The following is a 288358-nucleotide window of genomic DNA, read 5'->3' as shown; positions in this document are numbered from 1 at the left end:
GTGTTCTAAGGAGGGAGTGACAAGGTTATATGTTAGGCAGTGCCAAGGCATGCTAGAGTCATAGGGCATGTGAGGGAGTGCTAGGGTGTGCTATGGAGTGCAAAGCATGCCAAGAAATGCAGGGGATGCTAACACGCACCATATAGGTCTAAGGGACTGTTAGATGTGTCAAGCACTATGGCATGTCAAGATGTAAATTGTATTGTTGCTTAGTTATTTTATGGCCATGGTTGGATGTCAGCCTTGACTTTGTAACTTGTTAAGTGGAATGAGTTGAGATTGGACATAAGTAGCCTAAGATGTGTTATAGGCAGTTCTTAGGTGAACAAGGCATAGTCTAGTTGTAGTAACTATAACTTGGTTAAGTTGTTGTAGTCGAAGCAGGACTTGGTTGGGTTCCCAAGTCTCAAAAAAGTAAGGGTAGTTGTGAGGGCATGATAGCTAAGGAGTGCCAAAGCATGCCAAGGAATGAAAAGGTGTGCTAACACATGATAGACAATGTCAATGGATGTTGAGGAGTGTTGGGGAGTGTCAGGGGAACACAGGGGAGAACTAGGTAAAAATGCTTGGAAATGAATGAATAAGAGTGTGTGCCAAGGAGTGTCAGTGAATTCTAGGTGTCCCAAGGATGAAGTGTTTTAGGAGAAATTCAGAATAGGACTTGCAAGAGGCAAGAATATGGTTGTGATAAAGCATGGACAAAGCAATTCCAGATAAAGGGAGACTTTGGGTTGGGCAAAATATTTTTTTTCTAATGAATTGGTTGGGTTCCCAAGTCGCAAAAAAAGTAAGGTTATCTATGAGGGCATGACAACTAGGGAGTTCCAAGGTGTTCTAGGGAATGTAAGGTTCCCAAGTCATAGAAAAATGCAATGTTAGTTGTGAGGGCATGACTGCCAAGGTGTGTTAGGGAATTCTAGGACATGCTAACATGTGCCAGATAGTACGAAGGCATGTAAAACAAGCTAAGATGTGCCAAGTGCTAAGGCATGCCAAGATGTGCAAGGGTGTGACAATGCATGCCAGGGACTATCAAGGCAACAAAAGGGAGGAACAAGTTAAACTACAAGGGAATGAACACATAATAGGGTTAATAAGTCATCAATTTACCTTTTCCATGAGGGGCATGTTAGGCACACCAACAGTAGGTGCCAATAGGTGCCAAGTGCCAAGTGTCAGTGCATTCTAAGTGCCAAATCTTCCTCCGTTGCTTCTCATCTACTTTCCAATAATTTATCTCAAATGACTTTAATATTAAACCATGCCAAATCATACCAAGTCATCTCAATGCATGCCAAACATGCTAAGACTTGCCAAGTGCCAATGTGTGTCGGGGAGTGTGATGCATGCTATGAAGTGGCAGAGCATGTCGAAGAGTGCTAAGGTGTGCTAGAGAGTGCCAATGCATGTTGAGGAGTGTTAGGGAGTACGCAAGGGAGAACTAGGTCAAAATGCATGGAAGTGAGTGTATATGAGGGTGTGTCAGGGAGTGTCAATGAGTGCTAGCTGTCATGCTAAGGAGGGAGTGACAAGGTATGCTAAGCATGAGTAAGGCATGCCAAGGAATAGCAGGGCATGTCAAGAAGTGCTAGAGTGTGCTAGGTAGTTATGGGGTGTGCTAACATGTGCCAAATAGTGCCAAGGCAATGCCAAGACATGTCAAGTGCTAAGACATGGTAGGATGGGCAGGGTGCTAGAGTATGCCAATACGCGTCAAGGAGTTTCAAGGCAACAAAAGGAATAACCAAGCTAAAATGCAAGGAAATAAACACATAATAGGGTTAATAAGTTGGGACTTTATCTTTTTAAAAAGGGGAATGCTAGGCACACTAATAATATGTTCCAATACATGACAAGTGCCAATGTGTGCCAAGTGTTAATGTATGTCAATGCAATATTATACCAAGGTGTTCCAGGGCATGCTAGGGACTATAGGGCATGCCAAAACATGTTAGGGGAGTGTTATGCTATGCTAGGGCATGCCAACATGTGTTTGGGCATCCTACTCATGACAAGATGTTCCAAGACATGTGAGGTGCCAAGGAATGTTAGTGTGTTCCAAAGCATGTTAAGGTGTGCCATGAGTGTTGAGGAGTGCTAGGTCTCTCTCATTAATATAATTGGAAAAGCTTGATTACGTATTAAATAATACAGTTCCTACACACACTAGTGGAACTTTATCTAAAGGGAATTTGCTAGATAATAAACCTAACAGAGATAAATCATGTGCTTACTAATAGGAAAACTATATTATTATGACTTGAGGGAAATGATACACACTAATTACTTCTTAACAAATTGACTGACTCTAACCACTATGGCCTTGGACACATAATGAAAAGGACTCCAGAACGATGGTCTTAAATTGTTATCTTTTGACAAAATATATAGTAACAGGTACATAGCGTCATCAAACACTCATTGGAATGATCAATGATGACGAACATTTTTTGAACGTCACCAAAAGTAACCAAAAAGAGCATTGGTGAGGGTCAATAAAATATCGTCACTAGAAGTGTAACCAAAGAGAGAATTAGTGATGGGCCTTTAATGACCCTCACCAAAAGTGTCACCAAAGAAAGAATTAGTGATGACTCTTTAACGACCCTCACCAAAAGTGTCATTGAAAATGGATTTGGTGACAAACCGTAAAGGACCATCACTATATACACTTACAACAACACTTTTCTAGTGACCGTCACCATATGCGACATTGGTGACAGACCTTAAAGGTCCATCACAGGCATGACCCTGACCAATGATCTTTTTTCTTGTAGTGACAACACAACGAGTACACATGTCACGATACCACAACTACACAATGCACATACATAGTACTGCATGTACACAACACAACATATACAACATGCACATAATACCACATGTACACCAGTACCACATGAACCACCTATACACAACACCACCTACACAACGTGTACACAGCATCACATGTACATGGCACCACTTGCACAATGTATACACAATGCCACATGTACATTGTACCACCTGTACAAAGTGTACACAACACCAGACGTAGACAGAACCACATGCATGACATATACATGAAACCACATGTACACAACACCATATACATGGCATGTACATAGCACCACCTGCACATAGCACCATATGTATAACATGTACATGGTAGTACATGCTCACAACACCACTTGTACAATCATGCACACAACACCATATGTACATAGTACCACTTGTACACTATGCACACAACACCATATGTACATAGCACTGCATATACAACATGTACATAGCACCATATATACCCAGCACTACATATGCAACATTCGCACAACACTATTTGTACCACCTTGTACATAACATTGCATAAACAACATGTAAAAACACTATATATGCACAACACCACATGTGCTCAACTTCATAAATGAAACGTGTACAACATATACAACATATGCACAACAGTAGTACCACACATCCAAAACCACATTTTCTCTACCAAGCAACCTTGCTTCTAGTGTCTCTCCGCCTTCCATGCTTATCCCAACATCCCACAAACCACATTGCTTTCATTTCACTGATGTATCCCTCGATATAGCATGTCCATAACATAGACATAATATTATCACATAATATAAACTCATAACCACATGATATTGGCCTCATTTATTTGTCATGACTACTCTTCCACTTGATTCCTCATAAACCAGGAACCTCTTCATGTCATTCACCTGCGTAAGCAATCATTCCTCCACAAGAATGATTCTTAACGACCCTATCAAAAAACAACATACATACATACATATATATACATATAAATATTAGGATTAATAATCATGATCCATGATGACCCTGTCATACATGACATACATACATACATACATACATGTATACACATATATACATCAGCATAATCATGGTCACGACATAATTACTAGATATCATAAGGTCAAGGTTAAGAGTACTCTTGTATCTATGCACGCCATGCACAACATTGACAACAATCGTTCCCAACATAGCCAAGGCATCTTATGCCTCAAATCCATTTACTTCACCTTTCCTGTTACCTTTCTCATGATTGTACTACCATCGTCCATTTACACCAATTGACCCAAACAATCCAACTGGTTGTCATACTTTTTCCTTCAACTGCCCTTATACATGCACTGAGATTCATTTGAGTCTTACCTTTTCTTCTAATTTCATTTAGATCTCCATGAGCTTCATTAACTTCCTCCTTGCCCAACCAATTCCCAAGACTCTCAAAACAATAAAGGCAAGACCGAGAAGCAAACAAGAAGAAAACCATGGAAAACCAACAACAATATGACACCATAAACAAAGTGGCATGGCCATGCACAAGACACAAATAAAACCGCAATCAAGAACAACAAATCACCAAAAGACCAAAAACACAAGACTAACAACAGATGCCATGACTCAATCCCATTAGTTCCTTGTGCTTCCAAGGGAAAGGTCAACCTGAGCCTTCTTCTAGATTTCATGGAAGCCTCTTTTCCATGCAATTCCTTACATCATACTTCCATGAACACATAATTTTCAGTGCATAAATAAACATAACGATACATTGGTTACCTTACCTTGTTTTTCCAAGCACATTGCATGCAACAGAACATATCCATGCCATCTCTCAAGGGACTCCAATTCCCTTGACAGATCCACGTATAAATAGAGACTAGCTAATATATCTGTCAAATACATGTTCATTAATCTAGCACATATCCACATAATGTCAAACAATATTAAGGTTAAGAAGACTTTCTGTATGCAAAGCACTCATTCGTTTGGAATTAGGGTTTCCAAACATAGCCAAAGGAATTATTTCCCAATTCCTTTCTTTTACCTTTTTACCTTGTTGCAATCGAGGCTTACTATGTATTGTCACATCACCCAACTATTAGTTATATAAACACATCAATTTTTACCTTGTCACGCTAATACCAAGCATGTTTCTTGCAACTGTTTACACATGTCAACCACATGTTCCAAATATCAAGACAATCATATCTGTCAATTTGAAATCGACCTTTACCAAGACTAACAATCATGTCATAATCCATAATCAACTCATAGTCATTAGACATAATGCTACAATTGTCACCTACTACACTTAAGTACATATCAGTTGTCTCAACACATATGTATTAGTACAACCATCTTAAAACAAAATCATTCCTTCATGCAATCTTACATACACATAATCATATTATGCAATTCATAAAACATTCAACCAACTTGTAAACATACCATGTTAAATAAATCCACTAGATGACATAATCAAACACTCAAACATCAAATATATGACATAATCAAACATTCAAGCACAAAGTAGATGACATAAGCAAGCTCATACCTTAATGTATCTTAGGGGAGGCTATCTTGTCTGCACAATCAAGCTAGATTAGCATGATATAACTTCACAACATATCAACTCAACCATAAATAAGGTCATGATATCCATGACAGTAACTAACTAACATGTTCACATCATAAGCTCATAAACATTTGTTGTTCATGCATAACAATCACATATGTATGATCAGTCTAGATTAGTACAACACAATGTCACAATAAGTCGACTCATACCTGAATGTCATAACCCTAACCATCTGCATAGGCCAATCCAATTTAGCATGATACATATAACATCAAGATATTAATTCTATAACCCTAATCATCAAGTTAACTAACATATAACAACAATAAGTTAACATATAACATGCTCATCAACAACATATAACATAATCATCGAGCTAACTACAAGTTAACATATAACATATTCATCAATGACATATAACATAATCATCCAGTTAACTAACATAAAACAACAACAACAATGCATACAACCATAGGTTACTATCATTCATGATTGTCTGACACGTGTGTATATGGCCACACTGATCAACTACCATTTATCATACATGTAACCATAATAATAATAGAATGACAAACACGTATATAACCCTAATTAATATGACAATACATTAGCTAACATACATGCATGCCAAACATACAATACATGTATGATGATCCTCTGTTACCCCAAATTCTAGTGCTGCAACCTCACTCTAATGGTCTGCATCTCCTGATCTATCTCAGTAAACACATTAGAATTATAACATAACAACTACATCATGATGACATAACCACATCCAATGACCTCAAAATTCACATCTAACCTATTGTGCATGCATAACCATCACTATAAGAATGCATGCACAACAACCTATAGACACTGACATACATAAAAAAATCATATACAACCATACACTCATGACGACACATTCCACAACAACACCATCAACCTTCATATGGTGACATCACTACAACCATGATCAGCACCATGCAAATGCAACAATCACATGGACCACAAGCATAAGGAACACATATGCAACCAACATGAATGCATGACCAACACACCGCCCATCCAGTCTGAGGGGAGAACCGTGCTCTGATACCACTCTGTAACACCCTCCTCCCACATCTAACCAAGTAACCGACCAACCGAGGTAAACATGTGACAAGAATTTACTATGATATGATTTGACCTCCTAAGTCACATTAAGGAAATGGAACCAATGGAAACACACCATACAGGCCTTCCACAACAACAACAAGACTCTTAGTAACCATCCCAACCTCTTAGGTAACCAACCCCTGAGTCCCACTCAGTTTTTAGACTAATCAACCCCCAGACTCTCCCATGATATGGGCATGCCAACATCTAGAGGGCTCTGGACGCTCCCACAACATGGAATGCCAACATCTAGGGACAATTTTTCTCAGTGTTGAGCCAACTTCCCGGGATTTGAGGCACTTTTTCAGGCCCAAATCCTAGGTCACTACCCAAAATTGAATGACACCTTCAGAACAGAAAGCTAATAAGGGAAATATGATACAAATGATATTACTTAAACAAGCCCTTGATTGGACTTCTACTAGCCATGATAGGCATTTCGTCAAACATATCACAAATATGTAAGCTACAGGTGTAAACAACAAATCTAAGCATAGGGGTCTTGTACTTATATGAGAATCAGTAAGAAGCATTAATTCCTCAACACATTAGTTTTAGTTTCATCTATTATGACATAGATACATTGTTCATTCATATACAAGTAAAAACATAATGGGAGCTTGTTGATGGTGCTGGATACACCAACATTTAGGGGATCTTCCTGATAAGAAGTCCCAACTAGACCTCAAACCATTTGGAGTATGAGTCCCAACAGTGGGTGGTAGTGTAATGCCTTGACCACGGTAGTGCGCAGAGGTAAGTATGATAACTTTGTGCAGAAGCAAGTGTGTGACCTTATGGAGAGTCAAGTGCGATACATGGGGGTTCTAACACACAGAAGGGAAAAGGAAGTGTGCCCGTTAGAATCCTGTAATAGTATGCAACTTGAAAAGAATGCACGAGAGGAATGACATCACAAGATAAAATGCGGAATAGTCCACAAATTAAAGTGACGGGTTAATCCAACAGCAAGCATCCAACAAGATTCATTACAATTGCATACAAAGTAGTTCATAAGCAAATGTGTAAGTTAAACAACATACATTGTTAAAGCAACCAAAATAGTCCAACTACAATAACAACATATGCATGAAAGCGTGTTGGCTCTGTTATTATTATTATAAGTGAAAGTTCCATCCATACATACACCATTGACAACCACTAGCCCCAATAGTGGAACATTACAGTCAAGAACACCTGCTCCTCCAAAGAAGTATACTCGCTCTACGCTATGGAGAAGCCAAGGCTTGTCACAATACTCCCAAGCCTTTTCTAAGCCTAAGCCTAGCCAAAATATTGGCTCCCAAAAGCCCATTCTATGAGTTATGAGGTTCTATTTATAACAAAGGGTGGGGTGACCCTTGACATTCCCCTTTGTGACTCTTTGACTACCCTCATGACTCTTCAACTTATTTACAAATAACTCATTACATATGATGAGCCCCATAAATGGGTAATTATATGGGCTCATTTTGCCTCCTAAAATAGTTAAATCAACCATTCTCTTAGCTTATTGCATGTTTTTTTATTATATTTATGCTTATGGAGTGAGTTGAGTTAGTTATGATGCCATGAGGTCTAATATGTGTTTAATGCAGATTTTTGTTGAATTTTGAAGACAAAGTCAAAGATTCAATGGACAATTGGCAGCAATAATTCGAAGTGGACAAAGGAGAGGATTTATAGGAGGGAATCCCCCTCATTTATTACTCCCCACTTCGAATTCCCCTTCATGCAGCTCGAAGTACAAACAGCCAAATCAATGCACTAGGAGGCAGCTAAGCAAGTGGAGGATAACTTATGTTTATCTCGAGTTTTGGGAGCCAAGCCTCCCTGATTTTAAGAAAGCTGTTGGGACCTTCTGTTGTATAAGTAGAGATGCCTAGGGCCTCACTAGGGTTGAATTTTTTTGTCGGATTTTTGTTGTAATTTTGCTATTGTAAAACTCTGCTCAACTTCGAACTTAGTTTTGGTGACAGTTTCATGTAATCCTATTACTATTTTGATAATAAAGATGAGATCCTTTTTGAGCTAGCACTGAGTTACCTCAAAGGGCTAAAGCTCTTGGGTTAGGGCCCAATCCAAGCAGCCAAGCTCCTCTTGTTTGTATTTATATTCTTTGTTTCAGTTTATGGATTAGTTGCTGTTAGATGAATTTCTTTCTTGGTTAAGAATAGGTTGCTTTTGGTGATTTAGAAGGTTGTTTCCATTTGTGTTTTCTATAGAAGGTTAAGCAGTGATAAAAAGAAGATTCAAAAGGCTAGCAACAGTGCCTTAGCCTCTTTTCCTCCCTTTAGGACAATTAACTGAGGCAAAGACCCTCTTGCTGCCCCAAAAACACAGATTTTCCTTCTCCATAGGATTTCTAGTGTTTGCAGTTTGTTAGAAGGTTAATGCTTTGCTTTAGATCTCTTCCACCATGCTCATTTCTGTCTTTGCAATAATTCTTCTTCCATGCTTTCTCTCATTGTAGCATTTTTCAGCATTTACTTCCATAGCTCATAATTTAGCCTAGCTTGATGCAAAATTCAGTTTTTTGATGTACTCATTTCCTTGCTTGCTTAATCTCATTGGTTGACTGTCAGTTCTTTTGCAGCAGATATCTTCTTATAGTAGGTCAGCCTATTAGCCATCACATTCCCTCCTTGATCCATGCCCTACAGGTCGTCCAAAGTTCACCTCAAATCTGCCTTAGTTTTCTGCATTTTTCCATAGGATTTCTTCCTCTCTCCCAATCATCTTTCCCTCTCCTAGTGATCCATGGTGGACCCTAGGCACCTTAACACATCATCCCAACCTTCATCTACCTTTTCCACCCACTCTCACACCTTCAAAACCTTCAAAACTACTCTCGGCATCCTCCTGTAGATCCCCTGTGTCCTCCTGTAGATTTTCCTGTAGGCTTTCTTTTGAAGGCCGAATTAGAGAAAGCCTCCAGAAGGCCACCCGAGACCTCCTAGGACCCATCTACACCATCCTACATCTTCTCAAACCCCAAAGTCGCCCTTCAACACCACCTATTCGCTTCCACCTTCACACACAATAAAATACATGCATGTCAATTTCACATAAAAATTCAAAAAAGATGTTTTTTGCTCATTTACTTCTAGGAATAGCTTGAGTAGATGTTGTTTACTTCCTTGAGTAGGTAATGGCATTCATTTCATGGTTTTCATAGTGCTTTCTGCAAAAGTAGGCTTAGTTGGTTAAGTAGGGTTTGCTAGGTTTACTTTACATCTCATTCTTTTTCCTTTCTGCAATTAGAGTAGCCTTTGTAGAGTAAGATTTCCTTTCTTTCATCACATATAGAGCTTCTTTTGGAATCCATAAAAGTTGGCTTGAGCTCCTAGTGATCTTGGTGACAGCCTGCAGTAAGAACTAGTACTTGTGCATACAACACCGTCGCTTCCAAGTTTGTTACGAACTACCGGGTTGATAAGAGTAAAGTAGGCAGCCCAGGAGTTGCAGCATTATTGCTGCAATACTGGTGCTCACCACTTTTTGGCGCCATTGCCGGGGAAGCATCAGAGTATTTTGTGATTACTGCTTTCTTCTATTTTCTATCGCAACATTCTGCTAAGTAGTTTATTTCAGCAAAAGTAGAATAGTTGTTTCTTTCAGTTTCTGCATTTCCTTGCTTTCCTTTTCAATTCTGCAAATTTCATTTCAGCAAGAGTAGACTAGTCATTTCTTTTTGTTTCTGCATTTCCTTGCTTTCCTTTTCAATTCTGCAAATTTCATTTCATCAATTTCATTTCAACTAGTTGCAATTTGTGTTGTTCAATCCATTTCAAGTTTGCAAGTACAATCAGTGAAAAAAAAAAAAAACCAACCAAAAATATTTCCTTTCATGCCTCGTAGGAATAGAGATAATTCAGGAAAATTCTTGCCCAACACCCCCACTACATCACACAGCCAACCTTCTCTCTTCTTCGGTGGCAGTGATCAAGAAGAACCTTTAGGTGAACAACCAGAGATATTTGAAGAACCTATAGGGGAAGAAGAAGAAGAAAACATCCCTCCTGAGCCAATGGCTGAAAACAGAAATGCTAGGGGAAATAGAGAGAGAATATAGGTTAACTTTCCCATTTGGGAGACCAATGGGGACACCAAAATGAAGAATATAAGTCCTTCAGCCCTACCTCACTTCCATGGTTTGACTACAGAAGATCCTGACACCTTCTTATTTGAGTTTGCTATCATATGTAGAACCTATGACTATGCAGAAGATCAGAAAAAGTTGAAACTATTCCTTTCTACTCTCAAGGATGTAGCATTACGGTGGTTCATGGGGTTACCTGGCAATAGCATCACAACTTGGGCTCAGATGAAGCAGGCCTTTAATGACAAATATCGAGACTACTGTAGGTCAAAAGATACCAAAGAAGAAATCTTCTGAATGACCATGGGAAGTGATCAATCCTTGGAAGATTATGAAGAGAAGTTTCAGCTCAATGAATTGGATGAACAAAGATTGCAGGCCCTTCTCCACACAGAGGTAGTTCAGCTTCAGAGGAAGATATGGCATGACAAAAATATCAAGGAGAAGCAATTCCAAGAGGGAGATTGGGCACTGCTCTATGATTCAAGGTATAAAGAATTCAAAAGCAAGCTAAGGACAAGATGGTTGGGACCCTACATTAGGGAAAATTGCAATGACAATGGTTCAGTTATGATCAAAACCATTGATGAGGAAGCCATCCCCATGCTTGTCAATGGACATAGGTTGAAAATTTACAAGAAGCCCCTCTCCAAGCGAGAGTTCATTGAAGATCTAAATAAGACAGTGATGGTAGTGGAGCATGTCTTAGCCTCCACTTCACCCACTCACTGAAGAAATAGAAAAGAGAAATAAAAAATAAGGACTCAAGTGAAAACCTCCATGAGGCACTTGAGTCCCATCATTGGGTTGAAAACCTCTTCTGAGGCGGCCCAGTGATGCCAAAAACAAAAAACAAAAAAACAAAAAAAAGAGAAAAGAAAAAGAGAATAAGATCCCTGGGTGAAAACCTCCCTTGGAGGTGCCCAGGGCAGGCAATTAGGGTGAAAACCTCCTTGAGGTGCCCTAGTTGTTTTCAAAAAAAGAAAAAAAGAAGAAAAAGAAAATTGAATTTTAATGTGCATTGCAGGTTTGTAGGAGGACCACAGGGAGCAAGAGAAGATGCCACAGAGCCCTGACACTCACACCAGCACCTATTTCATCTCCTCCACACTCTTCTCCCTCATTTCTGACCTTTCTTCCACCCCACTGTGCTCTTTTTTTAGAAACTGTGTGTTCTACAGGAGGCCCTGTGTTTTCTACAGGAGGCTCCTGTAGGGATTACAGAGAGCCAAAAATGGTTCCAAAAAGCAGTTTGAGGGGAAGGGAAGCTTTATAAAGGACATGTAAACCCTCCTATAGCTATCAACCCTCCTTGCCATCCATTCCACACCTGCATCACATCATCATCATCATTTTTTTCCTTCCTGTCACAGAAAAACACAGAAAACTAGTTTTTAGTAAAAAAGAAAAAAACAAAAATAAGAGAGGAAGCAGCACCTCAAATCTCACCTGCAGCTTACCTAGTATCTCTCCATCTCCATCTGCATCTTTGGCATTATCCTCATAGCTCCCAGCATAGAAATAAGCTAAAATTTCAAAGGGAGAAGCAGCTACAGGAGCTCCTGTAGGAATTCCTGTAGCAGCTGATCCCATTAAAATCAAGCTATAGCAGTAAAAAAAGTGCATCCATGAAGATTGAAGGAGACATCTGAAGCTTAGATCCAACCAGAGGAAACCTGCATAAGGCAAATAGCCACACATCAGAAAGAAGATAGCATGCAGCAAAGGAAATACAAGCATGCAGCAGTAAAAGGAGCCAAAATACCTCACAGCACATACATTCGACTCACAGGTAAGTGACTAACTCGCTTCTCAGTTTGCATTTGTGTAATTGAAAGATATGCATGAGAAAATGAGATGGTTGAGGTTGAACGAGGAAAAGGTGGCCAGTTAACTTGGCCACCTTCATCTAGTTGACTGCACTCATCCGAAGATGTCACCCACACGTGCGCATAGTCAACTCAGAGAAAGATACCAAGGACAGGTAGTGGAGGGTATGCAAACTCTGATGCAATAATGAGAGGTGATTGCAGGAAGAAACCATGATGACAAGGCAGGTGGGGACCAGCGGTCCAAATATGGCCAATGTACATTTTTTTCAGCTCACCCCCATCACTGGAAATATCTAAAATAAGTAACAAGTACTCCTCCTCCAGCACTCTCACCACCTTTTCTTTCATTCTATCCTCGTCAACTTAGCTCCAGCAAGCTCCTTGCCAGCCCACAGCCTTGAAACCATCGTTCTCCATCGCTCTCACCCATCCTCCTACTCTCGGCATTGTCTACAAGAGCACTTACAGGTTCTACAGGAGCACCTACAAGCAGTTCTACAGGAGGGGCAATGAGCTGTTTTTAAGAAGAAAACACGGGTTTTTTGCTCGATTTCTGGCTTGAGGAGGTAGGTTCCATGCATACCCACCTTGATTATCAATATGTGCAAGGAATGATATCATTTTAAGGAGTAATTGAGTCCATAGAAGAAGAGGAATTACATAAAAAAAATTGCCTGTTTTAAAAAAAAAAAACACAGTTTTCCTCTGTTTTCCTGTTTTCTTCAAAATTCTTATCTCCATCGAGACATTTGGTGTTCAAAAGGGGTATAAGCACAATGACAGGAGGATTCATGAGGAAGGAGCCCACTAATTCAACCAGGCTCCATGAACATCCCCAAGTAGTAGCCATATTCACAAGGGCAAATTGGATGACATTTTTTGAGAAATTCCGAGGGTTTGATGAGGAAATTGCTTAGGAATTTTCCCTTTCTTTAGTCCCTCACTCAAGAACCCATGCCATTGTCACTTTTAGAGGTCTTTCCATGGAAATAACCCTAGAATTTATCAGTAGGGTTACTACCCTTCCTCTTGGATTACCTTGGAGCAAAGATGAAAAACCAATTGGACAGGCTGCCAAGAAAAACTTCTTCCAAAACAATGAACATCCTGTAGAAGATAAAAATGGCATTAGAAGGACAAGCATACCCTACCCTTGGGATGAGGTTAGTTAACAAATCATCAAATATATTTCCTAGGAGGGGAGGTATAGCATAGTCTATGGCTACCATTTTAGAATCCTTCATGAGCTAAGATATGGCATGGACACTCCAACACCCCAGAAACTCAGCATCCCCTATTTCCTCCTGCAATCCCTCATAGACTCCAGCATTAATTTTAAGGCAGGGAGTCCAGATCAGCTGGCTCACCATGGGCTAATCAAAATTTTAGTGGAAGAATCCCTTCATACATCCACATTCCCTATAGCATGGGAAGTTTTTAGAAACATGACAACAGAAGATGACATAAAGGCCCTCACCTATGATATCAGTCCTTCTGACAGTGAGGAAGAAGAGCAGAAAGGGGGAGAAGGTGAAGCAATTGATGACTCAACAGGACAAGAAAAGGAGGAGGAAGAAACTAAGATAGAAGAGGAGAAGGATGAAGAGACAGAAAAGGAAGAAACAGAGCAAACAGAGATAAAAAAAGAGACAGAAGGAGGAGAAAAAGAGGCAGCAGAGGCAAAACAAAGAGAAGGGTCCCCTGAGACTCTGGAAAGAGAGGCAGCAGCTGCCCTCACTACCCTGAGCACACCAATTAAACCAAAAGAAAAGAGGAAAAGGCAGGCCTCCATGTATTTCAAGGCCAGGAAAAGCACAAGGATAAAAACAGGAAAACCCCAGCCATCTTCAACAGTGCCCATTACAATTGAAGATTCACCCACTGTCAAAGGGGAAGAATCTCCCTCTAAAACCCCTATCACATATGAAAGAGGGACTCCTATATCTTCCACTTAGAAGGAAAAAGTGCAACTACAGGACCCAAAAACAGTCTTACAGGAGGCACAGATAGTTTTACAGGAGACACTGTCAAGGCTACAGGAGACCCAACAGCTTGAGAAAACAATGGAAGAGCAGCCAAAGGGGAAGGAGGAAGCTACAGAGCCACAAGAACCTGATCCCCAGCCTAGCCTTGCCTCCTATTACCATCTCCTTGAAGGAGGAAGGATAATTCCACAAACATTTGCAATCCCACTATTCTTTGAATTAGAAAAGGAAAGAATAAGAACACATAGGTGGATGCAAATAGCCAAATCCAAGGGAGTTGAGGATGTTGGCCACATGGAGAACAAGCTTAGAGAAATGGGCAGGGAGTTAAGTGTTGTCAGACATAGGGAGGCAATTGCAAGAAGCCAACTCCAAACTGAAAATGAATTGCTAAGAAGGTAGTGAAAGGAGAAAGAAACCCAACTGGAATGTATGGTTGGTTTATCCATGGAGGCACTGCAATGTAGAACACCAGCAAAATCCTATGGATTATACCTCAAGGACCAATGGCTACAGTTTCAGATAAAGACTTTGGCACAAAGAGGCACAATGCCTTTTCAAGATTATAGACAATTTATGGACCTGTGTGACCAAAGCACAGTAGAAGATAAGGCAAAAATGGCAGAATTTTACCTGCATAATATGGCCCTCACAGACATGAATGTGTGGGACCCCAATGCTAGGCTAGGGGACCTACAACTAATGGCCATGGCTTCATGGATGAACCATGAGGAGTTAAGGGCAACTGAAGTAAAAAGGTTGATGATCAGAGAGCAGAATGAGCCACTAATGATCAGAGCTGAGCCATCAGATCCCATGGCTCTCATCAGCACACACCAGTTGCTTGCAAATAATCCTCAAATTGCCCCTAGATATATAAGTGATCAAGCACAGGCCATTGCACATTTTGAGGACATGGAAAGGTTACTTGGGGATGAATGTATGCATGCATGTATGAGGAGATGGAACACTTTACCATAAAGTCTGAAGATCAGGGAATATCATTCCCTAATGAGGATGAAGGAGGCACTAAGGAGAGTGCCAATGTACAAGCACTCAATGCAGAGGCTGCAAGTCAATTGGATTGGCCTCAAACTGAGTCCACCACTACTGTTAGGCATGCTAGAAGGGAGAACCGAAGAAGAAGAGCAGAGGTAGTGGGAAGAGATAGATAGAAAAGTAGGCTTCTATGACAAGGAAGAGGAAACAACATCAGAAACTTGGGATGCTAGAGAGGCCACAAAGGCCATCAAAGATGAGGAGATGCACTAAGTTGCTCAGAGGATGAGCAACACCTTCAGTAGGGGGTGATGATGAGCCCCATAAATGGGTAATTATATGGGCTCATTTTGCCTCCTAACATAGTTAAATCAACCATTCTCTTAGCTTATTTCATGTTTTTTTATTATATTTATGCTTATGGAGTGAGTTGAGTTAGTTATGATGCCATGAGGTCTAATATGTGTTTAATGCAGATTTTTGTTGAATTTTGAAGACAAAGTCAAAGATTCAATGGACAATTGGCAGCAATAATTCGAAGTGGACAAAGGAGAGGATTTATAGGAGGGAATCCCCCTCATTTATTACTCCCCACTTCGAATTCCCCTTCATGCAGCTCGGAGTACAAACAGCCAAATCAATGCACTAGGAGGCAGCCGAGCAAGTGGAGGATAACTTATGTTTATCTCGAGTTTTGGGAGCCAAGCCTCCCTAATTTTAAGGAAGTTGTTGGGAGCTTCAATTGTATAAGTAGAGAGGCCTAGGGCCTCACTAGGGTTGAATTTTTGTTGGATTTTTGTTGTACTTTTGCTATTGTAAAACTCTGCTCAACTTCGAGCTTACTTTTGGTGACAGTTTCATGTAATCCTATTACTATTTTGATAATAAAGATGAGATCCTTTTTGAGCTAGCACTGAGTTACCTCAGAGGGCTGAAGCTCTTGGGTTAGGGCCCAATCCAAGCAACCAAGCTCCTCTTGTTTGTATTTATATGCTTTGTTTCAGTTTATGGATTAGTTGTTGTTAGATGAATTTCTTTCTTGGTTAAGAATAGGTTGCTTTTGGTGATTTAGAAGGTTGTTTCCATTTGTGTTTTCTATAGCAGGTTAAGTAGTGATAGAAAGAAGATTCAAAAGGCTAGCAACAGTGCCTTGGCCTCTTTTCCTCCCTTTGGGACCATGAACTGAGGCAAAGACCCTCTTGCTGCCCCAAAAACACAGATTTTCCTTCTCCATAGGATTTCTAGTGTTTACAGTTTGTTAGAAGGTTAATGCTTTGCTTTAGATCTCTTCCACCATGCTCATTTTTGTCTTTGCAATAAGTCTTCTTCCATGCTTTCTCTCCTTGTAGCATTTTTCAACATTTACTTCCATAGCTCATAATTTAGACTAGCTTGATGCAAAATTCTGTTTTTTGATGTACTCATTTCCTTGCTTGCTTGATCTCATTGGTTGATTGTCAGTTCTTTTGCAGCAGATCTCTTCTCACAGCAGGTCAGCCTATCAGCCATCACATTCTCTCCCTGATCCATGCCCTACAGGTTGCCCAAAGTTCACCTCAAATCTGCCTTAGTTTTCTGCATTTTTCCATAGGATTTCTTCCTCTCTCCCAATCATCTTTGCCTATTCTAGTGATACGTGGTGGACCCTAGGCACCCTAACACATCATCCCAACCTTCATCTACCTTTTCCACCCACTCTCACACCTTCAAAACCTTCAAAACTGCTCTCAGCATCCTCCTATAGACCTCTTGTAGACCTTCTATAGATCCCCTGTGTCCTCCTGTAGATTTTCCTGTACGCTTTCTTTTGAAGGCTGAATGTGGGAAAAGCCTCCAGAAGGCCACCCGAGACCTCCTAGGACCCATCTACACCATCCTACATCTCCTCAAACCCCAAAGTCACCCTTCAACACCACATATTCGCTTCCACCTTCACACACAATAAAATACATGCATGTCAATTTCACATAAAAATCCAAAAAGATGTTTTTTGCTCATTTACTTCTAGGAATATCTTGAGTAGATGTTGTTTACTTCCTTGGGTAGGTAATGGCATTCATTTCATGGTTTTCATAGTGCTTTCTGCAAAAGTAGGCTTAGTTGGTTAAGTAGGGTTTGCTAGGTTTACTTTACATTTCAGTCTTTTTCCTTTCTACAATTAGAGTAACCTCTGTAGAGTAAGCTTTCCTTTCTTTCATCGCATATAGAGCTTCTTCTGGAATCCATAGAAGTTGTCTTGAGCTCCTAGTGATCTTGCGCCAGCTAACCAAGTGACAGCCTGCAGTAAGAACTAGTACTTGTGCATACAGCACCGTCGCTTCCAAGTTTGTTACGAACTACCGGGTTGATAAGAGTAAAGTAGGCAGCCCAGGAGTTGCAGCATTATTACTGTAATACTGGTGCTCACCAACATAACATGATGACCTTTCACATTCCACTAATGACACTTGGAATTTCACTTACAACATATTTACATATAATATTACATTTTCCACATGTACCCATGTAATACAAAATAGGTTAGAGACAACCGTACAAGACAAAACACCATGACTCTGAAGTTTGGGGAAAGACCAACTTAGCAACATCCACTTGGTGCTTCTTGGTCACATATTGATGCCAAGCTTGGTATTGTGTGATGATGTCTCCAAACTGCTTGATGGTGTCTTTCTGATAGCGGACTCTTGCCTCCATAGCATCTGGGTATATGGTCTTGGAACCTGTATCCAACTCGTCCTGAAGCATGTGTAGCATGGTGTTGACCATGACAAGACCACCAATGTACTTATGCATGTTATGTGCGCTCAACTCCAAGTCATCCCTAGTGGCCTCTTGCCTTAGCTACTCCATGTACCCATCGATCTCTAGCTTAACTTAGTTCTTGGGTCTAGCCTCAATGAGGGAACCGATTGACGGGATCATATGTGTTCTCACCATGACATCCAAACTCTTGTACAGCCATCAATATGAGGCATGTATGTTGCTGATAAATGGGGCGAGTTTCTCATAGTTATGGATCAACATCCAAACCTTTGCTTTCTCCAGCTCTGCTTGTGGATTCATCTTCTTGGAAAGTGAAGTGGGGCCCCTTTGTACTGCATTGTCCACTCTTGCATATGGGCGATGGAAGCATGTATGTTCCTGAGAATTTTAACAAACTCTTTGCTCCTCTGTTGTAGTTCATGCACATGGAGAACTGCTTTGTGCACGGTGACAAATCTGTCATAGAGCTTCTGCATGGTAGTCTCAAGTGTTGATACTTCAGCAAGTATCGCTTTCTTCATCTCTACCATTGCGGAAACTGCACTATGCTGCTAAATTTGTTCTGCCTCTTGCCTGGAGGCCTACAATTTCGTTACCATTTGTTCATTCTCGGCCAACAGGAACCTAACATTTGAGCTTGTTTCTCCTGCATAGGCCAAGGTAGCATCAGCAAGGGCAGTTAGATGCTTTCTGATGTCTGGCACTATCACCCTTTTCTTGATTTATGTAGGTGATTCGTGATCATCCAGGAAGTGATTCCTCTGTGCCTATACAATCCTGTTTTGCAACTCATCAAATGATAGATCATACACATCCATGACTGGATCATCATCAAGGAGAACAGATTCTCCTTGCTCGCTCGAGACTAGATCTGACACTAGAGGTGGTGGAGACTGAGAGATGATCTTCGTCACTCTTGGCATAAGGTCAGTGTCTTCATTTTGTGTAACTTGTTCCAACTCCATGTCTATCACTTCAATCAGTTACTCGATCTGTTGAGCAAGATCCCGATCCTACACCTATTCACCCTCTTCTTCAATTGTTAGTTGTTTCGACTCCTCAACATGTATGGGCATTGTTTGCTCTTTCATCGTGCCTTTCCTTTGTTCTTCTTCCTATTTCTTCTTCTCTTCTCTCTCTCTACTCCTCAGCTCATGTTCTTCCTTCAACTTCTTGTCTGTCTCCCGTAGCTTTAGTTATGCTTCCCGCAGCTTCTGCTTTTCTCTCTTCCTTCACTTTGATCTCTTTATCCGTTGCTCCCTCTTTGCCTCTACTACCAAATATTCTTTCTCTGTGATAGGATCTACCCTCATATTGCATCTTTTCTCTACCTTTGGCTTCTCAGCAATCTTCCTCTTGCCCTTGTCTTGCACTGGATTGCTACCTATTGTTGTTGTTGTTGTTGTTGCTTCTTGTCCTGCTGCTATCTATAGAGTAGCTTTCCAAGTTGTTTCCATACTGACCGGCTCATGGAGTTTGGATGCATTGTTGCAGTACCTACAAGGGTCCTCCTCGTGCCAGTGAAATGTCTCATGGATCCATGGAAAGAAAAATCTCACACAGTGGTCTTTGCAGATACTGTGAGGATCATACATATTGAAGTCTTCAGTGCCGAACTTGAATCCTACTATCTCCTTAGCTTCGGAATATGCATCCTTCAAGCTCTTGATATCATACAATCTGATCCGCAAAGGAAGAATGGGGCATGGTTCCTTCTTCTTCCTATGTATTATTGCTGACAACCCTGTGGAGAGGTGATATGAGACCACTTGCATGACCAAATTGTCAGTGGCATACCTTGGTAGAATGTGTGGAGGCTTCTCTCTTCCATGCACTCTGATGAAGGTGACACCTCGGTAGGCATACCAATCTGTGATGTTCACTATCGCATCCATTACTTCTTGAGACATGCAAGGTGGATCCTGCTCAAATATTAGCTTGTACAACGGGATGATGAAATGATCAGTTAGCTTTGCCATCACTCCTCGATAGTTGTAGTCAGAAAGCAACTTGCAATAAACATTTATGACAGTCTCCTTAGGTGTCCATTTCTAGCTCATGCTAGGAAACTATTGTTGGGCACAGATTGCATCAAGTAAGTATTTGGACATGTAGAATCTCGCTTGCTCATTATTAGGCGAATTACGAGCATCAGTCACATGGATCTTCAACTAATGAGACAACAAGACTGACTAGTTGAATGGCTTCCCATCACTCACCAACTGGTCCATCACGACTACCCAACCTTCAGGAAAGGTTTATGTGTTCTCTTGACCATATATTCTGCATGCAAAGATGATCAAGAACTGATAAGCCTCCTCTGGGCTACTAAAAATAGATCCCTATTTTCTAGGGATGCTTTTTTTCTTTTTACATTTTTATTTTTCGAGAAAAACTATCATGCATTTCCCCGAGAGATTGCGCAATTCTGGGAGGAATCAGGCAACTCCTTGGTTCATCGACTGAGTAACTTCTGAGCAGAAAGGCTTCTGTGCAATTTTTGGGCTTAGTGGCTTTGGGTTGCCTCTCATTTCTCTATGCAATTTCACAGCTAAAGGTTGGTTTTCAACTAGCATTGTGCAATTATTGAGCTCAAGGTTCACTGTCAACTCGGACTGCGCAATTCTCAGGAGCAAGACTGGTTGCCCTCAAGGATTAAGCAGTTCTCTAAGGCAAGCCTGGAACTGGATGTAAACTAAGTCAAGATATCAACTTGTGGGTTAGATAGTAAACCAAGTAAGCAAACACAAGCCACGATGCAAAGGATGAGGCTCAATCAAATCACAAGTACATGTATTAGTGCAAGATGAGTTGTTGTGGTTTACAAGGGAGGTTCCAAAACGAAGCATCGACAAAATTTTGGAGGGTGTTGTAGAAGCTACAATAGATCCATACATAGCCACTATCATAATACATATTCATAACCATTATAATAACAACAAAAATACCAAGGAAACAACAACCATATAATCCACATATAAACTAGTATAATAATCATGAGATAACAAGGAGAAATAACCTCATATTAATGATGCAAAAGCCAACCCAGTATGGGACTACCACGTTCCACCTGACCATAGACATGACTGAGCCAAATCTCTCTTCATCCAATCACCCTCGTGCCATATTCCAAGCATGAATGTGGGATCTCATAAAACACATCAATCAAAACCATCCAAGGCTTCCAGAGGCCAAACCACCTCAACCCATCAAATAGTGATTCCACCTCACGGTCGGACATCACAAAACCATCACCAGATTGGTCTCTACCCAAGCCTTCTAGGGCTCCATAGCATTTGTTCCAACCAAGGCTCCAAGACTAGTAACTCAACCCACAGTTGTCATCGGTCTCTAGAGCGTTTGTCCAACTAAGGCTCTAGGACTAGTAGCTCAACCCACCAACGGCTCCAGAGCATTTTTCCAACCAAGGCTCCACGATTAATAGCTCAACCCAAGCTATTACAGGGCTCCAGAGTGTTTTCCAACCAATACTTCCAAGAACTAGTAACTCAACCCAAGCTAAAGGAAACATGAGAACCAACCAGAAAAACAAAGAAATGAACCCACAACATCATGGTTATCCAGGAAATGGCAAGGCTAGGCAAATCCACTTTCAATCCAGGAAATCCTCCATGCCGATGATAGATCATGACGAATAAACCAAATTCATGTGCCATGCATGCCAAAAATAGTGAGGAAAGCGTACATGCAACTCGGTACCTACAAGCAAAACCTGTTGTAGTTGTTGATCCCAATGTCCTCTTGCGCTTTACTACTCTTCCTTTTCCTTCTTGTTCCAAAACTCCAAGTATGCAATGTTAGCACTTTGTAAATTTCTCCAGACTAAGGAGAGAAATCCCAGTGGTAATCACAAACCACTTTTGACTAGACATTGGTCATTTCTAGCTGGAGGGGGCTCCCTCACTCAAGAAAACCAAAGTTTTTTAGACTATGAAGCACACATAGACCAGATCTGAAGGGATTTCAAAATTTTATTGGAATATGAATGGTTGAAGGAGGATGAACACCTGTCATCATCTGATTTACTGTCCCACCATACTTATGCATGTAACATCCAATAACATTCACAAAGGCTTATCAAGCATGTACTTTGGATAAAGGAAATAAAGTTGTAGTATAGAGGATAATAAGAAAAACATATTCCCTTTTCACATAAAACAAAACAACAGGAAATTCATATATTGTGTATATATGAGAAGGAAATTAAGAAGAAGTAACAAAGTATACAGGCATAAGATATTCCATTTGCAACTGAAATACTCGACACAATTGGTTTATAGTAGTCCAATACTGAATTCAAACTCAATTGAAGTCATTATACCCACAAACTATGAAAACTACAGAGAAGATTTAACAGAATAACTGATACACAGAGAATAATAGGTCCAAAATATCATACCATAAGAATCCTTATGAATAATGACTGGAAAACCCTCAAGCCATAAGCATTTTACTCATAAAATATCGACCACGGTCACATTAACCAATTCATAATAGTCTCCAACCAACAACAACCTCTATTCCATCTATTTTTCCAACTTAAATAACATACAACAACAAGTAAAAAGGTGTCTAGACGAAATGCATCTTTGATCCATACAGTGGTTCGAATTAAACCAAAAGGAGGAAATATTTTCTTATTTCAAGTCTTTTTCCTCAAATGATAAAAACAAAAAACGTAGAATTGTTTATCACTTTATCCTAATACATAAAAAATTAAATCTAAAAATCATGCATATCTTCAAACCATATCCTCTTGGATCAATAAAAACAGAAAAATCATAAGAGTTGGTTGTTAACTGCGCAGTGACTGGGTAGCAGCACATTTTTCTCCCAAGAGTGGCACGTGGTTGGTGACTAGTGATCTGAGATGGATCTGACCTCTTCTACAAGTTCATCCCTTCAACCTCTGACAACTGGCATCTTCCTAACACTTGTAAAAACCTGTAGGCAGAGGTTGCGCAGCAAGTGTGTAGCGCATGTACATCAGGCCAATGTTTTGGGTATATCTCATAAATAGTATTACCGGTGTAAAAAGTGAAGAATTTTATTCTATATGATATTTTTTTGAAGGTAAATCTCTCTCATTTTCTCCAAATTCTTCCTCAGATTCCCAGAAATTGCTCTGCAAAACAACGTCTTAAAACAGGAAATTTATGAATTACGAAAAATGAGCTTTGAAGATGCATTTGAAACTCTCGATCTGTTACACTTGTGCAAAAACTGGAATATTTTATTGTTATTTGGCCTATCCTTGAGAAAAACATCTTTCTATTTCCCAAAATTCTCCTCCATGTGATCAGAATCTATTCTGCAAAATGGTGACTAAAACAGGGTATTTATGCAGCACATTCCCATAGTGAATGTGACCTTATTTCTTGACAACTGCTAACTTGAGATCGACCTATGGTTGCCTATATGGATGGTATGTCTGGTGATTAACAGAGGGAATGTATAGTGCATAATATTAAGGCGGAATAACCATTTGAATTACCCCATGTTCTTTGTCTTGTAGCACAATAATTTGTATTGAGGACTTGGAGTGCTCCACTTGATTTGGCATGAGCATAGGAGTATGGGGAAACATTGAAGTATTATGGATATGGTGTCTCTTAGGTATGGGGGGTTGTGTATTATGCATAAGGGTCATACATGGTGTGAGTATGGGAAAGTAGTGGTGTTATGGGGGAATGGGTTTAAAATGAAATGGGAGTGAAAGAAATGTAATATGAATGATAGGTGGGAAAGGGAGTAGGATGTAAGTTATATATGAAAGGGTATAAATTTAAGGGAAGTAGGGAAAATAGGATGTGACATAAAAGGAAGCACGACTTGACTGTACAAACATACATGACCATGACTCCCATTGACTGAGACCCTTTAAGAATTTGAATGAACCCTTCATGCAAGACACTCAAAGATGTCAGATAGTGATCTGGAGGATAGGACAGCATCAGTAGCATAGTTTCAACTACTCAAAACTGAAAATTAAAGGATAAGGAAAAAAATTGACGACAAAACTTATGACCATAACAAGTGCTCCAATGGGGATAGCAGCCTCCATGTGAGGTGCCAAGAATGACAAAGGAGACTAGTAGCCTATCCATTGGGCAAATGGAGTCAAACACTCAAAACTGAAAATATGATTGACAAGGGTGAAAATTTAACTATTGACTGACTAAACTTATGGCAGCAGATCACTAAGACCTTATGGCCTTCACCTCAGGCTTATTCTTAGTTCCAACCACCCACACTTGCAATATTGAAAGTAACATGGTATGTACAATGGAAACTTGCACATGTTGAAAGTATGTACACTAGGTAATCACCTCTTTCCAATATAGCCAGTCAAGCAGATGACCATTTGATTGAAGATTGTATTCAGTTGATGAAAGTTCAATATGATAACTGAAATGAATCCCTGTGTTCATGAATAACACCAAATCCACCTTTACAATTGCTTCCAACATGTTTGCAAAAAGGTCCTTGAAAGCATGAATGAATAGCTCTTGTTGATTAGCAAGAAGGAAAAGACATTCTTCACTTACAACTATGGCTTGATCCAAGTTTTCTTTTTCACCATAAAACTCATAATTAGTTCTAAGTGAAATAATGGTATGTTTCTCACTCTTCTCATCCATAAGAAAAAAAATTTGAACTTTCTTGAAAGATTGCAAATGGAACAGTTGCATTATGTATAATGGCAGTGTCAAGAATTAACCCTTTATGTGTTTCAGCAAAATATGATCTTGATCTTTAAAATATTTTGTGTTTGTTACTTCAAGAGATGTATTTTCCTTGATACAGTGTTCATTTTCAACAGCGTCTAGATCAAAATTTTATTTTTCATTACTTTGAAGCCTAGAATCCTCAAAATATAAAGCTACATGCATACTTCCTTGAGAAAATGGATTCATGAGTAATCCTTCATGTGACTCTGAATTGAGAGTTTCTAGAGTAGCAGATTCATCAGTTATTAGAAAAATATTAACTTTAATGCACTCTTCAATAATTGGCACAGTAAGATGCAATTCTATGTCACATACCTTTTCAATCTAATTGCCTTGTGATGCATTCTCATGCTATTGAGAATACGAATTTTCAAAAGGAATTGTAATATGCTTTTCTTCCATCACTAACCCAAAAAATGAAGGAACCAATGGACTGTCTATTTCCTTTTCTTGATCATTTGAATTCGGTTGAATATATCCATCAAGCCCACGAGGACAAACCGATTGAGAATCTATTTGAATATCATGGACACTATCCTCATCATTTATCATTTCCTTCTGATGTTTAAATGAATACTCACAAGAGTGCATATCTTCTTGTGATGAAAAGGGTTCTTGTGCAAAGCTTCCAGGATTTCTTCATCCGTGAACTCTTCATCACCATAAAAAATTCCCAAATTTTAAAAGAAATTCTCAATATGGTTGCAGCAATTCTCAACCAATGACAAAAAAGTATGAGATTCTTTGTATTTCTCATAAAATTCTAAATGAAAATCCTTAAGTGAATACAAGCTATCATATGACAAACCTTCATACCATGACCACACTTTTCGTTCCAAAGTAGCCATAAACATATTCATGAGACAATCTTCATGAAATTGAACCTTCAACTTTCATGCATGCATGTGAAATTTAATAAGATGTAAAGCAACATCATCACCATTCTCATCTCTAAACTTTGGTAGATAAGCCTTCCAATCTACATGAGGCATTGGATTTGGAAATCCTAGAATGTGATCTCGATTTATGGGAGCATACCTCGCAACTGAATTCATTTTGGAAATGTGGAGACACAAGTGGAACTTGAAAATCTAGGTTCTCGTTGATTGGAGTCGCCGGGTGAATGGTTCATCATTCTTATGTCTGAGTATTTTCCACCATCAACAGCCTAATCTAAAACTTTGAAAATATTTTTAGGGGAAGATGAAACCTTTCGGTCCTCGGCAATGATGCCAATATGTTAGCACTCCATATATTTCTCCAGGATGAGGAGATAAATCCTAGAGGTAACCACAAACCGCTTTTGACTAGAAACTAGTCCTTTCTAGCCAGTGGGGGCTCCCTCTCTCAAGAAAACCAAATATTTTTATACTATGAAGCACACAAAGACCAGATATGAAGGGGTTTAAAAATTTCATTGGAATATGAATGGTTGAAGGAGGATGAACACCTATGATCATCTAATTTATTGTCCCACCATACTTATGCAAGTAACAACTATAACGTTTACAAAGGCTTATCAAGCATGTACTTTGGATAAAGGAAATAAAGTTGTAGTATAGAGGAGAATAAGAAAAACATATTCCCTTTTCACATATAATAGAACAACAGGAAATGCATATACTATATATACATGAGAAGGAAATTAAGAAGAAGTAACAAAGTATACAGGCATAAGATATTCCATTTGCAACTGAAATACTCATCAAGGCTGGTTTAGAGCAGTCCAAGACTGAATTCGAACTCAATTGAAGTCATTATACCCACAAACTATGAAAACTACGGAGAATATTTAACAGAATAACTGATACACAAAGAATAATAGCTCCAAAATATTATACCATAAGAATCCTTACGAATAATGACTTGAAAAACCTCAAGCCATAAGCATTTTACTCATAAAATATCGACCACAGTCACATTAACCAATTCACAATAGTCTCCAACCAAAAACAACCTCTATTCCATCTATTTTTCCAACTTAAATAACATACAACAACAAGTAAAAAGGTGTCTAGATGAAATGCATCTTTGATCCATACAGTGGATCGAATTAAACCAAAAGGAGGAAATATTCTGTTGTTTCAAGTCTTTTTCCTCAAATGATAAAAACAAAAAACATAAAATTGTTTATAACTTTATCCTAATACATAAAAAACTAAATCTTAAAATCATGCCTATCTTCAAACAATATCCTCTTAGATCAATAAAAATAGAAAAATCATGAATATTTGGTTGTTAACTGCGCAACGACTGGGTAGCAGCACATTTTTCTCCCAAGAGTGGCACGTGGCTAGTGACTAGTGATCTGAGATGGATCCCACCTCTTCTACACGTTCATCCCTTCAACCTCTAACAATTGGCATCTTCCTAACACTTGTAAAAACCTGTAGGCAGAGGTTGTGCATCGACTGTGTAGCACCTGTATAGTGGGCCAATGTTTTAGTTATATCTCATAAACAATATTATCTGTGTAAAAACTAAAGGATTTTATTCTATATTATATTTTTTGAAGATAAACCTCTCTCATTTGATCCAAATTCTTCCTCAGATTCCCAGAAAATGCTCTGCAAAACAATGTCTTAAAACATGAAATTTACGAATTGCAAAAAATGAGCTTTGAAGATGCATTTGAAACTCTTGATTTGTTACACCTATGCAAAAACTGGAAGAGTTTATTTTTATTTTTCATGTCGTTGAGAAAAACCTCTTTCCGTTTCCCAAAATTCTCCTCCGTGTGGTCGGAATCCGTTTTGCAAAATGGTGACTAAAACAGAGTATTTGTGCAGCACATTCCCACAGTGAGTGTGACCTGATTTCTTGTCAACTGCTAACTGGAAATCGACCTGTGGTTTCCTTTGTGGATGGTATGTTTGGTGATTAATGCAATGAATGTACAATGCATAATATTAAGGCAGCATAACCATTTGAATTACCCCTTGTTCTTTGTCTTGTAGTGCAATAATTTGTATTGAGGACTTGGAGCGCTCCACTTGATTTGGCATGAGCATAGGAGTATGGGGAAACATTGAAGTATTATGGATATGGTGTCTCTTAGGTATGGGGGGTTGTGTATTATGCATAAGGGTCATACATGGTGTGAGTATGGGAAAGTAGTGGTGTTATGGGGGAATGGGTTTAAAATGAAATGGGAGTGAAAGAAATGTAATATGAATGATAGGTGGGAAAGGGAGTAGGATGTAAGTTATATATGAAAGGGTATAAATGTAAGGGAAATGGGGAAAATAGGATGTGAAATAAAAGGAATCACGACTTGACTATACAAACATACATGACCATGACTCCCATTGAGTGAGACCCTTTCATAATTTGAATGAACCCTTCATGCAAGACACTTAAAGATGTCGGACAGTGATCTGGAGGCTAGGATAGAAACAATATTCATAGGCTCAACTACTCAAAAATGAAAATTAAAGGATAAGGAAAAAACATTTGACAATAAAATTGATGACCCTAACATGCCACACTCTCCAAGAGTGCTCCAAGAAAACTCAAGTGTCCAAGAGTGTGAGGGAGAGAGAATAGAAAGAGAGCTCCAAAACTTAACTCACAAAAAGCTACACTGACCAAGCCTGCCCACCGATCCTTAGAAGCATTTTTATCAATGAGGCCTCTATTTTCTTCATTTTCCATTATTTTCCTTCAATTTCCTCCTCACATGCAACCTGTGACCTTTCACCTTCATTTTCTCTTAATTTCCATTATTTTCATAAATAAAATACCAATAAATGCCTCACGCCTTTCCAAAGCGTTTGTCATTGCCTTAAATAATTTCCTTAGCCATAATAAACTGAAGTGAACACCCACTAGGATGTTTTTCCCACCATTTGGCTTGGAATACGTGTCCCATGACCGTGGCTTTATATATTTTTACATGAATTTTTAACCAAGATTGTTATAGAAACACACAAGCATAAGGACATCACAAGCTAGCCTTAAAAATAGTTCACAGGTTAACCGTGATGGGAAAATACAACAACACGCATTCAACAAGATTCGTACCAATGCAAACGAAATAGTTAATAAGCATAACCGTAAGTGAAAGAACATGCATTGTAAATATAACAAGAATAGTCCTACTATATTCACAACATATGCATGAAAACATGTTGGCTCTAAGTTTTATTAAAGTTAAAGTTCCAATCATACATATACAATTCTTGGAGCACTAGCCCCAATAGTGGAACATGAAGTCAACACCTTCTCCTCCAAAGAAAGATACTCCCTCTATGCTATGAAGAAGTCAAGGCTCTCACAAAATCCCAAGCTCCTGATTCTAAGCCTAAGCCTAACCAAAAGCTTGGCTTCCCAAAATCCCTTTACATAAGTTATGAGGGTGTATTTATAACAAAAGGGGTGACTATTCACTTCCCCTTATGACTCTTGGAATTCCCTCATGACTCTTCAACTTCTTTACAAGATGAATCTTTACATTCATTACATCATGACTGTTGACATTCCACAATTGACACTTGGAATTCAACTTACAAATTAATTACAAAGAAAATTTAATACACTTATACCCATATAAGACAAAACTGGGTAGAGCCAACTAGACAGCCTAATAAGACAAAACACTTTAGCTTGAGTTTAGGGAAACTCTATCTCAACAGCTTCTACTTTATGTTTCTCGGTCATGTTATGGTTCCAAGCTTTGTATTGCATGATGACGTCCCCAAACTATGCGATGGTGTCAGGCTGGAAGTGGACTCTAGCTTCCATGGCATCCGAGTACACTGATTTGGAACTGATTTGTGTTTCCTTCTTGAGCAAGAGCAACATCGTATTGATTTGGACAGGGCCACCAATGTACTTGTGTATATTATGTCTGTTTACTTCAAGATCTTCCTTGATGGCTATCTTTTTAAAATGTTCCAAGTATTCTTCAATCTCCTGCCTGATCTGATTCTTGCGTTTGGTCTCCATGAGTGAGCCAAATGATGGGATTCTGTATGATTTCACCAAGAAGTCTAGGTTGTTGTACAATTGTACATATGAGTCCTGAGTGTTGGTAATGAACGCGTTGAGTTGTTTGTTATTCTAGATGAGCATTCGAACATTTTCCTTCTCCAACTCTACCTCTTGCCTTGTCTTCTTTCCCAATTCAAGTGGCGCCCCTTTGTATTGTATTGATCATTCATGGATGACATCAATAAATGATTGCACAATCTTGAGAGTTTTGACATAATCTTTATATTTCTACTGCAACCCACGCAAGTGGACAGCTACCTTCTGCACAGTAACAAGCTCCTCATAAAGATTTTGCATGGTCTCTCCTAATGTCGATACTTCACCCAGTATCGATGCCTTCAGTTCTTCCAGATAAACTATGTGGGAGTTGTGTTCTATAACTCTGCTCAGATTTGTTCAACCTCTTGCCTAGCAGCCTGCAAGTTCTTTTCCAATTGTTTGTTCACATCCATCAAATAGTTTGTGTTTGAATTTGCAGCACCTATGAAGGCCAATTTGGTTGCGGCAATGGCTCCTAGATTTCTCCTGGTGTCTGTCATGATCACCCTTTCTCTGATGAATGTAACAAATGCGAAGTTGCTCGGAAAATGTTTCTTCCTCGCTTGTATAATCTTTTTTTGAAGGTCATCATAAGTCAGATTGTACGTGTCCATAACCAAACCATCGTCAAGAGGAATAATTTTTCTCTTCCTCGCTTGGAGCTTGCTCTACTAGAGTATGGGGAGACTAAATGGTGACCTGTTGTGTACTTGGAATCACGTCGACATCTTCATTTTGCGAATCTGGTTCCTCCTCCATGTGTTGGATCTCAATCAACTCCTCAATCTCTTGAGCAAGCTCCTTGTCCTACATCTTCTTTCTCTCCTCCTCTAGTTGTTGGTTTTGTTCTTGTTGTTTTGTTTGTCTTCATGCGACTTCTTCTTCTCTACTCTTTGCATTCCTTCTTCTTCTTACTTTTTCCTGTCTTCCTCCAATATCTTATGCTATTGTTCTTCCCTCTTCTTTTGTTCTGCTTCTTGCATCCTCTGTTTCCTCTTCTTCTCTACTGCTATGGCCACTTTAAGTATGATTGGATATGCTTTCATCTTGTGGCTTCACTCTCCCCCTGGATTGTGCACAACTTTCCTCTTGCCTTTCTCTCGCGGTGGGTTGCGATCTTCTGCTGGTACTTCCTCTAGAGTGGATTCTTTCTGTGGAGTAACCTATGATGTTCCAGCAAAGTTGACTAGTTCACGGGACCTAGAGGCATTATAACAATTATTCCATGCTTCCTCCTTAGGTTTGTGAAAGGTCCTGCTTATCCACTGAAAATGAATCCTCGCATAATGGTCTCTACAAACATTCTAGCGATTGTATGGATTGAAGTCCAGAGTACCAAATGCAAATATTTCTATTGCCTTTCCTTCAATATCCAAGATTTCATATTCTTGATATTCTACAATCTCATTTGCATAGGAAGAGTTGTCCAAGGTGCTTTCTTCTTCCTTTGCAAAGTTGCTGACAACCCTATGGAGAGATGATACACAACTTCTTACATGAATAAATTATCGATGGAATACCTTGGTAAAATATGTGGAGACTTATGTCCATCAAATATCTTGATGAAAATCCCATCTGGTGAGGAAAACCAATTTTCTATCTCTGACACTACTTCCATTGCCCCACGTGACATGCAAGGTAGATTTTCCTCAAAGATCAATATATACAACAAAATGAGGAAGTGATCAATCATATTTTCCATTACTCCTCTATGGTTGCACTCCAAAATTAATTTGGAATGAATGTGCACAACAAGCTGTCATGGTGTCCAAGTCCAATTCATGCCAGAGAATTCATTGTGTGCACAGGTTGCATAGCAGACATGTAAAATATAGCTTGCTTGCCCTTTGGGGGACTAATGGAATTAGATACATGGATACACAACTATTGAGCCAACATGTTTGACCAGTTGAATGGTTTACCTTTTTTCACAACCTGGTTCAGTGAGAATGCTCACCCTTCAGAGAAGTTCTCAGTGTTATGCTGACCATAGATCCTGCAATGTAGAACTATCAAGAGTTGATAGGCCCTCCTAAGAGATTTTGTCTTGTATGTGTTGGTGGGTGCCTGACAAAACTTTGTTGGATCTTTCACCCAACTTTTAACAATATATATGGTGCTCAAGTAGTTGGTGGAATCATAAAAGTAAGAATCCATGAGTGATTCTAGCTCTAACAAATGATACATGAGATGATAATCTAGTGCCAGAAAAGAAGCAAGCCTTTGTCTGTTGGCATTGTTCAGAGTCATAGTCTTTGGATCTATATGAGAAACTATCCAGCTGGCGTCTGCAGATGGGTAAATCGGATACTTGCATGCAACCCACGTGTGATGCAATAGAGGAAGACCTAGAGTTTGTGACATAAACCCTAGTGAATTAATGAATATTAATGATAGCACTAGGGATGATCTTGAGTCTTAGCACTTGTCTTAGAAATTGTTTGCCATATGGTAGGATGAAGGGTGTATTGAGGTCCAAAACATTTGTTTTATAGTGAAATATATATTGAATGAATTAAACAGATATGTAAGGACATGTCTATTAGAATAGGAACATTTACGATGTATGCTTGTTTTGGAGCCTGTTTGAACTATGAAGGCCTAGTTTGAAAAAAAAGGACTTGAAACTCTATAAGAAACTTCCTTTTCTAGTCCTACGGGGAGTATGGTTAACACACAACTTGGTGATTTTTCAAAACAGAATTCTTCCTACATTCTAGACTATAGCACAAGTCTGCTCACTATTCCAAATCTATTAGACCCTTATTAATCTAAAACAATCATACAATTGGGTAGGTGACGATAAACCTATAGATGCAATGTGAACTATTTTTTGGAGAAATTAATGAATAAATTCAACTGGCTTACTTATATGTGATTACAACCTTTAAAATTGACATTTTAGTATGGGGAGAAGAACATAAAGAAATTTGAGGTTTAAAGCATAAGGGCTAAACAAGATCCTATGCATTAGATCTACAACAAAGAGCATGAAATGAAACAAAATAAGATGTAGAGACTATGGAATGCTTCATTAAGATTTATTAGATAAAAGTCGCAGGTATCTCAACTATTCAGACAGCACTGATAAAATATGTTAATGAAATAAATCAATAACTTTATTACACATGTCTTCGAAGAAGAATAACGCAAATGCAAAGTTACAAAGAAACACCTCTTTGGCTTCCCACTTTTAAGCTTTGACAAGAAAGATGAAATGGCATGTTGTTACAACATTCGTTGTTACAAAATCTGTTGTTACAACATCCGTTGTTACAATATCTGTTGTTACAGCATCTGTTGTTACAACATCTGTGGTTGCAACATTCGTTGTTACAGCATTTGCTTCTCAATTTGTTGTTACCTATGTTTGTGCTTCTCAATTTGTTTTCTTGATCCCCCAAGTGTTGGTGTAGTGTTGGGTGGTAGAAAGACCTCTTTGGTTGCCCACTTTCAAGCTCTGAAAAGCAAGATGAAATGAATTTATACACCCTCAATTGTTACAACATCCACTGTAATGGTGATTGTTTCAGTAATGTCAATAGTAGCAGGTGTTATAAGGTCAGCTTTTACGGTAGTTTCATCATTTTCAATAGTAATGAGTGTTACAACATTTTCAGTAGATTTAACATTGACATGTTTTTATGGCATCTGTTGTTATAACATTCATTGTTACAACATGTGCTTCTCAATCCATTGTTACCTATGTTTGTGCTTCTCAATTTGTTTTCTTGATCCCCCATGTTGTATCTTTGTAAACAATTCTCGGCTAAAGAACTGAACCAAAGCATCAATGTGAGGAATTGGAAAAGGAATTTAAAAGGCTAAACATTCTCCTTGAACATTTAATAATAGCATAGATGTATAGATGAACCTCTATAGTTAACACAGATATATCCAAGTACAACATAGAAGAAACAATATAAAGATTTTTGGGTAGTAAATTAAACAGATTGTTCAATTTCTAACACAGTAGTGAACATAACTTTGCAGAGGCATGCCAGGGAGATTAATACTCAATATACCCCTTCCCAATGTCCTATATTATTCTCAAATATACGCAGAAACATACTATGAAATTACAAGAAGAACTCAGAAGTACACAATTATTGTCATGAACGAAAACCGGATGCCTTTGATTATATCCAAGTTGAAATTATTACAGCAATATTAAAAAAACATGCTTCGTGCATCAACCCCTTCTTATTAAAAAATAAGGTATATATAGAGTTTTTTACAAAATATCCTATATCTTAAAAGATTTACATTCAAAGTATTCCTTTTTTTTAAGAACGATTATATTTCTATTAAAAAATCTGGATTATGTCCAGAACCATTAAATTTAGAAGTAACAACAGTTCCACATCCCTCCAAAAATGTGATGACTAGAGACAGTGAGATTTTAGAGTTTTCTTCTTCATATTTTCTACATCGTTTTCCTTATACATTTGCTAAAAAAACCCATTAATATTTACATATTTGTATAACATATATATATATATATATATATATATAATTATATATATATATAAAATAAAAATTAAAAAATTAAAAATTAAAAATAAATTAAAAAATTAAAATTAAAAAATTAAAACTATTTCTATATGCTAACTAGTGAGTTTCTTCTAACTCATGTTGTCTGATTTCTTCAATACCAGTCGCTTCTACTTCCCCGTGCTTTCATGTGTCCTCAGGTCATGTTGCTCAACCTCTTGATGGATTTCCAATTGTCCTATGAACTCCGAAGGGGGGCTCCCTTCTGATTGCGCATTGGTGCATCATCACCTTCCTCCCCAATGCCAAACACTTCCTTCACAACTGACACAACCGAAATCTCCACCGTCTCTTCTGATTTCTCCACCTTTCGGTCAAGATTCACTATCTTCAACATGATGACCTTCGTTTCTGCCTAAAAATTATCCACGTCTTACCTCAAGCCTTCCAACTGACCCAAAACTAGGGAAAGTGAGACTGGGCTTCAGATATAATTTTCCCTCCAATCCGCAAAATCGTTTCCTCCACTTCATGCCTGAACACATCGAGGCAATTCTCATAAGAGTCTCTGATGCCATTTCCATAAGAAGAAGCCATTTCTTCAGCACAGTGATGATGTGCAACAATCCGCAATGCATAAGTCCTCTATAACCATCTTCTTATGGCCAAAATCAACTCTATATTGACAACGCGAGAGGTCCCTTCATTTTTAATGCTCTTCAGTAGTTCACTCCCTGCAACTAAATTATTTTTCATTTCTTCTTGCTCCAAGATGAATTCATGCATGATCAACATGAGGTGATCCTCCCCGAGCTTAGATAACACAATTCCTTCACTGCATCTATGCCTTAAATCTTGGCTTACAAACTCCCAACTGTCCTTAATCCTATCTTGATTCCCCTTAATTATCCATCATGAGATTGACGGATTGGACTCCCTCCGTAGAGAAAATTTTCCAAGGAGTAAATTAGGTAATTAATCATCATGTCAAATAGTTCACCTGTCATATTATTCCAGACTTTTCCATTTATAAATGTTCATGAGATGTGACATTTGGAAGATGCGTTCCCGTCCTCCCTAAGTTTGTGTTGCTCCAGGATGACGACCCAATTAGCTTGCTCATTTACTGACATATTATTTTCCCTTTTAATATGATAAAATTCTATTTTTTCAAACTTGTCCAGCAATAATTATATTCTTTGCGTATTCGGGTGATATTTATTACCGAAAACTAAGAACGGTCTTTTGCGCAGGGGGGTAGGCAGTGAGTGCTAATGAGTGAAGGGGGTTGCGCAATTCATATTTCACTGCCACGTAGCAAAATTTGTTTGGAAAAACAACTTTTTTTCCTCCCCCCATTAAAATTCGAGCAAGCTGGGGGTCGCGCAATACAACAAGAGTCATCGATCATCAAAGCGTCAATCACCACCAATAGAAAATGCACGATAGTTAGTGTGAGGTGATTTGACATTTAAAATATATATATATATATATATATATATATATATATATATATATATATATATATATATATATATATATATATAGCAGCATTATATATTTGTGCGCAAACTATTACAAAGTGCAATGAAAATCAAAATGAAATTTTAATCAAAATTTTGAAATTTTCAATGTAACAAGAAAATGTTACAACACCCCAAGTGTTGGTGTAGTGTTGGGTGGCAGAAACACCTCTTTGGCTGCCCACTTTCAAGCTTTGACAAGAAAGATGAAATGGCTTTCTACCCCCTCAATTGTTACAACATCTGTTGTTATAAGATCCACTGTAATGGTCATTGTTTTAGTAGTTTCAATAGTAGCAGTTGTTATATCATCATCTTTTACAGCAGTTTTAGCATTTTCAACAGTAATGGTTGTTACATCATCCACTGCTAAAACGTTTTCAACATATTTAACATTGACATGTTGTTATGGAATATGTGTTACACATTTGTTGTTACAACATCTGTTATTACAATATTTGTTTTTCAATCTGTCATTAACTATGTTTGTGCCTCTCAATTTGTTTTCTTGATCCCCTAAGTGTTGTAGTGTTTAGTGGAAAAAACGCATTTTTGGTTGCCCACTTTCAAGCTCTGACAAGCAAGATGAAATGGCTTGTTGTTACATTATCTGCTTATCAATCTTTTGTTACCTATGTTTGTGCTTCTCAAATTTTTTTCTTGATCCCCCAAGTGTTGGTGTAGTGTTGGGTGGCAGGAACACCTCTTTGGCTGCCCACTTTCAAGCTTTGGCAAGCAAGATGAAAATTTATTGAGATTAAGTATTTTGTGTATACGATTAGTGAATGAATTAATGAATGAATGTTATATGTTAATGAATGATTGTTGTATGTTTTTTTATGTACACGACCTTGTTTCATATTATGTAAACTTATTTTTTATGATAAAATTTATTGAGGTGAAATATTTTGTGGATCTATGAATGAATGAATAAATAAATGTTTTTTATTTGTTTTTTTATGTATCTTAATGTCTTTCTTTCAACTATTTCCTATATAGTAGATAGTTTTGGTACTAGGGAATTGAGAGTGATGTGGGGGGAAGGGGCCATGAGAGCTTCCACCTTCATGTGGTTGGACCTATTCAATAGAGAATAAATTAGGATTTGGATAATCTTGGAGCAAAAAACCCTCGATCCAACAGAGAAACAACAAAGTCTATGTTGACTTCATTGCTACTTCATCAAATGGAGGGAGGTTTTCTCCAAGATTAAACCACTCCAATAATTTATTCTCAAAATCGAGAGAATCTCATTCAGGTATTCATGCACTCAAGTCCTTCTTTCTTTTTTTAACTGAAACGGGTATGTTTTATTTATGATTTGATTGAGCCGAAGTCTAATCAACCTTGTTACACTGCAATATCTTACATCTTAATACATCTTGATGTACTTTCTTTCTCAGGTTAAGGAATGATTTCTTGAATAATACTATTGTCATTGATGTTTAGTTCGCCTGATGCAAGAAGGCAGCCTTTGTTTGCCATTATGTCCGCTTCACTATTCGAGCTTCTGAGAATGTGGAAAATTTGAAAGGATTCAAAGTCCTTCAGTATGGTCATTAGCCTTTTCAGAGACTTGTTGAGTGTGGCGTTGTTGAACTGGTCCTGCATATTAATCTTCTTGATGAGGATTTCTGAGTGTCCAAATGCATGACAATATTTGATGCCTCTTTCCCGAACAATTTGGCAGGCTTTTGTGAGGCCAAGAAGTTCTGCCTGGTTATTTGTATGATGACCAAGCCCCCAGCTGAAGCAATCTTTTCTAGTGTTGTCCGGGGAGTAGATGACTCCACCAGCACCCGCTGCCCCAGGGTTTCCCTTGGAGGCTCCGTCGAAGAAAATTGTAGTTTTGAGTTGATTCCTCCACCAAAGTTGGAAGTTGGCTTCTGGATCTCTTAATCTCCAGTGAGGGTTGGGAAGGGGGAGGATCAGAGATTTGCCTTTGGGGAGAGGGCTAAGATGATTCAACCAGCTCTTTTCAGAAGGGAGGAGAGAAGAATCTGATTTTTGTGAATGCTGAAGAATAGATTCTAGGAGAAGAGCTTTAGCTTTAGTAGCTATTTTTGCAGGGAAGCAAGGAGTATTATTGAATGTCAAGTCGTTCCGGGTGAGCCAGATTTCCCAACACACGAATTTAGGGATTGAAAGCCAAATGTGATATTACAGAGAGTTGTTAGGAATGGGATGAGGATAATTTTGGAACCATGTGGAGTAAAGATCAGCCACGATGCATTGCTGGGGCAGATTAACTTGCAGATCAAGGAGCGTTATTTTCTAGACTTCCTTGACAAAAAAGCAGCCTAGGAACAGATGAGGGGTTGTATCTCCAGCATTTTTGCACATGATGCATCGATGAGGTTCGGCAATGTTTCTTTTTAGCAAATTGTCACTTGTCAACTGTTTGTTATACATGAGGATCCAGAAAACGAAAAAAAAAAAAAAAAAAAGACTTTCGGAAGTCCTGTAGAATGCCAAACCTGTTTCCAAATGCTGGGAGAACGTATTTTATCTTTTTTTGGTTGTGGAGCGATATAACCTACTGTAGTGGTATAAGTGCTGGTGTCTCCCCAGTCCGAGCTATCTGGACTATCACGATGGATGGCTGCAGCATTGGAGAGGAGCTATTTCAGTGCTGCCAGTTGTGGAAGGAGATGCTCCGGTACGATTGGGAAGCTCCAATCCTACCAATTCCCTTTGTGATCCCACTCTGTTATGTCAAATAGCTTGCGATACCCTGCATCTAGAAGCCAGCATTGGAGGTCACGAATTTCATCATGGGTTTTAAGGGGTGCGCTATTCATTATACGGTCCTCCCACAAGTAATTTTTTTTTCCATTGCCTAGAATACAGTAGAGGTGAGACTTAAAATGACTGATGATGTTTCTGCATAAATTCCAGGTTAACGTTCCAGGGGAGGTGTTGTCAATAGATAGTTGCCTGAGAGAGACCCCCTGCGCATATTTTTTCCTAAGCATATCACTGACTGGATGAGCAGGGTCGGAATAGATTTTCCAGAGAAGCTTGCAGCCGAGAGCGAGATTGGAGAGTGCAGGGTCTCTTATCTGGAGTCCTCCATCCGCTATTGGGCGTTTTACTAGATCCCAGTTTTCCAAGTGCATTTTTCTTTGATTGCCTTTGCCTCCTTGCCAAAGAAAGTTTCGCAGAAGGCAGGAGATTTGCTCCATGATGTGTTTAGGAGCAAGAAGAAAAGAGGCTTGGTAGATAGGAAGGGTAGAAAGCACAGATTTTATTAAGATTGTTTTTCCTCCCTTTGTGAGCCAGAACCCTCCCCAAGAGGCGATCTTGGATTTGATCTTGCTAATAATACCTTGCCACAGAGTTCTGATATTAACCTCGGAGGTGAGTGGTAGGCCAAGATATTTGATGCTGTCCCAATGGGCGTAGCCCTCGAAGCCAAGGATCTGGGCTATACTATTCAGATTGCCTTGATCCACATTCCATCCGTAGATTGAGCTCTTTTTGTCATTTATCATAGCTCATGAGGCTATGCAATAGCTTTTTAGGATAGAGTCGAAAGATTTAGCTATTCTTGTAAAGGCACAACCAAGAATGAGGGAGTCATCTGCAAAGAGGGCATGGTTTATAGGCTTTTGGGCATTGGAAGTGCGAATTCCGGGGAGGTCACCAGAATTCATTTCTGCAGTAAGCTTCCTGCTGAGGGAGTCTACCATTAGAATATACAAGAAAGGAGATAACGAGCAACCTTGCCTCAATCCACGCTGAGCTTGGAAGAAGGATGTTGGCCGGCCATTGACTAGAGGGGCAATCCAAGGATTATCAATACAGGCTTTGACAGCTTCCTGGACTTGAATGAAATTATCCAAGATGTGTCTACCTTTAACAAATCCCCCTTGAGAGTTGGAGATTAATTTTTCAAGGAGGGGTTAGACTCTGTTTGTAAGGATTTTGGCCAAGATTTTATAGGAAGCGTTACAAAGTGAAATGGGCCTAAATCTGCTAAATGTTTCTGGATTGACCTCTTTTGGAATTAAGGCTAGGAAGGTTGAATTGATACCTCCCCCAACCTTGGCTTTACTGAAGAAACCTTGTATCATTTTCAGCAATCTGTTTTAATGATGTTCCAGCAGACTTTGTAAAAGTGTATAGAGAAGCCATCTAGCCCAGGGGCCTTATCTGATTCCATTGCCCATATTACTTTGATAATTTCTTCTTCGGATAGTGGTTTCAGAAGAGCTTGATTGTCCTCTTGATTGATGAGGTGAGGGATATTAGAGAGTAGGTCTTCAATATCCTCTTTTTTGCCTTCATTCCCAAGCTTGTAGAGGTTTTTGAAATGATTTTCAGCTGCTGATTTAATTTGATCGAGCTTTTTGCAAATCTGTCCTTCTTCATTTTTTATCTCAGTAATATGGTTGTGAGATAATTGGGCTTTGTACTGTCGGTGGAAGAACGAAGTATTTCGGTCTTCAGCCTTGAGCCATAAAGTACGAGATTTGAGCCTCCAATACTCTTCTTCCCATCTGAAAGAGCTGTGGATGTTGCTTTGGAGTGAAACCTCTTTGTTTAGAATTTCTGGAGTGATGTGAAGGTCTTCTATTCCCATTTGCAGAGTTTCCAATGAGTGAACAACTTCATTTCTCTATTGAGTAGGGTTTTTAGATAGATTCCTTAGCCACTCTTTTAAAGCTTTTTTTGTGGATTTTAATTTTTGTTCCCACACATAGTTGGGAGATCCATTGATGGGAATATCCCAGGCTAATTGAATAGTGTCAAGAAAACCTTCTTTTTCAATCCAGAGAGGGCTAAATTTAAAGGGCATTGGGCCCAGGTATTCCTCAGGAGCCATAAGGAGTTGAATTGGCTTGTGGTCCGAGGTGAGTTTGGGAAGGATTTTTGTGGAGGTAAGAAGATTTTCCAATAGCAAGGAGCTTTGAATCAGAAATCTAACCAACCGGGCAGAAATGTGGTCAGTCCCAATTCGATTATTGGTCCAAGTATATGTGCCTTTTACAGGTGCAAAATCTAAGAGGTCCCTCTGCTGCATGAGTTCTTCGACCAAGGGCAGTAGTTGGTCTCTGATGTTGTTCCCCCCCTTTTTTCTTTTGCTTCATAAAAATATTGAGGTCTCCGGCTAAAATGATGTTGTTGGGGGAATGAAGGTCTAAAAAGTCGGAGAGAGAATTCCAACATTCTCTTTTTTCAGCGTAAAAGATAGGAACATAGAGATTGAATAGGGCTATAGTTAACTTACTTTCAAGGTGCTTGAGCTCAGTGTAGATCCAGTGCAGGGTCTCATGCAAGTTAAGTAGATGGAAGTGATCATCAGTCCAAAATGTCGCAACTCCTCCTGAAGATCCCCTCAAGCTGATTGCTTTACCTGCATTCTTTTTCCATTTTGACTTTTTGATTTCCATGAGGGCTTGCCCTTCGATTTTGGTCTCTTGGAGCAAGAGGGTATTTGTGGGTTCTATTTTCATCAAATCTTTGATGGCTTCGATTTTTGGTTGGGTCCCTAGACCTCTGCAATTCCAAGAGACTATACACATTATTTACTTGGTGAGGGGTTTGAGAGGCCTCCCTTGGAAGGTCTTGCTCTTATATTTCTCCCAATAGACATTTCTATTGTGGATTGGCTGCCTTGCATCTTTAGACGTTTTGCTTCTTCTTCCCTCACTACTTTGTGATGCTTCCTGCCCACCCTCTTCGAGGGTCTCCATAGATCTCGTCCTGAGAGGAGTCAGAGGGTTCTGCCGCTTTTTTCTTTGTTATATCTGCATACGAGGGAATGGAGGGGATACCCTGAGAGACACCAGGAGAGGCAGTTCCTCCTCCTTCTTTGTTTGTTTGAGGGATGTCAACCTGTGCTGGGGTAATCAAATCTACTTCAGGAGGATCTAGGGGGGGCTTCCATTAGGGTTTGGATTCTCATCTGGGGCATGGGCATTCCTCTTTTCATTTCCTTGATCTTCAATGGTGTTCTCCTTCGTAGACCCTTTCCCTTGTTATTTTGCATGACTAGCTTTCTGGACTGTGGTCCACTGTTCTCCCTTCGACTTATCACTCTGTTCTTCAGCCTTTTTCTTGCAGTATCTCGCAAAATGCCCATAGCCATGGCAGTGTCTACATTTGAAGGGTAGCTGCTCATAATCCAGTTCTTGGATGTGAGACCATCCGACTACTGTGAGTTTTATTGCTTCTGGTAATCCTTCTTCAAGGTCTACTTCCACACATATTCGAGCACAGGAGTACTGATCTTTCCTCGCAGCCTGGTCGATATATTTTCCAAGGGAGTTGCCAATGATTTGGAGTGATTTCTGGGTCTAGCAATGCAGGGGTAGGTGGGGAAGTCGCACCCATACTGGGATGGCAGTGGGCACATCTTGTGTCGGGTCGAAATCCAGCGACCATTTGTTTAGATATAAACCTTGTGGCCCCATGAAATAAGGCCCATTCCTGAAGATGAGACTCCGATCCTCAGCAAATTCAAACACGAACACAAAGTAGCCTTTGCCAACAAAGTAAGATTTGATACCTTCCTTGATCAATGGGGACTAGTTTCTCTTAATCCAATCTTCTACCGAATTGGGCGAGGGCTAGAGGCCTGTGAACTGCCCTATGAGTCCTTTGTCCGCTAGGTTCATTGCAGATCGACAAGTTTCTTCCTCATGGAGGGCCACCGAGGGTATGTTGTCCTTTTTTGACAAATTTATGTTGTTGTGCTGTTGGGGGCCGTTTGCAGCATGCAACCACCATTTTCTGAAATTCACGAACTTCTGGAGGAAGGGGGAGGGGCTACGAGCTCCCCTCTCGGGCCATGGCAGATTGGAGGGTAGTAAGTATGCAGCTGAGGGCATCCACAGTGCAAGAGCTCAGAGGGGCTAGGTCACGCGCCCAGAGCAGCCTCTAGGTCTTCACAACCGATACACTCAAGTCCTTTTAATTATTATTTATTCATGCAATTAAATTTAATATTTGGTCAAATTTAATCTAAGTTTGCCTCATTTGTCTCATCAATATGTGTAGGGCAACTAGTATCAATTTGGATGTTGAAGTGGAACAACTATCTGAAGAAAATAGATCAAAATGATAACAATACATTTAGCATTCAAGGTAAGTTACTTCAAGTTGATGGCTTTTTTGCTGTTGCATAATGCACTACTTTGTATTCATATGAGTGGTAGATATTTCAACTGACTTGACATTTCTTCTATATTTTAAAGGGAGTTGTTGTACAACCTGGTAATTCCAACTTACAAAGTTCTTCAGATTGGTAAGAACATATTGCCATGGATGGAAGAAGGTATGAGCAATGGTAATTAAAAGGTGTATTATTTGTTTTTAATTGTCACTATCTAGTCATAAGATCGAATGGGGTTGATATCATGAGTAGCAAGATGAGGAATACATGTAGTTGTGTTCTTGTGGTGTTTCTCATTACTTAAATGTTCAATTTCTATTTAGTTTATACCTTCAACAGAAATACTACAAGCATTAAAATCATTTACAATTTTATATTATGCAACAAAGAACTTTTGTATCTAATACATTGGAAGCTTTGTGAACTTGCTTTCTCTAGGAAGAAATTTAATTCCAATACCTATTAATTCTATGTTTTACAATACCTGAATTGAAATGGCACTTTTGAGTGAATTGCAATCTTCTAATCTTGTGTAGATATTAATTTAACAAGAATACAAGGGAGTCAAGTTGGGAGAAGCATTTAGAATTGATGACACCAATTGAGATGAGATAATACTATATTTTTGTCATTGTATGCTTGGGTTATTTATCTTAATATATGATAACTAAGGTAAAAAGATGTTGCATTTGTGAGATCTAGTGCATTTATTTATTGTGATTTATTGTTTACAAAAAAAAAAACATTCTTGGTTTCACTGACCTTGGCTGGTGTTATAAAGAGCCTCTTATACCCCTCACCCCTTTCAACACCTTTGCCTTTCTAAATCGATAGGACAAGAAATTTGCACACTTATACCCACTTCGTCATCGTACTAAATCTCACCTTTGGACAATTGTAGTTACCTTCACTTGAAGAAATAGAGGAAATAAGGTTACTTTAAACCGAACATAGATAGAATTCTTGTTATCTAGCATAAGTAAGATCTCTCTAAATGGGAAAGCAATAATCGATGAGTTATCTTGGTGGGCCTATGGCCATTACTCGCACCATTGTCCTAAGCTCCCTTAGTTCAAAGGTGCCCTTGTGGATTATCGTGCAAATCCAACTACACCACATGTCACACCTGCATTAAGACCTAGACCTGCCTCCCCCTATAGCACTTAATCAAGGATGGTGGCAAGGAAAAAAGGAAAAATCCCATGTCATCATCAGTCAATTGTTACTTTTTTTGCACCAAATCATTTGCAGAAGTAGATGAAAAAAGTACATACATTTTTTTTAACAAATCTATCCATTGGGAACAATACTTGTTTATGCATGTACATACTATTTCCAATTTGAAGAAGTACATAGCTCGGTTTGCTTTGATTCTTTCAAAAACCATTACCTTTGGAGCTGATATCTCAGATGTAATGTTTATCCATGTGGCGGATATAACATGTTTGGATGAGAATAAAAAGGAGGTTTATGACTTGAATGGAGAGCTTTTAATACATATTGATGGCACTGGATTTATATCTAAGGATGGAATTTGTTGTTACATCGTCTATTGTACAATATCCGTTGTTACAACATCTTTTGTTACAAAATCTGTTGTTACAACACAATCCGCTGCTACCTATGTTTGTGCTTCTCAATCGTTGTTACCTATGTTTGTGCTTCTCAATTTGTTTTCTTGATCCCCCAAGTGTTGGTGTAATTTTTGGTGGAAAAAACACCTCTTTGGTTGCTCACTTTCAAGCTTTAACAAACAGGATGAAATGGATTTCTACCCCCTCAATTGTTACAACATTTGTTGTTACATCCATTGTTACATCATCTGCTATTACAATATCCACTCTAATGGTCACTGTTTTAGTAGTTTCAATAGTAGTTATTGTTATAGCATCAATTTTTACAACATTTTCAACAGTAATGGGCATTACAACATTTTCGGTCAATTTAACATTGACATGTTGTTATGGCATCTGTTGTTACAACATCTATTGGTACAACATTCGTTGTTACAACATCTGCTTCTCAATTCGTTGTTACTTATGTTTGTGCTTCTAAATTTGTTTTCTTGATCCCCCAAGTGCTGGTGTAGTGTTTGGTGGTAGAAACACCTCTTTGGCTGCCCACTTTCAAGCTCTGACAAGCAAGATGAAATGGCTTGTTGTTACAACATCTGTTGTTATAGCATCTGTTGTTACAACATCTTAGTTGTAACTTATTTGAAATTTTATTATTGTATGTGCACTTTGATATGATGTAATATATTTAGAGTTTCATTTCATATGTTGTAATATTAGATATATAATAGAGAAATTAATTATTACATGAAATAAATAATAACTTTTCATTCTAAATGTTCGTTTTTTGTAGAACAAGGATCTTCCAAAAGATCTGAATGATCCTCATCACATAGATCCAGATCATGTTGGCTCCAATGCTAAGATGGCAGATGATGCTCATGATGACACGAATACTTATGACAATAAGGTCGATGTTGATAGAGAAGATGATGATGATGATGGTGATGATGATCATGAGGCAGTTGTTGGTAGTAGATTTTTGACATTCATGATCATATAGATTGCATCATGGATCATTTTTGATATATTGTTATGATGTTGATTTTCATGGTTACTATCATATGTATCATTTTCATGGCCTCCTGTACCATATTATTGAGTTGTATCTTTTTGACATGTATCATTTCGACTTATATCATTTGGACATGATGTATCATATTGACTTGTATCATTTTGTCTTACATAATTCATCATTTTTATTTATATCATTTGTACATGATGTATCATTTTGACTTATGTCGATTGTTGGACATGCATCATTTTCACATGTTATTTTTTTAAAAGGAATGGGTATATTTCTATTAATCAAATTGGAATTTGGCCAATTCCATTACATTCAAAAGCATCAAAATTTCCAGAGTCCTCCAAAATTTCTCTAACAATATCTTTGGGTATGTAGTAATGTTTTTTCCAGATTTACTACATCATTCTTCTTGTAATTTCTCCAAAATACCCCATTAATACTTACATACCTACATAACATAATCTACCTATATATTACTATGAAATTAACTACTTGACTCCCTCCACATTGTTCTGGCCGAGTTCCTCCATAGCAGCCTTATCCGCTTCCTCCTGCTGGAATGGTTCTGCTGCTCCTTGTTACCCCTTCTCCCACTCCAACTCCTATTGATCAAGAAACACTGGAGGGAGAGCCCTTCCCTCAAAAATCTCCATATCATGTTCACCGTTGTCATTAAGGTCAAATAAATACACAAAGTCGAACTGAGACGTTCTTCCTCAACCGTAGAAATATCAACTCCTTTGTTAATGGTATCCCACCTGGCCACATGCTTAGCATTAATCCTCACATTTAACCATTTGTTGGATGAATGGCCCTTCATTCTGCTGGAGCAATCATCGATGAGATTTTGTACTATGAAATGACTACCAAATTTATGAAACCTCAATCAGTCAGATTATCCTCCTTAATTACCCTTAAGCATCTCGAGATCCTTTAGTGATGAGAAATCATGGGTATGTGACATATAGTTGTTATGCCACCCTTCTCCATTAACTCAGCTTAAACCAAATTGACGCCTTTATTGGCTTGATCATTTGCTAAAGTGTTGTTATCTCTCTTCATATGAAAGGACTCCAAATTTTTGAATTTAACCATGATCAATTGGAGTCTTTGTAGAGTTGGTCTTGTATTTGGGTCCTAATTGCAATGATTCAATTTGATACATTTTTGAATTATAATGAGAGAGTCTCCAAAGACATATATGATGATGATATTGTCAAATTTGACTCGTCAATTTTTATATGTTGAAAGTGCTTCATCATTTGGATGCATATTTATTATGTACGATGGCTTTGATTTACTGCTCATGATGGATGTTGTCAAATTCACTTAAATTATAGATAGTTGATTCACTTATTTTAATTATATATGATGATCATGTTACAATAATTATCTTGTTATTTTATATATATTGGATGTTGTATATTCTATTTTGATGGAGATTTAATAAGTATAATGATGTTGCTAATTTTTATGGATGTTTTTTTCCCTAAAAATAACTTACAAATGTTATCCTACAAAACATTTCAAATGCATTCATATGATGCATAATCATATAACTTATTTAAGAGACATGATACATTTAACTAATTACATTGAAATAAAACATATTAATTTAACTGTATGCAAAACAATAATCATTTTTTGGAAGCACACAAAGAAGAAACACTGGAAGCCATGCTAGAAGCAAAACAGGAAGCAAAACTAGAAGCCAAATTAGAAACCAAATTGGACGCATATGTTGGCGCTAAACCTAGCATTAAACCTCGCATTATTTCCTACAATTGGAAGAAAAAACAGAAGCAACAATGGAAGCAAAATTGGAAGCCACACTAGAAGCAAAACTGGACCCAAAATTGGAAGCCGCACTTGGAGCAAAACTATAAGTAAAATTGGAAGCCAAATTAGAAGCAAAATTGGAAGCCACATTACAAGCAAAAATGGATGCAAAATTGGAAGTCACACTAGAAGCAAAATTAGCAAACGCACAAGAAGCAAACTGGAGGCAAAATTGGAAGCCACACTAGAAGAAAAATTGGAAGCCACACTAGAAGCAAAATTGGAAGCAACGCTAGAAGAAAAATTGGAAGCTAGACTAGAAGAAAAATTGGAAGCCACACTAGAAGAAAAATGGGAAGCAAAATTGGAAGCCACATTAGAAGTAAAACGTGAAGCAAAATTGGACATTAAACTGGAAGCCAAACCAGGAGCCAAATTGGAAGAAAGTCATGGCGCTAAAATGGCGCTATTCCATACATTATTTATGATGTTATTCCTGCTACTACTTATGGCGTTATTTTTGGCGCAACTCCAAGTAAATTTCTAGGCACTATTTCAGGCGTTATTTTGGGCATTATTTATGGCACTATTATTTCGACGCTACTTCCGATGTTGTTTCCGATGCAATTTATGGCATAAAATCTGTCACTAGTACAAAAATACCTAGTTTCACCCATTTTTGTGTTGGGAAAGGTGTCCAATTCGTGAACTAAAAAACACTAAATTCTGGAACAATTTTAGGCACTATTTCCCTATTATGTTGTAGTTGCATCATGACTTCTCACCAAGACATGACCCAACAGTGCTAGTACATAGTTATAACAATACAAGTACATGGTTGAATCATGATACTCTACATCCCATGCTTGCTTATAGTTCCCCTTGAGCTCATTATACCTCCAACAAACATATTGATCCTACAAACTTCAATGTAAAAGTAAGCTAACGATCAATCATATTGTTGATGCTACAAATCATACATATATCCATCATGTTTCCATATTGCTATTCATCAACAACTAGTCATGTCCATGCATTCCCCTTGAGGCTATGAAGAAATCACATGCATTTTTACAGTCTAAGGGATTTGTCATGCAGGAACGGACTGCAACGGGGGTTGATCTCTCCTACTCATAATCTAATGAGGAATTTTTTTCTTTGATCTATTATTTCTACTCACACTTCCCTTCAACACATACACATCATCTAGTGTCCTGACTCCTTTGGCGATCACTCTCTTTAACCCTTTTTCTAAATGAAGCAACCATTGGAGTTGAAGACCACTTCCTTGCCTCCATCAACCATCTAGATCATGCTCAATATATTGTGCTTTATACCCTCAATGATCCATACATCAGTTTCATTAGTCTTCTTGTCATCAAGGTTAGCCTTTCCCTTCCCCAACACTCTTGTTGATTCATTACCTTCAAAAACAACATGGACACTCTCGGTTCTCTTTAAAAAGAGAAATTTGCTACTATCTCCTAGGAACATCCTTTATCAATGTACCACCTATCATCGTCACCATGCGAGCAAAGGGAAATACCACACTTTCCTAGCTACTTTTCCTTTTTCTTCCATACAGTCCTTGGTTGCTTCCTTGTTGGAGCACTATCCTTTGTCTTTATTTCAAGTCTACTTTGAATTTGTTGCTCCTTTTGACTAGATGGCTTGAAAAACCTGGACAACTTACAATATTTGGTCATGCTCCTAAAATTGTGGCACACATAACACTCCACATGACCAAGATATGAAGCCAAAGGATATGATCTTTCGTAGTTCATGTGGGATATCCATCTCATTGTGATAGATCCACAGTCAATGGCCTTATGTCCAAATAGATTACAATCATAACAATAACCAATAAATGAACTAGTATACCTTAAAACATGTCCTCTTCTTGGTTGATCAAACTACTGCATAGATGTGTGCATTATGATCTTGCATGTAGCTTCCACATGTCCAAAATTGTGACAAATGAAGCACTCAATCTCATCCATTAAGGGGGCAAAGGAGTTTTGACTTCTCTTCTAAATTTTGCCACTATCAACTCTAGGAGAAAATGATCTTCTAGATGTAAATGCTCTCCTCGGTTCTCTTCTTGGATGTTGATGGTGGATCTATTGTCTCTTTCCTTTCTTGTTGTCATTGTTGGTCCCATTCTTTGTTGAGGGCTTCTTTGGTTCTTCTTTTTTATTTTTTCCTGGTTGTGAACTAGAGTCTCCAAAGCCAAGACCAAATCTAATCATAAGAGACATTTGGATCTTAATCATATTATCCAAGATCTTGGTGCTCTTATCATGCTTCAACTGATCATTATTCTTCTCTATTTATTTCCTCATGGAGATAAATTCACCTTCCAAGTCTTCAATTCAACCTGATTTCTCCTTTTATTGATTGGTCAATACATCCTCTATTCTTTTGGCCTTCTGTAATTGGATCTTCGGGCTAAGGATCTCCTCTCTAAGATAATTCTCCTTTTCATCAAATATCTGCAAAATCTTTTCATGATCCCTACATGCAGTTGTTAGCGTACTCACTTCAATAGATAATTTCTCAATTACTACCATTGTCAATTCATATACTACCTTAAGGAGCGTGTAATCATTCTCTTCTTCACTGTGAAAATCATCAGATCTGTAAAAATCATAACTCAAAAAGAAGCCATTTGTATTTTTTCCTTTAGATCTATTTTCTTTTTGCACAATTGGTTCGGCTAAAGCTTCAATTTTGTATTTGTCACTATGGTCTATTGCACCATTCATACTAGGGGTACCAATGTATCACCTTGGGGTGCACCAATGTTGTTTTTGAAGAAGAAGGATTGTACTCTCAGGTTATGCATTGATTACAGACAATTGAACAAGGTGACCATCAAGAACAGGTATCCATTGTCGAGGATTGATGACTTTTTTGACTAGTTGAAGAGAGCAACAATGTTCTCAAAGATTGATTTGAGATTAGGATACCATCAGGTACGCATCAAAGAAGAGGATATTTAGAAAACTACTTTTGTATGGACATTATGATTTTGTTGTAGTTCATTTTGGTTTAACTAATGCTCCAACTACTTCTATGTGTTTGATGAATAGTGTGTTGTGTCCTTATCTGGACAAGTTTGTTATTGTGTTCATTGATGATATATAGATATATTCTAAGAATCAGGAAGAGCATGCCGAATGTTTTGTAGCAGTGTTGATATTTCTAAGAGAGCATTAGTTTTATGCCAAGCTTAGTAAATGTAGTTTCTTTCAAACAGAGGTACATTACTTGGGGCATGTTCTTTCCAAGGAAGGCATAATAGTGGATCCGAAAAAGAGAAAAGCTATCATGGAATGGCAAGCTCCTAAGAATGTGGATGAGGTAAGGTCATTTATGGGCTTAGCGGGTTATTACAGGAGGCTCATCAAGAATTTTTCATTGATTGCTTGTCCTGTTACATCATTACAAAGGAAAGGGAAATTTTAATGGACAGAAGAATGTGCAACTAGTTTCGAGCAGTTGTTAACAAATGCTCCAGTTCTAAAGATTAAAGATTCGAATAAAGAGTTCATGGTGTGTATAAATCCCTGAAAGAGAGGACTTGTTGGAGTCTTGATGCAGGAGGGGCAGGTGGTATGTTACGAATCAAGGAAATTGAATAAGCACGAGTAGAATTATGTTACACATGATCTTGAGTTGGCAACGATCATCCATGCTTTAAAGATGTGGAGACATTATCTTCTTGGTAGGTGGTTCATCTTGATGAGTGATCACAGTGGATAAGATACCTATTTGACCAACCGAATATGAATGCCAAGCAAGGTAAATGGTTGGCCATGATCAGTGAGTTTGACTTTGAGATCAGGTACATTAAAGGGAAAGAGAACAGGTGGCAGATGTTCTTAGTAGAAGAATGAAAATGAATCATATATCAGTTATGAGTTCATATGGGACAGATTTACAAGACCAGATCTTACAGGCAGGTTAGCAGGATGACAAATATAGGGATCTTAGGTACAACTTACAGTAGGATACAAGTGATCGGGATGTGGACTATCGTCTCACAATGGATGGTTTGGTGAGATTTAGGGAAAAGATCTATGTGTCAGACAACAATGGGCTCAAGAAGCTTATCTTGAGGGAATTTCATGCTAATTCGTATTCAGGTCACCTAGGATATCAGAAGACATTGACAATGATGAAGAAGTTATATTATTGACCGAATTTGAAGAAGGAAGTGACAGAGTTTGTGGCTAGGTGCTTAGATTGTCAATTTGTAAAAGCAAAGTGTAAGCATCCAGGTGGATTACCACAATCGATTATGATTCCAGAGTGGAAATCGGAGGTCATGTCCATAGATTTCATTACAGGTTTACCGAGGACATCTAGACAACATGATTTTATCATGGTTGTGGTGGATAGGTTGACAAAGGTAGGGGGCTCCTCTCTCTCTTTAATAGCTTCTGCCTCTCTCAATCCCAATGCTCACCTTCTCCTGCGTGATTCCCCTTTTGCCACGTGTTCCTTCCCTCCTGCGCAGTCCCTCCATGTGTCTACGTGGGCTCCATTTCTGCGTCCCCCTTTTGGCCCCCTTGGCTCTCCCTTTAAGTCACAACGTTGTGCTACTAGGAAGTGAATTTTATTCTAAAAGTGAGTTATGTCCCCCTTTCTCACTTTTTTTTAATTTACAAAATAACTATAGAAGGAAAAATTTGGCAAAATCGAATATTCCAATTAGTTAGGGCTAATTAGGAATATTACAGTCTCCCTCGGAAAAATGTTGCTTGTCCTCAAGCAATTGAAGTGATGGATGCTGTAAGATCTTCTCATTCTCCCAAGTGGCATCCTCATCCAACAAATTCTTCCACCTCACCAAGAATTCCCGGACCATCCTGCTCCGTAGCTACCTCTCCCTGGTATCAATGATAGCCTCCGGCTGCAATACCAAATGCCCCTCATCATCCATAGGTGGTAGCTCATCTGTCACTGTTCCCTGCTGCCCCAATGCTTTTTTCAAGCATGATACATGAAAAATGTTATGAATCTTGTTGCCTTGGGGCAGTGCCAACTCATATGCAACCTGTCCAATCCTACATATCACCCTGTATGGCCCATAAAAGCGGGGCTTGAGCTTTTCAGCCCCCTTCTGCTTCAGTGACGGCTGTCGGTATGGCTGTAATCATAGGTAGACCATGTCCCCCACCTCGAACTGCCTCTCTACCTGACCCCTGTCGGCATACAGCTTCTACTGGTTCTGCACTGTAGACATGTAGATAAAGGATGATACCCATATAAGGCATAGAATGGTGACATACCAATGGATATGTGATGTGAAGTATTGTAGCAATACTCCCCTAGATGCAGCCACTTCAGCCATGCTTGATGCTGCCCACTGACATAGTTACGCAAGTAGCCCTCCAGCCACTTGTTAATTATCTCTGTCTGCCCATCCGTCTGTGGGTGATAACTGGTACTCGGAGTCAACTCCATCCCCACCAACCGGAAAAGCTCCTGCCAAAACCCGCCCATGAAACGGTTGTCCCTGTCACTGACGATGGTCTTAGGAAGACCATGTAGCCTGAAGATCTCCTTGAAGAACAGCTCGGCCACCTGTGTTGCTGTGTAGTGTGCGGATATGGCAAAGAAATGCACGTACTTTGTCAGTCGGTCAACGACGACAAAGATACAATCCTTGCCCTGTACCGTGGGCAATCCTGTGATGAAGTCCATCGAAATGCTCTCCCATTTCCCCTCTGGAATGGGTAGCGGCTGCAATAAACCTGCGGGATGGCTCATCTCTCCCTTGTTCTACTGGCAAACATCGCACTCCTTGATATGCCGGAGTACGTCCTCCTTGAGGCCCTTCCAGGAGAACCTCTCTCTAATGGCCCTGTAGGTTTTGGTAAACCCCTGATGGCCTACCAATGGTGAATCATGTGATGCCTGGAGTATCTTCTTCTTGAGCTGAGACCCCTCAGTCAAGAAGATCCGATCCCTGTAATAGATGATCTCATCGATCACCCTGAACCTGTCATCTGCCACCTGCTCGTCCAGAATCTCACATGCAAACCTGTCCTTGGAGTACTCTACTAAGAGTCGAGCCCTCCAGTCTGTATCCAAGCTCATAAGAGACAACGTGGCTGGTCTACGTGAAAGGGCATCTGCTACCATGTTGTTCTTACCCTTGACATACTCAATGTCAAAGTCATATGCTTGGATCTTACTGATCCACTTCTGCTGCCTCTCCTGCAACTGCTTCTGCTCCAAAAAGAACTTGAGGCTGTTGTGATCAGTCCTCACCCTGAACCTGTTCCCCACCAAATACTGCCGGTACTTAGCTAATGCATGCATGATGGCTAGCATCTCCTTGTCGTATATAGAATACAACCTCTCTTGCGGAAGGAGCTTCCGGCTCTCAAAGGCTATAGGGTGACCCCCCTGCATCAATACTATGCAGATCCCCTCTCCCGATGCATCACACTCCAAAACAAATGGCTGCGTAAAATCTGGCAATGCAAGCACTGGGCAGCTGCTCATAACCTCCTTGAGCCTGTCAAAGGCTCGCTACGCTGTATCCGACCAACTGAATGCCCCCTTCCTCGTCAAATCTGTCAGGGGTGCAGCAAGCTGTGAGAAACCTTTGATGAACTTCCGGTAGTAAGTACAAATGCCAATGAATCCTCGAAGTTTCGTCACGTTTCTCGACTCCGTCCAATCTCTGATGGCCCTAATCTTCTCCTCATGGACCCTTACTCCATCCACTCCAATGATGTGCCCCAAGTATAACATCTCCGTCAACTCGAACTCACATTTGGAGAGCTTGGCATAGAATTGTTGCTCCTCCAAGATGCGTAATACTGTCTCAATATGCTGGAGATGCTCCTCCCACATCCTGCTGTAAATGAGTATATCGTCAAAGAACACCAACATAAAATTCCTCAAGTGACTACGGAAGATGTGATTCATGCAAGACTGGAATGTTGCTGGGGCGTTGGTTAGCCTGAAGGGCATCACCAAAAACTCAAAGTGCCCATAGTGACATCTGAAGGCGGTCTTGGGAATGTCCTGCTCCCTCACGTGAATCTGATGGTACCCTGATCTCAAATCAAGCTTTGAGAAGAACCATGTTCCTCTCAACTCATCCATCAACTCATCGATCTTGGGTATTGGGTACCTATTCTTCAGTGTCCTCTTGTTTAGGGCCCTGTAGTCAATGCACATCCTCAATGTACCATCCTTCTTCTTCAACAACACCACAGAAGAAGCAAAAGGACTCATGCTCGGTCGGATGTGTCCAAAAGCCAACAACTCCTGAATGGCCCACTCTATCTCGTCCCGATAGGCCTTGGGATGCCTATAGGGGTTAGTAATCACTCCTGTATGCCCTGCTCAAGCTCAATAGTGTGCTCAAACCCCCGGTCCGGTGGTTGACCCGGCGGAATCTCCCCAAATACTATGGCATACCAGTCAAGGATGGACTGTATCTCTGGTTGCACTGTCTGCCCTGTAGTCCCTGCCTCCGATGCACGCAGCTCTACTGCCCACTCTATGTCTCCCTTCCGAAAGACTGCCTCCATCCGATGAGCCGAAACAGTCTGAGGCAAATACGTATGCTGTCCCCGTATCTTCTCATGCCTCCCTGCCTTCTCATCATCCCACTCCATCTCTAGGGTCTTCCAATCCGTTGTGACCTTCCCTAGAGTGATGAGCCATTGAACACCCAGTATCATGTTGGTGTCCGAAATATCGACCATGAAAAAGTGGTCAGTCAATGTGTAGGTGCCCATCGTCACTAAAAGCTCTGGAACATATCGAGCACACGTCATGGTCTGATCTCCTGGGACCAAGACTGAAAACCCATCCAAGCTCTCTGTCTGATGCCTCTCCGCTCAACCATCTGTGCATCGATGAAGATGTGGGTCGCCCCACTGTGAACCAAAACTGACACTCGCTGGCCACGTACTATCCCTCGTACGCGTAGCGTCAGATACTTGGGAACTCCTCGCAATGCGGCAAGGGCCCCTCCGGTGGGTGCAAAAGATGCACCACCTGCTGCTGGCGGTGGAGGTGGTAAAGGTCCCTATCCATCATGGCTATCTCCTGCCTCCACACCATCCTCGTCATCCTCTTCTCCACTGCTCTCGGAGAAAACCTCAATGAAATGTGCCTTGCCAGCAGCACATCTATGTCCTGGTGCCCATGGCTCTTGACATGTGAAGCACAACCGCTTCTTCTTTAGCTCCCTCTTGACATCATCGTCAATCTGCACTCGTCCTGGATTCCCCTTTGGAGGTGGAATCCTCACATCCTTCCCCTTAGATTGGAATGTTTGTCTCTGGAGGTAAGGTGTCTGGGTCTTGGGTAAGACATCCTGTAGGTCCCGGGTCCTGCTGATAGCCTCCTGAAGGGTGGTCGATCTAGCGGATCTGACTAGACCCCGAAGTGGCTCTGCTAACCCCTCAACATACATATAGATCCTATGTGCCGTGGATAGATCTGGCACCATCACTGAGACCCTCAAGAAATCTGCAATGTAGGTCTCTGTGCTCCCTGTCTGTTTGAGCCTTGTCAACTCAACAAAATGCTGCTCTGGATCCCTCCGATCAAATCACTCCATCAATCTCCAGGTGAACTTGGCATATGTCATCACCATGGAGTGTCCTAGTGTAACCATCCCATGAAACGACCAATCCTGGGCCTCACTATCCAAATGCAAGGTCGCCACCTTGATGGCCTCTGTCTCCGACATCCGATTAAGCTGGAAATAAATGTCCAGCTTCTCCACCCAAGACTTTGTCGAATTGTTTGATGAGCCATCAAACATAGGCAAGTGGAATCTACTCGTTGCATGGTGGGTGTCACCATCATGATAATGTCGGTACCCTCTGTGATGGTCGCGGGGTCTACTATCCCGCTGGAGCTGAACAAAATCACGGAATGAGAGGGCTTCCCTGAACTCCTGCCCATAGGCCTGGTACTCTGCAAAATAATCACCCATGTGTCCAGGCTCTGCCTCCTACTGGGCTACGGCCCCTGTGTTTGCTCCTAAGAAAGTGGGCATGGTAGAGCGTGTAGGGGCATGTGAGGCCACCTGCTGCGCAGTATCACGCTGCTCTGGCAAATGGTGGGATGCACCCGATCCCTCACCAACCTGGAAAACCCATGGGCTCTCACGCTGTCTGGCCTCTACTGTCGTGAATCTCTACCCCATCACCTCAATCTGCCTCGACAGATCCTGCACTGATTTGAGGAGCATATCCGCAAATCTCTTCCCATCATCATCTGCCATTGGAGCCTCCTGCTCTGCGTCCACCACCGGCTCCCTCTGTTCTGTGTCCACCACAGGCTCCTCCTGTTCTGCGTCCACCACCGGAACATAGTCTCCCTCTCCATAGGTATTCTCCAACCTACGCCCAGTGTCTCTGTATCTCCGACCTCTGTAACAGATATAGGGTTTCTCCCCCGGTGTCATAGATTGCTAGCTCCACAGGTTGAGCCAGATCTATGCTTTGATACCACTGTAATATCCCATATCAGGAATATACCCCAAACACAAGCAAACTCCAACTAGAGATGGACTGGGAGGGCATTTACCAGATATGTCGCCTCTAAAAAGAGGACGAGATCCGGAGGCTACCTGGCCCTTTCCAGACTCTATCTAAGAGTATAATAGAAACACACAAGTGGTATAATAGCCGAGAATGCTCACAGAGATACAAGTAACAATGATACTATATATCTCAAATAAACCATCAACAGATACACAAGAAATGTAGAGAGAATGCTAAGCCATTTTATTATACTGAGTAATAAAATGAGTACAGGAGGTGATCAGGAAGATGGCACCTCTACTTGCACAAGGCAAGTGAAGAAATACACTCAGAATAGCAAAGGAATGACCCCTCTATGATCTACGTCCAAGTTGCTGGGAAAACTGCTGCGCTGCTGCTGCTGCTAGAAATCAAACGAGGATTTGGGGCTGCTCCCCTCCTCAGAAAAAAGCTGAAACTTCAGAATCGGACTCTACTCAAGAAACCTAGAAAAACCCAGAAAGCTTTCCTGGAATGGCCAACCCCCGAAAATCATCCCCTTGGGGTTCTGCACAGTGCCTCACTGCTCTGCGCTGCCACTGAATAGAACCCTCTGAAACTCAACCCATAACTCTGCCAAACTCCTCCAATATGCAAGAGATGATATCTTGCTCAATCCCTCGGCTCAAATCCTCCACAAACCCTCAATCTAGACTGCTCCCAAAAAGAATTGCGTCCCTCTCCCAGTGCTGCGTAGTCCTCTAGAACATTGATAAAACCACTGTTGAAATGCTGAAGATACTGCTGCTGAAATTCCAACGAAAATACCTTGCCCGAGCAGGCACTCGAAGTCCCCGGGGCTAAGGGTGAGATCTCCGAACGGAGACACTCAATGCACTAAACAATGCTGCAGACTAGCTAAACAACCAGCGTGCTCTAAGCCAAAACGACTATCACAAATGCACATAACTGAATGATCAAAATGAGGGGGCTCCTCTCTCTTTTATAGCTTCTGCCTCTCTCAATCCCAATGCTCACCTTCTCCTGCGTGATTCCCCTTTTGCCACGTGTTCCTCCCCTCCTGCGTAGTCCCTCCATGTGTCTGCGTGGCCTCCATTTTTGCGTCCCCCTTTTGGCCCCCTTGGCTCTCCCTTTAAGTCACAACGTTGTGCTACTAGGAAGTGACTTTTATTCTAAAAGTGAGTTATGTCCCCCTTTCTCATTTATTTATTTATTTACAAAATAACTATAGAAGGCAAAATTTGGCAAAATTGAATATTCCAATTCGCTGGGGCTAATTAGGAATATTACATATTAGTACTATTTATTTTGTTGGCTAGTTTGAGGTCTGGAAGTCATGATTGAGATTATGTCTCTTTGTTAACGAGTTTTTAGAATAAGTTGTTGGCTTATTTTGAATTGATACTATTGAGTTGCATGAGGATTCACTAATGACCTGAGGTTGTTTATGATGTTGTTCTGTAGTTTACAGACTTGGAATACACAGTGCAATATGATGTTGCACAAAGTTTCAAATGGAATCCCGTAAGAAAGATTACAAGGGTGGTTATGAGCCATACAGATTGAAAGGAAATTCTCAATGGAATCACAAGGTATGTAGCATCAAAGCAAATTCTGGCTTTGATGGGGCCTTCAGGCAGTGGTAAAACGACCCTACTCAAAATTATTGGAGGAAGAATTCAAGGGAAGTTGACTGGTTCTTTAACATATAATGGGGTTCCTTACAACAACGCCCTAAGGAGGTCAGTACAAGTTTAAATGTTACTTTGAGCTTAAAGTTTCAAAGTAACCGAAATCTGGAAGTTGTTTCTAATAGAGTTGAGCCAACTATGTCTATTCCAAAACAAAATGCTGTTGAATATTATAGTGTTGATTGAAATAAATGAAGTGACTCTGCTAAGAGAAGAATAAGAGAAATATATACACCCTTAAAGAAGGGGAAGATGGAGGTGCAGAGGATTTTCCACCTGGGGGACACCGTTAACCACTTCCTCAAAGGGTCTCTTACCCTTTCAAATTCTGATAGTAATTTCACAGGAATTCTTGTTTTTGTTGTATTTGGAACACCCACTCGTTCTGTTCGAGTAGTGATTTCTCTCGACGATAGAGCATTTAATTTGTTGTTGGAGCTACAAACCTATCTAGAAAGTCGCAATGCCCCCATCGCCTTTGTAGGCAGGCTTCGCCATTGGCAGTGGTAGTTTGTAAGGAAAGCACGCAATACTCGTCGTCATCAAGGAAGCGAGAATATAAGCGCGGTCGTCATCGAGTTGTCACTTCTTTCCATTGACCAGTCTTCGGCAAGGACGGATAAGTGAAGTCTATGCAGAGTGTAGGACTATATGGTGCATATAACAGAGAATTGTGAAGCAACTGAAAATTTGTGATTTCTCTCGACGATAGAGCATTAAATTTGTTGTTGGAGCTACAAACTTATCTAGAAAATCGCAATGCCCCCATCGCCTTTGTAAGCAGGCTTAGCATTAGCATTGGTAGTTTGTAAGGAAAGCACGCAACACTTGTCGTTATCAAGGAAGCGAGAATATAAGCACCGTCGTCATCGAGTTATCACTTCTTTCCATCGACTAGTCTTTGGCAAGGACGGATAAGTGAAGTCTATGCAGAGTGCAGGACTATATGGTGAAGCAACTAAAAAATTGTGAAGCAACCAAAAAATTGTGAAACAATCGAGATAGGTTTGATAATAAAGATGCCTACTAAAAACCTCTGCATTGGCTTCACTCGCCATTTGCAACCTCATACTTGCCACTTGTTTACTCACAAAATAAGATATATATCTTTATCTCACAAACTAATATATATATTTAAACATTAAATTCGTGAACACTCATGGTAGCATTAATTTACCAGCATTAAAATGAAACAAATTGATAAATATAACATGTGGTTTTGCGTGTCTACCTCGGAAAAGAAGCCGAATAAGATGGCAAAAGCGATCGGGCCTAAAAACTTTACTTATTCGTCACTCTTCGCGGTGATAAGCAGCTGAGCTAAGAATAACTCCGCCATTTCGATTGCTACAATCCCAGCTGCTAAAAATACATTTAAATATTTACCCTGAGTAATAAAGAATCGGATGCTAATTCATGAGTTTATCTCCTCGTAATTTATGTACAGATGTCAATCACTGATCTTCTGGTTGCCGTTTCATGAAAGAATTTCACCTCAATCCTCCACAATTTGTGATGTCTCAATGGCAATCGTCTTCGCCCGGCTCTCGTTGATCGCTCCTTGTCCGTCTGCACCCCTCAATTTACTGCCAACTCCGCCGCACCTCATACGATCTCAGTTCCGGCATGCACTCCATGGCATAAAATGCGACGCTAAAATTAAATTCTGGCGAGCGAGAGCATCCAGTGGTCGGGAATGGAAGGATTACGAAGACGCTGTACAGGAGAAGGACCTCGCGCGTGCTCTGCACTTTCTGGAATCTCTTGAAGAGGGCCTGCCTTCTGAAGATTTACAGCAGCGGGGGTCACAATTGAGCGAACAAGACATTACCTTGGTTACCACGTCCAATGTTCGAACCCCGCCCGCGCCTTCATTACAGCCCGGAATAAATTGGATGATACTGGACGCTTGCTTGAATGCGGAGGACATGAATTTAGTGGCAAGGACTTATGAATTTCTTCAGAGGAGAGGATTCCTCCCCAGTTTTGGAAAATTCAAGAACATAGGTACTTATTTTGTCTCAGCATAATAATGTTAAAGCCATAGTTTAATTATAATTAGTACATCGAAATCATTGTAACCTGATTTTAAGGGAAGAGAAATAGTAATATAGAAAGCTCTGGGGAATGTATTTTATTCCCCTCGACGCAGAATTGTCGGAATTATTAAGCGTGGTTCGCGGGAGAAATTATCCCCTTTGTACAGGAAATACCCTTCCCATTAGTTGTTTTAGTTCTTTCGTGTTTGGTATTGTGGACGAATTTTAGAAATACGGCTGGATTACGTATGTAAAAGTGCTCTTGTCTTTGCATATTCTAATGATCTCGCTGCTTGGTTTTAAATTTAAATTTGTTTTGCTTACTTCATTGACTATGAACTCTCCAAGCAGCCATCCTGCCTTTGTGCGAGAATTCCGCTTTGAAGAATTTATAGTTGCGGAGTTCTGGAATTTCAAATATTGTAGGATTATCAAGATTTTTCCTTTGTAAATTACACACACGTATGACTAAGGCATTACGAGGTCCGTCCAATAGGCGGCCAACCCGGAAAAGCCCTATAATGCCCCATTAAAATTTAAAAAAAAATGTAGGCTGGTCGGTGAGCCCAGTTGATAGGAGACTACCCAGCTCGGTTAGAAAGAGAGAGCCTTAGCATCTCAGGAAGGTAAAACACTTTACCTTTTAGCTAAAGACCTTTCAGGACCTTTACCTTCTAATCACATATACTCCCACCTGTCGTATTTACAAAGGTAGAAGTCTTGATAATCCTGCAATATCTTATATCTAACCAGACTCCATAACTATAAATCATTCAAAACGAAATCCTCGCACAAAGGCAGGGTGGCTTCTTGGGGAGTTCATAATTAATGAAGAAGTAAGCAAAGCAAATTTTAATTTACAACTGACAAACTCTAGAGCTGCAGGATCATGCGAATATGTCAAACGGCAGGAACATTTTTATATACAGAATCTGGCCATTTTTCTAAACTCGTTGAGAATACTAAACACCAAAGAATTAACACAACCACTGGGAAGGGGATTTCCTGTGTACTAAAATAGAGTACAAATGGAACATATTTCATTGGCAAATCATGTTAATAAAGAGGAGGGTAGAAATTGTTTCTACATACCTTTTATCACAGAAATATGCACTGTAGGAAAGTGAATGATTGTAAATCTGCAGCGAGAAATCAGTGTAACATGTTGAAGAATTTGCCCACCTTGTCACCGGAAAGTTTACTCTGTGTTTGGGATGCTGCTTTTCCATCCTCCGGGCGTTGGGTCTGCATAATAAACATATAAAAACAGCACATGAATAATCTCTGGCATGCAATCTAGCAGGCAAAGGTATGATTAGAAAATCTTATGAAATTATTTGGTGGAAATTTAATGTTTGCGGTAGCTTAAAGGCGATAATGAAAAGCAATAGAAGAGCACTTCTAGATTGCTGCACAAAGAACAAACAAGGTATCAACAAGTTCCAAGAGATGGAGAACAGTGTAGTCAAATTTTATTTTGCATTAATGAAAGGGTTGTTTGCCCCATAAAGACAAACAAAAAACTGATCCAGTGCTATTCCCTGCACAGAAAATGAGAAGCTAGAAGAGAAGAGAACTGAAAGGAATCTGCTGCTGCAAAAGAAAATCCAACTGCCCAACCCTAGTGCCTTCTTCATTTTATCAATCTCCCTAGTGTGCATTAGCCATGCATGAGATCGCCCCTAGCCAATGCACAGTGATGAATTGAGTGCAGATCTCTCCCTCATGTGCTTGATCCAAGTGAAGATTGAGTTTTGTTGAGTCAATGGACCGGAGTGAAGTATCCATGCATTAAGGTCCAAGTGGAGACACTTGTTGTTTAACTAATGATAAACTCAAGGAGAACAAGGCATGCGCTTAGTCTAGGAGGAGACTTGTCTAGTAGTCTTGATGATGAAGTGGAGTAGAGTGGTCATGTGCTTTGATCCTCTTGAGATGCGCATGGGTGAACTAATGATTGAGTGAAGTGAAGATGGCCATGCACTTGGCCCTAAGTGTAGTTGAAGTACCTATGTGTTTTGTTGACTAGATGAGAGATTGAGTGAAATAAAGCATGCACTTCCTCTAGGGACACGCTTTGGTTGAATTGGTGTAGTCTGAGATGAAGTGGCCACGTGCTTTGTCTAAGTGGAGATGCTCTTTGTTATGCACTTGACCTGCGAGAATAACATAATGCCAGAAATACGAAACAATATTGCCAAAAACACAGAAATATCACATGAATTGAGACAAGCTGCAAAGATATTTTATTATTTAGAAGCAAAATACAATGTTCACTTGCCTTTTCGAGGGGGCAACCTCCAACAGAGCAAAGCTCAATTACAATAAAACTCGATGATTCTTCCCTTGCTATCTAAGACTATTTATAGCTTTATGACATCCAAAACCCTAACTACTAGTGGTCCCTTGCATAATACGGGTTAACCACTTTATTTATTAACTATGGCCCATTTATAACTAATTGTGGTCCCTTTTCTATAATGTGGGTCAACCACTTACAATTATTATTAATGCGGATAACCGCTTACGGGCTTTATTGGCTTATTACATAAATAAAGGGGTTAGGGTTGGACCCTAACATGCCCTCCCCCATCAAAAGCAACCTTGTCCTCAAGGCTCAAGCTGCAGAAACTGCTGAAGAATAGTGGCTGGTTCCCATGTTGCATCTTTTGGAGAGGTGTCTTTCCATTTGATGAGGACTTCCTTGATCGTGTGACCGCGGAGATGTCTTTTGCGAGTATTGAGGACCTGTTCGGGTCGGAGCTAAAGTGAACCTTCTTCATCCAATTTTGGCAGACTTGTTTGAACCTTCAATTGTTGCCCACAACTTTCTTGAGGCAGGATACATGGAAGACTCGGTGGGATTTTGAAGTAGTTGGCATTGCCAGTTTGTAAGTGACTGCTCCTATACGCTGAAGTACCTAATAAGGCCCATAGAATTTCGGTGCTTGTTTTTGGCAGCCCTTTTATTTGAGAGAGGTCTTGCTTATAAGGTTGGATTTGCAAGAACACCTGGTCACTTACTTGAAATGACCTCTCTGAATGGTGTTGGTCAACATGTTGCTTCATTCTATTTTGAGCTTTGTTACCGCTCAAACTAGCAGGGGTCCTAAAAGGGGATCCTTCAAGGGCTACTACTAGGCTAAGGGCAACAATGGAGCAATAGCCCACTGTCACCTCGGCTAAGGCTCTCTGCTCTTTACGGACTTTCACCAATGGGAGGAGATCCTTTATGATGAGGATCATGAAATGGATAGGCTAATGATAGGGTGAGGGGTGATCCTGGAAGCCTATTCACAAGAGAGGCTCAAATATGTGGCTTGCTTGCTTTGGAGGCAAGGTTTAAAGCTCTCAAGGAAGGGCTTAAGGGGAACTTCAAGGTTTAGGTTTAGGGTATATATCTTATAATGGAGGTTCCTAGGCCTTGAAATCCTTATGAAAGCTTGGATTCCAAGTGATCCTTGAAGGATTACCTTTAATAGTGTATGGGACCACGTGTATGGGACCACACGGGACCAAGTGGACCCGGGGGTAGGTCACGGGGGTAGGGTTTAGTGACCAATGGTATGCTTGAGCTATTCCGGAGGGAGAAAGGGACCAAAGAAAGAATTTTTAATGCAAGACAATGTGAGGGTCCCAATGAGGCTACTATCCTAAGGAAACCAAGGGCAAGATTCAATCTCGAGGCTAGGGCTTGATATATCTCAAAGTCTCACTGTTGGAATTTCTTCAAAATTGGAGGGCACCTAGGAGACACACTAGCGCAGTAGGGGCCAAGAGATCGAATTTTTTTGATGGGTAGTTTGCAAGATAAATGATGCCCTAGGGGACCTAATGGGATAGGCCTAGAAAAGGAGAGGGAGTAGGATGAAAAATGTTTAAGGTGATCACCTTTGGGTGGACCGGTGTGTTGAAGTTTATAAATCCATCCATTAGAAACCCTTCATGTACTTTACTGATTTATTCCTACCTACTTGTTCTATTAATTAACAAGGAAATAAATACAAGTACATGCTCAACACAGTACAGATCATCCATTGAAGGAAACAGAAACAAGCACATAAGTGACACTGTTGTTTTTGGACTAATGTCCTTGGAAAAACCCAATGCGGGAAAACCGGTGCAACTATCTGAGGGTTTGATTTATTAAGCAGTTTCAGAATACAATTTGGGTGCCAAATCCGGCTCACCCAACAGAGAAAAATCTCAACAGTAGTACCTCTCTACTTGGAAGCAGATATTCCGGTTGAAATCCCAGATAAACACTCTGTCAATTTTACAGTTCCAATCTGCCCCACGAAACCCCATCGTTAGCCTCTAGGGACAACGTCAGCCCTTTCTGGCCCAGCGTTTGCCCAGCGTCACTCTGGCTTGGCCCGCGTCAGCCTTTGGAGGCACTGTGTCAGCCCTCTAGCCCTCTAGCTTGATCCATGACTTTTGGACCATTCTAACACAGTTTTATATTAATTCACATTAATATTTTATTTTCCCGAAGTTTAGACTTAGGGACTCCATTAAAAATATTAATTATTTTAATATCTCCCAAACTGCTTAAAATCTGCCCAAACCATTTCTGGGTATTGGAGATCTCATGTGCTTTAGCCTCTCCACCAATTTTCGTGGCTAGAGCACATCCGATGCTACCCCAAATCAACACTCCCTCTTAGCGAGGACTGTGCTCTAGCAATACTCCTCACTGAGTATCGCCCTGATCATCCAGCATCGGTCCCTGTGCTGATGCAGGCTTGCTGCCCATCATCTGCACTGCTGCATCCTGTACTGCTACCCATGGTTCTGCCTCTGCATCCGTGTTGCTGCCCATGGCCTTGCCACTGCGACTGCTGCATCTACACTGCAACCCCTCTCATCATCCTGCATCATGCTGCCCATAGCACTACCACTGCTAACTGTTGCACTGCAACTCAGTTACTGAGAAGTAAGTAACTGATCTCCCAACTTTGAGATCTACGTCAGGCTAGAAACACCCCTGATGCTGAATCTCCCTCTATCACTGACAAGTGCTCCCTCTCTGACCTTTGCGCTCCTGCAACAACTCTGTGGATCTCTCACTGTTGCACACCTCTCTGTGCCATCTTGCACTGGTGCAACACTCCCGTGCTTCTCGCACTGCTGCCTCACGCTGTCATGGAAATCCTGCACTGTAGCTCCCTCATCGTACTGCAACTCCCTCTGCATCTGTGTTGCTGCCAATGGCCCTGCCACTACCACTGCTACATGCGTATTGCAACTCCCTCTGCATTCGTGTTGCTGCCCATGGCCCTGCCACTGCCATTGCTGCATCTGCACTGCAACCCCTCTCATCATCCTGCATCGTGCTGCCCATAACACTACCACTGCTAACTGTTGCACTGCAACTCAGTCACTGAGAAGTAAGTAACTGATCTCCCAACTCTGACATCTCCGTCAAGCTAGAAACCCTCCTGATGCTGAAGCTCCCTCTGTCACTAACAAGTGCTCCCTCTCTGATCTCTGCGCTGCTGCAACAACTCTGTGCATCTCGCACCGTTGGACACCTCTCTGTGCCATCTTGCACTGGTGCAACACTCCCATGCTTCTTGCATTGCTGCCTCACGCTGTCCTGGGAATCTTGCATTGTAGCTCCCTCTGTCGCTCCATCCACATCTGTCTCTACTGACATCTGCCAGTATTGCTACTCCTCTTTGGGGCTCCCGTAGCAAGGTCTAATCCAAGAGGCTGGGTACCTCGAGGATTCTGCCCTTCATTGCCTGTAGTCCGTCTGACTACAGCTCGATGTCTCCCCACTTCCGCTCAAGTGGTGTGTGTGCACTCATGGCATAGTCATCATTTGTCTCCACTTCCTTCTCTGCCCTTGTTGGCGTAGCCTTGGTCTCGGAGGCCTCTCCCTTGCTCTTCTTCCTTGGACACTGGGTCGCATAATCACCCAACTCCCCACAGTAGAAGCATTTGACCTTGGAGAGGTGCTTCTTCTTTCGTTTCTCCTGCTTTCCCTCAGATGCTAGGGCAGCATCCACCTCCTCCTCCTTCTTGATTCTGATTCCCTTGCCGCTGCTTCCCGCCTTGCTCAGCCTTCTGATCTCTTCTTGGCGAAGAGAAGCCCACATTTCCTCCCAATATGGAAGGGTCGACCTGCCCAATATGCTCTGGACAAACATCTCCCAATCTTCTAAGACTGCGTTCAGGGTTGTTCTCACCATCAATTCTTGATCTGGCATGGCCCCTATGGAAGTCAGCTGATCCTGGATCTCCTTCAATCGATCAAGGAAGGGGTCGATCTGTTATCCCTTCTACATTTGGTATGATCGCAACTGATTTTCTAGTAACATCCTTCTCTGCACAGAAGTATGCTGGTACAATTTCTTTAGGGCCTCCCACATCTCATTTGTCGTGTCCTTTTTGGCAATATGTGGTACTACATGGTCCTTGACCCCGTCAAGAATGATGCTCTTGGCCCTCGCCATTGCCTCCTCATACTTGTCGTTATCAGCTGGGTCAACTAGGATAGCTATCGTCCTCAAGGCGAAGTGCTTGACACGATTCCTGTCTAGAATGGATAGGATTTTGGCCTTCCAAACTACGAAGTTTGAGGCTCTGTCCAGTTTGTCCTGGTCTCTTACCCCGTTCACTGCCATCTCGCTGCTCCTCTACTTCCCTCCTGGAAGTTCTTGGTGTGACTCCCTCTGAGCCTTGATTTCCCTCCTAGAAACCCTTCTACCAATGTCGAGATGCCCCCACTCCGATCGTTAGTGCAACTGCACCACTGATCCGGATTTCTCGGCCAGAAATCCTTCGGTAGCAACTCCCTCCCTTGACTACAGTACCCCACCAGCTCCACTCTGCAACTTACCCACAACCTCCTAAACCCTAGCAAACTGAAGGTTAGAGCTCCTAGGCTCTGCGCAATCCTGGCACCAGCAAATCAGCCTCCTCAGCCAACTGCGTCAGCCCTCCTGGCCTCTGCGTGGCTCTACGTGAGCCTGTCTTTGCCTCCCTCAGCCTCTGCGCTGCCTCTTCTTGGCTCGAACTTGATGACGCAGGCACTGTGTCACCCCTTCCTTGCTGCTTCTCTGCTAGGAACAACTTCTGTCACTCGGGACAATTGTTTTCTGCTGTTGCTGCTCTGCTTGGCTGATGTCCTCAGTTCTCCTGTGATCTGCAACCACGCTCCGATACCATGTTGAAGTTTCTAAATCTATCCATTAGAAACCCTTCATGTACTTTACTGATTTATTCCTACCTAATTGTTGTGTTAATTAAAAAGTTATTTACCATGTAAATACTGGAAATAAATACAAGTACATGCTCAACACATTACAGATCATCAACTGAAGGAAACAGAAACAAGCACACAAGTGACACCGTTGTTTTTGGACTAATGTCCCCGGAAAAACCCAATGCAGGAAAACCAATGCAGCTATCTAAGGGTTTGATTTATTAAGTAGTTTCAGAATACAATCTGGGTGCCAAATTCGGCTCACCCAACAGAGAAAAATCTCGATAGTAGTACCTCTCTACTCGGAAGCAGATATTCTAGCTGAAACCCCGGATAAACACTTCGGCAGCTTCACAGCTCCAATCTGCCCCACGAAACCCCAACGTCAGCCTCTAGGGACAGTGTCAGCCCTTTTTGGCCCAGCATTTGCCCAACGCCACTTTGGCTTGGCCTACGTCAGCCTCTAGAGGCACTACGTCAGCCCTTTATCTCTCTGCGTCACCCACGTTGGCCCTCTGAGGCACTGCGCAGCTCCTGGTTGGCTCTGTGTGTGCCCTGGCTGGCTCTGCGTGAACCCTTGGCTGGTTCTACGTCCCTCTCCCCGGCTACTGTGCTGATCCTCCCAGTGCTATCTTCGCCTCTCTGCTTCTGTATTCACTGCCCCTCAGCTGCAACTCTGATCACTTTCTCAACTTTCTCAACAAACCCAGCCCCAGAAAGTCGAAATCTTGATCTCTTGGTTTGTTCTCCAAGTGACCCTCAAGCCTCCTCTTATACTTTTCTCGTTGACAAATCAACGACCGAGATTAAGTCTTTAATCAACGGCTAAGATTAGATCTGGCTTGATCCATGACTTTTCGACCATTCTAACACAGTTTTATATTAATTCACATTAATATTTTATTTTCTCTAAGTTTAGACTTAGGGACTCCATTAAAGATATTAATTATTTTAATATCTCCCAAACTGCTTAGTATCTGCCCAAACCATTTCTGGGTATTGGAGATCTTATGTGCTTTAGCCTCTCCACCAGTTTTCGTGGCTAGAGCACATCTGATGCTACCCCAAATCAACACAGTGCCTAATCCTTTGGGGAGATTGGAGTCAGGTAGAATTATGACTATGGACCTTTGAATTTTCTAGGTCAAGGAGGCCTTAAAGACAACTTCGCTTGGCACTAGGGCAATAACAAAAGCAACTTCAAAGACTTTATACTTCGTTTTGCGAGATATATGGCTTATCAAGATGAATTTCAGTGATGAAACATCCCTAGGAATATTCATTCATTATACATGGCGTATACATGAAGCATTCACTATCCAGAAACAAAATTTCCACAACTTCGCATAAACAGATACAACGAATAAGCCCTAGTATAGCGAAATCCCAACAACAATGTATGTGACAAAATTAGAAAGAAAGAATAGGATTAAATTGTACTTACATGTATAAGAATATATCCAACCTTTTAAAATTTTCCATTCAAGAAGCTCCAAGACATGTGAAAATAATCCAAACATCAAAATTCAGTCCATGCTCCAAAATTCATCCTTTAAGAAGGATAGCCAAAATCTCTAGGAGATACAAGTTCCAAATCCAAGTGATGATCTTAAAACGAATCCTCATCATTTCTATTTATACACCTCTAATGAGTTCGATTTCGCTAATTAGGCATACATTAGCCCCTAAAATAAAATGTGCAAAATAACTAACTTTTGGTGACAAACCCACCAAAATAGCTCATAAACAAAAGAATAAGCCTCTTAAGAGGTTGAGTGATCAATAATACATGTTGTTGGGCCTTCTAAGAAGCTTGATGAAGTAGTGGACAAGGGGTTGGCCCCTTGCTCTCCAAATAATAAACCTGTGGTGCTCCCAATGGGTGTGGGGGCACACAAGTAACCTCATGGGTCTCCAAGTAGGTCGAAGATGCCTATAGACCATCTGTGAGGGCTAAGATGATGGTGTAAGTGATGCCACATCAGCATACAAGTCCTAGACCATCTGCCAAGTGCATGGTACAACTGTGGGGCTGGTCGGGCATGGTGAACCAGGTGCATCTTCCTCATTCAATTGGTGAATCTCAAGCAATCTTTGAACATCTCCGGGGATCCATGGAGTGCTGTCTACTACTGTGGAGGCCAATGACTCTCTATACACACCCTACATGTGCCAATATAACCCTCTGGAGGGTTAGGATCCCGTATAGGGAGACCAAACTCAAAATGGAGACCAAATGCAATCCTGCATAAGATCCAATGCGTTCCCTAGCCTTGCAGCACAACAAGTCATTTAAATTAATCGAATTAAAGAGCTTACAAACCATGGACAACAGGTGGGTACGTCATAGTGGCATGCCCTTCCATAGTGGGCTTTGGCATGTGCTAATGTCTCCAAGCTCCAAAGGGGGTTAACCAAGTACCCTATTAGGTGGTTTCTATCTTTAGGGGGAATAGTATGTCCAAGGTACATCCTTCAAATGGTGGTGGCATGTGATAAAGAGATAAATGGAATAGGGAATGAAAGGGTATTAAATTGGCAACTAGGGCCAAACTCCATGTGGGTCAGCTTATTTATGGCAGCTGATATTTTTATTGGATCCCTCTCGTCAAGAGGTGTAGGATTGATCCAAAGATCATCCGATTCTGATAAGTATTTATGGAGATATGAATTTATTTTGATTATGTAATTATTATCAAGCCGACCAGCGCTTACGTCGGCTCAAGAAGCCAAATAGACGTGTCTATTCATCATCCACGTTTTAGTATAAATTGGTGAGGACTTGAAGTCATTTGGGACATGTATTCTTGAGGTGATCTCCTCTCCACGTCTTGTGTTTTTGGAGAAGGAGAGAACCAAAAGAATACGCTGGCTTAGAAGGAGCCCTAGCCGCAAGATGATGCCATTATCCTACACTGAGCATGGAGACAAGTCATACGCATGGAGACCGTCATTACACAAGATAGTCAACGTGTCTGCTCTGTTGGAAGAGCCGCAGTACAATCTTGACACTGTTCCACAGGCACTTATAGGCTGTCATCTATATGTACAACAATGAAGAATATATATACTTTGCTGTCATGACTATATCACGATAGACGCACAGTCACGTAAATGCCCTAAACGCTATGAAGATATACGCACAACATTCAAGGGATACATACGCAACTATGAACAGCATGAAAACCCCAAATCTAGCCGTAGTGCTTAATACGCTGGTTATGAAGACACATATATACGCTGGGCAATATACGCTGTTCAGGAAAGAAACCCTAGCACAGCGAGGAAGCCTTACGCAGTATCAATGGAAGAACACACAGTCATATATAATATGCTCTTCGAAATCCATGTACAGTTATACGCAATAATGGAAGGACATTATATATGTAACGCTGTTAGCTGCAGGTAATATATATATGAAGCCCGCAGGTTAGAGGAACAGAACTCGGGTTTCATTTCTGGAATCCACGTACAGGTATATACTAGAAACGTTGGACAGTCAATATGCTGGTCAGTCATGGTGATATATCACGCAAGTCATATGATATATGGACACAACAATCATGGGACGCAATGATGTATGGAACGCAGTCATCATACGCTGTATGGAACACAATCACCTAGACACATTCATATGTATATACGCTTCATGATGTATGGAACGATCATATATATTATGAGAGCAGTCATATAATATATAATCTACTTCAGTCATGACTGCAATCCAACATGGTTATGAAGAACGCTGGTCATATAGACAGTGTTAAGCAATTAATGGGACTGCGTGGAGGATAACCTAGTTGCTTTGCTAGGCTGCAAGCCATAGCAAGCAGTTAAGGCTGATATGTATATGACTTTCATAATGAAGCAACAAAAGGTTATTATGAGCAACATGATGAGCTGCATGATGGGAAGTAGTATGAGCAACATGATGCATGATGTATGAGATCATGAGCATCATGGTAAATGTAATCATGTGCATGGGCAGCACAATGATGCATGGAGCATGGGCAGCTCATGGGCAGCATGATGTATGGGCAGATCATGAGCAACATGATAATGTATGATGCAACATTATTGTGCTACACGGTCAGGTGCAGCAAATGGACGAGATGCAGCACGATGATAGGTGAAGGAGTCACCTCGGAGAATCAGTTGAAGCAGACTGTCTTCAACTGATCTCATCATTATACGAAATGATCTATGCAAGTCAAAGTGTTGACTTCTGTTGTAAATGTATTATCTCTCTCTCTCTCTCTTTCTCTGCTTAACTTTGAAGAACATAAAAGAAGAATTGATCAAGGGTTTCCCCACACATTGTGGGGTTTGTCCCTGGCTTGCGCCACATCTTGTGTCCTCTTGTCTTGGCTTGTCTTCTACGATTTATATTTATGTTCTATTTGCAATTTACTTTATGCTGATGTGATTGCTAATATGGAAAAGAAATTAAATAAATTGCTCTAGCATAGAACATACCTAAAACTAACATGGTATCAGAGCTGAGGTGAAGACAATGCCCAAGCAAGAGTGAAGGAGCAATCACCAAAGACAGTTGGAACAAGACAGAAGGATCAATGGGTTCCTCATAATTCACCTAGAATGAAGTTGAAGCAGAGCATATTATCAGAATAACGCAGCCGAACTTCTGATGGCATACCTAAAGATCACTTCACTGGGAAGTTCGGATCTAAGGGTGGAAGGAAAGGCAAATGTCTTGGTTATAAGTTCGGCCCTTATGCGAAGGAGTGTCCGAATGGCAGAGATGCAGCTCATCTAGGACACGGGCGACTCTTCAAGGAAGCAAGGAACCCCAGGAATGGAAGTTGAAGTTTTTAAGGTGGCATTCGTTGATGGAAAGGTACGTGTTTAAAAATAGAATTTTCAAAGATGCTTTTGAGTTCAGGGTTACAGGAAGTCCATTGACACATAGCACCGGAGGTCTGTGAGTCAGATGGTGACAGGGAAGCCTGAATTCAAAAGGAGCATGTCTGAGATGTATCGAAGGAAAATCTTATAAGGGGACCATCCCCCTCATGCCACAGGTCCACAGGTTTGGAACAACCCGAGGAGTTTGATTCATGATCGGGAATCTCATGCATGCAGAGCCCTCTATGGCTTGAAGCAAGGCACCCCGAGCATAGTATGAGAGGATCAACAACTGTCTGATGAAGCTGAGATTCACTAGGAGTGAAATCGATCCAAACCATCCGAAGGTTGTGGATGACAGACCTCTCATACCGACACCTATGTCTGATAGGTGCAGACCCTCTCATTTGTAGAAGACAGAGGGAGTTGGATTCTGAATGTGGAAAGATAAACTGCTAGCCTGTGACTACCTCGAGGATCTTAACTTTCAGAAGTTATATGGTAGTGATGTCAGACTTGATTTGGGAAATGCCTCTGAGTTTCTAAAACTCAATCACGTTGATGTTCTTGGTGAACTTCCGTCCGGTCATATGTTTTGCAGTTAGCATGGTGAGCTTATATTTGGTTGAGCCTCACTGGATTGGTGCCAAGAATCTTCTGAGATGTCTTCAGGACACAATCTCTCATGGATTGAGATACACTGCCGGAAATATGAAACTGCATGATTATTTGAATGATGATTAGGCAGGTAGTGTGGAGGATTACTAGAGCACTTCTCAGTGCTGGTTCTCTTTAGATTCTGCTTCGATATCGTGGATGAGCAGAAGCAGAAATCGGTTGTTATAAGTACCGTCGAGATCGGATACATATCTACGAGTATGATCGAGTATGAAGCTGCCTGGTTGGGGAAGCTCTTCAGTGAGCTGTTTGATCACATACCACTGTGATTCTCTTTAACAAACAGAGGTGGGATTTGATTATTGAGGAATCCCATATTTGTTGATTGCTCCAGCAGATAAACATCAGCTAGGATATGGTAAGTCGATAAGCAAGGAGGCTCCATCGCATTAAGATGATGTACAGGTCAATACACCTGGTCAGAGCCCCGGGGAAAGATCAAATTTGTGATTTTCCCGAACGACTTGGAGTCATCAAGGGACCTTTTGTAAAAGGGTCTTGCATGTTGCATACATTGAGCTCTGGGAGCTCTGGGGGGCTTGCGGTTCTTACTGGAGCAACATATGACCACAGGGTGACTCACCCTCCCTTGGTGGTGCGCACTGGGACAAGATGATTCGCTCTCTTGTGGGACAAGATGATTCGCTCTCTTGTGGAACAAGATGATTCGCTCTCTTGTGTAGCAGCATGATTAGTTCTCCTGTGAGGCCTGGATTGATGTGTTCTACACAGGATGATTAGTTCTTCTGTGAGGCCTATATTGATGTGTTCTACACAGGATGATTAGTTCTCCTGTGAGGCCTGGATTGATGTGTACTCCATGGCGATTGTAGCAGGATTGATGTGTTCTCCTGTGAGGCTTGGATTGATGTGTTCTCCGTGGCGATTGTAGCAGGATTGATGTGTTCTCCTGTGAGGCCTGGATTAATGTGTTTTCCATGGCGATTGTAGCAGGATTGATGTGTTCTCCTGTGAGGACATGATTGATTAGTTCTCCTGTCGAGGCATCCTACCCATGCAGTCTGGGACTCATGGGAAGTACCTCTTATCTGATCAATGAGCATGGAAATGAAGTTAGGGACCATAGTAGTACCGATGGACGCATCGTTGTAACACTAGGATGACCTCCATTGATCTGGGATCAATGATACTGGTCTGGGACCAATGGTAGGAGTTGTACCATATTATGACGCTGACTTCGGGTCAGTTGAGACTGGTCTGGGACCAGTGGTACATACTCTGAGACTGACTTTGTGTCAGTGTAGGACTAGTCTGGGACCAGTGAGAGTGGTACATACTGTGACGCTGACTTTGGGTCGGTTGAGACTGGTCTGGGACCAGTGGTACACTCTTTGAGCCTGCAATACTGGTCTGTGATCAGTGGTAGGAATAATACCCACTATGACGCTGACTTTGGGTCGGTTGAGACTGGTCTGGGACCAGTGGTACACCCTCTGAGCCTGCGATACTGGTCTGGGACTAGTGGTAGGAGTAGTACCCACTATGATGCTGACTTTGGGTCGGTTGAGACTGGTCTGGGATCAGTGGTACGCACTCTGAGACTGACTTCAGGTCAGTGGAGAATGGTATGAGACATTCTCGATCAATTCTTCTTCATAGTTCAACAGAGCTGAGCAGAGCAGAGCAGAGCTAGCAGAGCAAGCTGAGCTGAGCTGAGCAGTGCAGGGCACTTATGACAAAGATAGTACAGTCAGACATATAGATCAACGGATGGAGTTCTCCCTAGTTGAGAGGGAGTGTTAAATTGGCAACTAGGGCCAAACTCCTTGTGGGTCAGCTTATTTATGGCAACTAATATTTTTATTGGATCCCTCTCGTCGAGAGGTGTAGGATTGATCCAAAGATCATCCGGTTCCGATAAGTATTTATGGAGATATGAATTTATTTTGATTATGTAATTATTATCAAGCCGACCAGCTCTTACGTCGGCTCAAGAAGCCAAATAGACGTGTCTATTCATCATCCACGTTTTAGTATAAATTGGTGAGGACTTGTAGTCATTTGGGACATGTATTCTTGAGGTGATCTCCTCTCCACGTCTTGGGTTTTTGGAGAAGGAGAGAACCAAGAGAATACGCTGGCTTAGAAGGAGCCCTAGCCGCAAGATGATGCCATTATCCTACGCTGAGCATGGAGACAAGTCATACGCATGGAGACAGTCATTACACAAGACAGTCAACATATCTGCTCCGTTGGAAGAGCCGCAGTACAATCTTGACGCTGTTCCGCAGGAACTTATACGCTGTCATCTATATGTACAACAATGAAGAATATATATACGTTCGCTGTCATGACTATATCACGATATACGCACAGTCACGTAAATCCCCTAAACGCTATGAAGATATACGCACAACATTCAAGGGATACATACGCAACTATGAACAGCATGAAAACCCCAAATCTAGCCACAGTGCTTAATACACTAGTTATGAAGACACATATATACGTTGGGCAATATATGTTGTTTAGGAAAGAAACCCTAGCACAGCAAGGAAGCCTTACGCAGTATCAATGGAAGAACACGCAGTCATATATAATACGCTCTTCGAAATCCACGTACAGTTATACGCTATAATGGAAGGACATTATATATGGAACGCTGTTAGCCACAGCTAATATATATATGAAGCCCGCAGGTTAGAGGAACAGAACTCGGGTTTCATTTCTGGAATCCACGTACAGGTATACGCTAGAAACACTGGACAGTCAATACGCTGGGTAGTCATGGTGATATATCATGCAGGTCATATGATATATGGCCGCAGCAATCATGGGACGCAATGATGTATGGAACGCAGTCATCATACGCTGTATGGAACATAGTCACCTAGACACAGTCATATGTATATATGCTTCATGATGTATGGAACGATCATATATATTATGAGAGCAACCATATAATATATAATCTACTTCAGTCATGATTGCAGTCCAGCATGGTTATGAAGAACGCTGGTCATATAGACAGTGTTAAGCAAATAATGGGACTGCGTGGAGGATAGCCTAGCTGCTTTGCTAGGCTGCAAGCCATAGCAAGCAGCTAAGGCTGATATGTATATGACTTTCATAATGAAGCAACAGAAGGGTATTATGAGCAGCATGATGGGAAGTAGTATGAGCAACATGATGCATGATGTATGAGATCATGAGCATTATGGTAAATGTAATCATGTGCATGGGCAGCACAATGATGCATGGAGCATGGGTAGCTCATGGGTAGCGCGATGTATGAGATCATGAACAGCGTGATAATGTATGATGCAGCATTATGGTGCTACACGGTCAGGTGCAACAAATGGATGAGATGCAGCACGATGATAGGTGAAGGAGTCACCTCGGAGAATCAGTTGAAGTAGACTGTCTTCAACTGATCTCATCATTATACGAAATGATCTATGCAAGTCAAAGTGTTGACTTCTGTTGTAAATGTATTATCTCTCTCTCTCTCTTTCTCTGCTGAACTTTGAAGAACATAAAAGAGGAATTTATCAAGGGTTTCCCCACGCATTGTGGGGTTTGTCCCTGGCTTGCGCCACATCTTGTGTCCTCTTGTCTTGGCTTGTCTTCTGCGATTTATATTTATGTTCTATTTGCAGTTTACTTTATGCTGATGTGATTGCTAATATGGAAAAGAAATTAAATAAATTGCTCTAGCATAGAACATACCTAAAATTAACAAAGGGGCAATCTTGGGGTACATGTTGAGGTACAAGGGTAGCTAGTAAAAGGGAAGCCCACAGTTGGGTACATAATGTACAGGAGGGAGCAATTGTGGTGCATGAGGTGCCCCGACCTTGATTTTTCCACCCTTCTCTACATGCCTTTTGCCTTTTATGAATTTTCTTTGATTAATTGCTTGGGGCTCAAAGGATAAGAGCATGATGTGAAAGGTATATCAGTGGATACCCCCTTTAAGGTAGGGCGGTTCATTGCCCACTAGGGGTTGGGACAATCATGGGTTCTTGAATGGTAAAGGTGGCTCATCTAGTGCCTATGGAACCAGGGTGATGGCCATGGGTATGGGGTAGAGCTCATGCATTGGCTTTTGTCCACATGCTAAATATGTTTGTCCTGACAATTTTTTGCATCTTGTGGTACATTTTCCTATTGAATGTGGCCAATTATGCTTTTACTTTTTCTTTTCAGCTGCATCAACATCCGTGGCATCGTTCCAAGCCCGACTCAATGTGTGGGCAAGGGGAGGCTAACCCTGTGTGGACCCAATGAAGAAATGTGGACCCAGATAGGAAAGATGATGAATGGGGTTATAATGAATGGAAGGAGAGTGATATATGTGGATAGGGAAGCAGGACCATGCGACCAAAATCGGGGTTTCCCATGTTGTACCATCCTAAAACCAAATGGTTAGTAAAGGATATCCCACGGGTCTAAGATCCAAGGGTAACATCCAAAAGAGGTCTAGGGGATAGAAGCACGAACCTAGCCCACTCTTTCCGCCGAATCCCCTCATTAGTCCATGCCCAAAAGTGTCCATGACAAGCAAACAACAATACTCAATTACCAAATGACAAGGCATACCGTTAGGTTCGGGAGGCCCACCTTCAAACATATGATCATGATAGATGGGTGAGGGATCACATGGCTAGCTCACGTGGCGGAGAAATGTCACAACAAGCTAGTTGGTGGCTGCAAGGGGCTGTCGACTGAGGACCATCTTGGAGAAAATTTTCTCTTAGGGATATCACCCACAAAATGGTGGGTAACATTTGGCTCCAACTGTGTCGTGATCTCTTGAAAAAGTGGGCAAAGCTACTCAAACTGGAGGTCACGAGAATTCCAACAGTCTCTTGGTCATCACAGACCTGTTACCTGCACATATAATGGATGAAAAACACGGGGCAACATGCTTTCGCTGCGTTTCATGATCGCACATGCTTAATGTTAGGCCGTAAAATCAACTTGTAAAATAAACTTTCAAATGCAATTTTTAATCTAAATGTAGCTAGTCTATCATGAGAAATATCATATGACATTAGTTCTAATGCAAAAATTAGTATGCAATGCATCCTACTTTAACATGCATAAGATACAATATCAAGTGCCCTTGGGGAAATACTCCTTTAGGAGTTGCCCATTCACGGGAAGGGGAACAAATTCTCCTTCAAGGGTCTCTAAATGGTATGAATTTATCCCTGCCATGTCAACTATCTTGAATGGGCCTACCCATAGGTTGTCCCATTTCTTGTGCATACCAGGTTTCTCCCTTCTTTTGTCCCATAAGAGCACAAGGTCACCAGGTTTAAAGGTCCTGCTTGCGTGTGCTTGTTGAAAGCTGTTTTCATTTTATTATGACTACGGGCAAGCTGGTCAAGGGCTTTTCTTCTATTTTCATCGCTTTCAATGATTTGATCAATACAGGATTGTATAGCATCTTGTTGATCGGGGAAAGCTTTTAGACACTCGAGGGTGGGAAACTGGAGTTGCATAGGTAGCTTGGCTTCAAACCCGTATACTAGTTGGAATGGGCTGAATCCAGTAGATGCTTTCACTATTGTTCGATCAGCCCAGAGGGCATATTTGATCTTGCTATCCCAATGGTCCTTTTGATAATTTTTATGAGGTTTTTATTGCTTGTTTTGGCTTGGCCATTCCCTTGAGGATAGTAGTTAGATGAATGTGACAATATTATACCATATTTGTTACACAGGGATGTGAGAGCCATGGAGTCAAAATCTTTCGCATTGTCGGTCACGATTTTGGTAGGAACGCTGAACCTGGTAATAATTTTGTCCTCAAGGAAATCCATAACCACTTGATCAGTTGCTTTCTTGGTTGGTATGGCTTCAACCCATTTAGTGAAATAGTCAGTTGCCGTGAGAATCCACTTATATCCATGGCTTGAGTTATCTTTGAATTCACCAATAAAATCCAAATCATCTACCACCACATTTTCTAAGGGCATGGCAACCAGATGTTGTTTTCCAGCGAAGAATTGACATGGTTGGCATTGTTTTACAAAATTCAAGGTATTAGAGAAGATGGTGGGCCGGTAGATAGTTCGGGCAACATAATGTCCCCCACAAAACCCAACATGGAACTCCTTCATCAGTTTTTCAAACTCTTCCCTACTAACACATCTGAGGATTACCCCATCAGGACTCATCCATCCAAGTCCATCTTGGGTAAGGCAGAACTTAGATGCTTTTAATCTCAAGGCTCTCCTCTTGTGGTCAAGTAGGTGAGGAGGGGTAGACAAGTTGCGTAAGTAATAAACAATATCCTTATACCATTCATCCTCTTCAAGCTCGATAGTAGTGGCACATAATTGCTCTTCCTCTCCTTCCTTAATGGCCTCATTGTTGCTTTCAGTCAGCATTTCAGCAAGACCTTGTCCCTTGATGACTTTCTTTGGACGGATGTCGAGGTCATATTCTTGCATTTTAGATACCCATTTCCCCTAGATCCAAGGCAGTCGGTTTGTGACAATACATCTTTCACAACAGGATATGGGACATATGCATACACTTTGTTATACCCAATATAAGCCCTAAAATATTTGACAGATTTGACAAGAGCATATGCTTGTTTTTCAGTGATTGTGTATCTTATCTTTGCGTCACGCAATGGTTTTCTCATGAAGGCTATGGGCCTTTCGTTCCCTTCATCATCCTTTTGCATAAGTATGCCTGCGATAGTATCTTTAGAGGCAAAGGAATAGATGATAAAATCCTTGGCGTAGTTAGGGCTAACTAGGACGGGAGCGGAGGCAATTCTTTCTTTGATTTCTTTGAAGGCTCTATCTATTGTATGATTCCATATGTAGGGAGTATCCTTTTTTAGGAGGTCATTCATGGGCTTAACAATCTCGACAAAGTTCGGTATAAACCTTCTCACAAAATTGATCTTACTGAAGAAGGATCTTATAGCATTTTGGTCTTTGGGAGGAGGGATATCCTTGATTGCTTGGATCCTTTCAGGGTCAATACTAATCCCATCCTTGGAGACCACATGCCCAAGCAATTTACCTTTGTCGACACCAAAGATCGACTTCTTGGGGTTGAGAGATATGTTGTATTGTCTACATTTCTCGAATACCTTCCTCAGGTGTTTGCAATGGTCTTTTCTCTCTTTGGAAGCAACGATCAAGTCATCTTGATAAATTTCCATGATCTTTCCAATGAGGTCCCTGAAAGCAAAATCCATGGCCCTTTGAAAGGTAGACCCAACATTGAGGAGACCAAAGGGCATCCTAAGGTACATGTATGTTCCCCATGGCGTAGTGAAGGCGGTTTTCAGGCGATCCTCTTCTTTCACAATGACTTGATTGTATTCGGAGAAACCATCCAAAAATGACAACATTTGAGACCCAGTTATTCTTTGTAGGAGGTTCTCCATGTTAGGCAAAGGGTAATTATCTTTCAAGCAACCACGATTTAGATCCCTAAAGTCAATACACATCCTAATGTTACCAGTCTTCTTGCGAGTGATCATAGGGTTGGAAATCCAAGATGAGTGTCGTATGGGAGCGATAATTCCTGTGTCAACCATTTTTTGGAGTTCCTCTTTGACCAGGGGAGCAAGCTTGGGATTTATTCGCCTCAACTTTTGTTTGACAGGTTTCACCCCTTCTTTGAGAGGAATGGTGTGTTGAATGACTTTGGGGCTATAGGCTTTTAAATCATCGTAGGACCAAGCAAAGACATCTTTGAATTCTCTTAATAGTTTCTCGAGCTCATCTCTTTCTTCTTTGGATAGATTTCTTCCAATTTTGATAATTTGAGGGGAAGTTTCGGATCCTAGGTTGAGGTCCAATGTATCAGGTGGTTCTTGGTCCTCATGCTTGGTTATGTTGATATCATTCCTATCAAAATGTTGTTCATTGATTATATCCTTATCTCTCCTGAGAGGGCCTTCGTGGTCTTGAAGGAAGTTGTTTATGTCTTGATCATTTTCAAATATGAGCCAATGGTCTTCATAATCAGGGACATAGGGTCTATGGATTGTGTCGATTATACACTTTCCTTTTTTTGAAACATCATTAGGAATGATTGAGGAAGTAGATGCAGCTATAGCTAGGGCATTGGCCATGTCATTCAGGCGTCGATCTAGAGCTCGAAAAGATAGTTCCTCAAAGTCCTTGATCATATGAACGATTCTTTCTCTATAAGGCTTCAACTTTTCGTCTTTTGTATCAAAGGTGCCCCTTACTTGCGAGATCACTAGGTCGGAGTCTCCTATTATGAGTAGCCGTTGAATTTTTCTTGACTTGGCTGCTTCAAGTCCTAATAATAGGGCCTCATATTTGGCAATATTGTTGGTGCAAGTGAATTGGAGTCTTAGGGAAAATAGTAAATGTTCTTCAGATGGGGAGATGATTACAATGCCTGCCCCTGCCCCAGATTTAGAGTGTGCTCCATCGAAATACATCACCCACAGTCCAGGAGGGGGCAGAGTGTTGGTGTGCTTGTTTTTGAAAATTCTCCACCCCCCAATTTTATCATTTTCTTCCTCTAAATCATTATCAATGTCTTGGGAGGATGCGATCATGGGGGCAAAAAATACATGTCTAGGAATAGATACATAGGAGTTTTCCTTCCAAGGGAGGTATATAATGGAGCTATCTTCGCTAATGGACAAGTTTAGATTTTCAATCAATTGCTTAGACACAATCATCCCCCATGCAGGGCTCATTTCGACTATGACTATGTTGATGGAGAATTATTTTTCTGGATATGTATGAAAAAGGCCCTTACTCCTTCCACTACTCCACATACTTTAAGCTCATCACAGTTTAGGATCATCTTAGTGGAACATTCTTTTGAGAGCTTAAGTCCAAGTTTCCTCATAATGCTTGAGGACATGATGTTAATGGGGCTACCAGAATTTAGAATACAATTTCTCAAGGTGTGACCGTTTATTCCAAAAGCAATGTAAAAGGGATCACTCATATTCAAGGCCAACCTTAGAGGGATTCTTATGGCAAGATCAGGGGGCTCCTTTTTGTGGCCCTTCTTTGTTCTTCCTTTATCTTTGGGTAATGGGTCCCTTTTGGTAAGGCAAAAATCTTCATCATCAGATGAGTTGTCTTCTTCAACTTGTAACATGTTGATGGAAGTTTGCCTCATGGCTTGATCCAGATCAAACACGATATTTTGAGCTTGGAAGAGACTAGTGGGTTTCTTGTTCCTAGAATCAAAGGCCAATTTCCCTGTGAAAGTGTTGAAGTAGGCAGCTAAGGCCACCTCTTGTAGAGGAGCTAATTCTTGGGGAATAGAATGCATAATCATGTTAAACCTGTGGTTGAATTCGACAATGGATTCATTATTACCCTTCTTTGTGGATAGGAGACCCTTGTATAGTTGGACAACGTCTTTTTTATGGTACCACCCTTTTTCGAATGCTTCAACAAACCCTTCCCATGAGGAGATGGAGGACGGGGGAAGGGAGAGGTACCATACCTGGGCCTTTCCTATTAAGGTTGTGGCAAAGGCAATCATACGACTGCATTCATTGTAAGATTCATCACATGTTTGGTACTCAAACTTTAAAAGATGTTGTTGGGGATCTTTCTCTCCAGTGAACTTAGGTCTATCAGGATCTTCAGGTAAAGAACTAAATAGGGCCCCAATCATTTTTGAAAGGTTGAGAGGAGTGAAGAACTTGTGCTTTTGTTTCAATCTATTAATCCTTTTATCAAAGAATGGAGTGTGAGGTCCTTCATCCTTTCTATGATGATAGGTGATGGTTTCAAGGTCATCCATTCTAAGGAGGATGTTTGCAGAGTCGCTAGAGGAATATTACAAGATGTTGTCAATAAGTCAGTTCCTCAATGATTCAATAGGTAGGGAGACCTTCTTCCTCCCCGACAGCGACGCCATAAATGTTACCGCTCTAGGGGAACTTCAAGGTCTAGGTTTAGGGTATATATCTTATAATGGAGGTTCCCAGGTCTTGAAATTCTTGTGAAAGCCTGGATTCCAAGTGATCCTTGAAGGATTACCTTTAATAGTGTATGGGACCACACGGGACCAAGTGGACCGGGGGGTAGGTCAAGGGGTAGGGTTTAGCAACCAATGGTATGCTTGACCTATTCTGGAGGGAGAAAATGGACCAAAGAAAGATTTTTTAATGCAAGACAATGTGAGGGTCCCAATGAGGCTACTAGCCTAAGGAAACCAAGGGCAAAATTTGATCTCGAGGCTAGGGCTTGATATATCTCAAAATCCCACTGTTGGAATTTCTTCAAAATTGGAGGGCACCTAGGAGACACACCAATGCAGTAGGGGCCAAGAGATCGATTTTTTTTGATGGGAAGTTTGCAAGATAAATGATGCCCTAGGGGACATAATGGGATATGGCTAGAATAGGAGAGGCAGTAGGATGAAAAAGGTTTAAGGTGATCACCTTAGGGTGGACCAGTGCCTAATACTTTGGGGAGATTGGAGTTAGGTAGAATTATGACTATGGAATTTTGAATTTTCTAGGTCAAGGAGGCCTCAAAGACAACTTCGCTTGGCACTAGGGCAGCAACAAAAGCAACTTCAAAGACTTTATACTTCGTTTTGCAAGATAGATGGCTTATCAAGATGAATTTTAGTAATGAAACATCCCTAGGAACATTCATTCATTATACATGGCCCATACATGAAGCATTCACTATCTAGAAACAAAATTTCCACAACTTCGCATAAAGAGATGCAACAAATAAGCCCTAGTATAGCGAAATCCCAGCAACAATGTATGTGACAAAAATAGAAAGAAAGAATAGCATTAAATTGTACTTACATGTATCAGAATATATCCAACCATGGGTGAAACTTCTAGAAGAAGACAAGGATCAAGCCAAAATGATTTGATCCATTGATTAGAATCTAATATGGGTCATTGGTTACTCAACGAGAATATTATAAGAAAAGGCTTGATGGGCATTTGGAAGATACATCGAGTGAGAGATCAGGAGATCGATTTCTCAAGACAGTAGAGCAACAGTTGCCGAAGAATAGATCGAAGTGATTTCTTGTAGTGAAGGGCAAAGATAATTTCTTGGAGGAATTTTTCCTGATCCGGAGAGTACAAGGCAGAGAGGGCAGAAAGATGTCCAGAGAGGCTGACATAGGGCCACACAGAGCTACGCTGTGGCAGCGCAAAGCTTCAGAGGGAGTCCGAAATTCTATTGAGGAACAATCAGGATCAAGTGCTGGAGCCGGGGTGTGAGACCTAGAGGATAGAGGGCCGAAGTTTCCAGCCAGTAGAGGATCAGAGGAGGTGCAACACAGTCCCAACAACAGTGACGCAGTGACTGCGTGGGTGTGACGCAATGCTGCACGGAGGCAGTGCAAAGGCTCATCTCCAACACAGATCAGTGCCAGATCTTCCAGTGACAGGGTGAGATCATCTCACTACTTTTTGTCCAGTTAGATCTCTGTATAGGATTGCCAGTTTGGGCATCCGAAGAATTGTACTCAGAAATTACTGCTTAATAATACAAACCCTCAACTGCTGCACCGATTTTCCCACATTGGGTTTTTCCAGGGACATTGGTCCAAAAATAACGGTGTCACTTGCGTGTTATATCTTTTTTGCTCAGATTCTTGTTTCCACCTATTATTTAAAGTCGTGAAGGCTGCAGTTGTATTTACTTCGATATTTACAGTAGAACACAGTAAATAACTTGCATGGATTAAAAAGTAGAAGTAATATCAGTTTGCTGCAGTAGTGATTCGGGGTCACCGAATTTTCACAAAAGATGGCCTAGAAAGCATGAAATTGAAACCAGCACTGATGTTAGTATTAAGGCAAGGGAGGAGGATGCAATCACATTAACTCAGGGACTTGCACCCAAAAGCTAGCTTAAGAGATGCATATACTGCAATGGTGTTTTGATACTGTAATTACTGAATATTTGTCTTCTATTGAACTACAGGATCTGGTTAAAACGTCATTTAGTTATGGTCTTTGCATAATTGACACAGAATAATGCTGCATGTATATTTAAAAGTTAATTTTTATGTGCACATGAATCAAGAATGGGTTCAACAATCTAATGGACAATTTCATTTACTGTGGTTTTTCTTCTTCTTTTGCACTACCTCCCTCTAATTTCTTCTTTTTCAGCCTTATTTGAAAGGAAATAAAAAAAGGAGAAAGTAAAGGGCCAAGGTAGTGTGTTGTTTGAGAAGCTCTGGTAGATTAGTCTGATGTGCTTGATAGTTTTTTCTAGGACTACAATGAATATACAATATTGCACTTTTTTCTTTCTAAACTTGCTTGGGTCATCATCTGCAGGTCTCATGAGTTCTTTCTAGGGGTTATGTAGATAGAGAGGAATTTGACTGGGGATACCTTTTGTAACTTTAGGGATTCATACTTAATATAATATAAATAATAAATATCATACAAACATTACACAATTTCATGTAAAACATTTTATAGTGCAACTTGCGGATTTGGTGCCTGGATGTTGAAAGATCTTAGAGATTTTATCTCTATCTCTACAGTTGCAGAAGGTCCAAGAAATGTGACGCCTGCAGATCTGAAGGCTTTAACTGGATTAGAAGGTAAAGAAAAAAAAATCTTCCATTCAGATTTCTAAGTAGTAAAATTATTATTTTCTCGATGATGAGATTTAGTGATCTTGTTGTGTCAGTTATACAATATATAAATATTGGACTATATTTTGGAGTAGAAACTTTGATGTATGATGTTGGTTGCTTTGATTACTTTGGGCGGTCATCACATGCATTAGTCTGTTTAATATTTTTAACCTGTATTTGTGACTGTTTGTTTACTTAGTCCTTTTGTTTTACATCTACAGCATCTAATCTTTCACCCAAAAAATGGGGTCTTTCTGGAAGCTCTGTTCCTATTTTGTTGGCTTCATTGGCTGGATTTTCATTCTTGGCGGATAATGGGATAGACTTTAGACCAAAGTTAGCAATTATATTGGGCCTAGGGCTTTTGGATTCAGTTTACCTGGGTGGTGCTGGTCTTGGTCAAGTCTTGAGTCTCTGGCCTCCTTACAGGCGGCGTGTTCTTGTTCATGAAGCAGGGCACATTCTTACAGGTATTTGACATTTCTGGAATTTTTTGTTTTCGCATATCTTTATTCCTGAAATCTAGGTGTAACATTGTATTGTGCAAAAGCAAGGTGCAGCTGGTGCTATTTTAACAAATTAATAAATAACCTCCTGGGTTAATGTAATTCAGGATGTGACAGTTCATAACATTAGTTATTTTTTGAAAGCAAGGCTCAAATGTGTCATTTCCATGTACAAAACAAGGAAAACTGAAGTCCACATGCAAGATCTCTTGGAACTGGAACTTCCTGATACTAGTGTAGGTTTAGCATTCTTTGAGGAGATTGCACCTTTCAACTGGGAAGGGATTACATCACCTGCCTAAAATCTATTCACTACTTTAGTGGACAGGTTTTGCTCAATATGAATTAGACTTTACCAATGGTTAATCTAGACACTGTTGGAGATAAGGCATCAGTGCATTTGTATGGCTGTTTACAAGTTTTATATGAAAATGTTTTAATATCAGCTTTTTGTTTTGAAAAAGGTTTAGACCAAAATATGGAGTACAACGTCTAAGGCTATTAATATCATTACTTTCCATCCCCAACAAAGCATGGGGAGAAAGCATCTCTGATTGGCCCTTACGTCAACATAGACAATGTACTTTCTAAGATGGAACTGAGAATATACCTGAATTGCTAAATCATCAATTAAGTACTACCCAAATTCCTTTTAGTGCCCTCAAATCTAATCTTCCATATTGATAAAAAAATGAATGATAAATTTGGGAGTCTATGTGTCGGCTTTAGAAAGTGTTCTTAAAAGGCTTCACAAAGAACTTAATACACCTTACACTATCAGGTGAAATAACCACTGATTAAATTAACCCATGAGGTGTAGACCAATTAGTTTGTGTGAGGTTTAGTCCCCTATCAGGTCAGAGGTTCAAATCTCATGAGAAGGGGTTGAGGATGGGAGGCACCTTTGGGGGAATTAAACTATCCCAAGGGGCGTCCAAGCTCTACCAAGCTTCACACTATCCTGGTGATAGCATCCCACTGGTGGGCAGATCGTTCTTCCATCCAACATTGGGGCTGACCCCAGCCTAGCTTGAAAAAAAAAAAGAAAAAAAAGAAAAAAACCCAGTGTTGTTAAAAGCGCGCTTTTTCGAAAAAAGTGCGCTTTTTTCGTAAAAAAAGCGTGGGGGTCCGTGGCAGCGCGATTTATAATGAAAATTTGGATTTTTTTTTGGGTCATTTGGACAGTGGGCGCGCGCGGAAGGAGGAGAAGGTGTTGGAGAAAGGAGCTGGAGGGTTTGTGAGCAAATCTAAGTGCTTGTAGGACAAATTCAAGAGGAGACCACCAATTTCACCATAAAAACGGTATGTAGATTAATTTTTTTTTGTTTTCCTTCTTTAAAAACTTTGTTTTTCATTGTTTTTTGTGGGGAAACTTCATATGGGCACCATTTTCCTTTTGTTTTCATTGTTTTTAAAGAATTTTTTGTATTTTTTCATTGATTTGGGATGGGTAAATTGGTATGACTATGGGAACCAATTTTTTATTTTTTTTTTCATTTTTTTTAAACATTGTTTATGTTTTTTCATTGTTTTTGGCATTTGCCATTTGGTTGGGTAACTTGGGTTTGGAACTTTGGATTCTGGAAATTTGTAACTTGTAATTTAAATTTTGTAAATGCTAAATTGTAATCCTAAATTCCTATTTCCTAATCCTTATTTAATATTTTCCCATAGGTTTTCAAATTCAAAATTCAAAAACAAACATGCCAAGGAAATTGGATCCTTTCTGGGAATATGGTGAACCTCATGCTCCGAATGATAGACAAAACTTGAATTGCAAGTTGTGTGGAAAGGAGATACGCGGGGGGTGTACAGGTTGAAGTTTCACCTTGCACAAATCCCTGGACATGATGTGGGGCCCTGTATAAATACAAATCCTGAATTATCCAAAGAGCCATGAGAGCATTGGGAGAATTAGAGCACACTAGAGAGGCCAAAGAAGAACTCAAAAGGCAACTAAAAAGGTCAGCTGAAGGAAGTGGGCCAAGTGGCACTGGTTCTACTGCAGCATCAGTCAATCTGGTAGCTGCATTATCATTTTTTGTTCCTCGAACCACACCTGGTTCACAACCATCTATCGGTTCAATGCTAAAAAGAACTGAAAAAGAACAAGCTGACAGGTTGATGACAAAATTTCTCCTCTGGAGTGATATTCCTTTCAGCATTGTAAGGAATAATCCATTTTTCCAACCTACTGTTGATGCTATTGCCAGTGTTGGCCCTGGGTACAAAATCCCTTCTTATCATGATTTCAGAGGCCGGCTTCTTCAAGATGAAAAGCGTGACTGCACCCAAAGATTGGAGGATTTTAGGGCATCATGGGCACAAACAGGATGCACTGTTATGTCAGATGGTTGGACTGACCAAAAGGGGAGAACCCTTATAAAATTCTTGGTTAGTTGTCCCAAGGGGACTATGTTTATCAAATCTGTTGATGCATCTCATCAAATCAAAGATGCAAAAACTTTATGTGATTTGTTGGATGTGTTTATTTTGGAGGTGGGTGAACAACATGTTGTCCAAGTCATAACGGACAGTGCTGCAAATTATGTTGCTGCTGGTAGAATGCTGATGGACAGGCATCCTACTTTATTTTGGACACCTTGTGCTGCCCATTGTATTGATTTGATGTTAGAGGACATAGGGAAAATTCCCTTTGTCAAAGATATTGTTGACTCATCAAAAAACATCACAAAATTTATATATAATCATGCATCTGTGCTTAGCTTGATGAGAAAATGCACCAACAACAAAGAGTTGGTGCGCCCCGCCATTACACGGTTTGCCACGAGTTTCATATCTCTTCAATCCCTCTTGAATTCTATGTGGGATGTGAAGAGAATGTTTCTTTTAGAGGAGTGGCGTGCTTTGCCAATGAGCCGCAAACCAGAAGGAGAGGCCGTATGCAGACTAGTTTCATACCAGGAAGACTTCTGGGCAGGAGTGCAGGAGGTGTGCGCGGTTACTGAACCTTTGGTAAAGGTTCTTCGGTTGGTTGATGGTGAGAAGCCCGCAATGGGCTATTTGTATGAAGCCATGGACAGGGCCAAAGAAGCCATTCCGGCCTACTATGATGATAAGGGAGATGATGGGTTTCAGAAACAACTCCTTCTATGGGGAGTGATTGATGAGCGATGGAACAACACACTCCATCGTCCCATTCATGCTGTTGGGCTTTTCCTGAACCCTGCATTTTCTTATGCATGTGGGTTTGATTTTGATGGTGAGATCATGGATGGATTCTTATCCTGTGTCCAGAAGATGGTGCGATCTCCAGAACAACGTATAGAGATCTCTAAACAAATTGAGACATATAAGATGGTAGGTGGCACATTTGGTTTTGAGATGGCTGTCACTGATAGGACGATTAAAATGCCAGGTATTTTTTAGTTTGTAACTTTGTTTCAAATTTCATTGTTTCTTCAAATTCCATTTTTTTCTTATGTTTATTTATATTTGTAATTTTGTTGTAGATGCATGGTGGAAGATGTATGGTGGCAGAGTACCCCTTTTGCAAAAGCTTGCCATACGCATCCTCAGCCAAACATGCAGCTCCTCAGGATGTGAGCGCAACTGGAGTGTATTTGAAAAAATACACAACAAGAAGCGCAACAGGTTAACACTTAAACATTTAAAATATTGCAAATTTCCAAATAAATTTTTGAATTCATTAAACAATATTTTTTTTATAATATTAATTATTAATTATTATTTCATGATCTTTGTACAGGTTGGAGTCCCAGCGACTTAATGACATGGTCTACGTCTACTACAATCTTCGATTGTGGGTGAGGCAACTTGAGAGGACACCTGATGTGGATGCCATCTCATTGGATGGGATTGACACCACTGCTGCATGGAGGGTTGAGGCCGAGAGGCCTCTCATGGATTCTACTGATGATTGGTTAGTGCAGGATGAGGGGGAGGAGGAGGAGGAGGAGGAGCAGGTGGAGGAGGAGGAGCAGGAGGAGGAGGTGACACCGCCTACCCAGGCTACCACTAGGACCAGTAGAGGACGTGGTCTACCTCCTGTAGCTCATACTTCTAGTTCTTCAGCTTCTAGAGCACATCAGACTCCATTGCCATTTCCACCAGCACAGGCACCAGCATCTACATCTAGAGGGAAAGAGAAAGCTGTGACATTTTCTCGCAAGAAGGGCAGAGGAAATCAATAGGATTAGACTTTCATTTTATTGTATATGAGTCTATGACATTAGGACATGATGAGATACATTATCATATTTTTTGTTGATATTTTGAGGCTGAGCTGGGACTCAGGAGTCAGGACTTACTATTCAGGACATGATTCAATGTTATGTGTGATTTTAGCGCTAGAAATGATATTAAACATCTTATATATTAGTTTTCTTATCATATTTATGTGTCAATGTATTTATTTTATGTTGTAGATGGTTTAGATATTAAAAAAATGAAAAAAAAATGAAAAAAAATGAATATTTTTGTACCAAACGCTTTTTCCCGCTTTTTCTGATTTTTTTTCGCTTCATTCCCGGCATCGATTTAATCCCGCTCGCGCTTTTAACAACATTGAAAAAACCCAACATGATTAAATTATTAAACAATGAAATTCTAAAATATTCAACTCTCATTGATTTGAGTCTTTCGTAATTTTGACCTTGCAAGACTGTAAAGGCCTGTGGAAAGAAAGTCATAAGTTGCATAAAAGTAGAGGATGTTGTGACAAAGACATAAAAGTTGCTGTTGGCATGATGTTTGCTTTCCTTGTAGCAGTCAAGTTGTGGAAGAAGGGCCCCCATACGAGTAGGTTGCAGGTCCAAAAAGCGTTGTAGTTGTAGACAAGCTATGATGCCAGTAAGCTGCAGAACTCACTAGTGAAGGTTGCAATGTTGTGGAATCTTTACAAGGTAAATCTGCAAGCAAAACCTATTGGGGCAAGGTTGTGGAGCAACCAAGATGGTCGTGTTACCCCTCATTTCAATAGGGGTACATATGGTCTTTTCTTCACCTTTCATAACACCATTGTAACTCCAAAGGATGCAAGTTAAAGCCTTGTAGGCCTTGTGAAGATTTTGTATTAAGCAGAAAAGTAGAGGATGTTGTGACAAAAACATAAAAGTTGCTTTTGGCATGATGTTTTCTTTCCTTGTAGGAGTCAAGTTGTGGAAAAACGACTCCTGTATGAATAGGTTGCAGGTCCAAAAATGGTTTTCAAGAAATCTCATTGATTTGAGTCTTATTCGTAATTTTGAACTTGCAAGCCTGTAAAGGTGTGCAGAAAGAAAGTCATAAATTGCATAAAAGTAGAGGATGTTGTGACAAAAACATAAAATTTGTTGTTGGCATGATGTTTGCTTTCATTGTAGGAGTCAAGTTGTGGAAGAAGAGGCCCTATTACCCACCCAAAGTGGGTGACGGTTGACCCCATAGGAGAATTTTTCCCCTCCCATCTCTTCCTGTCGGCAACCAGCAGCCCCTGACAGCCACTAGTAGCCGATGATAATGTGCCATTCATTTCTCCACCACCTGCATCAATCATATGTTTCCTCGCCCATTTGGCAAGAGCACATGTTGGAAGGTGGGCTTCCGATCAAAAGGTACTTTATTCATTTTGCAATTGGGTGCTTATGCTTGTTGTATTTTGGGCATTTGACATGGATTATGGGGTAACCTGGAAGGAAAAGGGGTTTTGACCGTCATCTTGTTCCCTCACCTTAAATGGGGGGGTTAATTTTTCATCCTAGTCCAGTGGGACCTCCCCTAATGGCCCAATGGGTATAGGAGGGGCACTACTTGGGAAACCCCGATTGAGATAACATAGTCCCATCTCTCCCTATTCCATACTTACCACTTTCCATCTTACATTACAAGCTCCATATTCCACCTCCCTTCCTTGGGTTTAACTGGCCATTGGTTCTCTGAGATCTTACACCATACATCCCCATACCTGGGTAGGGCCTAGAACTTAGCCCTAGGAGGTTGATGCAACTAAAAGAACAAGAAAAATCATATGATGGCCATAAATAAAAAACAAAAGAAGATCAAAATGCAAAAGATAGTTGGGACGTACACATTAGCATTCGGGCAAAAGCCTAGCATGAGCTCTACCTTACCCATTATGGTCATCATCCAGTTCTTAAGCACATGTTACTCTTCATATTATGAAAAAAAACCCTTGCATGTCCCAACCCTTGGTGGGCAATGAGATGCCTCACCATTAAGGGGTAATAACTATTATACATCATACAAAGCAAGCTCTAACCCTTTGAGGTATGAGCAACAATACAAAGAAACATCAAGAAAAAGTAAAAGGCGCACAAGAGGGGTGGAAAAACAAAGGTTGAGTTGGTAACTCATGCATCCATGATTGCTCCCTTCCCACATCTGTAAGCTCAGGATGAAGAGCCCATCATAGTTAGTCCCTTTGACCATGGCATTTGGCCACAAAGTCTTCTCCCCTCTATTTCATCATTACTCATATGACACCTATCAATTGAAGGGTGGACCAAGGACATGTCATTTCCCCTTAGAGGCTGGAAACACCTAATAGGGTGGTCTATTAGCACTCCTACCTAGGGAGGTAACACTATTATGAGTTCAAAGCCTTAATTTTGGAAGGGAAGCTTTATTTGAAGTGTCAAATTGCCCATTACTTTCAAGCTTGGTTCACTTAGATGCAAAAATGATTAAATGTACCTGATGATGTAGTTGCTAGCATTGGATATCGTGTCTAATTTCTAGGTGGTTCCACAACCATGGCTTGGGCAACTTAACTAGGGCTCAACTCTTTTAGAGGAACACATTGACACCCACAGGTGAGGCGTTGAGAGCCATGGGTCTTGTTACCACACAATCTAGTAAGGGTCCTAGGAGGGGTTCATAAGGGACAACTACTAGTCCAAATGGAAACAATGGGACAAGGACCCACAATCACTTGAGTTAATGTCCCCTGCTCTTTACAAACTTTCACCGATGGGAGGAGTCCCGGTATGATGGAAATCATTAGAATGATGAGGTCAATAGCAATGTACAATGTGATTTTCAAAGCCCATTCAGAGGAGAGGCTCAAGTAATGGCTTGCTTGCTTTAAAAGCAAGAGAAGGGCTCTCCAAGAAAGACTTATTAATAAGAGGCCTAGACCTAGGTGAAAGGGTATTCAACACAAGGAATGTACCTAGATCAAGGATTCCTAGAAAAGGGAAAGGACCTCTCTTAGGGTTTGTGAGATAACAAGCATGCAAAGGTTTGGGACTACAAGAGAGACTTAAGGGATCCGAGCAAAACCTAGGGTTCAAGATGATTATCAACAATACGATTAGGTCCAGCAAAGATGAGAAGAAGGGTCAATGAGAGATGAACTTCGTTTGAGTTTTAAAGTGCAAATGACCCTAGAAATGCCACTAACCAAGGAAGGTAAACAATAAAGACAGTTTTGGAGCTAGGGCTTGACATTTCTCTCAAACTAGCCGTGGGAATTGCTTGAAACTTTGAGGGCACCTGGAGGAAATGACATCACAGTAGTGTACCAATTTGCTCCCTACGGAGATGCCTCCAATGCAATTCGTGCTAGGGCTTAGTTGGCCTTCCAGGGTTAGGGCCGAAAATAGGAAAAGAGGAAGGAAAAGGTTCAAGGAAGGGTGACCACCAAGGAAATTGACTATTGCTTGTACCATTGGGAGAATGGAGTCATGGGTGCTTATGGTAGGTTAAATTGACCTTCAACAAGGCTAAAAGAGGAAGCCCTAAAAGAGGAAGCACTTACTAGACAATATGAAGTATATCCATCCATCAACAATGCATTTAGAAGCTCCAAAAAGAGAGCAATATATCCATAAATCAAAATGCATCCAAAAAAAATCCAAATTCTCTCCAAAATTTGCAGGCTGAAATCCTCTAATGAGGCTAGCGAAAATCCCAAGTGTGATGAGGAACTACAAATGATGTAATGTTCCTAAGTAGGAATACAAGTGATATAAAGCAAATAAAACTGTGCAACAAAATATAAAAATGAAATACACATTAAACACCCATGGAAATGTTGCAAACAAGGAACTGCTGAGCCATATTATTAGAATTCTGCAAGTAAAATACAATATATATCGGAATGGTGCACCTGGGCTTGTCCTAATGGACAAGCTTGACAAAACCCATGTGAGAAAATGTTGAACTGAAGGCTGCTACAACTGCTGCACCAAACTGAATTGCGCTGCCCCAGAAAACTGCTTTGTCTGTTGACTTCGAAGGGTTGGAATCACTGCTTCCTGTGCTCATAAAATTATGAGATTTCAGCGCCTTGCTTGTTGGCCTAAACCCAAAAAAAACCCACGAAGGAATTGGCCAAATGTTGACCTCAGAATTTTGGCTCAAATTCCCCTTAACTCCTCTAGCTGCTGGCTGAGTTGGGACCCCTGTTTGACCCCTTAGATCTGCCCATAAAGTTCTATAAAATTAGGAGTGTGATCCTTGCCCAAAACCCAAGAAAACTTAGAAAGGGTTTCCCTTGGTTCCAACCTTCAAAAATTGACCTTTCACAGCTTGGCCCTCCTCTAATTTCGAATTCTATTGCTGTGACTGATCTTGTCAATCTCTGCTCTCCCAACTCCAACAATCCTCCTCAAATGGCCCTCCAAGTGATCTCCTACTTCTCCCGGCCAACTCCAACTCTACAATTCCTTCCTCCAACTCCCACGTGAGCCTAGTGGTGGCTCTCTGCGCAGGCCCCGGGTAACTGTAAATTGAACTGCTGGGATCCTGGCTCTGTTGGCTCCAAAACTCACAAGAAAGGCTGACCCTTTGTTGCTCTCCCAATCCTCTAACTCTCCTGACAAATGTTTTATCACTGATAGCTCCAAACTCCCCCTGCGTATTCTCCAGCTAGCCAGAAATACGCACTCCCTATTGTGGCTGAATGGTAGTGCTGTACACACTCCCAAAACTCTTGAAATACTTATGGAACTGCCTCTCTAGGGCGGGCACGAATGGTCCCTCGACGTAGAGGTTGAATCTCCCACTTGAGAGATTCGTGGCTAAACAGCCGGTTGACTCAGCTAAACAGTAGAGCAAACAGTGAAGTAATTTTGATTGCAAGGTGTAAGAATGAATCCAAATGAGAGCTCTCTCCTCCTTTTATCTTTGTGGGCCTTCCTTGCCTCATGTGGGCCCCTCCATCTAGTACTTCAAATTCGCTCCAAACCATTCGAATGGCCTTGTTCGAATTCCCACGTGAGTGGCCCCCACCTTCCACTAACAACCAAATTAAGTCGAATTTCCTCCTAAGTTCCTAAGTCGAAAATGCTGGGTTCTTTCCCTTAGCCAAAATTGTGCAAAAATGTGTGGAAACACCCTGTTACAAATGTGTTTGAGAAGGGACATGACAAATGATGTCTCATCAACATATATGAGCCTCTCACAAGTTCAATGGTCTAATTTAGCTTAATTAGCCCTTAATTAATATTTTAATGTGCAAATGACAACTAATTTGGTGACAAGCCCACCAAATAGCTCCAAAAGTAAATGACAAGCCTCTCAAGTGGGCTGAAATGATATAACAATAGCTAATAGGGCTGTTGGAAGGCCAAAGCAAGTCCCTCATGTGCAATAATGAATAGTAGGGTTCCAATAACAATCACAAAGGGGGTGGACCCTTAATCTCTTAGCAAATAACCCGTGGTGCTCCCAAGTGGCTGTGGGGGCACAAAGAATGGCCTCATGGGTCTCCAACTGAATCAAGTAAGCCCATGCTCCATCTATAAGAGCTGTGTAATGTCCCAAATGAGAAAAATTTGGAACAGGCACTTCACATAAAACCATCATGCATTTACCAGAAGATTGCCATGTAAAACCCAAACCATAAATTTATAAATTGCATAAAATCTCATTAAAAATCACAACACGAGGAACAATGAGAAATGCAGCAACCAAAATCCAGCTTTATTATATATAGATAGATGCCAATACAATCGCTGGGAATGACCCTCTGGTCTCCAAACTAAAATAGAAAAACAATCACTACACCTGTGGATTCTGAATGAATCCACCAAGGGGAGATGGGTGCTCGCCCAATCTCTCTATATCACCCGAGGGTTTTCGTCCTGGGGCTACCAATGGAGTAGAGAACTGGGTCCTCAACCTCTCATACAAGAAACAATATCAAAACCAAGATGTCCTCCAATGGCCTCCTCCTCCTCTTTTATAGATCTGATGGACCCCTCTAGAATCTTCTATTTTATTATTATTTTAATCATGGAGCACTTTTCCCTCTTTTATTTTAATTAAAATATTCCTTTTTAATGCGGGAAAAGGGTAAATTGGCCACCATGTCTCCTCAGGTCACTGAAACTCCCATCCGAAAGTCCCATCATATGGATCTTCTCGTTCTGGTTCCAACGAGCTATTACACTGAGGTGTTCCATCAATTAATATCCCCAGAATGCCACCTCGAGCATAATTAATTAAGTTATGCCCAATAATAACACTGATTTTTTGAAAGTTGTCGGAATGTAACGAAACGAAAGGCAAACTGTACTGATGATGGAATGTGCCATCAAATCCCATAAAAACATCTCAAAACTCCATCGGGACCCCTGATGACATAAACCTGCTCCACTGACTTGGCCATCCCCTGTCCTGGAAATTCACCTTGGCTGTACTATGAAGAAGAATAAAAATGGGGACATGACAAGCTGGAACAATGATGCAAGCCCTCCCTTATCTCCCTAGGTAAGACAAAACCCCATCTGGGCCCCGGATCAACTGCCAAGTGTGTAGCCGACTGGGCAATGTGGTCCAAGTTCATAATCATCATCCAATAACTAGGACACGATCAAGCAATAGGTGGTGTTGAAGGATCCCATGGCGTGGCTATCTGCTCTGCTATAGTGGAGGCCCATGGCTCTCAGAGCTCACCCTACAAGTGCCATCATGACCCTCGTGGATCCCGTATAGGGAGACCAAACCCCGAGATGAAGACCCAATTGGAATCCCATATAAAATCCAATGCATCTCCTTACCTTCTAGTACAGCAATTCATCAGTGCAATTGAGCAAATGAGCTTACAAATCATGGAACCAAGTGGGCACTTCACAGTGGCATGCCCTTCCATAATGGGCTTTAGAATGTACAGGTGTCTCTAGGCTCAAGAAGGAGGTTAATCAAGGACCCTATTAGGTGGTTTCAACCTCTAAGGGAGTGATAGGTCCATGGTACATCCGTCAGATTGTAGGTGTCCTATGAAATAATGATGGAATAGAGTGGGGCAACAGGGAAGGCTCCAAGCCACATGCCATGGTACAAGGGTAACTATAAAGAGGGAGGCCCACACTTGGGTGTATAGATGTAGGAGGGAGCAATCATGGTACATGAGTTACCCTAACCTTTGTTTTTCCACCCTTCTTCATATGCCTTTTGCTTTTTATTGATTTTTCTTTCTTTTAATTGCTCGGGGTTCCAGGGAATGAGAGCATGATGTGAATGATATAGCAATGGATACCCCCTCTGGGTGTTAGGTCCCTATACTACTAGTGTAACCCCGTATTGTTATTAGTACAACCCCCTTATTATATTGTTGTGCCCATGTAGTCCCCATATTGTTATTATTGTGCCCCATAGAAGCCCACTATTGTTATTATTGTGCCCTTACATTATTATTGATATGTCGGCTTTGATTATATTATGACCCCTTAGACTCCTATATATAGAAAGGAGGTATTGTCATTTGTATGATCCAAGAATTGTTCATTTGTGTAATGTAAAGGAGGTTGCCCCCTCGAAGAGGCTTATTTCTAAGGCGTTGATCTATACGTTCTATCTTTTTGTGAGCTGGTTTCATAACATTTGGTATCGGAGCTTTGGATTCTAGGGTTTTTCCAGAGCCCCGAATTATAACATTTGGTATCAGAGCATGTTAGGTCCCTATACTACTAGTGTAACCCCTTATTGTTATTAGTACAACCCCCTTATTATATTGTTGTGCCCGTGTAGTCCCCATATTGTTATTATTGTGCCCTTACATTATTATTGTTATGTCGGCTCTGATTATATTATGACCCCTTAGACTCCTATATATAGAAAGGAGGTATTGTCATTTGTATGATCCAAGAATTGTTCATTTGTGTAATGTAAAGGAGGTTGCCCCCTTGAAGAGGCTTATTTCTAAGGCGTTGATCTATCTTTTCTATCTTTTTGTGAGCTAGTTTCATAACACTGGGTAGGGCAATTTATTGTCCACCAAGGATTGGGACAGTCATGGGTTCCTCATTGATGCAAGGGGTTCACATAAGGGGTCCTAGGCGTTGAGAAATCTAAGGGTAGCTAGATTAGGTGATTTCTCTTACTTTGATAACTGCTTGTGATTTGTTTTACTTTAACTTAATTGGCTTCTTCTTTCACTTGATTATAATTAGTGTTCTTATCATCAAACAACTACCACACCATAGAGAACAATGAGACGAGAGGACACAAGATATAGGCTATCAGCCAGGGCCAAAACCTCTCCTCTTGAGAGGAAAACTTGCAAGAACTCTTTTCTTCTTATAGAACTTCAAATGATGAATTCCAAAACGTAGGACCCTTGACCAAGACCCCTCTAAGACCAAGTCAAATCACTTCTTTCATAAACTCTTCTTCCATAAAGTCAACACTAGTCAAATTTGTTGCAACACTTCAAACTTCAGCTTCTCCTCAAAATTTTGGCAAGCTGCTTCAGGACTGAGATCTTCGGCCCTCACTGCAGAAACCCTAGTTGGCAAGTGTGAGACAAAGATGGTGTTTTTATTCTCTTTTCTCCGTCGCTTGGACAATGGCTTCTTCTCTAGTAATTTGGTTGGCAAGATAGTTCCTCTTTTACTTGTTTTCGGCCTCCTATTGTGACTGCAATAATTCAATCTCTGCTGCAACAAATAGTATCTAGACTTCTTCGCACGTGTGAGGAATTTCAGCCCTAAAAATAGTTTTCAAAATTCGGATACTTGGTTTTGGATGTCTTCTCTTCCTTCACTAGCTTTAGGTCACCTTTCCTTTCTTTGTCAAACTTCTTGTTGCTTGAATGATTGTATTTTGAATGAGGCCGAGTGCTCCTATTTATAGGCTTCTTTGGGTGCCCTAATAGGACGACTTGTCATCCTTTGAAGGCCAACTTGTTGTAGCATTATGACAAGGTCTTGGAGGGACTTTGATTCTAATTTTGACTCAAATAAACTTTATTTACAATATGTAACATGCCCAAAAGGGTTTTCCATATATGATAAAGACTCTTTATGACTTGTCGACTCAAAGACAAGCCCTAGAAGCACTCAATGGGTGTTTGACCTATTAATCAAATAACCTTGAGCATGAAACCCATGTTAATTTTTCATCGGGTTACATTGTTCTTTGCTTTGATAATTGTATTTCTTCATTAACACATTAAGTTCATCCCATAACATTATAACATTATTCAAATTTACATCATTATTCATGAACATATGCAACTATGTAGAAAGAACGATATCATCATCATCAATGCAACGGAACATAAAGGAACAATAGAAGGAAAACATGCACACATAGAGACACCAGGATTGGTCGGAGACCAGGGCAATACCCACTACGGGAAAACCCTTGCAAATTCTTCTTCTTATAGATCATCATCAAATGATTCAGCAAAAGAGAGTACAATGATTGATATTTTCATCTATGTAACAAAATAACTATAACATCCATGACATGACCCGGAACATGCTTATACTTGAAAACCATGATTCTGAGGACTATAATGCACTGTTACTGACTGTAGTCAACTGCTGAATGCTGCTGTCACTGAGCGGAAACTTCGGAGAACTGATAATTCATCTTTTGGTCCAGGATGCTCCCTGAGACGCTCTATGTGAGCGCGTGAGACTGACCTAGACGCTCCCAAGTGAAGGCCAAACTGGACTGTGGAAACCCTAGCCTCCTGGACGCTCTCTGAGACACTGTGTGCGAGCGTCGGAGACTTCCCGGACGCTCCCTTTACCATACTGTGCGAGTGTCTAGGGACGAAAATGATTAGTTATGAGCGTGCGCCCGAGAAACAAAAGCCCTAGGCACGTGCGAGCTTCAACCTGTAGTTTCGGACCCTTTGCGCGGGCTTTCCTCCATCAGACCTGTGCGAACCAAACAACAAAAGAGAGAAGAGGGTTCTTAATTATTGTGTCCAAATGGGCTTGAGGTCTCTTCTATTTATAGGCTTTCATTAGGGTCCACTTGATGTTGAGGCCGGCCTGTCCAATTGAATATGTGCATAGGGCTGACCTAATCCAATATACATGAGTGAACAAATAAATTCAAAAACCAACTTCTGCTTGTCCAAATAAGGTGATTTTTAGGTCGATTTTGGTCCTCTCGAAAAGAGGAATTCAATACAATCATTATCTCCATCATGTGAGCTGTCCAAAGTGGAATTTGACTGCAGTTGCATAATTTTAACAACCCATGCCTCAAGAATAACAATAATAATTTTATTTTTCTCTTTACATCAAATACATAAAATCATGATTACATATGTCATTATGAAGACTGAACCTAGTTACATATTTCAACACTCCCTCTTAACTAGGGAGGTATTCATAATCCATACAAGGTACTTGGACATTCTCAAACTGAAGAATTCTCATAAGAAGAGTCGGATTGGTAAGCCATCTCATAAGCTATCTTATCAACTTATACTAGAGCATCTCATCATATCAACCAACATTGTCACATAGCAAGGCCTTGACTAACAACTCTATCTCTCCACAAGATTAGAGCATAATACTGGTGAGACCAATGACTGATCGACACCATTATCATTGTCTCTCAAGGCACATACCCCACCTAGGTGTTCAGGGTATGCCCTTTTAGGAAAATTCTTATCGTGGAATAACATGTCCTCAAGGAATTTCCTCTTCGGCTACTCTTATCTATTGGATGCCTTACCACATCCTCAAAGAGTATCGGAATCAATCTTAGATGCTTACCCAATCCTCCATTCTTTCTTCACAAAATGAAGACAAGAATGATGTGTCTATCTCTCCCTCTCAGCTAGGGAGGATATACTCATTCTAATAAAAGGAATTACTCAAGTTCCCTCTTAACCAGGGACTTGTCCAAGCTTCCTCTTAACCGAGGACTTATCCAACAACAACTCTCTGATTTTTGGTGGAGATCATGGTACTATCAGTTGCTTGTAGGGCTCCTCCTTTCAGTGTCATGAACTTCAACTTCTTCATCATGGAGCCTTCATCTTCTTAGATCTTCTTCGTAGAGTATCGACCATTCATCACTTTCCTTTCAATGAACCATAGGGTTGAACCAATAATCATGTCATCCTTTTCATCGGAAAGTTACCTTCTAGCCCACATCTGGCTTTTCTTCATATAGCTACCTCTTCCAAGTCATGTTACTTTCAGGATCTTCCATCCATTCCCATGAGTACTAGTTGTAGGTGACATCTACAACTCTCTTTTGGTAGCCCAGTTTCAACCCAACTAGATGTTGTTCAAAAATCAAAATGAACATGATGACATCTGCTTCTTGTAACATCAACATCCTGCACATTTATAAACACATCTCCAAGACTTTCAATGTCAAGGGTCTCCTTCCTTTACAAACTTTATCAAGGTCTTCTAATCTTCTTATGGAGATGTCATAGTTAATTCTTCTAGTTATCGGATGTTGATCTCTTATCTCATCTTACGTGACTATAGCTTCATCCTTCACAAACTCTTCTTCCTTTCTTCACATATTGCTCCCCAGAAACTTCTATACATAGTTCCTTCATCTTTATCAACCACCTCATATTCCATATGAGGTGATATTATGTTGATTTCATCTTAAATATGTGAACAAGTTCAAGGTATATGCCTTCGTGCATCTTTCTAAAGGAAGAGATCCTTCTTCTTTGATTCAACCATGCTATCGTAACTATATGATGACATGACTAAATCTATTAAATATATACATACCTCTTTTCTCCTTTTGGTCATCTAGACTTCCTTTGGCAGCTTCATTACCTTGCTTGAAAGTACTTCAACCATCTTGATATGCTGCACTCCTTTGTCACCATACCATCATCCTTCTAAACAATGGATCTCACACAAAGTGGAATGTAGACCATCAGCGAGACATTTGCTTCTTCCAAGTAGAGGTGAACCTTCTAATGAAGATTCCACTGGAGGATCTTGATTATCCTCATCCTGCAAATGCTCCTTTCTAATAATGATGATGTATGGTGATCTTTTTCTATCGTGCTTGATGACTTTCTTCCAACCATATATACTACTATTTCGGTTCTCTTTTCATGCTTTCAATGAGGATATCAAGAGCTACTTCCTTTCCATCATAATGACCGCTACAACCATGTAGATTTCTATTTCAGCTATCCTTTCAAGCTTCTATAATGATGTCATGAACTACTTCAATCATGTGCTTCTAATATGATGCATCTGGTCATACTTACAATACTTCTTACCATGATAGCTATCTTTTACAAAACTGAAAAGAACTAAGTGAAGGAGATTATCTCAGTCATAGTAGATATCTTTCACTTCCTCCTTTGATTTCTTCTTTTCAGGTTCTTCCACTTCTTCGATGACATGGGCTTCATTCCTTTCCTCTCTTCTTGTTGTCCTTCTTGAATTTAGGACAATCTCTCTTGAAATGCCCATATTCCTGACAGCCATAGCATTGGATCTTTGACATATCGATCTTCTTCTTTTTTTGAGGACCAAACTTTCCAAACTTTCCTTTTCTCCTAGCCATGGAAACAAATGCTTGAACTTGTTCATTTGATCCCACATCACTTTTTGCCTTCAACATAGTTTCTTCAATCTTACATAATGACCAAAGTTCACTGAATGGGGTGGCTTCCTTCTTTCCATAGATGCTTGATACAAAGTTGCCCCATTCATCAGGTAGTGCATTGAGCACAACGGTGGTCATTTCTTTGTCGGACATTATTTCCCCTAACTCTTGTAGTTGGTCTCTTATTTGTGACACCCTCATAAGATATGAGGCTATCCCTTCTTCCTTTGATACTTTCATCTTATATAGCTCGGTTCTCAAAGATATAACTTCTCTTGCAATGCTTACGGAGAACAATTCTACCAACTTATCATAGATTTCTTTTGAATTCTCCAACTTTGCTACATAAGGGATGAGAGAATCCTTGATTGATTCTATAAGGATTCTTTGAGCCCTTATTTCCCCTTTCATATATTTCGATAGAGCTTGAGCTTCTTCTTGTGGTGGTTTGACGATTGAACCCTTAACATGTCCAATAACTTCATTTTCTATGAGGATCAAATTTGTCCTCTTCTTCCATGCAAGGAAATTTGATGAGCCAGCCAATTTATTGCTTTCCTTTCAAAATGAAGTCATTTTGATATTAGATTTAGTCATAGATATAAGGATACTTACTTGTCAAGTGAAGATGCTCTTTTGATGGTGATATCTTCAACTTGATGCCTTCTTGATTTTGATGATGATAGATGATGTTTGCTTCCTTGAAGATGACAATTTCTTCTTCTAGAGATGTCTTTCTTCAAATATGCTTGAGATGTGATCTTTTCTTCAATGTGAGGGAGATCACTTTGATGTATTTGATGATGATGGCAACGCTTCTTCTTACTTCCTTGGATGATAGTGTGGAATGCAGAGGCTTTCAAATGTAGAGTCCTTCTTTGATTGAGTGGAGGTAGGGTCCTTCTTGGAAGTAGAGTCTTTTCGGTCTTCTTCTTGATGTTGCTTCTAAATTGTACGATACTTAGATCCTTTCTTTAAGATGATGTGAAGGTCAGTCCTTTTTGATGGTTTGATGTTCTCTTTAATGTCTTGACTTCCTTGATACTCCTTTTGATGATTCTTCCTTCAAGCTGCCTTTCCTTGTCTTGTCACCTTAGCTTTGATACCATCTTGAGAAATCTAGGGGTAGCTAGATTAGGTGATTTCTCTTACTTTGATAATTGCTTGTGATGTGTTTTACTTTAACTTAATTAGCTTCTTCTTTAACTTGATTATAACTAGTGTTCTTATCATTAAACAACTGCCAAACCATAAATACAATGAGATAAGAGGACACAAGATATAGGCTATCAACTAGGGCCAAAATATCTCCTCTTGAGAGGAAAACCCGCAAGAACTCCTCTTCTTATAGAACTTCAAATGATGAATTCCAAGACCTATGACCCTTGACCAAGACCCTCCAAGACCAAGTCAAATCACTTATTTGATCAACTCTTCTTCCACAAAGTCGACGCTGGTCAAACTTGCTGCAACACTTCAAACTTCGGCTTCTCCTCAAAATTTCGGCAAGTTGCTTTAGGACTGAGATCTTCGGCCCTCATTGCAGAAACCCTAGTTGGCAAGTGTGAGACAAAGATGGTGTTTTTATTCTCTTTTCTCCTTCGTTTGGACAGTGGCTTCTTCTCTAGTAATTCGGCTGGCAAGATAGTTCCTCTGTTACTTGTTTTCAGCCTCCTATTGTGACTGCAATAATTCAATCTCTGCTGCAACAAATAGTACCTAGAATTCTTCGCACGTGTGAGGAATTTCAGCCCTAAAAATAGTTTTCAAGATTCAGATTCTCCCTTTTGGATCCTTCGCTGGCTTTAGGTCACCTCTCCTTGCTTTGATCGAATTTCTTGTTGCTTGAATGATTGTATTTTGAATGAGACCGAGTGCTCCTATTTATAGGCTTCTTTGAGTGCCCTAATAGGACGACTTGTCATCCTTTGAAGCCCGACTTGTTGTAGCATTATGACAAGGTCTTGGAGGGTCTTTGATTCTAATTTTGACTCAAATAAATTTTATTTACAATATGTAACATGCCCAAAAGGGTCTTCCATACATGACAATGACTCTTTATGACTTGTTGACTCAAAGACAAGCCCTAGAAGCACTCAATGGGTGCTTGACCTACAAATCAAATAACCTTGAGCATGAAACCCATGCCTCAAGAATAACGATAATAATTTTATTTTTCTCTTTACATCAAATACATAAAATCATGACTACATATGTCAATATGAAGACTGAACCTAGTTAGATATTTCAACATTAGGAACTAGGGTGATAGCCATAATGATAGGGGTAGAGCTCATGTTTGGCTTTTGCCCACATGCTAAATTTTTGTGTCCCAACCATCTTTTGCATTTTATGGTACATTTCCTATTGTAAGTGGCCAAGTTATTCTTTTAACTTTATTTTTAGCTGCATCAACCTCTGGGGCATCGTTCCAGGCCTGGCCCAATGTGTGGACAAGGGGAGGGGAAGGCTAAGTCCTTGTGGACCTAATGGACAAATGCGGACTCAGATGGGAAATATGTGGAAAGGGGCTATAATGAGTGGAGGGGAGTGATATATGTGGTGTCTAGAAGCGGGACCACACTGCCCAAAATCGGGGTTTCCCATGTAGTGCCACTCCTAAACCTAGTAGCCAGTAGAGAAGATCCCACTGGATTAGGATACAAGACTTACCACCAAGTTGAACAAGGGGACATGGGTACAAACCAAGCCCATTCTTTCCGTTGAATCCCCCCACTAATCCATGTCCAAATGTGTCCATGATAAGTAAGCAAAAATACCCAATTACATAATGAAAGCCATACCTTCAGGGTTGGAAGGCCCACCTTCAAACATATGATCATAACAGATGGGCGAGGGCACATAATGGTTGGATTAGGTGGCGGAGATGGTGGCACATTGAGCTATCTGGTGGCTGGTGGCTGCCGACTGAAGACAATCTAGGAGAAAAAAATTCTCCTATGGGTGTCACCCACTGGTGGTGGGTAGCAGGTCTCTGAGTTGTATCACACATAGCCATGGGCACCTCTAGCACCGACAACGTTCCAACACTTTGTCGTACATTGATAACTTTTATGGAATGATGCACTTGGATCCAACATGCCCTTAGCTGGTTTAACACTTCATGAGGGATTGGCAGCGAATCTAGGGCCTAGAGGAGGATGGTCTCACACCTTGAGATATGGGAGGCACCACCTTGAAAGCCCCCAATGTTGGAGCAGAGATAGGAATTTTGACCACCTGGAGACCCATGAGACCACTTTTGTGCCCCAAAATCAAAATTGGGATCCACAAAGGGAGATTGAAAGAGACCTGGGGACCAACCCCTAGGAGATGATTTTAGAGGGCCTCTACTCACATCATGGCACCCTGAGCCCTCAACGCTTGCCTTAAGCATGTTTACGCATGAATGACGTTAGGTCTCTCTCTCCTACGGCTCACATGTGTGGGCTAGTTTGAGTTTTATTCATTGGCTACTAGGTTGGCTTGTGACCTAGCTTGTTACAAGCACATCATTTTATTATTTTCGGGGCTAGTATGTTAGTATTTGGTGGCAACGAAGAGGTGCTCTAGTCCCTATGGTGTCTAAGAAGCTAAGGAGCATGAGATCTCCAAAACCCATAAAAAGGTTTTACAAGAAAAGCCTTAGCAACACCTCAATTAGATTAATTGACCTATAATTAAATATTTCCTAAGTCTAACTTAGGAAAACTGGTTAATTAAGTTAGATTAATCGAGGGAGATCGATTTTTCTCTAGAGACTTCTAGAAAAGTGAGTTGACGGGGTCAAGATGATCTTAGCCATTGATTGAGATGTGATCATGGATGTTGGTTGTCCAACAAAAGATTATATGAGCAATTCGATGGGGTTGGAGAAGAGACACAGAACATTCAAGTAGTTCGACTTATCCAGTTGCGGTGATTTAGCAATGGTCCAGTTGAAGCTGGGGAGACATCGAGCAGTGGGGTTTCAATAGAGATTTGGGAGCAGAATTCCAGAGGAGATTTTCCTGAGATTTTCCAGTGTCTCAGTGACAGTAAGAGGAGTGTGAATCCCACATGTTTGGCAATTTTGATGTATTTATCATGTTGTAAAGCTATCTTAACGTTGGCTTATGACCTTTAGGCCTAGCTAAATGTTGAAGTAAACTTTTTAAGGCTTTTACTTGTAAATTAATGAAAAGTGACTTGGTTACCCTCATATAAATCCTCATATAAATAGAGGGAAGTCACTTTCATTTGGATCATCACACTTCACAACACTTCTCTCTCTATCTTAAATAAGTGCACACTAGCTCTCTTGTTCTTTTCTCTTGGGTGCAATGTGATCGCGGTGGAGAAAATTGTCTTGGGAGGGATATTTTTGCATGAGTAGACTTGCCTTGGATTGATGAAGTGATTTTTGATTGAATAGTGTAAGTTTATTGTTAATTTTCTTCCATTTTAAATGCAAATTTATGAAATTAGGGTTTTTTTGTGCCATATTAAAAAGTGCAATATCTTTTATGAAATCTTGTTTCTCTAAGCTTTGTGAAATTAATCTTTCAAGGATCCATCAAAGGAATTTTGTGTACGCCTCCTTTGATCTTAAATCTCCACTTAGAGAAAGTCACTAGGGTTTCTAAGAGACATTTTAGTCCTTCGCCCACCTCATCCAAGTTCCTTTATCAATGACCTCGCAGTCATTGACTTCATTGTCCAATTGAGAGAAGGCACTAGACTAGTTGGTGGTTGTTACTAGACCTTGTTGCAACAATGATGTGGATTTCCACTGTCATCTCAACAATCCTCTGCTTGCTCTCTAGTGGAATTGCACTACATGGGAGGATTCCCAGTTTTTACCTAAAGGATATTCTAAGCTAAATGGCTCAAGGTGATGTGAATGAAAGGCTAAGTAAAGGTACTTCTTCAGTGGACAAGGGCACAATTCTTTATGTGTAGGATTAGTGTACCATATACAAAACCCTAGAATAAGATGTATGACCTAGGGTTTCAAGGTATATATCAACAAAGGGATGCCAAAGCATACAAACACCAAGAAAAGGTTTGCAAATTATGTAATAAATAAAATGAAGAAAGCAAACCTTCAAATTAAGCCCCAAGTTGATGCCTTAACCAAAGTTAGGGTTTTACTAGGGCAATAATTACTTAGGGTGGATGACGTCAACCCTACTAGGGCTAATTCAACCATGAAAAGTGCTATATTTTGAGTGAGAAGGATCAACCAAGGTGAATTCAAGATAGAAAAGCCTCAACGTCTACCCAATAAGTGCCCTAGTTGAATTTGGCCCTATGCCCTAGCCCTAACAACTTGCCTTAAAGGACTTGGAAAAATAAAGAGGAAGAAAGGAATAAAGTTTTTAGATTTTTGACCACCACAAAGATTTCCAATGCCTTTTCGTACATGGGTGATTGAGTCTTTAGGGCTAAATTTAAGAGATTAAATTTATGTTTGGAGTAAGGGAGAAACCTTAGTTTTCACTTGATAAACCCTAACTATCTTTTTATGAGGGGAGAAATTAAATAGGGGAAAGCTCTCGAGGAATTCCCCTATGGTATTCAAGGAAGACAAATTTAACATGTAATAATCAAGAAAGGTTTTCCATAAAAGATATGCGTTTAGACATGGAATAAGAAAAACCTTAGAATGAATTTATCACATTTTTTTAAATATGCTATTACACTTTGTAATTCTTCCAAGAAATAGCCTTCTTTGATTCCAAAAAATACATGTCCATGACGCAAATCATTCTCCAATAGCAATAGCTCCAAAAAAATCACATCTCCACAAGTAATGAGTTACATCCACGCTAAGTCAAGCTCTCTAAAGGAGGCTGAAGCCCACAAATGATGATGAGAAACAAGAATGGAGTGATCCTCTACTTATATGAGGTCAATCACTTCCATTAATTTTTCTAAAAGCCCTATGACAAGTTTTGAGTGAACATGAAGTAAATGGGTTACAAGCCAACCCAATAGCTCAATACAATAAAATAAGCCACTAATATCCCACACATGTGGGTCGAAGCTCCTCCTAAGCATGATGTCATGCCCTTTTAGGGATAATAAAGCTCCAAAAATGTAAGATAAGGGCTAGATGCATCTCCAACCATCATAATCAACCATGAATTGAGGAAGAGTCCTCAAATCAAGCCTCAAAACATCTCCATGTGTCCCAAAGCCAGCTTGGGGTGCCTTGTGTAATCTCCATGGGTGCCATCAAGATAACATGGTGCAATCTCTTGCTAGCACTGGGCTCCATGAGGTGGTGCAAGCCCTTCCTAATCATCTTGGGGATGAACGTTATCATTTGGACTCTAGATCAAGGCATGCCCATCAAACAATGTCAAGGCTAGTGCAGGGGCATGCTAGGTCCGTTGGGTACATCATCAAGAATCTCCAACACTAAGCAAAGTGAACTCAATGTTTCAACATCTAAGGGTGCTTTGAGGTGTTAATCAACTACCAGAATCATCAAAGAGCCCAACGCTCTGTTGTGCAGGGGCAACGCTGCATCTGCGAGGTCATTGCTACTCTCTAGAAGTGCAGTATGGCTTAGTCGTTATGTGGAGTAATCATGGAGTAGGTATGCCCACAAGGCCTCTATTGCTCTGTGTATGTCACGACCCTAGGGGCTTCGCACGGTTACAAGGCGCACTCGACGCATCGTGACCCCTTGAGTGCGTGTGAAAATTTCTACGAAATTTCTATTGCAACAACTGGAATTAATTCTTCTAACTGTAAAATTAATTATGCAGTTTATTGCTACGACAACAATGAATTAATCACACTGCAATCTTCACAAATAAAATACTGCGGAAAATAAAAGTGTTGGAAACTAAGAAATGCTAGCACACACACAAAAATTGTGACACCATTATTTTGAACAAAAGTCCTTGAAAAAACCCAATGTGGGAAAACTGATTGCAGTAGCTAAGGGTTTATATTATTATTATGCAGCATAAATTCTGAGTACAATAAAATGTCGCCAAATTGGCGATTCTACCCAAGAGAAATACTGGCAAAAATAAACTGAGGGATTTTACCCTCTCTCCGAACAATCCCGACACTTGATTGCCTCTGAAAAGCAAGTTGTCCACCTGCTCTGCACAGGCCCTGCGTCACCCTAGCCCAGACCCTCACACGCTTCGCCTGGAACTGCTGCCAATCAAGATGCCCTGCCTGCTGCTGACTGGAAAAATGCTTCTCTGATCCTCTGAAAATATTCCCGACCTCTGGAACTAAAAACGTCCTCCCCTTCAGCCAAATCGAAATGCTTTGCTGAAGCAACTGCGTAGTCCTTGTGCTGCTTCCTGGAGAAAATTTCGGACTTCTCTTTCTGACTCTTCGGAACTGGAAAACTTCCTCCGGATTATTGCTGACCTCTCCTGCCACCTGCTACTTGCCTCCTGGCTCGATCTCCACTGCTGAATCACTCCTGCAACTAGGAATTCAAACTTCCTGGGCAATTGAGTATTTGCACTGGTGTGTTCTCCATCTACCCATCGACCTCTTCTTATAATCTCCAGTTGGGACTCTAATGACCACGATTAAAACTTAATCAATGGTTGAGATCATCTCCAAGTCGATTTGTGTGAGTTTCTAGATGATTCACACCTTTCTCAATTAATTCCTATTAATTAATCACTTTTCCTAATTTAGACTTAGGAAATTTTTAATTATGGTCAATTAATTTAATTGAGCTAGCTCTAGGTGGAATTTCCGGAAATGATTTCTGGGTTTTAGAGAACTCTTGTGCTTTAGCATCTCTACAATGTTTCGAGACTAGAACACCATCCGATGCTACAAAAACTAACACTCTCTCTTAGTGAGGAAGGTGTTCTCTCCAACTAGTGCTGCACAACTATCACAACACCTTGTCTCTACAACATCCTCCAAACACGCTGCCGATTTCTGACAAGAAACTCTGTTGGAAACGACTGCACGACTCCCTCAGTCACTACGTTGTTCCTTTAGTCACTACATTGTTTCCTTAATCACTGCGTTGTTCCCTCAGTCACTGTCCATCAACCACTGCGCTAACTTTGATTCATTTGCCACTAACTATAACTGAACCAACCTGCTGCATCTGTGGTGCTTCTGACACTGCACTGTGCATCCTGTGCTACTGTCAACTCTGCATTTGCACTGCAACTTTCTCTCAATTGTTGCTGCTGGTACTGCAACTGAGAAGCATCCAAAATATTGAATCAACCGTGTCTTTGTGTTGCAGCTGTCTGTTTAGCATCTGACTTCTACTAGCCACCGCACTTTCCACTGAGAAATTTGCGCTGCTACTGACTCTACATTGAACTTCCTGCTTTGCTATCAACACGGCTCTGCGCTTCTCAGTATTTGATCAACTAGTCTGCAACTGTCACTCTAGAATTGATTGCATCATCTGACACTGATCCTCCTACTACTAAATACTGTGGGCCCTTGTAGCACGATACTAATCCATGAGGAAACACCATTTGATGCTCACCTCAATGGACCTTGCCCAAATCAGTGTTGTGAAAAGCGCGATCGGGATTAAATCGGTGCGGGGAACGAATCGGAAAAAATCGGAAAAATCGGGAAAAAATAGGAAAAATTCGGGAAAAAATCATTTGGTACAAAAATATTCATTTTTTTTCAATTTTTTTAATATCTAAACCATCTACAACATAAAATAAATATATTGACACATAAATATGATAAAAAAACTAATATATAAGATGTTTAATATCATTTCTAGCGCTAAAATCACACATAACATTGAATCATGTCCTGAATAGTAAGTCCTGACTCCTGAGTCCCAACTCAGCCTCAAAATATCAACAAAAAATATGATAATGTATCTCATGATGTCATAATGTCATATACAATAAAATGAAAGTCTAATCCTATTGATTTCCTCTGCCCCTCTTGCGAGAAAATGCCACAGCTTTCCCTTTCCCTCTAGATGTAGATGCTGGTGCTCGTGCTGGTGGAAATGGCAGTGGAGTCTGATGTCCTCTAGAAGCTGAAGAACTAAAAGTAGGAGCTATAGGAGGTAGACCACGTCCTCTACTGGTGGCAGTGGTAGCCCGGGCAGGCGGTGTCACCTCCTCCTCCTGCTCCTCCTCCTCCACCTGCTCCTCCTCCTGCTCCTGCTCCTCCTCCCCCTCCACTACATCCTGCACTAACCAATCATCAGTAGAATCCATGAGAGGCCTCTCAGCCTCAACCCTCCATGCAGCAGTGGTGTCAATCCCATCCAATGAGATGGCATCCACATCAGGTGTCCTCTCAAGTTGCCTCACCCACAATCGAAGATTGTAGTAGACGTAGACCATGTCATTAAGTCGCTGGGACTCCAACCTGTACAAAGATCATGAAATAATAATTAATAATTGATATTATAAAAAAAATATTGTTTAATGAATTCAAAAATTTATTTGGAAATTTGCAATATTTTAAATGTTTAAGTGTTAACCTGTTGCGCTTCTTGTTGTGTATTTTTTCAAATACACTCCAGTTGCGCTCACATCCTGAGGAGCTGCATGTTTGGCTGAGGATGCGAATGGCAAGCTTTTGCAAAAGGGGTACCCTGCCACCATACATTTTCTACCATGCATCTACAACAAAATTACAAATAAAATTTTAAATAAACATAAGAAAAAAATGGAATTTGAAGAGACAATGAAATTTGAAACAAAGTTACAAACTAAAAAATACCTGGCATTTTAATCGTCCTATCAGTGATAGCCATCTCAAAGCCAAATGTGCCATCTGCCATCTTATATGTCTCAATTTGTTTAGAGATCTCTATATGTTGTTCTGGAGATAGCACCATCTTCTGGACATAGGATAAGAATCCATCCATGATCTCAGCATCAAAATCAAACCCACATGCATAAGAAAATGCAGGGTTCAGGAAAAGCCCAGCAGCATGAATAGGACGATGGAGTGTGTTGTTCCATCGCTCATCAATCATTCCCCATAGAAGGAGTTGTTTCTGAAATCCATCATTTCCCTTATCATCATAGTAGGCCCGAATGGCTTCTTTGGCCCTATCCATGGCTTCATATAAATAGCTCATTGCGGGCTTCTCACCATCAACCAACCGAAGACCCTTTACCAAAGGTTCAGTAACGACGCACACCTCTTGCACTCCCGCCCAAAAGTCTTCCTGGTATGAAACTAGTCTACATACGGCCTCTCCTTCTGGTTTGCGGCTCATTGACAAAGCACACCAGTGACCACTCCTCTGAAAGAAACATTATCTTCACATCCCACATAGAATTCAAGAGGGATTGAAGAGATATGAAACTCGTGGCAAACCGTGTAATGGCGGGGCGCACCAACTCTTTGTTGTTGGTGAATCTTCTCATCAAGCTAAGCACATATGTATGATTATATATAAATTTTGTGATGCTTTTTGATGAGTCAACAATATCTTTGACAAAGAGAATTTTCCCTATGTCCTCTAACATCAAATCAATACAATGGGCAGCACAAGGTGTCCAAAATAAACTAGGATACATGTCCATAAGCATTCTACCAGCAGCAACATAATTTGCAGCATTGTCCGTTATGACTTGGACAACATGTTGTTCACCCACCTCCAAAATAAACACATATAGCAAATCACATAAAGTTCTTGCATCTTTGATTTGATGAGATGCATCAACAAATTTGATAAACATAGTCCCCTTGGGACAACTAACCAAGAAGTTTATAAGGGTTCTTCCCTTTTGGTCAGTCCAACCATCTGACATAACAGTGCATCCTGTTTGTGCCCATGTTGCCCTAAAATCCTCCAATCTTTGGGTGCAGTCACGCTTTTCATTTTGAAGAATCCAACCTCTGAAATCATGATAAGAAGGGATTTTGTACCTCGGGCCAACACTGGCAATAGCATCAACAGTAGGTTGGAAAAATGGATTATTCCTTACAACGCTGAAAGGAATATCACTCTAGAGGAGAAATTTTGCCATCAACCTGTCAACTTGTTCTTTATCAGTTCTTTTTAGCATTGAACCGATAGATGGTTGTGAACCAGGTGTGGTTTGAGGAACAAAAAATGATGATGCAGCTACCGGATTTACTGATGCTGCAATAGAACCAGTGCCACTTGGCCCACTTCCTTCAGCTGACCTTTTTAGTTGCCTTTTGAGTTCTTCTTTGGCCTCTCTAGTGTGCTCTGATTCTTCCAATGCTCTCATGGCTCTTTGGATAATTTCAGCATTTGTATTTATACAGGGCTCCACATCATGTCCAGGGATTTGTGCAAGGTGAAACTTCAACCTGTACACCCCCCCGTATATCTCCTTTCCACACAACTTGCAACTCAAGTTTTGTCTATCATTCAGAGCTTTAGGTTCACCATATTCCCAGAAAGGATCCAATTTCCTTGGCATGTTTGTTTTTGAACTTTGAATTTGCAAACTTGAAGTCTTGAATGGTGTTTTGGTGCAGTTGTGAACCTATAGGAAAATAAGGATTAGGATTACAATTTAGCATTTACAAAATTACAAGTTACAAATTTACAAATTACAATTTAGTATTTTAATTTTTAATTTTTACATTGATGATTGTACAATGAAAATCCAAGTTACCCATAACCCAACCTAAAACAACCATTCCAAAGTTCAAAGTTTCAAACACAAATTACCCAACCATTCCAGAATCCAAACCCAAGTTACCCAACCAAATGGCAAATGCCAAAAACAATGAAAAAAACATAAACAATGTTTAAAAAAAATGAAAAAAAAAAAAAAAAATTGGTTCCCATAGTCATACCAAGTTACCCATCCCAAATCAATGAAGAAATACAATTTTTTTTTAAAAACAATGAAAAGTTGAAAACAAAAGAAAAATGGTGCCCATACCAAGTTTCCCAACCAAAAACAATGAAAAACATACAAAAACAATGTTTTTAAACAATGAAAACAAAAAAAATTAATCCTCATACCGTTTCTATGGAGAAATCGGTGGTCTCCTCTTGATTTTCTCCTCTAAGCACTTAGATTTGGCTAAATAGTAAAAACCCTCTTCTCCAAGAGCTCCTCTTCCCTCCGCGCGCGCCACTGTCCAAATGAGCAACTGAAAAACCAAAAAAAAGTTTATAAAATCGTGCTGCCCCGACCCCACACGATTTTTCAGTAAAAATCACGATTTTTTGAAAAAAGCGCAATTTTTTAGTAAAAATTGGCGAAAAAAAAGTAGGCAATTTTTTCATATAAAAATCGGGATTTGATCGGCAAGCTGAAAAAATCGCGATTTAATCGCGATTTTCACAACACTGGCCCAAATATTTGCCCAACTCTGGGACTAAAGCTCCATATTGCCCCACCTCCCTCCTATAGGTATAGCTACAAACATGGCAAAACCTGATCTACTTATACTGTTGCTGCTACTGCACTACTAATGCTTCCGCACTTTTGTTGCAGCGACTACTCTACTAATGGTTCCGCACTGTTGCTGTAACTACTGCAATAATGAGTATGATTTCCCCAGATCCTGGAGCATTAGCTTCCATAAGGCTGCTCCCTCTGAAGCTAGACTCCCTCTGAGTCTCGATCTCCTTGTGTGAAACCTCTCTGCTCCTTCCTGGCAACTCGTTCTATCCTCCTGTACTGGAACTGGACTGCGTAGCTCTGCTTTGGGAATCTTTTGGCTGGAATTGCAACTGCAATTCGTGCTGCCTCTGTCACTACATCTAGCTCTGCAATTGTCTCACGTGTACTGATTGCAACTAGATGTGCAGTTGTCATTTAAATGAATGGTTGCGTCTGTTGATACTTAACTTGCTACTATGATACTATGGGCCCCTGTAGCAAAGGGATGGTCTTGCTGCAACCACTGGAATTGCTTTAACCTTCTCCTTGTTGTATCTACACTGAACCCTGCCCATCTCGACACACTAAAGTATCAAGCTCCATCTCCACCTAGATCTGGTGCTCCACTATCTCCTTTCTATCCTTGTCCCTGTCTGGGACCTTTCTTTGCTTTGCAACTTGCACTAGACAATTCATACTTCCTCAAACACTTGTCTCTAGCAACTGGAAGTTGATTTGCTATCCAGATTTGCATTATGGCTAACTCGCATGACCTCCTCTGGCAATCTTGTATGACCATCTCTGCAAAGCTGGAAAATCTGCGAAACTCAAATAACTGGAAAAATGAAGCGGAAAATCCCCTCCCTTTCCTACTCAGTTGTTTTCTCTGCTATTCGCACTCCTTTCTGGAGTGCGAAAATTTCTCTGCTACTTTTGCCAATTGCAACTGGAAATTTGGATTTCTGAAGCTAGAAACCCTCTGAGAGAAATTCCCTTTGTGTGTCCACTTTCTCTTCCACCCGACACTGATTCTGCTCTAGCACTCTGTCGCAAAACCCTTCTGCGCCCAGACAAGGAATCTGCTTAGCGAAAATACTGAGTTGTTGCTGCTCCCTCTGCCTTTTGGAATCGCTTCCTCGGGCAAATTGAACTTTCCTGCCACCTGCAACTGGAAAATCAAACCCTTTCCAGCAATTCACACTCCCTGGCTAAGCACTGCGCAACCCCAAAAAATTCGTCCTCCTGCTCCCTCTGATCAGTGAATTTCCCTTTCTCTGCCTCTGAGCTTCTCGTCTGTCAAACTCGCTCTGACACCATGTGAAAATATCTATGCAATTTCTATTGCAACAAATGAAATTGATTCTTCTAACTGTAAAATTAATTATGCAGTTTATTGCTACAACAACAACGAATTAATCACACCACATCTTCACAAATAAAATACTGCGGAAAATAAAAGCGCTAGAAATTGAGAAATGCTAGCACATACAAAAATTGTGACACTGTTATTTTTGAAAAAGGTTCCCGGAAAAACCCAATGTGGGAAAACTAGTTGCAGCAGCGGAGAGTTTATATTATTATTATGCAACAAAAATTCTGAGTACAATAAAATGTCGCCAAACTGGAGATTCTACCCAAGAGCAATACTGGCAAAAATAAACTGAGGGATTTTATCCTCTCTTTGAACAATCCCGACACCTGACTGCCTTTGAAAAGCAATTCGTCCACCTACTCTACGTAGGCCCTGCGTCACCCTAGTGCAGACCCACATGCATGGCCTGGAACAGCTGCCAATCAAGCCGTCTTGCCTACTGCTGACTAGGAAAATGCTTCTTCAACCCTCTGAAAAATCTTCTCGGCCTTTGAAACGGAAAACATCCCCCCTTCAGCAAAATAGAACTGCTTTGCTGAAGCAACTACGTAGTCCCTGCGCTGCTTCCTGGAGAAAATTTCAGCCATCTCTTTTCGACATTCCCAAAGTGGAAAACTTCCTTTGGATTACTGCTGACCTCTCTTGCCACCTGTTAATCACCTCTTGGCTCGATCTCCACTATTGAATCACTCATGAAACTAGGAATTCAAACTATTTGGGCAACTGAGTATCTGCACTGGTATATTCTCCATCTACCCATCGACCTCTTCTTATAATCTCTAGTTGGGACTTCAACGACCACGATTAAAACTCAATCGATGGTTGAGATCATCTCCAAGTCGATCCGTGTGAGTTTCTAGATGATTCACACCTTTCTCAATTAATTCCTATTAATTAACTACTTTTCCTAAGTTATACTTAGGGAATTTTTAATTACGGTCAATTAATTTAATTGAGCCATATCTATGTGGAATTTCCTGATCCAGGTGGATGTTGGTGGCCACTCACCTATCCCATTTGGACCCCCACAACTGTCTCTTTCAGCTTTTTCAGTTTCCTAAATTGTAGCACAGTTTACTATTTTTAGCAGTTTTTCGGGTCCTGAACTTCCGGAGCCATTTTGAGGCCCTAAACGGCGTTTTTTGGGAAATCTGGGGCAACATCTTTCTAACGAGCTATTGTACGCGTCAAACGGAGATCATATGCCAAAGTTACGACCCCGGGAAATTGATGTACCAATTTACCCAAACGGGGCCCACAATTTGGCGTTTCATCTTCTAGGGTTATGTTTTGGAATGTTAAGGGTTTTCCATTGTTTCTCAACAATAAATAGGCCTTCGAGCCTCATTGTAACACAGTTCAGAACAGTTCAGAGGCATGTAGCCGCCACATCTCTTCTCAGAGATAAGCTACCATCGCCCTAGCTGGTTTATTTTCATTTCTTTTTGTAAGCATATTTCAGTATTTTACAGTAATGAAATGAAGTATTATTTCCGCTGCATATCTGTCTTTATGGTTATCTCTGTGTTTTATTGCGTTCTTGTCTAAATTCGGATCAGTGGTATCGGAGCGGTCTGCTTTTTCTCTGTTTTTCTTTGCATGTCCCCAACGAGGTCGTGATATAAGGAGTTAGGGCTTGAACTGGTCGAACCTTTGCAAGACCAGCCTCGCAAATCCCGACGGCCTCCCATGGCGGATGAGAAGAAAGACGAGGGGGCAGGAGATCCTATCAAAATCTTGCTCGAAGAAGCGCTCGAGCGGCAAAGGAACGCGATGATGGATAGCTTTGCGCAGATCCTTCAGCGGCTACCCAGAGGCGACGCATCGACTTCCAACGGCTACTCTGGAAATGCCACACCGTTTAAGGTACAAGTTAATTTTGAAATCCCCATCTTCGAGGGTCAAATAGACACAGATGCCGTAGATAAATGGTTAAATCTGCTAGATGGGTATTTTTCTGTTCATGAATTTTCAAGTTGGGAAAAGATTGTTTTCACTCTTCTCAAAGCAGCCCCCCACGTCAAGGACTGGTGGGAAACCTACTGCGAGCAGAAGGATGAAAGTACAGGCTCACTATTTTCAGCCGCACCCACTTGGAATGACTTTCGGGATGCCATCAAGGAGCAGTACTACCCTTTCGGAAGCTATGAGGACAAATACATCAAATGGACCACACTGAGGCAGGGACGAGATCAAGATGTGCCGGAGTTCACAAACATTTTTCATACCCTTCGCACACAGTTGGGTATCAAAGATTCTGAGCTACATCTGGTACTCAAATACCGCGGCTGCCTACACAGATACCTCCAAGAAGAGATGGGGTTCTTGAACATCTCCTCACTCGGCACAACATACCGATATGCTGTCAAAATCGAGCAAAAGTTCAAACAGAAGAAGCGAGACTTTGGATCTGCAAATCCGAAGCCCAAAGGACAAAGCCAAGGCGGGGTGACCCAAGACAACATGTCGAAACCGCAAGAAAAGAACAACACCACGAAGCCGAAGAAGGACACAAGAAAGTGGTGTGAGTTCCACAATAGTCCCACTCATAACACAAGTGAGTGTCGGACCAAGCAGTCGCTGGTGGCCGAGTTGAAGGCTTCCGAATCAGATGCATGTTCTGACCCTGAGCCAGAACCTGACAAGGGGAATGGCAAAGGGAAGCAGATCATTGATGCGGATCCCAGTGCCACTGTTGCCACTGCCAAGATCCAGAAGAATGAACCTGCAGATCCAGAAGAGGGGGAGCGTCTTTTCCACTCACAGATGTGGGTGAAGGGTTTGCCGCTGCAATTCATTGTCGACAGTGGCAGCCAAAAGAACCTCATTTCAGCAGAGGTCGTGAAGCGGTTGGGCCTACCGACTACACCGCACCCGCAGCCGTATAGTATCGGGTGGCTTCACAAAGGACGAGATCTAAAAGTTCGCCAGCAGTGCCGCCTTCCCTACAGCATCAAACCCTTCACAGACGAGGTATTGTGTGATGTTACACCTCTGGATGTTTGTGATGTATTATTAGGCCAGCCATACTTGTGGAGGCGACATGCTGTGTATGAGTCCAGGCCTCGTGCTGTCATTATTTCTTTGAATAATTCATTATACAGGACACCAGAGGTATCCCCACCTACCGCCACATCTTTGATCACCGCTAAGAAAGGCAGCAAGCTCATCTCCCAGACTAGGAAATTCATCTGTCTGGTTCACTCCCAAAGTAAGGGGAAGATTGTCATCACATCCATGACCCCCGCGAAGGGTTCCTCCATGCAGCAACAGCAGCAAAGGGATACAGTCATGACAAGACACAGGAACAACTTCTCCTCACCCACAGGGGTACCACACAAGTTTCAGGTGGGCGACAAAGTTTGGTTGCATCTGCAGAGAGAACGCCTTACCAGAACCCATCAGAAACTCAGACCACTCCGACATGGTCCTTACACCAGTACCAAGGCTACGGGTAACAATGCTTTGAAGCATAACATTCCTCCATTCCTTCGCTTGCACCAAGTGATCAATGTGGACCGTCGTCGACCATGCTTCCCACCATTTCTGAACACATCAGAGATTGCAGAACAGCTCACCAGGGACCAAGTTCAGCAGATGGAGGAACTCAACGCAATGGGGACCATTGCTTCCTAAGGGGGGAGGAATGATCCAGGTGGATGTTGGTGGCCACCCACCTATCCCATTTGGACCCCCACAACTGTCTCTTTCAACTTTTTCAGTTTCCTAAATTGTAGCACAGTTTACTATTTTTAGCAGTTTTTCGGGTCCTGAACTTCTGGAGCCGTTTTGAGGCCCTAAACGACGTTTTTTGGGAAATCTGTGGCAACATGGGTCCATGGACCCATGTTGCCTTCCAAAGTGGTAGTGCTCGGATAGATCTTTCTAACGAGCTATTGTATGCGTCAAACGGAGATCATATGCCAAAGTTACGACCCCGGGAAATTGATGTACCAATTTACCCAAACGGGGCCCACAATTTGGCGTTTCATCTTCTAGGGTTAGGTTTTGGAATGTTAAGGGTTTTCCATTGTTTCTCAACAATAAATAGGCCTTCGAGCCTCATTGTAACACAGTTCAGAGGCATGTAGCCGCCACATCTCTTCTCAGAGATAAGCTACCATCGCCCTAGCTGGTTTATTTTCATTTCTTTTTGTAAGCATATTTCAGTATTTTACAGTAATGAAATGAAGTATTATTTCCGCTGCATATCTGTCTTTATGGTTATCTCTGTGTTTTATTGCGTTCCTGTCTAAATCCGGATCATTTCCAGAAACGATTTCTGGGTTTTGGAGAACTCCTGTGTTTTAGTCTTTCCATGAAGTTTCGAGACAAGAACACCATCCGATGCTACAAAAACTAACAGTGCACAACATTGGCATGTTTCACAATTGCCTAGTGTAGCAGTGTTAATTCACCTAGACTATGCCTCACAATATATTTCTCTTGTTAGCTTTTATCTTATTTAAGTCGTGGAATCATCAATATAGAACAATAATAATATTGTCACATCTACCACATTGCATGACTTATTTGCAGTAAAAGACATTTACAGATAATCACACATGTACTCAAGTTTTATAAGGAAACAACCCTCTTTCCTTCTTCTTTATAAAAATCACAAGTTACATCAATTCTTCGAGACAATGGTTCAGTCATCACAAAGTACAATGCCAAAACCCATATCAAATGCAAGAGAAACTTGTTCCACCAAATCCACCCTACACGGGTTACCCTTTGACCCAACCCAGATCTAGTTTGGTTCAGTTCTCCCTTTGTTTAGGGCCTACATAAATGCAGCCCCACTCGAGCTACTTCCCCATCCTTGGTTGTCAACCCTGCTCCTCGCTCTTCGTTTCTTGTCTTGTGACTCGACTCCACTTTGTTGTCTGTCTCCTCTCCCCTTTGTGCGCTTATTTATATGGCACTTCGGTTGCACCATACAGCGCTTGCTCATGGCCCTTCACTTATGGTTGGTTCGGCTCGTCGCTCATACATGCCTTTGGGTTGTGCCGGTGCTAATTTTAGGTTAACATGTTCTTTGCTTAGGTCAATTACTTCAATGTTCCATATTAGCCTGACTTTCATTTCTTTCCATTAGCAATCACATAAACCATATCACATTGATAGTAACTGAAGAAAGAACATAAATAACATATGCAGAGGACAAGTCAAGACAAGAGAACACAGGAAATGGCTCAAGCCAAGGAAAAAACCCCAAGAAAGGGAAAACCCTTGATCAATTCTTCTTATTATTAAAATCAAGTGTTCAACAGAGAAAGAGAGAGAGAGTACAATCAAAGTCATAATGACTTGCCAAAAATGATGACTCGTACCACTGTCCAAATACCAAAGAAACTACCCAGACAAGTATGCAATTCTGCCTTCAAATAGAAGCAGACAAATTCTGACCTAGTCAGTGGTCAACAATAATCACAACAACTACAAGGTAATCTCCTAAAGGAGTTCGGTCCTGAATCAAATAATGCGGCCTCCTTTGCTGAATATAAAGAGCCCAAAATCATCCAAGAGTATTTAAACCAGATGCTCTCCTTGTCCTTGGCAAATGTGCATGACTCTGATCTGGTTAGGGCACACACCAACCCTAACCTCCTGCTGCAACCCCTGCGTTCACCCTCAAGACATACTTCAACACCTTCGATGATCCTTGATGTGACTACGGCCTAGGAAAAACTACCTTCTTGGCCTCTCGACCTTCTCCAAACAAGGGTCTGAACCTGCTGTGGCTACAATAGGGTTTGCAGCCTAATCTTGAAACCAAACGCAGCCTTAAAACAGTCCTTAATATGCACCAATCCGTCCAGATCTTCTCCATTCAGCCTCGACCTCTAGGTGAGGGAACTCAGCCTGCACTTTAGCCCTCAAATAGTCCCAAACGACTCCTTTTCCTTGCTAAAGATGCTCTTGATCTGTGGGCCAAAACATAGGAAATCACCTTGATATAATTTTCTCTTGTTGTTTCAAATGAGGTTGGAGGACACCTCAATTTAGACAAATTGGTGAGGGTCAAGAGACATGTTGATTGGGCTTTATGAGCCTACATGGAGGTGAGGCCAACCTTGACGATTTGCATATGAGAGGGCATAAATTCGAAAACACATTTCTCCTTATCCAAATTTGATGATCTTTAGGGCGATTTTGGTCCTCTCGAAAAGAGGAATTCAATGCAATAATCATCTCCATCAAATGAGCTGTCCAAAGTGGAATTTGGCCCTAGTTACCAATTTTAACACTTTATCTAAACTAGGGGGAATTCCACTTTCCAATCCATCTTGCCATCCTATCATCATGAACCATCTCTGCATCTTGTCTCAACTCTGCTGAACACTGATATAGATAATGAAGAAGAATTGATCGAGAGTGAGACACAAGACCTTGCCACTCTCTACTGACAAAAGTCAGTTTACATAACCAGGGGTAAAACCCCAATAGGACTTGATCTTAAGTGATCAAGTTGGTTGAACACCATGCATCCTAGACATAGGGAGTACGATAGTATACGATGCGTCCATCGGTAGTGCTATGGTCCCTAACCACTTTTCCCAATTCATTGGCCAAATGAGAGGGACTTCCCATGTGTCCTGGACGACTTGGGTAGGATGATACTAGAACAACAATAGGGAAAGAATATATCACATCTTGCTCACAACCACACATAGGGAAAGGATAAACCACATCCTATAGTCACATGTCACGACCATTGTAGGGAAAGGATAAACCACATCCTACACACATGCAAACCACTGAGAGTAGGGAAAGGATGAACCACGTCCTACGCACATGCCAACCAACAATCATAGGAAGTAAACTACATCCCACCGACATGTCAACCATCGATCATAGGGAATGAGCATCCTACATGTGGGGAAAGGATGAACCACGTCCCACCGACATGTCCACATGTGACAACTGACAGATGCCTATGTGCATCTCTCACTGGAGTATTCACAGGAGAAGGTGAACCACTCATCCTGCTCATATGCCATAGGAGAAGGTGAACTACTCATCCTATGCATATGTCATCAATAGTAGGGGAAGGTGAACCAATCACCCTACACCTAAGTCACCTGACACGAGACACGCAGGACACGAAGATTCGAGTGTTCGACACGGGCACGTTGACCCCCCCGGAACAGGACACATTAGGACACGTTATATATATATATATATATATATATATATATATATATATATATTAAAAATTAGATATTTCTTACACAAATTCTCATTCATGATACAAATTCAGACATAGATCTAGATTCTACATTGTAAATTTAAAATTTGTAAGTTTTACAAAGTAACATTATGCATACAAATACAATTGTGACATATTCATCAATGATCCAATAGGAGAATGACAAAAAACTTCAAACTGCAGTTTTCTCATTAAGTCATCAAAATCAAAATGTGTTACATAGGTAGTAGCAATGCCAATGGAAAATAGAAATAGCAAATACAAAACAACTACAAGCCTCAAGGCAGTAGGTAGCTCATGAGTCATCAATCATCATCATCAAAATCAACATCATGGTCACCGATGCTCTCCTTTGTTGCATCCTCTTCCTTTGTATCCAATGTCATCTCTGCATCTGTTGGTGTGGAGGATGACCCCTCAACAGTATCACCATCATCAAAAGTGACAGGCTCTAGCACTGGCGCATTAAGATCCAAATTAGCCAATGCCAACTCAATACTATTGTCCAAACCCATATCATTGGGCAAGACATCCCACATCTTTGTCTTTCCCTTCAACCACTTATCCCTCTGCTTGTAAATAAGACGAAGGTTGGTGTGCACATACACCATTGTCCCTGCCCTGGACTGCTCAAGCCTGCTCTTCTTGACAGTGTACAAATTCCCATATGTGCTTCAATTCCTCTTGCAACAAGAGGATGAAGTCACTTGAGAGAGGAGCCTCATGGCTAACTGCTGTAGAGGAGGTCTTGTAGCCCCATGAGTTGCCCACCAAGAATAGGGCTTCTTAGGCCCGCTGTCTCTAATTACATCATATCTTGCAAATTGACTAGTGCCAGTGGAAAACTCTGCAAAGGCATCCTCCACCTCATCAAGGGATCCTCCACCTGTGTACATGCTGCAATTCCACAACTTGGTAAGGCCAAGAAATGAGCTTTCACACGGTAATAAGTGCTCATGAAATGATTGTTGCAATAGTTGCATTTCCAAGCAACATTGCCTCCTCCCTTCAACTTGTTGCCTAGCCCTTGCTCTCTTGTGACATACTTCCACAAGGGATATTTGTTTTCTTGAGCCTGCTGTCTTTCTAAATTAATTCTTCCCCCAACATTTGAAGTTGCTGTTGTAGCCCCACTTCCAATAGAGGGAACACTTACAGACCTTGATGAAATTGGAACAGGAGGGGCATCATAAATGGCGACATTCTTCCCCTCCTTTTGCCCCTTCCTTGCTGCCCTTGATTGAGCCACGAGTGCTATAAAAAAATAAAGAAAAAATGCACAAACTTGCAAAAAAAAATGCACATGCAAACTGCGATAATAAAAATGCAAAAAAATAGAAGCAAAATGCACTTACCTGTTGCTTGAATTGCCTCCAAAATGCTCCCAAACCCTTTGCTAGTCGCTCCCACACACCCACAGCAAGAGAGACAAAACAATGAGGGAGAAATGAGCCAAAAGTGGGCTTTATGGGCCACGCGACATGCTTTTCCAAGGGATTTGTGTCCTGAAATTGGGACACATTGGGACACGATCAAGGGACACGTGTCCCATCGAATCCTACAAGTTGGACATGCTGGGACACGATCAGAGGACGCGTGTCCCATCAAATTGTGTCTGATTCGTGGGATTCGGGACACGACCGAGGTTTTGAGCGAATCTGGTTTCTTAGCCCTACACGTGTCATCAATCGTAGGGGAAGGTGAATCACTCACCCTACACACATGTCAACTGTCATGGGGTATCACAAGGGAAGGTGAACCACTCACCCTGTACACAGCGCACCTATAGGGGAAGGTGAACCACTCACCCTGTACACATCGCACCTATAGGGGAAGGTGAACCACTCACCCTGTACACAACGCACTTATAGGGGAAGGTGAACCACTCACCCTGTACACATTGCACCTATAGGGGAAGGTGAACCACTCACCCTATGGTCGCACATAGCTCCAAGAAGTACCCCAAGCCCCCAAGAGCTCCCATAGCTCAATGTTCAACTGGGACCCTCAAAGTAGGGTCTCTCCATGACTGCTAGCCTCTCTCTGAAGAAAGATAATCTTGACCTTACCAAGGGGTTATGTAAGGATGACAATAATTTTCTCATCCAACCAACAATGACAAAGCTTGGTACTAGGTAGCTTATCAATGTACCATATCAAAATAAAGCGATAACCAATACTTGGAGCTCTCATGGAACATGGGTTTTCTGAAAAATGAATCCCACTCAAGAATATCACAATATACAAATGTGGTTATCAGCATGTGCTCAAATGGCTCACTGAAGAGCTTTCTTTAACCAATTGACTTCATAATAATAAGCCATGCATGCTGCTCCTAGAGCAACAAAATCAATTCAACCTCAATGATGCTCCTAGAGCAACAAAATCAAGAAACATATGTTCTTCTTACTCATCACACTATCACTCGAGCCAACATCTATGGAATCTTAGATTCCGACAGTGTATTTTCAGCCATAGATAATAAACTTACAAAGATATTTCAACAAGCAGCTAACAATATGAGAGGCTCATCCATAGACTGACGTAGAATCTTTATAGCGAGGTATATGATAGGAGTTTATCAAGAATACCGGGGATCCGAAGCTTTTCCATCTCATCAAACCTTTAAGTGCAAGAAACAATGTATCAAGGTTAGGTTTCTCTTTCTTGACTTTAAAAGTCAACTCCCTCTTATATTGACAAACGAGAGGGTCATCAATCAATTGTTGCAGAAACATGACTTGACCATAACTCCTAATATGGATCTTGCCAAAAGATTTTTCCTGCTATAGAGCCTTAGGTTCATGTGCCAAAGTCATCAATCATAAACATGTAGCTTCATGCAGCCTCCCAAGTAACAAGGATATATCAAGGCATCATCAAAGTCATACTGCCAGTGATAACATTGAGTGCAATCCATCTCTGAACCGAAAATACATCAACATGTTAATTTTTCACAGTGTTCTGTGCTGTTATAATCTCTTAAAACAATTTTCTTCAATTCCAATCACCTTAGTGACAAATAAGCAATTATAGAGAGAATAGTAAACAATAAATGCACAATAGAAGATAGCCAAGTCCAATGAGACACAAAGATTTGGTCAAAGACCAGGGAAAAACCCCACAAGGGGGAAAACCCTTAATCAATTCTTCTTCTTCTATTAGTTAATCAATGTTCAACATGAGATACATCAGTCCAATAGGACATCTAATAACCAGTCAAAGTCAAATCTTTGACTATCCAATTCAACCAATCCAAAAACAATCCAATGAGAGAGAAATAGTCAAATAATGTCAAAGATACCAATCTACAATCTTCGGCCTGTGGAGGTACAATCAATAACAGTGAATGGTTTGCAAAGGTCAATGGTCAAACTACCCATAAAAGTTCGGTCAACCCAACAATAAATTTAGCCTGCAAACCTTAGTCAAACTCTATCAAAACAATCCTAACATTCATCCTACAATTCAGTCAAATTTCACAGTCAACCTTGCGGTCAAACCCTAGTCAACCCTGTCAAAGTGCCCAGAAAAATTCAGTCAAAATCTCTTGCAATTTAGTCTCCCAAAATAGTAAAAAATTCGGTCAAAGTAGCCCAAGACAAAGAAGGTCAACGTTGCTCAACACAACCCAAAATAGAACAAAAAAAGTCAACTTCAGTCCAATAGAAAATGTCCTCTTCCCTCCTTCGCATGTGTGAATGTCTTCTACGATTTTCAGATGATTTGATGTGATGATGGATGCTAAAATGACCTCCAACTAAGGTCTATTTATATGAGTGTGAGGAAGGGCCATTTCCCTTGGTGGGGCCGACTTGTAGACTTCACTAGGTCGACTTGTCAAACACAAAAATGTAATTTCCTTTGACCAATTTTGAAATTTCTTTTGAAGAAGAATGGTTCCTCCTTGGGGTAGCTAGGCTTCTCCTTGGGCAAACTCATCCTGTAGCTGCTAATTTTAACACTCCCTCTTAGCAAGGGAGGAATTTCCAACTGTGCCGTAAGTCTTGTCTCGGATGTACATGTCTCAACATAAGAGAAGCTCATCTCATCTCATCTTAGCTGAACAATGATGACATGATCCATAGAAGAAGAGGAATGATCCACACAACAGTACGGGAGATCAATTTACCGCAACCAAGTCCATGGTAGTCATAAAAATGACCTTGGTAAAGACCATCCAAACCTTGTCCATTGACTGACCCTCACCCAATTTGATCCTTAGTAATCAAGTGGTAGAACACCTGCATCCAACACTTAGGGGCATCAATTTACCTTAACCAAGTCCATGGCAGTCGCGTCCGACTTTGGTAAAGATCACATGCACCTAAGTCTCCTCACCCACTGGCTAGATGGGTGGCAATCCTGACAAGCTTAACCATCTCAATATGGACCTTGGTCAATAAAGACACGAAGGTGACTTGCGGGTAGGATGCATACTGGGGGTTCGCTTTGCCCCCTTTACTTTCCAAGTTAGGTGCCCAAAGCCCGCCCAAGGCGCAGGGAATTTAGTAATGAATAGAGTGCCCTATGGAACAAGTTCAAATTTTAACAGGCACCTAGATGGTCATCTTACTTAGGAACCCCAAACACAAACTCTGTGCCTTTAGAAAATTCGCGTTTAAAGGGTGAGGTTTTGATCGATTGGAACAGAACCACCCCAGAAGAACCACCTCGCTGTTCCGTTCATTAACTTATAAGAGGTTTTGAACTCACCCCTTAAGCCCTGTTATGTCGCGACCTGTCTGATTGGATGGAGGAAAGGTCATCCTTTCTGTTTGGTTTCATGAGCTTCTAAGGAGGTTTTATTGGGTCTCAACTCCTTATTATAAACTTCCTGGTTATAAGGTCATAGTTCATAATTTATTGATGTTTGGAATGAGGCCCATATGACTGCGAAACTCCCTTATTCTTTTTTTTCTTAATTGAGCCGAGATTTTAGTTCACTATATTAAAATAGTTGCCTTAACTACATTTTGGGGCCAATTTTGGTGGTGATGAGGTCCATTCGATTTTATTAGGAAGCTTAGACTTTAGTAGAAATTATTTTTGGTGTGGTTAAGTTATACGTGGGGGCCACCCACACTAGGAGAATACACACTCCCTAGTTTGAATTGCATGAGAGGGGAAGTTGATGGTTAAGTGAGGGGCCCACGATGGAGGGAAAATGGAGGGAAAAGTGCTCCATGAAATCTATAAAAGGAAGGAAGCTCTCCTCATTTCATCATCTTTGGCATATTGAATTTATCTTTGGTTGCTCGAGCTGCTTAGCCGAGTCACTTGCTGTTTAGCAAGAGTTCTTCAAGCAGAGAGCTCACCCTTTCAGCGGGGGACATCGAGTGCCACCCTAGAGAGGTTCATCTACATTCTTTCGGAGGAGGATTTCATTATGATTTCCAGCAATTGCATTCATCATCTCTAGGTGGTGCGTATTTGTGGAGGACGCAGTGAAGGGAGGCCAAGTTGTGATTGTGACATCTTCCGGAGGAGCTTTGGCCGGGAGAAATTTCGGAAAGGAGGCATAGGTGTTTGGCTGCCATTTTGGTGAGTTTTGGAGTTGGAGGAGAGAGCTCCTATTCAGTGTGACTTTTGCACTTCCTGGGCCAGTGCAGAGGCAGCATATTGTGCACACGTGGGAGGTGGAGTCTCAATTATTGAGGCTGATCTTTGCGGAAGAGTTAAGGGAAGCACTTGTGGAGGAGATTGCTACTTTTCTGGAGTCTTGGAGGAGAGTTTTGTTGACATCGTTGCAGGCCGTGTTCTTGAGCAGTCTTGGAGGGCGTAGGGCCTATTAGAGGTCGATTTTGGGAGGTTGGATTCAGATCAAACCCTTTTTGGGTTTTTGTGGGTTTTGGTCAAGGAGCTTGGGGTTAATTTTGCAGCATTTTTTGAGCACCGGAGGTGGAGTTTCTAGCAGTTCCTTTCCAGCTAGTAGTGTAGTTTTTTGGGCAGTGCAAAACATTAGACGAGTCATTATCAACATTTGAGATCAGTGTCTTATCACTTGGGTTCTTTCACACTTGCAATTGAGGCAAGCCCAGGTGCATTTTCTCCATACTATTGTACTTGCTTCATTGGATTAATAAAATGTCTCAGTTGGTTCTTACTTCTAAAGTTTTTATGAGTATTTGTTGAATGTTTAAAATTTCTGTGTTGTAAATCGATTTTGCTTTATATATCATTGTTTATCCAAGTTTGGAACATTACAGTGGTATCAGAGCTCAAATCCTGGTTCAGCCGTGGGGATTTCCTATGAGTGAGGAGGACCGACAGAACGTTACTTACAGGAGGCAAAGGTACCAGAGCAGGGAGAGGGAGTTGGAGTTGGAGATTACTCCAAACACAGAAGACTGTGGGAAAGCAGTGGTAGGAGAAGACATGGGGGAGCCCAAGAGCAAAGAAGAGATTGCCTTTGACAGTCTCTTGAAGGCTCTGAGCGATTTGGCAAAGGGGCAGAAGGAGATGTTGGATGAGATCAAAATGCAGAACTGGGAGCGGAGCACTCACCGGGAGTTTCTATTTGGAGAGACTTCGGGGGCCTCTCAACAACTTGATCATCTTTCACCCATTGCGCAACCTCCATCATCGAGTGGGCCAACTCGAGCCACTCTACCGTCTTTCTTACCTTCGGCACAAGGTGAATCGGGTGGAGTTGAGGATCAATCACTTATGGGGGAGCATTTCAGGGAGTGGCAGTCCATGGGAGCAGACTTCAGGGAGGCACTATCTTTCAGAGACTTTTGCCAGCTCAAACAAAATGAGAAGGGGAAGGGCTATGGAGCCCATGGTACGCAGAATTATGAGCTGCAACACACCATTGGGAAGATGTACTTTCCCACCTACGATGGCACTACCAAGTGCACAACATGTGCTTGGGTGGAGAAGCTGGACACATATTTCCAGCTCAATATGATGACGGATGTAAAGGCCATTAAAATGGCCACATTTCATTTGGAGGGGGAGGCACACGACTGGTGGTTTCATGGCTTGTCCACTCTGAGGCATGCCAATGTGACCTCCTATGAGGACTTCACACGGAGAGTAGTCGAGCGTTTTGATTGGAGGGATCCAGAGGCTCACTTCAGGGAGTTGACCCAGCTCAAGCAAACAGGATATCTCGTGCATTATATTTCAGAGTTCCTAAGGGTCTCAATCATGGTGCCAGAGTATACACATTTGTGGAGAGGTTGACAGAGCCACATTGGGGACTGGTGAAGTCACGCAGACCCTCTACTCTTATGGGGGCAGTGACTTGTACGAGAGATTTGCAGCGGGCCATCCCCAAGACCCAGGTGTGAAAATTTCTAAATAGAAATCCAACTGCAGTGATTAATATTATTTCTTCTACGTATTAACTCAGAAATAAGTTATTCACAGTGCTTCTATAACAAATATCAAAATAAATTCTACAGTGGCCTTCACAATTAAAATACTGCAGAAAGTGAATGTAAAGAAAAATACTAGAACAAGTATAACCACGATGACAGTTATTTTTGGACAATTGTCCCCAAAAAAACACAATGTGGGAAAACCAGTGTAGCAGATTAGGGTTTCTTTATTATTCTTTAGCAAATATCTCATGTACAAGATACAACCAACAGAATAGAAGAGGATTCTATGTGAGAAATTTTACAGACACTTTTCGACGAGTTTCTGATCCAGGAGAGGAACTGTTGCCCCCTCTATGTTTCACTACGTCAGCCCCTGCGTGAGATCTGCATAGTCCCAACATCACAGTCTCTGCACTGTCCCTCTGCATCACAACCTCTGTGCTGTCCTCCCTCTGCTCTGCATCTTTTGCTCTTGACCTTCAGATTGATGCTGAAACCCTCTCTCTCTCCTTCTCACCTACAACTCTCCCTCTGATTCGATTTTCTCTTGCCAAACTTTGACCAATGAGAAAATCGATCTTACTCGGGTAACTGAGTATCTGCCTCTGGTGTATTTTCCAAATGCCCCTCGATGTCCTTATAATCTTCCAGTTGAGAACCAATGACCCAGATTAGATTCTAATCAATGGCTCAGATCATTTGGACTCGATCTTCGTCTTCTTCTAGAAGTTACACCCACAGTTTAGATTAATACCCATTAATTATTTTAATTTTCTAAGTTCAGACTTAGGGTCCCATTAAAAATAATTAATTATTTTAATAAAACTGTCTTCGGGTGGAATTTCCCAAAACGATTTCTGCGTATTGTGGAATACATATGTCTAAGCCTCCCTGCTACCAGAAATCAACACTCCATCTTAGCGAGGAATGTGCTCTAGCAATGCGACCTACCAAAGCATCACCCTGTTCTGTAGCATCTCCCTCTGCATTGTTGATGTTTGACATCACTGCCCACCAACTATTGCGTAAACGCTGCATATGTATTGTTGCTGACCCTGTCACTGCCAACACTGCACATGTACTACAACTCTCTCTCATTCCTTGCCACTGTAACTGAGAAATTACCTGTTTCCGCTACTGAAACAAATTCTCTACCATACCCATCTGCTGTCTGAACTGAATGAACTTAGCTCTTCCTAGAGCCTTTGTGAGTACGTGTTAATTTTAGGATAACAATGGTATGTTCTATGCTTAGAGCAATTTTACTTCAATTTTACACAACCTGAATTAGGGCAGTCAATGTTGGTCAATGCATGGGTCAAACTGCCTCAGTTTTTGTGCTTAGAACAACGGCCTGCCCAAACAGAAGTCTCCCTCACAAAATCGAAGTCAAACAGGTTCAATGTTGGTCAAAGTCAGCCTCCTAAAATTTTGGTCTCTTGAAATTTCGGCCTCGTGAAATTTTGGTCAAATCTGGTCAACGCAACAACTAGAAAAGACAGTTTTCCTTTTGCATGTGTGGAGAGAGAGAGGCCCATAAATCTGTACCCAATCAAGATGAGAGAGAAAGATGAGATGAGATGAGATGACAAAATGAGGAGGACGCACCTTGTATTTATATGCAATGTTGAAGGTTGGAGGAGGCTAATTTGATCGCTGCCGACCTTGACAATTTGTCCATAATCAAAATAAATTCATAACTTTATTTGTACATATCAGAATGGGATGATCGTCAGATCAATCCTACACCTCTTGGAAAGAGGAATCCAAGAAAAATATCAGCTACCTCATAAGAACTGTCCGAAGTGATGTTTGGCCCTAGTTGCCAAATTTAACGCTCCCTCTCAACTAGGGAGAACATCACCTGCCACACTGTTTGACAATCTGTACCATCCCTATCACTGCACTGCTTTGCTTTGCTGAACCATGAAGAAAGAAGAAATGATCGAGAATGTATCATATCATTCTCCATTGACCCAATGCCAGTCTCCAATAACAGAGAGTGTGTCATACCACTCTTAACTGACCCATAGTCAGTTTCCATTGATCCCAGATTAATATCAACATGCTAGCATAGGGAGTATGGTAGTACACGATGCGTCCATTGGTAGTACTATGGTCCCTGTCCTCATTTCCCTATTCATTAGCTAGATGAGAGGTACTTCCCATGAGTCTCGAATTGCATGGGTAGGATGTGCCGGCAGGAGAAGGTGAACCATTCATCCTGCTCATATGCCATAGGGGAGGGTGAACCACTCAGCCTATGCATATGCCACCATGGGGTATCACAAGGGAAGGTGAATCATTCACCCTGTACACAACAAACCACTAGGGGAGGGTAAGTCACCCTATGGTCGCTCATCGCTCCAAGAAGTACCCCAAGCCCCCCCGAAGCTCCCAAAGCTCACTATCCATCTCATACATGACCCTCATAAGCGGGTCCCTCGACGACTCCAAGTCATTCACGGAAGGTTAAGAATTTGACCTTCCCGAGGGGCTTCGTAAGAATATCGGCGACCTGCTCATTGGTTCCAATATGATGGAGCCTTATTGCTCCACACTATACCATATCCCGGATAAAGTGTTACTTGATATCAATATGCTTGGAGCGATCATCAAACACATGATTCTCAGAAAGACGAATCCCACTTTGGTTGTCACAAAAGATCATGGTGGTATCCAACACATGTGCAAACAACTCACTAAAGAGCTTTGTCAACTAGACAGCCTCACAGGAGGCCAAACTACCAACAATGTATTCAGCTTCAGTGGTGCTTAAAGCAACCGACTTCTGCTTCTTGCTCATCCATGATATTGAAGTAGAACCTAGAGAGAAGCAACATCCTGATGTGCTTTTGTGATCCACCACACTGCCAGCCCAGTCTGCATCAGAGTAACCATGGAGCCTCACATTCTCGACAGTGTATCTTAGTCCATAAGTGATTGTGCCCCGTAGATATCTCAAGAGATTCTTGGCAACAATCCAATGTATATGATGGGGCTCGACCATAAACTGACTCAATGCGTTCACTGCAAAACATATTGTTGATTTGGGGTAGCATCGGATGTGCTCTAGCCATGAAAATTGGTGGAGAGGCTAAAGCACATGAGATCTCCAAGACCCATAAATGGTTTGGATAGATTGTACCCGGTTTGGGAGATATTAAAATAATTAATATTTTTAATGGAGTTCCTAAGTCTAAACTTAGGAAAAATAAAATATTAATGGGTATTAATATAAGATTGGGTTAGAAGGTTCCAAAAGTCATCAATCAAATCTAATCTTAGCCGTTGATTAGAGATTTTATCTCGGTTGTTGAAGGACCAACTAGAAAAGTATAAGAGGAGGCTTGAGGGTCAATTGGAGAACACTCCAGAGTGATTAGTCATTCATTTTGCTGGAGTGGGGTTAAGCAAAGTTGAATCAGTGATCAACAACGAGGGGCAGTGAGTACGAGGTAGAGAGGTAAAGACAATACTGAGAGACCAACACAGAAGCAGAGACAGCAAGAGCAGCAGCCAGTCCAAGCTACGCAGAGCCCAACAAAGACAGTGCAAAGGCTAGAGGGACTGCGTCATCCACGTAGAGGCTGTTGGAGTGACGTAGAGGGTTCCAGAGGCTGCGTAGTGCCTCATAGGGTTGACGCAGTTCAACAGGAGGCTGACGCAGAGGCCGGAAGGGCCAGCGTTGAGCTTCAATTGTGCCGGAGAGGGTTTCGTGGGACAGGTTTTCTGAATACCTGTTTCCGGATATAGAGGTATTGCTGCTGTGTATTTTTATCTGTCGGGTGAGCAGGTTAGGCACCTAGTTGTACTTAGATAGACTGCATAATAATATAACCCTCTGAATAGCTGCACCGATTGTCCTGCATTGGGTTTTTCTGGGGACATTTGTCCAAAAATGACAGTGTCACTTGTGTGCTTGTTTTCTTTCAGTTGATGATCTGTAGATGTTGTGACTCTATTGTGTTTATTTCGGTATTTAAATGTATTAAATAATTTGTTCGAATTTAAACAAGTAGAAGAAATAAACCAACATAATACAGATTAATTTTCTAACGGATAGACTTAGAAAATTCAACATGGTATTAGAGCGAGGTTGCAAATCACAGGAGAATTGAAGGCATCAATTGAGCAGAGTATTTGAAGCAGAGTCAGCTGTCCCGAGTGACAGTAGTTGATCCTTGCAGAAGAGACAGAGGAAGGGTTGACGCAGAAGGACTGCGTCATCAGTCTGGGCTAGAGAGAGGCCAGTGCAGAGGCTGAGGGGGGGAGAGAGAGGCTCACGTAGAGCCACGCAGAGGTCAAGAGAGCTGACGCAGTTGGTTGAGGGAGCTGATTTGCCGATGTCGGGATTACGCAGAGCTAAGAGGCTCAATCCTTTAGTTGCTGGGGCGAAGGAAGCTGTGGGCAGTGTGCGGGAGCGAAGCTGGTGGGGTACTCTGGTTAGAACAATACCTAACAGGGCAAGACCAAGGTAGAGAGAGTTACTACCGAGGTGGATTCCTAGCCAAGGAATCCAGATCAGTGTTGCAGTTGCACAGACGATTGGAGAGGAGCAACTTGACAGTTGGCAGAAGGATTTCTAGGAGGGAAATCGAGACTCAGAGGGAGTCCAGAAGAGGACTTTCAGACGAGAAGTAGAGAGACTCAGCAGGAGTCGAACTGAGAACTTCCAGGCGGAAAGTAGAGAGACTCGAAGGAGTTGATAAAAGAGCAGCGAGATGGCCGTGAATGGGCTGAAAGATCAGGACAGACTGGATGAAGTGTCCAACTTCGTGGTCTGGAAGTCCAGGATCTTGTCCATTCTAGACAGACATCGTAGCAAGGGCTTCGCCTTGAGAGTGATGGATATCCCAGTTGACTCGGTAGCTAATGAAAAGTATGAAGAGGCAAAGGCTAAGGCAAAGTGCATCATCCTTGATGGGGTCAAGGATCATGTGGTATCACATATTGCCGAGAAGGAAACAACAAAGGAGATGTGGGACACCTTGAAGACATTGTACCAGCATACTTCCATGCAGAGGAAAATGCTCCTGGAGAATCAACTAAGGTCATACCAGATGCAAAAGGGAGAGCAAATCGATGTCTTCCTCAGTCGGTTAAAGTAGATCCGTGACCAGCAAACTTCCGTAGGGGCCACGCCGGATCAAGAATTGATGGTGAGGACCGCACTTAACATAGTCTTCGAGGATTGGGAGACATTTGTCCAGAGCATACTGGGCAGGGTGAGTCTTTCAGATTGGGAAGAACTGTGGGCGGCTCTTCATTAAGAAGAGATCAAATGGCTGACCAAGCTGGGGAGTAGCGGTAAAGGGGTCAGGATCAAGAAGGAAGAGGAAGAAAATGCGGCTCTAGCATCTGTGGGAAAGCAGGAGAAGAGGAAGAAGGAGGACCTCTCCAAGGTCAAGTCCTTGCATTGTGGGGAACTAGGTCATTATGCAAACCAGTGTCCGAGGAAGAAGAGTAAGGGAGAGGCTTTTGACTCGAAGGCAGTGTTAGCAAGGGCGGAGAAAGAAGTCGAGGAGTATGACAATTGTGCCACCAGTGCTCATGTGCCACTTGAGAAGAAGTGGGGAGACATCGAGCTGTAGTCAGGATGACTACAGGCAATGAGGGGCAGGATCCTTGAGGTACCCAACCTCTTGGATTATACCTTGCTACGGGAGCCTCGAAGAGGAGTAGCAGGACTGGCGGATGTAGGTAGAAACGGATGCGGATGAGGTGGTAGAGAGTGCTACAGTGCAGGAGTCCCCGAGCAGCGTGAGGCTAGTAGGCTGGAACAGTGCGAGAGGCACGGGAGTGTTGCAACGACATAGAGAGGTTTGCAACAATGCGAGATGCAAGGAGTTGTTGTAGTAGTGTAGAGGTCAGTAGAGGGAGCACTTGTTAGTGACAGAGGGAGCTTCAGCATCAGGAGTGTTTCTAGCCTGACAGGGATGTCAGAAGTTGGGTGGATCAGTACTTACTTCTCAGTAATTGAGTTGCAGTGCAGTAGCAGTATGCAGTAGCACGATGCAGCATGATGAGAAGGGGATGCAGTGTAGATGCAGTGTTGGGAGGATGGACTAGCAACAACACGGATGCAGAGGGAGTTGCTGTACAGATGCAACAGTGGCAGTTGCAGAGACATGGGCAGCAGTACAGGATGCAGCAGTGCAGAGGATGTTGGGTGGGAAGGCCTAGCATTAGCACAGGGACCGGTGTCGGATAATCAGTGTGATACTTAGTGAGGAATATTACTACAACACAGTCCTCGCTAAGAGCGAGTGTTGATTTGGGGTAGCATCGGATGTGCTCTAGCCATGAAAATTGGTGGAGAGGCTAAAGCACATGAGATCTCCAAGACCATAAATGGTTTGGACAGATTGTACCCAGTTTGGGAGATATTGAAATAATTAATATTTTTAATGGAGTTCCTAAGTCTAAACTTAAGAAAAATAAAATATTGATGGGTATTAATATAAGATTGGGTTAGAAGGTTCCAAAAGTCATCGATCAAATCTAATCTTAGCCATTGATTAGAGATTTAATCTCAGTTGTTGTTGGACCAATGAGAAAAGCATAAAAGGAGGCTTGAGGGTCAATTGGAGAACACACCAGAGTGATCAGTCATTCATTTTGCTAGAGTTGGGCAAAGTTGAATCAGTGATCAACAACGAGGGGCAGTGAGTACGAGGCAGAGAGGCAGAGACAATACTAAGAGACCAGTGCAGAAGAAAAGACAGTGAGAGAAGCAACCAGTCTAGGCTACGCAGAGCCCAGCAGAGACAACGCAAAGGCTAGAGGGACTGCGTCATCCATGCAGACGTTGCTGGAGTGACGTAGAGGGTCCTAGAGGCTGCGCAGTGCCTTAGAGAGTTGACGCAGAGGGTCTTGGGGTTGACGTAGGTCAACAGGAGGTTGACGCAGAGGCCAGAAGGGCCAATGCTGAGCTTCAATTGTGCCAGAGAGGGTTTCGTGGGACAAATTTTCTGAATCCCTGTTTCCGGATATAGAGGTATTGCAGCGGTGTATTTTTCTCTGTCGAGTGAGCAGGTTAGGCACCCAGTTGTACTCAGATAGACTGCATAATAATATAACCCTTTGAATAGCTGCACCAATTTCCTGCATTGGGTTTTTCGGGGACATTTATCCAAAAATAACGTTGTCACTTGTGTGCTTGTTTTCTTTCAGTTGATGATCTGTAGATGTTGTGACTGTATTGTGTTTATTTCGGTATTTAAATGTATTAAATAACTTGTTCGAATTTAAACAAGTAGAAGAAATAAACCAGCGGAATACATATTAATTTTCTAACAGATAGACTTAGAAAATTCACACATATGTCCGGGCAGGAGTTCACTAAGAACATCAGGGCCCCAATGAGTTGACGATACTCAGAAGGATTTCGCAAATCCGGCCCGGCAACACTTCCGTATAACTTCTTGAAGTTTAGTTCCATTGGAGTAGTCACGGACTTGTAGTCCACCATCCCAAATCTCTCAAGTAGCTTCACAACATATTTTCTTTGAGAAAGGAAAATCTCCCCTGGCTTTTGCCAGACCGCCAACCTTAGGAAGTAATGCATCAGTCCTAGGTCCTTCATATCAAATTCGGAAGTCAACTCTCTCTTACATTAATGAATAAGAGGGTTTGCACCTGTCAAAAAGAGATTGTCCACATAGAGTACCAAGATGAGAGGTCTATCATTCTCAACCTTAAAGTAAAGGTTCAGATCAGCTTCACTTCTTGTAAATCTTGCGTTATCGGATAACTATCGATCCTCTCATACCAAGCCCGGGTGCTTGCTTCAACCCATAGAGGGCTTTCTTCAACTTGCATACATGTGTCTGACGATCTTGAACTTCAAACCCCTCAGGTTGTTCCACACAGACTTCCTCCTTAAGTGAACCATGCAAGAAGGCAACCTTGACATCCATCTGGTGTAGATTCCATCCTTGCAAGGTAGCAAGGGCTATAATCGAATGGATGGTGGTGTAGCAAGCAATGGGTGCAAATATCTCATCATAATCTACACCTTCCTTGAGCAACAAGTTTGGCCTTGAACTTCTCAGCACTTCCATCAGCACCATGCTTGATCTTGTAGAGCCATTTAGAGGTGACAATAGATTTGTCCTGGGGTCTAGGGTCCACATCCCAGACATCACTCTTCATAATTGACTCGTACTCTTCATTCATAGCATCCTTCCATACTTGTTGCTTCACAGCTTCTTCGAATGAGCAAGGTTCAAAGTGAATAATGGTGCTCATAGCAGTTAAATACCCTTGGTACCTATTAGGCTTCTTCCTTTCACAAAATGTCCCCCTCGGTGCAACATGTTTCTCGGCATCTTCTAGAGTTTCCCTCAGCCATGAGGGTCTCCTTTTGGTGGAGGAGGGCTCATGAGGAGGAGGATCAATGGGATCCATTGGTTGTTCAACATCGGGCATCGGTTCATCTTGCAAATATCCCTGATTTACTGCATCTGCTTCTTTGTCCTTCCTTGGAATAGGAAGGTTGCTAATCTTCCTTAGGGCAACATCCTCATTAAAGGTGACATCATGACTCAACTCTACTTCTCTTTGACCAGGCACATAGATTCTATATGTCTTAGAAGCTTCACTGTAGCCCACAAAAGTTCCTTTCTTCTCAGATGCCCCCAATTTACTTCTCTTTTCTTTCGGCACATGAAAGCATACGGGACTATCAAAAATTCTAAAATGAGAAACATCAGGTTTCTTACCAGTGAAAACTTCTTCGGGAGTTTTGGAGTCCAATGCTTGATGAGGGCATCGATTTTGAACGTACATAGCAGTGTTGGCAGCTTCTCCCCATAGGAACTTTGGAAGTCCTTGATCATGAAGCATGGCACGAGTGGCTTCTATAATGGAACAATTCTTCCTTTAGCAACACCATTTTGCTTAGGAGTATATGCAGTAGTAGTCTCCCTCTTAATGCCAGCTTCCCTGCAATAGTCATTGAATTCATTTGACTCATACTCGGTTCCATTATCGGTCCTCAATATCTTGATCTTCTTCCCTGTTTGATTTTCCACCAAGGCTTTGAAGGCACAGAACCATGAGAATATTTCATCCTTCTTCTTCAAGAAATATATCCAAGTTTTGCGAGAGAAGTCATCCACAAAGACAACATAATATAAATATCCTCCTAATGATGTCACATGCAACATACCAGATAGATTAGAATGAACCAATTGCAAAATCTCTGTGGTCTTGCTATCACATGAGGGGAATGGTCTCTTTGTATGTTTTCCCTCGGCACATCCCTGACATACACCTTCATGCTCTATTTTGAATTCGGGCATACTTGTAACCATCTTCCTTGCATCGGGTAGAGCCTTATAGTGAAGATGAGCAAACCTCTGGTGCCATAGTTCGGATTGAAGAGATGTGTCGCAAGACATGGCTCCCAGTGGACTTCCTCCAACTTGATATAAACTGTCAACCCTGAATCCAAGAGTAAATGCTTCTTTGAAATTTATTTTCCACACATGTACCTTTCCATCGATGAATGCCACCTTGAACCCTTTGTCTTCCATCGCTGAGATAGACACCAAATTCTTCTTTAGATCAGGTACATATATTACTTTTTGAAGATGAACAATGTTACCTTGATTCAATTGAAGGGTAACATTCCCAACTCTCTTCACAGGATAGGTGGCATTGTCTCCAAGGATAATTTCCAAATGTGTATCCTTCTCTATCAGATTTGAAAGACCTTCCTTGTACCCGGTGAAGTGCCTTGAGGCACCACTATCAATCAACCAATTTCCCAAAGTATCCGGAGGAGAGGCAGTAGAGAGGGTAGATATAAGATAAAATTCCTTTTGCTTGGAATTTACAACATTAGACTCATGATACTTGGAGTTTCTTGTTATTTTAGAAGCTCGATCATTTCCAAGTTGAGTAGTGGAAGCATTATTTTTTCCCTTTGTTGTTGAACCTGCAATTCCTTCGATTGTTGTTGTTGCCCCTGGAATGATTGTGATCATCATCATGAGATGTGTCCCTTCTATTTGGACACTCTCTAGCATAGTGACCAAACTTATTGTAAATGAAACATCTTCCCTTCCTTCCATTTTTTAATCTCGGTCTTCCTTGACTTTGCTTCTTTGAAACTGCATTGTTCTTCCTCTTGGCATGAGTGGAGAATGCGGTAGGATTATTCCTATTCGAATGCATCTCCAATTCCATCATACTTGTTTCTTCTTGAGAACATCTAGTCAACAATTCTTCAGAACCTGGAATTCTGTCGTTATTGAGAATAGTAGTGTTGAACACATGCCATTCAGGAGGAAGACCTCGAAGGGCAACGAGAGTGAGCTCCTTGTCAGCAATAGCTTCACCAATCGAAAGAAGATCATTTTTTTATCTCGGTAATCCTCATGAAGTAGGATTGAATATCCTCACCTTTTCCCTTCTTTATATCCTTCAGCTTGTTCTTGAGGAAAAGAATTTGATTTGCATTGCTAGATTTGAACATGCCAACCAACCTGTCATATATCTCCTTTGATATATTCAAATCGGAGATGTAAGCAACTAAGTGCTTATGAATAGAATCCCCGATGATCTTCTTGGGTTTGACTTCACCCTTCTTGTACTTTGACTTAGCAGCAATTGGTGCATTTGAAGGAGGTTCTGGAATCCTTCCTTGCACATAATCCATGACATCGTGCTCTTCTAAAGTCAAATCAGGAGACATCTTCTATGCATGATAATTAGACTTATCATGAAGTTTATCATCAGACTCGAAGTAGGATGTGGAGGCCATTGAGACTTGTTCTTGATCAGTGATTGCTCCTCTTAGTGATTGCTCTTCACTCTTGCTTGGGCTTTGTCTTCACCTCAACTCTGATACCATGTTAATTTTAGGATAACAATGGTATGTTCTATGCTTAGAGCAATTTTACTTCAATTTTCTTTATTAGCCCAATATCATATCCAGTATAGAAATCACATCAACATGATAGTAAAATGCAGATAGAACATAAAAAATAACAGTAGAAGACAAGCCAACACAAGAGGACACAAGATATGGCACCAGCCAGGGACAAACCCCAATGTGGGGAAACCCTTGATCAATTCTTCTTATAATTCTTCAAAAGTTTAGCAGAGAGGGAGTACAATTTACAATATTCACTTGCCCAAACTGATCAGTCAAAACAACAGAAGCAAAAAGCCTTAACCAGAAAGTCAATGCTGGTCAACAGGGTTTAAATTGACCTCCAAAACAGTGCGGTCAACCTTGGTCAACTCAGTCTCCAACAACAAGATAATGTAGCCCAAAATAGTCTGAAAATAACCAGTCAAAACTGGTCAATAAAAGTCAACACGACCTGAATTAGGGCATTCAATGTTGGTCAACACATGGGTCAAACTACCTTAGTTTTTGTGCCAAGAACAACGACTTTCCCAAACAGAAGTCTCCCTCGCAAAACCAAAGTCAAACAGGGTCAACGCTGGTCAAAGTCGGTCTCCAGAAATTTCGGCCTCCTGAAATTTCAGTCAAATCTGGTCAACGCAACAACTAGAAAAGACAGTCTTCCTTTCACACGTGTGGAGAGAGAGAAGCCTAGAAATCCATACCCAATCAAGATGAGAGAGAGAAAGATGAATGAGATGAGATGCCAAAATGAGGAGGCACCTTGTATTTATATGCAACGTTGAAGGCTGGAGGAGGCTAATTTGATGGCTACCGACCTTGACATTTTGTCCATAGTCAAAATAAATTCATAACTTCATTTGTACATGTCAGAATGGGATGATCAAGATCAATCCTACGCCTCTCGGAAAGAGGAATCCAAGAAAAATATCAGCTACCTCATAAGAGTTGTCCAAAGTGATGTTTGGCCCTAGTTGCCAAATTTAACAGTACGTCTGCTACTGGATCTCTTGTGGGGACATGCTACATTTGTACTGCCCCACGCTAAACACAGTCTCTGATAAAGTGACATTTGATATCAATATGTATCAACCGATCATGAAATACTGGATTGTCAAAGAGTTTGATACAACTCTGATTATCACAGTAAATCTGGGTCGCTTCCATCCTTTTTCTGAACAAGCTCACAAGCAGTTTTCTAAGCCATATAGCTTCGCACATAGCTGTGTTGGCTGCCATATATTCGGCTTCTACTGAGCTCAGAGATACCGACTTTTTCTTCCTACTGCACCAAGAGATCGTTCCTGATCCAACCAATGTTGCATGAAGCGGGAGCGAAGCGGAAGCGCGGAGCGCGGAAGCGTCATTTTCCAAAACTCTAGGAAGCGAAGCGTCCGCGGAAGCGTCTGCTATATATATATATATTTATATATATATATTTGTTTCATTTTTTATTTTTTTTATATATATATATATATTTTTATTAAATGATTTTTAACTAAAACATTAAAACTAAAATTCTAAACTAAGGAAAATTTTAAAACTAAAAAAAATTAAATTAAAATCTAACAAAAACATTTTTATTTTTTATATTTTTTAAAACATAAATCTAAAAATCTAAATTTTAACATGGCTAAAATCTAAACGAAAACATTAACGCTAACATATTAAAAAAAAAAAAACTTAATCAAAACAAAACTATACAAGATTCGAATCTAAATCTAATGCAATAAAAAAGAACTACGCTAACCTACGGGAACTAAACCACATGAATATCAATGCAATGTTTGAATGAGTGCAACAACGAAGGGCTCGATGAAAAACGCGTGAAACCCTCAGCTACGCATCATATAACCTGCGCTTTTCAGAACTGAACCATCTACTGAGAGGCCGCAGAGAAATTTAGATGAGGTATGGTGACGGCGGCAAGGTAAACGAAGGAATCGTGACGGCTCAGGTAAGAATGGATAGGCTTGAAGCACACACCAGACAACGATGATATACTGAATCGTGAACCTGGCTCAGCGAAAGGATGAATGCACAAATCGATGATATACTGAATCGTGAAACACCAGGAAGCGCAAAAAAACCAGGAAGCGCAAAAAAAAACCGGAACCGCGCTTCGCCAAAATTGGAATCGCGCTTCGCCCGTCGCTTCCGGAACGCTTCCGTACGGGGCGCGATTCCGGCCTCGGATCCGGGGGGGGGGGGGCGCTTCCTGCAACTCTGGATCCAACACTAAAGCAGTACCCAAAGGTACTTTTCCGGTCTACTGAACTACCTGCCCAATCTGCATTTGTGAATCCTTTCAATCTAACATCATCCCCTTGGGACTATCTCAACCATATCCGACTGTTCCACACACATACCTCAGAATGTGTTTAGCTGCTTCCCAATGCACCCTTTTCAGTTCCACCATGAATTGACTAAGGGTGTTGATAGCGAAGCAAATGTTTGGCCTAGTGTTGACCAGATACATGAGCGACCGAATGAGCTGTCTGTACAAGGTGGGGTCCACCTCCTTGTCTCTTGATGCATCTATTTTCTTCCAGTTGGTGATCATGGGAGTAGCCATGGGTCGACAATCCTGCATTCTGAATCTCTTCAGGATTTTTGTAGCATATTTTCCTTGCCCAAGGAAGATCTCCCCATTCTTTTGCCCAACTTCCAACCCTAGAAAATAATGCATCAACCCCATATCCTTCATGTCGAATTCTGCTTCAAGATTCTTCTTGCAGTATTTTATGAGTCTAGATGACCTTGCTAAAAACAAGTCATCCACATATAATACCAAAATAATGGCTCATTCTCTACCATTAAATTGTAGAGATTGGGATCAACATCACTCTTGACAAATCCCAACTGCTGCAAGTAACTATCAATCCAACAAATACCATGCTTTGGGTCCCTGCTTGAGCCCATACAGGGCTTTCTTTAATCTGCACACATGAGTTCTCTTTTCATGCATTTTGAAGCCTTCGGGTTGTTCTATATAGACCTCTTCTTCTATCACCCCGTTCAAAAATGCTGTCTTGACATCCATTTGGTGAATCTCCCATCCCATTTGAGCTGCTAGGGATATAACGGATCTGATAGAGGTATATCGGGCTACTGGGGCGAAGGTCTCTTCATAGTCTATTCCTTCTTTCTGTGCGTACCCTTTTGCCACAAACCTAGCCTTGTACTTCTCTATACTGCCATCTGCAACATACTTGATCTTGTAGATCCACCTTGATCCTACAACTGATCTATCCTCTAGTCTAGGTACTACTTCCCAGACATCATTCTTCATGATAGAACTATACTCTTCTACCATGGAATCCACCCAAACTTGGTGTTGAACAGCTTCCTAAAAGCTAGAGGGTTCTTCAACTTGTGCTACCAAGGCCTGGTATCTGTTAGGCTGTCTAAGTTGCCTCTTCTTGGTTCTAGGAGCTCCAATAAACTCCTCTGCGTCCCTCAGCATTTTCCGTACTTCCCTTCTGGTTCTACCACTGGCGGTGGGAGGCTCAATCAATGCCTCCTCCTAGTCCCGTCGTTCCATCTGCTGAGAACTATCTGGATTTCCTTCTTCTAAGGAAATGTTGGTACTGGTCACTGTACTCGATCCAGGTGTCTGTCCTCTTGCCTGTCCTCCTTGCTGCCCCTGCTGCTGCTGGACTAATGGAACATCTACTGACTGACCTTCTGCTGGCATCTCTCAAGATTTCCTGAAAGCTCTATCCTCCATGAACTTCACATCCCGTCTCACTACAATCTTCCTGCTGCTAGGAATGTAGATTCTGTATGCCTTTGAGGTCTCACTATATCCTACGAGGTACCCCTTTTCTGCAGTCTGATCTAGTTTACTGCACTTTTCGTTTGGAATGTGACAATATGCCATGCTTCCAAATATCTTGAGATGACTTACTTCCGGCTTCTTCCCTGTGAAGACACCTTTGGGCGTTCTCTTCCCCAATGCCATGTGCGAAGTTCTATTCAGGATATATACACTGTGTTGCAAGCCTCTGTGCATAAGAATCTAGGCAAGTCCTGATCATACAACACAGCTTTTGCTGCCCCAACAATAGTTCTATTTTTCCGCTCTGCTACTCCATTCTGATCCGGATTATATGGAGTTTTCCATTCTCTTTTGATGCCCTCCTTTGCGCAGAAATCTATGAAGTCTTTGTCCGTATATTCTCCACCATTATCTGAACACAATACCGTTATCTTTTTCCCTGTCATGTTTTCAATGAGAGCCTTAAACTCTCTGAATCGATTAAAGACCTCATCCTTGGTCTTTAAGGAATAGATTCAGGTTTTTCTAAAGTGATCATCAATAAAGGTGACGAAGCACTCGCCACCACTAAGAGCTCTTGTGGACATTGGACAACAAATATCTAAGTGTATCAATCCCAATACACATTCTGCTCTATTGTTGCTTCTGGAAAAAGCTGCTTTAGCGTACTTCCCTAGTACACATCCTCTGGATAAATCATCATGATCAGTACTAAGGACTGGAACTCCTGTAACAGTGTCTCCGAGCATCCTCAGTGCTCCATGGTGTAAGTGTCCCATTCACCTGTGCCATAATTCTTTCAATTCCTTTTCACCATTATGACCGTTGCCTATCAGTGCCATTAGAGACTCGAGCTGCAACCTATACAGTCTGTTGCTTCGAGCTCCAATTTGTCTCTTCTTCTTCTAGCTTGAATGTTTGACGTATACTTTCTTTTTAGTGAAGTATACATCGTATCCCTTGTCTTGTAACTGGGACACTGAAATCAGATTCATTCCTAACCTGGGCACATGCAGAACATTGGTGGCTCGGATGCTGGTCCCTGCTTCCGTCTGAAATGCTATGGTGCCTCCCCCTACTGGAGTACACTTCGTTCTGTTTCCCATAGTAATTTGGAAGTCCATTTGTTCTTCTTGATAGCTTGAAAAATATTCTTGTACTCCAGTCATATTGCCTGAAGCCCCGCTATCAATATACCAGACATCTGCTGACGTTGAACTTGCTAAGCATGTGAATTCATCTTCTAATCTGGATAATTCAGAGACATCTCGAGTTTCCATCTTTGTGTTATTTTTCTATCTCTGACGCTATCCCGCCCTAACAACTGTTGTAGGAAAACTGTATCTTCTCTTGAAGACGGCTCTGTAAGGAAAAATACGATGCAGGTTCTGCCTTTGAAAGTTTTCGAATTGGATATCGAATTTCTCTGTCGACTCCCTCAGAGAAATCGATTTCTCCTCAGACTTCGCCCTTCAGGCCTTCGAACTGCGCTACCTCCTGGGGTTTCGAATTGCTGCCTCTGCAGGAATTTCAAACTCCCTCTTCCTTTCTCCCTCTGAGCTCTTCTGCTCACGATTTGTGCTCCGATACCATGTGAAAATTTCTAAATATAAATCCAATTGTAGTGATTAATATTATTTCTTCTACTTATTAACTGAGAAATAAGTTATTCAAACAAATATCGAAATAAATTCGACTGTAGCCTTCACAATTAAAATACTGCGGAAAGTGAATGCAAAGAAAAATACTAGCACAAGTATAACCACGATGAGACAGTTATTTTTGGACAATTGTCCTCGAGAAAACCCAATGTGGGAAAACTGGTGCAGCAGATGAGGGTTTCTTTATTATTCTTCAGCAAAAATCTCATGTACAAGATACAACCAGCAGAATAGAAGAGGATTCTCTGTGAGAAATTTTACAAACACTTCTTGACAAGTTTCTGATCCAGGAGAGGACTTGCCACCCCCTCTGCGTCTCACTGCATCAGTCCCTGCGTGAGACTTGCGTAATCCCAGCATCACACTGTCTCTGTGCTGTCCCTCCTCCGCGTCACAGCCTTTGTGCTATCCTCCCTCTGGTCTGCGTCTTTTGCTCCTGACCTTCAGACTGATGCTGAAACCTTCTTTCTCTCCTTCTCACCTTCAACTCTTCCTCTGATTCGATTTTCTCATGCTGAATTTCGACCAATGTGAAAAGCGATCTTACTCGGGTAACTGAGTATCTGCCTCTGGTGTATTTTTCAAATGCCCCTCGATGTCCTTTTATAATCTTCTAGTTGAGAACCAACGGTCTAGATTAGATTCTAATCAATGGCTCAGATCATTTGGACTCGATTTCTGTCTTTTTCTAGAAGTTACACCCACAATTTAGATTAATACCCATTAATTATTTTAATTTCCTAAGTTTAGACTTAGGGTCCCATTAAAAATAATTAATTATTTTAATAAAACTGTCTTTGGGTGTTTGGCTGCCATTTTGGTGAGTTTTGGAGTTGGAGAGAGCTCCTATTTAGTGTGACTTTTGCACTTCCTGGGCCAGTGCAGAGGCAACATATTGTGCACACGTGGGAGGTGGAGTCTCAACTATTGAGGCTGATCTTTGCCGGGAGAGTTAAGGGAAGCACTTGTGGAGGAGATTGCTACTTTTCTGGAGCCTTGGAGGAGGATTTTGTTGGTATCTTTGCAGGCCGTGTTCTTGAGCAGTCTTGGAGGGCGTAGGGCCTCTTGGAGGTCGATTTTGGGAGGTTGGATTCAGACCAAACCCTTTCTGGGTTTTTGTGGGTTTTGGTCAAGGAGCTTGGGGTTAATTTTGCAGCATTTTCTGAGCACCGGAGGTGGAGTTTCTAGCAATTCCTTTCCATCCAACAATGCAATTTTCTGGGCAGCGCAGAGCATTAGAGGAGTCATTATCAACATTTGAGATCATTGTCTTATCACCTGGGTTCTGTCACGCTTGCCATTGAGGCAAGCCCAGGTGCATTTTCTCTATATTATTGTACTGCTCCATTGGATTAATAAAATGGCTTAGCTGTCATTTTCTTGAGCTCCCATTTGAGTTCTTCACTTTGATTTGGGTTTCCCACACGATTGAGAGAGGGAATTCTATTTCTGAAGAATTAAGGATATCAAAGGACCCATCCCACGAAGGGGGACTTACAAACCAATCTGTAGATCTCCTTCACCACGTGTTATCAGTAAAGATTTATTCATTTAAAATTGTCTTTCTAATTGGGTTATTATTTCAGATACATTATATTGTTGCTATTTGTTTTAGATGTTGATAATCATTGCTCCTCTAATGCTTTGCGCTGCCCAGAAAATTCAAAATTGCACTGCTCGCTAGAAAGGAACTGCTAGAAACTCCACCTATGGTGCGCAGAAAATGCTGCAAAATTAACCCCGAGCTCCTTGACCAAAACCCACAAAAACCCAGAAAGGATTTGGTCTGAATCCAACCTCCCAAAATCGACCTCCAAGACGCCCTATGCCCTCCAAGACTGCTCAAGAACATGGTCTTATTTCTGGAATTTTTATGAGTATTTGTTGAGTGTTTAAAATTTATGTGTTGGAAATCGATTTTGCTTTATATATCACTGTTTATCCAAGTTTGGAACATTACAGTGGTATCAGAGCTCAGATCCTGGCTCAGCTGTGGGGATTTTCCTATGAGTGAGGAGGACCGACAAAACGTTACTTACAGGAGGCAAAGGTTCCAGCGCAGGGAGAGGGAGTTGGAGATCACTCTAGACACAGAGGACCGTGGGAAAGCGGTGGTAGCAGAAGACATGGGGGAGCCCAAGAGCTTTGAAGAGATTGCCTTTGACAGTCTCTTGAAGGCACTGAGTGATTTGGCAGAGGGGTAGAAGGAGATGTTGGATGAGATCAAAATGAAGAACCGGGAGCGAAGAGATCATCGAGAGTTTCTATTTGGAGAGACTTTGGGGGCCTCTCAACAACTTGATCATCTTTCACCCATTGTGCAACCTCCATCATCGAGTGGGCCAACTCGAGCCACTCTATCGTCTTTCTTACCTTTGGCACAAGGTGAACCGGGTGGAGTTGAGGATCAATCACCTATGGGGAGCATTTCAGGGAGTGGCAGTCCATGGGAGCAGACTTCAGGGAGGCACTATCTTTTAGAGACTTTTGCCAGCTCAAACAGAATGAGAAGGGGAAGGGCTATGGAGCCCATGGTACACAGAATTATGAGCTGCAACGCACCATTGGGAAGATGTACTTTCCCACCTACAATGGCACTACCAAGTGCACAACACGTGCTTGGGTGGAGAAGCTGGACACATATTTCCAGCTCAACAGGATGACGGAGGTAGAGGCCATTAAAATGGCCACATTGCATTTGGAGGGGGAGGCACACGACTGGTGGTTTCATGGCTTGTCCACTCTGGGGCATGCCAATGTGACCTCCTATGAGGATTTCACACGGAGAGTAGTCGAGCGTTTTGATCGGAGGGATCCAGAGGCTCACTTCAGGGAGTTGACCTAGCTCAGGCAGACAGGACATCTCGAGCATTATATTTCAGAGTTCCTGAGGGTCTCAGTCATGGTGCTAGATTTGTCAGATGCTAGGAGAGTATACACATTTGTGGAGGGGTTGACAGAGCCACTGTGGGGATTGGTGAAGTCACACAGACCATCTACTCTTTTGGAGGCAGTGACTTGTACGAGAGATTTGTAGGGGGCCATCCCCAAGACTCGGGCACCCTTTCCTCCACACACTCCCTACCCTCAGAAGGGAAGTGACACTAGAGCGCCCACAACGCAAAGAGCAGCCCAAGGGTGGGGATAGTTGGATGATGAGACCAGGAGAGACCTCAGGAGGAGGAAGTTGTGTTTTACATGTCCGGAGCCTTGGGCACTAGTCCATCAGGCAAGGCTCATTACATCGAGGTCTTCTCGGATAGCGATTAGGAGGATGAGGTGGAGTTGGAGCTTGGTGGGGGAGACAACGAGGATCCAGCAGAGAGGGGACCACCACCACCACCACCACATGGGGGAGCATCTTTTGCACCAGCTGGGGGAGTCCTAGCTTCTTTGTGTGGGATTCCCAAATTTTTGACCATGAGGATCAGAGGTACAGTGCAGGGGCAGCGTGTCTCAGTTTTAGTAGACAGTGGGGCCACCCACAATTTTATTGATGCTCAGATGGTCCAGAGGAGGGGCATCACCACTACAGAGTTTGAGGGGTTTTCAGTTCTAGTACCAGGAGACAGGACTATGCAGTGCACTCGATATGTTCACGCTCTGACCGCGTCCAAGGGGACCTTTTCGATGACAGACCACTTCTTCGTGGTCGATGTACCAGACGCCATTGTGGTGATGGGTGTCCAATGGTTGTATTCCCTTGGCTGAGTTACCACCGATTGGAAGCAACTAGTGATGGAGTTTACTGGGCCGGATGGTAAGTAGGTGGTTCTTTGGGGCATGCATTCGTATCCTCCACAGATAGTTTTAGCCCACAGGATGGAGGTCGATTTGAGGCATGGAGACATAGCATGGGCAGTAGAGTTGAGGATTTCAAAGGCTGGGGGGAAGGCCAAGCCACCACATCCAGACATACAAGCAATATTATCTGGTAGGTTTTGGAGACATACCACTGGGACGACCACCTGACAAAGGGTTCGAGCACACTATAGAGCTGGAGCCTGGTGTCCAGGTAGTCATTACTACACCCTATAGGCATCCCAAAGCCTTTAAGGATGAGATTGAGAAGGCCATCAGGGAACTACAGACATTGGGCCACATCAGACTGAGTTCTAGTCCATTCGCTTCTTCAATTGTGCTAGAGAAGGATGGGACTCTCCGCATGTGCATTGACTACAGGGCCCTCGATAAGAAGACACTAAAGAACCGGTATCCCATTCCTCGTATTCATGAGTTGATGGACGAACTTAGAGGAGCCAAGTACTTCTCTAAGATAGATTTGTGGTTGGGGTATCATCAGATTCGGGTGAGGGAGCAGGATATTCCGAAGACAACCTTCAGGTGTCATTATGGGCATTTCGAGTTCTTGGTCATGCCTTTTGGGTTGACCAACACACCTGCTACCTTTCAGTCATGCATGAACCATGTGTTCAGAGGTCAACTGAGGAGATTTGTACTAGTGTTCTTTGATGACATCTTGATCTACAATAGGACGTGGGAGGAGCACCTGCAACATCTAGAGACAGTGTTGCGTATCTTGGAGGAGCAACAGTTCTACGCCAAGATGTCCAAGTGCGAGTTTGGGTTGACAAAGATGCTCTACTTGGGGCACATCATAGGCGCAGATGGGGTCAAGGTGCACGAGGAGAAGATCAGGGCCATTTGGGATTGGCCAGAGCCTAGAGATGTGACAACGCTGAGAGGATTCTTGGGCATCTGTACTTATTATCGGAAGTTCGTTAAGGGCTTCTCATAGTTGGCAACACCCCTTACTGATCTTATTAAGAAGGGGGCTTTCGCATGGACAGATGGGGCTCAGGCAATTTGACTGCCTCAAGGAGGTGATGACTTGTTGCCCAGTATTAGCACTTTCAGATTTCACACAACCTTTCACATTGGAGTGCGATGCATCAGGTGAGGGGATTGGGGCAGTCTTGTCCCAAGGAGGGCACCCCATTGCTTTTGAGAGCTGGAAGCTCCTACCACATGAGAGGTCATATTCCATATACGACAAAGAGATGTTGGCCATAATGCATACATTGGCCAAGTTTAGATAGTACTTGGTGGGCAACTGGTTTTGGGTGAAGATGGATCACAACAGTCTTCGCCACTTCATGGGGCAATAGGGCCTCAATGATAGACAACAGAGATGGGTCAACAAGGTGCAGGCCTATGATTTCAATATTGAGTATGTGCGGGGAAAGCACAATGTGGTGGCAGATGCACTATCCAGGAGACCCACAGGACTTTCACTCATGAGCATTTGCCATGATTGGAAGGCACAACTATTAGTAGAGTACTCCAAGGATCGTCGGGCATGCGAGATCTTGGAGGGCAGCTATGCAGATGAGCGCTACAGGGTGATGGATGAGGTTATATACTACAAAGGGCGCATATTCTTGGTTTTGGGGTCCCAGTTGAGGGAGTGCGTCCTTTGTGCAGCTCATGATTCTCCTTTGTCTGGACACCAGGGGTTCAGGAAGACCTATATGGCAATGAGAGAGCGCTTCACCTAGAAGGGCCTCAAGGGGGACGTGTTGAGGCATGTGCACGAGTGCGAGGCTTGTTAGAGGAACAAAGGGGAGTTGACCCGTCTAGTAGGAGTATTGCAGCCTCTTCTCATCTTTGAGGGGAAATGGGAGAATATTTCTATGGACTTCATCACCAGACGTCCCTCGGTGCAAGGGAGGATTGTATTTTTGTGGTGGTCGATCGATTGACCAAGTTTGCACATTTCTTTGCCATTCCAACATGATATTCAACTTCACACGTGGCAAAGTTGTTCTTTAGGGAGATCTTTCGCCTGCACAGACTCCCTAAGACTATAGTCAGTGACTGAGATACCCGACTCATGGGGGGATTTTGGCAGGAGCTTTTCAGGCTGGTTGGCATTGAGCTCACCCCGAGCACCAGTTATCATCCACAGATCGACGACCAGACAGAGAGGGTGAACCAGTGGCTAGAGGGTGTTGATTTGGGGTAGCATCGGATGTGCTCTATCCATGGAAATTGGTGGAGAGGCTAAAGCATAGGAGATCTCCAAGACCCAGAAATGGTTTGGGGAGATTCCACTCGGTTAGAAAGATTTTAAAATAGTTAATATTTTTAATGGGTTCCTAAGTCAACTTAGGAAAATAAAAATATTAATGGATATTAATATAAAACTGGGTGAGAAGGTTCTAAATGACATGGATCAAGCCAAATCTAATTTTAGTCGTTGATTAGAGATTTAATCTTGACCGTTGAAGACTCAACAAAAAAGGTATAAAAGGAGGCTTGAGGGTCAGTTGGAGATACACCAAGTTGATCAGTCAGTTCGATTTTCTGGAGCAGGGTTTGCTGAGAGAAATCGAACCAGTGATCAGAGTTGCAACGAGGGGCAGTGAGTGCATAGCAGAGAGGCAGAGATACTGTCGGAAAACCAACGCAAAGGCAGAGAAGGCTACAGAGAGCCAGCAGGAGCCAGGCAGAGGGCCATAGGGCCTGCATGGGTGACAAAGAGGGCTAGAGAGCCAGCGCAGAGCATCAGTAGGCTGACGCAGAGGGTTCTAGGTTGACGCAGAGGCCAGGAGGGTTGATGCAGAGCCTCAGAGAGGCGTTGGAAAGATTTTTGTGGAGCAGACTTGTCGAATATCTGCTTCCGAAGAGAGTTATTACTGCTAGATTGATTTCTCCGTCGAGTGAGCCAGTTTGGCACCCAATTGTACTCAAGAAAGCTGCTTAATAATAAAACCCTCAGAACTGCTGCACCGATTTTCCCAAGTTGGGTTTTTCCTGCGAGGATTGTCCAAAAATAACGATGTCCTTTGTGTGTTTGTCTATTTCTTTGAGTTGATGATCTGTTGATGGTTGAGACTGCATTTGTGTTTATTTTCAGTATTTATATGGTTAAATAACTTGTTAAGAAATTAAACAAGTAGGTGAAATAAACTAGATAGTGCAGGAAAATTTCTAACAGGTTAGACTTAGAAATTCCAACATGGTATCAGAGCATTGCAGATCATAGGAGAACTGAAGGCACCAACTAAATCAGAGAATTTGCAGCAGAAACAACTGTCCTGAGAGATAGAAGTTGTTCCTAAGCAGAAAGTAGCAGAGAAGGAGTGACGCAGAGGGCTTGCGTCATCATTTCGTGCTGGCGAGAGGGCCAGCACAGAGGCAAAGGAAGGAAGAAGAGGCTCACGAGGAGCCACATCATCCTGCTTAGCCAGGTAGGAGTGACGCAGTTGGCGAGAGGAGCGAATCAGCCTTGCCGGGATTGTGCAGAGCTAAGAGGCTCAGTTCCTTCAACTGTTGGGGCCTAGGAAGCTGTGGGAAAATTGTGGATTGTGAAGCTGGTGGGGTGTTGTCGCTGTTGAAGCAGAACAGTACCTAACGGGACAGAACCAAGGTAGAAGGGAGTCGCTACCTAGATGGATTTCTAGCCAAGAAATCCAGATTAGTGTTGCAGGAGTAAAGGGGATCAGAGAGGTGTGATTCGACTGTTGGCAGAAGGATTTCCAGGAGGGAAATCGAGACTCAAAGGGAGTCTAGGAGAGGATTTCCAGGAGGGAAATCAAGACTCAGAGGGAGTCTAGAAGAGAACTTCCAGGAGGGAAGTAGAGACTTAGAGGGAGTTGAAGAGGAGCGAAGATGGCAATGAACGAACTAAGGGATTAGGACAGGTTGGATGGGGCATCCAACTTTGTCATCTGGAAGGCTAAGATCCTGTTTGTTTTGGATAGACACCACATCAAGGCCTTCGCCTTGAGAATCATGGCTATCCCAGTCGACCCAGCCGATAACGAAATGTATGAGGATGGGTCAAGGATCATGTAGTTCAACATATTGCGGAGAAGAATACGACAAAGGAGATGTGGGATACCTTGACGACATTGTATCAGGGCACTTCCGTGCAGAGGAAGATGCTACTGGAGAATCAGCTGCGGTTGTATCAGATGCAGAAGGGGGAGCAGATAGATCTCTTCCTCAGTAGGTTGCAGGAGATTCGGGACCAACTTACTTCCATAGGGGCCACGCCGGATCAAGAGTTAATGGTGAGGATCGCCCTGACCGCAGTCTCCGAGGAGTGGAAGACATTTGTCCAAAGCATTTTGGGCAGAACGAATCTTCCAGATTGGGAAGAATTGTGTGCAACTCTTCGCCAAGAAGAGATCAGACTGCTGACCAAGGCGGGAAGTAGTAGCAAAGGGCGTCGAATCAAGAAAGAGGAGGAAGAGGATGCGGCTCTGGCATTTGCGGGACAACAAAGGAAGAGGAAGAAGAAGGACATCTCCAAGGGAGTTGGGCCATTATGCAACCCAGTGTCCCAAGAAGAAGAATAAGGGAGAGGCTTCTGACCCCAAGGCAGTGCTGGCTAAGGCGGAGAAGGAAGTGGAAGATGATGACGATTGTGCCATGAGTGCTAATGTACCTCTAGAGAAGAGGTGGGGAGACATCGAGCTGTAGTCAGGAGGACTACAGGAGATGTGGGGCAGGATCCTTGAGGTACCCAAACTCTTGGATCATATCCGACTACGGGAGCCCCGAGAGACAGTAGCAGGATGACGAATGTCGGTAGAAGCAAGATGCAGATGGAGCGACAGAATAGTGCTAGAGTGCAAGGATATGTAGCAACGCAGTGGGGGTTGCAGCAGTGCGAGAGGCACAGAGGAGGTTGCAGCAGTGCAGGAAGGCACAAGGTGTTTGCAGCAGTGCGAGAGGCACAGAGTTGTTGCAGCAGCGCAGAGGCAACAGAGGGAGCACAGGATAGCAACAGAGAGAGCTTCAGCATCAAGAGGGCTTCTAGCCTGACAAGGATGTCAGTAGTTGGGTAGATCAGTTACCATCGTCTCAGTAACTGAGTTGCAGTGCAGTAGTAGCAGTGGTAGTGCTATGGGCAACACAATGCAACATGATGAGAGAGGGCTACAGTGCAAATGCAGTGTTGGGAGAAAGGACCAGCAGCAACATGGATGGAGAGGGAGCTGCATTACAGCAGTGGCAGTGGTAGAGCCATGGGCAGCAGTATAGGAGGAAGTAGTGCAGAGGATGTTGGGCATCGAGGCCAAACATCAGCACAGGTACCAGTGCCGGATGATTAGAGTGATGTTCAGTGGTGGAGCATTATTAGAGCACATTCCTTGCTAAGAGGGAGTGTTGATTTGGGGTAGCATCGGATCTGCTCTAGCCATGAAAATTGGTGGAGAGGTTAAAGCACAGGAGATATCCAAGACTCAGAAATGGTTTGGGGAGATTCCACCTGGTTAGAGAGATATTAAAATAATTAATATTTTTAATGGGTTCGTAAGTCTAAACTTAGGAAAATAAAAATATTAATGGGTATTAATATAAAACTGGGTGAGAAGGTTTTAAATGACATGGATCAAACCAAATCTAATCTTAGCCGTTGATTAGAGATTTAATCTCGACCGTTGAAGACTCAATAGAAAAAGTATAAGAGGAGGCTTGAGGGTTAGTTGGATATACACTAAGTTGATCAGTCAGTTCGATTTTCTGGAGTGGGGTTTGCTGAGAGAAATTGAACTAGTGATCAGAGTTGCAGTGAGGGGCAGTGAGTGCATAGCAGAGAGGTAGAGATAGTGTTGGAAGACCAGCGCAGAGGCAGAGAAGGTCTGTGCAGAGCCAGGCAGAGGGCCAGAGTGACTGCACAGAGGGCCAAAGGGCCTGCATGGGTGACGCAGAGGGATAGAGAGCCAGCGCAAAGCATCAGTAGGCTGACGTAGAGGTCAGGAGGGCTGACGCAGAGCCTCAGAGAGGCGTTGGAAAGTTTTTCGTGGCGCAGACTTGCCGAATATACTGCTTCCAAAGAGAGGTATTATTGCCAGATTGATTTCTCTATTGGGTGAGTCAGTTTGGCACCCAGTTGTACTCATGAAAGCTGCTTAATAATAAAACCCTTAGAACTGCTGCACCGATTTTCCCAAGTTGGGTTTTTCCGGGGATGATTGTCCAAAAATAACGGTGTCCCTTGTGTGTTTGTCTATTTCTTTCAGTTGATGATCTGTAGATGGTTGAGACTGCATTTGTGTTTATTTTCAGTGTTTATATGGTTAAATAACTTGTTAAGAAATTAAACAAGTAGGTGAAATAAACCAAATAGTGCAAGAAAATTTCTAATGGGTTAGACTTAAAAATTCCAACAGAGGGTTATCTTAGGAACTATGTGACAGGGCAGCAAAGGGCTTGGATTCGATGGTTTCATTTGGGAGAGTATTGTTACAACACGACACATGTACATTGGTACGACTCCTTTCCGTGCTTTATATGGTTATGATGCTTTGTCTTTTGTTGACATTGTTTTTGGAGACAGTCGAGCCCCAAAGGCCAAAGATTGGATCCTAGAGAGCCAAGATATCCTCAAGGCTCTTAAGGATAACTTGCAGACAACTCAGAATCAATTGAAGATATATGTTGACCAACATCGCGTGAAGAGGCATTTCGAGGAAGGGGACTTGGTGTACCTTCGATTGCAGACATACTAATAGTCCACTCTGAAGCAAAAGGGGGACGAAAAGCTGCAACCGAATTTTTTTGGGCCTTACAGGGTGATCATGAGGGTTGGAGAGGTGGCTTACGAGAGGAGGTACCACTAGGGAGCAGGATGCATAATATTTTCCATGTTTCATGCCTCAAGCGGGTGTTGGGGCAACATGTTACAGCAGCCGTGGAGTTGCCTCAACTTGATGATGAGGGGCACCTAGTTTTAGAACTAGAGGCCATCTTGGAGACTAGGGAAAGGAAGCTCAGAAGCAGGATGATCTGAGAATACTTGGTGCATTGGAAGAGCTTATCGGATGGAGATGCTACTTGGGAGGGTGAGCACATACTTGAGCATCCAGCATTGAAGTTGTTTGAGGACAAGCAACATTTGGGAGGGGAGGACTGTAATGTTTGTTATGAAACCAGCTCAAGAAAAGATAGAGAAGATGGATCAACGCCTTAGAATTCAGTCTCTTCGAGGGGGCAACCTCCTTTACATTACATAAATGAACAATTCTTGGAGGATTCAAATGACAAAACCTCCTTTCTATATATAGGAGTCTAAGGAGTCACAATATAATCCAGCCGACCTAACAATAATAATATAAAGCCACAAAAATAACAATAGATGGATTCTATGGGGCACAGTGATAACAATATGGGGGCAATAGGGGCACAACAATATTAATAAGGGGTATAACTACAATAGTAATGGGGTAATCACTAGTATTATGGGGACCCAACATGCCCCTCTCCTTCAAAAAAGTCTTGTCCTCAACGCTTGAGTAGTTCTGGATACTTTTGCATAAAATTCTAATCCTCCCATGTGGAATCTTCAGCGGATAAGTTCTTCTACTTGATAAGATACTCTGAAATTGATCGATTTTGTAGCTGTTGAGTTCTTGTTTCTGTGACTACTTCTGGTTCCAATATAATTTTTCCTTCCTCGTCAAGTTCTGACAATATTGTTTAAACTGGGAGCTTGTCGCCTATAATCTTCTTTAAACATGAAACATAGAAAACTAGGTGCAATCGAGAAGCTGCAGGAAGCTCCAATTTGTATGCCACAGTACCAATCTTTTGCAACACCTTGTACGGACCATAATACTTTGGTGATAATTTATTATCCTTCTTAGCTTGCTTGAGGGACATTTGCTTATATGGTTGTAGCCGTAGGAATACCCAATCACCTACATCAAAACTTCTTTCACTGCGATGTTGATCTGCCTGTTGTTTCATTCTATTCTGTGCCAACACGAGGTTATCCTTTAAGAGTTGGAGGACTTGTTGATGTTCAATGTGATGTTCCACTGTCTGAACCTTAGAATTTTCTCTTAAATATGATGTGATGGATGGTGGTCGATATCCATAAAGTGCCATAAATGGGGTCATTTTTGTTGCTGTATGGAAGGAAGTGTTATACCACCATTCAGCCAGAGGCAACCATTTGACCCATTGTGTCTGTTTATCAGATACAAAGCAACGAAGATATCCTTCCAAACATTTGTTTACTATCTCAGTTTGCCCATCAGATTGAGGATGATAAGATGAGCTATGAGCTAACTGAGTACCAAGACAAGAAAATAATTCTATCCAAAAATTTCCAGTGAAAATGGGATCTCTGTCACTTACAATAATCTTTGGGTTTCCATGTAGCTTTTGAATTGTTTCCATAAATGCAGTAGAAACTGTACTGTCTTTAAATGGATGTGATAATGCATAAAAGTGTGCATACTTGGTAAGTCTGTCAACTACCACCATGATGACACTCTTTCCCTCAGACTTGGGTAAACCTGTGATAAAATCCATTGAAACCTCCTCCCAACGTTGGCTTGGAATGGATAAAGGTTGTAATAGACCCGGTGTCTTAATTGTTTCAACTTTATTTTGTTGGAAAACCAAACATTCCGCCACAAACTTTTGAATATCTGGTTTAAGGCCATCCCAAAAAAATTCCTTCTTAACCCTGTGGTAAGTTTTTAAAAATCCTGAGTGCCCTCCTAAGGGAGAAGTGTGCAATTCCATAAGAATCTTTTGTTTTAGCTGGGAATTCTTACAGAGGTATAAGCGATCTTTGTACCATAACGAATCATTTTGCCAGCTAAATGTATCAGACGTACTAGAATCTTGTTGTAACTTTCGAATAAGTGCCCACACTTCTTCGTCATTCTTCCACTCCTCCCTTGCTTCATTTATCCAATCTGGTTGGATAATAGAAATGGCGCACAACAATGCTTCCACATCCTCATCCTTTCTTGAGAGTGCATCTGCCACCACATTTTGCTTCCCTTTTTTGTAGATGATTTCAAAGTCATAACCCAACATCTGTGCGACCCACTTTTGTTGCTCTTCAGAGGATAATCTTTGTTCTAAAAAGTATTTAAGGCTATCATGATCCGTTTTTACCTTGAAGTGTCTTCCCATTAGGTAGGGTCGCCATTTCTTAAGTGCATGGAGTATTGCCAACGTTTCCTTCTCATAAATAGCTTTGCTTGAAAACTTTCCCTTGATTGGACGACTTTCAAAAGCAATGGGTCTTTCATCTTGCATTAGAACAACACCAATTCCATTTCCTGAAGCATCACATTCCACAATAAAGGTTTTTGTGAAGTCCAGTGTAGCTAAGACCGGTGCTTGGCACATTGCCTCTTTAAGATGTTCAAAGGCCTTTGTTGCTTCCGGAGTCCATGAAAATGCATCTTTCTTCAATAATGTTGTTAGAGGTGCTGCTATTCTCCCATAATTCTTAACAAACTTGCGATAATACCCTGTCAACCCGAGAAATCCTCGCAGATGCTTTATGATGTGGGGATTTTCCATTCCTTAATGGCTATAATTTTGCTAGGGTCTACCTTAACTCCTTCATGAGATACAATATGACCCAGATATTCCACCTCCTGGACTCCAAAGAAACATTTAGATCTTTTTGCATATAATTGTTTCTCCTCCAATAGTTGTAGCACCCTGTCAACATGTTCAACATGATCCTTCCAAGACTTGCTGTAGATTAGTATATCATCAAAAAATACTAACACAAATTTTCTAAGGAATGGTTTGAAAATTGAATTCATCAAACCTTGAAATGTTGAAGGTGCATTGGTAAGGCCAAAAGGCATGACCAAAGATTCATAATGACCCTCATGAGTTCTAAATGCTGTTTTCGGAATGTCTTCAATCTTCATTCTGATTTGATGATATCCTGAACGAAGATCCAACTTGGTGAAGTCAATTGATCCATGCAATTCATCTAGTAATTCATCAATGACAGGAATGGGGAACTTATCTTTAATAGTGAGCTTGTTGAGCTCCCTATAATCCAGACACATGCGCCATGATCCATCCTTCTTGTGCACCAATACTACTGGAGCAGAGAGAACTTTGACTCGGTTGATTTATACCAGCCTCTAGCATTTCTGCAACCATACGTTCAATTTCACTCTTTTGGACATAGGGATATCTGTACGGCCTGATGTTTGGAGGAACACTTCCTGGAATCAGATGAATAGCATGATCATGATCACGCATAGGTGGGAGACCTTTGGGAGTCTCAAATACCTTGGAATGATTGTCTAGGAATTTTTGGAGATCTGGAGAAATAGATGATTTCGATGTGGAAACATCTAGCGAACATAATTGTGCAATTACACCTCTTTGCTCCTTTTTTAGAAGCTTTGTCATACCATTAGAGCTGATTATCTTTCCTGGTTTCCCTGCAATACCCCTTAATTCAACTTCCTTTCCTTCCGTAAAAAATTTGATGAAAAGTTCTTGAAAATTAAAAGCTATTGTACTCAAGGATTGTAGCCATTGGACTCCTAGTACAACATCAACACCTCCCATTGGAATGGAAAGCATTGGGCTAGTCAATACATATTCTCCCATGGATAGCTTGATATTATGGCACTTTTCAGAGCAATTTATTGTTCCTCCATTTGCAATCATCACTTGACACTCTGGTGCTGGATATAAGAAGCAATTCAATTCTTTTGCTACCTTACAATGAATAAAATTGTGGGTGCTTCCTGAATCAATCAACACTACTACCTTTTTCTTCTTGATTTGTCCTTCTATCTTGATGGTTTGAGGAGTGGTAATTCCCGCCAATGCATTACAAGATATGGTCGGATTTATTTGTTCTTCATCTAGGCTTTGTTCCTGGAGTATATCCTCTTCTTTTGACCTTTCTTGCTCATTTTCTTCTTCCTCTTCACAATCTATGTAGAATAATTTCTTCTCAGCACACTTATGACCTTTAGTGTATTGCTATCACAACTGTAACAAAGCCCTTTTGCTCTTTTTTCTTCCAATTGTTGTGGTGTCAACCTTATAGGTTGTGGAAGACTAGGGGCAACAACACTTCCGTCTTTATAGTTGTGAGTGGTATGTTTCCTGGTTGCCATAATTTTGCTTTCCATTTTTCTTGCTAACCTGAATGCCTTCTCTAATGAATCAGGTTCCCAAAGGCGAACATCATGTTGGATATTATCCTTTAAAGACCCTATGAACACATCAATCGTATGCTCCTCTGGAATATCTTTTACCCTTATGTTCAATTTTTGGAACTCCTCAATGTGCTCCATTATTGAACCCTTTTGTTTGAGACTTATCAATTGGCTAAAAAAAGTGTTGCTTTTTGTATCCTCATAATGTGCTATCAATTCTTCCGTAAAAATTGCCCAAGTGATAAATTGTTTACGAGAGCAAAGCCATTGATACAATACAAACTGATTTGGTTCCAAATATAAAGTTGCCATACGTACCTTTTGTGTGTTTTGCACATTATTGAGATCGAAGAATTGCTCCATCTGTAATATCCATGTTGCGGGATCCTTGCCATCAAACTTCCTCATATTGATTTTTGGAATATGGTGGGCCTTCGATCCAACATTAGAGTCTATGGAATCATGATTAACATTTCTTTTGTTCTCATCATGAGTTTCCTTTACTACCCTTTCACCATTAGTGACCCTTTCTTGTAGCGACTTCTTCAATTCTTCCATGTCTGTCTTCAAATCGTCCATCTTAGCTTCTACGCCTTTCTTTAAACCATCCATCTTAGCTTCTACATCTTTCTTTAAACCATCCATCTTAGATTCTGTTCCTTTTTGTGCAAGTGACACTTGTTGCACTTGGTCTCGTAATTTTGCTATATCATGTTGCATTTCTTCCTCTTCTTCATAAGTCATGCTAGAGCTTTCAGGTTGCTTACTAGGTGTTTGCATTTTCTTTCCTCGGGGCATCAATTACCGATAATAATGCTTTACTATGCCCTTTGAATTCCTTCAAACCAAGCTTACGCCAAAAAAAAAAAAAAAAAAACTACACACCTTTTTTCACTTTGTAGAACCCTGATATTGAATCTGATGTATCTCTGTAATTTCGAATCATCCAGTTCTGAAATTGTGACTTGTAGTAGCCTTTTGTGTCCTCTTTCCAATGCCACTAGTCTGATCCAAATTGGATTCTCCAAGAAAGAGTTATGCACAATCTCCCGCAGTGACCTGATTGTAGACTAGTTTAGTAGAGCGAACTTGTATGAAGTGCCATGTGTCACTGTTTCAACCTTTGACTCTGAAAAATATATACAAGAAAACTACAGTCCGTCATCTTTCTGTACCTTCTTGCGAAATTTCAATCCGATGCTCAGAAAGAAAGTTATGACGATTTTCCCCAGGTCACCTGTTTGGAATGTAATTCAGGAGTTTGCAAAAAGACCAACTTCCTCAGATCATATATCCGCAAATATAGCGCGAAAAGCTCTGAAATTCGGACCCGAGGTTCAGCGCGATTTCTTCTCAAATGGGTTTTTTTTGCAACTTCTGAAACATCGCAGAAAAAAAGTTATAGCGAAAATGCCACGATGACCTGTTTGGAGCAGCGAAACCCTAGAATCCGAAGCTCTGATACCAAATGTTATGAAACCAACTCAAGAAAAGATAGAGAAGATGGATCAACGCCTTAGAATTCAGCCTCTTCGAGGGGGCAACCTCCTTTACATTACATAAATGAACAATTCTTGGATGATTCAAATGACAAAACCTCCTTTCTATATATAAGAGTCTAAGGAGTCACAATATAATCCAGCCGACCTAACAATAATAATATAAAGCCACAAAAATAACAATAGAGGGATTCTATGGAGCATAGTAATAACAATATGGGGGCAATAGGGGCACAACAATATTAATAAGGGGTATAACTAAAATAGTAATGGGGTAATCACTAGTATTATGGGGACCCAACAATGTCCCTTCCTAAATTAATTTGGAACAAGATTAATCACTACATTTTGGGGCCAATTTTGGAGGTGATGAAGCCCATTTGATTTTATTAGGAGGCTTAGATTTTAGTACAAGTTATTTTTGGTGTGGTTAAGTTATATGTGGGGGCCACCCACACTAGGAGAATACGCACTCCCTAGTTCGATTTGCATGAGAGGGGAAGTCGATGGTTAAGTGAGGGCCCACGATGGAGGGAAAATGGAGGAAAAAGTGCTCCACGAAATCTATAAAAGGAAGGCAGCGCTCCTCATTTCATCATCTTTTGGCATATCGAATTTATCTTTGGTTGCTCTAGCTGCTTAGCTAAGTCATTTGCTGTTTAGCAAGAGTTCTTCAAGCGAAGAGATCACCCTTTCTTCGGGGGACTTCAAGTGCCACCCTAGAGAGGTTCGTCGACATTCTTTTGGAGGAGGATTTCATTGTGATTTCCACCAGTCGCATTCATCATCTCCAGGTGGTGTGTATTTCTGGAGGATGCAATGAAGGGAGGCCGAATTGTGATTGTGACATCTTTCGGAGGAGCTTTGGCCGGGAGAAATTTCATAAAGGAGGCATCGGTGTTTGGCTGCCATTTTGGTGAGTTTTGGGGCTGGAGGAGAGAGTTGCTATTCAATGTGACTTTCGCACTTCCTGGGCCAGCGCAAAAGCAACATATTGTGCACACGTGGGAGGTGGAGTCTCAACTTTTGAGGTTGATCTTTGCTGAGAGAGTTGGGGGAAGCACTTGTGGAGGATTTTGTTGACATCGTTGCAGGCCGTGTTCTTGAGCAGTCTTGGAGGGCGTAGGGCCTCTTGGAGGTCGATTTTGGGAGGTTGGATTCAGACCAAACCCTTTTTGGGTTTTTGTGGGTTTTGGTCAAGGAGCTTGGGGTTAATTTTGCAGTGTTTTCTGCAAACCGAAGGTGGAGTTTCTAGTAGTTCCTTTCCAGCCAACAATGTAGTTTTCTGGGCAACGCAGATTATTAGAGGAGCAGTAATTATCAACATTTGAGATCATTGTCTTATCACCTGAGTTTTGTCACACTTGCCATTGAGGCAAGCCCAGGTGCATTTTCTCCATACTATTGTACTTGCTCCATTGGATTAATAAAATGGTGCAGCTGGTTCTTACTTCTGGAGTTTTTATGAGTATTTGCTGTTGATTTGGGGTAGCATTGGATGTGCTCTAGCCACAAAATTTGGTGGAAAGGTTGGGGCACATGAGATCTCCAATACCCAGAAAGGGTTTGGGCAGATTCTAAACAGATCAACAGATATTACAATAATTAATATTTTAATGGAGTCTCTAAGTCTAAACTTCGGGAAAATAAAATATTAATGTGTATTAATATGAATCTGTGTTAGAGTGGTCCAAAAGACATGGATCAAGCTAATCTTATCTTAGCTGATAATTAGGACTTAATCTCGATCGTTGAGATGTCAACAGGAAAAGTATAAGAGGAGGCTTGAGGGTCACTTGGAGAGCACACCAGATGATCAGTCATTCTATTCTCTAGAGCGGGGTTTGCTAAGAGAGGTAGAATCAGTGATCGGGAGAGTAGCTGAGGGGCATTGAGTACAGAGAAACAAAGAAGGCAGAGATTGTGCCAGGAGAGCAGCGCAACAACCAAGGAGGGCGACGCAGAGCCAGCGAGGGCTCACGCAGGGCCACGCAGAAGCAGCCAAGTGCTGCGCAAAGCACCAGAGGGGCCAGCGCAGCTGATGTAGAGGCTCCCAGAGCTGACACAGGGCCTCCTGGGGCTGACACAGGCCTAGAAAGGCTGATGCAGGGCCAACGTGAGATAGTGAGGGGCTAACACAGTCTATATTGGGCAGACGCTGGGGTTGTAGGAGCAGTTTTGTGCTGAGGAGCTGTCGGAAGGGTTTTCTGGGGTTTCAGCCAAGAGATTTCTCTCAAACTGTGAAGTATAGCTGCTAAGGAAATTCTCTATTAGGTAGGCTAGTTTCGGCACCCATATTGTACTTTGATATTGTTTAAATAAGAAAACCCTCAGATAGCTGCACTGGTTTTCCCACATTGGGTTTTTCCAGGGACATTGGTCCAAAAATAATGGTGTCATCTGGTGTGTTTGTTCTTGTTTCTTTTAGTTGTTGATCTGTAATATGTTGAGCATGCACTGGTGTTTATTTTTAGTATTTACTTTGTAAATAACTTGTTAAAAAAAATAACAAGTAGGTAGGAATAAATCAGAAAAAGTGTATGAAGGGTCTCTAAGCTAAGTAGAGTTAGAAACTTCAACATGGTATCAGAACCTGATTGCAGATCATAGGACTAAAAGACATCAGCCGAGCGGAGCAATAGCAGCAGAAAACAATTGTCTCGAGGTGACAGAAGTTGTTTCTAGCAGTGCAGAAGCCAAGGAAGTGTGACGCAGAGCCAGCCAGAGCCACGCAGAAGAAGTCGGGAACTGCATAGAGCCTCAGAGAGGCCAGCGTTGCTAATGCAGAGGGCCAGAGGGCTGACGCAGGGCATCCCAGGGCTGACGCAGACCCATCTGGGGTGATGCAGAGCCAGCGTGGGGCAGAGAGGGGCTGACGCAGTTCACAGAGAGGCAGTTGCTGGGGTCTAGAAGGCTGCAGGAATATTGCAGAGTGGAGCTGGTGAGGTACTGTAGTCAGAACAGTACCTGACAGAGCAGGGCCAAAGGAGTTGTTACCGAGGGTTTCTAGTCGAGGAACCCGGATCAACAATGCAGTTGCACAAGATGATCAGAGTAGGGGGCATCTTGACAAGCGGCAGGAGGATTTCCAGGAGGGAAATCAGGACTCAGAGGGAGTCTAGAAGAGAACTTCCAGACGGGAAGTATAGACTTAGAGGAGTTGAACAGAGAACTAGGAGGAAAGTAGAGGAGCATCATGGCACTACACGGGGTAAGAGACCAGGATAGACTGGACGGAGCATCGAATTTTGCAGTCTGGAAGGCCAGAATCTTATAAGTGCTTGACAGGAATCGTGTCAAGAACTTTTCCTTGAAGACAATAGCTATCCCAGTCGACCCAAATGATAATGACAAGTACGAAGAGGCGATGGCGAGGGCCAAGTGCATTATCCTTGACGGGGTCAAGGATCATGTGGTAACACATATAGCTAAGAAGGAAACAGCAGTTGAAATATGGGAGGTTCTCAAGAACCTGTACCAACATACTTCTGTGCAGAGAAGAATGTTGCTCGAGAACCAGATGAGGTCGTATCAAATGAAAAAGGGTCAATCGATTGACACCTTCCTCGGAGGATTGAATGAGATCCGAGACCAGTTGATTGCTATAGGAGCGACGCTGGATCAGGAGCTTATGGTGAGGACAACCCTAAATGTTGTCTTAGAAGATTAAGAAGTGTTTGTCAGAGTATTCTGGGCAGAGGGACTCTCCTACCTTTGGACGAGATGTGGGCAGCTCTTCGCCAGGAAGAGATCAGATGGTAGTCGAAGACAGGTAGTGGCAACAAAGGGATCAAAGTTCAATAGGAGGAGGAGGATGTGGCCCTAGCATCTGAGGGAAAGCAGGAGAAGCGGAAGAAGAAAGACCTCTCCAAGATCAAGTGCTTCCACTGTGGGGAGATGGGTCATTCTGCGACCCATTGCCCAAGGAAGAAGAGTAAGGGAGAGTCTTTCGAGACTAAGGCAGCGCCAACACGGGCAGAGAAGGAAGTTTTGACAGACGATGGTTGTACCATGAGTGCACAAGCGCCACTTAAGCGGAAGTGGGGAGACATTGAGCTATAGTTAGACGGACTACAAGTGATGAGGGGTAGGATCCTTGAGGTACCCAACCTCTTGGATTAGGCCTTGCTACGGGAGCCCCGACGAGGAGTAGCAGGGTTGGGTGAATGGGTAGAGACGGATGTGGATGGAGCTGCAGTGAAAGCTACAGTGCAGGAGTCCCAAGACAGTGCAGAGCTAGCAGGCTGCAGCAGTGCGAGAGGCACAGGAGTGTTGCACCAATGCAGGAAGGGACAGAGAGGTGTGCAACAGTGCGAGATGCAGGGAGTTGTTGCAGTAGCGCAAAGGTCAGAGAGGGGGAGCACTTGTCAGCGATAGAGGGAGCTTCAGCATCAGTGGGTGTTTCTGGCCCAACAGGGAGGCCAGTTGGGAGATCAGTTACTTACTTCTCAGTAATTGAGTTGCAGTGTAGCAGTGGGCAGCACGATGCGACATGATGAGAGGAGGTGCAGTGTTGGGAGAAAGGACCAGCAACAGCATAGATGCAAAGGGAGTTGTAGTGCAGATGCAGTGCTGGGAGGAAGGACCAACAACAACACGGATGCAGAGGGAGTTGTCATATAGATGTAGCAGTGGCAGAACCATGGGCAGCAGTACAGGAGGCAGCATCGCAAAGGATGGTGGGCAGGAAGGCCTAGCATCAGCACAGGTACCGATGCCAGATGATCAAAGTAATACTCAGTGAGGGGTATTGTTAGAGCACAGTCCTCGCTAAGAGGGAGTGTTGATTTGGGGTAGCATCGGATGTGCTCTAGCCATGAAATTTGTTGGAGACGTTGGGGCACATGAGATCTCCAATACCCAGAAAGGATTTGGGCAGATTCTAAACGGATCAGGAGATTTTAAAATTAATTAATATTTTAATGGAGTCCCTAAGTCTAAACTTAGGGAAAATAAAATATTAATGTGTATTAATATGAATCTATGTTAGAGTGGTCCAAAAGACATGGATCAAGCCAGATCTAATCTTAGCCATTGATTAGGGACTTAATCTCGGTCGTTGAGATGTCAACAGGAAAAGTATAAGAGGAGGCTTGAGGGTCACTTGGAGAGCACACCAGATGATCAATCATTCTATTCTCTAGAGCGGGGTTTGCTAAGAGGTAGAATCAGTGATCGGGAGAGCAGCTGAGGGGCATCGAGTACAAAGAAACAAAGAAGGCAGAGATTGTGCCGGGGGAGCAGTGCATCAGCCAAGGAGGGTGACGCAGAGTCAGCAAGGGCTCACACAGGGCCACGCAGCAGCAGCGAAGTGTTGCGCAGAGCACCAAAGAGGCAAGCGCAGTTGACGTAGAGGCTCCTAGAGCTGACGCAGGGCCTCCTGGGGTTGATGCAGACCTAGAAAGGCTGATGCAGGGCCAGCGTGAGACAGAGAGGGGCTAACGCAGTCCAGATTGAGCAGACACTGGGGTTGCAGGAGCAGTTTTGTGCTGAGGAGCTACCGGAAGGGTTTTACGGGGTTTTAGCAGGAGATTTCTCTCAAATTGTGAGGTATAGCTGCTAATGAAATTCTCTGTTGGACAGGCCAGTTTCGGCACCCAGATTGTTCTTTGTTATTGCTTAATAAGAAAACCCTCAGATCGCTGCATCGGTTTTCCCACATTAGGTTTTTCCGGGGACATTGGTCCAAAAATAATGGTGTCATGTGGTGTGTTTGTTCTTCTTTCTTTTTGTTGCTAATCTGTAATATGTTGAGCATGCATTGGTGTTTACTTTCAGTATTTACTTTGTAAGTAACTTGTTAAAGAAAAATAACAAGTAGGTAGGAATAAATCAGAAAAAGTGCATGAAGGGTTTCTAAGATAAGTAGAGTTAGAAACTTCAACATTTGCTGAATGTTTAAAATTTCTGTGTTGTAAATCAATTTTGGTTTATATGTCACCATTTATCGATGTTTGCAACATTACAGGTTCCCTGTTCTTTTTCTTGGAGGACATACCCAATCTAGGTCCTTAGAGGGCCCTATCCTTTCTAACTAAGCCCTTCCTCTACCCTAAGCGGGAGGGAGGGATCAAACTAGACTAACAGAGGAAGTAAGGCAAGCTCAAACTTTATTTGAAGAGGCATGCTATTTACTTTCTAGATTAGAAGGCCCTTGAGACTGTCAGTTAACTATCTAGAGTTTTGAACTTAGGAGTGTATTATCCCTTATCAGGAATATTCCTCAAACACAAGCAAACTCCAACCAGAGATGGATTGGGAGGGCATTTACCAGATATGTCACCTCTGAAAAGAGGACGAGATCCGGAGGCTACCTGGCCCTTTCCAGACTCTGTCTAAGAGTATAGGAGAAACACACAAGTGGTATAATAGCGGAGAATGCTCAAAGAGATACAAATAACAATGGTGCAACATATAACAATATAACCATGAGCAGATACTCAAGAAATGCAGAGAGAAATGCGAAGCCATTTTATTATACTGAGTAATAGAATCAGTACAGGAGGTGATTAGAAAGATGGCACCTCAACTTGCACAAGGCAAGTGAAGAAATACACTCAGAATGGCAAAGGAATGGTCCCTCTCTGAACTCTGTCCAAGTTGTTGGAGAAACTGTCGTGTTGCTGCTGCTGCTAGAAATCAAATGAGGATTTGGGGCTGCTCCCCTCCTCAGAAAAGGCTGAAACTCTGAAATCGAACTCTCCTCAAGAAACCCAGAAAAGCCCAGAAAGATTTTCTGAAATGGCCGACCCCCGAAAATCACCCCCTTGGGGTTCTGCGTAGTCCCTCAATGCTCTGCGCTACCACTGAATGAAACCCTTCAGGAATCTGCCTGAAACCCCTACCAAAACTCTCCAATATGCAAGGGCTAAACCCCTGCTTTATCTCTTTGCAAAAATCCTACTGCAAACCCTCAACCCAGAACTCTTGCCAGAAAAAACTGCGTCACCCCTCTTAGTGCTGCGCAGTCCTCCAAAATGCTGATGAAACTGCTGCTGAAATGCTGATGTAACTACTGCTGAAATGCCAATGGAAATACCTTGCCCGAGCAGGCACTCGAAGTCCCCCGGGGCTAAGGGTGAGATCTCCGAATGGAAACACTCAATGCACTAAACAGTACTGCAGACTAGCTAAACAACCAGCGTGCTCTAAGTCGAAATGACTATCACAAATGCTCATAATCGAATCATCAAAATGAGGGGGCTCCTTGCTCCTTTATAGCCTTTGCCTCTCTCAATCCCAAGGCTCACCTCCTCCTGCGTGATTCCTCTCTTGCCACGTGTTTCTTCCCTCCTGCACAGTCCCTCCATGTGTCTGCATGGGCTCCATTTCTGCATCCCCCTTTGGCCCCCTTGGCTTCCCTTTAAGTCACAACGTTGTGCTACTAGGAAGTGACTTATTCTAAAAGTGAGTTATGTCCCCCTTCCTCACTTTTTTATTTACAAATAACTATAAAAGGCAAAAATTGAACAAAATTGAATATTCCAATTAGCCATGGCTAATTAGGAATATTACAGTCTCCCCCGGCAAAATGTTGCTTGTCCTCAAGCAACTGAAGTGATGGATGCTGCAAGATCTTCTCACTCTCCCAAGTGGCATCCTCATTCGGCAAATTCTTCCACCTCACCAAGATTTCCCAGACCGTCCTGCTCCGCAGCTGCCTCTCCTTGGTATCAATGATAGCCTTCGGCTGCAATACAAATGTCCCTCATCATCCATGGGTGGTAGCTCATCTGTCACTGTCACCTGCTGCCCCAATGCCTTTTTCAGGCATGATACATGAAAAACGTTATGAATCTTGCTACCTTGGGGCAGCTCCAACTCATATGCAACCTATCCCATCCTGCGTATCACCCTGTATGGCCCATAAAAGCGGGGCTTGAGCTTCTCATCCCCCTTCTGCTTCAGTGACGACTGGCGGTATCGCTGTAATCATAGGTAGACCATGTCCCCTACCTCGAACTGTCTCTCCACCTGACCCTTGTCGGCATACAGCTTCTGCTGGTTTTGCGCTGTAGCCATGTTATCCTTGAGAGCTCGGGGGATATCCTGACTCTCTTGGATCCAAATCTTGGCTCTAGGAGCCTTGCTATCGCCAAACATCACGTCAGCAAAAGATAAAGGATGATTCCCATATAAGGCATAGAATGGTGACATACCAATGGACATGTGATGTGAAGTATTGTAGCAGTACTCCCATAGATGCAACCACTTAAGCCATGCTCGCTGCTGCCCACTGACATAGTTACACAAGTAGCCCTCCAGCCACTTGTTAACTATCTCTGTCTGCCCATCCGTCTGTGGGTGATAACTGGTATTTTGTGTCAACTCCGTCCCCACCAACCGGAAAAGCTCCTGCCAAAACCCACCCATGAAACAACTGTCCCTATCACTGACAATGGTCTTAGGAAGACCATGTAGCCTGAAGATCTCTTTGAAGAACAGCTCGGCCACCTGTGCTACTGTATAGTGTGCGATATGGCAAAAAAATGTGCGTACTTCGTTAATCGATCAACGATGACAAAGATACAATCCTTGCCCTGTACCATGGGCAACCCTGTGATGAATTCCATCGAAATACTCTCCCATTTCCCCTCCGGAATGGAAAGAGGCTGCAATAAACCCGTGGGATGGCTCATCTTTCCCTTGTTCCTTTGGCAAACATCGCACTCCCTGATGTGCTGGAGTATGTCCTCCTTGAGGCCCTTCCATGAGAACCTCTCTCTAATGGCCCTGTAGGTTTTGGTAAACCCCTGATGTCCTGCCAATGGTGAATCATGTGATGCCTGGAGTATCTTCTTCTTGAGCTGAGACCCCTTAGTCAAGAAGATCCGGTCCCTGTAATAGATGATCTCATCGACCACCCTGTACCTGTCATCTACCACCTGCCCATCCAGAACCTCACATGCAAATCTGTCCTTGGAGTACTCTACTAAGAGTCGAGCCTTCCAGTCTGCGTCCAAGCTCATAAGAGACAACGTGGCTGGCCTTCGTGAAAGGGCATCTGCTACTACGTTGTTCTTACCCTTGACATACTCAATGTCAAAGTCATATGGTTCGATCTTGCTGATCCACTTCTGCTGCCTCTCTTGTAGCTGCTTCTGCTCCAAAAAGAACTTGAGGCTATTGTGATCAGTCCTCACCCTGAACCTGTTACCCACCAAATACTGCCGGTACTTAGCCAATGCATGCATGATGGCCAGCATCTCCTTGTCGTATATAGAATACAACCTCTCGTGCGGAAGGAGCTTCCGGCTCTCAAAGGCTATAGGGTGACCTCCTTGCATCAACACTGCGCCGATCCCCTCTCCCGACGCATCACACTCCAAAACAAATGGTTGCGTAAAATCTGGCAACGCAAGCACTGGGCAGCTGCTCATAACCTCCTTGAGCCTGTCAAAGGCTCGCTGCGCTGTATCTGACCAACTGAATGCCCCCTTCCTCGTCAAATCTGTCAGGGGTGCAGCAAGCTGTGAGAAACCCTTGACGAACTTCCGGTAGTAAGTACAAATGCCAATGAATCCTCGAAGTTCCGTCACATTTCTCGGCTCCGGCCAATCTCTGATGGCCCTGATCTTCTCCTCGTGGACCCTCACTCCGTCCACTCCTATGATGTGTCCCAAGTATAACATCTCCGTCAACTTGAACTCACATTTGGAGAGCTTGGTATAGAATTGTTGCTCCTCCAAGATGTGCAATACTGTCTCAATGTGCAGGAGATGCTCCTCCCAAGTCCTGCTGTAAATAAGGATATCATCAAATAACACCAACACAAACTTCCTTAAGTGCCTGCGGAAGATGTGATTCATGCAAGACTGAAATGTTGCTGGGGCGTTGGTTAGCCCGAAGGGCATCACCAAAAACTCAAAGTGCCCATAGTGACACCTGAAGGCGGTCTTGGGAATGTCCTGCTCCCTCACGCGAATTTGATGGTACCCAAATCTCAAATCAATCTTTGAGAAGAACTGTGCTCCTCACAACTCATCCATCAACTCATCAATCCTGGGTATGGGGTATCTGTTCTTCAGGGTCTTCTTGTTCAGGGCCCTGTGGTCAATGCACATCCTCAATGTGCCATCCTTCTTCTTCACCAACACCACAGAAGAAGCAAAAGGACTCGTGCTCAGCCGAATGTGCCCAAGAGCCAACAAGTCCTGAATGGCCCGCTCAATCTCATCCCGATAGGCCTTGGGATGCCTATAGGGGGTAGTAATCACTGCCTGTATGCCGTGCTCAAGCTCAATGGTGTGCTCAAACTCCCGGTCCGGTCGCTGTCCTGGTGGAATCTCCCCAAACACTATGGCATACTGGTCAAGGATGGCCTGTATCTCTGCGTGCACTGTCTGCCCTGTAGTCCCTACCTCTGATGCACGCAGCTCCACTGCCCATTCTATGTCTCCCTTCCGGAAGACTACCTCCATCCGATGAGCTGAAATAGTCTGAGGGAGGTATGTGTGTTGTTCTCGTATCTTCTCATGCCTCCTTGTCTTCTCATCATCCCACTTCATCTCTAGGGCCTTCCAATATATAGTGACCTTCCATAGAGTGATGAGCCACTGAACACCCAGTGCTATGTTGGTGTCCGGAATGTTGACCACGAAGAAGTGGTCAGTCAGTGTGTAGGTGCCCATCGTCACTGATAACTCTGGAACATAACGAGCACACACCATGGTCTGATCTCCTGGAACCAAAACTAAAAATCCATTGAAGCTCTCTGTCGGTATACTTCTACGCTCAACCATCTGTGCATCGATGAAGTTGTGGGTGGCCCCACTGTCAACCAAAACTGATACTCGCTGGCCACGTACTGCCCCCCGTACGCGCAACGTCAAATACTTGGGAACTCCTCGCAATGTTGCAAGGGCTCCTTCGGTAGGTGCAAAAGCTGCACCACCTGCTGGTGGTGGTGGAGGCAGCAAGGGACCCTGCATGGCATGACTATCTCCTACCTCCACATCATCCTCCTCATCCTCTTCCCCGCTGCTCTCGGAAAAGACCTCAATAAAATGTGCTTTGCCAGCAGCACATCTATGTCCTGGTGCCCACGACTCCTGACAGGTGAAGCACAACCGCTTCTTCTTCAACTCCCTCCTAGCATCATCATCAATCTGTACCCGTCCTGGATTCCCCTTCGGAGGCAGAATCCTCACATCCTTCCCCTTAGGCTGAAAAGCCTGTCACTGGGGGTAAGGTGTCTGGGTCCTGGGTAAGACATCCTGTAAGTCCCGAGTCCTGCTAATAGCATCCTGAAGGGTGGTTGGTCTAGCGGATCTGACTAGACCCCGAAGTGGCTCTGCTAACCCCTCAACATACATGTAGATCCTCCGTGCCATGGATAGATCTGGCACCATCACTGAAACCCTCAAAAAGTTCGCAATGTAGGTCTTTGAGCTCCCTGTCTATTTGAGCCTCGTTAGCTCAACAAAGTGCTGTTTCGGGTGCCTCCGGTCAAACCTCTCCATCAATCTCCTGGTGAACTCAGCATATGTCGTCACTGTGGAATGCTCTAGTGTAATCATCCCATGGAACCACCAATCCTGGGCATCACCATCCAAATGTAATGTCGCCACCTTGATGGCCTTTGTCTCTGACATCTGGTTACGCTGGAAATAGATGTCCAGCTTCTCCACCCAAGACCTTGCTGAATTGTTTGATGAGCCATCAAACGTAGGCAAGTGATATCTACTAGCAGTGCGGTGGGTGTCTCCATCGTGATAATGCCAGTATCCTCTGTGATGGTCGCGGGGTTTACTATCCCGTTGGAGCTGAACAAAGTCTCTGAATGAGAGAGCATCCTTGAACTCCTGCCCATAGGCCTGGTACTCCACAAAATAATCGCCCATATGACCGGGCTCTGCGTCTTGCTGTGCTCCAGCCCCCGTATCTGCTGCTAGGAAAGTGGGCGTGGTAGAGTGTATAGGGGCATGTGAGGCCACTCGCTGAGTAGTATCACGCTGAGTGGCACCTTGCTCTGGCAAATGGTGAGATGCACCCGATCCCTCTCCAAACTAGAAAACTCGTGGGCTCTCACGCTGGCTAGCCTCCACTGCCATGAATCTCAGCCCCATCACCTCGATCTGCCTCGACAGTTCCTGCACTGATTTGAGGAGCATGTCCGCAAATTTCTTCTTGTCATCATCTGCCATCGGATTCTCCTGCTCTGCGTCCACCACAGGCTCCTCCTGTCTTGCGTCCACCACAGGTTCCTCCTGTTCTGCGTCCACCACCAGAACACAGTCTCCGTAGGTGTTCTCCAACCTACGCCTAGCGTCTCTGTATCTCCGACCTCTGTAACATTTATAGGGTTTTTCCCCGGGTGTCATAGATTGCTAGCTCCATAGGCTGAGCCAGATCTATGCTCTAATACCACTGTAATATCCCTTATCAGGAATATTCCTCAAACACAAGCAAACTCCAACCAGAGATGGACTGGGAGGGCATTTACCAGATATGTCGCCTCTGAAAAGAGGACAAGATCCGGAGGCTACCTGGCCCTTTCCAGACTCTGTCTAAGAGTATAGGAGAAACACACAAGTGGTATAATAGCCGAGAATGCTCAAAGAGATACAAATAACAATGGTGCAACATATAACAATATAACCATAAGCAGATACTCAAGAAATGCAGAGAGAAATGCTAAGCCATTTTATTATACTGAGTAATAGAATGAGTACAAGAGGTGATCAGAAAGATGGCACCTCGACTTGCGCAAGGCAAGTGAAGAAATACACTCAGAATAGCAAAGGAATGACCCCTCTCTGAACTGCGTCCAAGCTGCTGGAGAAACTGCTGTGCTACTGCTGCTGCTAGAAATCAAATGAGGATTTGGGGCTGCTCCCCTCAGAAAAGGCTAAAACTCTGGAATCGGACTCTACTCAAGAAACCCAGAAAAGCCCAGAAAGCTTTTCTGAAATGGCCGACCCCTGAAAATCACCCCCTTGGGGTTCTGCGCAGTCCCTCAATGCTCTGCGCTGCCACTGAATGAAACCCTCCAGAAATCTACCTGAAACCCCTGCCAAAACTCTCCAATATGCAAGGGCTGATCCCCTGCTCTATCTCTCAGCACAAATCCTACTGCAAACCCTCAACCCAGAACTCTTGCCAGAAAGAACTGCGTCACCCCTCTCAGTGCTGCGCAGTCCTCCAAAACGCTGATGAAACTGCTGCTGAAATGCTGATGAAACTACTGCTGAAATGCCAATGGAAATACCTTGCCCGAGCAGGCACTCGAAGTCCCCGGGGCTAAGGGTGAGATCTCCGAACGGAGACACTCAATGCACTAAACAACGTTGCAGACTAGCTAAACAGCCAGCGTGCTCTAAGTCGAAATGACTATCACAAATGCTCATAATCGAATCATCAAAATGAGGGGGCTCCTCGCTCCTTTATAGCCTTTACCTCTCTCAATCCCAAGGCTCACCTCCTCCTGCGTGATTTCTCTCTTGCCACGTGTTTCTTCCCTCCTGTGCAATCCCTCCATGTGTCTGCGTGGGCTCCATTTCTGCATCCCCGTTGGTCCCCTTGGCTCCCCTTTAAGTCACAACGTTGTGCTACTAGGAAGTGACTTTTTATTTTAAAAGTGAGTTATGTCCCCCTTCCTCACTTTTTTATTTACAAATAACTATAGAAGGCAAAATTGAACAAAATCGAATATTCCATTTAGCCATGGCTAATTAGGAATATTACAAGGAGTGATTTTTTTCAGTTTGGGGAACAGTTAGAAAGAATATATCTAGGGGGGAGGGAACTAACTAATTGATTAAAGAAAGTGTCGTTCCTCTACTGTTTGTTTATAGTTCCCTACCATCGCTATAAGGGCTGGGCAAAGTAATTACTTTGAAACAACTACCGGTGGAGAGGTTCCCTGGCGGAAAGCTAAGCTATATACACCATAGGTGGATGGGGCAATGGATGCCCGAGAATAAAGCAACCCCAGGAAGAAAGCTTCTAGCCATTCATTCAAAAGTAAGATCTTTTCTTTTTCCCTTCTCCAGTCAAAATATATCTGAGAAACCAGCCTTTACTTGATAAGTCAGTCGTTTATGGAGAAAGGATTGAAAGCTTGGGCGATGAAAGTGATTTATGAGCTATATTTGCCTTTTATTTGGGGGAGGGCCGCAAGCAACCCTCGACCCTACGATCTTTCTTATAGCCAAAGTTCGAAAGCAGGAAGGGAATCCTTACTAGAATTATTCCAGGAAGGAAGGCCCAGTTGGAAGGCAACCCTGTGAAAACCACTTTCTTTAAAGGTTCGCCTATGTTCCCCATTATAATGGCAGGGACAGGCAAGCATTTATAGTTCTAGATGGGCCATTCCCCGAAAGCCTTTCTTTATTTTATTGGGTTCTCGGAAGGGAGGGAACCCCTACCATCTATCACCTTCTACCTAGACGGAGGCCATCCATAGGCCAACTTCTCAAAGAAAGAAAGTTTAGGTCACTACCTTTCTCAGAATGATAAGAACCCATAGGTGGATAGGTCTTTTCTAACATCGACTAAATGAAATAAGAAAAATGGGGGCATTTAAGAAATCCACTTATTCTTGAATGAAGAAGAACTATTATAGTTGTTGGGAATAATAACTACAATTCTCTGGGCTAGGGTATGACATATAGAATACTAGAAATTATCAGAAGGTTGGGTAGGTTTCAACTACCAACTATGGGGAGGTTAGTTTTCGATTGGTAAAGTAGGGAAACTTCCTAACCTCTACCAGTCGACCTTCCTTCCAACCCCACTAAGAACAAATAAAGGCAAGCAGCTTACAACCCAAAGAATAAATAAGAATGGCTCCCAAGCCCGCTACAGAAATAAGTTCAACCGGGCCTTCCCTTCTCTACTATAAAATAGTCTTTACTCGATTGTTTCAAGTTCTAGATTGGGAACTATATTCAAGTAGGTCCTTTACCCTAGGAATAAAGAAAGGATAGGATGGAAGCCCTACCTCCCTACCTTGCCCTATCCTCTCTAGTGGAAGGGTGGCCAACTAAGAGTAGGGCAGTTTATAGTTCCCTCCCTACTTTCATTCTGAGTGGGCATTGTTTCATGGGTATAGTAAATATCATCTGATCGTCTGCTGTAATATTCCTAACCCAGAATATTCCTCAAACCCCAGCAAAAACTCCAACCAAATATGTGCAAATAATATAATAACCCAGAAGTGATAAGATAACTGTGGAACAACATATAATAATGTAAACTGGAAATACAAGCAGATACACAAGAAATGTAGCAAGAAATGCTAAGCCATTTTATTATACTGAGCAATAAAATGAGTACAAGAGGTGATTAGACAGATGGCACCTCGACTTGCACAAGGCAAGTGAAGAAATACTCTCAGAATGACAAGAATGGCCTCTCTGCGTGGATGTTGCTACTATGCTGCTGCTGCTGCTAGAAAACAAATGATGATTTGGGGCTACTCCCCTCCTCGGAAAACGCTGAAACTCTGGATTCGGGCTCTACTCAAGAAACCCAAAAAAACCCAAAAAGCTTTCCTGGAATGGCCGACCCCCGAAAAACACCCTCTTGGGGTTCTACACAGTTGCTCAATGTCCTGCGCTGCCACTGAAGAAAACCCCTCTAAACTCTAGTTGAAACACTGCCTGAAACCCTGCCAAAAATCCTCCAATGAGACAAGAGCTGGACCCCTGCTCAATCTCCTAGCATAAATCCACTTGCAAAATCCCAACCCAGCACTACAACCAAAAAGAACTGCGTCCCTCTCCAAGTGCTGCGCAGTCCTCCAAAATGCTGACGAAACTGCTACTGAAATGTTCATAAAACTACTACTGAAATACCGATGGAAATACCTTGCCCGAGCAGGCACTCGAAGTCCCCCAGGGCTAAGGGTGAGATCTCCGAACGGAGACACTCAATGCACTAAACAGTGCTGCAGACCAGCGAAACAGCCAGCGTGCTTAGAAGTCGAAACGACTAGCTCAAAATGCACATAACTAAATGATCCAAAATGAGGGGGCTCCTCTCTATTTTATAGCCTCTGCCTCTCACAATCCCTAGGCTCACCTCCTCCTGCGTGATTCCCCTCTTGCCATGTGTTCTTCCCTCCTGCGCAGTCCCTCCATGTGTCTGCGTGGGCCCCATTTCTGTGTCCCCCTTTGGCCCCCTTGGCGCCTCCTTAAGTCACAACGTTGTGCTACTAGGAAGTGACTTTTATTCTTAAAGTGAGTTATGTCCCCCGTCTTCACTTTTTATTTATAAATAACTATAGAAGGCAAAAATTGGGCAAAATCGAATATTCCAATTAGCCATGGCTAATTAAGAATATTACAGTCTCCCCCGGCAAAATGTTGCTTGTCCTCAAGCAACTGAAGTGATGGATGCTGCAAGATCTTCTCACTCTCCCAAGTGGCATCCTCATCCGGCAAATTCTTCCATCTAACCAAGTATTCCCGGACCATCCTGCTCCGCAGCTGCCTCTCCCTTGTATCAATGATAGCTTCCAGCTGCAATACCAAATGCCCCTTGTCATCCATGGGTGGTAGCTCATCTGTCACTGTCACCTGCTGCCCCAATGCCTTTTTCAGGCATGATACATGGAAAATGTTATGAATCTTGCTGCCTTGGGGCAACTCCAACTCATATGCAACTTGTCCAACCCTGTGTATCACCCTGTAAGACCCATAAAAGCGGGGCTTAAGCTTCTCAGCCCCCTTCTGTTTAGTGACGACTGTCTGTATGGCTGTAACCGTAGGTAGACCATGTCCCCTACCTCGAACTGTCTCTCCACCCGACCCTTGTCGGCATACAGCTTCTGCTGGTTCTGTGCTGTAGCCATGTTATCTTTGAGAGCTCGGAGAATATCCTGACTCTCTTGGATCCATATCTTGGCTCTGGGAGCCTTGCTATCACCAAACATCACGTCAGCAAAGGATAAAGGATGATACCCATATAAAGCATAGAATGGTGACATACCAATGGACATGTGATGTGAAGTATTGTAGCAGTACTCCCCTAGATGTAGCCACCTCAACCATGCTCGCTGCTGCCCACTGACATAGTTACACAAGTAGCCCTCCAACCACTTGTTAACTATCTCTGTTTGCCCATTCGTCTGTGGGTGATAACTGGTACTCGGTGTCAACTCCGTCCCCACCAACCGGAAAAGCTCCTGCCAAAACCTGCCCATGAAACGGCTGTCCCTATCATTGATGATGGTCTTAGGAAGACCATGTAGCCTGAAGATCTCTCTAAAGAACAGCTCGACCACCTGTGCTGCTGTATAGTGTGCGGATATGGCAAAAAGTGTGCGTACTTTGTCAGTCGCTCAACGACGACAAAGATGCAATCCTTGCCCTGTACCATGGGCAACCCTGTGATGAAGTCCATCGAAATACTCTCCCATTTCCCCTCCGGAATGGGAAGAGGCTGTAATAATCCCGTGGGATGGCTCATCTCTCTCTTGTTCCTCTGGAAAACATCGCACTCCCGGATGTGCCGGAGTACGTCCTCCTTGAGGCCCTTCCATGAGAACCTCTCCCTAATGGCCCTGTAGGTTTTGGTAAACCCCTAATGTCCTGCCAACGGTGAATCATGTGATGCCTAGAGTATCTTCTTCTTGAGTTGAGACCCCTCAGTCAAGAAGATCCGGTCCCTGTAATAGATGATCTCATCGACCACCCTGTACCTATCATCTGCCACCTGCCCATCCAGAACCTCACATGCAAACCTGTCCTTGGAGTACTCTACTAAGAGTCGAGCTCTCCAGTCTGTATCCAAGCTCATAAGAGACAATGTGGCTGGTCTACGTCAAAGGGCATCTGCTACCACGTTGTTCTTACCCTTGACATACTCAATGTCAAAGTCATATGCTTGATCTTGCTGATCCACTTCTGCTGCCTCTCCTGTAGCTGCTTCTGCTCCAAAAAGAACTTGAGGCTGTTGTGATCAATCCTCACCCTGATCCTGTTACCCACCAGATACTGTCGGTACTTAGCCAATGCATGCATGATGGCCAACATCTCCTTGTCGTATATAGAATACAACCTCTCGTGTGGAAGGAGCTTCCGGCTATCAAAGGCTATAGGGTGACCTCCCTGCATCAACACTGCGCCGATCCCCTCTCTTGACGCATCACACTCCAAAACAAAAGGCTGCGTAAAATCTGGCAACGCAAGCACTGGGCAGCTGCTCATAACCTCCTTGAGCCTGTCAAAGGCTCGCTGCGTTGTATCTGACCAATTGAAAGCCCCCTTCCTTGTCAAATCTATCAGGGGTACAGCAAGCTGTGAGAAACCTTTGACGAACTTCCGGTAGTAAGTACAAATGCCAATAAATCCTTGAAGTTCCGTCACATTTTTCGGCTTCGGCCATTCTCTGATGGCCATGATATTCTCCCTGTGGACTCTCACTCCGTCGACTCCTATGATGTGTCCCAGATACAACATCTCCGTCAACCCAAACTCACACTTGGAGAGTTTGGCATAGAACTGCTTCTCCTGTAAGATATGCAATACCGTCTCAATGTGCCAGAGATGCTCCTCCCAAGTCCTGCTGTAAATGAGAATGTCATCAAAGAATACCAACACAAACTTCCTCAGGTGACTACGGAAGATGTGATTCATGCAGGACTGAAATGTAGTGGGGGTGTTGGTTAGCCCAAAAGGCATCACCAAGAACTCAAAGTGCCCATAGTGACACCTGAAGGCGGCCTTGGGAATGTCCTGCTTTCTCACGCGAATCTGATGGTACCAAGATCTCAAATCAATCTTTGAAAAGAATCGTGCTCCCCTCAACTCGTCCATCAACTCATCGATCCTGGGTATGGGGTACCTATTCTTCAGGGTCTTCTTGTTTAGGGCCCTGTAGTCAATGCACATCCTTAATGTACCCTCCTTCTTCTTCACCAACACCATAGAAGAAGTAAAAGGACTCGTGCTCGGTCGAATGTGCCCAAGAGCCAGCAACTCCTGGATAGCCTGCTCAATCTCATCCCGATAGGCCTTGGGGTGCCTATAGGGGGTGGTGATCACTGCTTGGATGCCCTGCTCAAGCTTGATAGTGTGCTCAAACCCCCGATTCGGTGGCTGTCCTGGTGGAATCTCTCCAAACACTATGGCATACCGATCAAGGATGGACTGGATCTCTGGATGTACCGTCTGCCCTGTAGTCCCTGCCTCTGATGCACGTAGCTCCACTGCCCACTCTATGTCTCCCTTCCGGAAGACTGCCTCCATCCGATGAGCTGACACAGTCTGAGGCAGATATGTGTGTTGTCCCCGTATCTTCTCATGCCTCCCTGTCTTCTCATCATCCCACTCCATCTCTAGGGTCTTCCAATCCATCGTGACTTTCCCTAGAGTAATAAGCCACTGAACACCCAGTATCATGTTGGTGTCCGGAATATCGATCACGAAAAAGTGGTCAGTCAATGTTTAGGTGCCCATCATCACTGAAAGCTCTGGAACATAACGAGCACACGTCATGGTCTGATCTCCTGGGACCAATACTGAAAACCCATTGAAGCTCTCTGTCTGAATACGTCTCTGCTCAACCATCTGTGCATCGATTAAGTTGTGGGTTGCCCCACTGTCAACCAAATCTGATACGTGCTGACCACGTACTGTCCCTCGTACGCGTAGCGTCAGATACTTGGGAACTCCTCGCAACACTGCAAGGGCCCCTCCGGTGGGTGCAAAAGATGCACCACTTGCCGCTGGTGGTGGAGGTGGCAAAGGTCCCTGTATGGCATGGCTATCTCCTGCCTCCACATCCTCCTCCTCATCTTCTTCTCCACTGCTTTTGGAGAAGACCTCAATAAAATGTGCTTTGCCAGCAGCACATCTATGTCCTGGTGCCCATGGCTCCTGACAGGTGAAGCACAACCGCTTCTTCTTCAGCTCCCTCCTGGCATCATTGTCAAGCTGTACTCATCCTAGATTCCCCTTTGGAGGAGGAATCCTCACATCCTTCCCCTTAGACTGAAAAGTCTGTCTCTGGGGGTAAGGTGTCCGGGTCCTGGGTAAGACATCCTGTAAGTCCCGGGTCCTGCTGATAGCGTCCTGGAGTGTGGCTGGTTTAGTGGATCGGACTAAACCCCGAAGTGGCTCTGCTAACCCCTCAACATACATATAGACCCTCTGTGCCGTGGATAGGTCTGGCACCATCACAGAGACCCTCAAGAAATCTGCAATGTAGGTCTCTGGGCTCCCTGTCTGTTTGAGCCTCGTCAGCTCAACGAAATGCTGCTCTGGATCCCTCCGATCAAATCGCTCCATCAGTCTCCTGGTAAACTCGGCATATGTCGTCACTGTGGAGTGCTTGAGTGTAACCATCCCATGAAACCACCAATCCTGGGCCTCGCCATCCAAATGCAATGTTGCCACCTTGATGGCCTTTGCCTCCGACATCTGGTTAAGCTGGAAATAAATGTCCAGCTTCTCCACCCAAGACTTTGCCGAACTGTTTGATGAGCCATCAAACATAGGCAAGTGGAATCTACTCGCTGCACGGTGGGTGTCGCCATCATGGTAATGCCAGTACCCTCTGTGATGGTCGCGGGGTCTGCTATCCTGCTGGAGCTGAACAAAATCTCTGAATGAGAGGGCTTCCCTGAACTCTTGCCCATAGGCCTGGTACTCTGCAAAATAATCGCCCATATGTCTGGGTTCTTCCTCCTGCTGGGCTACGACCCCAGTGTCTGCTCCGAGGAAAGTGGGCATGGTAGAGCGTGTAGGGGCATGTGAGGCCACCTGCTGCGCAGTATCACGCTGCTCTAGCAAGTGATGGGATGCACCTAATCCCTCACCAATCTGAAAAACTCGCGGGCTGTCACGCTGTCTGGCCTCTACTGCCGTGAATCTTTGCCCCATCACCTCAATTTGCCTCGACAGATCCTGCACTGATTTGAGGAGCATATCCGTAAATCTCTTCCCGTCCTTGTCGGCATTTGGAAATAGAAATACCCTTAGTATTTAGAAATACCACAGTAATAGACTCAACTTTGAAAAGGTTATCGGGATTGCTTAGTTGAGAATGATTTCCGCCATCTGTTCTGTGTCCACTACTGGCTCTCTCTGTTTTGCGTCTACCACAGGCTCCTTTTCTGCGTCCACCACAGGAACACAGTCTCCCTCCCCGTAGGTATTCTCCAACCTACGTCCAGTGTCTCTGTACCTCCTACCTCTGTAACAAATGTAGGGTTTTTCCCTTGGTGTCATAGATTGCTAGCTCCACAGGCTGAGCCAGATCTATGCTTTGATAACACTTTAATATTCCTAACCCAGAATATTCCTCAAACCCCGGCAAAATCTCCAACCAAATATGTGCAAATGATATAATAACCCAGAAGTGATAAAATAATAGTGGAACAACATATAATAATGTAAACCGGAAATACAAGCAGATACACAAGAAATGCTAAGCCATTTTATTACACTGAGCAATAAAATGAGTACAAGAGGTGATTAGACAGATGGCACCTTGACTTGCACAAGGTAAGTGAAGAAATACTCTCAGAATGACAAGAATGGCTTCTCTGCTTGGATGCTGCCGCTGCTAGAAAACAAATGATGATTTGGGGTTGCTACCCTCCTCGGAAAAAGATGAAACTCTGGATTCAGGCTCTACTCAAGAAACCCAGAAAAACCCAAAAAGCTTTCCTGGAATGGCCGACCCCCGAAAAACACCCACTTGGGGTTCTACGCAGTTGCTCAATGCCTTGCGCTGCCACTGAAGAAAACCCCTCTAAACTCTATTTGAAACACTGCCTGAAACCCTGCCAAAAATCCTCCAATGAGACAAGATCTGGACCCCTACTCAATCTCCCAGCATAAATCCACCTGCAAAATCCCAACCCAGCACTACAACCAAAAAGAACTGCGTCCCTCTCCAAGTGCTGTGCAGTCCTCCAAAATGCTGACGAAACTGCTACTGAAATGTTGATAAAACTACTATTGAAATACCGATGGAAATACTTTGCCCGAGCAGGCACTCGAAGTCCCCCAGGGCTAAGGGTGAGATCTCAGAACAAAGACACTCAATGCACTAAACAGTGCCGCAGACCAGCTAAACAGCCAGCGTGCTCAGAAGTCGAAACCAATGTTGCACGAAGCGGAAGCGTTTTTTGGAAGCGGGGACGCCGAAGCGTCATTTTCCAAAAATCTAGGAAGCGAAGCGTCCGCGGAAGCGTCTGCTATATATATATATTTTATATTTTTTTGCATTTATACTCAAAACAAACATCCCAAATACCAAATTAATTGTAGAAGACATGAAAACATGCATATTTTTGCATAAATCAAGATAGATATAACATCCATTGTACATTAATGATCTAGAATCTAGATTCTTCTCCTCTTGTCTAGCCTTTGCCTCTACCTCGATTGTCTAGGGATATTAGTCAACATTGCCCAATTTTGATCAAACTACCTAATTCAAGACTTAAAATATGGTAGAAAAAGCTTAACATGTTTGATCGATGATTTTGACTTGATTGAAAGGTAATTTTTTGCTAAGGGCGTGCCGCGTGACAAAGGAGTTCAACAATTAACACCACCAACACCAGGGTACATATAGGGCTTGGTGCTCTTGATTAAATGCTAATCGCATACCTTCATACTTGATATAATCTAATGAAATGCCACAATCCCATTGATCCTGAATACCTGAAAACTGTTAAGTCTGCTGAATTTTGAATAGGATATGAAATTCTATTTTCTCCATATGAAGTGCAATGAGGCTGGAACCACTCTCAAACATTCTGAGTCATTTCATGGTAATGTTAAAAATTTAAGTAAAAGGATGAAAATGAAAAATAAAGGAGAATGTCACTTTTACTTTAAGAATTTAACATTACCATGAGGGAGCATTTGCTATATTTATATTTTTTTTTGCTTTCATTTGTCACCCTAACCCAAGGTGGACCCACCCCCAACAAGCAAACTCACCTAAAATTTAAAAAAAAATTGAAAAAAAAAACGATTTTCTAAATGCTTTTCCGGAAGCTTTTCTGGAAGCGTACGGAAGCGTCTGGGAAGCGTCTGGGAAGCGCCGTACGAAGCGCGCTTCGGTGCTTCGGAAGCGCCAGCGCTTCCAAATTTCCAGGAAGCGTCTAAAAATTTCGGAAGCGCGCTTCCGGCCAAGCTTCCTAGGCGCTTCCGTACGGGACGCGCTTCGGGGCTTGGAACCGGGGGGGGGGGGCGCTTCGTGCAACACTGGTCGAAACGACTCGCTCAAAATGCACATAACTAAATGATCCAAAATGAGGGGGCTCCTCTCTATTTTATAGCCTCTGCCTCTCACAATCCTTAGGCTCACCTACTCCTGTGTGATTCCCCTCTTGCCATGTGTTCTTCCCTCCTGCGCAGTCCCTCCATGTGTTTGCGTAGGCCCCATTTCTGTGTCCCCCTTTGGCCCCCTTGGCTCCTCCTTAAGTCACAACGTTGTGCTACTAGGAAGTGACTTTTTATTCTTAAAGTGAGTTATGCCCCCCGTCCTCACTTTTTATTTATAAATAACTATAGAAGGCAAAAATTGGGAAAATCGAATATTCCAATTAGCCATGGCTAATTATGAATATTACATCTGCATTGCTAAGATAGGGTGTAATTAATATAGGGGTTGTGTTTGGGTTCTCCGTCTGAAGGTTGGAAGCTCGGCTGGTGGTTGCTGAAGGTAGTATGGTTCCCAGTGCTAGTTCTAGTCCTAAGATGCTTTGTATTGCTAGCTCTGCGGGCCACAAGGTAGGGGTGTGCAGTTGTTGTTGAATCGACTGCTTATATCCAGTTCAGTCAATACAATATCGCTATCCACGTAGTCAATTTATGAATCAATGCCCAATCTATGTAATAAAAATAAAAACAATTTCGATCACAATCGTTGGAAAAGTTAGCTATTCATTATAGTTTCACTCCCGACATTCGATTGATTTCCCTTGGCGGCCCTAGGGGAATGCAGTGGGGTGGGAAACACAGTTCTGGTGCTCTCGTCAGTAGATAAAAAAAAGGAATGTGGGGGGGGGGGGGGGGAGTCGCAACTTCCCTATTGAGTGAAAGGGTATAGACTCTAACTACAAAATAGGCCTTTGCCTCATATATTCTACATAATAAGGGTTCAGAGTAATACCCCGATTCAATGATGACTTTGAATAGTGAGGTATTTTTTGGGGATGGGCTCTTCTCTCTCTCATACTTCCGCCCCGCATTTAAGTGTGAGGTGTCGAATGTTCCTATCTATAAGCGGCAAATAAGCGTGCTCCACCCCTTATTATAATACTAGGGTAGGTTTTAAGAGTCTTTTAGCTGAGTTGAGTCTGGGTCAATCAGAGCTATTGGATCCCTTTATTAAAATGTTAGTGCTTTAATTAATATATGGGGGGCCTTTATGAAATGTTTTCAACTATACTATAGATGGTAAAGCTGGACAATCCCTCTTAATATAAGTCGAGTGCTCATTTCTTCCCCCTCTCCCTATATTAAGAGTGCATACGCAAAAGATATCTCCCTTGAGTTCAGGTCGATCTCAACAGGTTATTAGTAAGCCGTTGTTGCACTTGACCATCTATGGCAAGTTGTTTCCAGGCCCTCGGTGGAACAACCAAAAGCGGAAGAGGCAAGAGGAAGTGACACAGTTGAATTTTAAGCAACCATTAGCTATTAGCTATAAAATGAGTTCAAAAAATAGTTTTCGGAAAGGTTTCCCTTTCATGAATCAATTCATTAATCTTGTACTCTATTGCTCCCCCTATTATTATTCAAGTTCGTATCTGTTAGGCCTACTAATATATAACTGGGGTAAGATTGCTTGTCGCCGCCCTCAAGAAAAGACAAATAAGAATATACGGGCAAGTGTTATGGGACAATCTATTAGCCAATATTGAGAAATTGAATGTTGGTCCATCGGATTCATAGAGACCCATACTGAAACCAAGCTCCATTGGAATGGAAATAGAACCACAAGAGTGAATTAATGAGGCTGTAAAACAGAACATGGAAAAGAATATTGACAAGATTCCTAGATGATGTTGAGAGAACGACATGGGAAATAAGCCCGGGGTTAATACAAGGTAGGTCAAGAACATTTCAACAATTTCAGTAGAGTTGCTCGTATATTATTAAACGACGGATGCAGAACTGAAGTGAAGCAGTTAGACCAAATTCTTGAAGATAGAGTATTATAGGCATATGGACGAAGTGGAGAATCAATGCAATTTCCAGGAAAAAGGATTAAAGTCCCTATATAAAACAAGCTTGTTCATCACATGGATGTGCTTACGTCTATAATATGAACACTAGTTAAGTCAGAATAATAAGGGTGGAGTCAGCATATTTATTGATTGAAGGGCGACCAACTCCGAAGTGAAGTTCCTACTCTCAGGCCCTCTCTTAATGTTGCCAATCCCTTAAGTGAATTCTTATATAAAAGAAAGGTTGGTTTTTGATCAAAAGCGAACCGGCTTCAGTAGTTAGTAGTGAGTGGGAAGTTTTCCCTGAGCCTTGCCCAACATATCATTTTTTATATCACAAATTCTCGATTGAGTGACTACTCGCTAAGGATGACACTAGCTTACTATAGATGGGTTCCATATAGGAATGGCAGGACACATTGAACCTGCATCACGACTAAAGGATAAAGAAATTGAAGCAATTAGATTCTGGGCGGTCAATTCACATTCAACTGTATGCTCAATCGATTAGAACACGCAGTAGCACCAAGAGTATACTCCTCTAGGTCAATATGTTGTTCCCCTGTTGGAAATTGACTCTTATGTTGTGATAACTCTTCACCACTAATAAATTTCTCTATTTCGTCAGTTGATCCGAATCATTTAGGGAGGGCGGGTGATTTTAGCTAATTGAGGGTGGGTTGGGGTTTTCAAACTACCCAAGAGGAGCCTCGCTGCACATCACCCTTCACCAAGTCCATGGCTAGTCATAAAGATGGGGGAAGGCATATGCTTAGTGTTCTCGATCAACAGTGTTCCCTCTTAGGGAGGGATACATTCTCCTGCACTCCAAGTTGCTCTTTGAAGAATATGAACTTCGCTTTTGACAACAACTTGGTGAGAATGTCTGCAAACTACTCATTAGTCGAGATGTGTTGGAGCCTCACTGCTCCTCTCAATACCATATCTCTGATATAGTGGTACTTGATCTCGGTGTGCTTCGACTTGTCACAGAATACTGGATTCTCTGATAGTCTGATCCTGCTTTGATGGTCACAGTATATCACGGTCATATCAAGCACTTGCTCAAACAACTTTGCAAAGAGCTTCCACAACCACATTGCCTCACAACTAGCCATACTAGCTGCTATGTACTTTGCCTTGGCTATACTGAAAGTGACATATTTATGCTTCCTGCTCATCCAAGAAATCATGGTAGACCCTAAGCTAAAACAACACCTTGATGTGCTCTTCCTGTTAGTAACGCTCCCAACCCAATCTGCATCTATATATCCATGCAATCTCAACTCATCGCCGAAGGTATATCTCAATCCATAGTTGATTGTTCCATCTAGATATCTCAGCACATGTTTTGTGGCCACCCAGTGAGCGTGCAAAGGTTCCACCATGAACTGGCTCAAGGTGTTTATAGCAAAACATATGTCTAGTATTTTATTAACCAGAAACATCAGAACCCCAATCAACTGGCGGTACAGAGAAGGATCCGCAAGATTTGGTCTTGCAACTTCACCGCATCACTTCTTGAAGTTTTCCTCCATCAGTATGGCCACAAATTTGCAATCCACCACCCCAAATCTCTCCAAGATTTTGACAACATATTTTCCTTGGCTAAGGAAAATCTGTCCATGTCTCTACTACACTTGTAAGCCCTGGAAATAGTGCATCAACCCAAGATATTTCGTCTCAAATTCGGAGGCAGGTTCCCTCTTACACTGGATGATCAAAGGTTCTGCGCCTGTCAAGAATAAGTCATCAACACAGTGTTACTTGGGAGTGGGAGCGAAAGCAGGGAGCAGGAGCAAAAACGGGTGTGGGAGCAACATTTTCAGAAGCTCGGGGTTTGGGAGCGAATGCCAGAGCGTTTATATATATATATATATATATATATCTATATTTTGATACATATATGTCAACAAAAACATGTAGAACGATGAATTAGATATAGAAAACATAGATTGATCATTGAACCATATAACAACAATCATCTAGAAGTTATAATCTTCATCAACCACGTCCACAAGTTAGTAACATACAACATATTGAGTCTCATGAATCATGATTCATCAATCTTAAAGTTTCAACTTCAAGCTTTCAAAATTGAAAATTCAATATATAACATTTATCATCATTGATCACCAAAGTTGTACTTGTAAGCTAAGTTTAACTATTACAACAAATAATATCTAACATGAAATGAAATGTTAAAAAATGAAATGAAATGAAATGAAACAACTTTCACGAAGCATCATATTCATAATTCATTACCAATGAGTTATAATTGCCAACTTCAAACTTCAAACTTAAATTGTCATATATTGTTTACAAAAAATATCATAATAAATATGAAAGAGTCAACAGTTATGAAAACTACTAGAAACTAGAAAATACAAGTAAATATATTATCTACTACTTCATGTGGCCCTTGCCATGAGAAATGTCTAATTTCTGAGCAGGTCGTGGTGGTCTTCTAGGAGTCTCCTCTTGCATAGACCCACGACCAAAACCAGAAGGCACATGCCCTCCACGTGAGGGTGTAGATGGAGGCGGCGACAACAAAGGAACAAGACTCAGAACTCGAGCACTGCTACTGGATGGTGGAGGTGGCATGGTTGTTGCTTCATCTTCCTCTCTCATAAGTTCCGCTTCCAGTTCTTCAAGATGTATAGTGCCATCCTCCAAATTATCATCCTCTGGGTGGTTGTCCCAAATTTTATATGTTGGATCCTCATAAGCCCAATCACAGTAATGACTCAACAACCTCAAGTTGTAGTGCACATAAACCAAGCTTTCTGCCCGGTTTTCATTGAGTCTGTTTCTTCTCACATTATGTATGAAGTTGTAGGTGCTCCAACACCTCTCTGCAGAAGAAGTATTTACAACTTGTGAGAGAACCTTTTTTGCCAATTTTGGCAAAATTCCCTGGCTGCCATATGCTTCCCACCATGTGAGAGCATCAAATCTGTCTCTATCTTCCATTGCATGGAAGGAACCAAACAAACTAGTGCAACTGAAGTATCTGCCTAATTCGAGACGCAGACTAGCACATTCCTCCCTGTTAGGTATCAACTTGTCTAATGCTTGCGAATGTCCCGTAGATACTTCTTCATCTATATGGGGTTTGATCCTAACCCCACCCCCTGGTGCAGGTTGGCCCAACCAAGATGCAGAGTAGTATTTTGGCGTAAGGATATATGCCAAGGCATGTAGTGGAACATTAAGTTTATCCCACCGTGTACACACACAATTGTGAATCAGTGTATACAAGTTGGGATCATCTTTATGAACAATATCTTTTATTTGCCCCAACATGGTATCCATCTGCTCATACACCTCCCCAATCACTGGTTTATTTGTATCTGCAAACCGAATCATGTGATAAATGGGCTTGGTGAATTCCAATACTTGCCTCACACGTGCCCAAAACATACCATCAAGAGCGGTCTCCTCCACCTGTTCAAAACCTTTCCTATCAGCTGCATTTGTAGCCCTTTCCTTTAATACATGCCAGCGTGGACTTGATACCGTGCAAGCCAATGACTCTCTTACCTTCCAAAGGCGCCTGAAGGTGACGTAATAGCTACCAAATCTAGTCTTCGCAATCTTCAACAACTCCAATCTTGAGTGACTGCGAAAAAGGCCATGGGTATTGCTATGATTTGTAATAAATTTTATCATTTCTTTGCCTCTCTTGTACAAATCAACAATCCATTTGTATTGTTGGTTTTTGTTCTTAACAATATCATGCATCAAAAGGTTCATTGTGTGAACCAAACACTTAGACCAAAATATGTTGTGGTATTTATCCTCAATAATTGCTCCCACTGCCTTACAATTAGGAGCATTATCAGTGATGACTTGGATGACATTGTATGGCCCAATACGGTCAATTGTTTCAGGTAATGGTTTTGCAATGTTGATGCCGGTCTTGAACTTGTGTGAGTAATCATATGTTGAAAGAAAGATGTCACCACTAACAGACACAGCAAGAACACTTATCCAACGGTTCTAACCTTGTCATACCCAGGGCTCTTGTATCCTTTAGGGGCATCATTTATGGCAGAAACCATTTCATGTCGATAAGGTGAACGAAGAACATTGAATGGTATCCCACATGCATAGAGAAACCTGTAAACTTTTGAATCCACACCATTCCTACACCCTTCATCAAGGAAATCTGATATGGTTCTACGCCTTAAACTTGGTGACCTTGTGCCTCCATATCCACTGCCATGGGAGGACGCTGAAGGAGTTCTTTGTGCATGTGACTGTGAGCTTGGTTCAAAGAAACCCTTTGATTTTTTAGATTTGTATTGGGCTTCCTCCTCTTCCGTTATGTATTTGGCTTTATCTGTTGCTGACACACCTATACAAGTTTTGATTCCTATTTGTTTATCTCCATCCCATGGCCTTTTCCCGTAGAGGTGCTTTCTGGCACGGGTGTATGAACCTGTGTAATTATTGTTGTAATGGAGGCAATGAAATTTAGTGGTTCCACCCCCTTTCCCTGCTTCAGGCCTATTAACATATTTCCACAATGGGGTTTGGTCTTGTTTAGTTTTTTGAGCTGACTCATGTTCACTCTCCTCCAGCTCCTCCTCACCAAGGTACTTCTCTCCGGGGTTTTCATCAAATCCACTATAACCCACTTCTTCATCCCTTCTTCATTTTCAACCCTCCTTTTTCTACTCTCCAACACCATAATAACCAAAAAAGGAACCAAGAAGAAGAAAATGCCAAGAAATATAACCATGATGTTTGAAATTTGAAGTTTTGAATCTGCAAAAAAATGGAATGGGAAATAGAGAAAAAAATTATTTATTTATTTAGGAATGAACATATAAAAAAAAAACTGCTAGAATGAGTGTAGAATCTAGATCCTACCTCTTTGGCCTCCAATCTCCCCTTGCAAGCTCTTCAATCTCCCCTTGGATGCCTCTCCTTGCTCCTTTCTCTTTGCTCTTTGCTCTCTCTCACACTCTCTTGCTCTCTCTCTCACTCTCTCACTCTCTCAAATGTAGAATGAAATGAATATGAGGGAGAGGGTTTATTTATATTACCCCCCTCCCCTCCCTTCCCTCCCTCCCTCCCTCCCTTTTTTTTTTCCCGGCTTTTTGTTGTTGTTGTTGTTGTTCTATTCGCGGGCGTTGCTCATCGCTGCCGGGAGCGATTTTTCCAACCCGGGAGCGGTCGAGAGCGATCACTCCCCGACCGCTCTCGGGTTGGAAAAATCGCTGCTGGAGCGACGGGAGCGATGCTCCCTAGTTCGAATTGGCAAAAGGCAGGGAGTACAATTTTTTTTAGGGAGCGCGCTACCGAGTCACTCTCGCTCGGAGCGTGGATTGGGAGTGGGATCGAGGTGGGGGGGCTCCCTCACAACACTGCATCAACATATAAAACCAAAATCAAATACATACCTTGGAAAACCTTGAAGTAGAGGTTCAAATTAGCATTGCTTCTGGCGAATCCTAGCTTCATTAGGTATCCATCGATTTGAGCATACAAGCCCTAAGGGCTTGCTTCAATCCATAGAGGGCTTTCTTCAATCTGCAAACATGGGTTTCCTCCTCAAAGCCCTGTGGTTGTTCCATGTACACCTCTTCCTTAAGAATCCCATGAAGAAAGGTTGTCTTCACATCCATCTTATGAAGACTCCAACCCTAATTAACAACAAAAACAATGATGGATTGGATGGTAGTGTATTGGGCAACAAGTGCAAATATCTCATCATAATCTTCTCCCTCTTTCTGGGAGAATCCTTTGGTCACGAATCTCACTTTAAACTTCTCAATGCTACCATCAACTACATGTTTGATTTTGTATAATCACTTAGTCACAACAGACTTCCCTTCAGGGCTCAGAACCACTTCCCATACATCATTTTTCATGATGGATTCATATTCCTTGGCCATGACATCTCTCCAAACTTGTTCCTTCACAACTTCTTCATAGTTGCAAGGTTCAGATTGTATAACGTCATTCATCAAGGCAACATAACCCTGATATTTGCGAGGCTGCTTGATCTCTCTGAAGGTGCCTCTTGGGGCCAAGTATCTCTCTGCATTCTTTAATGTATCACGAAGCCACAAAGGTCTCTACCTTGTGAGAGGATCACAGGGAGGAGGATCCAAAGGATCCATGGGTGCCATAGGCTCATCTGTAAGGTCCATCTCGGGCATGGATGGCTCTGCATCTGCATCCATAGAGTCATCCCTTCTCTTAATGCCAGCAGGGACAGGAGAGTTCCTTTCTTTTCCAAGGGAAACATCTTCATCAAAGGTCACATCCCGGCTAAACTCAATGTTCCTCTAGCCTGACACATATATCTTGTAAGCTTTAGAATTTTTACAATAACCAACAAACGTACCTTTCTTTCCTGAAGCTTCAAGCTTGGACCTCTTTTCCTTTGGTACATGAAAGTAGATAGGGCAACCAAATATTCTCAAGTGTCCAACTTTTGGTTTCACACCTATAAATACTTCTTTAGGAGTCTTGTCTCCCAAGGCATGATGAGGACTCCTATTTTGGACATATACAACAGTATTTGTAGCTTCTCCCCACAGAAACATAGGAAGCTTTTGATCATGAATCATGGCTTTGGCTGCTTCCAAGATGGACTTGTTCTTCCTTTCAACAACTCCATTTTGTTGAGGGTTGTATGGAACAGTGACCTCCCTCTTAATCTCGACTTCTCTGCAAAAGTCTTTGAATTCATTTGAAGTGTATTCTCCTCCATTATCTGTCCTCAAGATCTTGATCTTCTTTCTTGTTTGATTTTCCACAAGAGCCTTGAAATCCTTGAACACATTGAAAACCTGATCCTTGGTCTTCAAGTAGAAGATCCAAGTTTTACGAGAGTAGTCATCAACAAAGATTGCATAGTATAAATATCCTCCAAGAGATTTCATTGGCATGGGCCCACAAATGTTAGAATGAATAAGATGAAGAATATCCTTAGATCTGCTGCTTCTAGAAAGGAATGGTCCCTTGATATTCTTCCCACTGGAACATCCCTGACATACACCTTCCTGATCAAACTGAATCCTGGTTATCCCTATAACCATCCTGTTCAAGTCATGCAAAGCCTTGAAATGGAGGTGAGCAAATCTTCGGTGCCAAAGCTCACACTAATTAGTGGTGTCATGGACCAATGCTTGAATTGGTCATCGACAAACTCTGTAAAGGCTTTCATTTCTAACACCAAGTGTGAAGGTTGTCTTCATGCTAGAATTCCTTGGCTAAGCAACAACTTTTCCATCGATGAATGCAATTCTAAATCCCTTTTCTTCCATGGCACAAATAGAGACGAGCTTCTTCTTCAGGCTTCACACATACAACACATCTTATAGATGGATGGTTTGACCAGTATCCAAACGAAAAGAAACAAACCTAGACCCTTTTACAGGATGAGAAGAATTATCCCCAAGTAAAATTTTCAAATTGGTCTCCCGCTTAACCAAATTTGAGAGGACTTCATGATACCCAATAAAATGTCTAGATGCCCCACTATCCACCAGCTAGCTATCAATGCAATCAGAATATGAACTAGAAAGAGCAGCAACAAAACATATTTAGATTGAGAAATTGCAACATTATTAGCACACCTTGTATTTCTGGACTATTTTGAGGGCGTTGGGATTCTTCAACACTTGCATGGGCATCAGATCCTCCTCTTTTCCTTCTATGATTGAAGTTGTTGTTGTTGCCATTGTTGTTGCTATTGTTGGTCCTTTGAGCATTTTTTCTATCAGGACAAGCTCGGGCTATGTGACCAAATCTATCACACTTGTAGCATTGGACTTGTTATCACAATTCAAGTTTCATGGACAACTTGATGTAATTTGGCGTTCTAAGTTTTAACAACGTTGGGGTGCACTGACAAATAATTTGTCAGCGTTGATTTAATGATTAAAAAGTAAAAGCACCGACAAATTAAATGTCAGCGAATGGTTTAGTTTCTGAACAAGTAGGGGTTGCCAAATTAAAAGCAACAATTAATGTAACCAATGTTATCACTGGTAATGCCAGTTTTATCAATGACAAAAAAAAAATTGTTTTGGAAAATACAAATTGGTCTTAGATCTTTATGCAACGTTTTATAAATTTTGTTGGGCCTGAGGCCCAATATCCACCTAAGTTCACGAATCGAGCCACAACACAAGTCAGACCAAACATCAACGTATTATACAAGCCCAGCACCAAGCTTCAGGTCAAGGAAGGAGAGCCCACAAGGGACTATGTTGTGCACCAAGCGTCGAAACTATTACAATGAAGTGTTTATTATAAAGAATTAAAACCATGTTACTATCCTCTAGACAATGCATTTGGTATAGACCACTGCACACCAACAATTAAAAAATAATAAGAGCCCAGCGCCAAACAAAAAGTTGTATAGACCCTTTCGCCAACAAAGACTCAACCTTAAACCAACCCCCAACTCAAGTTAGAGAAAATGGTATAGGTTGATCAACAACATTTGTGGATTCAAACGGATTAGGAGGCCTTTGCTCATTGGGAGTGTTACCCACCATTTTATGGATGATATCCCCAGAATTTTCTTTTTCTAGAAGATGGTCCTTCGTCGGAAGCCAACAACCCCTTGCAGCCACCAACTAGCTCGTTGTGCCACTTCTCTGCCACCTAAGCCAGCTAGGTGGTCCCTCACCCATCTGTCATGGTCGTATCTTTTAAGGTGGGCCTCCCAAACCTGAAGGTATGCCTTGTCATTTCGTAATTGAGTATTGTAGTTTACTTATCATGGAAACTTTTGGGCATGGACTAATGGGGGGATTCGGCGGAAAGAGTGGGCTAAGTCTATGCTCTTGTCCCTAGAACTCTTTTGGATGTTAACCTTGGACCCTAGTCTCGTGGGATCTTTTTTACTAACCTTTGGGCTTTAGGGATGGTACTTCATGGGAAACCCTGATTTTTGTTGCACGGTCCCGCCCCTTCATCCAAATATATCACTCCCCTTTCGCTCATTATAAGCCCATTCATCATTCCTCCCACTTGGGTCCACATTCCTCCACTGGGTCCACATAGGGTTAACCTTCCCCTTCCCCTTGCCCACACCTTGGGTCGGGCCTGGAACGATCCCCCATAGGTTGATGCAGTTGAAAAGAAAAGTAAAAGCATAATTAGCCACATTCAATAAGAAAATGTACCACAAAATGCAAAAGATGGTTGGGACAAACACATTTAGCATGTGGGCAAAATTCAATACATGAGCTCTACCCCATTATCATGGCCATCACCCTGGTTTTTATAGACCCCAGATGAGCCTCCTTTATCATATAGGAACCCATGATTGTCCCAACCCTTGGTGGGCAATGAACTGCCCTAGCTTAAAGGGGGTCTCCACTGCTATACACATCATGCTCTTATCCCTTGAGCCTCGAGCAGTTAATCAAAGAAAAATCATGAAAGGCAAAAGGCATATAAAGAAGAGTGGAAAAATGAAAGTTGGGGCACCTCATGTACCACGATTGCTCCCTCCTATACATTATATACCCAAGTGTGGGCTTCCCTTTTGCTAGCTACCCTAGTACCCCAGCATGTGGCCTAGGGCTGCCCCTTTTCATTCCCTACTCCATTCATCTCTTTATCACATGCCACCACCCTTTGAAGGATGTACCTTGGACATACTATCCCCTTTAAAGGTAGAAACCACCTAATAGGATACTTGGTTAACCCCATTTGGAGCTTGGAGACATTAGCACATGCCAAAGCCTAGTATGGAAGGGCATGCCATTATGAAGTGCCTTCTTGTCCATGGTTTGTAAGCTCTTTAACTCGATTTCCTTTGATGACTTGTTGTATTGGAAGGCTAGGGGACGCACTGGATCTTATGTAGGATTGTAGATGGTCTTCATTTTGAGTTTGGTCTTCCTATACGGGGTCTTAACCCTTCAAAGGGCTACATTGACACATGTAGGGTGTGTGGTGAGAGCCATGGACCTCCACAGCAGTAGACAACACTCCATGGATCCCCAGAGATGTTCAGAGATTTCTCGAGATTCACCTATTGGACAAGGAAGATGCACCTGGTTCACCATGCCTAGCCGGCTCCACAGTTGTACCATACACTTGGCAGATGACCCAGGAGTTGTACGCTGATGTGGCATCACTTACACCATCATCTGAGCCCTTAGAGATGGTCTACAAGCATCTTCGACCTACTTGGAGGCCCATGAGGTTACTTGTGTGCTCTCACACCCATTGGGAGCACCACAGGTTTATTATTTAGAGAACAAGGGGCCAACCCCTTGTCCACTACTTTTGAGAGTCATATTCATCATTGTGGCACTTATGGCCTTCATTAGGGTTCTTAGAAGGCCCAACGACATGTATTATTGATCATTCAACCTCTCGAGAAGCTTATTCTTTTGTTTATGAGCTAGTTTGGTGGGCTTGTCACCAAAAGTTAGTTATTTTGCACATTATTCCTGTATTTCGAAAATGTAGGGACAAAATCTTAATAATATCATATGACCAATTCTTCAAATTCCAACTTATTCCATATTGCCGATCAAAGTCCTTCACAGAGTTCTCCCTTTCCCTCTCCAGTAAGTTCAAAATTTATTTATATTTCGATTAACTAATTGAATTTATTTTTTTAATCCATGTCAATTTGAATAAAAATATATCCAAATTTGCAATATCTTGATTCAGAATAGAGTTCAGATGCAGAAAATATTCCTCCATTTCAAAAATGCCAGAAGCTCTTATTAGGATTAACATATCGCAAGCAATTGGTAGATGAAAATTGACAACCTCTTAAGGGCTAATGTACGCCCAAGTAGCTAAATCAAACTCGTTGTATAAATAGAAGTGATGAGGATTCATTTTGGTATCATCGCTTGGATTTGGAACTAGTATCTCTTTAGAGATTTTTTGCTATCCTTCTTGGAGGATGAATTTTTGGAGCATGGAATGAATTTTGATGTTTGGATAATTTTCATGTCTTGGAGCTTCTTGATGGCAAGTTTTTGGATGGTTGGATATATTCTTATAGATTTAAGTACATTTTAATGCTATTCTTTCTTTCTAATTTTGTCACATCCATTGTTGCTGAGAATTTGCCATACTAGGGCTTATTTGCTACATCTCTTATGCGAAGTTGTGGAAATTTTGTTTCTGGATAGTGAATGCTTCATGTATGGGCTATGTATAATGAATGAATGTTCCTAGGGATGTTTCAGTACTGGAATTCATCTTGACAAGCCATTTATCTTGCAAAACAAAGTATAAAGTCTTTGAAGCTGCTTTTGCTACTGCCCTAGTGCTAAGCGAAGTTGTCTTTGAGGCCTCCTTGACCTAGACAATTCAAAGGTCCATAGTCATAATTCTACGTGACTCTAATCTCCCCAAAGGATTAGGCATTGGTTCGCTCAAAGGTGATCACCTTAAACCTATTTTCCTTCTCCCCTTTCCTCTTCTCTAGGTCTAGTCCTCTAGGTCACCTAGGGCATCAATTATCTCACGATCTAGCCATCCAAATACTTCGATTTTTGGTCCACAACTACGCTGGTGTGTCCTTAAGAAGCCCTTCAAATTCTATGATATTCCGACTGTGGGATCTTGAGATAGCGCAAGCCCTAGCTCGAAGACCAATTCTTGCCCTTGGTTTCCCTTAGGCTAGAAACCTCACTGGGATCCTTGCATTGCCTTTCATTGAAAATTCATTCCTTGATCCCTTTCCCCTCCCTAATTAGGTCAAGCATATCATTGGTTGCTAAATCCTATCCCCTTGATCGAACCTTGGGTCCATTTGGTCCCCTATGGTTCCATGCACTATAAAGGTTAATTCTTGTAATATCCCCAATTTTGATTTTCAGCGTTAGAGATGAGTTTGGGGATAGGATGCAATTCTGGCACCGAGACTTAGGAGGAAAAGAGAATATTGCAGCTCTAGTGGAAAGTGGGGACCACAAGAAAGAGAAATTCGACCCAAGGAGGGAACTCGAACTCTTGGAAGAGAGAGGAAAGAGAAGGGAGTGCGAATTGGAAGAGAGAGAGATTGGGGACCACAAGGAGAGAAGGAGCCATAGATTATAAATAGAGCAAGAGGCACTCATTTTGGGCATTCATTCACCTATTCATAAATTGTGTCTTTGACATAGCACGCTTGAGTTGGAGCCAAGTCTGCAGTGTTGTTTAGCACATGGGTGTCTCCGAGCGGAGATCCCAAACCTTACTTTGGTGGACTTCGAGTGCCAGCCCAAGGAGGGAGTTCTACTTTGTCCCAAGTCGTACCAGCAGCAGTGAGGCGAGTTACAACAACAGTAAGTTGACTTACAACAGCAGGGAAAGTAGCGGCAAGGAGGCCGAGTTACAGCAGCAAGGAAAGTAGCAGCAAGAAGGCTGAGTTACAACAACAAAGAAGTCGCAGCAGGGAGGCCGAGTTACAGCAGCAGGGAAAGCTGTAGCAGTGCAAGGACTGCGTAGTTCCTGGAGGAGGCACGTTGGGAGGTTGAGAAGTGAAGGGAGATAGGGGCTGAAACTTGAGGTGGAGATCGAAAAAGTGTTGTGGGGGCATTTCCAACATTTTGGCGCAGCAACAGACGCATCATTTGCTATAGGTTACATCTTCTGCTTGTAAAGGAGGGCCAAGCATTTGGGGTTCAATTTTGGAGTCTCAAAACTAGGACAAACCCTTTCTGGGTTTTTGACAAGGACCTCAAAAATAATCTGACAGAATTTTCTGTGCAGGTTTTAGGGGTCAAACAAACGTCCTAATTCAGCGAGCAACTAGAGGAGATGGGGGAAATAGGGCCGAATTTCCAAAGTCAAGCATTGACCAATTCCTTCGTGGGTTATTCTGGCCCCTGGGTATTTCGTGGAGAGGTGGGATTAATTTCCTAGAGTTTTCTGAGCACCGGAGAGGGCATTAGCAACAGATCCATTCAGCGAACAACGTATTTATGGGCAGTTCAACGTTGAGCCAGGAGATAGAGAAGCATAATATTTGAGGGAGACTTTTTATTATTCACTTGGGCTTAGCTAGCTTGCCTTGAGCAAGCCCAGGTGCACTCTTTCTAGCACCACATTTTACCCTCTTATTTATTAATAAAATGGCTTAGCAGTGCAGTTTTTGGCTTTAAAATGGTGTTCTGATGCTTGAGTATTTTTCTGTGTTTTTGGTTATGTTTGCTTTGTTTATCATTGTATATTTCCATTAGGAATATTGCAGTGGTATCAGAGCCATAATCTTGGCTCAGCCTGTGGGAAAGATTAGAATCAAACAACATGGCGGTAACCTTGAATGAGGTGATTAGGATGCAACAAATGATGATTGATGTGGGGGAGAAGTTGATTCTTTCCATAGTTGGGAATCTGGACATGATTGGAACTGATGTGGGGTTATTGGGAGCAAACTGGGAGGCATACCAATCATTGGGTCATGGCATTCAGGCGTCCCTCTCTTTTTGGGATTTCTGTGAATTAAGGGGCATGCACAAACCAATGGAGATTCAGTGGGATTTTGCAGGGATGATGAGGAGTATTAAGGAAGAAGATGAAAGAGTAGTTGAAGGGGCCATGGTTGGAAAGGAGACAATTGAGCATACACCCATTGATGAGGCTTCACTCATTTTTGAGGTATCTCGGGTTGTGACCGAGTTATTAGGTGTTGATTTGGGGTAGCATCGGATGTGCTCTAGCCACGAAATTTGGTGGAGAGGTTGGGGCACATGAGGTCTCCAATACCCTGAAAGGGTTTGGGCAGATTCTAAACAGATCAGGAGATATTAAAATAATTAATATTTTTAATGGAGTCCCTAAGTCTAAAAATAGGGAAAATAAAATATTAATGTGTATTAATATGAATCTGTGTTAGAGTGGTCCAAAAGACATGGATCAAGCCATATCTAATCTTAGCCATTGATTAGGGACTTAATCTCGGCCGTTGAGATGTCAGCAGGAAAATTATAAGAGGAGGCTTGAGGGTCACTTGGAGAACACACTAGATGATCAGTCATTGTATTCTCTAGAGCGAGGTTTGCTAAGAGAGATAGAATTAGTGATCGGGAGAGCAACTGAGGGGCATTGAGTACAGAGGAACAGAGAAGGCAGAGATTGTGCCGGGAGAGCAGCACAACAGCCAAGGAGGGTGACGCAGAGCCAGCAAGGGCTCATGCAGGGCCACGCAGAGGCAGCCAAGTGCTACGCAGAGCACCAGAGGGGCCAGCGTAGCTGACGCAGAGGCTCCCAGAGCTGACGTAGGGCCTCCTAGGGCTGACGCAAGCCAAGAAACGCTGACGTAGGGCCAACGTGAGACAGAGAGGGGCTGACACAGTCCAGATTGGGCAAACGCTGGGGTTGCAGGAGCAGTTTTGTGTTGAGGAGCTGCTGGAAGGGTTTTCCGGGGTTTCAACCAGGAGATTTCTCTCAAACTGTGAGGTATAGCTGCTAAGGAAATTATCTGTTGGGTAGGCCAGTTACGACACCCAGATTGTACTCTGATATTGCTTAATAAGAAAACCCTTAAATAGCTGCACCGGTTTTCCCACATTGGGTTTTTCCAGGGACATTAGTCCAAAAATAATGGTGTCATGTGGTGTGTTTGTTCTTGTTTCTTTTAGGTGCTGATCTGTAATATGTTGAGCATGCACTGGTGTTTATTTTCAGTATTTACTTTGTAAATAACTTGTTGAAGAAAAATTAACAAGTAGGTAGGAATAAATCAGAGAAAGTGCATGAAGGGTTTCTAAATTAAGTAAACTTAGAAACTTCAACATGGTATTAGAGCATGATTGCAGATCACAGGAGGACTAAGAGACATCAGCCAAGTGGAGCAATAGCAGCAGAAAACAGCTGTCTCGAGGTGACAGACACTGTTTCTAGCAGCGCAGAAGCTAAGGAAGTGTGACGTAGAGCCAGCCAGAGCCACGTAGAAGAAGTCGGGAACCGCACAGAGCCTTAGAGAGGCCAGCGTTGCTGACGCAGAGGGCCAGAGGGCTGACGCAAGGCATCCTAGGTCTGAGCAAACCCATCCAGGGTGAGGCAGAGCTAGCGTGAGGCAGAGAAGGGCTGACGCAGTTCACAGAGAGGCAGTTGCTGGGGTCTAGAAGGATGCAGGAATAATGCAGAGTGGAGTTGGTGAGGTACTATAGTCAGAATAGTACCTGACAGAGCAGGGCTAGAGGAGTTGTTACCGAGGGTTTCAAGTCGAGGAACCTGGATCAACAGTGCAGTTGCACAAGACGATCAAAGTAGGGGGCATCTCGACAAGCGGCAGAAGGATTTCCAGGAGGGAAATTAGGACTCAGAGGGAGTCCAGAAGAGAACTTCTAGACGGGAAGTAGAGACTCAGAGGAGTTGAACAAAGAACTTCCAGGAGGGAAGTAGAGGAGTGTCATGGCACTTCATGGGGTAAGAGACCAGGATAGACTGGACGGAGCATCGAACTTTGCAGTCTGGAAGGCTAGAATCTTATCAGTGCTTGACAAGAATCATGTTAATAACTTCGCCTTGAAGGTTATAACTATCCCAGTTGACCCAAATGATAATGACAAGAACGAGGAGGCGATGGCGAGGGCCAAGTGCATTATCCTTGACGGGGTCAAGGATCATGTGGTACCACATATAAACGAGAAGGAAATGAAAGTTGAGATGTGGGAGGCTCTCAAGAACGTGTATCAGCATACTTCTATGCAGAGAAGAATGCTGCTCGAGAACCAGATGAGGTCGTATCAGATGAAGAAGGGTCAAACAATTGACTCCTTCCTCAGAGGACTGAATGAGATCCGAGATCAGTTGACTGCTATAGGAGCGACACCGGATCAGGAGCTTATGGTGAGGACAACCTTGAATGCTGTCTCAGAAGAGTGGGAAGTGTTTGTCCAGAGCATCCTGGGCAGAGGGACTCTCCTACCTTGGGACGAGATGTGGGCAGCTCTTCGCCAAGAAGAGATCAGACGACAGTCAAAGACAGGTAGCAGTAGCAAAGGGATCAAGGTCAAGCAGGAGGAGGAGGATGTGGCCCTAGCATCTGAGGGAAAGCAAGAGAAGCGGAAGAAGAAAGATCTCTCCGAGATCAAGTGCTTCCACTGTGGGGAGATGGGTCATTATGCGACCCAGTGCCCAAGGAAGAAGAATAAGGGAGAGTCTTCCGAGACTAAGGCAGTGCCAACACGGGAAGAGAAGGAAGTTTTGATAGACGATGACTGTGCCATGAGTGCACAGGCACCACTTGAGCAGAAGTGGGGAGACATTGAGCTGTAGTTGGTAGACTACAGGCGATGAGGGGCAGGATCCTCGAGGTACTCAGCCTCTTGGATTAGACCTTGCTGTGGGAGCCCCGACGAGTAGCAGGACTGGCTGAGTGGGTAGAGACGGATGCAGATGGAGCGACAGAGAGAGCTACAGTGCAGGATTCCCAAGATAGTGCAGAGCTAGCAAGCTGCAGCAGTGCGAGAGGCATAGGAGTGTTGCACCAGTGCAGGGAGACACAACGAGGTGTGCAAAGTGCGAGATGCAGGGAGTTGTTGCAGCAGCTCAAAGGTCAGAGAGAGGGAGCACTTGTCAGCGGCGGAGGGAGCTTCAACATCAGTGGGTGTTTCTAGCCCAACAAGGAGGTCAGTTGGGAGATCAGTTACTTCTCAGTAATTGAGTTGCAGTGCAGCAGTGGGCAGCACGATGCAACATGATGAGAGGAGGTGCAGTGCTGGGAGAAAGGACCAACAACAGCATGGATGCAGAGGGAGTTGTCGTACAGATGCAGCAATGGTAGTGGCAGAACCATGGGCAGCAGTACAGGAGGCAACAGTGCAGAGGATGTTGGGCAGGAAGGCCTAGCATCAGCATAGGTACCGATGCCGGATGATCAGAGTAATACTCAGTGAGAAGTATTGCTAGAGCATAGTCCTCGCTAAGAGGGAGTGTTGATTTGGGGTAGCATCGGATGTGCTCTAGCCACGAAATTTGGTGGAGAGGTTGGGGCACGTGAGATCTCCAATAACTAGAAAGGGTTTGGGCAGATTCTAAACAGATTAGGAGATATGAAAATAATTAATATTTTTAATGGAGTCCCTAAGTCTAGACTTAGGGAAAATAAAATATTAATGTGTATTAATATGAATCTGTGTTAGAGTGGTCCAAAAGACATGGATCAAGCCAGATCTAATCTTAGTCGTTGATTAGGGACTTAATCTCGGCCGTTGAGATGTCAATAGGAAAAGTATAAGAGGAGGCTTGAGGGTTACTTGGAGAACACACTAGATGATCAGTGATTCTATTCTCTAGAGCGGGGTTTGCTAAGAGAGATAGAATTAGTGATTGGGAGAGCAGCTGAGGGCCATTGAGTACAAAGGAACAGAGAAGGCAGAGATTGTGCCGGGAGAGCAGCGCAACAGCCAAGGAGGGTGACGAAGAGCTAGCAAGGGCTCATGCAGGGCCACGCAAAGGCAGCCAACTGCTGCGTAGAGCACTAGAGGGGCCAGTGTAGCTGACGTAGAGCACTAGAGGGGCTAGCGTAGAGGCTCCCAGAGCTGACACAGGGCTTCTTGGGGCTGACGCAAGCCAAGAAAGGCTGACACAGGGTCAGCGTGAGACAGAGAGGGGTTGATGCTGTCCAGATTGGGCAGACACTCAGGTTGCAGGAGCAATTTTGTGCTGAGGAGTTGCGGAAGGGTTTTCTGGGGTTTCAGCCAGGAGATTTCTCTCAAACTGTGAGGTATAGCTGCTAAGGAAATTCTCTATTGGGTAGGCCAGTTACGACACCCAGATTGTACTTTGATATTGCTTAATAAGAAAACCCTCAGATAGCTGCACCGGTTTTCCCACATTGGGTTTTTCCGGGGATATTAGTCCAAAAATAATGGTGTCATGTGGTGTGTTTGTTCTTGCTTCTTTTAGTTGTTGATCTGTAATATGTTGAGCATGCACTGGTGTTTATTTTCAGTATTTACTTTGTAAATAGCTTGTTAAAGAAAAATTAACAATTAGGTAGGAATAAATCAGAAAAAGTGCATGAAGGGTTTCTAAATTAAGTAAACTTAGAAACTTCAACATCAGGCGATAGCAACACACCACAGGTTGATGAGGTGCTGGAAGACAGCTCCACCGTTGTTGAGGAGCCAATAGGTACAGAAGCCTCGAGGTCCATGACAGAGTTGCCAGATGATAATCACCTGCAGCTGACTGGTGAGCATGTCTTGCATGTTGGGTTGTGTATGGAGGAGCAGTTGGAGGCTCATGTTGAGTCCATGATGGAGGAGGATGTGTAGCCATCCTTTGGGCTAGCCATTGATGAGGGGCAGCAGAGAGGCCACGCGTTGGGTTTTTAGCACAGTTCGCTTCAGAGGCACATTGATGGGGTCTACAATGTTAATATCCCACCCTTATGCATTGGGGTGAGGGAGGTAGAGTTGTTTAGCTAGACCCGAGGGGATGGCCAGGTTAGCAGGACTGAGCAACATGAGCTGAGTATGACACCGCATCATCTTGGAGGGCTTGTTCCTTCCACAAGGGATCGTAAATTCGATCCCTCCTTTGGGTTTGGATGGCGAGAGGTATTGAGCTGGTACCCGATGGACCAGGCTAGGTGGTTGGATACATCCATGACCAGAGTTCAATAGAGGCCAAGGATTATTAGAGGGACTCGAGGGCCAGACTGTTTTTGGGATCCAGGTGGGATTTCCCATCACATCGACCACAAAGAAGTGGCATGTCATCTAGTAGTTCCCCATAACTAGTGTCAAGGAGGGCACGTATCTGGTACACTGGATAGTACGGTCACTTGGCACTAGGATTAAGAACCCCTCAAACTCTTTTGTGGTGAGGTCCCTCCTCTGGACCAGCTGTGCATCTATGAAATTGTGGGTAGCCCCACTATCTACCAGCACTGACACCCTCTGTCCCTGTACAGTGCCTCTGATCCTGAGTGTCAAAACTTAGGAATCCTGCAAAAGGAAGCAAGGACTCTTCTTGATGGGGCAAGAGATGCCCCTCCTTGTGGAGGTGGGGGTGGTGGCCCTCTGTCTGCCGAACTCTCTCCATCTGTCCCACCACAATCCCGTTCCACCTCGTCCTCCTGGTCATTGTAAGAAAATAATGTAATGTGCTCAACCTGCAGTGCACCTATGGCCAGGTGCCCAGGGCTCTCTGCATGTGAAGCACATCTTCCTCCTTCGGAGGTCCTTCCGTGTCTCCTCATCTAACTATCCTCTCCCTTGTGTGGTCCTTGGTGGTGGGGGTCTAGTCTCATGCCCCTTCTGTGGGAAAGGGGTCTGTGTAGGAAATGGTGCTCTGGTCTTGGGGATGGCCCCCTGTAGATCTCTGGCACACACAACCACTTCCTGCAACGTGGAGGGTCTGCATGACTTCACCAGTCCACACAGGGGCTCAAGCAAGCCCTCAATGAAGGTGTACACCCTCCTTGCCTCGAACAGATCCAGGACCATCACTGACACACACAGAAAATCTGAGAAGTACTGCTCTGGGTTGCCTGTTTGGCGCAGTTGTTTCAACTCCCTCAAAGAAGCCTCTGGATCCCTCTGATCAAATCGCTCCACCACCCTCCAGGTGAAGTCCTCATAGGAAACTATCAGGGCATGCCCCAAAGTGGTTAGAACGTGAAACCACCAATCTTGGGCTTCCCCCTCCAAGTTCAACGCTTCCATCTTAATGGTTTCCTGCTCCGTCATCCAGTTGAGTTGAAAGTATGTGTCCATCTTTTCAACCCAAGCCCTGGCTGTGCACTTGGCAGTGCCATCAAATGTAGGGAAATACATCCTCCCTATAGTTCTCTACAACTCATAGTTTTGTGTCCCTTGTCCTCCATACCCCTTGTTCCTCTCACTCTGCTTGAGCTTGTAGTAATCTTTGAAGGAGAGGGCTTCTTTGAAGTCTTCGTCCATAGCCTGCCACTCTCTGAAGTAACCCCCCATCTGAGGAGTGTCTTCCTCCCTTGCTGGCTTGATTTGTGCCACTGCGATGCAGGAGCATCCGACACTTCTCATTAAAGGAGGAATCCAAAGCTGAAAAAGGAGGAGGACGTGGACCATCGAGAAAACAGGGACAAATTCTGTTATAAGAGAGCTTAAAAGATGGAATGGATAAAAGTCTCGTGAAGACTTATTAAATGTAATCTGCCATGTGTGCATTGTTAGTGGGTTGTTAGAGGAGACCAACGAGAGGATTGATCGGATCCTTTCATTGATTCGATCCAATATTCCTGTAATGATGAACCTGCGTGTTCTATATATATATGTAATGAGACCTATAGAGGGGGATAGAGTGATAGTAATAGATAGAAAACTGAGAAAATAGAGTATTCACAATGTAGTCAAAAGGAGAACCGTCGCTAAGGCTGAAATGCCTTAGCATGTAACCATGTCGTGTATAATAGAAAGTGTGTGTTTAAGTGTGCGCATGTGTGTTATGTAAACCTTTTCGTGTTATCTGTGTATATATGTGAGAATGATTTAATTCCCGTTTGTATGCATTTTGATTGTCCATCGATCACTGTTGGATCGATGGCGATCCAAGGACATAGAGTTAATTGTTTGTATTGTTATATGTGGAGTCGTGGTGTAAACACAGGTGTGGCAGAAGAACTGGTTCTAAAGCGTAGATTCCATAAAAAACAAGCGAGATTAAGTAAAGAAGGAAAGCAGGCGAGAATGCACAGGAGCCGTATGATCATATGGATCAACGGTCCAGATGATGTCACTGGGGTGTAAGCGGAAGATTCGCATCGGCGGAGTTTATTATGTAATTTTGACCCGCAAGTGAAAACCTTGACTTACACTAAAACGAGAGTAAAACATAGTCGGATCCGAGAATCCGACTTGAAATGTTATAGATGGGGATCTATACTTTATCGGGTCTGGAAGGCATATCCGGTCGGCTTTTTAAAGTGGAAGGGCTCCAACCATCGAGCAATGTGATTGCGATAATCCGATGGATCCTGGATCGTCGGATCAAGAGTCCTGATTGACAGTCCAGATGCGATAGGCAATTGCATGTCGGAGAGGCCAAAAGATTAACAACAGTGGAGGAGCGATGGCCGATACGCTGATGAGCGATATGGCGAGATTGCTGATATGCGATAAATCGACGATCGGAAGTCAGGGGTTTAGGCGATTGGAATAGCGCCGTGGAAAGGTCGGAAGAGCGGACCCGACGAGATTTATAAACGTGGGTGCATAGAATTTGAAGTCCGGTGCATGTATTCAGTGCGTGATTTTCATGGTTTTCCCGTGTAGTTCAATATTTGTTGTCCCTGAGTTTTTTTAAAGGGGAAGCGGGAGATTAACACTTTCGATAGTTGAATGGTTCATGGTTCTAAGGCTTAAAGGCCTCAAGTATGCTTCCGATAGGCTTTGTGGGCCATAACCCACAGGCCTCAGGATCGATTTTTTAAAAGAAAAAGGGATTTTGGTTAAACCCCAATTTCTCTTTTCATCAAGTGGTATCAGAGCAGAAGAAGATTTTGTGTGCAAAGGAAGGTTAAAGGATTTCCTGCGAGAAGGAAGGAGTGCAAGTAGAGGAGGAGGAGGTACAGTTGATAGAGCTGGAGAGTTATGGTCTTACTGTCGCACAGAGAACGACAGAAGAAGGTGAGAAGATTGCAGCAAACCTAGAGCATGGAGTGCTCATATGGTTCGAGAGGAGAGAACCTGAAGGATGCCAAAAGACTAAGTGAGGAGAGCTTGGTGAGGTACCATGTAGCAGAAGGAGACTGTTACTGCAGAGGTTTGGTTGCAGCTCATAGAGGATCATGAAGGCAGTTCCACTGAAGAAGTGAAGTGGGTAGAATTGCTAAGGACAAGGAGAAGCATATGACCAGGAGGTCATAAATTTTTGTGCCTCAGGAGTCTGATGGAGGAGCATCCGACACTCCTCATTAAAGGAGGAATCCAAAGCGGAAAAAGGAGGAGGATGTGGACCATCGAGAAAACAGGGACAAATTCTGTTATAAGAGAGCTTAAAAGATGGAATGGATAAAAGTCTCGAGAAGACTTATTAAATGTAATCTGCCATGTGTGCATTGTTAGTGGGTTGTTAGAGGAGACCAAGGAGAGGATTGATCAGATCCTTTTAGTGATCTGATCCAATATTCCTATAACGATGAACCTGCGTGTTCTATATATATGTGTAATGAGACATATAGAGGGGGATAGAGTGATAGTAATAGATAGAAAACTGAGAAAACAAAGTATTCACAATGTAGTCAAAAGGAGAGTTGTCACTAAGGCTGAAATGCCTTAACATGTAACCATGCCGTGTATAATAGAAAGTGTGTGTTTAAGTGTGCGCCCGTGTGTTATGTAAACCTTTTCGTGTCATCTATGTATATATGTGAGAACGATTTAATTCCCGTTTGTATGCATGTTGATCATCCATCAATCACTGTTGGATTGATGGCGATCCAAGGATATAGAGTTAATTGTTTATATTGTTATATGTGGAGTCGTGGTGTAAACGCAAGTGTGGCAGAAGAACTGGTTCTAAAGCGCAGGTTCCATAAAAAACAAGCGAGATTAAGTAACGAAGGAAAGCAGGCGAGAACGCACAGGAGCCGTGTGATCATATGGATCAACGGTCTAGATGATGTTGCTGGGGAGTAAGCGGAAGATTCGCATCGGCGGAGTTTATTATGTAATTTTGACTCGCAAGTGAAAAACTCGACTTACACTAAAACAAGAGTAAAACATAGTCAGATCTGAGAATCCGGACTTGAAATGTTATAGACGGGGATCTATACTTTATCGGGTCCGGAAGGCATATCGGGTTGGCGTTTTAAAGTGGAAGGGGTCCAACGATCGAGCAGTGCGACTGCGATAATCCGATGGATCCTGGACCGTCGGATCAAGAGTGCTGATCGACGGTCCAGATGCAATCGACGATCGCATGTTGGAGAGGCCAAAATATTAACAACAGTGGAGGAGTGATGGCCAATATGCCGATGAGCGATATGGCGAGATCGTCGATATGCGATAAATCGGCGATCAGAAGTCGGGGGTTTCGGTGATCGGAATAGCATTGCGGAAAGGTCGGAAGAGTAGACCCGACGAGATTTATAAACGCGGGTGCATAGAATTTGAAGTCCGGTGCATGTATTTGGAGCGGGATTTTCATGTTTTTCCCGTGTATTTCAATATTTGTTGTCCTCGGGGTTTTTTAAAGGGGAAGCGGGAGATTAACCCTTCCGATAGTTGAATGGTTCATGGTTTTAAGGCTTAAAGGCCTCAAGTATGCTTCCGATAGGCTTTGTGGGCCATAACCCACAGGCCTTAGGATCGATTTTTTAAAAGGAAAAAGGGATTTTGGTTAAACCCCAATTTCTCTTTTCATCACACTGGCACGAAAGAAGGTAGTGTAGCCCGAGGCGGCACGCTAACTGAAGGGCGCTGTGCTACTAGTGAGGGGTGATCAAAAGGCTGAGAGGCCCCAGAAGTTTCTTCACATAGAAACCCTCTAGGCGTGGCCCTGTCTCTGTTCTGTGACTTGATCTCCTCCAACATGTCTTTCTACCCCTTGGCCAAGTCACTCAAGGCCCTCAGGAGGCTATCAAAATCCATCTCCTCCTTGCTCTTGGGCTCTGTCATTTCCTCCTCTCCGGCCACTGCTTTCCCTCTTTCCTCCGTATCTGGCATAATTTCTAACTCCCTTTCTCTGCTCCTATACCTCTGCCTACGGTAGGTGATGTTCTGCTGGTCCCCTTCTCTCATAGGAAACAAACCCCACAGCTGAGCCAAGAACTAGGCTCTGATACCACTGTAATGTTCCTAAGTAGGAATATGAGTGATATTAAGCAAATAAATAGTGCAACAACATATAAAATAAAAACATGCATTAGACATCCATGAAAACGCTGCAAATTTGGAACTGCTGAGCCATATATTATAAAATCAGAGAGCTAGATACAATATGAAATGGAATGGTGCACCTGGGCTTGTCTCAAGGACAAGCTTGACAAAACCCAGGTGAGAAATAGTTGAGCTGAAGACTGCCCAGCTGTTGCACCACTCTGCACTGCGTTGTCCCAGTAAACTACTGCCCTACTGAACTTCGACTTGCTGGAATGTGCCCAAAAACTGCCTAGAAAATTATATCCTTTCAGCCTCAGACTCCTTGGACAAAACCCAGAAAATTCCAAAAGGGAATTTCTCTGGTTTTGACTTTGGATTTTTGGCCTCTCCTTAGAGCCTCTCCCTAACTGCTGCTACCAAATTCGACTTGCAGGAAACAACGTAAAAATCCCTCTAAAAACACCACTAGAATGTTGGATTCACCTGTTCTAACTAACTCGTTGCTCCCCAGATGGCTCTTGGCCAAGATGACTGCTCTCCCAAGCCCCACGAAATTGCTGCCAGAGGCCTCTGTGCAATCCCTCTGCCCAGAAATTTGTACAGCTGATACAACGATCTAGATGGTTGCAAATCCCAACTAAAATGCCCTCAACAAACAACCTCCTCAGTTCCCGAAACTCCCAGCAAGCAATGGACCTCCCTGTTGGCTCCAACTCCTCCTCTGCGTGTTTCTGGCTTCTCAGGAAATATGCAGTGCCCTTCTCTGCGTTGCTGGCTGGAGCGTGTGATTGTGTTGAACTCTCTGAAATCCTTGTGGAACAACCTCCCTAGGGCGGGCACGGATGGCCCCCCGAAGAAGAGGTTGAATCTCCCAGTAGACTCGCTAAGCAGCAGAGTGTACTAAGTGTGTTTGTTTGCAAATGTTCAAGATGCTCGAAAATGAGAGTTCCTCCTTTTATCACCTTGGGCCCCCTTAGCCTCATGTGGGCCCCTCCATCCACCCATTCGATTCCCTCCAAGCTCATCGAATGGCCAAGTTCGAATTACTCATGTGGGTGGCCCCCACATTCCACTAGCTGCAAAAATAAAGTCGAATTCCCCTATAGTTCCTAAGTCTAAGTGTGGGGTCCTCCTCCTAAGCCAAAAATGGAGCCAAAAAAGTGTAGCTTCACCCCGTGACTAATACATTTGAGAAGGGACATGACATTGTTGTAGCTAAATTTTGCCAAGAGAATATAAGCAAAGTCTTTCAGGTGAAAAACAGGGAGAGCATAAAAAATGAAAAGGGCGCTGAAGGATAGCACTGTTATTCTAATCCATGATATCCTATAACAAATTCTTTATAATTTTGTTTAAAACGAATTGGAAAGACTTGCCTGTTTATAAGCGCATTTGGCATTTTATGCCCAATAAATAAAAAAAAGGGGCTCTTTTATTAAAATTATGGGGTCTTATTATTGTGAAAACTTTTATTGGGATTTCGACATAACCCCAAGTCTTGTCTTTTATGTTAAGTCTATCAACAACAGCACGCGCACAAGGAGTCAAGTGGAGGAGCTCACGGTCAAAGAGATGCATATGACATGGGTGCCCAACGCGTCAAACAATGATGGAACTATTTGGGTATATAAACCCCAAGGAAGTGTTCTGCCCAACCAATGTGGTAGAATTCAAGAATACCAGGTGCACTCAGCGATTGAATATGGCTCCTATCAAACGTTCCAAGGATTGATATCATGAAAATAAATCTTTTTAGGCCAATAAAGAGTGCAGGCACCAGACTCAAGGAAGAACAAGTTCTCTGCCTTCAAGTCAAGTCTGTTACAGTCCTTGAGCTTGAGTTTGAGAAGGGAATATAGCATGAGCTCCCCAAACCACACGCTGGAAGAAGTATCATTGTCTGGGCTGGTTTCTCAAGGGAAAAGAAGAACCAAGTACCCTCACTGCCATGCTGGTCGAAATACCTGATTCTTAGACTGAATCTCTGATTGAAAAGGCGGGTCCCCTCTGTATTATTTCTGCTATACTCCTGAGCATGGTTGCTGGTCTATTTCTGCCTTGGAGGTGTCGATTCATTTCATCAAGAGGAGGCTGAGTGCATTCAGTTCCTCTAGTTGGAACGATTTCCATTATCATGGCTGACCATGGGTGCACTCATATGCGGAGACTTCTGGAAAAGAGATGGTGCATAAGGGTAAATAATAGCCATCTTGTGCGTGTATTTCCTGGCTGAGTATTGTGCTTGTCATAAATGCATGGGAGACTGTATTGGGAAGAACATATCTGCCCGACTGAGAGTGTGATCAAGTTCGAAGCCCAAATCGATTGCTTCAGATCTGAACAGTGTGCCTGTACACCTTGAGTTGGAACCTTATTATCCTCCAGGCGGCCATTCATACAGTTTGGCAGGTCATTCAACTACATTTAGTGTTCGACCTCAATGTTCATCACAGTATTTATATTTCCAAGCAAATGAGAAAATTACATCGAGTGACTCTCTGTCTTTGTGGAAATTTAGAGTCTAAAAAAAGAAGAAGGAATTTATACAGTCATTGATCTCGTCTGAAAAATAATCAGTTTAATAAGTTCTTCAGCAGAAAGAGTGCAGTATAAGAAGACGAATGTCATGCAATGGGTTTATTTGAAAAAGATGGCACTGGAACAGATTCTGGAGAATCTAGTCTTCGCTTACAAGCCTTTCATAGTGAAGAGGCACAAAGCTATAAAAACATTGGAATTTGGTATAAGTGATGAACATGGAGGTTGCCAGGGGAACATACTTAATTGGCAGCGTTAGGTGACATTCATTCCTCAATTGGAACTTGCACCTGGCGAAAGGTTTCAGTTTGAAATTTTGAAAACATTATTCCTCAATATAGAAGCACCAAGGCTGTAATTACCTACATAGACATTTATAAAGAACTAGACGCTAATAGAGAAGCCTATTTGGAAAGATCGACGGTTGGCAGTACACTTGCCGCAAATCAAAGAAATTACGACAACATGAAATGTGTGAAATTTACCCGAAGGAGTGCCCCGGAAGCAGTCTAGCCAAATCCGCTCACTTACAGATCAACGAATGACATTAATTCTGGGAACACCCTCCTTGACTTTCGTAAACCATTATGAGTGCCCCCGGGAGTGGTCTAATGCTTTCCAAAAACCACTTTTGGTTTTGCTGATGTATATGTGTCCGAGTACAACTGGGGCCTGCATTCATCTCTTGATTTGACAGCTCATTATTTATGAGTTTATTGTAAAATTTCAAAGAGGTTGGGGTTTTATTTTCAGAAGTTTTTATTTAATATATATATATAATATTAAAATAACCTCTTTGTATTTAGTTAGTTCAAAACTGAAGTGGAACTTCTTGATAAACAGAATTATTTGTATAAATAGTTTATTAAAAAGATGAATTGACAGATCATGAATGATTACAATGGGGTTTCTGGCTTATATATCGCCATGGGCACCCTTTGGGGAAAGGGCATGATCTTATGATCGTGCCCTTTCGTCTAATTTAATCTAAAATTAAATAATAAACTTAAAACTAATTAATGTTTACATAACATTGCCTTCCTCTCGAAAGAATGCTTTGTCCTCAAAGCATACGTAACGATTGATGTTGTTGACAAAATGCTTCATTCTCCCAAGAAGCTTCTTCTTTGGGTAAGTCCTTCCACTTGATCAGATATTCCTTGATAGTACGATATCGAAGCTTTCTTTCTCTAGTAGACAAAATACCTTCTGGTTCTAAAATGACTCTTCCCTCATCATCTAAGGATGGAAGCGTTGTTTGCACTGTTTGGTTGTTACCTAGTGCCCTTGTAAGGCAAGATACGTGGAAGACATTGTGAACACGACTTGTCTCTGGAAGGCTTAAACCATACGCAACTTGGCTAATCTTTTTGTTGATCTGATAAAGTCCATAAAATTTTGGTGCCAATTTGTTTTTTCCTTTCTGTTTTAAGGATAATTGTTTGTATGGTTGGAGCTTAACAAATACCCATTCTCCAACTTCAAACTCTCTTTCGGTTCTGTTACGGTCTGCTTGTTGCTTCATATGATTCCTAGCATTATTCAGGTTTTCTTTTAATATTTGGATGATTTTTTGGGTTTCTTCTAGTTGATCTTTAACCGCAGGTACATTTGTCTAGACAATAGCTAGATCCTTCCATTTCGGGGCTTCATACCCATATAGAGCTTGAAATGGTGTCATTTTTGCTGATGTATGATAAGTGGAATTATACCACCACTTAGCAAGATGTAACCATTGAGCCCACTTATTTTGTTTTTTTGTAGCGTAGCAACGTAGGTAGGCCTCCAAACATTTATTGACAACCTCTGTTTGGTCATCTGTTTGAGGGTGATAAGCGGAACTCATATTTAGGTAGGTTCCTATATGGCTGAACAATTCCTTCCAGAGATTACCTTTGAACTTGGCATCTCTATCACTCACAATGACTTTCGGAAAACCGTGTAACTTATATATATTTTTGCAAAATATTTCGCGATTTCTTTTGCTAAGCATGATTTTTTTATTGCCATAAAGTGAGCATATTTGGTGATTCTGTCGACTACTACGGAAATCTTGTCCTTGCCTTTAGATACTGGTAATCCTTTGATAAAGTCCATCGAGATTTCTTCCCATTTCTGATTTGGAATGTTTAAAGGGTTAAGTAATCCTGGTGTCTTAATATTTTCACTTTTATTCCTTTGACATGTGTCACATTCTGCTACATATTTCTGAATATCACGATTCATTCCCTTACAAAAGAAGGATTGACATGCATTGTAGTAAGTCTTAAAGAATCCTACATGTCCAGCTGACGGTGAGTCATGTGATTCCTTGAGTATCTTAAACTTAAACTTAGAATTTGCATCTAGATAGATTCTTCCCTTGTACCATAGGATATCATTCTTCCACTCAAATTTTGAGTTGTTGGGAAGGTTATTGATTATTGCCGTTATTTCTAGATCCTTGGCATACTCACTTCGAATTTCGTTAAGCCACTCGGGGACAACAACCGAAATTGCAAGTAGTGTTGGTTCTTCATCTTTCCTAGATAAGGCATCTGCTACTACATTGTCTTTACCTCCTTTATGTAGTATTTCCAAGTCAAAAGCAGCAATTTTTTCAATCCATTTTTGTTGTTCTTCGGAAAGTGTTTTTTGTTGAAGGATATGCTGGAGACTGTTGTGGTCTGTTCGAATAGAAATCTTACTTCCCAAAAGATATTGCCTCCACTTAGCTAGTGCGTGCATGATAGCGAGCATTTCTTTGTTGTATGTGGATTTGAGGTGTTCTCTTTTGTTGAGCTTCCTACTTTCAAAAGTTATTGGATGTCCTTGTTGCATTAATACTGCACCTATACCGACTCCGGAAGCATCACACTCAATGATAAATGGTTTAGAAAAATCTGGTGTTGCTAATACGGGAGCATTAGACATAATTTCCTTTAATTTTTCAAAACACCTTCCTGCTTCCTCATCCCATAGAAACGAATTCTTCTTTAAAAGATTTGTTAGAGGTGCAGTTATATGTGCATAGTTTTTAATAAATCTTCGGTAATATCCAGTCAAACCTAAGAACCCTCTTAACTTGGATATATTAGCATGTTTGGTCCATTCTTTTATAGCTTTGATTTTGTTAGGGTCCACCTTTATGCCTTCACGGGATATAATGTGTTCAAGGTATTCTACTTCTTCCTTTCTGAAGGTGCATTTGGATTTTTTTTGCGTAAAATTGGTGTTCTTTAAGTAGTGTAAGAACTTTGTCCAAATGTTGCAAGTGCTCTTTCCAAGTTTTACTGTAAATTAGAATATCGTCAAAAAATACTAATACAAACTTTCTAAGATGTGGGCGAAATAATTTGTTCATAGTTGCTTGAAACATTGCTGGTGCATTGGTTAATCCAAATGGCATTACTTTAAATTCATAGTGACCTTCGTGTGTTCGGAATGCCGTTTTTGGTATGTCCTCTAATCTGATTCTAATTTGATAGTAGCCTGATCTTAAGTCCAATTTTGAGAAATACTTTGCGCCATGTAACTCATCCAACATTTCGTCGATAAAGGGGATTGGGAACTTGTTTTTGATTGTTATTTTGTTTAATCATCTATAATCAATGGATAGCCTGAATGAACCATCTTTCTTCCTTACCAACACCACTGGAGCAGCGTAAGGACTTTTACTTTTCGAGATGATCCCACACTTTAAGAGATCTTGGATTAATCTCTCGATTTCTGTTTTTTGGTGATGTGGATATCGGTATGGCTTGATGTTGACAGGGTCTGATCCTGCCTTGACTTCTATTGTCTGCTCAATTTCCCTATTAGGCGGCATCTTCATAGGTAGGTCTTGAAATACTTTTTCATGCTTCCGAATTAGAGCTTGTACCTCTGGTGATTCTTCATTGGTCATATTTGCAGATAACATTTCTAACTGATGACATTGTACTACATAAGCGGGTGCTCCTTTTTGAATCATCTTCATCATTTGAGATGATGATACAATTTGATTTTCTGGCGCTTGGAATCCGTGTAATTTGTACTTCTGACCTCCCCATTTGAATTTTATAAATTGTACTTGGTGGTTGGCGGCATAAGTACCCAAAGTTCGTAACCACTGGATACCTAAGACTACATCAACTCCTCCTAACGGTACTGTGAAAAACAGAGACTCTAAACTGAAGTCTTGAATCTGCAATTTAACCTTATGGCATTTCCCCACCTTTTCAATCTTCTTACCGTCAACGACCATCACCTTCATGTTTGGTAAGGGAAATGAAAAAATATTGAGTCTCTTTGCCACGGTTGCATCTAAAAAATTGTGTGTACTACCAGAGTTGATGAGAACCACCACGTTGTTCTTCTTTATGTGTCCTTTTAACTTTAAAGTCTGAGGTTGTGATATACCAGTGAAGTGGAACTTCTTGATAAAACATAATTATTTGTATAAATATTTTATTAAAAAGATGAATTGACAGATCATGAATGATTACAATGGGGTTCCTGGCTTATATATCGCCATGGCACCCTTTGGGGAAAGGGCAGGATCTTATGATCATGCCCTTTCGTCTAATTTAATCTAAAATTAAATAATAAACTTAAAACTAATTAATTTTTACATAACAAAAACCTTTTTTTTTGAAAAAGAAAAAGGAAGAAACAATTTATAACTGTGTAGAACCTGTTTTGTAACAAATTCAAGAATTAGTTTGAAACTAATTTTGGGACAGTTAGTCAGTCAGGCTGGAAGGGGAAATAAAATTCTGAAAATGACATTTTGAGGGGTTTCAAAGTTTTTGGAGTTTTGAAGTCATGAAGATAATGTAATGGGTGAAGCTCTCTGAAATTGAAGAATTCAAATCAGTTTGATTCCAGTTCTTGGGATATAGCAGAAATGTCTTCCTTCTCTATGTTTTCATTATTGCATTAATGTTTTTCTTCTGCTGGTGTGTGTAATGAAGCTGCTATCTTCTTTTAATTAACAAATTTACTAATATTGTGAACATAGCAAATAGTACCTATGGATTTTATTTAAAGAAGCCTTTAAAAAGCGCTCCACTACGCTGGAAATTCACCCACCATTCTCTTTCTTTCATTATTCAGTCTGCAGAGCTTAAGCCCAGATTCTTAATTGCTGGAGCCATAAAAGTTTTGTCTTGTTTTTCTTCCAACCCTCTCTCTAATATAAAACCCTGTAAGCCTCAGTTATCTTGGCTAGTTTGATTTTAAGGCTAAGATTCAGAATTAGATCATTGGCTGCAAGGTTTCATGGCCTATCCCTCCGACCACTTATTTTAAAAGTTGTTTTTCATTCAATCTTGGCATGTCCTGAGCACTGGTTCGCTGCAGGAAGGAACTGTCTTGGGGGTGACAACAGGAGCATTAACCAATATTATGAACCTTTATGCACTTATGCTTAAATTTTATGACAGCAGTAAGCTAAATTCAACGAGGGCACTTAGAATGCAATAAATGAAATGCTAGGAGTGCAAAAATGCAAATGAGGCAGCCCAAATAAAACCACTTTGCCAACACAAGACTGTAAGCAATGATGTAAGGGAAATAAGAGATGAGTGCTTGATGAGCTTATGATCTTTTTCCAATATCACTGTTATGTATGATCAGACCTTTTTATGCTTTTTTAAAGTTTAAACAATATGACAGTCATCAAAGGTCATGAAATAAGTCAAGCAATTATTACTCAATTGATGCAATGGCTTGTTAATGTATTTAGATGACTTGTTGATTAGATTTATGCCACTTAGATGAGTTATATACCACTGTAAACAAAGTGATCAGAGGCTGCTAGTAAAACAGACATGAAATGAGGGTTTGAGGAGGCAAACCAATAGTTCTTTAGGCCTTCAATTGTTGAAATTTGATGACTAAAAAAAAATTTCTTACAATCCCAATCCGGTTTTAATTTCACCTTATCACTCCCATTCAGTTAAATGCCCTTTCCCATAAACATACATTCAAAATATAGAATACTGGAAATGAAATTTTCAGATTAAAACACATGGGACTGTCAACACATGCTGAACATAAATATGGACATAACCAGACCAGCAACACACATAAAAATACACACAGATTTTTGGTCAAGTTAGACCCAGGGAAAACCCTTTCAATCTTCTTCAGGGAAAACTTGTTAGAGTGCTCTTCAAATTTATTTATATTTCAAGTTCAGGAAAAATACATTTGTAGACAAAACAAAACAGAAAAATACAACTTATCTCTTCAGCCCAAAAATTCTTGAAAACCGTGCCGACTTTGCCTCGATTTCCATGCCCACTTGAAGTTGAAAACATGTACTGTACGGATACGATTGTACGGACTCCACACGCATTGTGTGGATTTCTGTACCGCTGCACGGACTTTACAGATTTTTCTTTTCATTTTTTTTTCAAAACTTCTCTCGAACGGTGTGCATTTCACGACATTCAATTTTGTTTGTACTGTACCTTCCACTGTCTTCTTTGCCTTGATTTCCATGCCCAACTTTGCCCATAAATCACTCCTTCAGCTTGCTGCAACAAATTTCTCTTTCAGAACTCTTCTCCAGCTCTCAGCCTCCTTTCTCCAATATGTTCATGAAGAATGAATGTAGTCTCACTTTTCTTTTCCCCCTTTTGTTTCCCTAAATGACTTTTGGGCAACCCTAAGATGTAATGGTTCAGATTCATTTAGATCAAGGGATGAGAATAAATGTGCATTTAATTCTCACTTTTTATTTTTAAACTCATCCATTAAATAAAGTACCCACATTGTACTTTATGTCAAAAGTTACTTTTCACTTTATAATTTAACATTGACTTTACCTCCTATAAAGTCACTTTCACTTTATAATTTAACATTGACTTTACCTCCTATAAAGTCACTTTCACTTTATAAAGTCACACTTAGGAAAATAATTATTTTGGACACTTTTCTCTAGGTAGAAACTAACCCATGGGAAACCACTTATCCAAGGTACATTAAAAATCAATATGAAAATGGCTAGTTTGCTTGCTCAAAATTCTTCCAATGAAGTGATCTCCTGCAACCATAATTGTTAGCTCAAAATATCATGAAAATTCCTGCAACCACAAAGTATTAGAGGCAAAAAATCAAATGATAACCCAAGTAATGAATGAAATGAGGCAAAGAGGGCTATATTAGGCTAGCGATGCGGGCTAGAAGCCCATGAAAGGGCAACGACTAAAGGATAAGGCCAATAGGCCTGCTGTCAAGGCCTAGAAGGCGCTGCGTCCCGTAGGGCAAACCTCCAAGACGCTGTCGCTAAGAGAAGAAAGGTCGAGAGGCTTGCGACCAAGGGAGAGAAGGTTGTTGAGAGGCAATGAAGGAGGAGAAAGGCTCTCGAAGGGGGAGAAAAGGTCGAGAAAGGGCTGCAACCAAGGCTAGCAACTGTTAAGGGCTGACGACAAGGGTTTCAAGGGCTACGACAAGGATTTCAAGGCAAAAATAGGCCGGCGGCTTACCAAGGGAGGAAGAGGAGCTGCGACTAGGGTGAATGAGGGCTATGCTAGGCCTAGAAGGCCTAACAAAAATTGGAACCCTTGCAAAAAATCAAATTTTGATTCAGATCATCAAAAATTGCCACAAAACGCCATGAAATTTGCTCTAAGAGCTAGCGACTTCCTCTTTTGCTTGAGCGTTGATCCTAGAGGGTAGCCGGAGGCTAGATCTTGCCTTCCTAGGCCTAGATCAGCCTCAAAACCCCAACAATTTCCTTCAAGAAGGCTGGATGTCTCACTTGGGTGAGATATACTCTCACAAAATTTGAGATGGCTTGAGAATTCACCTCCATGAATGAAATCAAATTTCCCAAAACCCCAATGTATACAAATTTTAAAATAAACCCAAAACCCCAACTACTGCAAACAAGGGTTAGAAATAAATTACAAAATTATTTTACAAAAAATTATATACAAAATATTCACAAATATACAATGCTTGTAAAATATTTGTTTTGAGAAATAAATTATGAATAATGGCAATGGATAAATGTATTTTTCGAAAGTTAGAATATTGGCCACACCCTTTTGCAAAGTTAGAATACCATATAAAAATTCCTAGAGCCCAAACAAGGTCGGCTCCTTCCCACAGTCTGTGAACTTGGAGCCCAAGGGCTAGTGTACCTACAAATCTCTATAATTTTTCTCAAACCAAATCGTTAGATCATATGATGAATCAGATCACCTAAGATAAAACTTAATTTTTACCAATAGAATGTCCTATCATTGACAAATGAAATAAGAATTTATATAACAGTGAAGCACAATATAGGATTAGCATATAACTAGCATGTACCACAAATCAGTGGAACAAGAACACCATGAACTGAATCCCAAAGTCTTTTTATTATGATATTAAAACATTCCTAGCAGAGTAATGGCTCAATACCAGCGTTACAAATTTACATCATCCAGAGATAGCCCAAAATCAGAATAACTTGAGAAGCAAAAATGGCTTCTATTTATAGAGAAATCCTTCCTAGTGGAAAGTAATGGCCAGTTGGCTTGATCTCTGTCAAAATAATCTTGACTGTTGATAATATTTTGATCATCTTTTAATCTATGCCGTCGAAAATATTTATTTTGAGGAAAATTTCGAATTTCACTTAAAACCCATTTTTATTAATCCAAAATTAATATTTTGGATTAATTTCCTCAAAAAATTGACTTTGACTTTACCACCAAGGTCCAAGGGCTTAACTTTTCTTAAAATATTATTTTGGAAGGAGCTCCAACCGAGAAAGATACAAATTGGAAATAGTATTACAACTTCTAAATGGTTTGACTATGCAAGACAACTCTATGAGCAGGATCCCAAGGTTGACCCTCCCCCCTTGGTCAACACTGATACTGAACTCTTCACGGTGCAAGAGGTAGAGATAGGTATCAAGAAGTTGGGTGTTGGAAAAGCAAAAGACTTCGCTGAACTCCAAGAAAAATAACTAAAGTGGGGCTCAAAGATCCTTGCACCTCACCAGAGAGCCTTATGACAGATTTGTTGTTAGAGAGTGTTGAAGATGTCATGCTTGTGCTAGCTGAGTTTCATTCATCATGCATAGAAACAGGGTGCACCATCATGAGTGATGGATGGACGGATCAGAGGAATAGAACTTTAATAAATTTCCTTGTATCTTGTCCCGCAGGCACAATGTTTCTCAAATCAGTGGATGCTTCAGACAAGGTTAAGACTACCCAACTTATTTGTGAAATGATGGAGGAAGTCGTTCAAGAAGTGGGAGAAGAACATGTTGTACAAATTGTCACCGATAATGCAGCTAATTATATGGCTGCTGGTAGACTTTTTGAGATTAGGCACCCCCCTATTTTTTGGACCTCTTGTGTTGCGCATTGCATAGATTTAATGCTTGAGGACATTGTTAAGCTTCATTGGATACATGAGGCTGTGGAGAAGGAAAAATCCATAACCAAATACCTATACAACCACACTATTGTCCTAAACACGATGAGAAAATACATTGAAGGTAAAGAAATTGTTCGACCTGCAGTGACTAGATTTGCAACAAATTTCATATCTTTGCAATCTATGGTTGAGCAAGTCATAAATCTGAAGAGGATGTTCTTGGGACCTGAGTGGATGGCATCTAAACATTCCAAGAACCTTGAAGGCATTGAAATTGTTGCACTTGTGTTTAATGATGGTTTCTGGAAAGATGCCGAAAAGATTATTGCTGTGACAGAGTCCCTTGTTAGAGTTCTCAGGTACTTCAAGTCTTTTAACTTTTTCATTTTTTAAAATTCATTTCAAGCTTCTTTTTATTTACAATGTTTCATATTTCTTTAAATTTGAATGCTTGAACTTTCAGAATGGTTGATGGTGACAAACCCGTTATGAGTTACATTTATGAGGCGATGGATCTCGCAAAGGAGACCATCAAAAGAAGATATGGGGATGATGAGACAAAGTATATGCCTCTTTGGGACATTATAGATGCACGTTGGGATAGGCAATTGCATTCCCCCTTACATGCTACTGGGTACTTTTTAAACCCACAATATTTTTATGACAAGAGCAAATTTAATGAGGATGGGGAGTTGGCAGAGGACTTATGACATGCATGGAAAGGTGCTTCCCTGATCCAGAATTTCAAAGTCGTGTCTTTTCCCAACTACAAGCTTATAGGGTGCCATCTAAATTGTTTGCCTATACCAGTGCTATAATAGAAAGGTCTAAGATGTTGCCAGGTACCCAGCTTGAAAGCTTCATCAATTCATTAAATTTGTTTAAACTTTATTTTGTATGTTAAATGTTTTATTAAATTTTCTTGTCTTTTTAAGTTTTTACTATTTAGTACTTCTAGTCACAAACCCTTGCCACTTGCTAGGTCTTTGGTGGCAAAACTTTGGTAGTGATACGCCAGATTTGAAGAGATTTTCCATTCGAATCTTAAACCAGGAATGCAGTGCTTCAGGTTGTGAGCGCAACTAGAGCATGTTTGAGAAAATACATTATAAGAAGCGCAACTGATTGACACAAAAACGATTAAATGACTTCACAACAAACAAATACTAGGTGAGACTCGAGAGCTTGAATTTGAAGGTTTCATAATCTACTTCGTACTTTAAAGTTCAAACTTCAAACTTCAAAGTGTAACTTTAATTCACATTTCAATGTCTCATGATAATGACAGGTTTGGATCATTCACCAATCGACCTTGAAGAGATAGATTTGCAAACTACAAATGCGGCAGACTGGGTCCAATTAGAGGAGGCTCCTCTTTTAAGCCTTCATGACTTGGAGAACTTTGAGAGTCAAGCAAGCAAAGGAGTGGGAGGAATCACTTCTAGTTCTCACTCTTAAGAGTCTTAGACTCTTAGTTACTAATTTTTTTCTGATTAGTATGCAGTTTTTTGTAAACTTTTAGAAGCAAATGCTTCTGGTTCTATGTAGTCACTAGTTAGGAGTCAAGACTCAGTACTTTGGATCATGTTTGGACTCATAACATATATGAGATACTTATTCATTCATGATATTTTGGACATCTATTGATATTATGCATTGTTTGGACATGCCTTTACCGAATATTAATGAAAAATGTTTTTTTTTTTAATTCAATATATGTGTATATTTTTATTTAATGAATTCACCGATTTTTTCCCGATCCGATTAAAATTCTTCGCTCTTTTGCCTCGCCGATTTATTGTCGATTCCGAGTCTGATAACATTGTTTCAAAATTGCACTTTTCAGCCTGCCTACACTTTCTGCAATTTCGCACGTGTGGATAGATTAATCATTGAGATGGCCTTCTTTCTCCTTCGCTTGATGTGCTTCCTCTTCCTTAGGATTTCGGCCTGCAAACTTGATTGTGTTGACACCATATTTCATCTTCCAAAGCTGACTACAATGATGCCTTAACTTTTCGCACGTGTGGGAGATGTTGCCCTAAAACAGTCCTTGAAATTTCAGTCTTTCTCCTTTTTATGTTGTCCTCCTTTTTGCTTAGTTACAAGGCTTCCTTCTTCCTTGTGGTTAAACTTGTTTTTTGCTTCGACAAACTTGGATACTTCCTCCTTTGATGAGGTCGAGATTTATCTTATATATAGGCTTCCCATGGTGGTCGAATAGCCCTTATGAGGGCAACTTCCCTTCTAGCAAACCAACTTGATCATGGAGGGTCTTTATGACTTAAATTGACTTACATAAATTTTCTTTACGTGATACAAAGTGCCAATGGGGTCTTTCAAATATGACAATGACTCAATTGACTTCTTGACTCAATGACAAAAACTAGAAGCACTCAATAGGTGCTTGATCTACAAATAAAATGATCTTGAGCATGAAACCCATACTACAAAAATAATAATAATATTTTTCTTCCTTTTTACAATATACAAGAATTAAGAGTACATTTCATATTTATGAAGACCGAACCTAGTTACCTATTTCAACACTTCCTCTTAACTAGGGAGGTATTCATAATCCATACAAGGTACTTGAACATTCTCATACTAAAGAATTTTCATAAGAAGAGTCAGATTGGTAAGCCATCTCATAAGCTATTTATTCAGCTCATATCAGTGCATCTCATCATATCAACCTACATTGTAACACATTACAAAAATTTTCAACAACATCATACAACAAGGGCTCCCCACAGATTGGACAACTAGTCTGGCAATACCTCTTTTCAAGAGCGGTGACGTCAATAATCCCTCCAATTATAGGACAATCATGATAAACCCTTTGTTTGCAAAGCTATTTGGAAGCATGCTAGAAAAGAAAATTAGCAAGCAGGTTTTAGACCTAAACATTCCATAGTTGATCATTATATAACTTTAAGGCACATCATTGAAAAAGTTTGGGAGAAAAAGGAAGAAGTCTTTTGTTGCTTTGTTGATTTCAAAAAAGTGTTTGACACGGTTCCGAGGGATAAGCTTTGGCACAGGATGGAGGAACTTGGGGTTCCTAAACATTTGAGAGCAGTTGTGCATAGGTTGCATGAAGAGCTGAAAGTCTAAATTAGAACTTTAGCAGACATTTTTGAAAGTTTTAGAAGCGATATCAGAGTCAAGCAAGGTGGCCTACCCTTTTTGGTTTATATATCGACCAGCTTGAGGAGTGGTTAAAAAGGGGGTGATGGTATCTATTTAGGCAAGTTTGTTATAAGGATTCTTTTGTATGCATATGACCTTGTTCTGATTGCTAAATCGGCTCTTAGTTTGCAAGAGCACTTACTATCCCTTGAGCATTTTTGTAGAAGTGTGGGGATGCAAGTCAATATCAACGAAACGAAAGTAGTGGTTTTCTCTAAAAAAAGAAAACATAACCAACATAAGTTCTACTTTGAAGGCAACATTCTGTAAGAAGTTACGGATTACAAATACCTCAGAATTGACTTCAACAAAAAATTAAGTTGGGATGGTTGTAGAAAGAAAAAAACTTTGGGGGGTTGGAAAGCATTTTATGCTTTTCAAAATAGGTGTAGAGAGGCAGAGTTATGGGACTGGAAAACCACTCAAACTCTTTTTGGGCTTCTAGTGATTCCGATGATTCTCTATGGTTGTGAACTATGGGCCAACAGTACATCTGACATGCAGTGGAGACAAATTGAGAAAATTCAGAAGCGTTTGATTACAAACAAATTCAAGATTAAAAGTGCAGTTCCTTATGCTATCTTGTTAAGTGAAATAGGGGCTGCTCCTATTGAAGCAATTGCTATGGTGCGAGTGATAAGGTATTTAAAAAAAATTGAGAAAATGGAAGAGGGTAGATGGCCTAAGGTTGTCTTTCATGACAGATTGTGCAAAAAAAAAACTTGGATGCAGCAAAATAGCAAATGGTTTAGTAAATGGGGTATTTTCTTGAACACGTGTCCCATAAACAACAAAGAGATAAAAGATTTTGTTATGGATAAGTTCCACTGTAACTAGGGCACATTCTCAGCTACAGAAGGACGAAATTACAGTTAGGTCAAGAAGGTGAATCAAGGGTCAAAGAAGTTTGGAGATGCAAGCCGAACAGTCAAAGAAAGGAAGCCTACCGAAGTGAAGGAGAGGAGTCTCAAACATCCTCAAATCTGCCACACGTGCGAAGTACAGGAGGTCGGAAGTTGCAGGTGAGGAAGGCCGAAGTTATAGTCAATATTGCAGGTCGAGATTCTTGGTCAAAGAAGAAAGAGAAGGTTGCTATAAGGTGAGTGTGATGTGGGTTGAGAAATTACTTCAAAGAGAAATTTGGACTTGGTCTTGGAGGGTCTTGGTCAAGGGTCATAGGTCTTGGAATTCATCAACTGAAGTTCTATAAGAAGAGAAGAATTCTAGTGGGTTTTTCCTCTCAGTTGGAGAGGTTTTGGCCCTAGCTGATTGCCTATATCTTGTGTCCTCTTGTCTCATTGTTTCTTATGGTTTGGTAGTTGTTTGATGATAAGAACACAATAAATATGGTAGCTACAGAAGGATGAAATTATAGTCAGGTCAATAAGGTGAATCAAGGGTCAAAGAAGTCTGGAAATGCAAGCCGAATAGTCAAAGAAAGGAAGCCTGCCCAAGCGAAGGAGAGAAGTCTCAAACATCCTCGAATCTGCCACATGTGTGAAGTATAGGAGGCCGAAAGTTGCAGGTGAGGAACACTGAAGTAACAAGCAGTATTGCAAGTCGATATTCTTGGTCAAAGAAGAAAGAGAAGGTTTCTATAAGGCGAGTGTGATGTAGGTTGAGAAATTACTTCAAAGAGAAATTTGGACTTGGTCTTGGAGGGTCTTGGTCAAGGGTCATAGGTCTTGGAATTCATCAATTGAAGTTCTATAAGAAGAGAAGAATTCTAGTGGGTTTTTCCTCTCAGTTGGAGAGGTTTTGGCCTTGTCTCATTGTTTCTTATGGTTTGGTAGTTGTTTGATGATAAGAATACAATAATAATTAAGTTGAAGAATAATCTAATCAAGTTAAGTAAAAATACATCACAAGCAATTATCATGAAAAGAGAATTCACCCAACTTGTTGCCCCTTGATTTCTCTACCCGAATATTTGTGTTTAGAAACACACATATTTCGTTGCGGTTAAAGAACCTCCTAGGATGAAATTCGTCGCCAAAATCAAAGGCTTACCTAGGTGTTGTTACAAAATAAACGGTCATACTAGCATCATTTACAACATAACTTGCAGAATTTGGGTTCACAATGATATAACAATTGGTTGGCTGATGATTTTGATGCTTGAAAAATTTTGTACGCTGCTTCCTCGGACTTGTGACAAAATGGGTACAACAAGACCTTTAAGAAATCTTCTTCCATTTTCCCAAGATTTGAGTTTGGAGGAAAGGTAAAACGCATGACCTCGCAGTTCTCTTGCGTGGCCAAGTCCCTTGTAGGAACAAAGACATGTGGCTTGTTTTGAAGAACTAGGTGGAGATCGCTAATTAAGTCTTAGCTTCTCCACCTAAGTCTTCTTGCAACCACCTCAAGTCCTTACCAAGTTAAAGGAATTGAGAGGAAGTAACACCCTAGAATAGGCATTAATAAAATTAACCAAGACCACTTTACTTCACACACTCACCTACAACTTTGGTTCACCTTGCATGTAATTGGTTATCATTTAAGTTCTTTCTCAAATACATACAAGTTGGATTGTGAGCATCTACATTTACTTGCAAGCATTTTACTTGTTTATTTCATTTACATGCTCATATTAAATTTCCTTTGATGACATTATATCATATTTGAGCAATTTCACTTTCAAGTACAAGTTTTGTTCACTTGCAAGCTCTATTTCTATTTAGTTTCTCATATTTCAAAGTTGTATATAATCTCTTGCTATTGTAGTCTTGATATGATCCACTAACACTTGTTTTGTAGCTTCTCTATTCTATTGTACTTGTGTATTTTGAGAGTATTTCCGTTTTCGCAAGTATTATCATTTACCTTTGAGCATACTTTCTATTATTTCTTGCAAGTTTATATTTATTGGCACTGGTCTACTTAATTTGCCTTGCAGGATATCTTGTTGAATCTTTTGGATCTATTTATGTTGTCGATAGTTATTTGTACTTGCTAATCAATTTCATTGCTTTTCAAGTTATATTTCAAGTTATTTGAATGTTGAATGCCTAATTGGTTTACTATCTCCTAGAACTTGTTAGATTTAACAAGCCTTCCTTAGAAATCTTCCTTGTGGTTCACCCCACTTGGCTTAGCTAGGAGAGAGCCTAGACGGAGAGAGTTGGGATTAGGTGACAGCCCCTTCTCTGAGCGTTGCCTCAAAGAACACACCTTGAGGGGTTGAGGATTTTTCCCACAAGTCTTGGGTGTGCAATTTGTGAAGACAAGCACCAATGCAAATTTCAAGGCAGTTTGGGCTGTATTTATTACAAAGAATACGCACAGAATTTGAAGGGCAGTGCTGCACATATTTCAAGATAGCCAACACGAATTTCTGTCAGTTGGGTGTGATTTTCAAGGCTGCTGAGTGAGATTTTAGAGGGAGCTGTGTACATATTTCGAGGGACTAACAGAGAGTTAATTGGCATGAATTTTTGAGCTAGAAGAGCACAGAAATTGAGGCAGTCAGTTAGGAAATTAAAAGAGAAACTACAACACATTCTCTCATTTAATACTGTAAATTTCTCTGATACAAAATAAAAATATCTCTCACTGGTTTTCCCTTTGGGGATTTTCCATGGTCTTTGGACCAAAAATCACTGTGTTAATTTTGTATGACTGTTGCATTTATTCTCAGTGAAAGTGAGAGTAGAGTAGGCTTATGTGTTTCATGCTTTAGCAAATATTCATGCTTAAAATCAACAACATAAATCTATGTTTCGTTGGGCATTAAACTGATGTGATTTCTAAAATTGAAATCGGGCTGGGCCTACAAATTTTGTACAATTTTGACCCTCTTTGCTTGATTATGTTGACGCCATCTCCCTTATGGATTGACACTAGTCTTGGCCCTCCACCCACTTTATTTACAAAATCTATACTGCAACATAAGTTTATTTTTTATTTTATTTAACCTCAGAAAAAAACCCGTAATTCCATTCAGAATAAAATGAAAGTAATTACCCTCTGCATATACACTGTGATAGTGTATTCAAGTGTTTACCAGTCCTGTGGCATAACCATTTAGGAACATGCCATAGTAGCAATGTTGTTCAGTTAAAAGACCTGTATTATAACTACCACAAAAAAAAAATATTATACAGTTTTGTATTGCCAATTTGCTGGCTGTTGGCATAAACATGGAGAGTTCGACAAAAAATTCTACACATGCCAAGAGATCAGGATAAAAATACACATACAGATACTGTCGTAAACAGTCCCCCAAAAATGTCATGTGTTTTCTATCACCGAGAGCTTAAAAAAGGCAAAGTATATACATCAAAACTGTAAATTAGCCTGGCAAAATTTATGATGATTTTCTGGCGTGTCTTCAGCAAAATATACGGATTGTGTACAGGAGAAATAAAATATGACAACAAACAACTAGAAATCTGTAGAAATATTGTGGATCCTGGTGCAAACTGTCTCCGCTAGAAACATCTGTCTGCGAAGGAGACCTGAAAGGATGATGGAGGTACTTGAGAGTTTGTTCATTAACCTGCTCAGTTATTAACCAAATATCCTTTTCCAAAAGGAGACCATCCTTTGACAAGTTGTTAGCAGCTTGGTTCCTTTCCCTGTAAATGTGTGAGCATGCAAACATAGTGAAAGAATCAATAATGCATTTTATCTCCTCAAAATAGGCAATAAGAAAATGTTCCTGCATGCAATAATGTTGTTGAGCCAGTTTATGGATAGCAAAGAGTCCCCAAATATGTGAAGGTGAGTGCAACCCTTCTCTTTGGCAAAAAGAAGTAGGTTTTTGCAAGCGAGAAGTTCCACTTGATTTTTGGTCCCCGGATCCAAATCCATCTTAACTTTGAAACTGTGGTTGCAACATATGTTTTGCTGAAGCTAACTCTTCATTTCACCTTCGACCCATGTTGCATAGCTTTGGCAATCCTATTTTAAGGATAACCCCCATTCATTGGAGGAAAGGCGACCTAAAGTGAGAGAGGGAGCTACCATGGTGATAGTGGGTACCTCCTCCTCATTCCCAAGGGTTTTACTTGTGCTTTAGGTCTTTATCACAAGAAGTAAGAGTTTGGGTGGTAACATTGACAATGGACAACACATCTTAGTTCCCCTGGGGTTTGTTTTAGGGATTTACCACATAAAGTGCAGGTTTGGGAGGTAACAAACATATTTTGAGTTTATTGCTGCCCTAGTAGATCTTAGGATGAGGATATAAGACATCATTGTATATACCCTTCCATTTCTGTTTACCATTTTCGGCTCTCTTGTACATTTTCCCTCCTTAATATAAGACATTTTTTTTTCAAAAAAGGAGATCCATTTAATGTTTCTAAGATGTAGATCAAATTAGGATTATTGATCCCTGATTAAAGTCATCCTTATTCAAAATTATTTGGATTGGCTAGATGTGTACTTTACCAATAATCTAAAAGAGCTGAATGTTTGATATGTACAAGATTTCTGTTTATACTTTCAAAACAGAAACGATGGAAGTTCAGGCATTGTGATTCACATTTTCTAACCTTGACAAATGCCATTGCTTGTGCTTGGTGAACAGACAACCAAGCATGCTGATAAAATGCCCTTCATGTATGCACAGCCTATCTACTTGGATGCCCAGTACGTGGAGTGATTTTGGAGCCATTGCAAGCTGTGCAGATTGGCATACAAGGACAGGTATGGTGCAAGTATTGCATAAAGAGAACCAGCAATTCATTTTCCATGTTTGATTTGTCTTTTCATATCATGAGTGTTTGCTTCTCCTTCACATATGTACTTTATATAATCATCTTGATGTTGTCTATTTTGGGCAAATTATCTTGATGATGGATATATGTTTTTCACCCTATGTAAGCCTGTTGGAGGACTGGGCTACATGCTTGGACAGCATTGGAGGATCTATGACTATGACGAAGCTAACATAAAGATGCACATATGGATACCGAATAATAAAAGTACAAAGAATTGTTTTTGAGCTAATATTTTTCTATTGGGCCTTTTAATTAATTACATTAGTCGGAAATTTTTGATATGCATATCTGCTATCATGTGCTGATCCCTTGACTCTGCAGCACAACTTTACATATGGAAAGATGTGTGCAGTAAATGAGGAGGAACACCATGTAACAATGTAGACAAATGAGGCCAACTAGACCCCTATCTATACTGGTCAAGTAGTCCTTGTTTAGGTCAACCTAGTTATATACTGTAGGCTACCTTATGTAGAACATATTGTGGGCTTGCATAATGTAGAACTGCTGTGTTTAGGCCTGTACTGCACATCTATTCTCGAGTTATCATACATTTGCAGAATATTGTTTTTGTATTTTTGTATTTTTTTTTTCTGGTCCTCTGCAATACCTGAAGTTTAATTAAATCTTCTTCTTTTGGAGGGAGTGTGGTTTGTGAAGATTAGGTCTGTTTCATCATTCTTATTACCAAGGTTCTATCTAGTGGATGGCTTATGCCATATGGTTTGGCTCTTTTAATCATTTTATTTTAATTGCAAGGCTAATGGCTTTTTGCAGTGTTCGGTTATTGGATGGTTTATGGCTGGGCTCTTTTAATCCTTCTATTTTGAGTGCAAGTCTATTGGCTTTTTGCGTAGCATTCATTTTTGCAATTGTTTCTCAGTTTGTAGGTGAAATTTTCATCCCTTTATAGTTTTGAGTACTTGATTATTTGTAAGCGTATTTGCTTCCAAGATTTCTATTTGGTTATTACTCTTTAACATCTTCCATATGTTTAACATTGCTTCCTTTGCAAAATGATTTTATTTTATCATTTTGAGATGAAATACTTCATCATAGCTATTTTCAATTCGTCTGAAATTTTGAGGGGCTGTATTGTTTCCTTACTCTTCCACCATTTTATCGTAATCCTTTAAGGTGTAGGATGACTCTAGGTGATATGTCATGTGTAGGGATGTCACTGAATTGAAAGTAGAATTCTAATTTCAGTCAACCTTAAAAAGTTTCTCCACTCCTTTTTCATTAAATTGGAGAAAGGTTTCGTTCTTAGATTTGTTATGTTTGGGTTATTCATGCATGGTAGGAATTTCTCCAAATTTTATTGAAATATTCTTCTACAGTGTTTCAATTAATAGAAAAATATGTAGAAAGCATATATCAAAAATTGGTAGTAGATGGGCTGCCATTGGGACTCAAAATTGTGGTAATTAAACATATCCTCTAAATATTTAATAAATGGTTACGTCACAAAAAATTGACTCTAAAGCCATTATTGAACTAGTTCATGAATTTTTCAGTGATGCCCTTAAGGGCAGGCCAAGGTGAGAAACTACCAACCATTGAGCATTTAACATTGTAATTAAGAAATACCGAACAACTCACTAGGTCAAGCATTAGGTGCCACCATAGTGTAGATGGAGGTCTCTTGTTATCATTGCTTTTAGTGGCTCAATCAACATCTTTGAGAGTTTCATATAGTAACAAGGGGGGCCCATCTTGTTTGTGTCTCATTGTGGTTGTGCACCTTTTAGATGGAAAGTAGGATACACACGAACTTATCATTGTTGAGGGGTCTTTGTAGCTTGTCTTTATGTCCCCATGGTTCATGGTGTCTTTCCTCTTTGTAAACTTGGCCTACTTGGTCTTGACATGGGTGTCCCAACTTCCCAACACTTAACTAATTGGTTGTGGACAAGCTTGAGAGGGGTCCTGTTGTCACTCGGATTGTACAGACACTGTGACAACTGCTTAGGGCGAGGGTTGTCACTCTGATCCCCGCCCACTCTGTTCTAGCTGTCTCCCAACAACAGGCTATCCCTATGAAAATAAGAGGATGAAAGACAAGTTGGGAACTGACTTATCCAGGAGACACAGTTGAGTGGCCTAGCTACTTGGTTTAATTTAGCGAGACTTAAGGATTCGATTAGATTTAGAAATGAGACCAGTGCCTTATGGAGTCAAAATTCTTGCTTATTAAAAATCAAGCACAAGTAACCGGATGGAAAACCGCTGCTTAAATGATCAATTAACCTATATGAAATGCAAGTAGAAACTAGGTGTAATGCAAGGATTTTGGTTACTTTTAGATTATATGCCTAGTCTAAGACAGAACCTTCCTCTTAACTATTTTGAGACCAGTCTTTAGAGTAGGTTGTGGGATGGAAGCCAATGGGAAGCAAGAAAAGGCTTGATTAACGATACCTCCCCTGTGTTCCAACCACCCAGTGCCTTCGGCGTTGCAGACACTGTGGCTTTGACGATTGCAAGGTCATTGTGTTAACCACTAAAAAGGGGTTGAATCCCTCAAGCTAGATGGAAAAGGGTTGTCCTAGGAGTTTATCAACCAAGCTTATGCTTGGAGGTAAGTTGTTAGTGCAAATTAAGCCTAGAGTTCTTATGCAATGATTATGCATGAGGATCTTAGTTTAAGATTTGCTAAAATACTTTAAGTTATGATGATTCTTTAAAGACAAGAGTACTTATAAATCAAATGCGATCTTACAACCAAGAAAGTGCCAATTAACTTAGTGTCAATATCAAATCCATGAGATGCCAATCACTTAAGATATTTAATCAACAATCTTATGCCACGATTATGAGATGCTGACTTAGAATAGAAGCCTTCAAGTAAAGAATACTTAAGTGCCACAAGATCACAATTAGTTCAAAAATACTTAATTAGAACAAGTTATGCCAATAAGATCACAAATGCTCTTAACCAATATTCTTCAATGATCACCCAACAATGGAATGGCTATATTCACAAATTCACTTAAGAGATACAATTACGGATTAAGTGCTTGAGTGAGTGAATTTATTAAATGTGAGATTATGAGATCTTTGAAAAACTCACAATGAAACCACAAGTGTTAGATACTCCCACAATATCAATGCTAGCAACAAGGAACAATAGAGTGTAAAACCAAGAAAGCACTTATGTAATTTATATTCCAATATTCTCTTAATGAGGACTAAATGAATGGTACGACAACAGTAAGGAAATCACTCCAAATCAAGAATTTTTCCAAGCATATGAAACATAAGATGACCAATGAGTAGCCTAATGGCTCCCCAATGTAAATTTATGAGTTTCAGCCTACTTAAAGATGTAATGTTCAGAAAATATCAGATCTGAAACCACTTGTTACAACAGTGAAAACATTATAAAAAACACTATAGATATGCCCAAAACACTCTAGATATTGAAACGATTTTACCAATGAGCAATTATGTGTTTTTTAGGCCCTCTTAAGATGTGTATTCAGAAATACCAGATCTGATTATTCAGTTATGCAGTGATTTTCCAACAAGCAAATGATTAGACCTAGGCCTAATGAACAAAGCCCAAGTAGCCAAAACACAAGTAAAATTTGATCAAGGAATTTTTAGTGTGTTTAGGCTATTTAAATGAGATTTTAGGGCACTTATATCACTGTTACAAGGAATTTATCACAACTGTAGTAAAAAAGAGATGAAATGAGGGTTTAGAGAGCAAGCCCTAGGCCTAAGGCCTTGTAGATCACTTGCCCAAATTGCCCAACATTTTTCCAATGGAGATGCCACCTGAAAACACAAGTTTTGAGCCAATTTCTTCTTGAAAAGCACACCAAGATTCAGTCCATAAATTTCAGAGGCTAACCAAGGACAAAGGAGGGCAAGCTAGGGCTAGGAAGAGGGCCAAAGAAGAGAGGAAAAGACCGAACAGGTAGCGGCTAGGGCCAAGAGGCCAAGGAAAGCTTGAAAAGGGGCAGAAAAGAGGCCACATGAGGAGAGCGAAGGGAAGAGGAGGGAGAGAAAGCCCTAAAAGGGTTGCGGCTAAGCCCTAGAGGCCTTAGGGACCCACGACAAGCCCTCTAGGGCTGCCGTCTAGGGCTTAGGAGGGGGCTGAGGCCTTCTAGGCCCACAACTAGGGCAAAAATGGCCCTAAAACCTTGTGGCTAGGGCCAAAGAGGAGGCTGAGGTCCCTCAGGGTTTATGGCCAACCTCCTAGAGGCTAGAAATGATGATGTAGAGGGCTGGAAGGCTGACGCAAGGGCTAGAGAGGGAAACGATGGCCTTGGAGAGGCTAGATCTAGGCCTGGGAAGGCTGAAACTTGAAACCCCAGCTCTAAAAAAAATTTAATTTGCTTAAGATCTAAATTTTACTGCAAATTCTTCAATGTCTAGCCCTGCAAAATTTTTAGAGGCTAGATTTTACCCTCAAGAGCCTAGATCTTGCACTATTCCAACTGTTCTTGGTTGATCACACCTACAAAAATAAATTCACAAATGCCCAAAACCCCAATATATACAAAAATTCTCAAAAAACCCCAAGACTCCAATTAGAAAAAATAATTTACAAAATTATTATAAAATTATTTAAAAATGTACAAAAATACAAGGTCTTTTGAAAGAAATTTTCAGAAATATTTTTTTATAGATTTTTTTTTATAAATGGCTAAGTGTATTTCTAAGAATTAATGCAAGCTACAACCTTAGTGAAATTAAATAAACCATATAAATATTCGGAGTCCAAACAAGGTTAGCCTATGTCGATTGTTTGTAAACTTGGAGCCCAAGGATTGGGGAGCCTGCAAACACTATATATTTTCTTCAAAAAAGCTTGTTAGACATGGAAAATCAGATCACCTAAGATAAACCCAAAATCTACCAATAGAATGATCTTATCCCCATCTAATGGAAAACAAACTTTAAAATATTTAAGCACAATATAGGAATGCTCGTACCTAGTACGTACCACAAATCAGTAGACAATAAACACCATGAACTGCACCCCAAAGTCTTTATTATGATTCAAATAATGTTCCTAGCAGGACAGTAACCTTACATCAGTTTTTCTACAAAATTTTTGTTGAAATTGGAAATTAGGGCCAAATTCCACCTTGGGACAACTCATTTGATGGAGATGATGATTGGATTAAATTCCTCTTTTCGAGAGGACCAAAATTGATACAAAGATCATCTCATTTGGAAAAGCAGAAGTGTGATTTTGAATTTATGCCCACATATGTGCAAATTGTTCAGGTCGGCCACATCAACATGTAGGCTCAAGAAGCCCAATGGATGTGTCTCTTCACCCACAATGAATTGTATAAATACAAGTGACCTCACACTTCATTTGGTATCATCATCACTCACACATTCTTCTCTCTCCTCTCATTGGTTTATACAACTATTGGGCAGCTGAATTGCAGGACTGAAATTTTAGGCAGCAGACCAAGTTTGACCAATGTTGACCAAGGGGTTATTGACCAACTTTGACTGCGATTTTTGGAGGATATTTTCTGTCTCTTTAGGCTGCATTTCTGGGCATAGAAATCAAGGGAATCTGAGTAGTTTGACCAACGTTGACTTCAGGGTTGACTGCAAAAATTACAACAGTTTTTCTCTCCTTTGATTGTTTTGTTTTGGGCTGACTTTGACCGCCTGATCAGGCCGAGTTTGATTGGGGAAGACTGAGCTGTTTTGAGGATGAGTTATTGCTGATTTGACTAACACTGACTTTCTGGTTAGGGCTGAAGTTTGACTGCAGAAATTGACAGGAATGTTTTGACTTTGAATTGGGCAAGTCAATTTGAATTTTGTACTCCCTCTCTCTCTGCTGAACTTTTGATATAATAATAAGAAGAATTGATCAAAGGGTTTTCCTCACATTGGGGTTTTTTCCATGGCATCTACCAAATCTGGTGTCCTCTTGTTTTGGCTTGTCTTCTGCATATTGTTTTATGTTCTATCTACTTTTTCTGTCAATGTGATTAATGGTTAAGGAACATTGAAGTAATTGTGCTAAGCATAGAACATACTATTGTTAACTAAAATTAACATGGTATCGGAGCCCAGGGATAAGCTCAATTCCGAGGATAAGCTCAAGGACAAATCCAACTATCATGCATGGAAGATGACTTTGGATTTGACTTTGGAAGAGAATGATGCTATGGACTATGCAAGGGGAAGAGTGGTGGAGCCTCCTTCAAATGCACATGCTGCTGCAAAGACAAAATACAAGAAAGGTGAGGTCAAAGTTAAAAGAATTATCATTGATTCCATTCAAAAGCATTTGGTTGCCTATATTTCTGATTTGGAAACATCTAAGGAGATGTATGATAAGTTGGTTGGGATGTTCAAAGTAAATAATGAAAATCAAATCCTCTTTCTCAAGAATAAGTTGAAGGACATTAAGATGGATAGAGGAGAGTCTATCCAATCCTACTTCATGAGGATTACAAAAATCAAGAATGATCTTCTATCTATTGGAGAAGTTGTTGCTGACAGGGAGCTCACTCTCATTGCTCTTGGAGGTCTCACAAGAGCATGGGATGTGTTTAATACCACTATTCTTAACAATGATAGGATTCCTAGTTTCGATGAATTATTGGTTACATGCACACAAGAAGAGATGAGGATGATGGAGAGAGACAAGCCTTCAAATGGAAATGAACCTACTACCTTTTTCGCTCATGCAGAAAGGAAGAACAATGTTGGTCCAAAGAGACAAGTTCAAGGATTCAAGTAGGGATTCAAAGAAGGAAGAAAAGGAAGGTGCTGCAATTGCAACAGGGTTGGCCACTATGCTAGAGAGTGTCCTCACAAGAAGGATACTCCACAGGATGACGACAACAACACAATCACAATAATTTCAAAGGCAATGGAAATCAAAGGAACAATAGGTTCATCAACAAAGGAAAGAGGAATGCTCCCGATGCTCAATATGGTAATGGTCGACCTCCCAAAAGGACGATAAATTCCAGGTATGAGGAAACTAATGTTGTAGAAAAGAAAAAAGAATTTTATCTTATTTCTGCCCTCACTACTGCCTCTCCTCAAGACACTTTGGATCATTGGTTGATTGATAGTGGTGCCTCAAGACACTTCACTGGATACAAGGAGGCCCTCTCAAATTTGATTGAAAAGAAGACTAATTTGGAGATCATACTTGGAGACAATACCACCTACCTTGTGAAAGGGATAGGAACTATCACTCTTCACTTGAATCAAGGTCAAATTCTTCATCTACAAGAAGTATTGAATGTCCATGATTTGAAGAACCTGGTGTCTATTTCTGCGATTGAAGATAAAGGCCTCAACGTAGCATTCATTGATGGAAAGGTACGTATTTGGAAAAGAAACCGTAAAGATGCATTTACACTTGGATTTAGGGTTGAAGGTCTATATCAAGTTGTAGGAAGTCCTTTGGGAGCTATGACTTGTGATACTTATCTTCAATCTGAATTATGGCACCGAAGATTTGCTCACCTTCATTAGAAAGCCTTACCTTGGGTAAGGAAGATGGTCACAGGTATGCCCGAATTCAACATGGATCATGAAGGTGTTTGTTAGGGTTATGTAGCTAGAAAGCATACAAGGGGGCCATTCCCTTCAAGTGAAAGTCAAACTACCAACATTCTTCAATTGGTCCATTCTGATCTATCTAGTATGTTGCCTGTAACATCATTGGGAGGATATTTATACTATGCAATTTTTGTGGACGACTTCTCTCGCAAAACGTGGATCTATTTCTTAGAGGAGAAGGACGAAGTGTTCAAATGGTTTCGTTTTTTCAAAGCCTTGGTTGAAAATCAAACAGGGAAGAAGATCAAAATATTGAGGATTGATAATGGAACCGAATATGAATCAAACGAATTCAATGACTTTTGTAGAGAGGCTTGCATTAAGGAGACAACCGTAGCATACACTCCTGAGCAAAATGGTGTTGCTGAAAGGAAGAATCGAACAATCATAGAAGCCACCCGTCCATGTTTCATGACAAAGACCTACCGAAGTTCTTATGGGGAGAAGTTGCCAACGCTATCGTATATGTTCAAAATAGAAGCCCACATCAAGCATTGGATTTTAAGACACCCAAAGAAGTTTTCACTGGTAAGAAACCTAATGTTTCTCATTTTAGAATATTTGGACATCCCGTATATTTTCATGTGCCTAAAGAGAAAAGAAACAAGTTAGAAGCATCTAGGAAGAAAGGATCATTTGTGGGCTACAATGAAACTTTGAAGGCATATAGAATCTATGTGCCTGGCCAAAGAGAAGTGGAAATAAGCCATGATGTCACTTTCGATGAAGATTCTGCCCTTGGGAAAGGCAGAGATCTCCCTATCCTAAGGAAGAACAATGATGATGTTGCAGGAAAACAAAATGAATCTCCAACAGATGAACTGATGCCCAATGTTGAAGAACTGATGGATCGCATTGATCCACCTCCTAGTGATTCCTCTACCTCAAGGAAAATACCTTTGTGGCTCAAAGAAACTCTCGAAGATGCTGAAAGACATATTGCTCTAAAAGGGACATTTCATGAAAGTAAGAAGCCGAACAGGTACCAAGGGTACTTAGCTGCTATGAGTACTATTGTTCAATCTGAGCCATGTACGTTCGAAGAGGCCGTGAAACACCAAGTATGGAGGTATGCGATGAATGAGGAGTACGAATCAATCATGAAGAATGATGTCTGGGATGTGGTTCTTGTTACCGCTCAAACTAGCAAGGGACCTAAGAGGGATCCCTAAAGGGCGAATGCTAGACCAAGGGCAACCAATGGAGACTTATCTCATTGTCACCTCAATTCCCACTAGTCTAAAGAGCTCTTGCCAAAATTCCCCCATGAATCGACTATCCCTGTCACTGACTATGGTCTTGGGAAGACCATGCAACCAGAAGATCTCTCTGAAGAACAACTCCGCAACTTTTGAAGTAGAGTACCTGGTGGGGATAACAAAGAAATGGGCATACTTCATCAACCTATCCATCACTACGTATATGCAATCACGATCCTCCACCATGGAAAGTCTTGTGATGAAGTCCATCGAGATGCTTTCCCATTTCCCCTCTTGAATGGGGAGCAGTTGTAGTAGCCCAGTAGGATGGGTCAACTCCCCCTTGTTCCTCTGGTAGGCCTCACACTCCTGCACATGTCTCAACATGTCATCCTTGAGGCCCTTCTTAGTGAAGTGCTCCCTGACTGTCCTGTAAGTCTTAAGGAACCCTTGGTGTCTTGAATCATGCATTGCATGGAGAATCCTCTCCCTCAACTGTGAACTAGGAACCAAATAAATGTGCCCCTTGTAGTAAATGACATTTGGCATCACACGGTAGCACTCGTCCCCATGCGTACCCTCCAATCATCTCACACACTTGTCGATCATGGATAGGGCATATGCTACCACGTTATGCTTACCCTTGACATACTATGTCAAAATCGTAGGCCTAAATTTCGCTAACCCACTTCTGTTGTCTATCGTTGAGGCCCTTCTGCCCCAGAAAGTGGCGAAGGTTGTTATGATCAGTCTTCACTCTGAACCTGTTACCCACCAAGTACCGTCGGAGCTTGGCCAATGCATGCATGATGGCTAGCATCTCCTTGTCATCGATTGAGTACAACCTCTCGTGACTAAGGAGCTTCTGACTCTTGAAAGATATAGGGTAGCCTCCTTGTGACAGTGCAATGCCAATGCTTCACTTGATGCATCACACTCCAAGGTGAATGATTGTGTAAAATTGGGTAGAGCCAACACCGGGCGACTGCTCATCACCTCCTTAAGGTGCTTGAGTGCTGCCTGTGCCTTGTCATACCATGCTAATGCCCCCTTCTTGGTCAGATCTTTGAGGGGTGCCGCTAGTCATGAGAAGCTCTTTACGAACTTCCTGTAATATGTGCAAATGGCCACAAATCCCCTCAGCTCGTTCACATTCCAGGGAACTAGCCAGTCCTGGATGGCTTTAATCTTCTCCTCATGCACTCGCACTCCATCCTCTCCAATGATATGCCCCAAGTAGAGCATCTCGGTCAGCCCAAACTCACACTTGGACAACTTTGCATAGAACTGTTGTCCCTCCAAAATACGAAGCACCTCCTCGAGATGCTGCAGGTGCTCCTCCCACATCCTATTGTAGATCAATATATCGTCAAAGAACACCAGTACAAATTTGCGTAGTTGCTTGCGGAACATGTGGTTCATGCAAGACTGAAAGGTAGCAGGAGCGTTGGTCAGCCCAAAGGGCATAACCAAGAACTCGAAATGACCATAGTGACACCTGAACGCTGTCTTCGGGATATCTTGATCCCTCACCTGAATCTGATGGTACCCTGAACGCAAATCTATCTTAGAGAAGTACTTGGCTCCTCTAAGCTCATCCATAAGCTCATCTATGCGGGGATGGGGTATTGGTTCTTCAACGTCTTCTTGTTAAGAGCTCTATAGTCAATGCACATCCTCAACGTGCCATCCTTTTTCTTCACCAAGACAACCAATGAAGTGAAGGGACTAGAGTTGGGCCTGATATGCCCCAATGACAACAACTCATGAATAGCCCACTCAATCTCATCCTGATAGGCCTTGGGATGTCTGTATGGGGTCGTGATAATTGCCTGCACCCTTGGCTCTAGCTCAATAGTGTGCTCAAACCCCCTATCAGGTGGTCATCCTAGCGGAATGTCTCCAAACACTGCTGGGTACCTGTCTAGAATGGCCTGGATGTCCGGGTGTGGTGGTTGGGGCTTGCCCCCTACGTTAGATATCTTGAGCTCCACGACCCACTCTATATCCCCATGCCTCAAGTCTGCCTCCATCCTATGCGTTGATATTGTCTATGGGGGGTATGAGTGCATGCCTCTCAACAAAACCATCTTCCCATCGGGTCCCGCGAACTCCATCTCCAATTTCTGCCAGTTAGTGGTAACGCGCCCAAGAGAATACAACCACTACACACCAAGAACCACGTTGGTGTTTGGAACATCAAACACAAAGAAGTGGTCCGTCATAGAATAATTCCCCATCACCATTGTCATCCCGGGAACGTATCTAGTACATTGCATGGTATGGTCTCTCGGTACCAAGACTGAGAATCCCTCAAAGGACTCCATGCGTATGCACCTCCTATCCACCATCTGGGCATCTACGAAATTGTGGGTGGCCCCACTATCTACCAGCATCGAAACACGTTGCCCGTACACCGTGCCCTTGATCCTCAAAGTAAGGTACTTCGACACTCCTTGAAGTGAAGCGATAACCCCTGCTGCAGGCAAGAAGGGTGCTCCTCCTGGTGGGGGTGGTCGTCCTCCACCTCCTCTTGTCACCCTTGGCTCATCATCACCAATGCCTACCTCCTGCTCAACATCATCCTCCGGCTCACTGTCAAAAAATACCTCTATGAAGTGTGCCTTTCCCTTGGTACATCGGTGCCCTGGTGCCCATGGCTCCTGGCAAGTGAAGCACAACTTCCTCCTATAGAGGTCCCTCCTGACCTCGTCATCCAACTAACCACGCCCTTGAATATCTTGTTGTGGTGGGGGTCTAGTTTCTCTGGAATACTGGACTGGTGGGTATTTGTGCTTTGGTCCTGGGAAGAGCATCCTACAAATCTCGGGCTCTACCTACTACATCCTGCAAAGTGGTGGGCTTGTTGGACCTCACCAAGCCCCTTAGTGGCTCTGCTAATCCCTCCAAAAACAAAAAGACCCTCCTGGCCTCCGATAAATCCGTCACCTTGGCCTCCAATAAATCTGACACCATCATGGATATCCTCAAAAACTCAGAGATATATGTCTCTCCACTACCGGTCTACTTAAGTTGTGTCAACTCTCCAAAGTGCTCCTTCGGGTCTCTCATTACAAAGCGCTCTAGCACCCTCTATGTGAAATCCTCATAGGCTGTAACTCTTGCATGCCCCATAGTGGTCAACCCATGGAACCACCAATCATGGGCCTCTCCCTCCAAGTGTAAAGTGGCAATCTTGATTGCCTCCACCTCTGTCATCTAGTTAAGATGGAAATAAACATCCAACTTCTCAACCCATGCCTTGGCTGAGCTCTTAGGCGAGCCATCAAAAGTTGGAAGGAATAACCTTCCCACCATACACTACAAATCAGTGCCATGTGTGTAGCCTCCTCCACTCTGCCCCTTGCTCCTATTGTTGCCCTTAAGTTGGCAAAAGTCTTTGAAGGTAATGGCCTCTCTGAAATCAACCCCATAGGACTAGTACTCCACAAAATAGTCTCCCATGGGCATGTCCTCCTGCCCCTGCGACCCTCCAATACCCGATGCTAAAAATGTAGGGATAGTCGACTTGGGTGGTGTGCTAGAGACATGAGGTGCGTTGGGTGGGTTTGCTACTTGGTGGTGCGAGGTACCTGAACCCTCACCCAAATGGATGTCTCCTTGAATGCCCTTGCCCTTGTTGTTATTGTTGTTCTGTTGCCTCAACTCATCAATACCCCTAGACAATTCGTGGATAGCCTTCAAGAGGTGTTGGGAAAATTCCTCCTCTTTACTCACTTTGTCATTTTGATTGTCCCCCATATTTGGCCCCTCAACCTCCAGCTCAAGGGTTTCTGGATCAAGGGTAATCTGTAGCTGTCTTTCCTTGCTTCTATACCTCTGCCTCTTGTATGTGATATTTTTCCTGTCCTTTGGTGTCATAGACTGAAGGTTTCTCCCACAGGCTGAGCCAAGACTATGAGCTCTGATACCACTGTAATATTCCTAAGGGAAAATTAATAGTGATAAACAGCCATAATAGCACATGCACACAAAATTTTTACACATATAAGTAAACACCTAGAAATTCATCTAAAAACTGAGCCAAGCTGAGCCATTTTATTATAAATCAGTGGGGGTACAACAAAGTATGGAGTGAGTGCACCTGGGCTTGCCAAAGGCAAGCTAAACAAGTCCTAGGTGAAGAAGACAATGCCATGGATGATGGGAAGACAATTCCCCTCTAAGCTCTGCGTTGGCCCTGGAAAACTGCACTGTTGGCTGATGTAGATCTGCTATTTGGCCCTCCTCTAGTGCTCAGAAAATTCCAGGAAATTAACCTCGGTCTCCTCTCAAATAACCCACCAAAACCCAAAAAAGGTTTGGCCTAGTTCTGACTCCCGAAATTACCCCCAATTTCCACGTTTTCCTCCCATTGTTGGGTAATTCGGCTTGCAGGGAAATATCCCTGTTCAGCTCCTCCAAAATGAGGGAAAATGCTGGCAAAACTCCTCTCCGGATGTCCCACCAAATCTCCAACTCAGTTCAGCCCAATTGTCTCTCCCCCTCAACTCCCACGTGTGGCCCAAAAACTCCCTCTGTGCAGGCCCACACAGTCCTTGAAATGGTTTCACTGCTACAACAAAATCCCCACAGAAATGTGTTTGCTTAACACTGCAAATCTCCAACAAAAAAATGTCCAAGGCTCTCTCAGAAAAACTCAACAAGTTTGCTGCTCCACAACCCACTCTCCCGGGTAGTGCGTATTCCTTTCTTGCACCAAGACTACTGAGTAAATCCCACAAAATGCACTGATGCCAAGTCCATAACAACTCCCAAATGATTTAGATATTCCTCCTTGGGATGAGACTCGAAGTTCATTGAAGGTAGGGTGAGAGTCTTGCTTGAGAATCTCGTGTGTTGAACAACACTTGTAGACCTAGCTCTACAACTCAAGCATGCTAGTTAGGTTCGATTAGCAAAGGTTCAAAAGCCCCCAAAATGATGCATCTCTCACTATTTATCCTTGAGCTCCCCCTTCTCCATGTGGGCCCTATGCATCGACCTCACCTTGGTCTTTCTCCCTCCAAAAGTGCGAGTTTGCTAGGGGTGCGTATTCCTCTTTGTGAAAATTTCTAGATAGAAATCCAACTGTAGTGACTCATATTATTTCTTCTACTTATTAATTCAAAAATAAATTATTCATAGTGTTTCTACGACAAATATCGAATAAATTCTACTGCAACCTTCACAATTAAAATACTGCGGAAAGTAAATGCAAAGAAAAATACTAGCACAAGCATAATCTCAATGACAATTATTTTTGGACAATTGTCCCCGGAAAAACCCAATACGGTAAAATCGGTGCAGCAGATGAGGGTTTCTTTATTAATCTTCAACAAAAATCTCATGTACAAGATACAACCAACAGAATAGAAGAGGAATCTCTGTGAGAAATTTACTGACAGTTCTCTCACACTTCCCGACGAGATTCTAATCTAGGAGAGGACATGTTGCCCCCTTTGCGTCTAACTGCGTCAGCTTCTACATGAGGATTGCACAGTCCCAGCGATAGCCTCTACGCTGCCCCTTCTCTGCTCTGCGTCTTTTGCTCTTGCTCTCCTGACTGATGCTGCTACCCTCTCTCTCCTCCTCTCCCGCAACTCTCCTCCGAGTCGATTTCCTCTTGCCGAACTTCGACCAGTGATAAAATCGATTTTACTTGGGTAACTGAGTATCTGCCAGGTGTATCTTCGAAATGCACTTTGAAGTCCTTTTTATAATCCTCCAGTAGAGAACCAACGACCTAGATTAGATTCTAATCAATGGCTCAGGTCATTTGGACTCGATCTTTGTCTTCTTCAATAAGTTTCACCCATAGTTAGATTAATACCCTTTAATTATTTTAATTTCCTAAGTTTAGACTTAGGGTACCATTAAAAATAATTAATTATTTTAATAAAATTGTCTCTAGGTGGAATTTCCCAAAACGATTTCTGGGTATTGTGGAATACATGTGTCCAAGCCTCCTTGCAAATTTTGAGACTTAGAGGACATCCAATGCTACCAGAAATCAACACTCTTTTGGGGTGGTCCCCACCATCCACCACAACTTCGATTTCCCTTTTTCTCCTATGTTGGGACCCTCCTTAGCCAATCTAATTACATGGGGTCCTCCTAACCCACTTCCCCTAAGTTAAGCACTCCCTTAACATTGAAGTTGCCATGACTTAGCCAAAATTTCAAAATTGGTGTAGCTGTTGGGTGAAATTAATTAGAGGGGACGTCATAGGTGATCTCTTCCATGTTCATACTTGTTTGTGATAACTTTGACAAGCACGCCTTTTGTTTGGATACAATATAGGAAGATGAGGGGGATTGCTTTGTTTTGTTAATTTAAACTCTTTTCAACCCTAATTGAATTTCACTCGGCAATTTAGCAATACCCAGAAAAATATTTTACCAAATAAATTTTAGAACTACTGAAAACTAAATAGGTTGATAATTAGTAGGTAAATTTGCAGCAGAAATAAGTGAGAAATCAATGACAAGTATGGTAGAAAAATTCACCCACATATTAACTCAGAAAATATGGGATAGACCTACAAAAGAAATACACAAGAAATTATAATTGATACAAAGACATGTAACTTAGCCTCTTACTGAGAAATTCGACCCGAGAAACCCCTCGTTGCTTGAGAAATTCGGCCTCAGTGAAAACTCTGCCTGCTTGATCAAGATCTTGGCCTATACAACCCTCCTTGATGTCACATGCGTGAGTCGTTGTTGTCCTATCTGCGTCCTTCCTCACTTGCATGTGTGGGATGTGGCTTTATTCATTGTTGCTCAACCTCCTTCCGCCAATTCAAACTCTAGATTTCCTCCTGAAATCTCTTAAGTGTCCCCTTGAATCTCCTTGGTCTTCTCACTCGACAAATCACTTTGCTCAAGAGCTCAACAAAGATTGTGTCTTGGCCTTTTTCCTTAGGCTCAATTTATAACTTCATTGAGGCTTAGATCGACAACTGAGATTAAATTGTCGAGTTACTCAAGATAAGTCACTTAAATTAACTTACTTTTCTTAGGTGTTATTTGCCTAAATATAAGAAGTTATAAATAGCTTACATGTCATGCATGTCTCATGCAACACTCACGCATGTCTTATGTCTCATGCAATCTTCATGCATACCTTGCATGTTGCATGTAACTCTCATGCATGCCTTTCATGTTTTATGCAACTCTCATGCATGACTTTTATGTTGTATGCACCCCTCATGCATACCTTGCATGTCACATGCAAGCTCCTAAAGAGGCAAAAGAAGATCTTCCTAGCTAAGACACGAAGCTAGAAGACCTTCTACAACTACAAAATTCAAGACTCCCTTCTAGCCAGGAAGGGATTCTCCACCACCCCTAGCTTGTCCCTATAAAACACAAACTTCCCTTTCACTAGAGGTTTGGTAAGAATATTTGCAACCTACTCTCTTGTGGGTATGTACTGCAATCTCACAACACCTCTTTGAACCGTGTCTTTGATGAAGTGGTACCTGATCTTTATATGTTTGAACTTATCATGAAACACTAGATTCTTTGAAAGCTTGATGTAGCTTTGGTTATCACAGTCTATCATAGTCGGCCCCATCTCAAGATCAAATAAACTTGTGAGCATCTTGCAACGCTAGATGGTCCCACAACTCGCCAAACTCACTATCATGTACTTGTTGGACATTGGATAAACCAACTCTCCCCGTGTGTTTCGTGACATGGACTAACCGCCTCTCGTGGATCCTTATCTCTGGTGATGTGATTGTTGACTAACAGTTGCGGGTTTTGGTCTAACGACAATCGTGATTCCCAACAAGTGGTATCAAAGCGTAGGTCACGAGTTCGATTCACCGCTGGCTCGTGTTGGGGGGGAGATTGTTGGACATTGGATAAACCAACTATCCCCGTGTGTTTCATGAGATGGACTAACCACCTCTCGTAGATCCTTATCTCTCGCGATGCAATCGTTGACTAACACATGTGGGTTTTGGTCTAATGACAATCGTGATTCCCAACAGTGCTCTGGCTCCACTGAGCTAAGTGCCATTGAGTGTTGCTTCCTACTGAACCATGGGATCATCGTTGACTCCAAGCTGAAACAACATCCAGAAGTGGATTTCCTATCCATTGCACTCCCTGCCCAATCAAAATTTATATACCCCTGTAGCTGTACTCCAACTTTGACATAACTCAGTCCAAAGTCTATTGTACCACAAAGGTACCTCAACACATGCTTCACTACCACCCAATGAACCTGCCTTGACTTCACCCTAAATTGGTTGAGTGTGCTCACTGCAAAGCAAATATCTGGCTTGGTGTTTACCAAATATATCAAGAACCCAATAAGATCCCTGTACAAAGTGGGATCCACCAACTCACTTTTGGAAGTATCAATATTCCTCAAGTTGACAATCATAGGTGTAGACATAGGCCTACAATTCTCCATCTTGAATCTCCTTAGAATCTCAACTGCATACTTGCCCTGCCTAAAGAAGATTTCTCCTAGTTGTTGCCACACCCCCAATCCCAAAAAGTAGTGCATAAGCCCAATGTCCTTCATCTCAAACTTAGAAGCAAGGTCCTCCTTGCACATCCCAATGAGCCTCTTCGATCCTATCAAGAATAGATCGTCCACATATAGCACCAAGATAAGCATCTCGTCCTCATCGAGTACGTAGTGCAACTTGGAGTCTGCCTCACTCTTGGTGAAGCCCAAACCAAGAAGGTACCCATTAAACCTGGAGGACCATGCACACAGAGCCTGCTTAAGCCCATAAAGGGCCTTCTTCAATCTACATACATGAGACTCCCTCCCATACACCTTATATCCCTGATATTGCTCAACATACACCTCCTCAATCACCCCATTAAGGAAGGAAGTCTTGACATTCATCTGATGTATCCTCCACCCCATCTTTGAGTCAATAGGTATGATTGCCCTGTTAGATGCATATTGGGCGACATGTGCAAAGGTCTCCTTGTAGTCTACTCTCTCCTTTCGGGAGAACCCTCTCTCCAAGAACCTTGCCTTGTACTTCTTGACATTGCCATCTGCTACATGCTTGATCTTATAGATCCATTGAGAAGTGATCACAAACTTTTCCTTTGACCTGACACTATTTCCCACACATCATTCATCATGATGGAACTATACTCCTCCACCATGGCATCCCTTTAGACTTGCTGATTCGCTGCCTCCTCAAAAGTACGAGGCTTGGGATCATTGATGCTGCTCATCAAGGCTATATAGTTTGAAATTTTAGTCAGTGTTCTACTTTGTCTAAACATCTTGTTAGGAGCCTCCACATGCTCATCAACATCTCTCGATGTCTGCTTCGCCCATCTCGGACTCATTCTGGTAGAGCTATAAGGAACATCTCGCTGCTCCTCCTAAACTGAAGGTTATGCCCCTAATGTTAGTATTGCTGAATCCTCCTCAGACTTCAGAGCATGTTGCTCCTGTTGATTTGGGGTAGCATCGGATGTGCCCTAGCCATGAAAATTGGTAGAGAGGCTAAAGCACATGAGATCTCCAAGACCCAGAAATGGTTTGGGCAGATTCTAACTAGTTTGGGAGATATTAAAATAATTAATATTTTTAATGGAGTTCCTAACTCTAAACTTAGGAAAAATAAAATATTAATGAGTATTGATATAAAACTAGGTTAGAAGGTTCCAAAAGTCATGGATCAAGCCAAATCTAATCTTAGCCGTTGATTAGAGATTTAATCTCGTCCGTTGAAGGACCAACATGAAAAGTATACGAGGAGGCTTGAGGGTCAGTTGGAAGACACACTGAGGGAGACCAGTCAGTTCGATTTCTGGAGCAGAGTTAGCTGAGAAATTCGAACTAGTGGTCTGGAGAGCAGCAAGTACGAAACAGAGAGTCAGGATCAACAACAGAAGACCAACGCAGAGGCAGGAGAGGTAGACGCAGAGCCTTTCAGGCAGACGCAGAGGCAGCAGGAGACTGCGCAGTCACTTGATGTAATATCCCTTACCAGGATTATTCCTCAAACACAAGCAAAACTCCAACCAGAGATGGACTGGGAGGGCATTTACCAAATATGACACCTCTGAAAAGACGACGAGATCCGGAGGCTACCTGGCCCTTTCTAGACTCTGTCTAAGAGTATACGAGAAACACACAAGTGGTATAATAGCCGAGAATGCTCAAAGAGATACAAATAACAATGATGCAACATATAACACTATAACCATAAGCAGATACTCAAGAAATGCAGAGAGAATACTGAGCCATTTTATTATACTGAGTAATAGAATGAGTACAGGAGGTGATCAGGAAGATGGCACCTCGACTTGCACAAGGCAAGTGAAGAAATACACTCAGAATAGCAAAGGAATGGCCCCTCTCTAAACTGTGTCCAAGCTGCTGGAGAACTGTCGTGCTGCTGCTGTTGCTAGAAATCAAATGAGGATTTGGGGCTGCTTCCATCCTCAGAAAAGGTTGGAACTCTGGAATCGAACTCTACTCAAGAAACCCAGAAAAGCCTAGAAAACTTTTCTGAAAAGGCCGACCCCCGTAAATCACCCCCTTGGGGTTCTGCGCAGTCCCTCAATGCTCTGTGCTGCCCCTCAATGCTCTGCGTTGCCACTGAATGAAACCCTCTAGAAAACTGCCTGAAATCCCTGCCAAAACTCTCCAATATGCAAGAGCTGATCCCTTGCTCTACCTCTCAGCACAAATCCTCCTGCAAGCCCTCAACCTAGACTCCTGCCATAAAGAACTGCATCATCCTATCAGTGCTGCACAGTCCTCCAAAACGCTGATGAAACTGCTGCTGAAATGTTGATGAAACTACTGCTGGAATGCCAATGGAAATACCTTGCCCGAGCAAGCACTCGAAGTCCCCCGGGGCTAAGGGTGAGATCTTCGAACGGAGACACTCAATGCACTAAATAGTGCTGCAGACTAGCTAAACAGCCAGCGTGCTCTAAGTTGAAATGACTATCACAAATGCTCATAACAGGAATGATCAAAATGAGGGGGCTCCTCTCTCTTTTATAGCCTTTGCCTCTCTCAATCCCAAGGCTCACCTCCTCCTGCGTGATTCTCCTCTTGCCACGTGTTTCTTCACTCTTGCGCAGTTCCTCCATGTGTCTGCATGGGCTCCATTTCTGCGTCCCCCTTTGGCCCCCTTGGCTCCCCTTTAAGTCACAACGTTTTGCTACTAGGAAGTGACTTTTTATTCTAAAAGTGAGTTATGTCCCCCTTCCTCACCTTTTTATTTACAAATAACTATAGAAGGCAAAAATTGAACAAAATCGAATATTCCAATTAGCCATGGCTAATTAGGAATATTACAGTCTCCCCCGGCAAAATGATGCTTGTCCTCAAGCAACTAAAGTGATGGACGTTGTAAGATCTTCTCACTCTCCCAAGTGGCATCCTCATGTGGCAAATTCTTCCACCTCACCAAGAATTCCTGGACCGTCCTGCTCTGCAGCTGCCTCTCCCTGGTATCAATGATAACCTTCGGCTGCAATACCAAATGCCCCTCATCATCCATGGGTGGTAGCTCATCTGTCACTGTCACCTGCTGCCCCAATGCCTTCTTCAGGCATGATACATGAAAAATGTTATGAATCTTGCTGCCTTGGGGCAACTCCAACTCATATGCAACCTGTCCAATCCTGCGTATCACCTTGTATGGCCCATAAAAGCGGGGCTTGAGCTTCTTAGCCCCCTTCTGCTTCAGTGACGACTGTCGGTATGGCTGTAATCGTAGGTAGACCATGTCCCCTACCTTGAATTGTCTCTCCACTCGACCCCTGTCGGCATATAGCTTCTGTTGGTTCTGCGCTGTAGCCATGTTATCCTTGAGAGCTCGGAGGATATCCTGACTCTCTTGGATCCAAATCTTGGCTCTAGGGGCCCTGCTATCACAAAACATCACTTCAACAAAAGATAAAGGATGATACCCATATAAGGCATAGAATGGTGACATACCAATGGACATGTGATGTGAAGTATTGTAGCAGTACTCCCCTAGATGCAGCCACTTCAGCCATGCTCGTTGCTGCCCACTGACATAGTTACGCAAGTAGCCCTCCAGCCACTTGTTAACTATCTCTGTCTGCCCATCCGTCTGTGGGTGATAACTGGTACTCGGTGTCAATTCCGTCCCCACCAACCGGAAAAGCTCCTGCCAAAACCCGCCCATGAAACGGCTGTCCCTATCACTGACGATGGTCTTAGGAAGACCATGTAGCCTGAAGATCTCCCTGAAGAACAGCTCGGCCACCTGTGCTGCTGTATAGTGTGCGGATATGGCAAAAAAATGTGCGTACTTCGTCAGATCAATGACGACAAAGATAAAATCCTTGCCCTGTACCATGGGCAACCCTGTGATGAAGTCCATCGAAATGCTCTCCCATTTCCCCTCCGGAATGGGAAGAGGCTGCAATAAATCCGCGGGATGGCTCATCTCCCCCTTGTTCCTCTGGCAAACATCGCACTCCTGGATGTGCTGGAGTACGTCCTCCTTGAGGCCCTTCCATGAGAACCTTTCTCTAATGGCCCTGTAGGTTTTGGTAAACCCCTGATGTCCTGCCAAAGGTGAATCATGTGATGCTTGGAGTATCTTCTTCTTGAGCCGAGACCCCTCAGTCAAGAAGATCCAGTCCCTGTAATAGATGATCTCATCGACCACCCTGTACCTGTCATCTGCCACCTGCCCATCCAGAACCTCACATGCAAACCTGTCCTTGGAGTACTCTACTAAGAGTCGAGCCCTCCAATTTGTATCCAAGCTCATAAGAGACAACGTGGCTGGTCTACGTGAAAGGGCATCTGCTACCACATTGTTCTTACCCTTGACATACTCAATGTCAAAGTCATATGCTTGGATCTTGTTGATCCACTTTTGCTGCCTCTCCTGTAGCTGCTTCTGCTCCAAAAAGAAATTGAGGCTATTGTGATTAGTCCTCACCCTGAACCTGTTACCCACCAAATACTACCGATACTTAGCCAATGCATGCATGATGGCCAACATCTCCTTGTCGTATATGGAATACAACCTCTCGTGCGGAAGGAGCTTCCGGCTCTCAAAGGCTATAGGGTGACCTCCCTGTATCAATACTGTGCTGATCCCCTCTCCCGACGCATCACACTCCAAAACAAATGGCTGCGTAAAATCTGGCAACGCAAGCACTAGGCAACTGCTTATAACCTCCTTGAGCCTGTCAAAGGCTCGTTTCGCTGTATCTGACCAACTGAATGCCCCCTTCCTCGTCAAATCTGTCAGGGGTGCAGCAAGCTGTGAGAAACCTTTGACGAACTTCTGGTAGTAAGTACAAATGCCAATGAATCCTCAAAGTTCCGTCACGTTTCTCAGCTCCGGCGATTCTCTGATGGCCCTGATCTTCTCCTCGTGGACCCTCACTCCATCCACCTCTATGATGTGTCCCTGATACAACATCTCCATCAACCCAAACTCACACTTGGAGAGTTTGGCATAGAACTGCTGCTCCTGTAAGATACACAATACTATCTCAATGTGTTGGAGATGCTCCTCCCAAGTCCTGCTGTAAATGAGAATATCATCGAAGAATACCAGCACAAACTTCCTCAAGTGACTATGGAAGATGTGATTCATGCAGGGCTGAAATGTAGCTGGGGCGTTGGTTAGCCCAAAAGGCATCACCAAGAACTCAAAGTGCCCATAGTGACACCTGAAGGCGGTCTTGGGAATGTCCTACTCCCTCACGCGAATCTGATCGTACCCAGATCTCAAATCAATCTTTGAGAAGAAACGTGCCCCTCTCAACTTGTCCATCAACTCATCGATCCTGGGTATGGGGTACCTGTTCTTCAGGGTCTTCTTGTTCAGGGCCCTGTAGTCAATGCACATCCTCAATGTACCGTCCTTCTTCTTCAGCAACACCAAAGAAGAAGCAAAAGGACTCGTGCTCGGTCGGATGTGCCCAAGAGCTAGCAACTCCTGGATAGCCCGCTCAATCTCATCCCGTTAGCCCTTGGGGTGCTTATAGGGGGTGGTAATCACTGCCTGTATGCCCTGCTCAACCTCGATGGTGTGCTCAAACCCCCAATCCGGTGGCTGTCCTGGTGGAATCTCCCCAAACACTATGGCATACCGATCAAGGATAGATTGTATCTCTAGATGTATCGTCTACCTTGTAGTCCTTGTCTCTGATGCACGCAGCTCCACTGCCCACTCTATATCTCCCTTTCGGAAGATTGCCTCCATCCGATGAACTGAAACAGTCTGAGGCGGAGATGTGTGTTGTCCCCGTATCTTCTCATGCCTCCTTGTCTTCTCATCATCCCACTCCATCTCTAGGGTCTTCCAATCTGTCGTGACCTTCCCTAGAGTGATAAGGCACTGAACACCCAGTATCATGTTGGTGTCCGGAATATTGACCACGAAAAAGTGGTCAGTCAATGTGTAGGTGCCCATCGTCACTGAAAGCTATGGAACATAACGAGCACACGTCATGGTCTGATCTCCTGGGACCAAGACTGAAAACCCATTGAAGCTCTCTGTTTGTATACCTCTCCGCTCAACCATTTGTGCATCGATGAAGTTGTGGGTCGCCCCACTGTCAACCAAAACTGATACTCGCTGGCCACGTACTGTCCCTCGTACGCGTAGCGTCAGATACTTGGGAACTCCTCGCAATGCTACAAGGGCCCCTCCAGTGGGTGCAAAAGATGCACCACCTACTGCTGGCGGTGGAGGTGGCAAAGGTCCCTGTACGACATGGCTATCTCCTGCCTCCACATCATCCTCGTCATCCTCTTCTCCACTGCTCTCGGAGAAGACCTCAATAAAATGTGCTTTACTAGCAGCACATCTATGTCCCGGTGCCCACGACTCCTGACATGTGAAGCACAACCGCTTCTTCTTCAGCTCCCTCCTGACATCGTCATCAATCTGTACTCGTCCTGGATTCCCCTTTGGAGGTGGAATCCTCACATCCTTACCCTTACACTAGAAAGTCTGTCTCTAGGGGTAAGGTGTTCGGGTCCTGGGTAAGACTTCCTATAAGTCTCGAGTCCTGCTGATAGCGTCATGAAGTGTGGCTGGTCTAGTGGATTGGACTAGACCCCGAAGTGGCTCTGCTAATCCCTCAACATACATATAGACCCTCCGTGCCGTGGATAGGTCTGGCACCGTCACGGAGACCCTCAAGAAATCTGCAATGTAGGTCTCTGGGCTCTCTATCTGTTTGAGCCTCGTCAACTCAACAAAATGCTGCTCTGGATCCCTCAGATCAAATCGCTCCATCAATCTCTTGGTAAACTTAGCATATGTTGTCACTGTGGAGTGCCCGAGTGTAACCATCCCATGAAACCACCAATCCCGGGCCTCACCATCCAAGTGCAATGTTGCCACTTTGATGGCCTCTGTCTCCGACATCTGGTTAAGCTAAAAATAAATGTCCAGCTTCTCCAGCCAAGACTTTGCCGAACTGTTTGATGACCCATCAAATGTAGGCAAGTGGAATCTACTCATTGCACGGTGGGTGTCACCATCATGGTAATGCCGGTACCCTCTGTGATGGTCGTGGGGTCTACTATCCCGCTGGAGCTGAACAAAATCTCTGAATGAGAGGGCTTCCCTGAACTTCTGCCCATAGGCCTAGTATTTTGCAAAATAATTGCCCATATGTCCAGGCTCTGCCTCCTGTTGGGCTACGACCCCCATGTCTGCTCCTAAGAAAGTGGGCATGGTAGAGTGTGTAGGGGCATGTGAGGCCACCTACTGTGCAGTATCACACTGCTCTGGCAAATGGTGGGATGCACCCGATCCCTCACCAACCTGGAAAACCCGTGGGCTCTCACACTGTCTGGCCTCTACTGTCGTGAATCTCCGCCTCATCACCTTAATTTGCCTCGACAGATTCTGTACTGATTTGAGGAGCATATCCGCAAATTTCTTCCCATCATCATCTACCATCAGAGCCTCCCGCTTTGTGTCCACCACAGGCTCCCTCTATTCTGCGTCTACCACAGGCTCCTCCTGTTCTGCGTCCACCACCGGAACATAGTCTCCCTCTCCGTAAGTGTTCCCCAACCTACGCCCAGTGTCTCTGTACCTTCGACCTCTGTAACAGATATAGGGTTTTTCCCTCGGTGTCGTAGATTGATAGCTCCACAGGTTGAGCCAGATCTATGCTCTGATACCACTGTAATATCCCTTACCAGGAATATTCCTCAAACACAAGCAAAACTCCAACCAGAGATGGACTGGGAGGGCATTTACCAGATATGACGCCTCTTAAAAGAGGACGAGATCCGAAGGCTACCTGGCCTATTCCAGACTCTGTCTAAGAGTATACGAGAAACACACAAGTGGTATAACAGCCGAGAATGCTCAAAGAGATACAAATAACAATATAACCATAAGCAGATACTCAAGAAATGCAGAGAGAACACTGAGCCATTTTATTACACTGAGTAATAGAATGAGTACAGGAGGTGATTAGGAAGATGGCACCTCGACTTGCACCAGGCAAGTGAAGAAATACACTCAAAATAGCAAAGGAATGGCCCCTCTCTGAACTGCGTCCAAGCTGCTGGAGAATTGCCATGCTGCAGCTGCTACTAGAAATCAAATGAGGATTTGGGGTTGCTCCCCTCCTCAGAAAAGGCTGAAACTCTGGAATCGGACTCTACTCAAGAAACCTAGAAAAGCCCAGAAAGCTTTTCTGAAATGGCCGACCCCCGAAAATCACCCCCTTGGGGTTCTGCACAGTCCCTCAATGCTCTGCGCTGCCACTGAATGAAACCCTCCAGAAAACTGCCTGAAACCCCTGCCAAAACTCTCCAATATGCAAGAGCTGATCCCCTGCTCTACCTCTCAGCACAAATCCTCCTGCAAACCCTCAACCCAGACTCCTGCCAGAAAGAACTGCGTCCTCCTCTCAGTGTTGCGCAGTCCTCCAAAACGCTGATGAAACTGCTGCTGAAATGCTGATGAAACTACTGTTGGAATGCCAATGGAAATACCTTGCCCGAGCAGGCACTCGAAGTCCCTCGGGGCTAAGGGTGAGATCTCCGAACGGAGACACTCAATGCACTAAACAGTGCTGCAGACTAGCTAAACAGCCAGCATGCTCTAAGTCGAAATGACTATCACAAATGCTCATAATAGGAATGATCAAAATGAGGGGGCTCCTCTCTCTTTTATAGCCTTTGCCTCTCTCAAGCCCAAGGCTCACCTTCTCCTGCGTGATTCCCCTCTTGCCACGTGTTTCTTCCCTCCTGCGCAGTTCCTCCATGTGTCTACGTGGGCTCCATTTCTGCGTCCCCCTTTGGCTCCCTTGGCTCCCCTTTAAGTCACAACGTTGTGCTACTAGGAAGTGACTTTTTATTCTAAGAGTAAGTTATGGCCTCCTTCCTCACCTTTTTATTTACAAATAACTATAGAAGGCAAACATTGAACAAAATCGAATATTCCAATTAGCCATGGCTAATTAGGAATATTACACTTGAGGGCCTGTGTGGGTGACGCAGAGAGGCCCAGGGCTGATGCAGTCAAGCAGGGGCTGATGTAGAGTGTTTGGGAGCTACATAGAGGTCAACCACGCTGACGCTGGGACTAGAGAAGTGCTGGAGAATTTTTCTCTCTGTTGGGTAAGCCAGTTTGGCACCCTGTTGTACTAAAAAATTGCTGAATAATAAAATCCTCCCTTGCTGCACCGGTTTTCCCACATTGGGTTTTTCCGGGGACTGTTGTCCAAAATATCTGTGTCGATGTGTTGATTCTTGTGCATGTGTTTGTTTTTGTATTATGGTGTGATATCCGCAACAGAATTTATTTTAATGTTTATTGAAGGGATTTCATAAATAACTTATAGAAAATAAGTAAGCAAAGTAAATCAGATGTTGCAGTGATAGAATTTTCACATGGTATCAGAGCAAGTAATCAGAGACAGGAAGGGAAAATCAGTTATGGGTCGAGACCATGATGCAGAGGCATCCATGTCAGGGGACTTGCACAGATTTTCAGAAAATTGCACAAGAGAAAGAGATTTCGATTTCTCTATGTTGGCTTCCAGGCTAGAAGAAGAGGTGGCTTGTATGACTAGTTCTGCATCATCAGAAGTATGGTATATAGATAGTGGAGCCTCTTGGCATATGACGGGAATTAGGGAATGTTTCTCAGAATATCGGGAAGAGAAGATGAACTTTCAGATCACCATGGGGAACAAGGCAATGTGTACTCCAGTAGGGAAGGGTACCATAGTTTTTCAAATAGAATCGGGAGAATGGTTTTGTGCTACAAATGTGCTGCATGTACCAGGATTGGGGATGAACTTACTTTCCGTGTCGCAACTTCAAAGCAAGGGCTATGATGTTTACTTCATTAAGGTGAAGGTATATGTCAAACACCCGAGCTGGATAAAGAAAGTGTAGATCAGGATCAAAAGTAACAGGTTGTATAGATTACAACTAGAATCACCAATGACACTAATAGGCAATCATGGAGACAAGGACTTGAACGAACTATGGCATAGAAGAATGAGACATTTGCACCATGGAGCTTTGAGAATTCTCAGGAGCACTGTAACAGGAGTTTCGGATCTTATTATGGAACGAGATGATGTATGCAGAGGATGTGCTCTAGGAAAGTATGCCAAGGCAGCATTTCCTAAGAGTAGACACAGGGCCAAGAGTGTACTAGGATTGATACACTCAGATATTTGCAGATCTATGTCCGTCAAAGCTCTTAGTGGTGCTGAGTATTTCCTTACCTTCATTTATGACCACTCAAGGAAAACTTGGATTTATTTTCTGAAAACCAAGGACAAGGTTTTCTATTGATTCAAAGAGTTCAAGGCTCTGGTGGAGAATCTGAATGGGAAGAAAATAAAAGTTTTGTGCTCAGATAATGGCGGAGAGTATGTCGATAAGGACTTCACTGATTTTTGCGCTAAGGAGGGCATAAGAAGAGAGTGGACAACTCCCTACAATCTGGAGTAGAATGGAGTCACAGAAAGGAAGAACATGACTATTGTAGAAGCAGCTAGGGCCATGATGTATGATTAGGATATGCCAAAATTCCTGTGGGTAGAAACATGCAACACAATAGTCTATGTTCAGAACATGACTCCTCATCGGGCGTTGGGCAAGATTACTCCAGAGAGTTTTTACAGGGAAGACACCTGAAGTCAGTCATTTCAGGATATTTGGGAGTTTAGCATATTGCCGCATACCCGAGGAAAAGAGGAAAAAGATGGATCAAACTACGAAAAAGGGATATCTGATGGGATATAGCAAGAACGCTAAGGCATACAGAATCTATCTTCTAGGGAGCAGGAAGGTAGTAGTTTGACGAGATGTAAAGTTCATGGAGGATAGGGCTTTAAAAAAATCTCGTGAAATGCCTTCCGAGGAGCAGTCAAAAGAGGAGTCGTTGGTTAAACCTCTTCAACCAATGGAAGTAAAGAATTCTTCCTTAGGTCAGGAAGATTCACAAGATGAGGAGGAGGAGCTAACATAACGACAGGGCTTTCAGAAAATCTCGTGAAATGCCTTCCGAGGAGCAGTCAAAAGAGGAGTCGTTGGTTAAACCTCTTGAACCAACGGAAGTAAAGAATTCTTCCTCGGGTTAGGAAGATTCACAAGATGAGGAGGAGGAGCTAACATAAGCACCTGCTGGCAGAGGAAGAACTAGCAGGAAACTTCGTCAGATTCTGCGAGATACAGAGGACTTCATCGGTGCGCCGAGAAACAGTAAGAGGGAGCGAAAACAGCCAGAAAGATATCAGACATTAGTAGCTCAGGATGGGGAGCTTGCCAGTTTCCAGGAGGCAACTCAACATCAGGTTTGGCTAGATGCGATGGTAGAGGAGTACAACGCCATTATGGTGAACGATGTCTGGGAGGTAGTGCCAAGGCCTCAAGACAGATTAGTGGTAGGTTTGAGATGGATCTACAAGATCAAATATGCTGCAGACAACAGTGTTGAGAAACATAAGGCTAGGTTTGTGGCTAATGGGTATGCTCAGAAGGAGGGAATTGACTACAAAGAGACCTTCGCCCCGATAGCCAGGTATACATCTATTAGAACTGTGATATTTTTTGCAGCTTAGATGGGGTGGGGGATTCATCAGATGGATGTCAAAACAACTTTTCTGAACAGGGAAATAGAAAAAGCGGTATACATTGAACAACCAGAGGGCTTTGAGACACATGAGAAGAAGTCTCATGTATGCAGGTTGAAGAAAGCCTTGTATGGGCTGAAGCAGGCACCTAGAGCATGGTATGGCAGAATCGATGGCTACTTGCAGAAGATGGGATTTGTCAAGAGTGACGCGGATCCAAATCTCTACTATTTGGTTGTAGAAAATGAGCTGCTGATCTTAGTATTGTATGTGGATGATCTCTTTTTGATAGGATCATCCAGGCTCATTGGGGACTGCAAGAAGAATCTAGCCATAGAATTCGATATCAAAGATATGAGATGAATGCATTATTTCCTGGGGTTGGAAGTTTGGCAGCAAGAGGGAAAGATCTTCCTTGGGCAAGGGAGGTATACTACAAAAATCCTAAAAAGAGTCAGGATGGAGGACTGTAGACCCATGGCTACTCCAATGGTTACCAACTAGAAGAAGATTGATGCATCAGAAGACAAGTATGTTGATCCCATCTTATACAGGCAACTTATAGGGCCCTTGATGTATCTGGTTAATACTGGGCCGGACATTTGCTACGCTGTCAACACCCTTAGTCAGTTCATGGTGGAACCGAAGAGGGCGCACTGGGCAGCAGCTAAACATGTTCTCAGGTATTTACAGGGAACAGTCGATTATGGACTCTTGTACACCAGGGGTAAGGATATCAGATTGAGTGGATTTACTGATGCAGATTGGGCATAAAGCTCAGTGGATCGGAAAAGTACCCTCCGGGTACTGTTTCAACATTGGATTAGGAATAAATTCCTGGTGCAGTAGGAAACATAAGTCCGAGGCTCTGAGCTCATCTGAGGCAGAATATAGGGCGACAAGCACAACTTCGTGTGAGGCCATATGGCTTAGAAAACTGCTTGTGAACCTATTCAGAAGGAAAATGGAGGCGACCAGGATCATGTGCGACAATCAGAGTTGCATCAAGCTCTCTGAGAATCCAATGTTTCATGATCGGTTAAAGCATATTGATATCTGGTGTCATTTTGTCAGAGACTGTGTCCAACGAGGCGCTGTACAGTTGAGCTACACTCCTACAGGAGAACAGGTGGCAGACATCCTTACCAAGGCCCCTGGAAGAACCAAGTTTGATTATTTCAGGGAGAAGATGGGGATGATAACGAATCCATTTCAGTAACAGAAATGGGTATGATGTTGCAGTGCAGATGCGGTGTTGGGAAGAAGGACCAACAGCAGCACGAATGCAGAGGGAGTTGCAGTGCAAATGCAATGTTGGGAAGATGGACCAGCAGCAGCACAGATGCAGAGGGAGCTGCATTACAGATGTAGCAGTGGCAGTGATAGAGCCATGTGCAGCAGTCCAAGATGCAGTGGTGCAGAGGATGTTGGGCAGAGAGGCTTAGCATCATCACAGGTACCGATGTCGTATGATCAGATTAATGCTCAGTGTGGAGTATTTTTAGGGCACAATCCTCGCTAAGAGGGAGTGTTGATTTGGGGAAGCATCGGATGTGCCCTAGCCATGAAAATTGATAGAGAGGCTAAAGCACATGAGATCTCCAAGACCCAAAAATAGTTTGGGCAGATTCTAACTGGTTTGGGAGATATTAAAATAATTAATATTTTTGATGGAGTTCCTAAGTCTAAACTTAGGAAAAATAAAATATCAATGAGTATTAATATAAAACTGGGTTAGAAGGTTCCAAACGTCATGGGTTAAGCCAAATCTAATCTTAGCCGTTGATTAGAGATTTAATCTCGGTTGTTGAAGTACCAACAGGAAAAGTATACGAGGAGGCTTGAGGGTCAGTTGGAAGACACACTGAGGGAGACCAATCAGTTCGATTTCTGGAGCAGGGTTAGCTGAGAAATTCGAACTATTGGTCTGGAGAGCAGCAGGAGGCAACATACGGAACAGAGAGTCGGGATCAGCAACAGAAGACTAGTGCAGAGGCAGGAGAGGCAAACGCAGAGGTAGCCGGAGACTACGCAGTCACTTGAGGGTCTGCGTGGGTGACGCAAAGAGGCCTAGGGCTAGCGCAGTCAAGCAGGGGCTGACGCAGAGTGTCTGGAAGCTACGTAGAGGTCAGCCAGGCTGACGCTGGGACTGGAGAAGTGCTGGAGAATTTTTCTCTCTGTTGGGTAAGCCAGTTTGGCACCTTGTTGTACTGAAAAATTGTTGAATAATAAAATCCTCCCTTGCTGTACCGTTTTCTCGCATTGGGTTTTTCTGGGGACTGTTGTCCAAAATATCTGTGTCGATGTGTTGATTCTTGTGCATGTGTTTGTTTCTGTATTATGGTGTGATATCTGCAGCAGAATTTATTTTAATGTTTATTGAGGAATTTCATAAATAACCTATTGAAAGTAAGTAGGCAAAGTAAATCAGATGTTGCAGTGATAGAATTTTCACAGCTCCCTCCCCTCTACCACCACAAACTTTGTGTCATGAGACCTCCTAAAGGTCCTACCGTCCTCGAGTCTGACATCCCGACTGACAATGACTCTCCTGCCTTGGAATGTAGACCCTATAGGCCTTTGAGACGTCATTGTAGCCCACAAAGATCACTCTCTCAGAAGAGGGTTCCAGTTTAGGCCTCTCCTCTTAAGAAATATGGACAAAAAATGGACTACCAAATATACGAAGGTGGCTCATGTCTAGTCTCACTCATATAAAATCCTCCTCAGGAGTCTTGTCCTCCACTGCCTTGTGAGGACACCTGTTCTACAAGTAAATAACTATATTGCAAGCCTTCACCCACAAGAACATAGGCAATTCCTAATCATGGATCATTTCCTTGGCTGTGCTAACTATGGTACTATTCTTCCTTTCCGCGACCCTGTTTTGCTGTGTTGTAAGGCATTGTGAGTCCTCTCTTGATTTTTGCCTCCCTACAGAAACCCTTGATCTCATTGGAGGTATGCTCACCCTTGTTATTTGATCTTGGCACCTTGATCTGCTTCCCAATCTTGTTCTTCACAAGAGCTTTGAACTCTTGAAACTGATTGAAGTCCTCATCCTTGGTCTTCAAAAAGTAGATCCAAGTCCTTCTAGAATAATCATCTATGAAAGTCAAAAGTAGTTGAACCTCGTGATCGACTCCACTAACATACGACCCTGTCAGGCCAGGGTAACTCCAGACTTGGCAGAAAAAACTGATTGATATATTTCATTAGGTAACTATTGTTTATATATAGGAATGTGACTGATCAGTTCATCTACTCGATGACTGTTCACATTCCGGGTACACCCAACCGCTGAGGATTAGGTGTCAACAATTCCCCCCTTTAATCTGAAGGGATGTTGGTGAGTCCAAGCATCGTTCTGAATCTTTCAAGCTTTTCTCTTCCAAGCGCTTTGGTGAAGATGTTTGCAATTTGCTCATTTGTGGAACAATGACGGAGATGGATTGTTTTGGCCTCAACATGATGTCGGATCAGATGATATTTAGTATTGATGTGCTTAGTACGATCATGGAACTTTGGGTTCTTGGCCAACTTTATTGCAGAGGTGTTGTCAATCATGAGTGGAGTTGATTGTACTTGTTTTACCTGCAAATCTTCAAGAATTTTCCTGAGCCACACAATTTCTTTCGTTGCTTCAGCTGCTGCCACGTATTCTGCTTCTGTTGTGGAATCTGCTGGAACTGATTGTTTGAGTGATCTCCAAGAGACAGCTCCTGATCCAAGACTCATAGCATATCTTGAAGTAGATACTCCAGTTTCTTTGTCTCCATCGAAGTCTGAATCAGAGTATCCAATCAAGCTGAAGTCGTCCACCTGTGTATACTTGATTCCAAGGTCTTGAGTTCCCTTCAAGTACCTTAGAACTCTTTTTGCAGCAGACCAATGTCCCTCACAAGGCTTTTGCATAAACCTAGAGAGGATTCCAACATCAAATGAAATGTCTGGTCTGGTAGTAGTGAGGTAGATGAGACTTCCTATAAGCTGTCTATACTTTGTTGCATCCTCAAATTCCTTTCCTTCAATAGATGTGAGCTTTAAGTTTTGTTCCATTGGAGTAGAAAGAGGATTGCACTCTGTCATGCCAAATCTGTTTAACAAATCTCCAATGTATTTCTTTTGAGAAAGAAATATGGATTTTGGATGTTGGGTTACTTCAATGCCAAGATAATAATGAACATAGCCCAAATCAGTCATTTCAAAACTTTTTCCTAATTCTTTCTTTATGGATGCAATATAGCTTTCATTGTTCCCTGTCATTAAAAGATCATCTACATATACCACAAGATATACCACTGTTTTGCCAACTTTCTTGACAAATAAAGTTGCATCATCAAGATCAAAATGATTGAAGTTGAGTTTCAGAAGATGCTCTGTTAGTTTTTCATGCCAGGCTCGTGGTGCTTGTTTGAGGCCATACAAGGAATTCACAAGTTTGCATACTTTATGTTCATGTCCTTTCACAGCAAATCCTTCAGGCTGGGACATAAAAACATTCTCTTTTAGATCTCCATTCAAGAATGCAGTTTTTACATCCATTTGATGGACTTTCCAACCGTTCTGAGCAGCTAGTGCAAAGAGTGTCCGGATGGTGGCCCATTTTGCTGTGGGGGCAAAAGTTTCCTCATAATCGACCCCTTCCTTCTGTGCAAAACCTTTTGCCACAAGCCTAGCTTTGTGCTTGTCAAGTGAGCCATCAGCTTTGTATTTGTTCTTGTAGACCCACTTGCAGCCAATTGGTTTGGTTCCAAATGGAGGATCAACCAGCTTCCAAGTGCCATTCTTTATGAGGGCATCATACTCCTTTTGCATCGCTTCTTTCCATTCATCATGAGAAGCAACTTCTTTGAAGGAAGTTGGTTCAAAATCTGTAGACAAGTTCAATTCACAATCATAAGTAACATCCATATCAACAGGTGAATTAGAGTCATCTACATCACCTCCATTTTGTCGGTTTGAATTTCTGGTTCCTGTTTTTCCAATTTCATCAGGATGAACACTTTCAAGTGTCTTTGTCAGCCACTTTGGGGGACCTTTCTGAGATGGTCCAAGCTGCTGTGTTGATTGAGTTGGGACTGAATCAAGATTGAGTCTCCCAATTCTATCAATTACATCACTTAAAGCATCATCCGTTGTTGGAGTTTCATGCAGGGGAGTTTGTTCTTCAGAAGAAGATTCCACATGTTGTTCTAGTATAGGAATCCCCCCTTCAAGATGTGGAATCTGATTATCAAATTCTTGAAATGATTTTGTTTTTGCGAATCTATCCAAGCGATCAAGTTGCCGCTCAACAACATTGTCAGATTTGGATGATTCAAGAAAAATGACATCTCTAGATACAACAAACTTTTTATTTACTTCATCATAGAGGCGGTATGCTTTAGATGTGTTTGAATACCCCAGGAAGATACACTTACGACTTCTAGCACCAAGTTTGTTTCTATGTACCTTTGGTATTAAAGCATAACAGGTGGAACCAAAGATCCTGAGATGTTTTACCGAAGGAACATGTCCATACCACAATTCATAAGGAGTCTTGTTTCTTATAGCACTAGATGGACATCTATTCTTTATATATGCAGCACATAGAACAGCATCAGCCCAAAACATTATCTTTACAATTTTGAAGAAAAGCATGGATCGTACCATATTCAAGATTGTTCTATTCATTCTTTCTGCTACACCATTCTGTTGGGGATTATAAGGTACAGTTGTTTGATGTTTGATTCCATGTTGGCGAAGATAGTTGTCAAATTCATTTGATGTATATTCTTTTCCATTATCAGTGCGAATAGACCCAATATGAGATTGTGCATCATTTTCAATCCATTTATGAAAATTCTTGAATGTTTGAAAAGCATCAGATTTGTTCTTCAATAAATAAACCCAACACATTCTAGTGTAATCATCAATAAATGTCATGATATATTTATTTCCATTTGCAGAAGGAACAGGCATTGGACCACATAAATCTGAATGAATGAGTTCAAGCTTCCTATGTGCTCTTGAATGTGAATCATGAAAAGACTGTTTGCTATGCTTTCCTAGAATGCAAGCATCACATTGCTTATGTTTCCTAGGAATTGTAGGCAAACCAGCAACACCATTTTTCTTCAATAAGCGGAGACTGTCATAGTTTAAATGTCCAAATCTAGCATGCCATAATAAACTTGATGGAAGTGTACCTTCTTCATGATGAGAAATATATGAGAAATGTTGTGCATGAGCAGAGGTTCCTTGCAGTTTGAGAAGCCTGTCTTCTTCTATTCCCCTCATGACAAGTGAGTGGTCAGAAGCTTTTCTTACCTCAAGCTTGCCATCAAACATATGAATGGAGTGACCTTGCTGGCGGATGTGGACCAAGGACAACAAGTTTCTCTTGAGCTGTGGGAGATATAGAACATGATGCAGAAGAAAGTCTGGAAGACCAGGCAGTTTAAGCCTGATTGTGCCAAGCCCTGATGGCTTGATTTTTGACTGATCTGCAAAGTATACTGCTCCATCAACATTGTCAGTGAAATCTTCAAAAAAATCTTTCCTATGAGTCATATGACAGGTTGCTCCTGAATCAAGCAACCAATCATTTTTCGAAGAAGCAAGTGAGGCATTAAACAAATCTTCATTTACTCCAATGTTACATTGTGCCTCAATATAGTGAGCGGATTCAGGTGCTTTACCTTTGTCTGTATCATCAGTTTTACCTTTCTGCTGGTTTCTTTTCTGCTCAATTTTGTCCCATGGTAGCTTGCATGTAGAAGCATCATGTGATCCATTTCGTTTGCAGCGAATGCAATGCAGATCTGCTTTTTCTGCTTGAGAATGTTTGCCCCCCCTGCCTCTGAAGTATCTTCCTCTTCCTCTTCGTCCACCTCTTCCTCTTGTAGAATCATGAGCAGGATGCTTTTCTTTATGAGCAAGGCAAACAGTTTCTTCAGAAGATTCAGGGACTGTCTTCTTTCCAAAGGCTTTCTCTCTTTCAGCAAACTTTTTCACAAGAGAGTCAAAGGTTATATCTTTAAGATTTCCATTTGCTTGTAAAGACTCAAGATAATTGGAGTAAGTAGGATAGAGTGCCTTGAGAAAAGCAATAAGAGGGATATCCAGCTCAACCTTAGTGGATTTGATATCATGCATTATGGATTTTACTTCAGATGCAAGAGCAAGAGGATCATTATTTTTTAGTTCAAGAGTGAAGAGTTTAATCATGAGCTGAACAACTTCAAGTGCAGAATGTGAGTCATAAAGTTCTTTCAGCTTTTGTAAAGTTTCAAAGGCAGTTGAATATGATGAAATATGGCGACTTACTTCTTCATTTACAGATGCTGCGATTAATGCATAGGCTTTGCTGTTCTTGTTTTCCCAAATGACGAGCTCTTTGTCTGATGTAGGCTGTACTGGGTCATTGTCTCCTTCTCCGACACACACTCCCTTCCACAACTCATTGTAGATGAGGGTGTGTTTTACCATCCGGGACCATTCAGGATAGTTCTCCTTGCCAGTGAGAACTATCCCTACCATAGAGATGATTGAATACATTCTGTAAAAAATGCCTCTGCTGATAAAAAACTTCTGTTGATAAAAAAAAATTCTGCTGATATACAGTGAAGTAGTATTAAAAAAGGTAACAGATTTCAAATACTTTTATGTACTGTTTCTTCAAATCCCTTCAAGTATCCTCATATAATATATCCACCACATTCCATATCTACAACTATTCAAACAACGTCCAAAAAACCATTCAAAACTTATTTAAATAGCGTCCAAAACTCAAACGCTGGTCAATGTAACCACAGTGCACACATATATACAACGTTAGTGCACATATAAACCACGCATTAATTCAGCACCGCCACAGCAACAGGCATTAACTCAGCACCGCTATCTCAAATAAAAGGAACACCGCATACAGCTATTCAGGTCACTCCAAAAGATCTATCAAAAAACTTTGCAATTAAAGCTAAGAGCCGGGAGTATACTGCTCCATCAAACAGTGTAATAATTCAATAACTATTTGAAAAGCAAATAAAGATTAAACGAAAGCTGCATAGCGTATTTAGTTCGACCAATCATATACACGATTTTCACCATCGCAGATTACTTGATTGGGATTTTACATTCCAACGTTCCTTCTTCATACCAGTAATGGTGGGTCGCATCTAGATTGAATGAATGCTTCACGTGCAGGTTGCTTTGACGATCAGGCTTGCTTTGAACTTGTGCCCCACGACTTTCACGCCGCCTCTTCGGCTCTGCGAAGTGGATCAAATGCTCCACAACTTTATGACGCAGCAAACCAACAGGGCTATCTACACAGAAATTTGTCTTGCAGGCGAGCTCTTGTTTCTGGGTTTCTCTTGTCTCATTCCAGTTCTTTGCCGCCTGCCCAGATGTTCAAGAGCATATTACAAGAATTTGCACTGAAGAACTCTTATCCATTGCCTGAAAGACTGCTTATGCAATACTTTGACTCACAGTATTACCATTCGGACATTCGCTTGGCTCTAGGCTCCACGACTTTCACGCCGAAAATCGCAGGACAGATTCAATTGTAGAAGAAACGCACGGCCTCCACCGTGGCTATCCATGGTGATTTCTGACGATGAAGATGCAACTTCATTGATCTGATGGGTTTCCACCTCCAGAAAACGATCTAGCTCCTCTCCTTGGAACGGTTTTGGATTTTGGGTGAATTCAGGGCAGCGCAGGTGTGGCAGAATGACAGAGCCGTTTGAGGACAGAGCGCTGGCAGAGGCAGAGGCGTTAACCAATGGATGCAATTACACTAAAACTAGCAGGCAGAATATGGGATAGAGGAGTTACAAGGCACGCCAAAAAAAGAACCTGGGACCTGCGCTCTGATACCATGTCAGGCCAGGGTAACTCCAGACTTGGCAGAAAAAACTGATTGATATATTTCATTAGGTTACTATTGTTTATATATAGGAATGTGACTGATCAGTTCATCTACTTGATGACTGTTCACATTCCGGGGACACCCAACCGCTAAGGATTAGGTGTCAACAGACCCATACATCTGAATGCATCATGTCGAACTCTCCCTTGGACCTGGTCTCACTGCGAGGAAAGGTTTCCTTGGCATGGTTGCCAAGCACACATCCTTTACACACTCTTCTGCCTCACCTTGATCTTTAGAACCAGTGACCATCTCCCGCAACAGTGGTAAAGACCTACAATGTAGATTCCCATCCTTTTGTGCCTAAGCTCACACTGGCTGCCATTGTTATGCACCAGGGCCTTCACAGGGTGTTCTCTCAATAGATATAGGTTGCTTTCCCTGATCCCTATCACATGCCTCTCGGCCTCAAAAATTTCATCTCCCATGAAGTTGGCTGAAAGTTCTTCTCCAACCTTGGTACATATGACACCTCCTTAACCTCCATAGTACTTCCCGAGTCCAGCTGTAACTATATATTGCCAACACCCTTCACTGCATATCTCATATTATCTCCAAGCTCTACATGGAGATTTTGGTGCTTCTTGGTGAAGCTGGTAAAGAGGTCATCTTGAGTAGCTCCACTTTTCACAAAAAACACACCATGAGATATGGTGCCAGAAAAACAAGAGACCAAGGCAAACTCCTTATCAAACTTCTCGGAAAGCTCATCCATTTATGTTGTTGCTGCTGTAGAAGTTTTCCCTTTTCCCTTCTTGTTTGGACATTGTCTGGCATAGTGACCGAACTTGTGACATGCAAAGCACTTGAATTTGCTCATGTCCTTCTCCTTCTTACATTGTGCTCATGTCCTTCTCCTTCTTACCCTGTGAAGATCTACCTATACCTTGGTTCTGCTTGGCCTTTCCCTTGCCCTTCTTCATTTGCCCAACAAGAGCGAGATCCACCTCATCTCCCCCCCATGTTTCCACCACTGATAAAACTTTTCCAAATCTCCCTTTGGATAACGTCGTCCCACAATCGGTTCCAATCTGGAAGTTGCTGCCTCGCAAGGATCCCCTCCACAATGGTGGTCCATTGCTGAGCACACCCTTTTAGAGCTACTTTTACATGCTCTGAATCAACCACAACTTCTCCCATAGCTGATAGTTCATCACGAGCCTGCTGGATCCTGGTGAGATATGAGGTCACAGTCTCAAATTTGTTCATGTGAATACGGTTAACCTTCTGTCACGGCACCATCTTCCTGTTCTCATTGGTACTTTGGTATAGATTGGTCAAGGCTGTCCACATCTTGTATGCAGTATCCTTTCCTATTATGTGAGGGATCATGTGATCAGACAGACCAAAATAATTCTCCTTGCTTTCACATCCTTCAGCTTGTGATCGTCTGCTTGTGCAGGGTCTATAGGAACCTAGATATGCGTGCTTGCAAATTCCCACAAGGCATTCACCTTTAGAATAATGGAGATCTGTTCCTTCCATTGAATGAAATTAGTATTACTGCCCCCTTCCAACCTGTCTTCATACCTCAAACCCGATGATGCCATACTAAACAAATTGACTTGGCCACAAAAAACAATAAATAATTTTAAATCTACTGTCCAAAATATCTTTTACTGTCAAATCTGTGATCTCTCTCCTATCAGAGTTTTAGAGCTCTAATACCATGTTAATTTAAACTCTTATCAGCCCTGATTTAATTTCACTCAGCAATTTAACAATACCCAAAAAAATATTTTACCAAATAAATTTCAGAACTGCTGAAAACTAAATACGCTGATAATTAACAGGTAAATTTGCAGCAGAAATAAGTGAGAAATCAATGACAGGTACAACAGAAAAATTCACCCACAAAACCCTTTTGAAAATTTATTAACTCAGAAAATATGGGTCAGACCCACAGAGAAATACATAGGAAATTATAGCTGATAAGAAGACCTGTAACTTGGTCTCTTACTGAGAAATTTGACCTGAGAAAACCCCTGTTGCCTAAGAAATTTGGCCTCAGCAAAAACTCTGCCTACCTGATCAAGATCTCGGCCTCTATGGCCCTCCTTGATGTCACATGTGTGAGCCGCGGCTGTCTTGTCTGTGCACTTTTGTCACTCGCACATATGGGCTTTGGCTTGGTTCATTGCTGCTTAACCTTCTTCCTCCAATTCAACCTCTAGATTTCCTCCAGAAATCTCTTCAGCGTCCTCCTGAATCTTCTTGGTCAAATCGAGCCTTCTCACTCGGCAAATCACTCGCTCAAATGTTCAACAAAGATTGTGTGTCAGCCTCTTCTCTTAGGCTCAATTTATAACTTCATTAAGCCTAGATTGACGGCTGAGATTAAATCGTCGAGTTACTAAAGATACATCACTTAAATTAACTTACTTTTCTTAGGCCTTCTTTTCCTAGCATAAAAAAATTAATAAATTTTTTGCATGTCATGCATGTCTCATGCAACCCTTGGGTGTTTCATGTCTCATGCAACCTTCATGCGTACCTTGTATGTTGCATGCAATCCTCATGCATGCCTTGCATGTCACATGCAGGCCTCATTCATATCTTTCATGTTGCATGCAAGCTCCTAAAGAGGCAAAACAAGATTTTCCTAGCTAACACACCAAGGTAGAAGACCTTCTGCAGCTACAAAATTCAACATGTTCCACAATAATATTTGTCAACAACATGCTATTTCCATTTTAATGATAGTGGTCTTTTCTATCTTCGTGTTAGTCATTTGCTCGTTTATTCATGCAGTACTTTTCACTTTAGATCAATTTGGCGGCATATGAGAGCAAAGATGATGGGGCTTCGACTTTCAAAGACAGTCCTGCTATCTTGGTTTCACTTTTTATAGATTGGAAGTTTATTTTTCTATTAGGTGCCTTTTTTTCACTTGTTGAACAGTATGCCAAAGGACTGATAGCCCTTAGTACGGCAACTTTCTGCTTCATTATGGCAAATCAATACTGTCACGTTTTTCTCTTCATTACTTAGAAGTTTTAGTATGCACACAACACTTCTAGAGAATTTTATTTCAAATCTAGAAATTGATTCAATGAACCATATTTCTGTTGCAGGCAGGGACCCAATTTTGGGATGAAACACTGGAATCTGAACTAAACCGGGGTGAACTGAGTAGTGCATCTTTTGACAGGTTGTCTCTAGCTCTAAATATCAGCCATTTTGCTGAATTGCAATTTCAATGTCTTACTATCTCAAAACTAACTCTTCTGTTGCTTATCTATTATTGATATAATTTCAAACGAGGTTAATGACCTGTTTAATAATTAGCTGGTCATTTCCAGCTTATTTTAGGATTCCCATATTTGTAAAATTGCCTGCAATTATTTTCCTGTTACTTTCAAACAAGGTAAGATCAATTCTGTTGAATGTCCAGGTACTGTATGGTACTTTTTGCAGGGATTGCTGCTGAAGCACTTATTTATGGGGAAGCAGAAGGTGGTGAAAGTGATGAGAATTTATTCAAGGCTGTTGTTTCTCTTCTTCGACCTCCATGGTCTCTTTCGCAGGTTCATCACACTTCTGGCTAATCATCAAGTTTTTGAACAAGAATATTTTCTATTGTTTTGCATTGAAGATTGATAATTTGTTAATGGCAGATGTCAAACCAGGCACGTTGGGCTGTTCAGCAATCGTATATACTTCTTAAAGACCACAAAAATGTTCATAGAGCTGCTGTTAAAGCTTTAGAAAAAAGCAGTAGCCTTGGTTTTATCATAAGAAAAATTGAAGATGCCATGGCTGCTTCTCAATAGGGAGATACTGTATACATTTTAAGACTGCACTTGATTTTTTAAAAACATAGTAAGTGCACTAAAGTTAGAGGATATTTAGCAGTTAGACAACCATTTACTCTTGCATACATTTATAAATGTTCGCAGGCTTGATGCTTTCTTTGATGCCAATGCCAGCTCATATTTTCCATGGCTCTAATGTGCAGGTCGTTGTTAAGTGTTAAATGGATGCTATCAACAGAATTGCTATCTACGTCCATTTATAAGTCTAAGAGGGGCACTGTGTCACACACACTATTATTCTTGTTTGTAAAACTAATAAAAATTTGTTCTGGAGCGAAAGAGAGGAAATGGAAAGCGAGGCAAAGTTCAGTGGCAAATTCTCCATTGGGCAATTTTTCTTTTTTGACGAATAATTGAAAGCTTATTATATATTTTTTTGTCCAAAATATTGGAAGGTTCAAACTACGTAAGTCTATCCATGCTTTAGTGAAGGCATGGTGCCAAATTGAATATGGCCATTTTTCTGTAAACAACAGGTATTGTTATGTATCAGATGATATTCCATGTACACGACTTGATGTTTTGCCTTGTCCAAAGTGATCTTAGTTCTGTGAATCAAGTACTTCTAATTTCATATTCTCATTTTTCTTTTTGAAAAAATGCATCATATAGTTCTCTATGAAATAGAGAGTTACATCAACCAAACAATTGGATTTCTAGGAAATTCCCAATCTAAAAATGCTTGGAATGCTAACACATGAGCCTGTGCCCAATAGTTTTGGACGCAACATCCTTCACAGGAAAAAATGAATTTGGCTTTTACAAGCAAAGCCATTTTGCTTAAAGATTCTCAAAACCCCTAAGCTAAAAGTGGAGGGTTCCTCATGAAAAGTACCATGCCACGTGGACTTCCACAAAAAGCCAATTGAGGATACCAAAACTGTGCACCATAAAAAATATTGTGTTCCTAATCGTCCAAGTTTTCCAAGCAAAGGACTTAGCGAATGTGCTTTAGGATCTCTCGGCCCCACCTTTTGTTTCAGGGGTGGGTCATATAAGGTCGTGAATGTCCTTTTCTACATAATTGTAGAAGGGCTTCCCACAGAGTCCATTTCCAATTTCTCCAAGGAAGACCTGACCCTTGTAGTTTTATTTTAAAAATATAATTTTCAGGAATCATTCCACAAATGCCCCCATAATCTGGTTTGTCTACTTGATTCCACTGTTCAGATTAGTTAAGGTCATGCCTCATGCCCAGGATTCCAAAAATCCCTTACAAAGAAAAGCGCTCCTTGCCTATCTTTCATCAACAAACATAAATAAGAGACCAAGCTGGCTTCTTGGAGCCTTAAACGTCTAGATGGGCCTTGAAACTAGATCCCAGATATCACATAGCCCATGAAATTTCGATTTGAGAAAGCTGGACACTACTTGACATCCAACCCACACCCTTTTAAGCATGAGTGCCTTAACATTACTGTTTATGTCATAGAGTTGAAATGGGCCCTGTGATATCATGAATATGTTGAGCATCTTCAGTTCGATGATGGAATAAAAGTTACCATGGAGCATCCCTGTCCACTGCTTGTACCACCCATTTATTTGTGGAGTGGTTCCTTATGCTCACATGTTTGGGAATTCCTAATCCCCCGTGCTCCCTTGGTAAAGTACAAATATCCGAAGCCACTAAAGGAATTACTTTTGCTGCACCCTGCTTGCCCCATTGAAAACTTTTGAGTACCTACTGTAATTATCCAAGAGAGAACACCATTCAGTCTCGAGATTCTTCCTCAGTATAGTATTCCAGATATAGCCAATTCACAGGATTCCTTCTGATAAGTTCATTGTTAATATATGCAAGATTTAGTCATACCTATAGAGTCATTGTCATTTCTTCAAAAACTTAACATGCACTCCCATTTAAATATGCTGGACCCATTTCTAAACAAATAACACCAGACAACAAATAATAGGAATGGCATTTCTCTTCTTAGCTTTCATCAATGAAGCATGCATATGCTTAACTATATAACCAATTTACTTTTCTTTATAGAGGTAGGATGCTTGTTACTAAATCCAAGTTCTCTTCTTTCAAATACCATACTGACCCATAAGTCCTTACAATTCTTATTGCAGCTATTTCAAACAGTGATTATGCATTATTCTTTCCACCTTTGCTGAATCAATCGAGTTACAATAGTAAATACCAAAACTGTCATATATATGTGTGTGTGTGTTTTCTTGTATAACTTATTCTATCATTGCCAACCTGATATCATTTCAAAGATTATAACTGAGCAAGCTTACATAGCAAATTATTACTAGCTTCAAGAGAATGTTGGTGCGATGGATGCTGGTGCAGTGGGTAGGGATAGGGGCTGGATTGACACGGACCTTTCCTCATCCTGGGGTGGTGGAAGCAGCAATGTAGCATAGCTGGATTGATGAAATTAAAGTTTGTAACAACAATCTACCACCATACCATACTGATATACACTCCAAACTTTTGCTTTCCCTTAACATGCTATAAGAACTATGCTTTGGTAATTTGGGTTAAACTTCTAGCAGGTTTTCAAGTAACATTTTATTCCCTTTCTCTTCCTTTTTTTATTAACAAAATTAGAATATTCACAACAAATTTCTCATACATCCACCCAAGTTATTATAATTCAAATTGATATACAAAACGACTTTTATAAAAAGACCACACTATCACCATGAAAATTTTCTTATTCAAGCGTGTTATACGTGACCAGAAATGCAACTCCGACAGTTGCGCATATGTTCCAGCCATCAGCTCCTTGATCATGACAATTAGTTTCCACCGTACTCATGGATAACTTCTTTCCTTGGGATCCCTGTGGTGTGTGGGATCATGATTAAAGGTAAAAACCTTAAACACATTAGCAAAAGAATATACATGAGAAGTGCATATGCCTATAGCAAAGCTAGTTGGGTTTCTCAACTACAAAACATGTCAAGCCAATCATTGCAACTTGACAAGGGGTTTAATTTCCAGCCTTTCCTTTTAAATACAGCCAACCTAGTGAATCGTTATTCATTATGTTATGCATTTCTTTACCCTTTAGGTCACACCCAAAACCACGGAGACCTCATCTATTTATAGGCTTAGTGAGGCTAGCCACCTCCCCCGTCATTGCAAGATTCCTATTTATTAATTTTATTAATTCTTTATTATTCATCACCTCCTCCCCCATGTGTCTTTTCATCATAATGTCCAAATTAGTTATTTTTTTAGATAATAAATTCTCTATTTTCATTAAAATATTATAAACTTAAGTTTCCCCCTAAAAGTTTGTGATTTAAATTACAATTTAATTTAGTCATGGGTCTCTTTTGATTACTCTAGTCTAGTTCAACATTTGGAAGGATTAGTTGGTGGGGGGTGTTACCACGCAAACCAATAGGGGACCTAAAAGGGGTTCCTAAGGGGGCCACTGCTAGGTCAAGGGCAACGGTGGAGGCTTAGCCCACTGTCAGCATAGCTAAGTCTAGTTGGTGGGGGGTGGTACCACACAAACCAACAGGGGACCTAAAAGGGGTTCCTAAGAGGGCAACTGCTAGGTCAAGGGCAACGATGGTGGCTGGTGGAGGCATAGCCCATTGTCACCATAGCTAAGTCTCCCTGCTCTTTACAGAGTTTCACTAATGGGAGGAGTCTCGGTAGTGTAGGGATCACTTTGTAAGATAGATGTCAATGGATAGGTGAGGGGTGACCCTGAAAACCCTTTCCCAAGGATGGAATGAAAAATGGGAGTTGCTTGCTCTTTAAGCAAGGGACTTGATCCACTAGGGGTAAGGGGTGAGGATTGGAGGGTTGAAGGAGAAAGAATAGGCTTATAAAGGAGTTTCTCAATCCCTATAATCCTTGGAAACTTTGATTCCCAAGTTGTCTTTGACAAATAATCTTTATTAAGAAGTGGGATCACATGGGGCCAAGCAAACCTAGCCCAAGTTTGGAGATGGAATATAGAAACCAATGATGTTCCTATCCTGGACAAGGACCAAACAAGAATATTCACTGTAGAAGGTTGAATTGATCCTACTAAGGTCTAGCCTTGGGGATACCTAGGCAAAATTCGGTCCTAAAGATAGGGCTTGGGATTCCCAGAGATCCCACCATCAAAATGGCCTCAAACATGGAGGAGAGGGAGGGGACCCACCAAGGCAGTAACCTAGAGGAGATCGAAAATTTTCCTTGGTCCAATTGCCGGGAAATTAAGGCCCTAGGTGACCTAATGGGGCTAGACTTAGGAAAAGGGGAAAAATGGTAAAATGAAGGTTGAGATGATCACCCTTTTATGGAACCAGTGCCTAATTCACTTGGGGATATGGAGTCAAGGATGGTAATGAGTAAGAACTTGGATTCTTGATCAAGAAGGCCCAGAAAGTCAACTTCATCCAATGTAGATAGTAAGAAAAGAAAATCAACTTTCACGTATTTATACGTTAAAACAAATGATGCAAGCTTCTCGAGATAAATAATCTCTAGGACATTTCATTCATATAACATTGGCCCATACATTTAATAACTAAAACATAACTCAATTCCACATTATAATAATGCAACAACTAGCCCTAATTTTAGTAGTATGCGGCAACAAGAATAACAACGATAAAAATCACTTACAATGTTATAGAGTATATCCAACCATCAATTCATTTTCATAACAAAGCTCCAATATAAGAGAAATAAACCAAATCCATACATCAAAATTCATTCATCTCCAACAAATATCCTCCAAGGACAAAGTGCGAAAATTCTTTAAGACTAGAGAGATACCAAGTCAAGCGATCATACAAATGAATGTATCTAACATCAATATATAGCCTCCTAAGGAGTTCGAATTAGCATATGGGTCAAATAATTATGTATGCATGTTGTAGGACCCGCCAAAGGCTCAATAACATCTTGAAGTGACATATTGAGGAATAAATTCCTTAGAATATGATGGACAAGGGGGTGGCCCCTTGTTCTCCTAGTGGTAGACCCGTGGTGCTCTCAGTGGATCTGAGGGCACATCAATGACCCCATGGGTCTCCATATGAATTGAATATGTTTGTAGATCCTCTGCAATGGTCCAGATGGTGGAATGAATACTGCCATGTCATTGTACAAGTGTTGGGACACTTGCCAAGAGTGTGGAGCTCATGTGGGGACCTACTGTGCATAGTGTACTAGTCATGTCACCATCGTCCAAAAGTGGATCGCTAGTAGTCTCTGAACATTCGTGAAGATCTGTTGAGTGCTGCCTGCTGTTGTGGAGGCCAGTGTTTTAAAATTCGGCCGAATCAAATCCGAAACGGTCGAGTTGATCCGAGTCGTTGAAAATTTTTGTGACTCGGCAGAAAAAACGGAATGGGAGGTCGAGTCATGACTGACTCGGCCGAGTTATTGCATGACTCAGCCGAGTCAGTCATGACTCGGTCAACCCGACTGGTTCCGCAATAACTCGGCTGAGTCAATGAATGCGGCCTGTAACCCCAAAAAAAATGCAATTTTTCATATTTGTTTAAAATTTTTTAATTGTTAGCTGGTTGGTGGGGACTCCAAGGTGTTTTGTAAATTAGTTAAATGCTATTTGGGGTCCATTCCCCTCTCCTAGTATTGATATGCTATTCAAATTTCATGGTAATGTCAAATTCTTAAAGTAAAAGTGACACTCCTTAATCTTCATTTTCATCCTTTTACTTAAATTTTTAACATTGCCATGAAATGACTCAGGATGTTTGAGAGTGGTTCCGGCCTCATTGGATTTCATATGGAGAAAGTAGAATTTTAGATTTCATTCAAAATCTAGCAGACTTATCAATTTTTCAGGATTTTAGGATTGGAGGATTGCAATGTTTCCATTGAATTTTGTCATGTATTAGGGTATGGAACTCGTATTTAATCAAGAGCACCAATCCCTCTATGTACCTTGATGTTAGTGACATTGGTTGTCGAACTCCTCCGGGATTCGCTCCCAAACCGGGAGCTTCTAAAAATTTCGCTCTCGCTCCCCACTTGCGCTCTCGCTCCCAAGTAACACTGAGCCAGATGATGTTGGCAACTCTAGCAGTAGCCACTAGTACTGGACACAGACTTTTGTTGTAGAGGCCATTTATAGCCTCCTTGGTTATGTGTTTTTGTTTTGATCTCTATATCATCATCGTGTATGTATTGGACAGTGCACTGGGTGCCATCTTGATATAATGAATATATTCATGAGCCTACTTTGATCATATGTTGTCTTCTATCTATATTCTAATGCTGTGTGTTTGGAAACATGAAAGAAAATCTTTAAAATTATGTGTTTTTATAAAAAATAAATATTTAATGTATTTTTTACAACGACTGAGTCATTGAAATCGAGCTGGCCGAGTCGATACCGAGTTGGAGTCGGAGTCGGAGTTGACTCTCGGCCGAGTCGGAATCGGATTCGGAGTTTTAAAACATTGGTGGAGGCCCATGGCTCTCTATGCACACTCTACATGTGCCAATGTGGACCTCTGGGGGTCAGGATTCCATATATGGAAGTCAAACTCAAATGGAAACCACCTACAATCCTGCATAAGATCCAATGCATCCCCTAGGCTTCCAGTACAACCAATGATTAGAATAATTGGGTAAAGGAGCTTACAAACTATGGATAACAAAGTGGGCATTTCATAATGGCATGCCCTTTGGCTTGTGCTAATGTCCCCAAACTCCAAAGGGGGTTAGCTAAGGACCTTATTAGGTGGCTTCAGCCTTTAGAGGGGATAGTATCTCCAAGGTACATCCTTCAAATGGGGGTGGCAAGTGACAAATAGGTGAGATGGAATAGGGAATGAGGGGGCAACACTGGGCCACATAATGGGGCATAGGGGTAGCTAAATAAGGGGAAGCCCACACATGGGTATATAATGTATAGGAGGGAATAGTCGTGGTACATGAGGTGCCTCGACCTTGATTTTTCCACCCTTCTTTATATGCCTTTTTCCTCTTATGAATTTTTCTTTAGTGAACTGCTCAGGGCTCAAAGGACAAGAGCATGGTGTGTATAATATAGCAGTGATTACCCCCTTTGAGGTAGGGAAGTTCATTGCCCTCCAAGGGTTGTGACAATCATGGGTTTTTGGGTGATGGCCATGGATGAGGCTCATCTAGTTCCTATGGAACTAGGGTGATGGCCATGGATGTGGTAGAGCTCATTATCAACTTTTGTCCACGTGCTAATTATTTTTGTCCTGACCATCTTTTGCATTTTGTAGTACAATTTCCTGTTAAATGTGGCCATTTATGCTTTTCACTTTTTCTTTTAATTGCTTCAACCTTCGGGGCATCATTATAGGCTTGACCCAAGTTGGGGGCAAGGGGGTAGGGAGGCTAGCCTTATGTGGACCTAGAATGGGAATGCAGACCGAGGTGGGAGAAAAGATGAACGGAGATATAGTGAGTGGAAAGGGAGTGATATGTGCGGATAAAGGAGCAGGACCAGACACCCAAAATCAGGGTTCCCCAAGTAGTACTACCCTCGAACCAAATGGTCAATAAAGGAGATCCCACAGGACTAAGATCCAAGGGTAGCAACCAAAAGAGATCAAAGGGACAAGAGCACAAACTAAGCCCACTCTTTCCACCAAATCCCCACATCAATCCATACCTACAAGTATCCATGATAAGTAAACCCAATACTCAATTACTAAATGACAAGACATACCTTTAGATTCAGGAGGCCCACCTTCAAAGATACGATCAATATAGGTGGGCGAGGGACCACATGGCTGGCTCAGGTGGCAGAGAAATTGCATAACGAGCTAGTAGGAGGCATCAAGGTGTTGTTGGTTGCTGGTTGAGGCTAATCATGGAGATAAATCTCTCTTGGGGATATCACCCACAAGGTGGTGGGTAACAGGGGGTAAGGCCATTATACCTCTCTGTGACTCCCCTAAATCATAACAGTGGGTTACGGTCTTTGCCCCTTATCCCCAAGGCTCAAATTGTGTATGTTGTCTTTTACTCCTAGATAATTGAGTATGCTACTAGTTAATACTAAATAGTGGTAGTGGTGTGTTTGTTGACCTATCCAACTTCCTTATTTCCTACTTATAGGTAAGCTAAGGTACTACAACTCATCCTTGACATTTAGCGGGTGATCGAGCCATCATTACTTATTCTTGGACTGAGTGTAATCTAGATGGATATTGGTGGCCACCCACCTATTTTATTTAGAATCCCAACATTGTTTCCTATCAATTTCCTACTTTTCAACACAATTTCTTATTTCCTTAGTTTTCTATTTTCAAGAAGTTTTCGGTCTTGAGGCCCTAAAAGATATTTTTTGTAGACACAAGCAAATATTAGTTGAAGATTATGTTTGTAGTCAAAAGATGTTGTCATTGGAGAGAATTTTCTAACGGGATATCATGTGCACCAAATGGAGATTATATGCCAAAGTTACAACCCTAGGAAGTTGACGTTCCAACTAATCTCATTAGGGCCCATAAGCTTTTGGCGCTTCATCTCCTCGGGTTAGGTTTTTCGATGTTTAGGGTTTCTAATTTTTTTTCATGATAAAAAGGCCTCAGAGCCTCATTGTAACACCCAAGCTAGTTTTCTTTCATTCTGCATGTAAACAATTTTCAACATTTGCTATTTGTTAATTGAAGTCCAGTTTCGTTGTATTTTTGTGTTTATGTTTTAAATCTATATTTCATTTCGTTTCTTCATAGATTCGGATTAGTGGTATCAAAGCAGTGTGTTCTTTCTCTTTTTTTCCGTGCATGTCACCAATGATGTCAAGGTATAAGGACTTGGGACTTGAACTGCTTGATCCCTTACTAGACTAGCCTCGCTGACCTCAACGACCTTCCATGGTGGAAGAAAATAAAGATGAGTGAGTAGGAGATCCTATCAAATTGTTGCTTAAAGAAGCCCTCGAGCGACAAAATAATGAAATGATAGATAATTTTTCCCAGATCCTTTTGGCCGATACCAATGGGCGATGCATTTTTATCCAACAATCACTTCAAAGGTGCCACCCCCTTCAAGGTACAAGTTAATTTTGACATAGGCCAAATTGATGCAAATGCTCTAGATAAATGGTTAAATCTACTTCAAGGATATTTTTTGGTTCATAATTTTTTAGATAGAGAAAAAATAATTTTGCACACCTTAAGGTTGCCCCTTAAGTCAAGAATTGGTGGAAAACTTACTATATGATGCATATTGGGGTATACTTGGTAGGGGGAGATACACACTTACCATAGGTAAGGATTAGACACACCAATTGTCCACAAGTTCCCTCAATCCTAGGAGTTATCTGGTTCAATTCCTCTCCCTGGGAGCTCAAACATGGGGGAAGAGCATAGCTTAGTGGAAGAGCATAGCTTAGTGTCCTTAATCAGTTGGGAGCCTTACCCGGGAGGGTCACATCCATCTGTCCAAGATGCTCTATGAAGATCAAGAACTTTCCTTTTTGCAAAGCCTTGGTGAGTATGTCTGCTATTTGCTTATCAATCAAAATATGGAGTCTCACAACTGCTCTTTGTACCATGTCTCGTATATAGTGATCCTTGATCTCAACATGCTTGGACTTGTCATGAAACACGAGATTATCTCCTAATCAGATCCCACTCTTGTTGTCGCAATATATCATCGTCGTATCCAAGACCTTCTCAAATATCTCTCCAAAGAGCTTCCTCAACCACTCTGCCTCATAACTAGCCATTCTAGCAACAATATACTCTGCCTCGACCATGCTCAAAGCTACACACTTTTGTTTCCTTCTCATCCAAGATATCATTATAGAACCCAAACTAAAGCAACACCTGATGTGCTCTTCCTATCAATAACATTTCCATCCCAGTCAACATCAATGTACCCATGAAGTCTCACATCTTCGGTAATATATCGCAGACCTAGATTAATCATCCCATGCAAATATCTTAGCACATGCTTGGCAGCAACACAGTGTGCATGGAGAGGCTCAGTCATAAATTGACTCAAAGTGTTTACTGCAAACATATGTCCGAACGGGTGTTCACAAGGAACATCAATGCCACAATCAACTGTCAATACTCAAAGGGGATCTCCAAGTTGGGTCCAACAACATCTCCACATAATTTCTTGAAGTTCATCTCCATCGATATGGCCAAAGACTTGCATTCTACCATTCCAAAATTTTCATACAATTTCACAACATATTTTCCTTGTGACTGGAAAATATCTATGGGATTTTGCCACACTTCTAATCCTATAAAGTAGTACATCAAACCAAGATCCTTCATTTCAAACCCATAGGCCAACTCCCTCTTACACTCGAGCATCAGAGGCTCACTAACTATCAAGAATAAATTGTCAACATAGAAATCCAAAATCAGAGGCATATTTTGGACCACTTTGAAGTAGAAGTCTGGATCAACATTGCTTCTTGTGAATCCAAGCTTCACCAGGTAACTATCAATGCAGGCATACCAAGCTCTGAGGGCTTGCTTCAAACCATATAGTGCTTTCTTCAACCTACAAACATGAGTCTTCCTGTCCTTCACTTCAAATCCATAAGGCTACTCAACATATACTTCTTCCTAAAGAATGCGATGAAGAAACACTATATTTACATGCATTTGGTGGAGGTTCCATCCTTGAAATAATTGATCTAATGGTGGTGTAGCAGGAAACAGGTGCAAAATATGTCATGATAATATCCTTCCTCTTTTTGGAAGAACCTTCTAGCCACGGACCTCGCTTTATATTTCTCAATACTTCCATCAACTTCATGCTTGATCTTGTATAGCCACTTTGAAGGCATGACGAACATTTCTTTGGGTCTCGGAACAACATCCCACACATCATTCTTCATAATAGATTCATATTCTTCAGCCATAACATCCTTCCAAACTTGCTCTTTCATTGCTCTTCAAAAGTGGGAGGCTCAGCTTGAATGGTGGTGCTCATAGCTATAACATATCCCTGGTACTTGCATGGCTTCTTACTTTCTCTAAAGGTTCCTTTGGTAGGGGCATGACGTTCAATATCCTGTAAAGTATCACAAAGACAAAAGGGTCTTTTCCTGGCAGGAGGATCACATGGAGGAGGATCCAAGGGTTCCATAAGCTCCATGGGATCATCAACAATATCCCTCTCAGATTTTGACATGGAAGGACATTCTCGTAGGTCCATGTCATCATCCTTCTTTTCAATAGGAAGAGGTAGAGGAAGGTCCCTTGCATTTCCAAGGAAAACATCTTCATCAAAAGTTATATCTATGTTAAACTTGATTTTCCTTTGACTAGACACATATATTCTAAAGGCCTTAGAATTTTCACAATATCGAACAAACATACCTTTCTTTTTGGTGGCTTCCGGCTTGTTCCTGTTGTCCTTCAGCACATGAAAGTACCAAGGGCAGTGAAATATCCTTAAATGTCCAACATAGCGCTTCACACCTGTGAAAACTTCTTTGGGAGTTTTGTCACCTAGGGCTTGATGAGGAACCCTGTTTTGAATGTAGACCATTGTATTTTGTAAAGAATCACTTTATTAAGTTCTATCTTATCATAGATATGAGCATGGATGCATTTTTAACCCTAATTTTCGCTACTTGCTTGCATTCACATTCTCTCTGTTGCTCACCACACAATGCAGAGCTTGATGGCCTGCTTCAAACCCTTGGGTTTGGTATTAGGGTCGACACACAAAGTAGTATTCAAACCAGTTTTGCGTAAATTAACTGGCATCGACCATCCAAAGTCCATGGTTGAAACCTGAGGACTATAGTCCCCAGCTGCCAACACAATTGTAACTGTCCAAAAAATTATAATCATCAGGGTCCGCACGCACAACAATCTCCAACCCTGGTTCGTGTAATGGCAAAGACCATTCAAATTCCATGGTCAGAACCTATGCACCAGACTCCCCAAAAACATACACTATCCTTTTCATTCTAAGATCCTCATCATTAATTTCAACCTCCATAGAGGGTTTCACTAATTTTCCCAAATTTGAATTCAAAACCCCAGATTTTCCTGGGGCTTTGACCTTGGGCTTCTACCCTCTTTTCTTCTTCTCACCAACCTCATTACCGTCATGTGAAAACTTGGGGCTTCCGACCCGACTTCTTGCCCCGCTTCTTACCCCGGTCTCTAGTGCTCATAGTAGCCCTGAACACCATTGGTGAGTTGGGGCACTGCAACTGCTTAGGATCCTAGAGGTCATCCGAATCTGGATTAGCCTTTGATGCCACACTATCCCTCTCTTCACCTTGGCCCGTTTCGAAATAATAATGAGCAAATTGACCAAACGACATCTCTAACCAATTTGTAGGATTCTCTTCACTCATGATTTCACAAGACCACCCAAATCAAAAGGCTATTTTTGTCCGAAGCTCTGTGATGTGCTCTCACGAACCTTGCAATTCAACCTCAATGGGAAAATATTTTCACTTCATAAACGCTATATCAAAGCTCATTATAAATACCGCGAAAAACAATATGCATAAATGAAAAGGTGCCATTATCACGCTCCACTTTTATGAGGAGATGTGACCATTGTTTCTATTTTTAAACTGCTATCTTTTTTTATTTTAAACATGGTTAGTTAACGATTAACAATAACAACAATATATTAGTAAATTTATATAAATAAAAAATAAAGTAAAATTATTGTATTAATAAACATAGTTGATAAAATAACCAACATAACTACACAACTCTTAATACCTATAAAAAGATGAAGCATAATTAAAACCAATATGAAAATAACAAACTCAAAACCAAAAACATAATCTC

The 288358-nt window shown here is 41.9% G+C and overlaps 2 protein-coding genes across 4 annotated transcripts; both read left to right on the top strand.

Annotated features, from left to right (window-relative positions):
• Positions 1-60039: 60039 nt before the first annotated feature.
• LOC149238467 (ATP-dependent zinc metalloprotease) lies at positions 60040-276154 on the top strand. 3 transcript variants are annotated; one of them, XM_089373038.1, is made up of 8 exons: positions 60042-60726; positions 85998-86057; positions 86315-86563; positions 233909-233985; positions 274904-274980; positions 275224-275356; positions 275447-275651; positions 275788-276154. In XM_089373038.1, the coding sequence occupies exons 1-7, from the start codon at positions 60159-60161 to the stop codon at positions 275600-275602; spliced, it is 1320 nt and encodes a 439-aa protein (XP_089229164.1). In that variant the 5' UTR covers positions 60042-60158; the 3' UTR covers positions 275603-275651; positions 275788-276154. The 3 variants fall into 3 exon arrangements, with proteins under 3 accessions (XP_089229167.1, XP_089229166.1, XP_089229164.1); XM_089373041.1 differs by lacking the exon at positions 275447-275651 and having other exon boundaries at positions 60040-60726; XM_089373040.1 differs by lacking the exon at positions 85998-86057 and having other exon boundaries at positions 60041-60726.
• Positions 90085-90925, top strand: LOC149238468 (uncharacterized). Its single transcript, XM_089366983.1, has 2 exons — positions 90085-90214; positions 90330-90925. The coding sequence occupies exons 1-2, from the start codon at positions 90087-90089 to the stop codon at positions 90772-90774; spliced, it is 573 nt and encodes a 190-aa protein (XP_089223109.1). The 5' UTR covers positions 90085-90086; the 3' UTR covers positions 90775-90925.
• Positions 276155-288358: the final 12204 nt, after the last annotated feature.

This window comes from Pinus tabuliformis, chromosome 8, assembly GCF_031772625.1.
Source record: "Pinus tabuliformis cultivar Carrire ecotype Pingquan chromosome 8, CPIR1, whole genome shotgun sequence".
Lineage (NCBI taxonomy): Eukaryota > Viridiplantae > Streptophyta > Pinopsida > Pinales > Pinaceae > Pinus > Pinus tabuliformis.
The sequence above is the reverse complement of the archived record's forward strand: the minus strand, read 5'-3'. Positions and strand labels throughout refer to the sequence as shown.

Bases quoted from the DNA above. Each gene is read 5' to 3' on its own strand.
- LOC149238468 (XM_089366983.1), top strand. From the start codon at position 90,087: ATGTATGGTGGCAGAGTACCCCTTTTGCAAAAGCTTGCCATACGCATC. The intron at 90,215-90,329 runs GTTAACACTTAA...ATCTTTGTACAG, and splicing joins CACAACAAGAAGCGCAACAG to GTTGGAGTCCCAGCGACTTA.
- LOC149238467 (XM_089373038.1), top strand. From the start codon at position 60,159: ATGTACAGATGTCAATCACTGATCTTCTGGTTGCCGTTTCATGAAAGA. The intron at 274,981-275,223 runs GTTGTCTCTAGC...TTGAATGTCCAG, and splicing joins AGTAGTGCATCTTTTGACAG to GTACTGTATGGTACTTTTTG. The intron at 275,357-275,446 runs GTTCATCACACT...TGTTAATGGCAG, and splicing joins CTCCATGGTCTCTTTCGCAG to ATGTCAAACCAGGCACGTTG.